Source organism: Colletotrichum tamarilloi (assembly GCF_030869305.1).
Source record: "Colletotrichum tamarilloi strain Tom-12 chromosome Unknown Scaffold_49.1, whole genome shotgun sequence".
NCBI lineage: Eukaryota > Fungi > Ascomycota > Sordariomycetes > Glomerellales > Glomerellaceae > Colletotrichum > Colletotrichum tamarilloi.
In genome coordinates this window covers 1-239,057 of record NW_026849432.1, presented here as the reverse complement: position 1 = coordinate 239,057, position 239,057 = coordinate 1, and the positions used below count along the sequence as shown (strand labels likewise).

The 239,057-nt window shown below is 49.0% G+C and overlaps 83 protein-coding genes across 83 annotated transcripts; 46 read left to right on the top strand and 37 right to left on the bottom strand.

Moving 5' to 3' along the window:
- Window positions 1-17,562: 17,562 nt before the first annotated feature.
- On the bottom strand, window positions 17,563-19,106 carry CTAM01_10581 (voltage-dependent potassium channel beta subunit; the record flags this gene model as incomplete). Its single annotated transcript, XM_060526596.1, has 6 exons — window positions 17,563-17,784; window positions 17,919-18,479; window positions 18,569-18,656; window positions 18,751-18,817; window positions 18,903-18,925; window positions 19,009-19,106. The coding sequence occupies 6 exons, from the start codon at window positions 19,104-19,106 to the stop codon at window positions 17,563-17,565; spliced, it is 1,059 nt and encodes a 352-aa protein (XP_060378844.1).
- A 187-nt stretch (window positions 19,107-19,293) lies between these two features.
- Window positions 19,294-19,590, bottom strand: CTAM01_10580 (uncharacterized protein; the record flags this gene model as incomplete). The annotated part of the gene is made up of 1 exon (XM_060526595.1): window positions 19,294-19,590. The coding sequence occupies one exon, from the start codon at window positions 19,588-19,590 to the stop codon at window positions 19,294-19,296; it is 297 nt and encodes a 98-aa protein (XP_060378843.1).
- A 2,140-nt stretch (window positions 19,591-21,730) lies between these two features.
- CTAM01_10579 (alpha amylase) lies at window positions 21,731-23,836 on the top strand (the record flags this gene model as incomplete). Its single annotated transcript, XM_060526594.1, has 5 exons — window positions 21,731-21,964; window positions 22,046-22,313; window positions 22,425-22,827; window positions 22,913-23,251; window positions 23,323-23,836. The coding sequence occupies 5 exons, from the start codon at window positions 21,731-21,733 to the stop codon at window positions 23,834-23,836; spliced, it is 1,758 nt and encodes a 585-aa protein (XP_060378842.1).
- A 436-nt stretch (window positions 23,837-24,272) lies between these two features.
- Window positions 24,273-26,583, bottom strand: CTAM01_10578 (fungal specific transcription factor; the record flags this gene model as incomplete). The annotated part of the gene is made up of 3 exons (XM_060526593.1): window positions 24,273-24,995; window positions 25,071-25,575; window positions 25,631-26,583. 3 exons carry the CDS (start codon window positions 26,581-26,583, stop codon window positions 24,273-24,275), a joined length of 2,181 nt encoding a protein of 726 aa, XP_060378841.1.
- A 1,207-nt stretch (window positions 26,584-27,790) lies between these two features.
- On the bottom strand, window positions 27,791-29,667 carry CTAM01_10577 (major facilitator superfamily transporter; the record flags this gene model as incomplete). The annotated part of the gene is made up of 5 exons (XM_060526592.1): window positions 27,791-28,651; window positions 28,743-28,774; window positions 28,838-29,216; window positions 29,275-29,370; window positions 29,425-29,667. 5 exons carry the CDS (start codon window positions 29,665-29,667, stop codon window positions 27,791-27,793), a joined length of 1,611 nt encoding a protein of 536 aa, XP_060378840.1.
- Window positions 29,668-30,980: 1,313 nt separating this feature from the next.
- Window positions 30,981-32,543, top strand: CTAM01_10576 (TfdA family Taurine catabolism dioxygenase TauD; the record flags this gene model as incomplete). The annotated part of the gene is made up of 5 exons (XM_060526591.1): window positions 30,981-31,290; window positions 31,349-31,443; window positions 31,510-31,746; window positions 31,933-32,137; window positions 32,239-32,543. 5 exons carry the CDS (start codon window positions 30,981-30,983, stop codon window positions 32,541-32,543), a joined length of 1,152 nt encoding a protein of 383 aa, XP_060378839.1.
- Window positions 32,544-32,832: 289 nt separating this feature from the next.
- CTAM01_10575 (uncharacterized protein) lies at window positions 32,833-34,520 on the bottom strand (the record flags this gene model as incomplete). Its single annotated transcript, XM_060526590.1, has 2 exons — window positions 32,833-33,824; window positions 33,875-34,520. The coding sequence occupies 2 exons, from the start codon at window positions 34,518-34,520 to the stop codon at window positions 32,833-32,835; spliced, it is 1,638 nt and encodes a 545-aa protein (XP_060378838.1).
- Window positions 34,521-35,217: 697 nt separating this feature from the next.
- Window positions 35,218-36,608, top strand: CTAM01_10574 (uncharacterized protein; the record flags this gene model as incomplete). The annotated part of the gene is made up of 3 exons (XM_060526589.1): window positions 35,218-35,256; window positions 35,310-35,369; window positions 35,418-36,608. 3 exons carry the CDS (start codon window positions 35,218-35,220, stop codon window positions 36,606-36,608), a joined length of 1,290 nt encoding a protein of 429 aa, XP_060378837.1.
- A 426-nt stretch (window positions 36,609-37,034) lies between these two features.
- Window positions 37,035-37,786, top strand: CTAM01_10573 (40S ribosomal protein S28; the record flags this gene model as incomplete). Its single annotated transcript, XM_060526588.1, has 5 exons — window positions 37,035-37,056; window positions 37,198-37,266; window positions 37,337-37,402; window positions 37,530-37,613; window positions 37,725-37,786. 5 exons carry the CDS (start codon window positions 37,035-37,037, stop codon window positions 37,784-37,786), a joined length of 303 nt encoding a protein of 100 aa, XP_060378836.1.
- Window positions 37,787-38,710: 924 nt separating this feature from the next.
- On the top strand, window positions 38,711-39,417 carry CTAM01_10572 (ThiS family protein; the record flags this gene model as incomplete). Its single annotated transcript, XM_060526587.1, has 2 exons — window positions 38,711-38,986; window positions 39,256-39,417. The coding sequence occupies 2 exons, from the start codon at window positions 38,711-38,713 to the stop codon at window positions 39,415-39,417; spliced, it is 438 nt and encodes a 145-aa protein (XP_060378835.1).
- CTAM01_10571 (uncharacterized protein) lies at window positions 39,102-39,707 on the bottom strand (the record flags this gene model as incomplete). The annotated part of the gene is made up of 2 exons (XM_060526586.1): window positions 39,102-39,467; window positions 39,558-39,707. 2 exons carry the CDS (start codon window positions 39,705-39,707, stop codon window positions 39,102-39,104), a joined length of 516 nt encoding a protein of 171 aa, XP_060378834.1.
- Window positions 39,708-43,553: 3,846 nt separating this feature from the next.
- On the top strand, window positions 43,554-45,447 carry CTAM01_10570 (uncharacterized protein; the record flags this gene model as incomplete). Its single annotated transcript, XM_060526585.1, has 6 exons — window positions 43,554-43,729; window positions 43,800-43,925; window positions 43,987-44,090; window positions 44,144-44,401; window positions 44,460-45,196; window positions 45,259-45,447. The coding sequence occupies 6 exons, from the start codon at window positions 43,554-43,556 to the stop codon at window positions 45,445-45,447; spliced, it is 1,590 nt and encodes a 529-aa protein (XP_060378833.1).
- A 484-nt stretch (window positions 45,448-45,931) lies between these two features.
- On the bottom strand, window positions 45,932-48,265 carry CTAM01_10569 (IBR domain-containing protein; the record flags this gene model as incomplete). Its single annotated transcript, XM_060526584.1, has 2 exons — window positions 45,932-47,396; window positions 47,469-48,265. 2 exons carry the CDS (start codon window positions 48,263-48,265, stop codon window positions 45,932-45,934), a joined length of 2,262 nt encoding a protein of 753 aa, XP_060378832.1.
- Window positions 48,266-49,952: 1,687 nt separating this feature from the next.
- On the bottom strand, window positions 49,953-51,111 carry CTAM01_10568 (fumarylacetoacetate hydrolase; the record flags this gene model as incomplete). Its single annotated transcript, XM_060526583.1, has 6 exons — window positions 49,953-50,085; window positions 50,140-50,240; window positions 50,297-50,641; window positions 50,698-50,733; window positions 50,797-51,036; window positions 51,097-51,111. The coding sequence occupies 6 exons, from the start codon at window positions 51,109-51,111 to the stop codon at window positions 49,953-49,955; spliced, it is 870 nt and encodes a 289-aa protein (XP_060378831.1).
- Window positions 51,112-51,846: 735 nt separating this feature from the next.
- Window positions 51,847-52,212, top strand: CTAM01_10567 (uncharacterized protein; the record flags this gene model as incomplete). The annotated part of the gene is made up of 3 exons (XM_060526582.1): window positions 51,847-51,939; window positions 51,994-52,025; window positions 52,086-52,212. 3 exons carry the CDS (start codon window positions 51,847-51,849, stop codon window positions 52,210-52,212), a joined length of 252 nt encoding a protein of 83 aa, XP_060378830.1.
- Window positions 52,213-53,511: 1,299 nt separating this feature from the next.
- On the top strand, window positions 53,512-55,209 carry CTAM01_10566 (uncharacterized protein; the record flags this gene model as incomplete). The annotated part of the gene is made up of 1 exon (XM_060526581.1): window positions 53,512-55,209. The coding sequence occupies one exon, from the start codon at window positions 53,512-53,514 to the stop codon at window positions 55,207-55,209; it is 1,698 nt and encodes a 565-aa protein (XP_060378829.1).
- A 656-nt stretch (window positions 55,210-55,865) lies between these two features.
- On the bottom strand, window positions 55,866-58,973 carry CTAM01_10565 (SNF2 super family protein; the record flags this gene model as incomplete). The annotated part of the gene is made up of 1 exon (XM_060526580.1): window positions 55,866-58,973. One exon carries the CDS (start codon window positions 58,971-58,973, stop codon window positions 55,866-55,868), a length of 3,108 nt encoding a protein of 1,035 aa, XP_060378828.1.
- A 737-nt stretch (window positions 58,974-59,710) lies between these two features.
- On the top strand, window positions 59,711-60,133 carry CTAM01_10564 (vacuolar ATPase assembly integral membrane protein VMA21; the record flags this gene model as incomplete). The annotated part of the gene is made up of 2 exons (XM_060526579.1): window positions 59,711-59,915; window positions 60,000-60,133. The coding sequence occupies 2 exons, from the start codon at window positions 59,711-59,713 to the stop codon at window positions 60,131-60,133; spliced, it is 339 nt and encodes a 112-aa protein (XP_060378827.1).
- A 637-nt stretch (window positions 60,134-60,770) lies between these two features.
- Window positions 60,771-62,221, bottom strand: CTAM01_10563 (uncharacterized protein; the record flags this gene model as incomplete). The annotated part of the gene is made up of 4 exons (XM_060526578.1): window positions 60,771-61,420; window positions 61,475-61,651; window positions 61,710-61,790; window positions 61,846-62,221. The coding sequence occupies 4 exons, from the start codon at window positions 62,219-62,221 to the stop codon at window positions 60,771-60,773; spliced, it is 1,284 nt and encodes a 427-aa protein (XP_060378826.1).
- Window positions 62,222-64,280: 2,059 nt separating this feature from the next.
- CTAM01_10562 (uncharacterized protein) lies at window positions 64,281-64,886 on the top strand (the record flags this gene model as incomplete). Its single annotated transcript, XM_060526577.1, has 1 exon — window positions 64,281-64,886. A coding segment is annotated over one exon (606 nt), but the record flags the coding sequence as incomplete, so codon positions are not given.
- A 2,111-nt stretch (window positions 64,887-66,997) lies between these two features.
- Window positions 66,998-67,273, top strand: CTAM01_10561 (uncharacterized protein; the record flags this gene model as incomplete). Its single annotated transcript, XM_060526576.1, has 1 exon — window positions 66,998-67,273. One exon carries the CDS (start codon window positions 66,998-67,000, stop codon window positions 67,271-67,273), a length of 276 nt encoding a protein of 91 aa, XP_060378824.1.
- A 485-nt stretch (window positions 67,274-67,758) lies between these two features.
- On the bottom strand, window positions 67,759-68,607 carry CTAM01_10560 (uncharacterized protein; the record flags this gene model as incomplete). Its single annotated transcript, XM_060526575.1, has 2 exons — window positions 67,759-68,036; window positions 68,457-68,607. Coding segments are annotated over 2 exons (429 nt in total), but the record flags the coding sequence as incomplete, so codon positions are not given.
- Window positions 68,608-69,421: 814 nt separating this feature from the next.
- Window positions 69,422-69,685, top strand: CTAM01_10559 (uncharacterized protein; the record flags this gene model as incomplete). Its single annotated transcript, XM_060526574.1, has 1 exon — window positions 69,422-69,685. The coding sequence occupies one exon, from the start codon at window positions 69,422-69,424 to the stop codon at window positions 69,683-69,685; it is 264 nt and encodes an 87-aa protein (XP_060378822.1).
- A 1,309-nt stretch (window positions 69,686-70,994) lies between these two features.
- CTAM01_10558 (uncharacterized protein) lies at window positions 70,995-72,986 on the bottom strand (the record flags this gene model as incomplete). Its single annotated transcript, XM_060526573.1, has 4 exons — window positions 70,995-71,266; window positions 71,327-71,769; window positions 72,307-72,766; window positions 72,836-72,986. The coding sequence occupies 4 exons, from the start codon at window positions 72,984-72,986 to the stop codon at window positions 70,995-70,997; spliced, it is 1,326 nt and encodes a 441-aa protein (XP_060378821.1).
- A 1,768-nt stretch (window positions 72,987-74,754) lies between these two features.
- Window positions 74,755-77,423, bottom strand: CTAM01_10557 (CorA-like Mg2+ transporter; the record flags this gene model as incomplete). Its single annotated transcript, XM_060526572.1, has 3 exons — window positions 74,755-75,031; window positions 75,091-77,019; window positions 77,077-77,423. The coding sequence occupies 3 exons, from the start codon at window positions 77,421-77,423 to the stop codon at window positions 74,755-74,757; spliced, it is 2,553 nt and encodes an 850-aa protein (XP_060378820.1).
- A 2,228-nt stretch (window positions 77,424-79,651) lies between these two features.
- CTAM01_10556 (CBF/Mak21 family protein) lies at window positions 79,652-81,412 on the bottom strand (the record flags this gene model as incomplete). Its single annotated transcript, XM_060526571.1, has 3 exons — window positions 79,652-79,792; window positions 79,858-80,731; window positions 80,787-81,412. 3 exons carry the CDS (start codon window positions 81,410-81,412, stop codon window positions 79,652-79,654), a joined length of 1,641 nt encoding a protein of 546 aa, XP_060378819.1.
- A 384-nt stretch (window positions 81,413-81,796) lies between these two features.
- CTAM01_10555 (ATP synthase subunit 4) lies at window positions 81,797-82,903 on the top strand (the record flags this gene model as incomplete). The annotated part of the gene is made up of 4 exons (XM_060526570.1): window positions 81,797-81,827; window positions 81,943-82,397; window positions 82,536-82,758; window positions 82,878-82,903. The coding sequence occupies 4 exons, from the start codon at window positions 81,797-81,799 to the stop codon at window positions 82,901-82,903; spliced, it is 735 nt and encodes a 244-aa protein (XP_060378818.1).
- A 745-nt stretch (window positions 82,904-83,648) lies between these two features.
- Window positions 83,649-85,848, bottom strand: CTAM01_10554 (uncharacterized protein; the record flags this gene model as incomplete). The annotated part of the gene is made up of 2 exons (XM_060526569.1): window positions 83,649-84,246; window positions 84,371-85,848. The coding sequence occupies 2 exons, from the start codon at window positions 85,846-85,848 to the stop codon at window positions 83,649-83,651; spliced, it is 2,076 nt and encodes a 691-aa protein (XP_060378817.1).
- A 740-nt stretch (window positions 85,849-86,588) lies between these two features.
- On the top strand, window positions 86,589-88,127 carry CTAM01_10553 (ubiquinone biosynthesis mono0xygenase COQ6; the record flags this gene model as incomplete). Its single annotated transcript, XM_060526568.1, has 2 exons — window positions 86,589-86,778; window positions 86,833-88,127. The coding sequence occupies 2 exons, from the start codon at window positions 86,589-86,591 to the stop codon at window positions 88,125-88,127; spliced, it is 1,485 nt and encodes a 494-aa protein (XP_060378816.1).
- Window positions 88,128-88,449: 322 nt separating this feature from the next.
- On the bottom strand, window positions 88,450-89,984 carry CTAM01_10552 (NADH-ubiquinone oxidoreductase 49 kDa subunit; the record flags this gene model as incomplete). Its single annotated transcript, XM_060526567.1, has 3 exons — window positions 88,450-88,466; window positions 88,524-89,265; window positions 89,328-89,984. The coding sequence occupies 3 exons, from the start codon at window positions 89,982-89,984 to the stop codon at window positions 88,450-88,452; spliced, it is 1,416 nt and encodes a 471-aa protein (XP_060378815.1).
- Window positions 89,985-90,578: 594 nt separating this feature from the next.
- CTAM01_10551 (uncharacterized protein) lies at window positions 90,579-91,487 on the top strand (the record flags this gene model as incomplete). The annotated part of the gene is made up of 2 exons (XM_060526566.1): window positions 90,579-90,968; window positions 91,020-91,487. 2 exons carry the CDS (start codon window positions 90,579-90,581, stop codon window positions 91,485-91,487), a joined length of 858 nt encoding a protein of 285 aa, XP_060378814.1.
- A 545-nt stretch (window positions 91,488-92,032) lies between these two features.
- CTAM01_10550 (uncharacterized protein) lies at window positions 92,033-94,660 on the top strand (the record flags this gene model as incomplete). The annotated part of the gene is made up of 1 exon (XM_060526565.1): window positions 92,033-94,660. The coding sequence occupies one exon, from the start codon at window positions 92,033-92,035 to the stop codon at window positions 94,658-94,660; it is 2,628 nt and encodes an 875-aa protein (XP_060378813.1).
- Window positions 94,661-94,917: 257 nt separating this feature from the next.
- CTAM01_10549 (telomere length regulation protein) lies at window positions 94,918-98,010 on the bottom strand (the record flags this gene model as incomplete). Its single annotated transcript, XM_060526564.1, has 3 exons — window positions 94,918-96,608; window positions 96,661-97,095; window positions 97,170-98,010. 3 exons carry the CDS (start codon window positions 98,008-98,010, stop codon window positions 94,918-94,920), a joined length of 2,967 nt encoding a protein of 988 aa, XP_060378812.1.
- A 578-nt stretch (window positions 98,011-98,588) lies between these two features.
- CTAM01_10548 (ThiF family protein) lies at window positions 98,589-100,131 on the top strand (the record flags this gene model as incomplete). The annotated part of the gene is made up of 5 exons (XM_060526563.1): window positions 98,589-98,647; window positions 98,712-98,813; window positions 98,868-98,873; window positions 98,924-99,003; window positions 99,059-100,131. The coding sequence occupies 5 exons, from the start codon at window positions 98,589-98,591 to the stop codon at window positions 100,129-100,131; spliced, it is 1,320 nt and encodes a 439-aa protein (XP_060378811.1).
- Window positions 100,132-100,356: 225 nt separating this feature from the next.
- CTAM01_10547 (RNA polymerase Rpb3/RpoA insert domain-containing protein) lies at window positions 100,357-101,539 on the bottom strand (the record flags this gene model as incomplete). Its single annotated transcript, XM_060526562.1, has 2 exons — window positions 100,357-101,427; window positions 101,492-101,539. The coding sequence occupies 2 exons, from the start codon at window positions 101,537-101,539 to the stop codon at window positions 100,357-100,359; spliced, it is 1,119 nt and encodes a 372-aa protein (XP_060378810.1).
- Window positions 101,540-101,739: 200 nt separating this feature from the next.
- On the bottom strand, window positions 101,740-102,009 carry CTAM01_10546 (uncharacterized protein; the record flags this gene model as incomplete). Its single annotated transcript, XM_060526561.1, has 1 exon — window positions 101,740-102,009. One exon carries the CDS (start codon window positions 102,007-102,009, stop codon window positions 101,740-101,742), a length of 270 nt encoding a protein of 89 aa, XP_060378809.1.
- A 1,011-nt stretch (window positions 102,010-103,020) lies between these two features.
- On the top strand, window positions 103,021-105,460 carry CTAM01_10545 (uncharacterized protein; the record flags this gene model as incomplete). Its single annotated transcript, XM_060526560.1, has 2 exons — window positions 103,021-103,161; window positions 103,232-105,460. 2 exons carry the CDS (start codon window positions 103,021-103,023, stop codon window positions 105,458-105,460), a joined length of 2,370 nt encoding a protein of 789 aa, XP_060378808.1.
- A 307-nt stretch (window positions 105,461-105,767) lies between these two features.
- On the bottom strand, window positions 105,768-108,029 carry CTAM01_10544 (uncharacterized protein; the record flags this gene model as incomplete). The annotated part of the gene is made up of 2 exons (XM_060526559.1): window positions 105,768-107,596; window positions 107,729-108,029. 2 exons carry the CDS (start codon window positions 108,027-108,029, stop codon window positions 105,768-105,770), a joined length of 2,130 nt encoding a protein of 709 aa, XP_060378807.1.
- A 1,283-nt stretch (window positions 108,030-109,312) lies between these two features.
- CTAM01_10543 (uncharacterized protein) lies at window positions 109,313-109,819 on the top strand (the record flags this gene model as incomplete). The annotated part of the gene is made up of 1 exon (XM_060526558.1): window positions 109,313-109,819. One exon carries the CDS (start codon window positions 109,313-109,315, stop codon window positions 109,817-109,819), a length of 507 nt encoding a protein of 168 aa, XP_060378806.1.
- Window positions 109,820-109,996: 177 nt separating this feature from the next.
- Window positions 109,997-113,688, bottom strand: CTAM01_10542 (ATPase; the record flags this gene model as incomplete). The annotated part of the gene is made up of 2 exons (XM_060526557.1): window positions 109,997-113,515; window positions 113,572-113,688. 2 exons carry the CDS (start codon window positions 113,686-113,688, stop codon window positions 109,997-109,999), a joined length of 3,636 nt encoding a protein of 1,211 aa, XP_060378805.1.
- A 662-nt stretch (window positions 113,689-114,350) lies between these two features.
- CTAM01_10541 (DNA replication licensing factor MCM7) lies at window positions 114,351-117,023 on the top strand (the record flags this gene model as incomplete). The annotated part of the gene is made up of 5 exons (XM_060526556.1): window positions 114,351-114,399; window positions 114,470-114,714; window positions 114,770-114,894; window positions 114,948-116,895; window positions 116,952-117,023. The coding sequence occupies 5 exons, from the start codon at window positions 114,351-114,353 to the stop codon at window positions 117,021-117,023; spliced, it is 2,439 nt and encodes an 812-aa protein (XP_060378804.1).
- A 524-nt stretch (window positions 117,024-117,547) lies between these two features.
- Window positions 117,548-119,055, bottom strand: CTAM01_10540 (uncharacterized protein; the record flags this gene model as incomplete). The annotated part of the gene is made up of 2 exons (XM_060526555.1): window positions 117,548-118,338; window positions 118,410-119,055. The coding sequence occupies 2 exons, from the start codon at window positions 119,053-119,055 to the stop codon at window positions 117,548-117,550; spliced, it is 1,437 nt and encodes a 478-aa protein (XP_060378803.1).
- A 519-nt stretch (window positions 119,056-119,574) lies between these two features.
- On the top strand, window positions 119,575-120,168 carry CTAM01_10539 (ribosome biogenesis regulatory protein; the record flags this gene model as incomplete). The annotated part of the gene is made up of 1 exon (XM_060526554.1): window positions 119,575-120,168. The coding sequence occupies one exon, from the start codon at window positions 119,575-119,577 to the stop codon at window positions 120,166-120,168; it is 594 nt and encodes a 197-aa protein (XP_060378802.1).
- A 718-nt stretch (window positions 120,169-120,886) lies between these two features.
- CTAM01_10538 (RhoGAP domain-containing protein) lies at window positions 120,887-123,446 on the bottom strand (the record flags this gene model as incomplete). Its single annotated transcript, XM_060526553.1, has 4 exons — window positions 120,887-121,071; window positions 121,167-121,862; window positions 121,921-122,700; window positions 122,837-123,446. The coding sequence occupies 4 exons, from the start codon at window positions 123,444-123,446 to the stop codon at window positions 120,887-120,889; spliced, it is 2,271 nt and encodes a 756-aa protein (XP_060378801.1).
- A 4,857-nt stretch (window positions 123,447-128,303) lies between these two features.
- Window positions 128,304-129,152, top strand: CTAM01_10537 (uncharacterized protein; the record flags this gene model as incomplete). Its single annotated transcript, XM_060526552.1, has 3 exons — window positions 128,304-128,565; window positions 128,729-129,036; window positions 129,105-129,152. The coding sequence occupies 3 exons, from the start codon at window positions 128,304-128,306 to the stop codon at window positions 129,150-129,152; spliced, it is 618 nt and encodes a 205-aa protein (XP_060378800.1).
- A 484-nt stretch (window positions 129,153-129,636) lies between these two features.
- Window positions 129,637-130,709, top strand: CTAM01_10536 (prenyltransferase and squalene oxidase; the record flags this gene model as incomplete). The annotated part of the gene is made up of 2 exons (XM_060526551.1): window positions 129,637-130,009; window positions 130,081-130,709. The coding sequence occupies 2 exons, from the start codon at window positions 129,637-129,639 to the stop codon at window positions 130,707-130,709; spliced, it is 1,002 nt and encodes a 333-aa protein (XP_060378799.1).
- Window positions 130,710-133,906: 3,197 nt separating this feature from the next.
- CTAM01_10535 (uncharacterized protein) lies at window positions 133,907-136,305 on the top strand (the record flags this gene model as incomplete). Its single annotated transcript, XM_060526550.1, has 6 exons — window positions 133,907-133,945; window positions 134,341-134,790; window positions 134,839-135,252; window positions 135,318-135,702; window positions 135,757-135,793; window positions 135,855-136,305. 6 exons carry the CDS (start codon window positions 133,907-133,909, stop codon window positions 136,303-136,305), a joined length of 1,776 nt encoding a protein of 591 aa, XP_060378798.1.
- Window positions 136,306-136,949: 644 nt separating this feature from the next.
- Window positions 136,950-141,955, bottom strand: CTAM01_10534 (MutS domain V; the record flags this gene model as incomplete). The annotated part of the gene is made up of 6 exons (XM_060526549.1): window positions 136,950-140,518; window positions 140,661-140,689; window positions 140,771-141,059; window positions 141,119-141,386; window positions 141,450-141,848; window positions 141,899-141,955. 6 exons carry the CDS (start codon window positions 141,953-141,955, stop codon window positions 136,950-136,952), a joined length of 4,611 nt encoding a protein of 1,536 aa, XP_060378797.1.
- A 730-nt stretch (window positions 141,956-142,685) lies between these two features.
- CTAM01_10533 (COX17 protein) lies at window positions 142,686-143,134 on the top strand (the record flags this gene model as incomplete). Its single annotated transcript, XM_060526548.1, has 3 exons — window positions 142,686-142,788; window positions 142,847-142,905; window positions 142,994-143,134. The coding sequence occupies 3 exons, from the start codon at window positions 142,686-142,688 to the stop codon at window positions 143,132-143,134; spliced, it is 303 nt and encodes a 100-aa protein (XP_060378796.1).
- A 1,234-nt stretch (window positions 143,135-144,368) lies between these two features.
- CTAM01_10532 (G-patch domain-containing protein) lies at window positions 144,369-145,549 on the top strand (the record flags this gene model as incomplete). Its single annotated transcript, XM_060526547.1, has 3 exons — window positions 144,369-144,391; window positions 144,464-145,463; window positions 145,523-145,549. The coding sequence occupies 3 exons, from the start codon at window positions 144,369-144,371 to the stop codon at window positions 145,547-145,549; spliced, it is 1,050 nt and encodes a 349-aa protein (XP_060378795.1).
- Window positions 145,550-146,097: 548 nt separating this feature from the next.
- Window positions 146,098-146,730, top strand: CTAM01_10531 (uncharacterized protein; the record flags this gene model as incomplete). Its single annotated transcript, XM_060526546.1, has 1 exon — window positions 146,098-146,730. One exon carries the CDS (start codon window positions 146,098-146,100, stop codon window positions 146,728-146,730), a length of 633 nt encoding a protein of 210 aa, XP_060378794.1.
- A 357-nt stretch (window positions 146,731-147,087) lies between these two features.
- CTAM01_10530 (uncharacterized protein) lies at window positions 147,088-147,564 on the top strand (the record flags this gene model as incomplete). The annotated part of the gene is made up of 1 exon (XM_060526545.1): window positions 147,088-147,564. The coding sequence occupies one exon, from the start codon at window positions 147,088-147,090 to the stop codon at window positions 147,562-147,564; it is 477 nt and encodes a 158-aa protein (XP_060378793.1).
- A 1,780-nt stretch (window positions 147,565-149,344) lies between these two features.
- On the top strand, window positions 149,345-150,508 carry CTAM01_10529 (uncharacterized protein; the record flags this gene model as incomplete). Its single annotated transcript, XM_060526544.1, has 1 exon — window positions 149,345-150,508. One exon carries the CDS (start codon window positions 149,345-149,347, stop codon window positions 150,506-150,508), a length of 1,164 nt encoding a protein of 387 aa, XP_060378792.1.
- Window positions 150,509-150,894: 386 nt separating this feature from the next.
- On the bottom strand, window positions 150,895-151,881 carry CTAM01_10528 (uncharacterized protein; the record flags this gene model as incomplete). Its single annotated transcript, XM_060526543.1, has 1 exon — window positions 150,895-151,881. One exon carries the CDS (start codon window positions 151,879-151,881, stop codon window positions 150,895-150,897), a length of 987 nt encoding a protein of 328 aa, XP_060378791.1.
- Window positions 151,882-152,027: 146 nt separating this feature from the next.
- Window positions 152,028-152,516, bottom strand: CTAM01_10527 (uncharacterized protein; the record flags this gene model as incomplete). Its single annotated transcript, XM_060526542.1, has 1 exon — window positions 152,028-152,516. A coding segment is annotated over one exon (489 nt), but the record flags the coding sequence as incomplete, so codon positions are not given.
- Window positions 152,517-153,124: 608 nt separating this feature from the next.
- CTAM01_10526 (uncharacterized protein) lies at window positions 153,125-153,436 on the bottom strand (the record flags this gene model as incomplete). Its single annotated transcript, XM_060526541.1, has 1 exon — window positions 153,125-153,436. One exon carries the CDS (start codon window positions 153,434-153,436, stop codon window positions 153,125-153,127), a length of 312 nt encoding a protein of 103 aa, XP_060378789.1.
- A 1,547-nt stretch (window positions 153,437-154,983) lies between these two features.
- Window positions 154,984-156,238, bottom strand: CTAM01_10525 (thioredoxin; the record flags this gene model as incomplete). The annotated part of the gene is made up of 3 exons (XM_060526540.1): window positions 154,984-155,334; window positions 155,390-155,937; window positions 156,163-156,238. 3 exons carry the CDS (start codon window positions 156,236-156,238, stop codon window positions 154,984-154,986), a joined length of 975 nt encoding a protein of 324 aa, XP_060378788.1.
- An 802-nt stretch (window positions 156,239-157,040) lies between these two features.
- CTAM01_10524 (uncharacterized protein) lies at window positions 157,041-157,799 on the bottom strand (the record flags this gene model as incomplete). The annotated part of the gene is made up of 2 exons (XM_060526539.1): window positions 157,041-157,147; window positions 157,226-157,799. The coding sequence occupies 2 exons, from the start codon at window positions 157,797-157,799 to the stop codon at window positions 157,041-157,043; spliced, it is 681 nt and encodes a 226-aa protein (XP_060378787.1).
- Window positions 157,800-159,104: 1,305 nt separating this feature from the next.
- Window positions 159,105-160,250, bottom strand: CTAM01_10523 (uncharacterized protein; the record flags this gene model as incomplete). The annotated part of the gene is made up of 3 exons (XM_060526538.1): window positions 159,105-159,826; window positions 159,894-160,066; window positions 160,147-160,250. 3 exons carry the CDS (start codon window positions 160,248-160,250, stop codon window positions 159,105-159,107), a joined length of 999 nt encoding a protein of 332 aa, XP_060378786.1.
- A 672-nt stretch (window positions 160,251-160,922) lies between these two features.
- Window positions 160,923-162,241, top strand: CTAM01_10522 (uncharacterized protein; the record flags this gene model as incomplete). Its single annotated transcript, XM_060526537.1, has 2 exons — window positions 160,923-161,439; window positions 161,493-162,241. Coding segments are annotated over 2 exons (1,266 nt in total), but the record flags the coding sequence as incomplete, so codon positions are not given.
- A 1,324-nt stretch (window positions 162,242-163,565) lies between these two features.
- Window positions 163,566-164,345, top strand: CTAM01_10521 (uncharacterized protein; the record flags this gene model as incomplete). Its single annotated transcript, XM_060526536.1, has 1 exon — window positions 163,566-164,345. One exon carries the CDS (start codon window positions 163,566-163,568, stop codon window positions 164,343-164,345), a length of 780 nt encoding a protein of 259 aa, XP_060378784.1.
- Window positions 164,346-164,787: 442 nt separating this feature from the next.
- Window positions 164,788-165,961, bottom strand: CTAM01_10520 (uncharacterized protein; the record flags this gene model as incomplete). Its single annotated transcript, XM_060526535.1, has 2 exons — window positions 164,788-165,659; window positions 165,724-165,961. The coding sequence occupies 2 exons, from the start codon at window positions 165,959-165,961 to the stop codon at window positions 164,788-164,790; spliced, it is 1,110 nt and encodes a 369-aa protein (XP_060378783.1).
- A 1,766-nt stretch (window positions 165,962-167,727) lies between these two features.
- On the bottom strand, window positions 167,728-168,864 carry CTAM01_10519 (uncharacterized protein; the record flags this gene model as incomplete). The annotated part of the gene is made up of 1 exon (XM_060526534.1): window positions 167,728-168,864. The coding sequence occupies one exon, from the start codon at window positions 168,862-168,864 to the stop codon at window positions 167,728-167,730; it is 1,137 nt and encodes a 378-aa protein (XP_060378782.1).
- A 1,935-nt stretch (window positions 168,865-170,799) lies between these two features.
- On the top strand, window positions 170,800-172,594 carry CTAM01_10518 (uncharacterized protein; the record flags this gene model as incomplete). Its single annotated transcript, XM_060526533.1, has 4 exons — window positions 170,800-171,533; window positions 171,607-171,736; window positions 171,801-171,879; window positions 171,936-172,594. The coding sequence occupies 4 exons, from the start codon at window positions 170,800-170,802 to the stop codon at window positions 172,592-172,594; spliced, it is 1,602 nt and encodes a 533-aa protein (XP_060378781.1).
- Window positions 172,595-174,234: 1,640 nt separating this feature from the next.
- CTAM01_10517 (uncharacterized protein) lies at window positions 174,235-178,183 on the top strand (the record flags this gene model as incomplete). The annotated part of the gene is made up of 7 exons (XM_060526532.1): window positions 174,235-175,151; window positions 175,204-175,243; window positions 175,298-176,037; window positions 176,091-176,607; window positions 176,660-177,124; window positions 177,193-177,660; window positions 177,731-178,183. The coding sequence occupies 7 exons, from the start codon at window positions 174,235-174,237 to the stop codon at window positions 178,181-178,183; spliced, it is 3,600 nt and encodes a 1,199-aa protein (XP_060378780.1).
- A 2,953-nt stretch (window positions 178,184-181,136) lies between these two features.
- CTAM01_10516 (uncharacterized protein) lies at window positions 181,137-181,876 on the top strand (the record flags this gene model as incomplete). The annotated part of the gene is made up of 2 exons (XM_060526531.1): window positions 181,137-181,146; window positions 181,236-181,876. The coding sequence occupies 2 exons, from the start codon at window positions 181,137-181,139 to the stop codon at window positions 181,874-181,876; spliced, it is 651 nt and encodes a 216-aa protein (XP_060378779.1).
- A 3,234-nt stretch (window positions 181,877-185,110) lies between these two features.
- CTAM01_10515 (uncharacterized protein) lies at window positions 185,111-185,506 on the bottom strand (the record flags this gene model as incomplete). The annotated part of the gene is made up of 1 exon (XM_060526530.1): window positions 185,111-185,506. The coding sequence occupies one exon, from the start codon at window positions 185,504-185,506 to the stop codon at window positions 185,111-185,113; it is 396 nt and encodes a 131-aa protein (XP_060378778.1).
- On the top strand, window positions 185,483-185,629 carry CTAM01_10514 (uncharacterized protein; the record flags this gene model as incomplete). Its single annotated transcript, XM_060526529.1, has 1 exon — window positions 185,483-185,629. One exon carries the CDS (start codon window positions 185,483-185,485, stop codon window positions 185,627-185,629), a length of 147 nt encoding a protein of 48 aa, XP_060378777.1.
- Window positions 185,630-187,688: 2,059 nt separating this feature from the next.
- Window positions 187,689-188,054, top strand: CTAM01_10513 (uncharacterized protein; the record flags this gene model as incomplete). The annotated part of the gene is made up of 1 exon (XM_060526528.1): window positions 187,689-188,054. A coding segment is annotated over one exon (366 nt), but the record flags the coding sequence as incomplete, so codon positions are not given.
- Window positions 188,055-194,206: 6,152 nt separating this feature from the next.
- Window positions 194,207-199,495, top strand: CTAM01_10512 (RhoGAP domain-containing protein; the record flags this gene model as incomplete). The annotated part of the gene is made up of 2 exons (XM_060526527.1): window positions 194,207-194,637; window positions 195,460-199,495. The coding sequence occupies 2 exons, from the start codon at window positions 194,207-194,209 to the stop codon at window positions 199,493-199,495; spliced, it is 4,467 nt and encodes a 1,488-aa protein (XP_060378775.1).
- Window positions 199,496-200,365: 870 nt separating this feature from the next.
- CTAM01_10511 (uncharacterized protein) lies at window positions 200,366-203,325 on the top strand (the record flags this gene model as incomplete). The annotated part of the gene is made up of 2 exons (XM_060526526.1): window positions 200,366-202,040; window positions 202,112-203,325. 2 exons carry the CDS (start codon window positions 200,366-200,368, stop codon window positions 203,323-203,325), a joined length of 2,889 nt encoding a protein of 962 aa, XP_060378774.1.
- Window positions 203,326-204,510: 1,185 nt separating this feature from the next.
- On the top strand, window positions 204,511-204,819 carry CTAM01_10510 (uncharacterized protein; the record flags this gene model as incomplete). Its single annotated transcript, XM_060526525.1, has 1 exon — window positions 204,511-204,819. The coding sequence occupies one exon, from the start codon at window positions 204,511-204,513 to the stop codon at window positions 204,817-204,819; it is 309 nt and encodes a 102-aa protein (XP_060378773.1).
- Window positions 204,820-205,745: 926 nt separating this feature from the next.
- On the bottom strand, window positions 205,746-206,669 carry CTAM01_10509 (uncharacterized protein; the record flags this gene model as incomplete). Its single annotated transcript, XM_060526524.1, has 1 exon — window positions 205,746-206,669. The coding sequence occupies one exon, from the start codon at window positions 206,667-206,669 to the stop codon at window positions 205,746-205,748; it is 924 nt and encodes a 307-aa protein (XP_060378772.1).
- Window positions 206,670-208,141: 1,472 nt separating this feature from the next.
- CTAM01_10508 (uncharacterized protein) lies at window positions 208,142-208,525 on the top strand (the record flags this gene model as incomplete). Its single annotated transcript, XM_060526523.1, has 1 exon — window positions 208,142-208,525. The coding sequence occupies one exon, from the start codon at window positions 208,142-208,144 to the stop codon at window positions 208,523-208,525; it is 384 nt and encodes a 127-aa protein (XP_060378771.1).
- A 213-nt stretch (window positions 208,526-208,738) lies between these two features.
- On the bottom strand, window positions 208,739-208,909 carry CTAM01_10507 (uncharacterized protein; the record flags this gene model as incomplete). The annotated part of the gene is made up of 1 exon (XM_060526522.1): window positions 208,739-208,909. The coding sequence occupies one exon, from the start codon at window positions 208,907-208,909 to the stop codon at window positions 208,739-208,741; it is 171 nt and encodes a 56-aa protein (XP_060378770.1).
- Window positions 208,910-210,169: 1,260 nt separating this feature from the next.
- CTAM01_10506 (uncharacterized protein) lies at window positions 210,170-210,511 on the top strand (the record flags this gene model as incomplete). The annotated part of the gene is made up of 2 exons (XM_060526521.1): window positions 210,170-210,269; window positions 210,333-210,511. 2 exons carry the CDS (start codon window positions 210,170-210,172, stop codon window positions 210,509-210,511), a joined length of 279 nt encoding a protein of 92 aa, XP_060378769.1.
- A 1,562-nt stretch (window positions 210,512-212,073) lies between these two features.
- On the bottom strand, window positions 212,074-215,336 carry CTAM01_10505 (ATPase; the record flags this gene model as incomplete). Its single annotated transcript, XM_060526520.1, has 7 exons — window positions 212,074-212,546; window positions 212,633-212,836; window positions 212,896-213,111; window positions 213,166-214,444; window positions 214,500-214,597; window positions 214,742-214,758; window positions 215,293-215,336. 7 exons carry the CDS (start codon window positions 215,334-215,336, stop codon window positions 212,074-212,076), a joined length of 2,331 nt encoding a protein of 776 aa, XP_060378768.1.
- Window positions 215,337-218,823: 3,487 nt separating this feature from the next.
- Window positions 218,824-219,051, bottom strand: CTAM01_10504 (uncharacterized protein; the record flags this gene model as incomplete). Its single annotated transcript, XM_060526519.1, has 1 exon — window positions 218,824-219,051. A coding segment is annotated over one exon (228 nt), but the record flags the coding sequence as incomplete, so codon positions are not given.
- Window positions 219,052-226,860: 7,809 nt separating this feature from the next.
- Window positions 226,861-227,022, top strand: CTAM01_10503 (uncharacterized protein; the record flags this gene model as incomplete). The annotated part of the gene is made up of 1 exon (XM_060526518.1): window positions 226,861-227,022. A coding segment is annotated over one exon (162 nt), but the record flags the coding sequence as incomplete, so codon positions are not given.
- Window positions 227,023-229,015: 1,993 nt separating this feature from the next.
- Window positions 229,016-229,168, top strand: CTAM01_10502 (uncharacterized protein; the record flags this gene model as incomplete). Its single annotated transcript, XM_060526517.1, has 1 exon — window positions 229,016-229,168. A coding segment is annotated over one exon (153 nt), but the record flags the coding sequence as incomplete, so codon positions are not given.
- Window positions 229,169-231,050: 1,882 nt separating this feature from the next.
- CTAM01_10501 (uncharacterized protein) lies at window positions 231,051-231,527 on the top strand (the record flags this gene model as incomplete). Its single annotated transcript, XM_060526516.1, has 1 exon — window positions 231,051-231,527. The coding sequence occupies one exon, from the start codon at window positions 231,051-231,053 to the stop codon at window positions 231,525-231,527; it is 477 nt and encodes a 158-aa protein (XP_060378764.1).
- An 837-nt stretch (window positions 231,528-232,364) lies between these two features.
- On the top strand, window positions 232,365-233,339 carry CTAM01_10500 (uncharacterized protein; the record flags this gene model as incomplete). Its single annotated transcript, XM_060526515.1, has 1 exon — window positions 232,365-233,339. One exon carries the CDS (start codon window positions 232,365-232,367, stop codon window positions 233,337-233,339), a length of 975 nt encoding a protein of 324 aa, XP_060378763.1.
- Window positions 233,340-236,343: 3,004 nt separating this feature from the next.
- On the top strand, window positions 236,344-237,045 carry CTAM01_10499 (uncharacterized protein; the record flags this gene model as incomplete). Its single annotated transcript, XM_060526514.1, has 2 exons — window positions 236,344-236,826; window positions 236,893-237,045. The coding sequence occupies 2 exons, from the start codon at window positions 236,344-236,346 to the stop codon at window positions 237,043-237,045; spliced, it is 636 nt and encodes a 211-aa protein (XP_060378762.1).
- Window positions 237,046-239,057: the final 2,012 nt, after the last annotated feature.

Below are 239,057 nucleotides of genomic sequence, written 5' to 3'. Positions count from 1 at the left end.
CAGAGGTCGGCCGTAATGGTTGGCCGCAATGGTCGGCCGCAATGGTCGGCCGCAATGGTCGGAGGCGGCCCTCAACCGCAGAGGTTCTGAACTTTGATGGCGACGTAGAGGTTTCCGGAGAAAGGGCCAAATGGGCCAATATCTGCTGCTCTTAATTAAGGTTATATATAAGCAGTTTTATACTAATATTATTATAAAAGAAGTAGTAAAGGAAGTCGGGGTTATTTTAAATAGCTTTATTAAATTAATAAAGTATGCGAGGTTTAAAATAGGACTTCTTAACGTAATTATATATAAAAAAAATATAGCCTATTTTTTATAAATAATTAAAGTTAACCCGAGCTTTTATTACGGCCCCCTACTCCTTAAGTATATAAAAATACTTAGTACTAGTATCCGAACTATTAATAATATTACTAACTAATAATAAAAGTCTAGGTTACCTAAGGGGCTATTAATAATATTATTAATTTTAACTTAGTTAATAAAATAAGTAAACTAAAAATTTATTAGAATAGTATTTATTTTTAAGGCCTTATTTATATATTTAATATAAGCACTACGTATTTTAATCAGCCCTTAATTATAAGACCTAGGGATTGCTATTAGTATTATTAGAGTTAATATTACTAAATTATTAGGGATTATAATTAGTATATTCTTAATAAGGATGTTTATTTTATTATTTTAGCTTAGGGAGCTTAGTACTATAGAAAGCGTAATAGTTATAAGCTTATAAATAATATCCCTTTTACTATAATTAAAAATAAAAAAAGATATATAATTACTAATTACGTTACCCTCCTTTTTTACGTAGCAAATATATTAACCGAGGAAAATACTAAGCTCTTAGCTAAATAAATTCTAAACTACTAAATCGAACTACTTTAATAAACTATACTTATACTCCCTTTAGCTAATCCTATAAGTACGGTTAAATACGTTTATATAGTACGACCTAATTTAAGCTATTATAACTAAGTAGATATTTATACTATTTATAGGGGAAGACCTTTTAAAAACCGTACTTTAATAACTAAACCTTATTTTAAAAAGACGTATAGGATTAATAACTTAAGCTAGCTTTTATAATTTTAAAAAAAAAAAAAAAAAAAAATTATAAAAATTAATAATAACGACGAGGTTTTTAAAATAATAAAAAACGTAATTCTTAAATCTATTTTTAGGCCTTAGTTTATTAAAGTTTTAATTAGTACCCTTAATATTAGTATTTAAAGAACTTAAGAGCCTCTTTTTTATAAAACTTAAAAAACGATAATTATAAATTAGCTCCGTAATTTTAACCTTAGGACTGAGGTTAGAAAATTAATAAAAAAGAAACTTAAAGCCCCGATCTCGCTTTTTATAAACTTTTTATAAAAGATTATATTAAAATATACTATAATAATAATAACTTTAATATATAATTAAGGGTATTTTAATATTAATAAAATCTTATTAAAAACTCCGAAATCCTTAGCTAATTTAGTAAAGAACGGATAATAATAAAAAGATATTAAAGATCTTTTTAATAAGTATAATAAAAACCTCTTTTTAAAGCCGAGCTATATAATTAAAATCGATAGAGTTAAAGGCGCTAACCTAATTTTTAAAATTTTAATTTTTATAATTTTAAACGCTTATTTATAGTTAAAAGTTTAGATATTTAGTATAAATTAGGATAATAAAAGTTTGATAATTATCGTAATCCTAAATACTAGGGTATAAGTTAATATCCTTTTAAAATAATACGTTAAAAGAGCTAGCATTTTTTATATAATAAGAAAGCTTTAAATATAAACGTTTAAATATAATTTAACTAACTAAATAATTTTTAATAGTTTCTATTTTACGAACCTATAGATTAATAAGTTTAAAATAACTATTTATTTTTTTATTAAAAACGAGCGAGAAACCTCTAATTTATTATTATTAGGTCTCTTATTTATATAAAATATTAAGCTATTTTTTAGATATAATAAGTTAATAATTACTATTTTAATTTATATCGAGAACGCGAGGCTAAGGATCTTAGTAGGGATAATTAGGACGAACGGGTTTTAAAACGTAAAAGATATTTTACCCTAATTTAAGTAGTACGTAGAAGAAGTTTTTAAATTAAAAAATTAAATATTAGTAATATAACTAAGAATACTACTAGTTTTAATAACCCCTATTTAAAATCTAAATTAAAAAAAAACGAGCGTATTATAGCGGTTTTAAACTAAAACTAAACTAACTAAATTATAACTATAGTCGCGCTTTATATAATTTAGTTTTAAATTATATAAATTAAGAAAATAATAATAACCGCTCGGGGTAAGGCTAGAAATAGGCTAAATAGATCGGCTAACTAAAACGATTTACGTTTTTTAATAAGAACGCTTATTTTTTAATAAAAAGAATTATATATCGAATAATAAATTAAAAAGTTAAAATAAAAAGCGTTAAAATTATATAAAATAGTTAAAAAAGCTTTTTATAAAATTCCCTGTGCTACTAAAACTAATATAATATATAAAAAAAAGGACTAAAAGGTCTAGCTAGTTAATAACGCACCCTTTAATAAATTAATACTTAATAATAATCCTTATTAAAAACTTAAAAAGCTTAAGGAAATTAAAAATAAGTTATAAAACCGATCGGGCCCCTATAGGGATATTATTATACCTAAGTTCTTTAATATAAAACTAGGCTTTAGATTAACGAACGATCGACTCTAAATTATTTTTAAAAATTATAACTATTTTCTATTTCGTAAATAAAATCTCTTTAAGTAAATATTCTTTAATTAAAAAAAAGTATTAGCATAGGACTTTTTTAAATATAGCTATTTTAACCTTATAATCGCGCTATTATAATTAATTAAAATAATATTTTATAAGGCTTAGTAAGTAAAAGGTATCCCTATTTTAAAAGCTCTATTATTAAAAACTTTTAAAATAATTTAAAAACGTATTACTTAAAGTATTATTAAGGAAAGCTATACTATATATTAGAACCCCTAGTTTTTAATAATAAAAAAAGATAGTAGTTTTTAATTAATTAACTTAGTAATAAAAATTAATACTATTACCTTTTAAGACGCTTAGTAACTACTTAATACTAACGAGTTCTTAAAGGAATTTACTATAAATTAGCTTATTTTTTTTTAAATTTCTTTTTTAATTATAATTAAATCTTTTTAAATAAAAAGAGCTACGATTTAACAACTTTCTTAACTTTACTTAGGCTATATAAATACTATACCCTCTTATAAAGAGTAATAAATTTAGTAGCCTAATTCTATTAAATTATAACCCGTATTTTCTATAACTTAATTCTAAAATACTATAGCGCTTTTATTAATAATATTATAGTTAAAGGCTTATAATCTTATTATAATAATAAGTACCTAACTAATTATCCTGGGATTTAGTAATTTATTTACGAGTATTTCTAAAATATTAATTAAGTCTTAGTTAATATTAAGCTAGTTAGTTATACTATTTCTAGAGTAAAGTTATAATAATACTAGCTATCCGTAGTTATTATAAGCTACTTTTATAAAACGGATAAGAGACGGCCTAATTAAGCTAAAGTCCTTAAGATTTTTAAATAGATAAAATACTTAAATATTTTAAAAATTAGATCGTTTTTTAATATTATTACCTTTTATTATTATTAAATTAAGTAATTTCTTTTTATAATAACCCCGTTATATTCTTTATTTAGTAAGAACTAATTTTTTAAATAGGGAGTATTATAAATCGAGGCTATAAAAACGCTTAAAGAGGTAATTATTATAACCCCTATTTTAGTTTTATTAAATTATAGTACTAAAACTAAATAGATTATCTTTATAACGGACGTTAGTATTAAAAAATAGGGTAATATATTTAGTTAAATTATTAATAATAAGCGTATTATTACTTAATATAAAAGCGGGATATAGTATAAACTAGAGCTTAATTATAACTTTAATAAGCTTAAAATACGAGGTATTTTAATAAGCCTAAAGCGTTTTCGTAATTATTTATTTAAAATTAACTTCTTATTAAAAATCGATGCCTAGGTCTTAGTTATTTAGATTAATAATACTACGAATAACTTATTATTAATAATAATAACGCGCTAGCTCTCTTAAATTAAACTCTTTAACTTTAAAATTAAGTATATTAATAAAAAAAAGAATACTATAATAAATAGCTTTTTAAAAAAAACCCCTAGCTAATTTAACTTAGCTAAAATAAAGCTTAATAAGGATATTAAGGACTTTATTAATATACGAGTCTTATAAATACGAGTTATAAAGAACTTTTTTATTATAATATATAGCCATAATAACGCTACTATTAATTAAATATAAAAAATAAATATTCCGGCCGATTTATTAATACTAAATAAATAATAGTCAGATTTTTTAAAATAAATTACCTATTTCCTTCTTATTTTAAAAAGGCTAGTTAGTATACCCTTTAATTAGTTTAGATATTTTAAGTAAATAATAATACGATTTATTATATAAAATAAACTTCTATTTTAATAAGGGACGAAAACCTATCCCTAACTTACTTAAATAATTAATAATAAGCGCTATTAAGTAGACCTAATTAATAAAATATATAATAAATCTAGGTATAGGGGACGAGAGGCTACCTATTTCTACCTTATAAAACGATATTATTAACTAGGGATCTATACTTAGGCCCGGGGGCTAATTATAACTTATAAAGCTTATTAAAAAGCTAAATTACGACGCTTTAACAACCCCTATATATTTATAGTCCCGATTTACGAGCTTTTTTTTTAAATTTATTTAAATATTTAATATATAAGTAAATAAAAAGTTATTAAGGCGCGTTATAAGTTTATAAGGTACTTAGAAATACGGATTATAATAAATGCTACGTTAAAAAATATTATAAAGTTTATTTAAGAAGATATTATTTATTATTATAAGATTTATAATACTCTAATTATTAACGGGAGATAAGAAAATATAAGTACTATTACTTAGCTTAATTAATAATATAGTACTTAGTAAAAAGTTATATTAGTTTATAACCCTCGCGCTAACGGGCTTTTTAAAAAAGGTTATTAACTTATTATATATATACTTCGTATTTAATTAGATTAAGAAAAAAAGGATATTAAGCTTATACTTATTACGGCCCTTTTTATAAATAGGATAATTATTAGAGTATCGTTAGGTTATATACCGTTCTATTTTATATATAGTCGTTATATAACGACCCTAATTAAAAAAAGAACGGTAATTTAAAAAATACTTAATTAAGAAAATATATATATAATAGATTAAGAAGTCTAAGCCCGATTATAAGCTTTTATTTCCTTAATAAATAACTAAGAAACTATAGTTAATAAAGTCGCTTAATATTAAGCTTAAACCCGTAACTAATTTAACTCCTCGTACTCCCTTTAATTAATAAAGTTATAGCTTAGTAATTTAATTCTTATTTTTAATATTTAATAAAAGATTAATATATTAATTTTTAAGAAACTTAATTATTATTAGTAAGGACTTTTTTATATTTACTTAGCTATTCTAAATAGATTATTATATTAACTAGAGACGCTTATTAAAAACTTAATTATAGGGGCTACTTATATTAATAATTAATTTAAAAAGTTTTTAAAGTTTTTAAAAAGCCTCTACTTATTACTTAACGAGGCTAATTTTTATAATAACTTTATTTCTAACTTAGCTAACTTTCTATTCTTATAAAATAATATAATTAATATCGCAATCCTACTTCTTAATTATAATAATAATATAATAAACTCTAAGGATAAAGATATTTAGCTACTTATTAAATAAACCTAATTATAAATAAAAGCCTCTTAAAAAAAGTAAATTACCCCTTATTATTACTAATCCCTAGTATAAGCTACGAAATTTTATTTATTAAATATTTATTTTATAAAAATATTACTAAATCTTATTAATTTTTTAGTTATTTTTTTATTTAGATTTAGAATAAAGATATAAGGGGATAATAAGAAGAGAAGAATTATTTTTTAGTTATTATAATTAAAAACCCGACGACCCTATTTACTAATTATATAATCGTATTAAAAAACCTTATCCCTTTTTTTAAATATCTAAGTTTAGTTCCTTATTTAATTAAGCTTATTTAAAATCCAACTTAGCTTACGTAGCTTTTTACTTTACTTATTTTATTTTTAAATATTAATAACCCTTACGAATTACGAACGTATAGTTTTTAATAAAGTATATTAAAGGGGCGTTTTTAAAAATAGAATCGTACTTATTCTCCTTAGTTTTAGTAACTTCGATCTAATTAAAAACTATATAAACTAAAATCTTAACTCTCTTAATATTAGTTAGGATTAGAAATATTACCTTACTATTACTTATTATATAATAATAATAATAGCTTTACTTAGGATCGGCCCCGGACTTTTTAATATCTTATTAACCCTAACTCTTTTTAAAGTAATATTTCTCGTTTTTAGAATATATATAATTATTATATTAATTATTAAAATAATTTAATAAAAAAACGTACTTAAAATAGGGGACTATCTTTTTAATTAGCTCTTTAGTATTAGAACTAATATATTTTTAAAAAAACTGCGTATAATAATTATAAAATATAATATTCTAAATATTATAAACTTAAATAAGTAAAGAATTAATAATAAGGGTTCGTTTACCTAATTATTAAAATAAAGGGCTAAAGTAATTAGTATAATTATAATTAATAAAAACCTAATAGTTTTATAAAAACGATCCGCTTATAATATCTAGTTTACTAACATACTTCTTAATAACGTTCTAATTTATAATTAATTATTAAAATTTTTAAACTATTTATTTTTTAATATACTTATTAAACTAAGGATTTATAATATAAAATTCGGTATAAAGCTCTCTAGCTAATTTAAAAAAAATTAACTAATTAGTAATTTTAAAGATTTAAAAAAGAGGAATGTTAAATTAGGACTAGGATTAAAAAAATTAAATAAAATAGTACTTATTATAATTTATTTTTTATTAACCTCTCGGAACTTATAGCCCTAAGTTTTCTAAAAATAAGCCTTTTTAAAAATAAAAAAAGAATATTACTAAGGCTAGACGTTATAATAAGTAGTTTTAATAATTTAATATACGTTATTAATAACCGAAGTATTAAATATAATAGGTAAGTAGATTATATTATTAAAAAAAGAAAAGAGATTGAGTAGAAAAAGATAATTATAATTAAGAAGTTATTATTTAAAAAAAAAGATAAAAAGGAATAGAGGGATTGGGGGAGGGCCTCTATATACCCCCTTAGACTTAGGGTATTAAAAAGGAAAGTATTATAAACCTCTTAGCTAATTAACGCTAAATTATAGTTACTATATAAAAAGAGGAAAAAGTAAATTACGGATCGGGGCCTTTTTATTATTTATAATTTAGTACTTTCTTTTTTAATTAATAAAGGCTACTTCGTAATTAGTATAAAAAAATAGCTTTTTACTTAGCTACTTAACTTTTTTTTTTTCTTTTTTAACTATTATTATTATTATTAAATAGCCGTTTTTAATTTAAATATTCTTTAACCTTCTTTTATATTTTTAAACTTAAAATATTACTTCCTTATAATTACTACTAATTAAACCTCCCCTAATTTCTATTTTTTAATTTATTATATAAATACTAACTTAGCTATTTATAATAGCTTCTTTACTTTTTATCTCTCTTTTTAAGTTAAATAATAAAAAGGACGTAGTACGAATTTAGGGTCCGATTATAATAAAGGGCCTTAAAAACGATATTAAATACTAATTAAAAAAATAGGATCTAAATAGATATATTATTTTTAATAAGACTAACCCTAGAACTATTACGGATATTAAAAACTCTTAGTTTATTAATTTTAATACGAACTATTAATATAAAGCGTATACTAATTATTACCCGAGCTTAGTACTTAATTAAACTAATTTTTTTTAAATAATCCTAACCCCTCCTAAATTTAACTATTCTAAATAGCTTAATATAAAAAACGTACTTCTTTTTTTTAATTAACGCCCCGAGGCTTTTAAAAGTTTAAAGGATTAAAAAACTTAAATAAATTAGGACTATTATAAAATAATAAAGGTCCTAATTAATTATTATAACTTTTAAGGACGCTTATTATATAAAAACTAAATTTAAAAATACGAGATTAAATTCGTAATAAAAGTTATAATATAAAACCTCGCCCTAGTACGTAATATGATTATAATTAAAAGGGGATAAGAGAGTATTTTTAAACTAAATAAAACCCCTATTTTAAACCCTTAAACCTAAGAAACTATATAAAAAATTAAGACTTTAATATACTTAGTAATTTTCCCTTTTTATATTAATAATCCGAGCTACTTTGCGGGGATAATTATTAATTAGTAAGATAGTATAATTTATTAATACGATTTAAAATAAGTTCTTAAGTATTTAAAAAAGATATTTATTAATAATATTTAAGCCCTAAAGGCTTTTTATAATTAAATTAATATACCTCTTTATATTTGATAACTAATTAATATAAGCGCTTACGTAATCCCTATAGTATAATAACTAAGTAAATAAAAATATAGTTTATATATACTTAAATAATTTTATAATATAGTCCGATATAGCTAACTTAACCTAATTTATAACTTATATTAAATAACTTATAAATACTTTAAACTATTTAATAATAAGCTCTACGTAGTTTAAATTTAATAAATTAGCTACGAGTTTTAATATAATAATAATTACCTTTTTAACGTAATAAAACCTCCCTTAAATAAGTTTTTTAAAAAAATAATATATAATTAGAACTCCTAAAATAAGCCTTATACTAATTTAGATAACTCTAATTACGTTATAATTAATACCCCTAAAGTACTAACTCTATAAAAATCTAGTTCTTACTTACCTAGTTTTAAATTTACTAATTAAGATCTAAGAATTTATAACCTCTATAATTATAACTATTATATTCTAATTAATTTTATATATTTTAAAAAAATAAAGGAAATAATTAAAAGCCTTAAGTAAGGGCTTATTACCCTTAAAGAGTTATTTTTATTATTTTAATTTTTAAAAATACTAAAGAATATTTAGGGATTTTTAATAAGTAGTAACTTTAATTGGACCTCGCGGGTAACTAAACTAACGAAGGCTACTAACTAATATTTAAACGCTATTATTAATAATTAACTTATATATTTAATTAATATTTTTAAAACTTATTAAGTTATATAGTTCTTATTAAATATATTATTATTTAAATTATTATTATATCTTAGCCCGGCTCTTAATAAAACTAATTTAAATAATTAAAAAAGTAGTTTTTTAAATATTTTAATTAGGGGCGAGAGTAGCCTTATTACGAGGATTCTAATTAAAATATTAAGGGTTTAGTTAAAATAAAAAGTTATTAAACGCACGCTCTTTAAATATAATCGGGCTATATAAAAGAATAATAAATACTAATATTAAAAACTAGTTAAGTTTTATTAAGACCTTTTATAATATCGTAATATATATAAAAATAAAGCTAATATTAATAAAAATATAAGAGAATAATAAGTTAATTAGTATAACGACTTAATTATAAAAGTTATATATATAACTCTAATTTATACTTTTTAAATATTATTATTAATAAAAAAAGCTAAGAAGAACTAGGGTAATAAAAGTTAGGATCGAGAGATTATTAAAGAAGAATAGGATAAGAACTAAGTAAAATTAGTAAAAAAAATAAAAAAAATAGAGAAAGCGGCTATAAAGAAAAAGGGTAAATAAAAGGCTTAATATATTTAATTATATATAATAATTAAAACTAATTTAAAATAAATTTTTTTTATAAAAAATTAGGGAAAAAGAAATTAGGGGACGATTAAAATAGGATAGGGCGATTAGTCTTAGTAGTTCTTTTTTAAAACTAATTAAGTATAAGTATTTATAAGAGGGCTAATTAGAGTAAAATATAAAAAAAAAAGGCCCCGATTAAAAATAAGAGTTCGGTAGTGCGGATTTTTTATTTTAATTATATATATATTTTTTAAAATCGAACTAGAGCTTTTTTAATAATTTATTTTTAAATATAATAATATAAAACGATTAAGAAGTTTATCTTTTTAATCTAACTAATACTATTTTTTTTTTAGTTATAATTCCGTTAATTAAGGCCGTATTAACCTAATTAAAAGAAGTATTTTATATTATTTTTATAAGTATTAGTAGTTTTTCTAAAGTACCGTACTACGAGAGTCCTCTATACCCTATACGTTTTTAATAAGCTATATTTATTTTAAATAGGTTTTACTAGCGGTTAGTATTAATTTAGTATTATACGTTAATAACTTCTAGGGTATATAAGTCCTTAATATCTTTAATAATAATAGAGGGTATTTCTTATAGTAATAGGTCCTTAAGTTATATTAGGTATTAGTAATAAATATTAAGGTTTACTCCGTAATATTTAAACTACTTCTATCCTAAAATTAGGTCGTAATAGCCCGTATTAAACTAAAAAAGGGGTACTTTTAGAAGGACCTATTAATTAATATATAAGTTAGCGGTTTATACTACGCTAATATTATTTAATCGCTCCTTATTAAATTTAATAATAGGGATTAAGTATTATAATTTATAAAATAGGGCCGCGCAAAACCGCTAAAATAAAGAAGTTACGTAGTTATTTATAAATCCGTACTTATTAGCTCCTATATTAAATAAAGCTTTTAAATAAATTCTATATTTATTAAATACTAATATAAGCTCTATTTTAAGGGGCTAGCCCCTTACGAGATTTTATAAGTTTACTAAATTAATTACTAATTTTTTATCTTTTTTATATATATCCCCTAACTAGGAGTTTACTTTTACTAAAGAGTTTAGTTTTCTAAACCTAATTCTATTTTAATAAGGCCCGCGGTAGTATTAATAATAACTATAGTAATCTTTAGCTTCTTAGGGTAGTTTTTAAATATATATTTAGTATTATTATAAATAAAATAAGCGCTACTATCTTTAAGTTTTTAATATAAAGCTTTAGAAATCGTTTTATAAATAAAAGTACGGCTTTAGTCCTATTAAGTACCTCTAGTACTTTTATTATTTTTACTATTTTTATTACTTTTATTTAAAGTTTAGTAAGTTTAGTTTAAAGCCTTAACTATATAATTTTTTATAAAAAGGGGCTATATTACGTTAGCTAGCTAAGTAACGTACTTAGTATATTTTTAAAAAGTAGTTATATTATCTAAGTACTTTAATATAGCTTAATTATAAAAATATATAAGTAGCTTATTATAAAAACGGCGCTTTTATTATAACTCTAAGAGCTTATTAATACGTACGAGCTTAGTAAATATAGAGCGCTTTTAATAAACGTCCTTAAGTATAATTATAAGTATATCTAGTTTATAATTAGTATTATTTATAATAGTCGGGCTAATATAAGCCGACTTAAGCTTATAAAATAGCTACTTAGCTATAATAATCTCGTTAAAAGTTAATATTAAGTATATAAACTCCGTAGTACTATTTTTAATTTTATTAATAATATATTCTAAATAGTACTTATTAATATTATAGTTAATATTCTCTAGGCGCTTTATAATATACTAAAGCTAGTAATTAAACTTAAAATTAGTATTATTATTAATAAAAACGGGTATATTAAGTATTTTTTAAAAACTATAGGGGACGGAATAAGACGAAGCTAGAGTAGTTTTATAACTACCCTACGTTTTTAAATATACTAGCTACTATTCTAGGGTACTAAGGATAGTAATATTTTAAATAGAGCTAACTTAAGAACTATTCTCTAATTATTCTAATCTCTTAATTATAACCGCATTACTAATATAAGCTTAGATAAGGGCTTTTTTTATAATATAAAGCTTTATAATAATAATACGTATAAAGTTAAGGTTCTTATAAGTTATTATATAGTGGTTTTTTTTCTAGCTTTATAAGTACAAAAGATCGACCTTAACAAGATTACGCTTTTAAAAGAAATCACATAATATAGTACACTTTTTAACTATACAATACGCGCAATATATCCTAAATACGCACTTAACGTAATATAATAATTTTAATACGAAAACTACTATTTAATTCGGGATAAGTAAGTTACCCTTTATATAGCGGCGCTAGCTAAAAAGGTTAATAGTAGAGGTTAGCCGTAATAGTTAGTTATAATAGTTAGTTATAATAGTTAGCTATAATAGTTAGAGGCGGCCTTCTTTAACCGCAGAGGTTCTGAACTTTAATAGCGACGTAGAGGTTTTTAGAGAAAGGGCTAAATAGGCTAATATCTATTACTTAGAGCTCGTAAAGATTTTTTTTATCCTTATCGCTTCTAATATCGCCCAAAGCTACTCTCTATTTAAACTAAATAAATTTACTAAATAAATCTACTAAACAAATCTACTAAATAAATCTACTAAACAAATCTACTAAATAAACCTATTAATATATAAACTACCACCTAGATAGCTAGTTAAATAACTAGTTAAAAGGTTAGTTAGTTAAAATACTACCTTAACGAGAACCTACTCTACTCCTAGCATATAATTAGTAATTAGTAGGCTAAAAATACCCGTTAATAAGTTTACCCCTCTCGGGCTAGGCGCCCTTGGCTAGCTCGACGCTATAGCTATCGTAGTTAACGTAGGCACGCCTAAGAAGTAGTAAAGTACTTTCTGGGGGTACGGAATTTGGCTAAGCGATATTATAGGTACCGTAGATAGCTAGGCTAGTACGGATATTAAGATCTGGTATATTGACGCTGGCCTAGTTATAATAATTACGATAGACGGGCTAGAGGTATATAGGGTTAGGGTAATAAGCTAGCGCTTTAGATAGCTCTTACGGGACCCCCCGGGTAATAATAATACCTATATAAAAGAATAGATTATACTAGACCTAGCTACTTACGCGGGTTAGTATTAGGAGGTCCTATGCGCGTTAGAGTAAGTAAAGCTCGCCCTATAAGCGGGCGGTAGAAAGTTAGGAGCTGTTAATAAAAAAGAGATAATAGTTGAGTTGGTTAACTACTATTTTAATTAGTAATTAGGTATAGAGCGCAATATACCTAGTTTTCCCTAATACGTAATACACAGTACGGCCCCGGCAAATTACTCCGTCGGGGGGTTATAAGTTATTATATATAAGTACTTAATATTATTACTTAGCTAGCTAATAATAAAAGCTAGGACTTACTCTAATTAGTATTAAGTAATACGTATTTTTAGTTATTATTTAATTTATTTAAGTAGGGTCTTTTTATTATTTTTAAAATATAGCTCTTAAATAAAGTTAATGTTAATATATTACTTAGTATTCTTTTTAAAAAGGATATTATTATAAATATAAACTAGTAAAATAAGCTAGTTAGCTATGTTACTAAAGTATACTAAGTAATTGGCCTAAGTAATAAAGGGTAAGAAGCGCTCTATTAACTAGTTAAATAGCGCAATCTCGGGGTTAATTATTAAGAGCTTAGTACTTTTATTAGGGCTTATAACGCTTTATTAAAACTTATAAAAGTAATAACTTTATTAAAAATTATTAATATAGAGAGAAACTTAGCTACCCTAGCTATATTTTTTAATTATTACGTTTAGTAAAGGGGGTATATATTTAGGGAGTATTAATTACGCTACTTATATATAATTAATTTAGTTAGCTATTATTTAGCTCTCTCGTACGCTTTTTTAATAGGGGTAGCTAGTTAGTATAATAAGAAGTTAATTAATTAAGATATTATCGTTTTATTTCTAAAAAATAATTAATTAAGTAACGTTAAGTAGTATTACGAAAAAAAACTCAAAGTAAGTTAGAACGCTATTATATTAGCTTAATTAATTAAAGACTTAATATAAAGAGGGAAAAAATAGAATAATAAATAAAAGTTAGCGAGCTAGCTTTTTAGGCCTAGCGGTCTAGCTCGTTATATAACTATTAAAAGCTTAGCCTCGTAGTTTAAGGCTAAGACCACGGGGCCTATAGGGCCCTAATACCTACTATTATAACAATTATATAATTATTATAGTACTTTTTTATTAATTATATTTAGATATTTTTATATAGATTTAACTACCTAATTCCTACCTTTCTATATTTCCCTTAAGCTTTTTTTAATAGATTTAATAAATAATTTAATTAACGACCTCTTTATAAGGGTTTAGCTATACTAACGAGACCTCGGCTATAAAATAAATAAGCTAAAATTAAGGAAGCGGTAAAATAGCTCCTTATTTTACTTAGATCTTATATATAAATATAATAATTAGCCGCGGCTATTAGTAGCTAAGTAGTAATAAACGATAATATTAAAAACGGGCTACTTATAGAGGGCTCGTATATATTAATACCCTAATTTATAAAATAAGTATAAGGTAAGTATAATATATAATAAGCATAATTACGAATTATTAATAATAGAATCGTACTTATTAAGCTAAGTCTTTTACGAGCTAAGTTAGTAAGAGCTTAATAAAAAAACGGTTAGTATAAGGGTAGAGTTATTATTAATAATTAAAAAACTTACTTCTACTTATATTACTACTAAAATCCGCGTTCTATAAGTATACTCGTTAAATAGCGCAATATTAAGAATACTTAATAAAAACCATAATAAGAGAAGTACGGCCCGCTCTCTTTAATATAGATCTTTTTATAAGTACTTAATAAGAATAATAATATAGTATTTTTAATAATTTACTATAGCCCTACAATAAGTAAAATTAATAGCGTATTTTAAATATATATATAGTACTTTAAAATATAAAAAAAGAACCCTAAATTACTTATAATAAATAATATTTATAAAATAAGTAATTATATAGTTAGAAGTTATTAAGACTTATTAAGAAAGTAAGTTAACTACTTTAATATACCGCTTTTTTAAATTAATAACACAACTTCTATCTATATTATATTTAATACGGTTTTTTACCTTATATTAAGCGAAAATATAAAAACCTTCGAATAAGTACTAAGCTAGTTAAAATTAGTATATAAAAAAAAAGAAATTCCGTAGCTAAAAGTAATTATTACGGACTTTAATAATATACTAAAAAAAGTAGTAAGGGCGGTATTTCTAAATATACTATAATAAATTTACCTTTAGTATATTCTTAAAAATATAGTATTAAATATTAAATAAAAGTAGGATAGTATATATAAGGAGGAATCCGTAACTACTTAGAATTTTTATAAAGCTATTTTTTAACCTCGTATATCGGTATTAGAAAATCTATTACTTAGTACTAAAAATAATCCTTTTTATAAAGTACTAGAGTAATTAAAGAGCTCCGGTTAGCTTAATTTTATTAATATAAAATTAATAAATTTTTTAAAAAATAATTAACTAGGTAAAAATTATAAAAAATAAGAATTTTATAGCTAGCCCGCTAAGTTAATTTTTAACTTACGAATTGCTTTAACTAATATAACCCGTTAATAACGATTATTTACCCTTAATTAATTTACTAATTTTATTACTTCTATAGCCCTTAATTATATTAAATTTATAATTAAATTTATATAAGTAAATATTTAATAAAATTCTCGAGGCTTAGTACGTATATATTTATATTAAAATTAAAGAGGATTTTAATTATTACTAAGCTATATTTTATAAAATTTTTAATCTTACGTAGCTATAAATAGTTTTATACTTCAAGGCCGTTTACTTACCCTTTTATAAATAATTTTGTACTTATTATATTAGTTATTTATAGAATTACGGTTTTAAAATTACGTTACGTATAGAGTTTACTTACTACGAGTTAAAGTTATATTTACGTAATTAGCTCTCTAACTTCTATAATTTTTAACTTATTATTATTAAAATAGTTTATATAAAAGAACTACGATTCAAAGAAGAAGTAGGTAAATAAAAATATCGTATTAAAATAGGTTATAGTAATATATTAATAATAAGGAATCTTTTATTAATAATCTCTTTTTAAACACTTGATTAAATCTACTATTAATTACGTACTACTAATAAAGTCTTTTATAACTAGTCTTATACGAAGTACTTATCTCCTTATATTAGTACCTTTTTAAATTAATAAGGCCTACTATACTACTACGACCTCCTTAACTATTTAGAATTAGGTAACTTAGCTCGGTTATTTATAAAAAATAATATTAACTATTATTAGTAATTAGATTAGGATTTAGTATATTAATATTAATCCTTTTATTAAAAAAACGTTAACTAACCTTTTTTATTTTATTCTAGCCTACGATTATTACTCTCCGTAAAGCTACTTATAAAGCTAACTTAAAAATAATTAAGTTATATATTAATTATTAATAATCTACCCTAATTATTATTAATAACGATACCCTTTATAATAAGCCTACTATACCCTTTTAAAATTAGAATATTACTCTTAACTTACGTAATAATTCTATTTTAAAAGAGCCCTTTATTTTTAAGTACGACCTATTATTATATTAAAGTACTACCCCTACCCCTATACTAGCCCCTACGTAGTTATAAAAAAAGTAAAAAACTATTACTAAGGTTACTAATAAGTAATTAGTTAATATACTACGAAATACTATTACTTCTACTATTAATACCTAATTTAACTTATAGCTTAGTAAGTTAACTACTAAAATAGTAAGGCTTTAGTAGCCTTAACTACTACTATAGTACTCTTTTTAATAATTTTACTACCCTTATAACGTACCTTTTTCGTTAAATTAGTAATAATACTACTACTTCGTAGCCTCGTTAATACCTCTACTATAGCCGTAATTAAAATAATTAAGCTAATAATATAATAAGTAGTAGGGGGGTAGCTAGTAAAATTAGCCTAGCCCGAGCCTAAGTAAGTAATAATAGTAATTTTAATATTATAATAGTTAATTCGGTAAATAATTATATATTAAGTAATTATAAACTTATAATTATTAACGTAGTAATTTTTATAGTAGTATCGCTATTAAAATTTATATTAAGGCTATGCTACCCTAGTTTTTACTAAATATAGCCTAGTATAGGTGCGGGATAGCTTTCGCGTGGGTGCGGAATAGCCTTACTCCCGCCTCAGGGGTTGCAACTGTCCTTTGTTTCTAAAGTATCTCTCATTCCCGTCTGGACAATGTTGCCTTCGGAGCAGCTTTCCGGTCATCCCATCCCATCGTTTGGCAACCACCACTCTGGAGCACAAGCTCGCAAACTGAAGCGGAGGCGGCATGTTTGTTTGGCCGCATCAGGCCAACTCGCCACATCTTAATTGACTCGAGAGCATTGTCCACAGCTTCTAGAAGGTAGTTCCTCTGAACAAGTGGTTATCACGAGGGTCCCGTGAAACGGCCTCGAGCGAGTAAAAGAGCGAGGCCAACGCTCCTTCACATGGGGCCTAGACGCGGCCCCTCATGGGTCGAGCTGGTAACAAGATGGTGTTTGTTCATTTTTGTTGTACCGGACCTCTCGTTCTTTTCCCCAGATATGGTTATGCCCAGTAATTAAAATCCACGCCACCCAACAGGACGTAACAGAAACACAAATTTTCCAGAAAAAAACACGCCATTCTCTAATCTTGTCTTGCCGGGTCCAACTTAACCTCTCCCACAATGGCATCGACCTCGGCCATGATCTCGGGCGTCAGCTTCTCCAGAACCTTCAATGCGCCCACATTCTCCACGATTTGCTCCGGCCGTGAGGCTCCGGTGATCACGGAGGTAACGTTGGGGTTCTTGAGGCACCACGCCAGGGCCAGCTGTGACTGCGTTGCACCGAGCTTCTCCGCAATACCCTAATCACACACACACACATGTCCCGGTCAGCCATCATGATCTCCTTCGTCCCGAGTCGCGAGTGTTGCCGGCGGCGCCAGCGGCAGACGCGCGGGGGAGTACCAAACGACAGCAACAACAATAGGAAACTTACCTTGAGCTTGACGACATTCTGAATCAGTGCCTTCCACTCGTCGTTACCGTACCACTCCTTGTTGGCCCAGTTGACAAACTTATCCCCCTTGCCCTCCGCAAACCGGCTCCCGGCCGGCGGCGCGTCGGGGTCGTCGTTGTACTTGCCGCTCAGCAGGCCCATCTTGATGGGGCTGAAGACGGTCAGGCCGAGGCCGAAGCGCTGGTACAGCCGCTGGAACTCGTACTCGACCTTGCGGCGCTCGAGGATGTTGTACTGCGGCTGCTCGACGACGGGCGCAATCATCCTGAGGTCTTTCGCGATGCCGCAGGCCTCGGCGATCTCGTCGGCGCTCCACTCTGACGTGCCCCAGTACATGGCGTAGCCCTTGTCGATGACGTGGTTGAAGGCGCGGACCGTCTCCTCCATGGGCGTCAGGCGGTCCGGTCGGTGGGCGTAGACGATGTCGACGTACTCGAGGTCGAGGCGCTTGAGGGAGGCGCGGAGGCCCTCGATGATGTGCTTGCGCGAGAGGCCGTGGTTGTTGACGAGGACTTCGCCGTTGGCGCCGCCCCAGTTGAGCTGTAAAGTGCGCGCGATAGGTCAGAACAACTCGTGGTTCAACTGCGCGCTGTCGTTGCTTCTGCGGAGTTCCGTGGTGCAAGACTCACCTTTGTTGTGACGACGAGGTCGTTACGGTTCCAGTTGAACTTCTTGATGGCCTGGCCCATGATGATCTCCGAGTTTCCGCCCGCATAGCTGTATGGAGCGGCTTGTGGTTAGCTACTTCATCTTCGCTTCACTCGGCCGCAACCGCATGGTATCGCACGGGAGAAGTTCTGGGGAGACTCACCTCTCAGCTGTATCGAAAAAGTTGACGCCAAGGTCGTAAGCCTGCTTCATACACGCAAACGTCTGTTCTGCAGCGCGTCGTAACCGTCAGTGACGCTGCCAAAACACACGAGTCTTACAGAAGATTCGCTTGAGTCCCCGTCCCGTACATACCATTCTCAACGTGGCCGCCGAACCTGTTGTGTTCACCAAAGTCAGCACGATGGTCCTACAAAGCACTTTGCAATTTCGCGTGAGGAAATAGGTAGGAGAAACGTACGTCAACCAACCGCCCAACCCCAGCACCGAGACGTGAAGTCCCGAGTTACCCAGGCGGCGGTACTGCATGCCCGTCTTTCTAGGCTCTTCCCACGCCATTGTGTCTTGTTCTACTCGGTCTGTCGGGTTGGTGATCAGGGGTAATCTAGGTATCTCGGCGTCGGGCGTCGTCTCTCGAAGCGTAGGGAAGTGGCAAGTATGCGAAAAAGGATGTAAGATGGTATGTTTACATTCACTCTCGTCTACTTTTTTTTTTTCCTGCGCTTCACACTGCCTGCTAATGATTTTACCCCTCCGTCTTCGCTCTCGCGCAACATGGGAAAGCTCCAAAAGAGCTTGCCCCGCACCCCTCCTCCCTCTCTGCGGAGATATTATCGGAAAGTGATGTTTCTTTTTTACCCCTCCATAACCACCCCACCCACGTCATGCTAGCAGCTAAAGTAGTGGGAATCCGACTGGCATTGACCAATGGTCCACCTCGCAGCGGCGCGGTGCGGCTGGCTGCAGCTGGGTAAAGGACCAAACCGCATGTTGGTCCCCGAAGGATTACCATCATGCATATCCTATAAGTAAGTAGGTACATACATATAAACGGGTCGCGGCAGGGCCAACCACCAGAGGGGAGTTATCTAGGCACTCAGGTAGGCCGGCTTTCCGTACTTCTCGCGGTCGAAAGCCGGACCGGTAGATATGTACTAGACACGCTTTGGGGGGGACTCGATGGCTGTTTCGGCTTATGGCGCTTCTCTTTTGGTCTCTGAGGTGTCTGATGTGGAGGCTGCACCGCGGTGACCATCGAGATGTCCGCTTGAATGACTGCTGAATAGAGCAAGTTGTACCACCATCAACATCGCTAGAGAAGTTGGAGGCGGTTGTGGCAGTCTGACGGGCCAGCCCAGCCCGGCTCCGGGAGTAGCCTCCGTCGCGATGAGAATTCCGGGCCCTGGAAGACGGGGCCAGGAGTGTGTAATAATTCATGATCCCGCTGAGAGTTGGAGAAGAGCTTTGTCGAAATGGCAACAGGCTTGTGCTTGCCGTGACTGCCGATGGTGCCGAGCTCTCGTTGATATACTAGCTTTTGGCAGATTGGGATATTCATAGATGAACGTCGAAGGCTTACAAGAGCCTACCTACTACTATCAAATTGGTCCAGCTAATACTCACTTTGTCACAAGAATATTCCGATACGACAAAGCCATCTGACCACCATTTGACGTAGTTCGAAGTACTGGATATGATGTTTATGAGCCGTCAGTGTTGCCATTTCATGCCACTTACAAGAGAGAAAATGCATGAACAATGATATAGAGCACTCTGCATCATTCTACATATTATCGGCGTGCTCTCCGTGAACTACAAGTTGCTGGTCTTTGTGAAGCATCCGCAAGTCCGGCCTATTCCCTCTAAGATCCTAAGGCTCCGGGTCCCGAATGAACCCCTGTAGAATCGGTGGACCCGGCAAAAATCTCGGGGACGGGGTCGGGGGCTGCTCGTGTGGACGGTGGGCCAGCACCGCCGGCGGGGCACTGGGTAACACACACACATCCATCCACCACTCGGGAGGAACCCAGCACTACCACACCACACCTCTTTGCTTTCAACGCAGGCGCAGTAGTTACACAATGGGAGGGTTGATCTTCTCAACCTGCAACACGACACAACGTAACGGCATTAATGCAAACTGCTTCCTGAACATCCCCCGCGCGTCTGCGGCTGTACCTGCTTGAGAGATCATCATACTCTTACATGTTTTCTTGTTTCTTGAATAGGTAAGGTAGTAACGTAAGGGAACGTCTGCTCAATAGGTGCCTTTATGCTCAAACATGTACATACGTCTCACCCGTATACAAGTATAAGTCGAGGTACCTGCAAACCGGGCGGAACCTCCGCAACTTTACTGTGCAGAGCATATAGCCCAGCCCTTGGGGCAGCCAGAAAGTTACCCCGCATGACGGAGACGGGTTCGATGGAGGGGCAGCTGCATTCAACCTCCGATTCGGGGAAGACCCGACGGGGGAAGTGAGAGAGAGTCTCCAGAAAGCCCATTCCCTCTCGTCATTCGTCCCTTTCTCGCTCGCTTTTCTCGCTCGAATTCTCCCGTGGTCCCCAAGTGTCGGGTCGGTAATTATCAACCCATTCCCCACGCAAAAGGGATCCCAAGTACCTGAAAGTTGGCTGCAACAACCCGCCGATCATCTCTTCCCTACTACCTTACCAAGTACAATCAGCCCACGCGCCGTCTTTTTGTGTCTCGTGTTTGGCTGAACATTGGCTTGTCCGCCTTACTCAGCTTCGTCCAAGCCAACACTTTCCCATCTCCAAATTCTTCCAATTGGTCACCGCGACCAGTCTTTACTCGCAGAAACTCTTTGCAAAGCCCTCCTCCCCCGCCAACGGACCAAGCTCCTATTACCAAACCGCTAACCAACCCCCCGCCCTCTTACCGGAGAGCCTGAACTTTGAATCTCTTAAAGGAGTCTCTGCTCGCTCTTGTCTTTGCAGCTCTTTCAAATTGTATAAGACGTAGACCTCTTTGTTTTTATATTACCAGACGCTGTCCGTTTCTCAAAGTCCGTTGCCGCATTGCGTGTATTCCAAAACAGCTACGCAAACGACCCCGAACCGGCATCACAGCTTTCTACTCTCGAAAGCTCCGAATTATCTAACAATTCCACACTACTTCTCACCGTAAAACCTACAATACACACAAGTTTTCGCCCACAATGGCACGCTATGTCGTCGCGGAGAGCGCGGGCGGGCGTCCCCCCAAGAGACAGCTTCGCAAGTGGTGGAAGGAGAGCTCCGTATACCAAGTCTACCCGGCCTCGTTCCAGGACTCGACCGGCTCGGGCGTGGGCGACCTCAAGGGCATCATCGACCGCGTCGACCACTTCAAGTCCCTCGGCGTCGACATCGTGTGGTTGTGCCCCATCTTTGAGAGTCCCCAGATCGACATGGTGAGTTTCTGGCAGGCCGTACTCTTGAAAAGACATTTCATAAACTCGGACGGATGAACTGACCAACAAAACGTGCACCAGGGCTACGACATTAGCAACTACAAAAAGATCCACGAGCCCTACGGCACCGTCGCCGACGTCGACACCCTCAAGGACAAGCTCCACGAGCGCGGCATGAAGCTCGTCCTCGACCTTGTCGTCAACCACACCAGCGACCAGCACGAGTGGTTCAAGCAGTCGCGCAGCTCAAAGAACAGCCCCTACCGCGACTGGTACATCTGGCGCAAGCCAAAGTACGACGCCCAGGGCAACCGCCAGCCTCCCAACAACTGGGCCTCCCATTTCCAGGGTTAGTTCTCTCAGGCCATCCCATACTTCCTCAAGGCTCTGGAAAGCTTGTTGAACCCGCCTACTCGATGATGACGGGAAAATTCAACTAACATCGGATGTCTACATACAGGCAGCGCGTGGGAATACGACGAAGCAACAGACGAATACTACCTGCGCCTCTTCGCCCGCCAACAACCCGACCTCAACTGGGAGAACCCCAAAGTCCGCGCCGCCGTCCACGACATCATGCGCTTCTGGCTCGACAAGGGCGCCGACGGCTTCCGCCTCGACGTCATCAACTTCGTCAGCAAGCCCCAGGACTTCCCCGACTCCAAGCAAGAGGTCCTGCCCGGTTCCGAGCTCTACTCGGCCGGGCCCAGGCTGCACGAGTACCTCAAGGAGCTGGGCGCCATCCTGCACGAGTACGACGCCTTCAGCGTCGGGGAGATGCCCTGCGTGAGGGACCTGAACGAGGTGATCAAGAGCGTGAACGGCGATCGCGGGGAGCTGAGCATGATTTTCCATTTTGAATTGTGAGTATCCAACCCGCCTTTTACCCCTATTTTGCCCATCCACTATCGGCAGGACAACTAACAAGCATCTCCTCCCCCCTTCCAGCGTCGACATCGACATCGGCCCCCACGGCAAATTCTCCGCCAAAGAATGGGACCTCGCGGAGCTCAAGGGCATCGCCAACAAGTGGCAGCGCTTCATGTACGACCACGACGGCTGGAACGCGCTGTACCTCGAGAACCACGACCAGCCGCGCTCCGTCAGCCGCTTCGCAAACGACGCGCCGCAGCACCGCGTCGACAGCGCAAAAGCCGTCGCCATGTTCCAGGCCCTCCAGGCCGGCACGCCCTTTGTTTACCAGGGCCAGGAGATTGGCATGGTCAACGTGCCCAAGGAGTGGCCGATGGAGGAGTACAAGGACATTGACTGCCTGAACCACTGGAAGTGAGTATACGGTCATAAATTTTAGGCTGCGCAAAGAATGATGCAATGCTGACAATCTCCCCCGTAACCAGCTTGCACAAGGACTCCAAAGACAAGGAATACCTCAAATTCCTCAAATCCCAATACCAGAAGAAATCCCGCGACAACGCCCGCACACCAATGCAGTGGACCGCCGCCCCCAACGCAGGCTTCACGACACCCCAGGCAACCCCATGGATGACGGTGCACCCGAACCACACGGAAATCAACGTCGCCGCGCAGGTCTCGGACCCGGCCTCCGTCTTCAACTTCTGGAAGACGGTCCTCGCGACGCGCAAGCGGTACCTCGACATCTTTGTCTACGGCGACTTCGCCCTCGTGGACGAGAAGAACGAGAAGATCGTGGCGTACGCGCGGCGGGCCGAGGACGGCGCCGTGGCGGTCGTGGCGTGCAACTTTTCGAGCGGGACGGTAAGTTGGGAGGGACTGAAGGCGGAGAGCGTCAAGGAGGTGCTTGTTTCCAACGGCGGCAAGACGGCGGAAGATTTCAGTGGGGGCAAGGTCGAGTTTGGACCGTACGAGGGAGCGGTTGTGCTTCTGGCCTAGTATTTTGGTTTGTTGGAAGCGGTTGGGTATAAAAACTAACTTATAGAATGTAGACAAAAATCTGGAGTACTATTTTTGCGTTTACTATTTTTGCGTTCTCCTTACAGACATACTTGTGCCTTTTTGAGACTGCTTATCATCATGTCACGGCTTTTGATCTGGTGGGTAGTCAGAGATAGATCCAGATGATGGAGAGGCCAAATGAGGATGACAGCTTACCTAGAGATTCGGAAACCACGCTCATGATTCTCTCCTTTGACGCCTGAACGCCAGAGTTCGTGCTTCAGTCTTGGCTAAGACGTAGGCATTTGTGTCACTTCAAGTCGAGTGCTTGCCCATATATACCATCAACTCTTACGGCTCGTAAACGATTTCTTCTGACCCACAAGCATCCTCAACGGCCACAAATCATAAAACAGCCCAGAACGGTAGTTTGCTACTCATACGTCCTCTGCAAATTGGCCGGAGACTGCGTCGGGCTGTTGAACACGCCCGGATTCCCCTGCACCGACGCCATCCAATCGTCGTTTGCGACGTTGTCCCACAACGCCCCATTGGCAAAGAGCATATCGAGCGTGCCGTTGGACTCGACGGTGTTGAAGGAGCCGTCAAAGTGCTGCAGCTGATCAATTAGGTCATGGGGGGCGCCGGACCCCATCTGGCTGGTGGATTGATCCCAGACGGGAGTTCTGCCGATGCCCTGCCGCTGAGGTGACAGAGGTACTGTGTTGCCGTTGGTCATGCCCTGCGCGGAGGTACCATCTTTATCAAACATTGGTGAAAAGTTGGAGTGAGATGGTTGTCCATAGGTCTGAGATACGCCGTTGATGGGTGCAAACATGTCTGCCTGGCCGTTTGCCGCCGCCGCCGCCGCAGCAGCAGCAGCATGATTCCCGTCATCCCGCCACTGGTCATCGTCGACCTCCTGGATCCTCGACGTCGGGCTCCTGTTCATGATCAGCAGCGGGCCGTCCTGGACCTCGGCTATGCGGGCGCAGAGCATCTCCAAGAGGGCTTTATTGCCGCCGCGACACGACGCAAGGACCCGCTGCAGCTGGAGGAGAATGTCTCTTGGGCCGTCGGTGGAGGTGCGAGGAAGACGAAAGTTGTTCGCCACGGCATCCGTCACTGCGCTGGCAATCTCGTAGATTTTGAACTCCTGGTAGTCAAATTAGTAAAGGGAAAAACGATATATATACCTCTATATGTATATTTTTCCGGTATGGGGCCTTACGATTCCGGGGCCATGGGCTTCAATGGCCGTACTGGGAAGTTGTGAAATCAACTGGAGAAACTCCTTGGCGATCTGGATGGGGTGAGATAACGAGGTGACAGTGTTGTTATTGCTGTTGGAAGACCAAGCGCGGCCATGGTTCATAGTGACTTTCCACAACACGGCCTGCATCCATTGACGCGTCACAACGATGTCAGCTCGCTGGACATCGTTGCTGGCATCAGAGTCCAGGGGAATTTGCTGTAGTTTCTGCTGCACGACATCGAGACACGCTCTACTAGCCGTTTGCAGGCCGTCCGCCATGGACCACAGGGCGTCCTCGTCGTCTGAGTTCTGGAGGATGTCAAAGGCGCCGCTCTGATCGAATATCCAGAAGAGGTCGGCTAACTTTTTGAATGCAGGTAGAATGTGGCCTTCATCCTCGCCAACCCCCGAACCATCTAAGGACGGAAAACGGGTGTTGGACTTGAGCGCCACAGGTAGCTTGTGAAGCATGGCCACGCCTCTGCCATTTTTGTCAGAAAGCAGCCCGATGGAGAATCTTCAGGGGTAGAACAAACCTTTCCGTGACAAATAGTAGCCAAAGTGTCCTCCTCCGCATCTGCTGCTCCGCCAAGGGCAGAGCCACGTACGACGACTCCTTGTGCAATCCCATGATTTGAGCAATGGTGATGGCCTCTCGGAGGTAGAGAAGCGACTTGGCCCCTCCGGGCTGCTGGTTCTCGTGATAGACGTGGAGGAAGAAGGACGTCCTCAACCAGTTGAGGTTCATAGGCGGGCCTCCGTCGCGTTCCTGGAGCACCATTCTCGACCGCTGGCACTCGGCCTCCATCGAACCTGCCGTCGCCGGGTCGTCGTTGTCAGTCGTGGCCAACTTGAGCTGGGCAATGGTGGCAGCTCCCACGGCGTTGGCCAAGACGTATGATTCGAGGTCGTCAGCATCGCGGGACAGCGAGGCCATGATGTCTTCGACTGCAATGATGGGCCAGACGGGGAAGAGACGCAGGCGGTAGATACACAACCTCAAAACCAGTGATGCGCTGGGCGTCCTTTGCGGCTGGAGGGCATTGTCGTGTCGGTCGAGTCGTTGTCCACTCACGGCGCTCCCAGTGGCCTCGGATGATCCTCCCTCGGAGGACGATGGGGACCGGGATGAGGACGGAACGCCCGAAGAGGCGGCGGCAACAACCGGGGTTGAAGCGGAAGCCCCATCACCGGTAGGTGAGACGGAGGATGCAGAACCGGCGGCACCGGTGGTGCCAGCGGGGGCAGAAGAAGAAGCAGAAGCACCAGCAGTTCTAGCAGCAGCAGAGCCCTCCTTCTGGGCCTGGGCAATCTGGCGTATCGTCTTCGCCCTCAGGTTCCGTGGGCCCCTAGTGGCAGGGACCTTGTTGAAGGTGCATGATGTCCCGATGGCGACGCAGCCATCACAGGGCGGGACCTCTGTGCATTTGATCTTGCGGATCTTGCAGGCGTCACAAGCTCTTTTGCCAATCTTGCGCCCGGATGACATTGTCTCTGCGAAAGAGACGGAGAGAGGACGGAAAGGGGGGGGGGGGGGGGAGAACAACGTCGGCCCTGCTATCCTACTTGTGCCGTGTCATGGCAGCTCGCACCTGCCGTGGACTGACTTTCTTTTTGGGGATTCGCCAGGTAATACGTCAAAGTCGTGGATGTATGCAAGTTGTGTGAGGGCGGGTGTTGTGAAGTCTGTCACTTGCACCAGAAGAAACGGGTCCCCAGGTTCCCGGCAGGCTGGGCTTGACCAAGACCGTGTATCCGTAGTTCGTAGGGGCGTAAGTGGGTAAGCGAGGTGACAAGCACGTAAGGGTATGAGGTACGAGTGAGGCTATCCGCAGGTATTACAAAGCAAGGCTGCGAGGGTCAGGCGACTCTGGCATAGTCTGAGTAAAAAACTGGCGTTCCTTGCTTGATTCGAATCGAGGCAGAGAGAAAGCTGTCACCGGCGCCTACACGTCTCGAGGTTACTGAGAGAGGCACGGAAAGGTTGGACCAAGAAAAATGGGGATGGGGGAGCATCTGCGGACGTCTGAGATGCGCAGGGTGGAGTCGACGACCGATGGTGTGCTCGCTGCGCTAAGCCGATCAGGGGAGCTGTGGACCTTCCGCCGTGCCTGCCTCCCTGCAGCTTGACACGCTTCAGTCCGCTTGAGGGGGGCTTGGGGTCGACAGGTGGCGCCCGTTAAGGGACCTTGGCGCTGTATTTCCCCGCAAATTCGGCCTCTCACTGCGGTAATGTCCTTGACCGCTGTCCGGGCCGCCGACCTCCCAGCGATTTGGTCCAGCCCGGGATGTCACACGGGGCCAATCAGCGCTCATCCATTATTACCTAAGTGTAGGTACGTAGAGGGGTATCTCGAAATTCAAGCGAACAAAACGAACGAGAATATGCATCTTTCTACGAAGAACACTAGGTAGCACGATGTTATAATTATCAATTGACCTGATTGGGAGTACAATGCGGACATATTGCGTATAATGTAATTTGATTAGTTGAAGAAAATTACAATGCCTCCTAGCGCATGCATGGTAGTACCTTGTTCTCGTCATTTTGGTCTCTACCATCTTTATTATAATCATAATCTTGTCCTTTTCATGGACTGGTATCCAAACTTATATCGCCCATCAAGTTTTTAAACATTGTCCTCGAGCTATACTCATGCATAGACGCATACAATGCATATGGCATGATTACCCTCCTAGTACACAAATCTGAAATCCAGACGCTTGTTTCCGTCCTGCTCGCGCGCCGCCGCATCACTCTGGTACGCCAGCCGCTCCTCGTTAGACATGGCGTCCCACACCCGCGCCTTGCGCTTGTTCAGCAGCACAAGAACTTGACGGTGGACCAGGAACACAACGAGACTAAAAGCGCAAATCGACACGCAGACCGTGTTGCCGCGCTTGTAGTACGGCGCATCGTAGGCGCGGTAGATTTGGGATCCAGCGAGGGACCCGATCTGCACAATGACGTTGTACGTCGCTGCCGAGATGGCGCGCTTCTTGACGTCGAACGTGTTCTCCGAGATCCACGATGAAACGATTGGGTGGAAGTAAGGGTAGCCAGAGATGAGCGTAATAACCGAAAATCGGCTCCATTCGCGTCCACCGTCGGGCAGCGTGAGGAGGGTGATGAGCAGGGGCATGATCCAGAGCTCGCCAAAGATGCAGTGGAACGCTCGCTCCTTGAAGTAGTCGCTGCTAAAGGCCAACGTGAGCATCGTAATGATTTGCAGCACGGCCGAGGGCACCGTGAGCATGTTGGCGTTGAACGTCGTGAAACCCAGGCGGCGGAGGGTGAGCGTCAAATACGCCTGGACGGGCGTGGCCGGAATGTAGGCGACGAGGCCGATGAGGTACAGGCCCCACATGGAGGGGTCGAGCCATGCGTTCTTGATGTCCTTGAATGTCATGGGCTCCTTCAGCGCAGTGAGGCCCTTTGCGGGGTCGTCGCGGAGGATGCGGTTGATCATGATGACCTCCTGTCTCTCTGTGTACCACGGCTTTCTCCAGAGGACCGTCGTAGTATTCGTCGGGGAGGCGGGGAGCCAGAGGAATGCCTGTAACAACATGGGGTCAGTGGGGGGAATCATTTCGAATCACCATACCTCGGAAGGGAGAAAGCGGGGGAAGAAACGCGGGCAGACATACCATGACAGCCAACACACAAGTCAGGAGGCCCTCTGAGCGGCTAGTCAGCGACAAGACACACAAGAGATGAAAAGGCGAGGGAGTAGATCACATACCCAACAGGAAGAGCCAGAACCAGCCTGTGTGTCCACCAATGCCGCGCATCTTGAGGATACCCGCCGCCAGCAGAGCCGAGATGACTCGTGCAACGTTAAGCGTGGACCAAAACACGGCCAGTCGAACGGACAGCTCCTTTGATGTGTAAAAGTAGGTCGCGAAGAGAATAGTACCAGGAATGAAGCCACCCTCGCAGGCGCCGATGAGGGCTCTCGTCACGTAGAAGCCGGCGCGGGTCGTGATCCAGGCCTGTGTCCAGGAGACGGTTCCCCACATCATCATCATGGTCGGCAGAACGTACTTGAAACCGAAGCGTTTGGTGAGGAACTGGACGGGGAACTCGGCGGCCAGGAAGCACACCAGCTGAATTGTGGTTCCCTACAAGAGCGTATGTTAGCAATTGAGATAGTCAAAGAGGCAGACTGCCAGAACGTACGTTGTTGTAGTCGTCACTGCTGAGCTTCAGGTCTTTGAGGAAATCATCTGCCAGAGCATTGCTCAAGTTTCCTCTGTCCAATTGCAGGCCAAAGAACTGGTTTAATATTAGCATAATAGCTTCTCATGACCTCAAAGTGGCTTCGCATACCATGATACACAGCATCGTCAGCAACTTGATGTCGGTGATGCGAACCACCTTCCTCTCCTCGGCCTCTGTCCAGGTCGCGGCGGGATCCCATCTATGCTTTCCTTCATAAGACTCATGCGGCGGCACGAGGTCAGACAGATTCTCGCGACCGATGACAGGCGCGTCCGAGTCCTGGTATATGGACACGGCGTCCTTCCCGCTGTCGCTGGCCGTTTTCCGCGCGGTGGGCTCGACGTCGGCCATCTTTGCTGTTGCTACTGCTGCCGTCCCTTGGTTCAGGCGAGAGAGCTCGTGTAAGCAAGAAGTGAGGTGGAGGCCGGAGCACACACACTCGCCGAGGTTTCGCTTGCGAAGAAAATGGGAAACAAAAAGGTAGCGTAAACTGACGGTGATCGACAAGAAGCTCCAGTCTCAAGAACGGAGACGTTCTTGATGCTCAACTTAATAGTCGTTCCTCAAACTTCTGATATGTCTGATTGAGGCTAGCAGATCATGGCTCACGACATCTATGCTCGGTCTTGCGTCTTCGAAGGAACCCACATACTAGTGGAGGTGAACCATGTGGTCGGACAAGGGGGCCAAGGGCGAGAGAGAAAAGATGGTGTTGACAACTTTTCTGCTGCTGCTGATAGCGACCGGGTCCGGATGGCCTAGCCGGAGAAGTGAGAGTTGGTTTCTCCAAATAAAAAACCTTACCCCAGAATTCTCCGCCTACCGATTAAAACCCCGGGCTCTCGGAACGACACCCCCTGGCAACGTGTCTTGGCCAACGGGCGATGTCATTGTCAACATAGTTTTGACTACATGTCATCTGCCCTTTTCTCTGGCGAACGACGACTTCACGTTCAATGGGGGTTTCATTCGTGTTTTCTGTTTTGCTTGTGCCCATGTGGAGGGTGTCGACAAGAAAGGCTTGTGACAAGGAACGGAGCAAATATGCCAATGGGCAAGGTAGCCCCGGTAGCCAATGTGCCCAGAGCAAAGACGTGATGCTGCCGCGTCCGTTTTCAAGTCCGAAAGATTCTCCGACGAGGACTGCGAGTTTTGAGACCATGAGGCAGAGCAGGAGAGGGGGGAGGTGTGTGTGTGTGTGGGAGGTTAGATGGCCGAGTGTTGTCTCCGGAGGGGGTGCCTGAGGTGCCCCCACTCCGCTGATTGGCCACGGCTGACAGACTTCGCCGAATTAGGAAGCTTTGCGATTGCGCCATCGCCCACCGGTCGGGAGCCTCCGTAACGATGAGGATTCTGAGTCTCTGAGTACTCCGTAATACCTGCCACCCGACCAAGGGGAAGCCATCCTCGTTGGAGAAAACGTCTGACGATCTTCTTTCCCTCCTCACCCCATTTCACATTACTGGTCACTCCCCGATCTCGCTTTGAAAGCATACAGAAGAAAAAAGAGGAACAATACTCCGTACTCTCCCTCCTTATGACAACGTACGTGGAGAGTGACAAGACATAACGGGTGCTCCGGACATAAAATCTAGCCATATATCTCGCTCATAAATCTTCCCTTTCGCTTATCAGATCTTACCTCACACACCCCCAAACAAAACATGATCGACGACACTCTCAAGCGCCCTGCATCAACAGACTATACCACCTCACACCCCGTGAAATCACAAAAGATCATCAGCAACAATAACAACAACGACATGCCTTCCGCAGTCTCTACCGGTTCCAACATTGTTGGTGGAAACTCGGCAGCTCGCCCCCGCTTGAGCAAGCCGCTCGTCTACTCCGGCTCTCTGGACAACTTCAAGAACGCAGACATCACCCCTGTCATCGGACGTGAGTATGAGGGCCTGCAGGTTGTTGATCTCCTCAAGGCGGACGACCAGGTCATTAGAGATTTGGCCGTCACAAGTGAGTTTATCCTCCACCTCTCCATGTATGTCAAGCCATGTGCTAATAGATGGCATAGTTTCTCAGCGTGGTGTCGTCTTCTTGAGGGACCAGGATGTGACGCCCACCCAAATGAAGGATTTCTGCCTCCGTCTCACAGAGCTTGCCGGGTGTGTAAGTGAAAATCAACAACTTCAACCCAACTTGTAACTCAGCTCCCTAACCTGATCCGAGAAATAGCCCGAATCATCAGGCCTTCACATCCACCCCCTGACAGAAGAAGGTAGCGAGCTCGGTGACCAAATCAGCGTCATCAGCAGCGAGAAACAGAAGAAGGGCGGCGGCCTCACCCACCAACTGAGCGATGTCAGCCGCTTCGCCAGCGCTGGCTGGCACACCGACATCTCTTTCGAGCAGGTCCCCTCGGACTACGCAATGCTCAAGATCCACACCCTTCCCGCCACCGGTGGTGACACTGTAAGTCCCAAACCAACCGCGTCCCCGTTCCCCATCTCACCTCTCTTCCCCTGAAAAGGCTGGCTGGAACCACCCGTGTCCTCCCCCTTGCTCACTTGATTGCTTGCTTTGCTCGCCATTATACCCTTGCAGTTGCATTGCAGATGAGAGGTGGAACCTTGCCCGGCTAACTGGGTGAACTCGCAGCTATGGGCTTCTGGATATGAGATCTACGACAGACTCTCCCCGCCCATGCAGAAGTTCCTCGAAGGGCTGACGGCCACCCACGACGCCACATTCTTCCACGACGAGGCCCGCAGGCTGGGTAACCCCCTCCGAGAAGGCCTCCGCGGCTCGCCGCTGAAAAAGGGCTCCGAGCTCAAGTCCATCCACCCCGTGATCCGTACCAACCGTAAGTATAATGCCCGTCTATCACATCACTCCACCCCTAGTCAAAAGCATTCCGAAAAAAAAAAGTCTAGAACCTCAAGCTGAAAAACCTACCCCCTTCAGCCGTAACGGGATGGAAGTCCGTCTACGTGAACAAGGGCTTCACTAAGCGCATCAACGGCGTCACAAAGGACGAGTCCGACGTCCTCCTCGCCTACCTCTTCAACCTCGTCACCCAGAACCACGACGCCCAGGTCCGCTTCAAGTGGCGCCAGAACGACCTCGCCATCTGGGACAACAGGAGCATGTGGCACTGCGCCACCTACGACTACGTCGAGGCCAGGGCCGGCGACCGTGTTGCGTCGTTGGGCGAGGCGCCGTATCTCGATCTGAACAGCACAGGTAGACGGGAGGCGTTGGGACTGTGAAGAAAGGGCGTTTTCGACGAAAAAAAGGTTTGGGTCACGAATGGCGTTGGGGTTTTTGGTAGTTTTGAGATGGAAATTTGTATTAGGCCTTTGACGAATTGAAGTTTATTAGCATTATGTGGAAGACACGGCACTACGAAACATTGTTGGAAGAATCATCCATTGCATACTTGCTATGGCATAAGGTAACCTGCTTCATGATGCTATGAATATCAGTCAACCACCACATGCTAGCGATTCCATCGCATTGCCCCTGGCTGCCATTCTCGCTCAAAAAGCCCTTCTGTCATCACCCCTCTTTCTCATCATCGCTGAGTTGATCTACAGTATCGCCATTATCTTCGTGAAGCAAGTCTCCAATCCACTTGCTGTCCCCGAGTATGCTTCTTGCTTCCTCGGCTTCCACTACCATATCATCAGATATCAACAGCACTGCCAATTCCGGGACCAACACTGCCTCCACATAGCTAGAATAACCACGCGACGATATCAGCCGATCGTCGACGGCTCGTTCTCTCAGAATCGATGAAAAGCGACCGATAATGTGCTCTGAGAATGCACGAAGGCCCCGCGGGCCGTAATAGCCAGGCGTCAAGCTATCTTCTGCCTTGAGCAAGGTCCGGTTCTTGCCCTCCTTGACCTTGTCAAGCAGCAAATCACCAAAGTGAGAAGATCCGCCGTTGATAATCTTTCCAAGAAAGCTATAGTGAGTAGCAATTCGAGTATCAAGTCCCTCCCAGTCGATCTTGGGGTAGCCCCGAGCATCCCAAGCCTTTTCAGCAGACTTCTTTTTGTGCAGTCGGCAGAACTGAATCTGCTTTCGGATGTGCAGACGGGCACCCTTGGAGAAATCGTGCAGCAACTTCTCATCGACAATCTCATTACACATGGGGCAACGTGCCTCTACAAGCTGCTTGAGGTCGCTGTCCAAGTCTGACAAGTCCGAGGATTCAAACGAGAATTTCCTCGTCTTCTTCAAATCAGACTCAGGACTTGACTCTAGATTGCGAAGCTGTGAGCGCGCATTCGTTGGACTCTGCAGAGACTCAGGTAAGGAAGCTGATGGAAGTTTGAACTCGGCCTTAGCTTTTCGCTTTGGTGACGAATGAGGACTGAGAGATACATGCTTCATAACAGGATGAGCAGAAGCGTGAGGAGGAGAGGATAAAAACGTGGCCGCGGGCTCAATGATGCGTTTTGGAGGTGTCTGGCTCAAGAACTGGTCAAATGGGTCGTCATCGTAGGCTTTGAAAGACGGCTGCACCATCTTGGGCGCGGCAGCTGATCAATGGTTAGTAACCCCATAGCTTTGAAACCAATGTACAACAAACCTTCTCTTCCTAGCTTGGATATTGGCTTCTCCTGCGATGACTTCGGTTTTGACTTTGTGGGAGGTCTGATACGCCCTCTGCTGTTTTCGCCTCGACCATAGCTCTTCTTCCGTACTAGTAATCTTTTGGCCTCTTTCTCGTCGTCAAGGCCGATCTTCCGTGCCTTTGTTACCTTAGATTCTGGACTAAGTGCCCCGCCGTCTGGTGAATTTCTCTTGCTGCCACGTGTTGTAGAGAAAGAGCCCTGAGAGCCTTCGTATTGCGCTTGTCCTTGAGAGCTTTCCTGGGAAGCGCTCCACATCTTGCTCTGCTCCTTTCCTCTCTTCGATGAGCCGAAATAAGGTCGAGCCATGTCGGCGCGAGATGACCAGGCACTCTGATCATCATCAGAGTCTGAAGCTGGTTTTGTACTCGAAAAGACCCGAGACGCCTCTTTTGAGCTTGGCATGGCATTCGAAGGGATTGATCCGCTGCAAGGTTCTGGATCGGTAATCTCATCATCAGAGTCATCAGGTGGCCGGTCTACCGGTCTGCCGTCGGCGAATAATGTCCGTCGCTGGCCATTAACCTGTGACAATAAAGGCCGAACGCGGTTGTCTCTCGCAAGACCAGCTCGCCTCTGCATCGTTGCCTGCTTTGGGGGCATGTTGACACTGAATATGCCTTACAATGATGCCTAACGCAGCGTTGGGTCGACTGAGTTATGCTCTCGAGAGGCAGAAGTATCAGTAATTAAGTGTTCCCTGCGGAGACCAGCAGGCATCTCACACGGAGCTCAACATCAGTCTCCGGCCGGGTTCGCTTCCGCTTCCGGTTCAATCCCTGATACTTTGTAATGGAGGTCGGCGAACATATGCAAGATGATCAACGACAACCCCCAATTGATGTTGAGTCTTCGTACGTAGCCTCGACCGATATCTGATCTTCTCGGTTGCGGAGGAGACGTTGTTTGTTCGGCCCCCGGAGCCACAAAATTTGCTGCCGCTTGAGGTTAAGTGGAAGTGCTGACCCGGGGAAAAGGTGGAAGCTACAATCGCGTTCTCGACGCGTGCCTGCCCAAGCACCGGCCAAGCAGTGTACAAACGACCCCACCCCACTCTGTCAATGGGTACGTCCACGTTAGCGGGAAACCCCTGGTGGCACAGTGACTTTTGGCGTGGAAGCTGGAGCTCCCCTTCCTGCGCAGGGGTCTTTGATTGATTGTTGACTTTACTACTCCGTACATCGACAACTGGGCCATTAAGCTTCACGGGCGACGCCTTACCGACGACTCGAAAGGGGTGCATTGCCAGACAACGCGTCCTCATCCATCGAATTCCCCAATTCTTCCCGGATTCTTCGTCATGGCGTTGAATCGGAAATACGCAGCATTACCAGACCTTGTCAGCATACTTGTACTACTAAATACCAAGAAGACAATACTGACGAGGTTCAGGACTCGGCCCCGGACGTGTACGAGACGCCAGAGCTGACAGACGATACCTCCACTGTTCCTGTGCGTTCCTTACCCTGAGATCGTTTGCTATGGCTGACCAGCGCGCAGACGACAACCGGACAATCGCATTCGGATGACGATTTCGACGACGACCTCGACGATGACGCCAACGGCATTTCAAGGTCCCGACTTCGGGTAGATGAAGCACGATCTCGCTTCCTTCCGGCGGGCGTGGACGCCACAGGGGTCGACTTTTCCGATCGAGTAGACGGCAAGCGCAAATCGTACAAGGCATCAACGCGACGCCAGCGTTTCCTGCAGGATGGTACGGAGCAATTCGGCGATCTTAGTGATGAGGACGATGAGGACAGCCTGGAACGCAAGATAGCGCGGCTGCAACGAGAAGTAGAGGAAGCCAAGGAGGAATACGGGAAGAGGAAGGAGGCTGCAGCAAAATCTACGACAGGAGACCATGACGAGAATTTAGGGTCTCTCAGCAAGGTCCTGGACGAGATCTCCAAAACTCTGGAACCGCATACGAGCGCTTCTCGCGCACCTCAGCCAGTGTCTCAATCATCTGGGCCATCTAAGAATGAATCGCAAGACTTGGTGGCACCGGGGAACTCTGCGACCTACACAGTAACGTATGCTCCTACCTACGAACAGAGTCACGCTCTCGCCACCGCCGCGGACTTTGACCGACGACTGGCCCTCCTTGAGAAGGCAATCGGAGTAGGATCAACCGCCCTGCCGGAAGTCGACATCAATGGTCTGCCCAGAGCCATTCTTCCCACGCTTGATGGGCTTCAGAAGCAGATTACGACTCTGTCGCAGGCGTCAACATCGAATCTGGATTCAATCAGCCGTCGAGTCCGTACCCTCATCCAAGAAGCTCAGGAGCTGGAAAAGGCACGCCAGGGGGCTAAATCTGCGCAAGAAACCCTCGGCAATGGTACGGCTCCTAGCGAGGATGCCCCGGCTCCCGAGCAGCTGGCAAAGATTAACGCTCTTTATGGGACTTTGCCGACCATTGAGAACCTCGCTCCTCTCTTACCACCATTGCTTGACCGCCTGAGGTCCCTCCGCGCAATACACTCTGACGCTGCCACTGCTGGCGAAATGCTTGGCAGAATTGAAAAGCAACAAACCGATATGGCGACGGACCTTAAGCAATGGAAGGACGGTTTGGAAAAGGTTGAGGAGGCGATGAAGGAGGGTGGCACTGCCATGACCGGAAACATGAAGGTGATGGAGGCATGGGTAAAGGACTTGGAGGGACGCATTGCGAAGTTGCCATAATTGACTTCCGCCGTCAAAAGATACCCCTACTTAATCGATCAATCGAGCCGAATTAAAAAATCTCTTGCGAACGTGTCCATAATGTGGCTGTCAATGTGTCGTTGTAGAATGGCTAGGCCCTTACGAGGTTTTAGGATCTGAGCTCCCAACTTCGACGTGCATGTATGTCACCACAAACCCGACTATGGAAAGCCAGATATAACCATCAAAGCACCTTCGGTGAACTCCGCAACCCGATCAAAAAACATTCAAGATGTCAGATGCGTTCGAAAAATAGCGAACTTATTGCCAGTCTCTACTTCTGCAGACGCCCACCCTGCTTCTGTCTGATGCATCGTCATCTGTTTCTTACAGTAAGGTAGAGTGATCAATAGACAATGCCCTTCATATTCCTATTTCTGGGCTATTAAGGTATGCAGCACAAATATGGGGTTGGAGATGGGTTTCGGTAAGCGGTGAACACGGCAGAAACCAGATGGACAATGCGCCCAACTCGCGACCAATGAGAGATCGCTGGGTCTCTAGCACGCACCGTGGAAGGGTTTCCTTTCGCTAAAGCCCTTCCACAAGTCTTCGTAGCGAAAAAAAGATCGTACTCGCAGTCAACCATCAACCCGCGCAGCCCACCACCCAGCAGCACCTTCGCAACCACATACATGTACGTGTCGCGACGCCCGAGAAAAATTGACAGAGATCTTGATCGACTGACGTAGAATTTTCGCCCGCAGTCAAAATGGATTCCGCTAAGCAGCCTGTCAAGCTTGTGAAGGTCACCCGCGTCCTGGGCCGTACCGGTATGCCCCGCCTCTCCTCCCCCGAAAAATAGAGAAACGAAACCCTCCCCGACGAAGATCGAATCCACGATTGCAACCGAGACGGAAGGAGGGACGAATTTTTGGCAGATTTTCTGACTGCGTATAGGCTCCCGCGGTGGTGTCACCCAAGTCCGCGTCGAGTTCATGGACGACGAGACCCGTTCCATTATCCGTAACGTCAAGGGACCCGGTAAGCGACCACCGAATACCTGCGACCGCCTTCTCACCGAAAGAGGGGGCAACAGCGACAACCGCGCGAAGGGAACCAAGAATACTGGCTAACATCTTTCTCTCTCTCTAGTCCGTGAGGACGATATCCTCTGCTTGCTCGAGTCTGAGCGTGAGGCCCGCAGACTGAGATAAGGCAGCTGAATAGGCGGCGGCGTGTGTTATGGACATTACGAGGAACGGAATCATGGTTCTGAGGATGGGACAGGAACATTGCGAGGGCTTCGTCACCCGAGCCCACGGCTTTCGTGCTTAGAGGAGTCAAAAAACGGATTCTGCATTGCGAATACAGCAAGGTTCTCCCACCCAGCCGCGAGGCAACTCTGCACGAAGAACGACCTCGTGTACCTGTTTGTGATGCGACGCTGGAAGGGGCAAAGGGAACGGCGTCTACGAGATATATCAATCAATGGACAGCCTGGGAAAATTCATCAAACATCTTCTGCACCAATTCTTGCATCTCGACTGACTGCTATGTGGTTCACGCTGCTTGGATGATGATACTGTCCCCTCGGGGAACGATGTGAGAATACGACGTGTGCAGGGGAAAGTCTCAATCAATTTGATTATCAACGTAGTCTTGGAACTCTCCTTCAGCATCAACTTCTCCAGACTGCAACTGTCATCACGATCGCGAATTGCCCCGCAAGCTGCGCCTGAGAACCGCAAAGCGCAAGGCCGCAAATTCCTTGGAAGTGTCACGTGATTGGGGGCCAACGAAAATTTCCTTGGACTGCCCCACTCCCTCATCTCTTGCAGCTATAAACTTCTCTGGATTCCCAATCACCTTGGACTTTTCTCTTCCTTAACCCTCAACCCTTGAAAGGGGGCATTTCGCGAAGTGGTAAGTCAAACAGTCTCTATTTTTGCTCGTTATAACAGTTGGGATGATGTATCCAAATTAGCATGTATTACCTGAATCCTTTTGATGTATCAAAATTATCACCAAGATCTCTGACACCAACACTATCAACTACTATTTTGCGTTCACTCCAAGCTTTTGTAGCATTGGCTAACCCAAACAAAAGATTGCAGATCTCTACCAATCATACTTCGAACATGGCTGCGGCTCCCAGGCCACCCAAAGACCACTTCAACGTCTTGTTCTTTGCAAGCGCGGGCTCCTTCACATCCAAGCAATATGAGGTGTTGCCGGCCCCTCTCCCCTTGAAGAAGCTATTCGATGCGCTTGAAGAGAGACACGGCGGGTTCAAGGAGAGGTTCTTAGAGTCGTGTCTGGTGACGGTCAACTTAGAATACGTAGATATCCCTGGGCCGGACGACGAGGACGGTCCGATATTAAGGTCCGGCGATGAAGTAGCCATCATTCCTCCGGTCAGCTCCGGGTGAAGGGATCCCGTCGGTGGCAGCCCTCGTATCTGTGACCTGGTTCCACCACGTCGTCGTGGGCACTGCAGGAGTAAATCCCTGCGGCAGCTCTTATTTTTCGCTACGTGCCATCTCGCGTGCTTTGCGCTTGACCCAGTAACGGGTCGCGTTCGCCGTCCTGTTCTTGCGGTCGTTGCCAAAATTGCACTCGGCTCCAGTCACGCTTCCACACCCGCCACCAGTCCGGGTCTTGCTTACTCCGTCGTCTCCCCCAGCGGACGCCGAGCACGATCAAGGCCACCAACAAGACCACGATGAACGTCGACACTATGGAGATGATGGACGTCAGACTCGTAATAGTCGAAACCTGGCAGCCCAACGGCTTGGTGCGCAACTCCCATCGTTCCGCCCAGTGCGGACAAACGTTCTCGTCGTAGGCGGGTGCCAATAACGGAATCGCGTACGAATTAGGTACACAGGCGGACGTCTATATCAAGGAACGCAGACACAGCATCACAAATTAGCACACAAATATTCGTTTTCATCGTTTCCAATTTTGGGCGTGGTAGAACGGTACCATGGGACACCAGCTGCATTCGTTCTCCGCCAGGCACACCTTGCAGTCCTGGTGGTTCCAGCACCGGAAGAAGTGCTCTTCAGACGATTCTCTGGCTGATGAGAAGTTGTGCTTCAGTTGCCATAATTCTTTGGTGCTGAGTTTGTCCATCTTGTGAAAGTCCGGTACGGCGGCACAGGCGGCAGTAAAGCGCCTAACCTAGCCAATTGGTGATTACGATTGCGATTGCGGGTGGAAAGTGAATCTTGCGATGGAAGTTCCCAGTGGGACGAGTACGGGATGACACCGGAGTTGTGCGGGGAAGGAGCTGGTCGAGTTGGAGTCCGTGCGCCTCATACTTGGATCGCAGTCTGTCACAATTCCTGACTTCAACAAGCCTCGCGCTTCAAATCCTAGAATCCTAATACCCATTAGATGCATATAAGAGATGCTTGATACATCGTCTGAGAACATTCCGTTTGAGCCAGTTCGGCAGAGAACCTTAAATGCGGTCGTTCCTCGGACAATTCCCCCAAAGAAATTCAACATGGCAAATTACGGCAGAATGTCCATTTGAGGTGTCCTTTCAAGACATCACCAATATGCGGCGGCCACGGAACAAGGCGGCCACCGGACACCGGCTACTATGCAGGTACCGTCGCTTGACGGTTGCTCCCACGGGAACGTCAGTTTCTTGGTCTTGCGGCTTGCTACGGAGACTTCTCAGGGGCCAGTCCTGGAGGATGGGTGCTGCGCTGCAAGCAATATAAGCAATTGGTCCCAAGATCACGGATTCGACGATCCCCCATCAATCGGCAACTTGGGAATAATACCCTTAGCGGCGACATGCCGGCAATTTATGGATAAATTACCCCTGCTTTCGAGAAGCAGCCGCAAGCCGACAACAGCTCGACAAGTGTTATTTTCTTCAAGGAGGCCTTCGGATACAGCTACCGGTGTGAGTTGGACTTTGTGCATCAAGATACTTACAGCTGTGGTGGTTACATGAGAAGATCATCTACGTGTATATCGGTCTGGTCCTATTACAGGCCATGCAATTATTGCTGTTACCGAGGCTGTCGTGAGCTGTCATGAGCCGCCTAGACTGTCCACAGACTGCCGTTGATCGAAAAGTCGGCCCGGTTGAAAGACACTACGGACAAGAGGAAGCACGAAGGCGGCTGACTACCTACCTATGTCTCGAACGCGACCATCGCCTTGCGAGTCTGCAACGAGGAACGCGTCGGCTGAGAGCCGACTACGGTTAATTGTATTGCAACTCCGTTCGTGTTGGTTCAGTCACGGGCAAGACCCTGCAATCCAATGTTCTGCCGTTGGCATAGCGCGATCTTCCCTCTATCAACCACTACCGGGCGTCATTCAGCCTGATATCAGGCTAAATGGCTAAATGCATCGGGTGCCCTGGGTGGCGCCGGTCAACGACGTGGTATCCTGGCAGAAACCCCCATGTGAGGCAGCGGCGCAGTAGTCATTTTTCAACCTCACGCTAGGAATCTCCAACCCCTCGAGTCTTCTCCAACAGTCAACTTGGACACGGTGCGATTCTCAGCGTTGTCGTGGGGCTCCGCAAATGCATCTCCACGACCCACGACGGTTTAGTGTAGAGGCAAGACCGTTCGACTAGGGAACTCGATCATTCATGCTGGGTATGAGCTGCTCAAGTGTCGTACCACTGACAGGCCTGGTGTGCGAGGCCTTCCCCAACACCCCCCACCGCTATTTACACCCACGCTCGGAAGCACCCACGTGAACTCTTCACCTGGCAAGGATCCTGGCGAAAGTCACTCAAGGAGTGATCTGACTGAGAATGGCAGGCCTTACCACTCTCGAGTCCTCTTTACAGGGCGGGATGGAATGCAAAGTCGGGCTGTTCCGCTTCATCGTGGATCGACTGACAGTCGAGCAGCAGTATCGACGGAAGAATCTTGGCCCTCATGGTGACCCTCCGCACAGCGCACGCCCACGAATCCACACCCTCAATGACCTTGGGGAGGGTGGGTCTATGGGTACTCAGAGAGGAGCGGTTCTCGGCCGACCAAGTTACGAGAGATTCGCATGCACCCGCTGTCGCCCCATTGCTGCGGAATCCATCCCGCCGGCACGAGGACTGATCGCGCTGAAAGCGACATACGGCGTCAAGAGGCATATCACGTCGCCATTACTCACCGTGTGAGAAGCAGACTTGTCTCTAGAAGCTGAGTACGCCTCAGTGGTTTTGAGTAAGCGCAAAAGGCCCGTCTAGCTTTTGGTACCAGGCCCGCAACCCGTGTCCTCAAAATAACACCAATGGCACGGTGGAAAGCTTTACCGAGGGTGTCTCTCTCAGCAGGGGTCGCTCCTCGACAAAGTTGCATCGACGGGACGGAGGTGTCTGCACTTTCGGTTTGGCCTACCGCCTCATCGCAGCAAACTTTGGTCCCCGGACATGAGTACCGAGCACCTTATTGAAGCATTTACTGTTTTTCATGCGTCGAAAGAGCTTCCCGTTTTCACGTGGCGAGTAAGTTTTCTCTCATTTGCCCCAGAAATTATTGGGATAATACGCGTGAGAAGCAACCATTGACTGATACTTCGTTGCGGCCCCGGCGTGATCACTGCATCAAGCCGGCCCAGCAACGGCACGGCACACGGAAACACACGGAATAGAAAGTGTACGGAGTATACCTGGCGAGTCACGGAAGCGTCATGCCGGGTTTAAGTCGAGTCGCCATGTTCCCAGCGCCCACATTCTAGTGGTAAAGACGACCGATTTTAGCTTAGCGATGAGTCGTCCACCTCGGCCTTGTCTTCCCCGCAGCGGTCGACTAGTCAACCCCAAACTCGTCTAATTTTGCGGTTCTTTTTCTCTCCGTCCTCACTTGCTAGGATATCTCTGGGGTTAACTCTTGAGCGGCCGGCAAAAGCTATCCGTCTTTTTCAGCCTCTTGTCCGAAACCTCAGCCATTGACGTCAACTGAGAAGCTCCCGGAAATGGCCTTCTCATCACCTCAATCTTCATACACGTATGTTTACAACTTTCAGTCGTAGTCGAGCGTGTCGAGTCACCTTGGGGAAAGAGAATGGGACAACGGGCGGGACCGTCGCAGTCTCCACTTGAAAGACAACCTCCCTGCTTACCTCCACCTCCTTCTCCACGGGACCCCAGGGGGAACGTTCAGCAAAGTGGGAACTCTCACACCTTTCGCCCTTTTCCCATCTAGTCTTGTCCTTGTCTAGTGGGTTGAAGTGTCCACACAGGCGCCCGGCAAAATACGTTTGCCAAAGTTTGGAGAAATAGGTGTCCGATTCGCATTCACCCGTTCGGACGGCAGCAGATTTCTTGGGGAAGAGCCTAGTTCGGATAGGTGTACGCCGTACGGGTAGAGAGTAGAGGAAAGCCTCCCGCCCCTCGTGACTTGATACTTCTCGGAGCCAAACTTGGCAGCGAAGCTTTGTCTTGAAACGGTTCAAGCCCATCGCATTTTGCCGGGAGACAGTGGCAATCCCCTGCGCCGCGTACGCACTAGGAGATTCCATGGGCCTGGCAATTTACCTGGGCCGGCAGGCTGCTTCGTCCTCGAACAGGACGATATTCTCAAAGTCGCTATGATATTGACAGCTGATTGGGAACCGGTCGACCTCCGCTAGGATTTCACGCAAAGGATCCCAACCAAGTGGTTCCAGCTTCCAACACCCCCCCGCCCCCAAGAAGACCGGTCTCTAGACCTAGGCCTTCCCGGTCCGGTGCCCCGTCTGAGACTGTTCGCACTGTTTATTCTTTGCTTCCCATCTGTTCGTCTTATGATCCACAGCTCCATATAATAAGACCTGGAGACCCCGCGTCGTAGATTGAAGTTGTTCTTCTCGCCCTGTCGGTCCCTCTCAAGTCATCCTCTGGCCCAAAACAACACGGAGACCTGCTTCTGGCCCTTGCTCTGGTCGCCAGCAAAAAGCCAAACGTCAACTTACCACGACAAACCCACACACGATATATAGCTCCATTGAGCAGACGCCAAAATGGGTTTCCTCAAGGGCGTTACACAGAAGAAGACCAACAGCGAGGCTGTTGTCATAGCTCAGGAAGAGGCGCCGGATTTTGAGAAGGTCAACTGGGTGAAGGACCCCGGTCTGAGGAAGCTTTACTTCTACGCCTTCGTCCTTTGCATTGCCTCCGCGACTACTGGTTACGATGGGTAAGTTGCGCAAACGATCATGAAAGAGAACACAATCAGGCCCGTTTGCTGACAGTAACGTGATTTGTAGCATGTTCTTCAACTCTGTCCAGAACTTCGACTCATGGCAGTCCTTCTTCGATCACCCCAAGGGAGGCCAGCTCGGTCTTCTCGGTGCCTTTTACCAAATTGGCAGTCTGGTTTCGATTCCTATTGTGTAAGCGACGTTCTCACACGAAGCCCCCGGGCGATCGACAAGTTTACTGACCCTTTTGAAGCCCCTTCATTGCCGACAACTTTGGCAGAAAGATCCCCATTGTCATCGGCTGCTTGATCATGGTTGCCGGTGCCGTCTTGCAGGGCGCCTGCACAAGCATGGGCAGTAAGTAGCTACAAAGATGTAGCAGCGGTTTCTCAGAGGCTGACCATTCGCAGTGTTTATGGGCGGTCGTGTCCTTCTTGGTTTCGGCAACTCCTTTGCCCAGATCACGTCGCCCATGTTGCTCGCTGAGCTTTGCCACCCTCAGCATCGTGCTCGCTTGACGACGGTTTACAACTGCTTGTGGAACGTCGGTGCCCTCGTCGTCGCCTGGCTCTCTTTCGGAACCGACTTCCTCGGAAATGAGTGGTCGTGGCGTATCCCTGCCATTGGCCAGGCGGTGCCCTCCGTCATCCAGCTCGCCTTCATCTTCTGTAAGTCATCTTCATGAATCGAGGTTCTCCGTCAGATTCTGACTGGTTATCAAAACAGGGGTTCCCGAGTCTCCCCGTTATCTCATCGCCAAGGACCGCCACGACGAGGCCCTCGCGATCCTGGGCAAGTACCACGCCAACGGCGACACCAACAACCCCACCGTCCAGTTCGAGTTCCGCGAGATTCGCGAGACCATCAAGCGCGAGATCGCCGCCAAGAACAGCAGCAGCTACCTCGACTTCTTCCGCACCGCCGGCAACAAGTACCGATTCATCGTCCTCATCTCCCTCGGTCTCTTCTCGCAGTGGTCCGGCAACGCCATCATCTCAAACTACACAAATATCCTCTATGCCAACGCCGGCATCGAGAGCTCCACCGCCCGCCTCGGCCTCTCCGCCGGCCAGACCGGTCTCTCCCTCGTCACCTCCCTGACCTTGGCCATGCAGGTCGACCGCTTCGGTCGCCGACCCATCTTCCTCGCCTCCACGGGCGGCATGCTCATGACTTTCGTCTTCTGGACCTTGTCTGCCGGCCTGTACGAGGAGCACGGCTCGCCCGGCTCCAACTACGCCATGATCTTCTTCATCTGGCTGTTTGGCTTCTTCTACGCCTTCGCGTGGTCCGGTCTCCTCATCAGCTACTCCATCGAAATCCTGCCGTACAAGCTGCGTGCCAAGGGTCTCATGATTGTCAACTTGACCGTCCAGGCCGCCCTCACGCTCAACAACTACGCCAACCCCTACGCGTTTGACTACTTTACCGGCCACACCTGGAAGCTGTACCTCATCTACACTGTAAGTTTTCACTCTGCTTCGAGGTCAATGAACATTTTGGCTAATGATATTGCGTTTCACAGTGCTGGATCTTCCTCGAACTCGTCTTTGTGTACCTCTTCTACGTCGAGACAAAGGGCCCTACGCTCGAGGAGCTCGTCAAGGTCATCGACGGCCCCGACGCCCAGGTTGCGGACCTCGATCTCGCGCAGGTCGAGCAGGAGATCAAGCTCGGTCACGAGGCCGAGGAGTTGGAGCACAAGCGCGGTTGAGAGAGGCTATGTGTGTGTGCTTGGCACCATCGCATTGGGGATTTCCCTTCTCCCAATTTAGCATCTCACGGGCTTGAAGCTCCGTGACATGAAAGCATATACGAGCATGCAGATACCCCCACTATTTAATGTTGTACAGAGATCATGCGATCCAGACCTTTTATAATGATACGATCAAGTATACAGACATCTTGTGTCATCTACTATCTGGTTTCATGAGGACGTGACAATGTCGGTTGACTCCATGTCATTGATCCAACGTCTAATAAAGAATTAAGCGTCAAGATCACCTTGCTAACATCTCAAGTGTGATTTATAAACTGTTAAACCTCCCAGCAAGGTGTTTCCAAATATCAGTCGCTACAAACTGCCTACTGCTATGCTCTGCTATCACATCTGCGTAAACCTGTTAGCTTTCAAGTCGACTCTTGAACATCATCAGCGTGACGGCCAAGATCAGGTAGACCAGGCCGCCTTCCCACCGTCAACTAGACCCGGCCTCATCATCCCTCACCCCAACCAAAGCCTCATTCCTCTCCACCCCCTCCCCCTCCAGCTCCGCCCTCTCCATCACATCCAGCATCCGCATCCTTTCCGCAAAAACCAACGTCACCCACTTAATCTCAGCAGCCTGCCTCCTCTCGAGCTCCGCCCGCGCCCTCTCGAGCCTCTCCTCGTGCCGCTTCCGCACGCTGTACATAATCTCCTCCCGGATCGTCCGCTCCTCCTCGACTTTGAGCTTGTACCGCGCCACCTCCTCGTCCCGCCACCGCTCCCACGCCCGCCATCCCTTATCCATCGTTCCGCGGAACTCCCGCATCAGCACCTCGATGCGCGCCTCGCTCGAGGGGCGGTCCGCGAAGAAGCTCTCCAGCTGACGGAGGTACGCCTCTTCCGTCCTCTGCTCCGCCAGCACGCGGGCCGCGTACTCCGCCGTCAGGCTCTTGACTTTGGCGGCTAGCTTATCCGCGGCCGTTTCGACGAGGGCTCGCTGCTCAGCCTCCTGCTTCGACTCGAGCTCCGCCGTCGACATGGCTTCCTCATTGGCCGCGAGCTCCTTCTCCTTATCGTGCTGGTACCGCACCAGGAACTCCTGCAGGTCGTGAATCTGGTCCAGCAGCTCGCGCAGCTCCTGGAACCTCACCTCGATCTCGTACCGCCTCAGACTCTCAAGCCGAGCCCGCTCCTCCTCCCACGCAATGCGCGCCTCTTCTTCAAGCCTCTCCATCTCGAGACGCAGCAACTCGGCTTTCAGCGCCTCCTCGCGCTCAAACTCCTCAATCTGCCGCAACGCGTCGCGGAGCTCCTCTTCGGCCTCGGCCTCGCGCCGCAACCTCTCCCGCCGCCGCGCCGCGGCCCCGTTCTTGATGAGTTCGAGCTGGTTCATGGTGCAAGTGCACGTCCGCCACCGCAGGCCGCAGACGTAGCAGAACTGGTAGCCGCACCGGCACGTCATGTGCTGGCACGCCTCGCGGTGCTCGACGAGCGCCTGGCACCGCCCGCAGTGCTGCCACCCTTCCTCCGCGGCGAGGGCGTTCGTCAGCGCGAGGTCCCGGTCGAGCGGGCAGTCTGCGTCGTTGGCGTGGTGGGGTCCCCGGCACATGCTGCAGCTGCGGTGTCCTTCGCGGCACCGGGCCACGCGGGATGCGGCGTCGACGTGTTCGGGGCGCACCCAGAGGCCGCAGGCCGGTTCGGCGCAGTAGATGCGGTCGGCGACGGGGATGGCCCACTCGGCGGCGCGGTCTTTGCAGGTCTTTTCCAGGTCGGGGGAGATCTTGCGGAGGTAGAGGCGGGTTGGGATCGGGTTGAGGCAGCATTTGGGGGGCCAGTGTTGTTCGTTTTGGACGGCTGTGGAGATGAGGCGTTCGAAGCAGTCGGGGCAGTAGCTGTGGCATGTGACTTTGATGACTTTCTTTGGGCTGAAGTCGTCAAGGCAGGAGACGCATTCGCTGGTGGGTTTGGTGTTAGATGTCGAGAATGGGTTCAGTGTTGGAAAAGGGGGTAAGGGGGATGTGACTTACACAGTAACAGGAGCTTTCTTTTGCTTTTCTGTGACAGTAGGAGCGGGTTCATCAGACACTGCTGCTTCCAGGCTCGTCTTGCTCGAGTTACCACCGAAAAGGGACGTCTTCTTCGCAACATCCTTTTCACCAATCTTTTGCAAGATTCTCGTCAGGGCGAAGCGGCTTCTTTTCTTGGGCTGGAATGGCAAGACGATGAGCCCCTGTGACAAGGTACTGCCCTCGCCCGCTCCCGTCATCTCGGGAAACAGCTTGAGATCTTCGACATTATCAACTTCTTCCGTTTCGAGCGCCGACGATGGACCGGGTTCTCCGTCCGGACTAGTGATGATGATGGGAAGATACGGCTCCTTTACCGTGCCGTCTCCCTCGTCGTTTGCGGTTGCTGCTTCGGCTTCCCGCTGTTTTTCATCTTCCTCTAGCTGCCGCCGCTGATTTTCCTCGGCGGCTCTTGCCTGAAGGTTCTCGATGGAGACCTGGAGGATCTCGAGGGCTACCGTGTTAGTGAGGTTTGGCGCTGTTCTGAGGGACGCTGGCGGGTTGTATTCAGTCCACCGGGCCTCATCCTCATCCTCACCCTCTTGTATTGAATTCGCCTCGTTTGCTTCATTCTCATCGGCGGGATTCTGAGCTGTTATTTCTTTGTTGGTGATAGGCAGAGTAGGCTTCACCTCATCATCGTCAAAGTCTCGTAGGGTCACAAATGGGTCGCCGTAGAACCCCACGTAGTCTTCCAGGCGGGTGGGCACGTTCGTCGCAGTCTCCATCTCGACGACGGTCGACGTGGTTGTCGTCATGTACTTGGGTATAAGATGCTGTCTTAGGTAGGATGTAGATTTTGGCTCTTCGCCGATAGAGAACGGAGAGAAGAGCACAAATAACTAAACGCCACGCCGAACAGTCCATCAAGAGCGGGAAAAGTATCTATCTAGGTAGAAGTGTGTCTCATACCAGAGCCCTGGCGGAAGATATGGATATGGAGAATCTAATCAATCCCACCAACGAAACGTAAGAGTCTCTCTACATGGCGTGAGCGGAAAGCGGAGCATGAAGGAAGCCAAGGTGCAGTTGGCGGCTCCTCCGAGCCTCATGACAAGCTTTTGAAGAGATCCCCATTTTTTTGGGGATCAACGACGAGGCACCCTGATGACAGCTCACAGACCACAGGGCTGAATCTGCCCCAGCTGCACTGCTAGATTGTCGAAAGAGGCGTGGAGGTGGTATGGAGAAACACCACATAAAGTTAACATAGCATTGGCGGCGGCCAAGATCGGCTCTATCGTTTTGCGAACTTGGCCGCGGACAAAATGGGTTGGTAGCCCGCCAACCGGGAGCTGATTAGATCAAGGCAGACTCGTCAAGCACGATGTCGCGAGGCGAGACCTGGTTGGTTGAGTCTCGTGTCTTGAAGATAAACATCGCGAAGAAGGCCGAACTGGCTGCGAGTGGGCTGCGTTGGCGTTGGGGGCGGAGCTGGGCACGTTCGGCTACTTAGCGCGCGGGCAGTGCAGTGCGCCCTGGAGGTCAGTCTGTAATAACTGCCGCAGTTGGTCACCGAAGGGGTTGCTTGGTGCCGTTAGAAGGTATGTCACGCAACGCTTAGCCTCCTGAAGATTGGTTATGGATAGTTTGGCTGATGGTGAAATGTTCCAGTCGGTGATAATACGTCGTGGGATCATGTCGTACTCGCGCTGCTGTGCCTTGCAGGCCGAGTTTCCGCCGATTACGGCATAGATTGACGTCCTTGGTAGGGAGCTGGAATGGTGTCAGCCTAGAGCATATAAAGAAATGACAAAAGAATATTCAAAATAGCTCTAGATGAAAGTTTAAAGGCGTGACTTTCTCTTCCGTCTATGATTTCTGATTTCCGTCTGAAGCTGGACAGAGACGAAAGAGTGAGGATGAGGAACGCCTGCCTAGAGTTTGAGATTGGTGCACGGACCACAAACCGATAATTCCTGCCTGGCCTGGCTCAATGATCCATAGGTACCAGACCCGTTGCCATTTTCACCAGCATCTGTAGTGTAGTGGTTATCATCCTTGCCTTCCATGACTCTCCGCGGTTAGCAAGGGACCCGATTTCGATTATCGGCGGATGCACGAAAGTAACCAATTCGATACATTTTTAAGGTGCTTTTTCTTTTTTCTTTTTTCTTTTTTGATGTCGTCTGAGCATGAGGTACTCTTTCACCAATTGCGCATGTTGTGTGTACTTTCCATGATGGGAAGAGCCGCCGCAATTTGCATAGCTCATAATGAAGGAAGCTTGCCACCTTCCAAGGAACTCGGCATCAGGCATCTACAGGTTCTCTATGTTTCGATACGCCAACGCGTGCTACTTCGGCCGCAAATTCGGGGAGCGCCATCTCGCTGCCTCAGCCAAGTTTGTTTAGACTCCATATGAAACAACAGATTTCAGTTGACAAATGACCATTATCTTAGCAATTGGTACAATGCACCTCCCCGCCACTTTCAGCTCCATCCCTAAATCTTTGACTTGACCTTGCTGAACTCAATCTTGTTGATACAAGAGCCCACATTCTCAAGGCCAACTTCAACAACGTCTCCGTCCTTGAGCCACAATTGGGGCTTGCGACCCATGCCAACGCCCTCGGGACTACATATACCGTCAGTCATGGGGTCGGCTAGGGCTCTTCGTTGATCTACTTACGTTCCGGTGAAGATGACGTCTCCCGGGAGCAGGGTAGTGCCCTGGCTCAAGAAGGAGATTGTTTTCTTGATGCCAAAGATCATGTCCTTGGTGTTATTATTCTGGCCCATTCGTCAGTTCTGAACCCACACTTCGTTGCCTGCGGTCCAACACCCACCTGAACGGTCTCCCCGTTGACCTTGGTAAAGATCTTGAGGTTTTGAGGATCCTTGATGACCTTGTTGGTCACAATGCCAGGCCCGAACGGCGCCCAGCCGTCAAAGCCTTTCCCGAGAGACCACTGACCGCCGCCACGCTGGATTTGCCACTCGCGGTGTGACACATCGTTGCCCACGGCGTAGCCGAGGACGTAGTTGAGGGCATCGTCCTCGGAAATGTCCGCGGCGGTCTTGCCAATGACGATGACCAGTTCACACTCGTAGTCCAGCGTGCTGCCAGTCTGAGCAATCGGGTGCACGGGAACAGGGTCAGTCGGTCCAGCCAGAGAGGTCACAGGCTTGTACTGGGAGAAATCAGTCTACCATTTTCTTCTTTCCTCAACGAACGACGACGACTTACGAAGAGAACTGGGAATTTGGGAATTGCCATGTTTGACTAAGGGGTGCTGTTAGCTATTTGTGTAGAGTCATTTCCAGGGTTCTTTGGCTCTAATCTCACCTCCTTGGCGTGGTTGGCATAGTTGAGACCGAGGCACCGTACAGTCTTGACGTGCTCAGGCGCAAGGGGGGACAGCAGAAGGCGGATGTCGGCGACGTTTTCTGTGACGTCGTGTCTTCCAAAGATGTCGCCCGTCACGATTCTGGCTTGCCTCGCCTTGGCGATGTCAGTGACGCCGCTCGGCAGAATTGCATCGCCGTAGTACGTCTTGCCGTCCCGGGCAAGGAAGCGAACGAGTCTCTGGTGTGAGAGTCAGTATATCGGCTGCTGTCAGTCACTCCTGAGCAGCGATTGACTCACGGAAAATGAGGCCATATTTACGACTAATCAACTGCAAGTTTGTGGTACAGGCTGAAGAAGAAACAAAGCAAGATAACGGTACAATAGATAAGAATATGTTGCAGGTGATGGAATGTGACGAATATCGGGAGAGGAGCCGAAGACGGGACGCTGTAGCGACTGGACCCCACGAACGTGAAGCCTCCGATTACTATCCTTCGACCCCACACTTCCCCCCATAGAGCACGGATTCCAGAGCTAAACCCCGGCTCGCTGTTCGGCGTCAGATGTGCCAGAGCGAAGTGAATTGCGTAGCACTCTGGCACGCCGGCTAATGCATCGGCATCATTACGCCTTGAGCTGCGCAGCACTACAGGTGTGCACCTCTTCCGGATGCGACTCCACAATTCCGAGGAGCTCCTTCCAGCATCAACAGCTAGAGTTTACAGTTTCTGGGTTACTGCTATGGACAGGCAGAAGAGAGTACTTTACGGGGTTCATAAGACTACAGGGTTGCTCAAACACCCCTTTAAGGGACGGGGCACTACTTACTTTTGCTCCTTCCAGCATCATGCCAATGCCAATGCCGCTGCTGAGTCATCCAATCTACCTCCGACTTCCGCCGTTCCTCATTGGCCCGAGCTACACCGATGGAGCTCTCTTTCTCATGGTTGACATCAATGATTCGACATTCGAACTTTCTCATTACGGTCCTCTCATGAACCATCAGAAGAGCATTCCTTCCGCAGTAACGCCGATTTGACGTTCGAGATGGCAGTACCGAAGCGCGGTCTTTCTGGCCTTCAACGGGAGGTTTTGGCACTCTATCGACAATGTATCCGGGAAATACGGAAGAAGCCAGAGGTAACATTTCTTCAACGTCTTCGACTTGCATGTGAGATGTTAATACTGTTATAGACTGCACGACCTCATTTTCAATCTTTTGCCAGGCAAGCTTGTGCACCAGCTTTCTTATGTACCGCTCACCACCATTCTGACCAACACATTAGGACAGAGTTTGAAAGGTACATTACGGTTGACAAGCGCGACTTCTCCGTTGTAGAGCATTTATTGCGGAAGGGCCGCCGCCAGCTTGAGACGTACTCTTCACCGAGTATCAAGGACATCAGCCGGTGAAGAAACCACCATCCTCATGCCAAGAAACCGGGCTTATTCACATCCTTCTTCACACGGTTCCGTGTAATGTTGGGAAGGAACGTCGACTTTAATGTCCAGGGCCACGCGCAAGGCACAGCACCGACTGCTTCCCCTCTGTATCACCATATGTCTCTCCTATGCTACGTTTTTGTTACCTAAACCACATGATACCAACGCAAATTCTTCTTTGGATCCATCGCTACTATTCCAGTGCAGCGAGCATGGACGATGCTTGATTGCGACAGAGTCTTCCGAGACTGCAATTGTATTTCACCTTGTTCACCACCGCCGCCCATTCTTAAATCTGAGCCGACACAAGCACACCAGGCAGCAGAAGACGTCTTCCGCAAGCCCATAAGTCGGTCTGTCGAGAGTCTCCGTCGTCAGCAACGCATAATTGTACATACAGAGCGCGCCAGCAGAGCCAGGCTCCCATCCGGTAAGGTTACCGGCTCTCGTATCACTGTAGCATCCGCGAGAAGAGCGAGCCAACTTGTCCCGATCATCGTCTCCCAAGAGCGAGAGCTAGAAGGACTGCGCAGTATTGTGGCCTCGGACGCTCTTCAGCCCTTGACGCCGACCTCTCGAAGGCACAACAGACCCTCAATGAAAAGGACGCCACCTGCGTGGTATATCGCGATGGACCCTGCGGTTCAAGCCGGTCCTAGATCGCCGAGACCACGAGGCTCTTCTTTTCGCTACCAACGTGCTGTTCCAAATTGGGCATCAAAGCCACGTCCCGTCCGTAGAAGACCAGTTGCAGGTCCTTCGGGATCCCCAAGTCAGCCAAAAGCGCCCAACTTTGGCAACAGTCCATCCAGAATCCGAGGTCACCCTCTGTCGGCCATGGCGGATCCTGGCCACACCTTTCAGCACCGCGAATCGGTGGCATCCCACGAGAGAAGATTCGGAGTTGCTGATCCACAGCTGTAGGAAGCTGTTCGTCGGAGTCTTTCGCAGCAAAGCCGAGTATCCCTTGTTGCTTCGCCATCAAATAGATCATCAAATCAATCTTTCCGAGCACCTCAACCTCCATCGAGAACCTCCAGCCGGCGCCGGGAAGTGAATCGTTTCGCACGGCAACTAGAGATATATGCTGAACGTAGAAAAGCTGCAGGAGAGCTACCTGTCTCTACCCCGACACCAGAGTCGGTTACATCGATTCACACAGTTACAGCTCTTCTTCCGTATGAGGAACAGTTCCAAGCTGTTGGTCTAGCAGTGACTTCTGAACAGCAGCGTCAGAAGTCGCCGCCCAAATCGTCTCCCAAAAAGGACATGAAGACGAAGAATCCACCAGACATCGAAGCAGAGCCAATATCGAATCGCTCTAGGGACACCAGAAAACAAGCTGAACCAGGCCACCTTCAGCTTAATGGCTTGAGGAGCGCTTCAACAAGCTCATCCAATTCATCAACTTCTGGTACGCAGGTTGCCTTTGCACAACCAGACGCCTGGGAGCTCGCCTTCATCGACGAAGTTCCCGCCAAGAAGGAAAGTTCTACTTCGAGATGTTGTAACCTACCTTGCTTCCAAAATACGAGAGACCAATCGATCGACATGACAACGGGTCGGCTACCTCCCGCTCCGACGCCGACAACAATTGACACGCCAAACAAGATATTGGCAAAATGGGAACCAGTCTACCCCCAGAAGACAGAGGCGCTACAGGGCTGGCGTAAGTCGAGCTCTATAATCGTCGGCCAAATCGTTGCTGACTCTTTCAAAGGTGAGAAAGCCTCTCGAGATGTTCGAGCCAAAACATGGCACGGCAACACGGCACAGCGTCCATCAACCTATCGGCCACTCAGGGAGGCTCCCCCTTCTCGCAACGAGACAGAAGCACCAAGTCCCAAAAGCAAGTCTCCAAGGAAAGCGGTACCTCACGACTTGGAGGACAATAAACCGCCCATACCTCCAAGGGCCCAAGCTCGTATCGATCGTTCGAGGAAGCAATCAAAGGCGCCAAAGCTCGAATCTTCAGGCCCTAAGGGGATACGTAAGGAGTCTCAGCAAAACGTGTTTTCAGATCAGGAAAACTTCCCACCAGGAGATAAAGCCCTTCCTGTCATAGCCAAAAGACCAGTGAAAGCCACCGTATTATCAGAGTCAGACGAGAACACGGTCGAAGTACATGCTCAGGAGTCATACAACACCAAAATCTCCACAGGATCGAAACAGCCAGCTGACGTTGTAGACAAGCCTCTCAGGGTTTCGATTAGGCAGCCTGAACGCAAGGCTAAGGAAAAGGCCGCTCTTCTGAACAAGCCTACACAAACGGATTTTGAGCATCCGCCAATTTTCCAATCTGGGAGGATGTTCAGAAGCCTACCGGGACCCGCAACAGAAGTGGAAAGAAGAGAACGGTCGGCTCAGACGAGTCGCGGAACTATGACACCTAACCCTGCTCTACCGTCCACATGGAAACTGACCTTGAGCTCATCCTCGTCACTTGAGGTAGCCATGGAAGCCGCTTCACGGGAAATGGAGATGCAAGAAGCCAGGCGATCCAGGCATGAGACACTCAGAGGACAAGACTTGGAGGCACAAGCTATTCCCTACATGGCTGCAGAAGCCGAACATGACGAGCCACTCCCAGAGCCCGTTGACGAGGAAGCTCCCTTACCCTCAGCTGAACAACCCGAAGAGGGACGAGAACCGCTGCGAGGTAGTGATAACTCGGACCCCAAGGAGCAGGACGACAAAGACATTGATGACAGAGATGTTTTGCGAGGTCTCCACATCGCCATATCGGCTGCTTGTAACGAAGAGGTCGACGCATGGATCCGACAAAAGACGGGTGTGCGCATTCGTCGATTCTTAGCAGACTTGAAGGCCTTTGAAACGCTGGGTGAAGAGGCCCAACCGGATCCAGCCAAAGAGCGCGCGAGGAACAGGAGAGCCGACTCGAGGAAACTCAAGGCACAGATTCGACAATCTAAAGCTGCTAGGGAAGCAAGAGCAGCAGCACAGTGACATCGACGCATGGGATGTTGTTACTGCTTGCGAAGATCAGGAAAAGGGCTTGACTTTATGTAGTAGTTTTAGATTCTGTGCCACTACCACTAAGGGGCACCAATCCTAATTGTCTACCTCACTGCCTAATACCATGTTGATTCAACAATGTCGGCTGGCTCGTAAGCCGCCATTTATAGCAGTTTGAGGCCCGGGGGACCGTGTGAGACTTGATGCAATTCATGTAGTTCATTCAGCCGAGGTTGCCCTGATAGGTCCCGATCCTCGTCTATCGTCTAGACCGAATAAGTCTTGTCTTTTCTATCCTTTGTCCGGACCATTATCCCAAAGCTGAGGAGGACTACCCACGCCTCTCCCCGCGGCCTCCCCTCCACTCACTTCTTGTCTTGGGTCCCTCCTCGCCGGTCATCTCTGAAATATAAACCTGGCACTCTTAGTGGTGCCTCATGTCTCTCTTGCCATGATTAATACAAATGTTTCTGGACCCCTTACTCGCTCGCTCTTAATGTTGTGGTACTATGTCGTACAACTCTGAACAACGCTGGACGGATGTAATGTGGGCCGCAAAGGCGGTCAACCGGAATGAATGCGGAAAGTGTGTCGAGTCGAATCAAATAAAATGATCTCTTTTTGTCTCAAGATGAGAAGACGTCGAATCATGAAGGAGTCAACTGATCCGCCATCATCTTTCGAACCTCCTTCTCCAAGTTCTCCTCGGCATTCTTGTCGTCCAAATCCTCCACCGCACCAGTGACCTTCTCGGCGAGCTCAATCTTCTTCTGACAGGCCTTGTAGATGAGCTCCTCAATGGTGTGCGATGTCAGCAAGCGAATCACCTCCACATCCCGCGTCTGGCCGAGGCGGTGAGCTCGGTTCTCGGCCTGAATGTCGTCCTGCGGGTTGTCGGATTGATCAAAGATGATGATCTTATTGGCAGAGGTCAGGTTGATGCCAGTGCCACCAGCGCCCGTCGTGAGCAGAAAGGCTGTGATATCTGTATCGTTGTTGAACTCGTCAATCAGATCCTGGCGCTCGGCGACGTTGGTCTGGCCATATAAGACGCAGTGCCTGATGTTATCAGTGTGAAGGACCTCCCGTAGGATCTCAATGACCTTTGCAAATTTGCTGAAGACGAGGACGCGGTCGCCGTTGTCGCGATACTGGTGGATGAGCTCTAGTAGCTTGACGACCTTGCCACTGTCCATCCAAGAACCCTCAGGGACGTCAAGATGCCTGATACAAGCGTAATCACGGCACCAGAGATGCAGCTCGAAATCGGAAGAATTTTGCAGCTCCCCAATGAGATGGTCAATCCGCGGTTGTTGCAGCTCGGATTGCGGAACCTCTCGCATCAAAATATTCGCCATCTTCTCAACCTTCTTGTTGTCAAAGTAACGACGGAATAGTTGCGGGTGAAGAGCCGCCTTCCGAAGCTGCATCCAGCTGTTGTTTTGGTCGCTCTGACGCCCGGTTGTCGTCTTCTTGACCGGGCCAGCCTTGAAAAGTCGCTCGTAGTCCTCGTACAGTTCCTTCTGTACTCCTGGTGCCAGATCGCAGTATGCGACATTGCAAATCTTGGCCGGCATGTCAGAGAGCACCTGCTGCTTGCGACGCTGCAGGATGAACGGCTCCAGAATCGTTCTGGCTCGGCTGACACGCTCGCCGTAGAGGAAAGCACCATTGTTGACATCGCGAATGGTGACCTTTTGGCTGAACATGTACTGGAGCTGGTCCATCCGACCGTTGAACTGGAGTGGGTCAATGAAGTTCAACAACGCCAGCATTTCCATCAAGTTGTTCTGAACAGGTGTTCCGGTGAGAAGCATTCTCCAACCGGCCTTGATCCTGATCAAGTCCTTGTAAATCTTGGTCTTGGGGTTCTTCATCTTGTGCCCCTCGTCAAAGATGGCTGCGGCTGGCTGCAACTCTCGGAGAGCCTCCAGGTCCTCCTCGGAGCCGACTTGGGTATAGGTTGTCAAGACGACGTGGTAGTCCGCCGGGTTCTCGAGCATCTCGTATGCTATCTCTCTACGTTCGGCTTGAGGACCTTGATATGCAAGAATCGAGAGGTCGGGAGCAAAGCGCTGGAACTCTCCCATCCAGTTTGAGAACGTCGACGGTGGTACAACCACAAGATTGGGCCACGGCCTCTCACCCTTTCCGGTTTTCTCGTAGTTTTCGACAAGATGACAGATGAGAGAAATGACCTGGCAAGTTTTGCCTAGACCCATCTCATCGGCTAGAATGCATCCGTAGCCACTGTTGTACAGGAGGGACATCCAGTTGAGACCGAACAGCTGAAAGGGACGCATAGTGCAGTGCCCATCCATGAACTCCGGCTGGCAGGAGATTGGCGGCTCCGAAAGCTTTTGAGTGTGGAAGCTTGTCGGTGTCAGGGGGAGGTCGCTGTTAGTGGAGGAGCTCTGTGTGCTCCGTTTCTGACCCTTAACATCGAGGTCCCATCGGCTGATCTCCTGTTTGACCTTGTTCGCCTTCTTCTCGCATTCGGCTACCACTTCGTCAATGGCATTGACGCTGCGAGTGAATTCCATGATTGCATCGACCAGGGTCTCTCCAATTGGAACCTTGGGCCTCCTGCTGCGAGCGTTTGCCTTCTTGGCCACCGAAACGGCTTGTACCTCGCTAATGGTATCGAAAGGCCTCTTCGTCTCAATAATCTTCAGCTCGTCCATCTTGATATTCGTCATGGCTGACAGATCCGCGATCGAGCTGGTGTTGATGGCTTGGAGAGCCTTGTCCTGCAGGCTGTCCTTGACTGCCTCGTTCAATTCATCCTCGTTATCAAAATCCTCGTCTTCATTGTCATCGGGAATGATGATAGGCTCGTCCACTTTGTCGGCGGCAAGCTCGTCTAGGGACGGCTCGTCTTCGTGAGCCTGCTGGGACGCAGGTGGAGATCTACCGGGGCGACGACCTTGCATCAAGCGCCTGCGCTTGGGCTTTGGTGGTGAAGGGGTGGTGCTTCGAGAAGGTGTTGGTAGAGTCGGGGCATGTCGCCCGAGTAGTTTTGGCTTGCTGGGTGAGCCGGGTCTGCCTGACTTGCGGTCCATGTTCTTTGTTCCTTCGTCGCCAACGGTTATGCTTGGCTTGGTAGAGCTCACGAAGCTGTTGACTTTGGGCTTCAGATGCCGACCATCCAACAAGTAGTTGATTGCGTCCTCAACATTATTGTGGCATGCGGTCAAAGCTTCCTTATAGTATTGAACCGGTATCGTGCCGTTGAGCGCCTCAGAAACCTCTTCAATCTTCTTTTGCAGCTTATCCACCGAAACGTACTCAAAGTTGGCGACATGCTTCTTGAAAGATGTCTGGCTGATATTGCCACGGGACGTTCGGTCATCTTCGTCATCTGACGAGCCTTGTATGAGCACAGGCTCCGCCGAGGGCCTCTTCCGCGGGTTGGAAGGCGCTTGTGACTTGGGGGGCGGCTGAAATCGTGAGCCGGGGGGCACGAGGCGTGAGAAGTAGCTGGATTTGTTCTGGAACGGCGAGGATGCGGGAACCTCAATGACTGAACGCGAAGAGGGGGAGGAGGAATGATCGGGTTGCGTCTTGGCTTGGGACGCGAGTGACGTTCGATTGACAATTTGCGTCGCTTGTGTCTGGTAGGGGGATTCGGGGATCGTCTCGTCGGCGAGCTCGTCGGCGTCGTTACCGCGACGAATGCCTCTGATCGGTGACGTGCCCATTGCCGAGCTGCCCACCGGCGGCGGTGAGGAGCTGAGGGTATAGTTGATTACCATGGCTCGTATAGATGTGTTTGTTGCTTGTGGGAAGTGAGGTGGAAATTGGGAAGTTGACAAGCGGAGGTACGAAGGCGGACAATGGTCGATATACAAAGGCGGGGAGAAGTTTGCTCAAAGGAGTGAAGGACTCGAGGACTTTGCTGCTGTGAAGATGTCGATTGTCGAAAGGCTGTGCGAGATAATTAACGCTAGAGCAGGAGAAATCGCAAGTTAAAAGAGCAACAGATTGGGCAATTGCAGGTATCCGTGCCGCCTTCCAAGATGTGGGCGCTCCTGAGCAGGCTGGCAGGAGAGGGCCGAGATTGATTTTGAACCGACGGCGGCACTGGAGTGGGAATTTTCTGGGGCAGATCGCAACGCCCCCCCCATGTCCGTTGACACGGGAATCCAAAGAAACGCGCTTAGACGAATCCCCATAGCGCGTCCGCACGTGGTTGGCGTCATCAATTAAAACACCGTGCGGACAATCATCCCTTCGAACTGTGGGCACTGTCTTTTGACTTCACGTCTCGTTTTTGAGGAGACCTCTAGCAGCAAGGCTCAATGAGCGGGACCATCAAACTCATAAGCCCCAACCGACGTTCATCAACTCCGGGTCTTCCGCAACGTCCTCGACTGACAACGAGCCTATTTCAACGTCGATAATCAACACCTTGTAAGTTTCCTGTCCCTTAGCACAAGCTATACGAGACCATGCGCTTACTTTACACCTTTTCCAAATCAAGATACACGTCATGGCGACCCGACGCATCGTGGCCTCGGAGAAGACCATCCTCGAGAAGGATGATGTGGTTGGTGCCAGTCCCGCTGCTGGCGACAAGTCCAACATCACTCCTGCTGTACCAATGGATGTCATCTTGAAGCTTCTTGGATTCACGTTGGCCATGATTGTGTTGCCCATCGGCACCTACTTTGCTACGGTCGACTTCCTTTTCAAGGGTAAGTAAGCTGCACTCGTGTTTCTGCCCTTTCCCATTCCACTGCCAACCACGATTGGACGCGCCCGATTAATCTGATAACCAGGCAATTCGACATTTGCCGGCGCTCTTGCTGCTGTAATGGCCAACGTGGTATTGATCAGTTATGTTATCGTTGCCATGAAAGAGGATCAGAGCGACCAGCTGGAAGCGAAGAAGCAAGGGAAAAAAGACCGTTGAGATTTGGGACGGGCAGTCAATCGACACCTTGGTGCCTGGGGTGGCAGCCTGGAACGCGTTTCACAGTTTCCGTAGGAATGAAAGTTGTGTCACACATCCCTCTCTCTCATCAGAAATGTTACACTGTTGATGGCAAGTTTACCTCTATTCAGGAGATTATATTACGTTGATCTGGTCTTCTTCTAAGACCTGGCTTATTGAAAGCCACACCAGTGTGATAATGAAGCCTTACCAAATTTCCAACGCCTGAACCGCCAAGTCATCCCCAAGCATTGTAGATGAAACATTGTCGTCAAGTCACCATCAAGCCTCCATGGCTGCCGACTTCGCCCTCGTAATCGTAAACTGGATCCTGTGCATATACCTCGATCCAAACAGTGTGTATTTCGTTGTTTTTTTGAATCAGAAAATAGATAGCCATACCTCTCGGCTATACTCTCAAATTGACGACCCACCTCAAAATAGGAACGGCCGTCTCATCAGGGGAGAAGGGTACTCCGGCAACTCCACACCAGTGGCATATCAGGTATAAGCCGATCTCTGCCCGAGAACACCATTACACATCCAGAATCTAAGAAAATGGGGGTATCGACAACGTTAAAACGAAAACCAGCTCATATCTCATGCCTTGTGTTGTTCAAGATGATTTGCTGAAGCGCTTAGAGAACCAGCTCTTTCTCTTGGCCGGCTCAGCAGGTCTAGGCTGCGCCTGTTGCTGCTGTTGCGGTGGGGAGGCGCCAACTGGTCTCCGAAGGACGTTCGCGCTCTGTTGCTGAGGTACCTGGGCTCCGTTGTTCACAGCTTGATAGGCATGTCCCTTTCCATTTGGCGCGCCATTGTCAAACTTGAGAGCAGACGCCTGGTACCCTTGGTCCTGACTGAAGCCAATGCCATAATCATTGGTGGGTTCAGGCCTACGAGCCGGACCGCCACGCTCAATAGAGCTATTGTCGCTACTAGTCGGATCGGTATGGTAGCCTGCATGCTCTCCGGAGCTTCCACTTGCGGCGGCTGATGTAACAGTCTCGTATGAGCGGTCCTTGTTGGGAAGGGGATAGATGTTCTGATCGCCGCGAGCGTAGCCGTTCATGTGGGGATCGGTCTGCGTCCTGGGAACTCTCTGTCGGTAGGGAATGTTGTTGCCGCCATTGTAATGTCCTCCACCATTTTGGTATTGATCGTAGTAACTCTGTCGATTAGACCCCATCTCAATCTGACCGCTTTCGGGACGGAACGAGCCCGGGCGACCGTTGTAGTAGCTGTCATGGGGATGGCGTCCTCCACTGGCTATATAATGGATTAGCTAGGCTGTGCAATCAATCGGTGAGTAGATAAACTTACTGGCATAGTAGCTGCTGCGCCTGTTCCATGTTTGGACCGACTCTGTATCTGAGCGAATATAAGACTGTCGCCGGTCTCGGTCACGATAGCCTCCATCAATGGCGGCCTCGAAACTGCGAATGGTATCAAGGGGTCGTTCCCAACGGCTACGTGTGGGATTAGATCGGTCGGGTTCGGCTGAGAAGCATGGTTAGAAAAAACCGGGTAGGTTTGCGGATCCAGAGCTGTAGCGTACCAATTGGGGCACCGGTGGTGTCCTTGTGCTGAATGGCGCGCAAAGGAGCCAAGGAAGTCTTGGTCATTGCCTGAACGGCGGCTTCGGAAGCTGTTAGATATCTTACAACCGACATCACAGGAGAGTGGTAACTTACAAGGTTCGGCCTCACTCATGGCGACGGTAGGATCAGCTTTACTGTGTAATCTCTTTGCTTCCTTCTCTTCAGGTGTCTCGTGGAGGTCGATCTTGGGGTGACTGCCAGAGCTCTTGTGGGATTTGTTGGACTGGAAACTGAAGGTTCTCGGCCGGGACTTGGAGCGTCTATGGGGAGTTTGATTCTGGGCGTGGGATGGGGACTGCGCCTGGGCGTTGGGAGGTGGTTGAACAGGCTGAGGCTGGTCGTACTGCTGCTGATAAGGCGGGAATTGGGACTGGCCGTTGTCGTATGAGTCGGGGCCTTGTTGGTGATAGTGGTGATTCGGTTGCTGGTGCTGGGGAGGCAGCGCGGGAAGTGGATGGTGTTCAGCCATGACGGGCGACTGGGGAGGGTGCTACTTTTAATTGATCTGTCTCGCAAGTAGGCGGGTTCAGTGGGCGCGGACCTGGTCTCGGCGAGCAAGGTCGATGGATGGAGCTATTGCGTGCCTTATCGCGGGTCAGCAAGGGGAAGAGTGGGCGGGCGGTTCCCAGAGGTCGCTAGCGAGGCGGCCAAGGTTGCGTTTTCCAGGGGTGAGCGTGAGATGATGGAGCGCGGTGGAGCGTTGGAAGGGGCAGAATAGTGGAAGGGAAGGGGGTTTGGGGTGTGCCGTATGCCTGAGTGTGGTGTTTCTGCCGACAGCTGGGATTGAAAGTGGATGCAGAAACTAGCAGAGAATAGTGTACCCGTGGACCGGGCTGTTTCCAGTGTTCCACTTGTTGACGATGTGTGTTGTATGAGAAGCAAATCTTCGGGGACGGAGAACAAGCAGTTCGAGAGCAAGTTGAGGTGCTTGTGTGCTTGGGAGATGTTTTTTCTTTCTTTCTCAGATACTGTCGCAAGGGGGCAGGAAAGCAGGGAACTGGGTGTCTCGAATGTGGCTGGGGGTGAGGTTGAGTCGACAACCTGGAAGGCACTTGACTTGGTACGAACGGCAACGGCAACAACTCCCAGCCGATGAAGCTGCCCAGGTGGGCTGCGGTGTGGTTGTGGTGCCGAGCTGGAAGGAACGGCCAGGCAACCCGACGACAACAGCGATCCAATGAGATGGCGACAGAAACACCAATGACAACGACAAACCCCAGCTGAGGGTACGGGAACGGGAACAGTTGCAGGTGCAGGTGCAGGTGTTGTTGCGATGGAGGGTGCTCACGGACAATTCGGTACGTACCTTGCCTTTTTTTTTTGGGCCGATGTTTCGATCCTTGGTACGGAGTACCTTATGCAGCGAGGTATTGCTGCAAGCTTGGTGTATCTTGCTGCAACAGAAGCAAGAGAGAAAAAAACGGGAGGGAGTCTGAATCTGACTCTCGCGCTCTCCCAAGTCTCAACTCTCGGATGGATTCTGATGGGATTTTGGGAAGACAACTTCGGGCGAGCGACGCCAGGATGTTTGCTGGAAAAGCGCTAGGGCGATTTGAATTGGAGGCGTTACAGGGAAGGAGGGTGGCCGCAATGGGTTAAGCGTCACGTCTTTTTTCGATGGGGTGGTCGGACGCTGGAGTCAGGTCCGGCGACGTAGGGGAAAAAGTGGTGACTGGGGGGCTGGGACGCTCAGGGACGCCGGGGCCAGCAAGTGCTGTCCTGGTGCTGTAAACTGGGTCTGCCCAGACGGCAAGCGCCTCCTACTTGTTGATGAGTGTCTTGGTGATGTGATGTTGCCGTTGGGTTTCTTTTTCCGCCGGCTGGTTCTTCTCCTGCTGTTTGCTGCCAATTTCTTTCTGCCCAGGTTGAAGAATTGACGTGTGTTCCGATATAAGGATGTAAGGATTTTTCTGGTTTTGCTTGGCCGGCTGTGGTTCTTGGCTTTTTGTGTTAGTTCTGTCGCTCTTTCCTTCTTTTTGAGTGTCACCGGCAGTTGCAGCAGGGTGCGGGCAAGCTGGCAGGGTTCCCATCGACCTGAGCCTTAGGTGAGAAGGCTTTTCCTGACAAAGGTACGTACCGGTAAAGAAAGTATCCTGTTTCCTGGCTTTACTTTGGACGGGAGGGTCCTTTGAGGGCAATCAAGCCGTTGCTTCTGAATCTGACGTTCTGCAGCCTTCTTCGAGCGTTTCGTAACAAAAAACGAGTAAACTGGGTATTATGTTTGATATTGCCTGTTGATCGATGATCGAATGCGACGTAGTTGGCGCGTTTGCAGGCGGTTGGTGGTGGGCCCGGAAGGGCTAGGACGTGGAGGCCGTCGATCGTTCGCTTGATGTGCGTGGTGGAACTGGATGGGCAATGCCAATGGCGGTGCAGAGCAATGCGAAATGCTGTCGTTTCCGAATGGCCAATTTCGCCCCTGTCGTCGTCGGTTTGTCTGTCTGGAGACTATCTGGCTATGGCTGACGTCAAGCGGCGGTAATCCTCACGTGTTTCAAAGCGCCTTCGCGTGGTAGCTCGAGGTACGGTATGGCGGAACGCAGCGGTGTCCTTTTCCCCTTTCCTTTAATTTGCTTTTTTTTTTCCTTCTTGTCTTTCTCGGCCCTTCCCTTTCGGCCCTTGGCCTAATGCGTCCTGGAATGGAATGGAATTGGATCGAGAAATTGTCGATTGGGGGGTGCTTCTCAGCTCCTGTGCTTCCAGGACCAATTTGTCCGGTCGCAGAGCACGAATTTTGGTCTTCGCTCCGTGTCGGACGTTTTACGTTCTCGGGTCTGCGTTTCTGCTCGCTGTCCCAATGTCAGCCAATCTATTTTGCATCCATGTGGGCGATGGGTCCAGTGTCTTCTTCATCCCACGTCGCAGCGCCATGCATCGTGGCACGTCCTGGCGCCGCAGCCGACCGCTGCTTGCAGATGATGGACGACCCGTGGGGACCCAAAAGAAATTTCCACCTCTGTGCGTACCTGGTTTTTCTTTCAATGGCCCCTTGCTACTTTGATTATCCCGGACGTGGACGGGTCGCTTGTCGGATCGCTCCGAACAGTGAGGTTTTATCAAATTGCCTTATTATAGATGGTGCTCCGGAGATTGGAAGGGCGTCGATAGCGTCCAAAGCCAGGTCGGGTCAATGACAATGACTGGTCAGCGAAAGAAGGTCGAGGTGGCAAATGATAAAATATGGCGAGATGCCAGTGTGCGTGGTATAGGCAGCGAGTGTGAAAGGTGATTCACTGTAACCCTGCAGGTGTTGAGGCAACGAGGTGGATTAATACGTCGTCAAGTGTGGATGTGAGTGAATCGGGCGAGACCTTTTGGAGGTGTAACAAGGCCAAAAACATAAGGATGGCTTAGAATCCCAACGCAAAAGCGTGGCGGGAGGCCTTGGGTATCTATACGAGCCTCCAACTCAGTTGGGCCAACGAAGGAAGAGCCGGCGACAGAGTGTGTGAGTGCGCGTGTGTGTGACTGGAGGGAAGGCCAGCTGAACAAGGTGGTGTGTAGTGACAAGTCAATGATGATCTCGACGACTAAAGCGTAAAGGTGTGGCCTGTCCTGGTCTGGCCTGTCATGACATGCTATGGCAAGAATAATAAGAAGCTCCGGTGGTACCTATCGTACCTTATGGTCCTTCCCTCACTGAAACCCGTACCTTGCTGCCATTAGGTTACTAGGTAAGGTACTTCATAGTCGTACGAAGCTTTAGAGAAGGTCGGCGCCGATGGGTCCCGCACTTACTTCACGACAAGGGAAGGAAAGAGTGAGGAAATTTTGACTTCGGGGACCTTTCTTTCCCAAGGTCCATTTATGGCGTGGCCTCATAAGAAAACCTATCAAAGGTATCCATGTACCTTTAGTACCTACCGTACGTATGCATACAGGGAATGCCTATCAAACGATGCGGCCTAGCAACTAACACAACCACACAACGTACGACTCCCTCGGGTCTCTCCTCAAATGTCCTCTCCAGGCTCTTAGCATGGGAAAGAAGCTGTACTTCGAACAGATGCACTGCTCCATACAGCCCTGCCTGCCTCGGCCGCACCCTGTTCTCAAATGCCGGGCTTTCCATCGAATGACAGGTGACCGCGCGGGCAGCAAGATCAAACCTTTCTGTCCAGCCTTCCAGTTGACAAGGGGCCAGGATCTATAGAGTCAGAAGAAGATACCTACTGCAGTAGCAAGATGGCCGGTATCGAGTACTGCTCGGATGCAGTGCGCCAACGTCGTCAACAACATTCGAAAAGCTCCCTCCCCCACCGTGCCGGTCTTTCTAGAAACCCAGCAGCCTACTTGGCACAAGCTGCACTGCAGCTGGCCGCAAATTGACGCAGAGGAAATCAAAGGCCTGGCCTTGCATTCCATCTCAAAATTCCAATTGTTATTGCCCGCGTCTGCTCGACCTCCACAGTGCACCCACCCGCCTTTTCCACCTTAGCCGTCTCACGCCCACCTCCCATAACCTGTCACAACCTCCCCAAGCACGTTCCTGGCCTGGAACTCGAGCTTGACGTGTGTTGCCCTGAGACTCCAAACCGCGTGCGTGTACCTCTCAGAATCAGACGCAAGACAAGCACCGGTCAATCAACGGACTCTCAACCATTGGCAATAAGAGGGGTGCTCAGGTGGAGGGGAATTCCTCAAGCCCGCGCCATTACGCGTTTCGCCCCTCATCAACCATCCCACCCGTCCAACCCGTCCAACCCCAGCACAGTTATGAGGTTCCATCCAAGAAAACCTTAGCCTTAGTCCTGCAGGCTTGTAGACGGACGACAAGACCCGATCAGCCACCACTGCCACTGCGCCGAACCAGGATCGACGCCCGGCCAGCCATTACTTCCAGTCAATATTGAGGACAACCGCACACAATCGACTACCTACCTACACTACCTATCATGGTACACGGTATCTGTACCTACTGTACGCGACTGTTTGGGACTTCGTACATGCAAATCGGCGAGGTCGCTACCAGACGGCGCACGACGGGCTTTCATCATTCCCATTCCGCCGCTTTGTTAAATCGATGCTACTACAAACTCCCACCTTCGCTGTACACTATACACGGCCATTCTTCCCACTGGCCAGCGTTGTTGCTGAGCGAGATGCGGCCGCATGGAAGACGTGCGTCGGGGAAGCACAACAGTGGTTCAGTCTGAAACTTGACTGCCTCTGCATCATTCAAGCAGGCAGTCAATCATGATTGTCCTTTCCGATCCCGAACGACAAATCACTCGGTCAGTACCTTATGTGGTTTGTCTGTCTCGCGGGAGCGGGGCTGCGTTGCGACTCATGGAAATTCTGGCACAGCGCCTCAAACACAGTCAGCCAGCATCTTTCATCTGATCCTCGATCCTCAGATGCCATTAGGACCGAACAGCATCTCGACAATGGACCCCTAAGGCCGAGATACTCAATCACTTGGACTAGACGCCAAATGGCAGCGAGGATCATGCCCGTCCCACCGCCTCTCCCTCTCAGTGCTCCACGTTGTCAACTTTTGCCCAGCCCGAGCTTGGGGTGAGATGTTGACCACCCCTGCAAGCCGGTGGACTTCGTGTTCAACGGCCGGCCATACGAAGGCTGACCCGTCGCAGTACTGCGAACCTGCAAGGTCCACTTCCAACCGAGAGTCCGGAATATCAACTTGGCTGCCAGACCGCCGCATAAAGCGTTAGTCTTCAGCTCTGCTCGTCAACTCCCGCGGGTTCCATATTGCATAGTCGAGCTGCGCCTCAATCACAGTTGCACACATGACGCGGATCGATGGCTTACGGTACGCGCACATCAGATACGTGGACGTGTGTACGGAGTACGGGCCAAGTTGCCTCCACAGGGCCGTGAAGGTGTATCCGCTCACTCTTCTACAATTCGTGCCCAGTTCTACACCATATACCAGCCTGTAACTCGGATTTAATTCGCTTGCATCGAGTCTCACAATCAACGGCCAAGGGACCCCAATCGTACCCGTGAAGTCTCTAGGAACGTTTCCATTGCTTCGAGATTTTTCTATACATGTCCAACTTTCTCTGATATCTCCCGCCTTCCCGTATCAAAAATTTTGCGCCTGTCTTTGCAGGAGCCGGTGAAGGAACGCAGTGTCGTGCGGAAAGTCTGGACAAAGCCTGCATCATCGCAGGGTCCTTCCGATGTTGTACCAGCTCTGTATCCCTTCAAGCCGGCGCGGGGTTGCCACTGTCTCTCAGTAGGTATCGTGTTTGATATCTCCATACTTGCTGGATTGGCAATACGGTGACCAGCCGGGGTCGATAAGTCACTTTCGCCTTCTACAGTATACACACACACACACACACACACACACACACACACACACACACACACACACACACATATACACACCACCAGACGAATGACAGGTACATCGAAGGAAGGAAGGGTCTTGAGGCCCGAGCTTCTGGGTAATTCTCTCCATGTTTCTACTGATCGGCCAGCAGCCTTCCATTTTCGCCGCAGAGCACCCAGGTTTCCCCGTCAAACCTGAAATTAAAATAGAACAACGCTTGCCAGCCAGTCATCGACGCTTGCTAGTTTTGCCTCGAAGCATTCTCTGATATCAAAATGCGTGGAAGAGATACCTATGTCAAACGAGAGCTTCATCACCCTACTCATCTCACCCTAGTCACCTTGCATCTTTACGGATGCTCAGTGGTGTTGCGGTATCGAAAACCGGAATCTACGTTCAATACCATGCTTACACCAACATCCCACACCAAAGCTGAGGAAAAGCAGAAAATAGAGCAGAAGTCGAAGGCCAATGGCATCGCGCCGAGCTAAGACGGCCGGGGCTTCCGACGGCTGGTACGGTGAGAGTTTGTAACCCTCTTCAAGCTCGCGCAATCTAGTTACAAGACATGCCAGCAACTGCGTCTATGCTGCAGCCGGGCGGGCTCAAGCAACAGCCCCCTCCCACCATATGCGCGAGACCAATTAACTGGCCGCAGCATGCAGGCTCGGCCAGGTTCTATCAAGATCCCCTCGTTCTTGGAGGCGCAAGTTTGGTCTTTACTGCACGCTATCCAGACAAAGTCGGGTCGGGTTTACTTCCGTGGCACACCATATCCTTGGCCACGCACCCTCTTCGGCCTGTTTCGCACACCACGCCTATCGTGGATTTTGAAAGCCCCGATTGTTGGTCGGGAAATCCCTCCTCAAGCTCTCGCTGCTAGGTGGGTTTCGTCCTCTCTCCATCTCCTCCCACCTTCATGATTCGACTCCGTCGTCGCCCTGTCCTTGGCGTTTCGCCCAATCTCCAACCTTTCGCCTTGCCTAGGAATACTTTTCAGCGTGCCCGGTTATCAACTTATCTCGATACCCTCCATTGATGGCCATCACCGCGCCAATGTAACCTCGACGATTGTCAAGTAATTGAGTTTCCAGACTTCCCGAACTAACTTGCTTGTCGATGCCCGCGGCGCCCTCTCAGAATGGTACGCACAAGGGGACTGATCTCGATCATCCAATGCCTCGATGGCGCAGGGCAGTGGAGGGCGGTAGTTGAGCCCCCAGCAGAGACTGGAAGTGGTTGCGTCCCCCGAGTGGGGTGGAGGGGTACAGAGTGCCTGGGCAGAGAGACCGGGGGTCCCCACGAACAGAGCAGAAACCAAAACCTTGGCGTCCGACGTTTCCCAGATGTGCGGGCTGCTTCAGCCCGATGGGTCTTTTTTTTCGATCCCATCTTTTTTTCATACTTTTTCCAATTTCTTTTCTCTTTTTCTTCCATGACTTCTTCCTGAAACTCGGGGCTCTGTCAGTCGAGGCGTCGCTCCAAAAACATGGGACCGTCATCCTGGCAAGACCGTTGGCTCTCGGATCGCGAGGCTGTCGCGGTCGGTCTCTTCTCTTTTCTCGCTCTTTGACTTTACACGATACCATTGTCGTGTACATCAGCCCTTTTTCTCCATCTTCTGCTGTTTGAGAAGTCTTCAGACGATATCGGTCCTTCCGGGGTTCGTCCTTCTTTGGGTTGTAATGACACAATCTCAGGGTTTTTGGCCCCTTTCCCTCTTTTCCGCAAGCCGCCTTACTTTTTCGGGCCCAAAACTCTATAGTCGAGTGAATTGAGTTTTGGTCTGATAGTGATTTTGCCTCGAACCATTTCTCGGAGAGGGAGCGGGGGAAAAGGGAGGTGACGGGGACCTGACTAAATGACTTCCAATTCTAACTCTGAAGTCGTGTAAGTGTTAAAAAGTTTTCTGCCCCTCGTCGGATCAGAGTGCTGCGGAAAAGGTTGATGGAAGTTAATTTCCTGTCTGTTGCTCCGGCCGGGTTCACTGCCGAGAGTCTCGAAGATTGCGCGACCTCTTTTTTCGCAAACGTCTCATGATGAGGTCTACTATGGGAGGAGCCGAGGCATCTCTAGTTGGCAGGTATGTCAGTTCAGATGAGCAGCCGCCGGTTCCCGATTACCGCGTACGTAGCTGGCTTGCTGATATACGTGCAACTGCTGCCTGTGGAATCTCTGGAGCCTGTCCGTCTGTCTTGTGTCCAGGGGTCTCGTCTTCAAAGATGTCATGAGTTGTAGATCGGTCAAGCAACTTTGGATGCTTCCTCTCTATGATAATTGCCGAACGTAAGTCGCTGTGCCTATTGCAGTTTTTAGAGATTGTGTCTCGCGGTCAAGCCAAGATAAGGACACGCGCATTGTAATGGTAGAGATAGCTCGACATCTTGGAGACCTTTTCTTAATCGACCCTGCAAAAAAATTCACACTCTCCCACATCATACCGGCAACTGAACTTGCGCCAAAGTGCAAAGCATCATCCGTTCATGTGGGTTAGCACAACCTGAAAGCGTAGTGTGCCATATGATATAATCATTCCATTCTTGTGACATGGAGCCATCACTCTATTGCTGGACTACCTTACACGCATGTATGATGGATGTATTGTCCAAATCCTTTCCGAAACTCATTTCCATTCCACTTCTTCCGAGGGATTTCTATGTTACAGACAAGAGCCACCACATTCTAGAAACAGTAGGAAAATAGCTATCAAAATTCCGAGAATAGTAGGAAAATCCATAGCGACGCTTCTTGGTCAAAGTCATCATGTCCTGTACTCCACGACTGACCCCATCTGACTCTTGGGCTCTCTGCTACGCATCCACCTGGCTTTGCCATGGAATTACTGTCGAAGTTGGAGATACTGTCTATTGGGGACAGCAGTCAGTTCTGGCATTTCTAGGGTTTCCGAGCCACCTTCGACAAACACACCTAGAGCTGTTTCTCAAGTAAGAGGATCATCTTGGAAGAACGGACCAGCCGTGGGGAGCTGACCCCAACCATAAGCATCATCACTCGACGGAAATTCCCAGTGCCCGTCCGTTTCTCCCATGGTCATTGCATAGTTGGCGATAAGCGAACCGTCGTCTATCATGACATTGTCGCTGGCGGCACCACTCATGACAGAAAGCAAGTCGCGGAAGGATTCGATTAAAGTCCTTTGGCTACTGCTTGGTGATGATATAGCCGGCGTCCTCTCTGAGAAAAATGCTGTCCCTGTAGAACTGCGTCAGTTTCCTGTCTAGTAAGGCCTTGATCTCTTTGGAATCGACCTACCTGGACTACCATCTGAGGATGAATCCGAAACTTGTTCTCCCTCGGCAACCGAGGTGTGCTCCTCGATGAATCGATTGAAGAAGGTTTCCATAAACGTATTCAAACCGCCAATGACCCGTTCCCTGTCAATACCCGGCATGCGGTCAGCGTGGGCGACCAGCATCTCCGCCGCGCTTTCTTGCCAGTAGTTTCGCATATTCGTTGCTACCTCACGGGTAGGGCTGTAGACATAGGGTGACTCTGGTGGCGGCATATCGGGGAAAACAATGGCCCAGACGGCGAACCACTGCTCCTTCACGGCGAGCTTGCGGTCTACCCTCTCCTTGAGCTCCTTCTGCTGGTCGTGGGTGATTCCGTCGGGCGGCTGGTTGGCTCGCTTGTTGCAGTCCTGTTGCCTTGTGTGACACCTTTCCTCAGTTTGCGTCTCGAACTGTCGACCGCACCTTGAGCAGTAGTGAGGCTGCATATGCTTCCGATACAGATGCTGCTTCACATCTCTAATCCTATTCAGCTGTAATAAAGAGCACCGATTGTGGGTGCGTTTGTCTGCCTTGTAGAACGGACAGGCTAAGCTGAGATCAATGTCATTCTTGTCAGTGGCTGGACCTTGGAGTCGTGATCTCTTCCTTCTGGACTCATCCGGCAATTCGTCGTCGTCACTCCGATCCTGGCCATTGGTTTCATGTTGACATGCGCCTCTTTTGCGACGTGGCGAGCCTGTATTCCTGCTCCGGTGTTCTGAGGGCTTTTCTTCACTGGTTTCGCGGCTATGCTGGCATGTATTGTAGGTCGGGCCTGTCTCTGTTTCTTGTTGTGAAGGCGATGGGCAAGACCTGTTTTCCGTATTTGAGCCAAGTTTCCAGTGGCAAGGCCAGGTGAAAGGCCGAGCATCAGACTCGAACAGCCATTGCAGATATGAGATTAGGTTTCTGCAGATTTCAAGAGACTTCGCTTGGAGCCATCGATATCCCGTCACTAACGTGCTCAGAGCCCTTCCTTGGAAGTCAGTCTTGTCTGCAACTTGAGAGGAGATGGGGCTTATGTCCCGATAGACTTTGTCAGGTCTGGCAATATGAAGCCTTCGCTTTCCAATGGGTATCGATGAAGAGGTACCCTGTCCCCGGTGAGTGACCAGGTCTCCGCCGGCTGAATTCTCTCTGGGAAATCCAACGAAAGAGATGGAGACGATCTTCCGACCGGTCTTTCCGGAAACAATTTCAGAACTTCGACCCTGGACGGCTAGAGAATGGCGCGTAATTCCAGGCTGTCTGCACGTCTTGATATCTTGAGGAAAGTCATGCTGATCCATGGCCATGGGGTAAAAGCCCCCTTGGGAAAATTGCAGCTCGTAATGAGCAAACTTAACAGAAGCTTCCAAGTCGAAAACTGTGGTAAGGGGCAGAAATCTTGTCGTATCATTGCCAGAGTCGACCGAGCGTTCTGTTCGGAATCCTGGGTTGTCAGAACGTTTTGTTGACTGAAAGTTCCGTTGTAATAGCAGCCTGGTACCGAAGTCCTCGGAGGCCAGATGAGGTGCGTTGGTCAGGAGACGACCTGCACGGTAGTTAGGAGCATGGTATTCCGGGATTTCCTTGGCGTGTAACGTGTCTCGCGAAAGGCGTGGAAGTTCTGCTGTTGGACGTATCGAGTTTTCCATCATGCTTGTGTACCAAAAGTTATGCCAAAAGCAATCCACGCTAAGGTAAGAGTCCGAGACGTTTGTAAACGTCTTCTCATGGACTGCTAACATCCACAGTACAGCGGGAGATATTATATACTTGGATGATGATCCGTCCACATCGGCAGCAAACGCCAACCAGAACCCAGGGAAGGTAATAGAGCCACGACAAATTCCACGGCAACTTGCCCGGTCAAGGGATAGATGAGAAAGTCGACAAGTCGAAAAATTTGATGAGCCCAGGAGGAGGGGTCCACGATAGAATAAGTCCACGATAAAGGTATTCCACGATAGAAGGAGTCCACAATGAGGATTATCCACGTTTGGTCTTGTCCTGATGGCATCCAAGTTTGGGTATCCAGCGGTCATCCACGATTCCCTGTCCTAGGGCACAGAGTCCACGTATACGGTCAGGCGTGTAGTCTATGGTCGGCGTTGTCGTTGGTATTATTGTCGTCGTCGTCGTTATCGACAAGGGCGTTGATCTATCGAAACGAATCAGTACAAAATGAAGGATGATAAGAAGTGAAGAAGCAAACATCATGAATCACAACTTCCTCGTGTTTAAATATCAACCCCAAAGAGGCAGGCCCATGCGAAACCCAACAGCTCGAACAGAGAGAAAGAGCACAATTGTGCTCCCATCATTCGCTGCAGCTCCTTCTTTCCCTTTTCCTTTCTTCGGGCATGCTCTGCATCGTGCATAACGGTGATTGGCCTTGCCCCCGTCAGTTCCGTCATCCTCCCAACCCCGGCCACACACTTCTTCCACTTCACCATCAGGCTACGTCCACCTAATAGGTCAAGTAGGTAGGTATCTGCTGACGAACCTGACATCATGGGCGTTTTACCTCCTCATAAAATTCCAAACACTCTGGGAAATGGGCTACTGTCCTCAGACCAAATTCCCATCCTTCCAACTCATGCCCTGCGCCCTGATGCAATGCTCATGCAGGCTGCGCCGAGAAATGCAAACACTAACAAAGTGTTGGCTATATTCCTCTAACCCAGCTGGGACAAGATGCAAGCTCCTCAGACTAATGAAAGAATGTTCTGGTAACAATATCAAGGGCATCTTGCATACATGTCTCGGCAGCCTGTTACCATTGGCAGGTACAATTGGCGACATTGGCCATAGCCGGCGTAACCAGAATGGCAGGAAAGGAAATTGATAGCTGCTCCCAGTTTTAAGTCTTAACCACAGGCCAAGAAAAAAGAAAAAAAAAAGTTTGGCCACAACAGTAAGTCCTCTCGCACATATACCCCTTTTTCGCCCATATTGCCGTCAAGCCTACTTAAGTTTTGTCAACATCAGCTTTTATCACTGCTATTGCGCACGGGAAAGATACTCTGTGAGTTCGTCTTGTGTCTGCACGCGCATTAGACCCAAACCAAGCCTCCTAAACCAGAGATGCCAGTCAGCCTTACGTGCTTGGCATCAGCTGGCTGTAATCTCAAGCATACAAGTTTCCATCCATATCAATCAAGTCACCCCATTTCCCCGTCACTAGGTGATAAACCTCTGAAATAACAACAGGATTTGACATTATCAAAACGACCGGTGTACATTACACATTGTCCCGTTTACCATCCGTGAATGCACCGATCAATCTAAACCAACAAACAAGTTTGGAACGTATGCTTTTTCAGTTCAACAAAAAATGAAGAACCCCATCAAACGCCAGTGAGAACTGCCCAACATACCCCTGAAAGGAGAAGTTCCCTCATTTCGCTTTTTTCTCTCTTCCCCTTAGACAATGTTGTAAACCCGCTTGGCAATCAGGTAACAGCCCATGCCGAATGCCAAAAGTCCTGCGGTAATCGCCCAGAACCATTTCAGGTCCCCTTCGTACTCCTGGCCGGGAACCCACACGTTCATGCCCCACAGACCAGTGATAATGTTCATGGGCAGAACAATAGTACCCAGCACGGTCAGCTTGCCGAGAACGTCAGCCGTTTGCTCCTGTCTCTCGTTCATACGAATGTTTATTTGAGCCAAGTAGTTGCCGTGAGATCGCGCAAGGATTCTGGAGAGAAACGCTCGGTTAGCTTGGGTTAGATCAGTCTTCAAGGCTGAATGACTTACTTTTCATAGTGACTGAGGTTAGACGTCATGGTCACAATATGATCCTGAATATCGCCCAGGTACAGTCCAATATCAGACTTGGGTGCGACATCCCAGCGTTCGTTGCAGCGCTTCGCAAATCCCTTGATGACATCTGCCTTGTTGCCGAGCAGACGGTACAAGCTCATCACTCGTTTACGGCAGTCGCCCACCCGGCGAAGCATATCGCCTTCAGATCCCACAGTTGTTCCTGTATTGCTGGCCTTCTCGTCAAAAACGTCGCTCTTGGAGTTGCCAGTAGAAGAATGCAGCCTCAGGATTTCATCATCAATGTCGTCGACTTCATCCTCAATATTTTGGATCAATGGCACAAACACATCGGTAATGTCGTCAATGATTGCGTAGGAAATCCAATCAGAGTTGACGATAAGGTAGTCCTTCAGCTGACGGATACGTCGGCGGACGTTGGCGGGATGCGGTGTCATGGAGAAATGGAAGCTGATGACACCCTCGCGGAAGACGATGACATACATGTTGACGGGTTCCAAATAGTCCTCACTGTTCTGATCCTGGTCAAAGGATCGGTAGTTGACAAAGTAGTAGTGGCGGAATAGTTCAACCTTTTCTCGCGCCTCCTGAACCATGATATCCTCAGCTGTAAGCGGATGGATACCAAAGGCCTTGGACAACACCTTCATCTCCGCTTCCGTTGGAGAAAGGACATCGAGCCACCACACAGGTCGTTCGCCGTACCTCGGTGCGTTGACGAGCAGCTCTGGCGTCTGGGTTGTCTGGTTGCCGACGACCGGCGATCTAATACCGGTAGGGGTACGATGAACGGATCCGGCGCGGGAGCTACCACCCGAAGTTTTGTCAGGAGACTTGATGCCCTCTCTTCTCTCTTGTTCGGATTGAGTATTCGCGAGTGATGGCTGCCGTGTGGGAGCTCTAGACTCCCCGTTTTGGCCAGTGTGGGAGTGATGCGTAGACAGGGGTGGCAGACCACCATCGTCTTCACTATCTGTGCTCTCGTCGTCGGAGAGAATACGCGGATCTGGGATGAACAGCTCTTGGAAGTTACCGCCGGGCTGCACAAGTTCCGAGATTGTCTGACTGTGGATAGTGCTCTGGAATTCCTCGTTGAAGTAGGTAAAACGATAAGGAGCATCTTCCTCGGCACGGTACCACTCCCGGGTAATTGGTCGTAGACGGCCGTTAATGAGCTGAGGCTCGGTAATCCGCTTGGCGCGTCTCTCGTCGCTGCGTCCCTCCTTTTCGAAGCGGCTCCATTCTTCCAGAATACCAAGATCGGGCCAGCGGCGTCGACGACGCCTCGGGCGTTGTTTGGCAGCGGGGTCTTGAGAGTGACCTTCCTCGTCACCAATTTCCGAAATCCCGCTCGGGAAGCAAACATCCTCCTGGGCGGTCAGGGCAATGGTGTTCCTCCGTGCTAGATCGGGCGAAGAGTGATTATGAACATCCCGGTCGGAATGTGACCCGATGCTGTTTCTTGGGCTTCCACGCGGCGAGGTACGAATATCAATCTCGTCTTCGTGAATCATAACATCCCCGAAGCTCAGATTCAGGGGGTCGGAAGGTCGGAAGGTGGGCGACCCAGGCATGGATGGTGGGTAGTTGACATTATAATTGTTGTCTTGGAACGGGGTTGCAAGCTTCGTCCTCGAGGATCTGCTGGATCCGCGTCGGCTCACTCGTTGGCGAGGATCGCTCGAACCATAGCCGGGGAACATGGGTGCGGTGGAAGAGCGCTGAATGGACCTTGACAAGAGAGGGGCACCCTCGTCCCACGAGCCGTCCTCGTCGCCACTATCTCCCACGTATGCGTTGCGAAGTCTGCTGCCGGTTTGTGGTGTTGTCGTCGTGGCGGGGAAGGGGGCCGAGTTGTTCATTATGGAAGGCCTGCGAGGTCGGAGTGGCTGTGGTTGATCTCTGCATTGTGTAAGTTAGACATCGTTACGCCTGACATTAGGGACCACGCGAACTCACCTGTGATCCAGGAGTTCCTGGCTGTCAATGCTCGTGTTGCTTAAATTCGTGCGCTGGCGGTAAAAACCGTCTCTCTCGGGTGCCGTGGGCGGAGCTTCGTCGTGAGACTCCTCAGCGAGAACGGCGAATGACTTGCGCCGATTGCGCTTCTTCTTGGCGCCGCCGCGATGGTTCTTTCGCCGACGGGGCTGCTGCTGCTGTCCGTTCTGGTCATTCCCGTTCGCGTGGCTCGAGGGTGTCGCTGGCGGGGGCGGTGCTGTTGAGCTCGATCCGGGAGTATTGGACTGTCTCCGGGACGTCGGCGTCTGTAGATGAGCCGCCAAGGGCTGGAAGGGATTGCCAGACATGTTGGAGGCGATATGTCACACCGTCTCTTGCAGCGCTTGTGCCGACTACTACTAGAGAGACCGGACCAGGTGGGTGCCGCAGGTCGGCGTCGAGCAGACTGCAGACGGCAGACTACCTTTGGCGTGGGTCGACGACTCCTGGTGTGTTTTGGTGGCGACTGGGGACGGTTTCCACGTGAAGCACGAAACGAACTGCGGGCGAGCTGGGGTAGATTTCAGCTGCTGTCTATTTTGAGTGGGCGTAGGCGTGGTGCGTGGGTCGGAGCTCTGTTGGAGAAATGGCAGCGCGAATATCGGATCGAATGCACTGTATTGTTTGAAAGTGAAGATAAGAGATGATAGAGTGAAGTCGGGAGATTCAAACTATGCAGCGATTGACAGTAAAGCTGTTAACGAAGGCGATATAGCGCAGATATCAGGCGACCGAGGCTGAGGAAGAAAAGTCTGCCGATGGTGTTGGAATTGGGGAGAGGGCGAGAAGCAGTCTAAGGAACAGCCCAGACTTGAGAGATAGAGCGATGCATCCGTTCCGTTGGTTGCTCTCGGTGATGTCAGTGGAAGGTGGAGCAACAGAGACTGAGAGAGAGGGCCTTCAAATGCTAAGCCGCTTTGAGGAGAGATCCGGTCGTCCACTACGTCCAGCACACGCACAGCTGCCACAGCAAGACGCACGGCACACCTGGGATGAGACCCCGCCCTGATGCTTCCGCCACTTGCCATTGGTCGCTACGGGGTCCGAGAGCTTGCCCCCCGAAATTTAGCCAACCAGCGGCCACCTCCGAAAGCCTGGAAAGTCTGGCCGACCTCTTTTTTCTTCTTTTCTGGGGGTACGGGCAGGCATCGGAGCTCCAGGTCCTCACACTCCTCCAAGCTATCAGCCAACACTTGAATACAGGGCATCCAGTCAGCGAGGACAGTGCTGTTCGCCGTCAGCTGGTCGTCGTCCATCCCCACAGTGGACCGAGACTTTGATGCTCAGCGCGCTGTTCTCCAGGTGTTCTGTCGACTGCCCACGTCCTTCCCTGACGCATGACACTCCACGAGTCTCCAGGCCGTCGCACAACGATTGATAGGCAAGTACCTTAGGTACCTCGAACAGTCCAACACCTCATAGAGCTTCGACCAGCGCTCGGCTCATTGCTGAGCCTGTCGATCGATTGCGGCAATTGAGCACACGACCTCTCGACTTTTTTGGCTTTGTATATCTGGGCGCCGAGACTTTCTCTCGTCATTGGTTGGTCCATTTACAGGACGGTACCTGATCATCGCGCTGTATCGGGCCAGATATATGTATTTGTCTCTTCGTGGGTATTACCCAAAAAGCTGGAAAAAATCTTACTCAGGCAAGGCAAGCCTCATGACAGGATGAGTGAGTTTGCCCGGGAGCTGAAAATTCGTCTGAAATTGAATGACTCTTTCAAGGTGTGGCCACATGGATGAAGGAATGGCTGCAGCGGGAGCTAGGTCAATGACAGATGGGAATAAGGTATTTGGATCGAGATATATGTACTTGCCGTGCTCTAATGGCAAAGTCGACTGCCAGGACACCCACCTCATCGGAAAGCGGCACAGAGATCATTCGTGCTGGAGGGGACGGAAACTCAGCAAGGCGGACATCTTCAAATGCGCATTTCCGCTGCACGACATGACTTTCAGCAAACTAAGATCGTAATACCTACCCATCACATTATTGATCGACCTTCCATGTCTGACTTTGGAATAGTAGACATTGAGATAAGAGAAAGAGTCAATACTAAACCAGGGACAGGCAACCCATCAGCTTTCAAGGTCGCCGAAGCAAGTATAAAAACTTCGACTTCGGATGACTTGCCTTACTGTTCGACCACCTATATTAGATCATATCAACCACGAAATACGCCCCTTCATGCATATTATTGGTAGTAGATAGAGTCAGCTATCCACTCACGATTGCCAAATCTCCATATGCCACTGCTCACCCGCTAGTCGCAAGCGGAATCGTTTACATAATGGAAAAAGTGATGAGGCTCACAGAACCTCCACGATGCTGAAGCCTAATGAGCGCCTTGTTTTGATAGCAAACAATGTCTACCCGTGATGTCTAAACTTTTCAAGAACCATCCATGCCTCCATGCCGCGCCCGGATATCAAGAAATACCAATCTTTTCTTTGTACAAGGGAAATACCGTCTGTTGGCCTTGATGGCATCTCTCCTGCCACCTCATGCTCATCCTTCTCATTATAGGATCTTACTGGAAGTTCCACAGCTTCGCCACGAGACTATCTTGAACTCCGGACTCCGGCTCGTTTGGAAGAAACACCTTCTTGGGGATCTGGAACTCGATCACGGGCGGCTTTCTGACCTGCTTGCCCATCTCGGCTTCGAGCAACTTTATCAATTGTTAGCCGGAGGTTCTTGTAATGGTCTATCGGGGTCTCTTGTGAGGCAACTTACACTGCTGTATGAGTGGTCGAGGAAGTCCTCAATATTGTAGGACTGCTTGGTAAACTGCTCTGACATGATCTTGGCAATCGTCGCCACGTTGGGGTGGTAGTGCGACTGCAGCTGCACAATCTCCCATAGACAGCTGTCAATGGCGTGCGTTTCCATGGGATCGGCCTCGTCTGCCAGGAACGGGTCTTCCACGCCCTGTGTCTCCATGAGAGCCTTGATTGCCGGGTCTCTCGTTTCCCTGTGGAGCATGAACGTGCATAGAGGGTGCCTCTTGAGAATGTTGTACATCCAGGGCACGATGAAGACGATAGCGCTCGGGGGAGCGTTGAGGCTCAGCCGTGCCAGCCTCTTGATGAAACTCGCCACCAGCACTGCAGGCAAATGGGTTGAGTTGAGGAAGGTGTCCATCAACCGGAAGAATTTCGAGCGGTACTTGGAGTGAAGGATGTCCCGGTCCAGGAGCGAGTAGAGCTTGGTGTAGAATGACGGGTAGTCGAGGTTGCGTTCCTGGATGAGGTAAAAGACACCGGAAAGCGCAAGCAGCGAGATGGAGCCGCCCGCGTCGTAGGAATCCGTCAGGAAATCGGCGAGCAACTCTGGGCGGATGAACCACGGGGCAATCTCCTTGGACATGACGTCCAGAATCTGCTTCCGCTGCTCCCTCGTCGTCGCCAGCCTCAGAACCGCCAGCCAGGCGTCTTGGCCCTGCTTCTTGTGCTGGTGCACAGAGTTGACGTTGTGCGACTTCTTCTTGGGCTTTTCGGCGTAGAAGTTTCCTAATTCTTTCGGCACGTCCCCAATGTTTGAGAGTAGCTCGAAAGCGTCATCAAACACCTCCTCCTTGGGCAAAGACCCAGGGTTCTCGGCGATGGATCTGTGAGTCGTTAGTTTTGTGAATCCAAAACGCCTCGCGTGCTCCGGTATCATACTTCACGGCCTTTAGTGTGAAGAAGCGAATGTCGTCGTATTCTGTCAGATATTTCTCGACAAACTCGACACGAACATCATCACTGTCTGAAGCCAACAGCCCCCTCACAATTTGCTCAATGAAGGCGTGAGGGAATGTGTACTCCTCCTTCTCGGTGAAGTGCTGAGCCTCGGCCTTGAGGCACCTCATAGCCAGCGTCAACGCAGTCGACGCCAGATCTTCCTCCTCTAGAAGCGAAGCGAGCACGCCCTTGTACTCGAGGTACCGCTCTCTCAACCATTGCAATACCACCTTCTCCTTCTCAGCCTGTCCTGGCCTAAAGGCGAATGCTCCCGCCGAGAGCAATCTCACAAAAACCCTGCACAGGGCCACACAGGCCAGTGTCGCGGCCTCGGGCTCATCCTCTCGAGTGCTAGTGATCTGGATCAGTTTTGTGATGTTGTTGTAGTGCTTCTTGGATTCCAAAATCTCATTCTCGAGCAGTAGGATCTCAGCCTGAGGGTCGTTGCTCTCATCGCTCTCTGCTTCAGATTCGGACTCGGATTCCGATTTGGCGCGCTTCTTTGACTTCTCCTTCGTGGGAACTCTTTTCCTCTTCAGGCCGTCGGTCGAGACTTTGGCAGGCATTTCCCCTTCTTTTTTTGGCGTTAATTTTATGATGAGCTGAGCTTCAGATGTTGATATCAGTCGTCGCAGTCGTGAAAACCGAATTCAAATTTACAGCGGGTCCTAGATGAGATGGGAATTTTCATCGAGGTACCAATGTACTTCCATGCGCCGAGGTCCCACTTGCACTTGGATGAATGGAACTTGGAAGCCCAAGCGCCGGTCGGTCGTCCTGTCCCAAGTCTCCCCCCAAATTCCCGCAGCCACTGCTTCCGCCACATCACGTGACGAAATCATAGCCGTCTCGGGAGTAAGCGGTACCCGTAGACAAAATCTAACCTCACCTCGAGCAGCTCCGAATGACCTCAAACCCATAATACCCGCAACCCCCCCAATCATCACACAATGGCGTCCCGCTTGGCTCGAAGCGCTGTCGGTACGTCTAGACACATCCCTCGAAGCTTCGGCGTGTCAATTGGCTTGCTCGACGACATCAGACAAACGTAAACGTGGTGGCTAACGCGCAGGCTCTCCCCTCCCTTCTCGAACAGGCGCGAACCTCCTCAGGCCGACCCTGGCCCGCCGCACTCTGCCCGCCATCTCGGCCTCGATCGCCGGTGCCCGTAACGCCTCCAACGTTCCCGCCGAGGACCCCAAGAAGAAGGCCCAGTCCATCGTCGACGCCCTCCCCGGCAACTCGCTCCTCTCCAAGACCGCCATCCTCTCCTCGTCCGCCGCCCTCAGCGTCTACGCCATCAGCAACGAGTACTATGTCGTCAACGAGGAGACCGTCGTCGCCTTCTGCCTGCTCGCCGTCTGGGGCGGTCTGATCAAGTACGGAGGTCCGATGTACAGCGAGTGGGCTCAGGGCCAGGCCGACAAGATCAAGGGCATCCTCAACTCCGCCCGTGCCGACCACACCCAGGCCGTCAAGGGACGCATCGAGGACGTCCAGCAGATGTCCGGTGTCGTTGACATTACCAAGTCCCTTTTCGCCGTTTCCAAGGTACGACTCTTTATGATGTAATCAATGGAAAAGGAGGCTACTTCGGAACGAGCTCGGTCGGACGGAATAATTGGCACAGCCGTGGAGCACCATCAAAAGAATTATTACAGAACAGCAGCTGACATGTTCATTTAATAGGAGACTGCTCAGCTTGAGGCTCAGGCCTACGAGCACCAGCAGAAGACCGCCCTGGCCGCCGAGGCCAAGGCTGTCCTCGACTCCTGGGTCCGCTACGAGGGCCAGGTCAAGGCTCGCCAGCAGAAGGAGCTCGCCGAGACCATCATTGCCAAGGTCACCAAGGAGCTCGAGAACCCCAAGGTCCTCCAGCAGATCCTCCAGCAGAGCATTGCTGATGTCGAGAGTACGTGCTCAATTTTCCTTCACCAAAAACCTCCGTCATCGGATGGTCCTCTCCCCGGGGATCTCCACCCAAGCTATCAATCAATTCCTTCTTGCTAACATTCATTACCTTTGCAATAGAGATCGTCTCCTCCAAGGCCCAATAGATTCCCCACCCTTACTAGAGTCTGAGCGAGAAGCTTTCCTTTGTCCAAGGGGTCCTGTTCCCCTTGCGTGTCAATAAACACCCTGTGCATTAGCCAAATTCAAGAACTTGAGAGAAGAACGAAACTGGACCATCACTCGCCCATGTGTCGTGTAAGTGTTTAATTAGGAAAAAAGCTTATTTTACTCGACAATTGATTCAACGACCTTCAACATTGTATTTGAGGTTTCTACAGAGCTATCTAGGATGGCGTGTTGAACGCGAAGGCTTTTTTTTTCCGTCTCCCCGGGTGTCCTTAACCGTTGTTGTTGGCTGCACCACCACCTCCGCTCGCAAATCCGATCGCTCCGACATCCTCCGCCCGAGCATAGCAACGACTCAAAACGTGATGGCAACCAAGACCAAACACTTCCACGCGCGAAATTGGCCAGCAATTATAAAAAAAAATCACAACACGTCAGGATAATCATGAAAAAGGTAAGAAGTATGTTCAATCTCGGGGTATGAAAACTATCACCGTGTCATCCTACGAAACCGTGATTCTGTCCCTCATATCCGTACGCTGTACAGCATTCCTGAACGCCTTTCCGTCCTAGCTCATGAGCAAGGTGTTGAGAGGGGGAAAATCACCAGAGCCTCCTCGTTGCATCAAATCCGTTCTAACAAAGAAAATTATTACGCGTGATGGCGCCTAGGAAAGGTATGATGACTGGTCGACAGTGCATCTCCATCGACACACACACAGCTCAATAGATAGGCCGTGGCTCATCCCATTTTGAATGAGCAGCAGCCTTGTCCTCTGACGTCCCCGGGGTATCTTCTGTCTTGACATCCGCTCCATAGGAAATACGTCCGCTCTTGCGCCGTCTGGCACTGTCCCCTGCAATCGGTCCAATCCACTCCCACGCGCGACCAACTTCGCCGCTCCTTCCCTCTCTCTGGCTGGTCCGCACGTTGCTGTTTTGCTCAACCACGGCCTTGACCTTTATCCAAATTCGGTCTCTCTCTCCGAGCGAGTGGACCGAACGAAGCACGTCGTCGCGGAGGTTTGGGAGGAAGAGCCAAGGGTCATCAATGTCTTCCTCGCCGAGCTCCTTTTGTGTTGCCAGTCTTGATAAAACAAGGTCTACCAACGCAGGAACCTGCGCCACAGTCGCCTTGTGAGACCTGTACTTCCGCCGGACGTAAAAGTAAGCCGAAATCAACAGAATCACAGATCCAATTGAGAGTCGATGTCTTGCCAGGCCGAGTCTGACTGAGCGCTTGAGGGTGCAGCCGATCGGTAACCGAGCGAGAGAGGTAGACGAGAGGTAGGCGTCTGAAATTGAGGTGGAATTGGCCTTTCTACTTCGGGCACATCCGATCTGGTTAGTACACTGGTCAGAATGGTGATTTGACGATACTGATATACGAGCGAAAGGGGATTCTGGACAGGACTCTGACAAAGGAAAGAAGTATGAGGACTTACGGTGCCACTTCTACTTCCTCTCTACCCTTGACTTCTCCGATCGCGGCGACCCAAAGGTCGTCAAACTCTTGCTTGTTCATCTTCTTGCTCCGCTTTGCACTAATCGCAGCCTTCAGCTCTTCTTCTGCAATGGATGGTGACGCTGGCGCCTGACCAGCATCTACAGTGGAATCTCCACATTCGAATTGAGCGCGGCGCTCTCTTAGTTCCTCGACCGCCTTGTCCGCCACAGCCTTCACTCTTCTAACCTTTTCGCCATCCGGCTCACATGTGGGTGGAAGTGGAACCAAACCGCCCAAAGCCAGAGGGTGAGGCTTCAAAATGAAGTCAGGCTCGCAGCGAACAGTGAAATCTTCGTAGCAGTAAGCGTGCTGTGGGCAAGGCTCGCACTGGGGCTCTGCAAGCTGCACTGCCCAATCGGGAACTGCGACCTCAGGAGGGATGATTTGCGTGGCAGGTCGACCGAGTCCGCAGTAGCCAACAGCAACCTTCTCCTGTCGATACCACGCACCGTACGCTCCGAACAGGGAGATCGCAAGAGCCCAAAGAGGTTTGGCGAGACTACGTCTCGGACGTGGAGGTGATGCAGGCCGCGGAGCTAGGGCTCTTTCACCACCGGCAGCCATCTCTTGTTCCATCTCGAACTGTGCATCAGGGGTGAACTCTTCCCCAGCCTCAACCTCAAACTCTTGAGGTTCGGGTGTCTGCTCGCGAAGAAGATCGCTGACAGGAACCTCGAAGGCATGGGACTTTCTCGACGATTTGGGGCGATCCTCGGCGTAGTGACCATCCGTTCGTCGTCGAGGGCTACTTTCAAATTTGCCATTTGCGAAATCTAGGCCAGTGGTCTTTCTTCGTCCAGTGGGGCTTGTGATGAGCTGCGTTGCTGGGCTCCCACTCTGGAAGGGGTTCTCTGTAGAGAAGTACTGTGACTCTCTACGGTTGAAGAAATCCTCCTCGGACTCTTCCTGCTTGATCTTCGGAATCTTGGGAGTGACAGCTCGCTTGCGAACAGACTTGGGCGGCTCAGGCTCGGTGTAAGGCTCGATGTAAGGTTCAGGTTCAGGCTCTGGCAATTGTCGGCTCGCAGCTCGGACCTTCCGCTTCGTCGGGCTGACTGGAGCCGGCACTTCTTGCTCATATTCCTCACTTCTGATCCGAGCAGATGCTTTGCGCGGCGATCTCGATCTCGTCACCCTCGGCGGAGGAGGAGCAAGGTCGTAGTCGTTATCGAAGTCGTCAGTGTCCTGAGAGCTCCCAGCGTCGACAATGCCGTAGCTTGATCTTTTGGCCTTGGCTTGTTTCGCCAGAATCTTTTTGGCTTGAGGCACAACCTGCTCTTCGAACAACTGGATGAGCTGGGGCTTTTTGGCTGTTGCGGGGTACTGGATGTCGTGCGCGACGAGGATCGAGCGGAGCCGAGGAACTGTCAGCGACTTGGGGTCGAACCCAGGCTGAAGGTATTCATAGTCGTCCATGTTGAAGCAGTTGGAGATGCCGTCGAAAATTGGTTGTTTGCAGAGAAAGCAGAGAGTATAAGCAAAGAAACCCGGGAATTGCAATCAAAGAAAGGTTGGTGCTGAATGACGGTATCAGAGCCTGGACACTTTGCGACAAGACGTCAAAGGAGGCTCACAAGGCAGCCTTTGAAGCCCTGCAGTATGAAACCTTGAGGGATAGAGCAGGAAAGGAAGGAGTGACTGGCGCATACAAAATGCAGTTCCACATAGGATTTGGGCCTTGCTTTCTGCGGCCGTGGCAGGTGCACCAAGGTCTGAGCGATGGGGTGTAAGGTGCAAAGTTGTGCAAATGATGCGCCCAGTGGACAGATGTTGATAACGTCGGACGGGATGGATGAAAGACACGGGCGGGAGCCCACTGACGCAACAAGTAGGAGCATCCTGTCGCTTCTGGGTGCTGTGGCAACAGCAAAGGTCATGTGGAAAAAACAACTAGTGTGGGGGGCGACTAGGGAAGTGACAGGGGATGACCTTTCCAAAGTTTCCAGTCCTTCCAGACTCCGAGGTAAGAGCAGGGGGGAAAGAGCAAGCACGGACTCGAGGGGTCCTGCCTCAGCCACACTCAAGCTCGAACAGAAATGTGGCTGGGTGTGGCGAATTCTTTCGAGCTTGACCATCATTTCGACTGATGGTTCGTTCCATGTGATACCAATCTCAGCGAACCCCTCAAAAACCCACCTCTTGACGGCTCAGACAGAATGGCGACCACCAGGGTCCTCTTGGCCAGAAACCGGTCGGTCTGCAGGTCTTGCACACGTAAAATTCAGACCCAGGCTCGCCGGTCCTATGCGAGTGTAGGCGCAACATCCTCAGCATCCGAGCCAGACATCTATGATGTCGTTTGCGTGGGAGGTGGACCGGCAGGCTTGAGTCTTCTGAGCGCTCTTCGTATGCTACAGTCGCAATTTCGTGGGTACATAGAGAGGGACTAACATGTTCTAGGGGCCAACCCAGTCACATCCCGTCTCAGAGTAGCACTCGTCGAAGCTCAAGATCTCTCTAAGATTCGCGCGTGGAACCTCCCGGCCGACAAGTTCTCGAATCGATGCAGCTCCCTCACCCCGACCTCAGCTCAATACCTCAACACAATTGGAGCCTGGAGCCACATCAAGCGCGATCGCGTCCAAGACTACAATGAAATGCAGGTTTGGGACGGTGTTAGTGGCGCGAGAATCGAATTCGACTGGCCGGCGGGTTCGGCGCCGGGCAAGACAATCGCATACATGTGCGAGAACCTCAACTTGACTTCCGGTCTCTTGAGCCGTCTGGAGGAGCTTGGTGGAGTCTCGGTATTCGAAAACGCAAAGGTCGAGAACATCAGCTTCGGAGAGGAAACGGAGGACCTAGACTTGACGCAGTGGCCTGTTGTTCACTTGTCAGGCGGAAAGCAGCTCCACGCAAGACTGCTGGTCGGAGCTGACGGCGCAAACAGCCCTGTGAGGACCTTTGCCGGTATCAAGGCGCAGGGCTGGGACTATGGCAGACATGGCGTTGTTGCGACGCTCCAGTTGGAGGGCGAGGGATGGGGCGGGGAACACAACAAGATCGCGTACCAGCGCTTCTTGCCTACTGGCCCTGTGGCAATGTTGCCGATGCCTGGGAACTACTCGACGCTGGTGTGGTCAACAACATCTGCCAACGCCGCACTTTTGAAAAGCCTGTCGCCGAAAGACTTCATCTCCATGGTCAACGCTGCCTTCCGACTAAGTCCCGTCGACCTGGAGTTTATGCACAAGCAGGAATCTGGTCAGTCTGAGGAGCTTGCCTGGAGACTGGAGCATACTCCTTTCGATCACCGGGCGATTCCTCAGCAGGTCGTTGGAGTTCAGGAGGGCACCGTTGCCTCTTTCCCGCTCAAGATGCGTCACGCAGACACTTATACCGCCGAGCGCATTGCCCTCGTTGGCGACGCGGCACACACCATCCACCCCCTGGCTGGGCAAGGCCTGAACCAGGGTCAAGGGGACGTCCAAAGTTTGGTCAAGACTATTGAGACAGCCGTTTCTACTGGCCAGGACCTGGGAACGACACTTTCCCTCGAGGCGTACAATGCGGAGCGCTACGTTGCGAATCATATTGTACTGGGCGTATGCGACAAACTTCACAAGCTATACTCTGTGGAGAGCGGGCCTCTTGTCCCATTGCGATCTCTTGGTCTTAGCGCGGTGAATGCTCTCGGCCCTCTGAAGAAGTTCTTCATGGACCAAGCCTCAACCACTGGCGCCAAGCTCTTCTAGAGTTGTACTCTATGTATTCCAACCCCAAAAAGCTGTACTATCAACCTAAAAAAGCCTGGTCTGCGTAGTCAGGCCATTTGTATCTTTAGTCTAAATATCAAATCAATGGCCAATGCCAGACACCTGACCGAGGTTTTCATAAACAAGCTTATTCAGTGAACGTAGACTAGAGACATTTTGCATGCCATGGTCTGTACGAAATTCTTCTAGAAAAGAGAACAATGCGGTATATACGTCGGCGCTCTGTCTCTTCACTCTACAAGTACACAAAAGGAAAGAAGTTCCTCAAAGTCATTTTGATATCCATCCTCTGACACACCCTTTACCGATCAACCTCACCTGGGGTAATAGTTAGCACCTGCTTTATTGTGGCATTATCAAAAGGAACGAACTCACCGAACACCAAATCCATAGTACCAATAACCGCTACAGCGTCAGCAAGCATGTGGCCCTTGGAAACGTGGTCGAAACCGCCCAAGTGAGCGAAACCAGGGGCTCTGATGTGGACGCGGTAGGGTCTCTCGCTGCCGTCGCTGACGACGAAGACACCCATCTCACCCTTCGGGGCCTCGATGGCGGAGTAGGTCTCACCAGGGGGGACAGTGTAACCCTTGGTGTAGAGAAGGAAGTGGTGGATAAGGGCCTCCATGTTCTCCTTCATGGCAGCACGGGGAGGGGGCGAGATCTTGTAGTCCTCGACGCGGACGGGACCAGCAGGCATCTTGTTGAGGCACTGGTGGATGATGCGCAGGGACTGTCTGAACTCCTCCATACGGCAAAGGTATCTGTCGTAGCAGTCACCGCGGACACCGACGGGCACGTCGAACTCAACCTCGCCGTAGGCATCGTAAGGCTGGCTCTTGCGGATATCCCAGGGGACACCGGAACCACGCAGCATAACACCGGTGAATGACAGGTTGAGAGCCTCGGCGGCAGAGACCACACCAACACCCTGAAGACGCTGGATCCAGATACGGTTGTCCGTCAACATCTCCTCGGTCTCGTCAATGCGGTCACCGAACTGGGTAGCCCATTGGTAGATATCGTCAAGAAGACCGACCGGGATGTCCTGGTGGACACCACCGGGACGGACATAGGCGGCGTGGAGACGGGCACCGGAGACACGCTCGTAGAATTCCTGACAGACACACGGGTTAGCCGGAAATCGCACAATCGGCTTCGTCATTTCTCCCAACTTACCATGAGCTTCTCACGCTCCTCGAAACCCCACAGGAAAGGCGTCAAAGCACCAACATCCATAGCGTGTGACAGAACGGACATCAGATGGTTCAGAATACGGGTGATCTCGCCGAACAGGGTACGAATCCACTTGGCGCGGTCGGGAATCTCGACGTTGAGAAGCTTCTCAACGGCAAGGGCGAAACATTGCTCGTTCGTCATCATGGAAACGTAGTCGAGACGGTCGAAGTAGGGGAGGGCCTGGAGGTACGTCTTGTACTCGCAAAGCTTCTCTGTACCTCTGTGAAGCAGGCCGACGTGAGGATCGGCTCTGATGATCTCTTCGCCATTGAGCTCGAGAATCAGACGCAACACACCGTGGGCGGCGGGATGCTGGGGACCGAAGTTGACGGTGTAGTGGCGGATCTTTCGGTCCTCGACAGACTCCTCAGGTGTCGTGTCCTGGTCCTTCGGCGGCGTCAAGCTGTAGTGGTCCTCGGCGCGAGAGAAGTCGGTCGAGACAGGAGTGAGGCGCGTTCCTTGGTATTCGGGGGCGGCATCGGCGTATCGGCGCAGGGAGGTCGTCGAGAACGGGCGGGCGGCGAAGGAGGTGACTGCTGCCGGGCGCAGACATAACCTCTTGGCGCTGTGGCCAGCAAGTCGGTAGATGCCTGACATGGCGATTGTAGAGTGGAGAGACGGCTGCAAAAGAGGTCAAGGAGATATGCTGCCTCCAATTGAGCCTCCTTTATTATGCCAATGGCTAAGGGCCGGCTAGGTTGGATAGAGGGGATTCGCCTTCGAAAGTGTGTAGTGTGGCCGTCATGTCCCGAAAGCTCGAACGCATCGATTCAAAATGGGCCTTCGCTGATTGGCTCAGCGGAGCACGGTTTTGCCGCAGCCCTTGGAGGTGCGCAACAGTGTTTGAGATACAGTACGTACTGTATCGCACACGGCTTATGTTACATGGATGTGGATTCAATTGAGTTGCAGCTCTCTCACAAACTAGTCTCAAGCTGTAGCCAGTATCAAACGAGGTAAGTAACTGTTTTCTCAATTCAACTTGCATTGCGTTTGCACAAGACATCAATGCCTAGCATTCTTGGAGTCAATGATGTTTCGATCAAGATCCTCCCACATCTTGGCCTCTCTTTCATAGGTGGCGCAAACTTAATAAGCTGATCAGAAGCTCTACCTTAGACACTCGCTCGGTCTATTTCTCACCGCCGGTGAACGTGTGTAGGTTCAGAACTCCACTAGGAGTCTTCGAAAATGCCATGGCCGTTCAGCTCTTCCAGCTCAGGAAAACCGCCCACACCGAGCAAGTCAGAAGATGATGCGCGCGTCTTACCCACATCATGGAACGACCTGCTGCCACAACCTGCGCCGCCATTGCAGGCTGCTAGAGAGTGGGCTCCCGTTTTCCTGACATCCGTCGCATCTCTGGCAGCTTTCATGTTTTATCAAACCCGGCTGCGGAGGTTCCCCACAACAAACCACATCCAGCCAGAGCTTTTCAGAAAGAGGACTCTTCTGGGCCGAGTGACCAGTGTGGGAGATGGCGATAACTTTCACCTGTTCCACACACCAGGCGGCAGACTGGCAGGCTGGGATTGGCTGAGGAAGGTCCCCAACACCAGAGCCGCACTCAAGGGAAAGACAGTAAGTGCAACTCTGAGAGGAAGGAGAAGCTAGTTCTGAGACTCAGCACAGATACCGATACGGATGGCTGGAATTGATGCTCCCGAGGGCGCACACTTTGGCCGGCCGGGGCAGCCAGGTGCGGCAGAAGCGCTGCAATGGCTGAGAGTCTACATACAGAACAAACGTGTCTGGGCTCGGATTCACAGGCGCGATCAATATGAACGCGTTGTTGCGACAGTATACGTCAGACCGTTTCTGTTCAAGAAGGACGTCGGTCTAGAAATGCTGAGGCTCGGGTTGGCAACGACATATGAAGCGAAAACGGGAGTCGAATGGGGAGGGGCTGAAAAGGCATACAAAGCTGCCGAGGCCAGGGCCAAGTCAAAGAAGCTTGGAATTTGGAATGGCAAGGCAAGTGATTTTGAGAGTCCCAGGGCATACAAGACAAGAACAAATGAAACGGAGGTGAAGCCTGAGGGGAAAGTTGAGGGCAAGACTGGGGCCAAGAAAACTGGCTGGTTGTCGGGGTGGTTGTGAGGTGTAAGTCGGGAAAGATGTTCTACCACTTCGAGGTCAGCTGCATGTAAATACACAAGCAAGTACCTTACACGGCGATACCAATTAGCACTCTTGTACGAAAGCAAGTGTTGCTTGAACTTACGAGAGCGACTTGATGATGAAGTGAGAGGACAATGAATCCTTCTGCTGTGATTGAGATGGTTATATCGATACACCGCTTTGTTGCGAAATAGCTTAGTTGCATATGATAAATTACTGTATGCTAACAGTGATTGGCTGGAAATAACTCCAGTACCTGCCACTTTCACCGTGCTCGCAACCTCACCCCCTGTGTTTGACCCGAACTTGGACGTATCAGATTGCAGTATGCGTACAACCCAACCTCGATGAATACTGCAACTTCTCATAACATCTGGCCCTAATCGGCAACCTCAGCATTGAATGCACAGGGGACTGATCTGTTTCTCTTCGACCGCTGCTTGATTGCAATTTTTGTTTTTATCGACTCGAGGAAGAGACACGCAGCTTTTCAGGCCGTCCTTAACGGTCACAACTCACCCAAGATGTCACTCCAAGTCAGAGGCCCCGACTTCTCGGTGACGAAGCAGAAGGCCCTAGAAGATGCGAAAAAGATGCAAGCTGCGGTGGACGATGAGGTGGCCAAAGCAGGACAGGACAAGCCGCCATATCTTCTCAATGAATTGATTGGCAAGGGAAGTTTTGGTCGTGTCTATAAAGCAACCGACATCAACACCAGTATGCTTGTGGCGGTCAAAATCATCGACATTGAAGAAAGCGACACCGTCAACCCGAAGCTTGCAGACACCTTCAAGGAATTTTTGGCTGAAGTTAATGCGCTGAAGCTTCTAAGCGACAGCGGCGCAAGGAACATCAATCATGTCATCGACGCATTGCCTGTCGGCCAATCTATGTGGATGATCACGGAGTACTGCGCCGGAGGAAGTGTGGCTACACTCATGAAGCCGACCGCTCCCGGTGGCCTGCAAGAGAAGTGGATTATTCCAATCCTCAGAGAGGTCTCTGAAGCTGTCTTCTGGGTTCATCGGCAAGGCATCATTCATCGCGACATCAAGTGCGCCAATGTTCTGGTCACCGAGGCTGGTGGAGTGCAACTTTGCGATTTCGGAGTGGCAGGTGTTATTGAGACGAAATTCGATAAACGATCAACCTTCATCGGAACCCCTCACTGGATGGCCCCGGAACTTTTCGATCAGTCAACATCCTATGGAACAGAGGTGGATATCTGGGCATTCGGCTCCATGGTTTTTGAGATTGCCTCCGGCTTACCACCAAACGTCATGGCTGGTGTCGACGTTTATCAGCTTGGAAATTACATCAAGGCACACACGCCTCGATTGGAGGGCGATCAGTACTCCGACCGACTAAAGCACCTAGTTGCCTACTGCTTAGAAGAGGATCCGACGAAGCGACCAACAATCGAAGAGGTACAGAACCACCCTTACATCGCCAACTCGGCCCAAGAATACCCAGCAGCATCACTGGCATTACTAGTCAGAGGATTCAAGCTTTGGGAGTCACAAGGTGGCAGCCGTAAATCACTCTTTGCTCCGGGAGGAGCCCAGGGCATGTCCGGCATGGATGAGTCCGACTTTTCATCCACTGCGATGGCCAACGACGAATGGAACTTTAGCACAACGATGGCATTCGACCAACAAGTCTTTCAAAATACGGACGCTCAGGCAGTCTACGATGTGTATGGCTCAAACGTGGAATTCGACCCTATGCTTCTGGATGACATGTCTCGATCCAAGCCGAAATCGCGGCGGAGACCGCCACCACAACAACTTGCTGCCATGAAAGCTCCCTTAGAAAAGGTGTTTGACCCAAACACTATTTCCAATTACGAAGACAACTCTCGAGCCTACTATGGCAGACCGATCCCTCCGCCAACTTCAGATCTTCCACTGCGAGACGACTCGCTCCAGTCAACAGCAGTGAGAGAATCACTCATCGATCTCGACGCTTCACTGCACGGTGGTGATCTATCCAACTTTGTGGATATGAACACCATCAGAGCCGGCGCACCGCGCGTGTCTGTCGATTATCATATGGGCGACGAGCCAGACTTCAGCAAAGCACCATCGAGTGACCCTGCAGATCTGAATCCGAATAGAAGGACGCAGGACTGGAAGTTCCCTTCCATGGCACCTCCGGCTTCCGCAAACCCGGAAATGTCGAGGTTTCCCTTTAACGAAGATCGCCCCTTCCACGAAGATAGGCCATCGTGGGATGACCATTCGGGACCAAGTTCTGCGTCTCGCCCGCAAATGTTCCACCATCAGACCGATCCTGTCCCCGCTCCTAACTATGGCGGCGACTTAATGGTTCCCCGGCCTGGCTCACAGATGAACAACAGAGAGTCCACGGGGAGCTTGATAGATCTGGATGAACTTATGGTTCCGCCTCCCAGTAACCAGAATAACCGTGTATCTACCGGCAGCTTGATCGACCTCGACATGGGCTTGGCCGATCCCATGCCGGAGCTCACTCGTCCTTCAACAGCAAACTCGGACGTCGCATCTGTCAGCGGCTCAGAGATGGGAATGGCGAACCCCTTCGACCTGGAGCGTCATGCCTCCCTTTACGTGCCCACATCAAACCGGGAACCTTCCATCTACGTCCCAGTATCGAATAGAGAACCATCCCTATATGTACCATCATCGAACCGAGAACCGTCAATCTATGTTTCGGATGACTCGGACTTCTCCTCGCGCGCTCCCAAAGACGATGATCAACTAAGCCTCGTCGACCTCAACCTAGCCGAGCCCGGTGCTACCGTTCGGCCCAATGGCCAGGGCGGGTTGCGACTTAACACACATCGCTCATTCAACAGCGTCAACAGTGCCGACTACTCTGATCCCGAATATCTGACTCCACAGCAGGCCGCCCAGCCAGCCCTGCCCCCGGGTATCCCACGCTCGGTAGGGAACCGGGACAGTGGCACTATCCCGCTGCCTCCTCCACCAGCGCCGCCGTCTGTGGAGGTCATGCAAGGCTCAGCTAGTGCAGACGCTGTGAAGGAAGAGTTGAGGAGAATGGCGATGAGTTTGGGTGAGCATCTAAGTCACGCAAACCAGTACCTGTCAACGCTACCTGTCCGTAAGGGCGGAAGACAGGACCTACAGGACCTGATGGGTGAATCCACTTGATGGGTTTGGTACGTTTGGCTTTGTCTTGTATACATGGAAAGCAGCATGAAAATACGGAAAGGACCTGCATGTATTCACGGAGCATCGGCGTTAGAGGGGTATGGATTGTTGACGAGGGACATGTATGACTACTCTAAGTTGGATGCTAGGTTGGCATGGGCAATGTTTGCTTCGAACGAGAAGGGCCCATGTCAGATATCGTTTTTAAAAATGACATCCATTCCTTTTGAGAGTTTATCTCCCTGCCCTATCGTACTCTATGAGAACCCTATCATGTCGCCCAGCAGCAGGGCCCGATACTTCTCCGTTGCCTCCTGCAGCTTGATGAGCACCGCGGCAGAAAGCATCTTCACATTATTCTCCTCCCCGCCATCGTCACCGCGCGTGCCGTTAAAGACACCGCTGACCCACTCCTGCGTCTCGACGACCTCCCGCGGATGCGCCTCGCACAAGCGCCGCATGTCAGACGCCTCATTGACCTCGAGCATGGCCGCCAGCGCGACCAGCAGCGCGTGGGTTCCGGGTACGTCGCCGTTGACGTGGGCGCGGACACCCAGCAGAAGATCCCAAAGCTCGGCCGTCATCTGCGGGAGGGCCAGCGTCGCGGGTCCCGCGGCGTGGACGAGCACGGCCAGTGTCTTTAGGTAGAGGGAGAGGAGGTACGGCTGGATGAAGATACCGGAGCGTGCCGAGTGGGATCGTAGGGCGTGTTGGAAGCGGGCCGTCAAAGGGAAGAAGAAGGAGGTGGCGAGCAGGGAGGCCGTTGTGTTGGGGATGGAACGGATGCCGGGTTTCTTGGTGGACTTTGAAGGCAGGCGGGAGGTGAAGGTCGAGAGCTTGAGGACGTCTGGTCCCGTTGTTGCGTCTGCTGCGTTGGCGGCTATGGGGGCGAGGAAGGAAGACGTCAAAGAATCGGCGATGGTGTCGAGGGCGTTGGCGGGAATGGCCTTAAGGTTCGACGAGGAGGCGAGGCGGGCTTGGGCGGTGGACGGGTCGAGGTAGAGCGCTTCCATCTTCTCCGGGAGGCGTTTGGAGGGGAACGAGGCGGCTGCAGCGTATTCCGAGGTGTCGAAGCCGGCGAGCTCGCGCGCGCTGAGGCCGAGAACGATGAGAACCGCGGCACGCTGCGAGATGGAGTAGTCGCCGTCAAAGAAGGTCTTTGCGAACCATTGGCCCATCTTCTGTGGCTGTGCTGCGACGATGGCTATCATGCCCTGAAGACGGAGGTCATTGAAGTTTTCAATCTCGAACTTGTCCTGGAGGCCGACGAGAAGCGTGGCGAGCTCGTCTGCATGGGAGGAGACCTCTGTGCCAAAGTTCGCTTTGCGACGGATCAGGGGCGGGGCTGTGGTGAGGGCCAGTTTTTGCTTGTCGTAGTTATCAGTGTCGCGGAGGTAGGTTATGAGATCGCGGACGTAGACTGGAGCTCTTGGCTTGTCGCGGCGGACGAGCGTGGCATCTTCGTCTGAGTCTTCTGCATCGTCGGAGGGCTTGGCGTAGGGTATGAGGTCCTCGTCCTCGCTTTCAGAGTCTGAGACTTCTTGTATGATGAACTTTGAGGGCGTGGCTGGTTGCTTGGGTTTTGGTGCTGGGTTTCGGCGGGAGGGTCCCGGCGGTTGTGGCTGTCTCTTCTGCTCCACCTCAGGGGTGGTGATCAACTGATCGATAGGCCCTGTACTATCCAGCGTTCTGACGAGATCCTTGTAGAACTGTGCCTCGTCTGTTGCCATTTCCTCCATTTTGAAGTCCAGTTTCTTGTCACCACCGTCGATCAGACTCGAGAGGGCCTCGCCCACTGCCATACCCAAGAATCTAGCCCTCTCTTGTGAGGCGCCGATCCGGTTGGACACGGTGTTGAGGTAGCTTGAAGATCGCATGAGCATCTTAAGCTTCAGGGGTGAGAGCTTGTTGACATAACTAGCGCTAAGGAGAAGAACTTGTGCATGGGCTTTGTCCTAGTCAGTGAGTGCTAGAGAGTGACAAAGGTGAGAGAGTCGAACCTTGCTGCTGCATGATGGGAGAGTGCTTAATGTATAGCTGATCGCCGAACTGGTGAAGGCTCTTCTCAAATACCTGAGTGACGCATTCTCTGTCCTGTGCAAGCGCTGCTATGGCTGCGCGCCTGATACCTATGCCATCTCCCAGGCCGGCACCAGTTGAGCTGGTCAACCAAGAGATTAAATGTGCCTTTCGGCTTTCTTCGTTAGATACTATCTTCTCGATGATGCCAGTCGCAGCGGATATAACCGAGTTCGGCTTCAGAGGTTCGACATCGCCCAGCTTATTGAGAAATGTCTCTGACAAGTGCTTGAGAACAGCAAAGAGGACCCGCTTCTGCTCCAGTTGAGAGAATTGGCCAAAGAGCTTGAAGAAGGCGTTTTGGCTTTCCTCAGGGCCTAACAGAAGTTCGCTGATAAACTGGTTCATCAGGGCATCTACAAATCTGTTAGTGACATTCCTCAAGCTACCGAAGGGATGGCGTGGAGGATGGTGTACTTGCCAGAATAACCCAGGCGAAGTGATCGTATGAAAGCCTCTGCACATAGCTTCGCATCGTCAGACGAGTTGCCACCCTTCGCCCACGCTCCGACACTTCGACCCAGCCACCTGCTGTATTGTTGCCCGTCTGCGATCCAAAGTTGATTCTTGTTGATTTTGTCCGGGTTGGCAATGGCATCTGCCTCGGCTGCAACTGAAATAAGGCGTCCACCGGCTATCAGTGCGATGAACTCATTCGCCATCGGCCGTCTTCTCGCTGTAGACTCTAGCCCAGCGCTGCTCGACGTCCATAGTGCAGCAAGGTAGTCGTCTCCACCCAATACTGCTGAGCTGACCTCGAGTAGCACATTCAGGTTCAGGCTCAAATCTGGGCGCTTTACATCCTTGGCGCTCGCCTTGGACTCTTGAATCAAGGCCTTCATACGGGTGATGATGGCGTTGAGACCTGTAACACTCCTCAAGCATCTAAGCAGCAACTCGACGTCTTTGGGGCTCTCGACATCTTGTATACCAGATCCTCCAGAAGCATCTTCTTTGAGCAAAGGCCAGTAATTGGGAACAATCTCCGAGACGAGGCACTGAATAATTTGCGCAGCCTCGGGACTGGGCGTCGCAAGCCTGAATCCCGTGGCAGCAACACTGCCATCAGTGAGGGACTTGAGGACCCCAATCAGATTGTCATAACCTGGCTGGTTCTTCAGAGTCTCTAGAGCATTCTCTACAGAGAGAGTTTCGGCAGCAGCAGATTTCGGTGGTTGAGGCTTGTTGCTTGTGGCTGCTTCTTCCAAGAATGGTTCGTTTGGCCTTGCCTTGAGGTAGGTAGTGCTGACCGGGGTAAGGAAGTCGTCCATGCTTGATAATCCCTTTTCTGGTGGTGGACTACGGTCCTTGCATGGTACCGTGAGAAAACGAAAAGGGCTTTCTCAAACTGTCACCTCAAAGACCGAAAATCCAGAATAGTGTCGAAATAATTTTCGCTGATTGCTCTGAGTTGTGATTGCAATATCAGATGGGAGTTCTGTTCGTTAGGAATAATATGTCCCCCGACTGCCTCTATGAATGGATGGACAGACACCCAAGCCCAAAGAGTGAAGGACCGGTGGGGTTGTCTTTCCACACCCCACTCTACTGTAGACACCCCCATAGAAGGCCCCAAGGTCGGTAGGTTCCTAGGTACCTTAGGTAAGGTACCTAGGCAAGGTTTCCATTGAGGCAGGCATCTTATCGATAACAATTCTGCCGATAAGCCTTATCAGGTACGGACATAGGTAAGGTAAGGTAGGCTCACCTGGCCCTATATAGGTAGGTATCGTCATGTCGGCCCCTCCACCTCCCGAAGCTCACCCTGGTTGAGAACCCAAGGAACAAACAACAAAGTGATCACACCGAACATCACCTACAAGTCAATCCGATTCGAGCGCTCCTCACGATGGCTACCGAAGCACCTTTCCCGGTAGCGGCACATCAAGTCGATGAGTCAAAGAGATGGTTCGCCTCTCATGCTACAAGTCGTCAGTTGTCGCACTCAATCGCTGACCATAGCATGGTACAGGACCTATCTCGACAACATTCGCAAGACCCCAGGACCCTTCAGCGATCCTGATGTGGCCGGAACGGAGGAGGCTTTTGAACAGTTTGACAAGATCAAGGTCCTGTATGGTATTGCATGATCCAATGAGTCGGTGCTGTCTACTAACACATCGTGTAGGGTAATGTTGGTGATCCCCTACTCGAACACGATAACTACGACTGACATTATACAAGTGGCGCCGGAGGTCTTGGATGTGAGATTTTAAAGAACTTGGCCATGTCGAAGTTCAAGGATATTCATGTCATTGACATGGGTAAGCCGTACCCTGTCTCGCCGCTCTACTCAAGATCTGACATTTGCTTGGCCAGATACTATCGACATCTCGAACCTAAATCGGCAATTCCTCTTCAGAAAGTCCGACGTCGGCAAGTACAAGGCTGAAGTCGCGGCTCAGTTCGTCATGCGTCGTGTCAAGGGTGTCAGCATTACAGCCCATAACTGCGCCATTCAAGATTTTGGTCAAGACTTCTACAAACAATTCCAGTTCGTCATATGTGGATTGGACAGCATCGAGGCCCGCAGGTGGATCAACGCGACCCTCGTACAGATTGCTGAAGAAGGCGAGGACCCGGATTCATTGATTCCCATGATAGATGGGGGCACAGAGGGTTTTAAGGGTCAGGCTCGAGTCATCGTACCTTCGATTACATCTTGTATCGAATGCCAACTGGACATGCACGCACCGAGAGCCGCTGTTCCTCTCTGCACAATCGCCTCAATCCCCCGACAACCAGAGCACTGCATTGAGTGGGCACACGTCATCGCCTGGGACCAGGAGAAGCCGTTTCCAAAGCTGGACAAGGACGACACTACCCATGTGTCCTGGCTGTACCAAAAGGCTCTTACACGTGCCCAAGAATTCAATATTACAGGCGTCACTTACGCCCTGACCCAGGGAGTCATCAAGAACATCATTCCCGCCATCGCATCCACAAACGCCATCATTGCGGCAGCATGCTGCAATGAAGCCTTTAAGCTCGCCAGCTCGGCCGCGCCAACGCTTGGAATGGAGGAAAACTATATGATGTATTCTGGAAATGACAGCATCTACACCTACACCTTCAAGCACGAGAAGAAAGACGACTGCCCCGTCTGTGGACAGGAATCGCGGCCGCTCGAGGTCGACCCCGACAGCACACTCCAAGACCTGGTGGACTCGTTTGCCATCCGTCCCGAGGCACAATTGAAAAAGCCTTCATTCAGAGCCGCCAATAAGACCTTGTACATGCAGTTTCCGCCCAGCCTGGAAGAGAAAACACGGGCCAACCTTGGAAAGACCATCAAGGAGCTCGAGCTGGAAGATGGGCAAAATGTTATTGTCACGGATCCTGCTTTCCCTCTGGAATTCAACTTCTACCTGCGGTTCAAGAAGGCCACATAGATAGATACTCAGCATTTACGTGGGATGATGATGATAATAGCATTTTGGGAATGTCAAAAGGCATGGCATATCAGGTGTACTCGCACCAAAAGAAGCAACTAGACGAATGTAGCAAATAAAACCGAGTGTCATTATGAACTTTTTTCTTTCTTTCCATTGCCAGCCAGCCCTTGCAAAACCAGAAACACGGGATATCTATAAGTATGGTACATGTGCAGTGATGCTTCATCTAACCATGTTGATGACCTGCTGCTCAAGACGGATACACCTCGTCTTGAACTGCTTAACCGACTCCAAAAACAATTCGTCGCTGTCCCACTGTCCTGTGCTCTCAATGGAGAAGATAAAGTGATCACGCACCCGGCCCAGCTTGACCTTGCCCTCGAATTCGGGGTGGCGCAAGCACTCACGACTGACTGTATCTCTCATGGCGTCCTTGACCACAGCCTTCTTCTCGCCCTCGTGACCCTCGTATCCGCTGCCGGCAACGGCGGCCTCCTTCTTTGTGACCTTTTCGAAGCCAATGACGCCTTGGGGGAAGCACTTAGCAAACTTGTCCGCGTCCTGGCCGAGGATTGGCCGCGTGATGGTGATGGTGGGCATGAGACGGTACGAAGCGGTAGCGACGGGGGAGAATTTGGCGTGGTCGGAGCCGATACCCTTGTGCATGTGCATGTCGAGCTCGATGCACTGGCCGGGCCGCAGCTTGGCGATGAGGATGTCGGGGTTGACGGGGCGGATGGCGTCCTCGCCGGAGAAGAACTCGACCTGGCGGCCGGTGGGGACGAACTCAATGTCCCTTGCGTAGACGCTCGCGTGGTGGAAGGCCTTTGCCGGGTCCGTCTCGCCGGGGGCGGCATCCGGGTTGCGGGTGCACTCGATGCGCAGGCGCAGCTGGACGGTGTTGTAGTCGAAGGAGCCCTTGCCGCCCTGCTCGGGCTTGCGGTACCACTTTAGAAACTTGTGCAGGCCCTCGGGGTTTCCGGTGAAAGGGATGAGACCGAGGCGGTGGGCGAGGACCTCGTCCTGGATCACCGAGGTGTTGTTCTCAATGTAGACGTTCTCGATGGCGATGGTAGGGATCTCGGCGATGAGGGTGCGGCGGAAGGCGTTTGCGATGGAGGCGTCGACGCCGATGAGGGAGAAGGAGGCTTCGTGCTGGGCATTGTGGTGGAACTGGACGCGGAAGTTGGAGGCGAAACGGTCGAGGTCCCAGGCGTGGTCCTCGCCGGCGTAGGTGCCCGGGTAGTCGGTCGAAGTCACATCAGTGACAGTTTCCTTATTGATACCGACTATCTGCAAGGAGTGGTCAGTATGGGAGAATCGCACCTCGAGGACAATGTGAATCGAATTGACTTACCCTCCGCCGGTCCAGCTCGGCTTGACTGGGTGTTGAGGAGGGTGCCATGGTTGTTTGCGGTATGGCTGGACTGCGACTGCGAAAAGTTGCGATCGATGGAAATGCAAAATAATTTTTTGGAGGACCCCTCTATCCACCGAGACTATGCGGCTTACGTACACGCCCCCTGGATCGTTAATGCCAACCCCCCTACTCCGAATGCGTTCTGGAAGAAAAAAATCTGGAGAAGCTGAGTGGGGCACTGAACGTCACAACGGACAGTATCGATGTACCTTAGTTGCGACTCGCGAGATCATCACCCAATTCGACGGGACGGTCTGTCGTTCAGGATCACGAGAAATCACAATGCTTGATATACCGGCTCGAGTGTCTGCCGAGACAATTTTTGCGTGTAGCTGTTCTAGGTCTTCCTGATAGTCATTTCTTGTCAGTGACATCCAGGTGTCGTTGATTTTTTTGGTAGTTCCCCCAACACCGGGCGTAAACATGCTAGTCGTGATCCAAAAGGACCAGACCATGAGGCTATCGCGAACGAAGATGGCATTCACTGAAGACTTACAATGATCACTGCAAACGCGCACCCAACGAATCGTAAATATCTCTTAGACAGTTGACTAATGCTAGAATTGATACCTTACGTAGTGAAGGGCAGTTCGATGGTTTTTACGGAGTAATGTAACTTAAACGCATATGCTCCCTCCATTGCCATGGTCCATCTCGGCTACATGATGTAGCGGGTATCTCTACATTTGGTGATGAGAACAGGTTCTGAGTTGATGTGAGTCTACGAATACGATGACGGTATTCCAGTGATCTATCGACATCGAGAGGCAACACCAACATAGGTAGGTACCATGCCATCTGACCTTGAATCAGGTGGGTGGCTGCTAGGTAGAGGAGCGCACTGGATGAGGACAATGAGTCTTCTCTCCTATTCCATCTTATAAGCCGAATACGTATCTAGCATAAGAATATCCGGTGGGAAGGAGCAAGTGTAGCAAAGGCAGGTGCCACGGGAAGTAAAGTTTCGGGGGCAAGAGCGACCCAGACTTGCCGCACCTTCCCCCGTCAATAACATCGCTCTGTCCACAGGAATATTTCCTGCAAAGCTCGCTGCCCTTCTTTCTTTTCGATTCACTCATCCCTTCTCACCGCACCTCAGTTCAAGTTCGTAGCCTTTCATTCTTTCCTCGAAAACACGAAGCTGGTTGCAAGCCTCTCATCCGCAGGAGTAGTCTTCTCATCGTTATCGTTGGTATCTGTGTCCCTAACACAAATGAATCATATTTTCCTGTTCGAAGTAAGAGACGAGACTCCCCAGATACTCATCTCTTCCATTCAAACCCTTCGTCAAAGGGTTCCATTGACCATTGTTTAGATTCGAGGCTATTTTGCGATTGTCGTGGCCATCACAGACATCACAGACGCCACCACTCGATTTCGCATTACTACTTCCTTGATTTGGGACTGAATCCTTGTACGAGCTTTCTTTCACACTCGACTCACTGATACCGCCCACTCCAGCAGCAATGGTGGTGAATGTAAGCACCAGTGTGTCGCCTTGGCGATGCGATGCCTCGGCGGCAGATGATGTCCATCCTCACTCTGCCACTGCAGCGTTCCAGCAGCAGCACATGCCGGACCCGCGTTACTCGAGGGAGATTTTCGAGGTCAGTGGCAACAATCATATCTCTCCTTCCTTCTTCTTCCTTTTTAGTACATTGTTTTGACTTCTAGCAGACTTGCTCCATCCCAGTCAAGATCGGAAATCCTCCCCTAGCTCCCAAGCCCGCGTTCGCAACCACGATGTCGAAGAAAAAGTTGTCTGGCAAACAAATTGCCTCCTCTGACTCTTCCGGTCGCAAGAAGAGCCGTAGAGACCGTCTCTCTGCGCTGTTTGGCCACAGCCCCGAGCGGGTTGACGATGCCGCTGACGACAAGACCGCCCCCCATGACGAAGCCACGCCTACCAAGGCCACCGCAAGCAACCGACGTGAGAATGAAAATCATCTTCAGAACTCTGCCGCTAACCTCGAGGATGATCCCAAGGAGAATGGTACTCGCGACTCTGTCGTCACCATTGTTACGACTCGTTCTGTGACTACCGAAGACAAGGATGCGCATGAGTCTGGCGCCGCGGCTCCGGCGGACAAGATTGACACCATCGATTTCGCCAATAAGAATCAGATCCGAGGTAAGACCCTCGAAGTGAAGCCTTGTACTAAGCTGACTATCGACGAAGCAATTTCGAACCCGTCTCCGAGTCGCATGACTAAGTTGCCTATCCATCGCCACAAGAGAGCTTCCAGCTCTTTCAAGATTGTCGACAGGGACTCTGCTGACGCTGTGCTCCTCTCTGCTTTTTCTTACAATCCATCCCAGGAGAAGAAGAACAGTGCTGTTGCGAAGCCAAGCACTCAGGCGCCTTCTTCTACTCAGCTTGCCCAGCATAACCAGCGCCATGATCAGGAGGCTCCTTTGCTGCCATCGTCTACATACTCCGGCCCTACCATCCACAATAGTGAACCTCAGAACAAGCACAGTCAGAGCAAGCTCAAGGGCTACTCTCATGCCAATCATGACTGCGCTCTCTCTTCTTACACAGAGCCCGGTTCTGCGATCAAGATCACCGACACCGACGAGGAGATTGCTAGAAAGCTCGAAGCTACGGCTTTCACTCCTGCTGCAGTGGCCCCTCCTCCTAATCCCCTTCTCAGCGCGCTGAAGACTTACGTCTCCGATAAGTCTCCAGGTGAGAAGAAGGTCCGCTTCGCCGCGGGCTCTTCCGTCAAGTCTGGCGATAGCGACAATGAGAGCGGAGTTTCGGACGATTCGGACAAGACCATCAAGCCTGGTACTGGAGGCATGAAAGCGGCCTCAAATTCTATTCTCTCGCCTACAGTCTGGGACAAGAGTGCTGAGCCCAAGATCTGGGTCAAGAACGGCAAGCCCACCCTCTTCCAGCCTCAGAAAGATCCCGGCTACTACACCAACCCGCTTTGGTCCCGCCAATATCCCGAGATTCTCTCAGATGACCCCCGAGTTAACCCCTATGGTCCGAGCATCGCCGGAAGCACCCCGTCCACGGATGGAAGCCAGTATTCTGACGCACCCGCAGCCCGCGCCGTCACCGACTTCGAAGTGGGTAACAAGCTCCATTCCAATGGCGAATCCAGCACCAACGTGAACTTCGGCACGGGTGCTGCGCCTGCTCGCACTCTCTTCACTAGAACCACTCGAGGAACTATGCCTTCGCCCCCGGGTGCCAACCAGAACTTCGTCGGCCGTGACTTCCCCGAAATTCCTACTGTCCCCGCTGGATTCGGCATGCCACCTCTTTATAGAGGCCAGATCAAGTTGGAGATTGGTGGCCGCCGCTTCGTCAGCTCTATGGATGTTCTCGAGAGAAGCCCCTGGTTCAAATATATCTTCTCCATCAACTTCCGCGATTGGTACCGCGATGGCGTCTTCCACTTCGACAACGATGGAGATCTCTTTGCTCACATTCTGCGCTTCCTTCGCACCGGCATGTATCCACTCTTCTGGGATGCGCGCAACGGCTTCGACTATGCCATGTATGCGATGATCCAGCAGCAAGCTCGCTACTACATGCTGTACGACCTCGAGGCTTGGATTGCGCAGCAGAAGTACCAGGATGTGGTGGAGACCCAGGTCATTCACCAGAAGTTCATCATCCCGAACTCTCAGGGCTGGATTCACGAGCAGAGTCTCACGGGTCTTGACACCTCCGAGATCTCTGGCGTAGCTGAACACCCCAATGTGGCCCTCGGTCGCCAGTCTGAGAGCCAGGCACCTGTTGCGGACATGTTCTTTTCTGATAACGGAGTCAACTCGAAGGGGAAGGCCAAGGCAATCGCGCCTCAGCAGGACGGCCCTGATGGTGCCGTGGCGCTGTTCACCACCGAGAAGGTTGTCAAGGTTCACATGAACCAACTCCGCCCTTTATAAGAGTTGAACTCGTCTCACTTGTAACATGTTGGAGTATTCGGACGATTTTGTCGTGGGAGGGAACGGGAATGCGTACTGGATTTGTTTTTTGAGAACCTTTGCTGTTCCATATGCAGCTCGTTTGGCCATGGTAATGAGGGGATGGATATGGCCCGACATTTGTTCTCTAGGAATCAAACTTTGCTCAGTGTGTAGGCCAAAAGTCCTTGGCTAAGGACTGCTTGAGCCGTTCAACGCAGGCCAACGCAGATAGTCTCAACTCAAATGAAAATTGCAATTGAAAAAAAATGAGGTATCACCGTGCTCATCATACATTGGCCAAGATGTTCATCATAATCCTAATTCTAGCAGGAAGCATTCGCTCCTGCAAGATCGTGTCACCTTCCCGAGCTGGTGGAAACGTCCGCTTTTTGCTTCCGATCTTGCCGTCATTGGAGTACACAGTTGTCTTCTCAATATTGTACACCGGGCTTTTGGTGGATGGAGTTCTTTCCTCAGGACGGTACGTTTTTCTGATAACAGCATATGATGTTCTAATCCGAATTGGACGTTGCTTTCTCTTGGGCTCACTTCGCCGATCGGGAATTTGAGACTGAATTCTGGTGCTATCGGATATTCGAATAGCAGGACTTATGCGTGGAGTACGGTCTTCTTGGACTGGTGAGGCGTTCCTTCGTCTCGGGGAGGCCTCTGTGCTTCGAGCTTCATCATCTTGGCCAACTACAGTCGTGGCTTTGCTGTCTTCGGCGGCCTGTACCTGTGGAGTTGGTCTCTCTTCTTCTTCTTCTTCTTCTTCTTCTTCTTCTTCATGTTCAACATGTATGCTGATTTCTACTGGTTCGTCTGCTTGACTTCCTTTGTTTGCAATCCCTTCAGTGTCGGGTACGTTCATCACTGATGTTGACTCCTGTTGGCCGTCCTGATTCCCTTCCTGCGACTCCTCTTGAATCATATTCTTGTTTTCAACAGAATAATTTTGTGCTTCGATATCTTGAGACATTTCTTGATTCTCTGTTTCTTTCTGAGTAGTCACAATGACGACATCTAGTTCACTTGGAACGGTCGGTACTGATGGCTCGTCTACCTCAGTCGAGACCGACCAATTCAATGTCGAAAGCGTGCTCTCCGCCGGATCTGCCTTTGGGCAATTGGCCTTGAAGCCAGCCAAATTGCTATAAGCACTGCTTATTCTACCTTTCAGTAACTCATTAAACCTCTGAGCAAGGTCGAGGCGGCTAGTGACTTGCGGTATTTTCCATGACGGGTATAACCTCCCATGGCAGCGGGACGTGTAAAATGTCTTTTCAGCTTCAATAAAGGCGTTGCAGAGGTAGCATGCGTCTTTGCTGGATCGAATGACTCTGGGAGGAAGGTCTGAATGGCGGCTCTTGAGATGATAGTGGTATATCAGCTGAACTTCAGCGTGGACCTTTGCGTTCTTCAGCACATCCTTGGCCTGATTTTCGAATACAACGTTGACATCCTGATGGTTTTCTTGTGACCAGGCATCCCTGAGGACCCGATCGGGGCCTTTCGTGATTCCATTCCTTGACAGAGCTGTGGTGAGTTTTGGGTACCTTTCATATGCTCCCATCCGTTTGTAAGCTCCTTGCGCAAAGCTCGTGAGGTTGACCGTCACCACATCCGCGGACCTAGCAATTGGGTACTTCTTTGCAGTCCGGTATATATGTCGAGAGACCTCTCTGTACCGCGCAATCTTGGAGATCATATTACACAGGCTCGTTTTCGAGCTTGGGGCCATTTCCGTGTGAGGGATCATGTGGACGAGCTGTTCAAAGTGGTCGACTAGTGAGAGCTGGAATATATCTTCCACCAAGCACTTCAGCTCAGAAGGATCTTGGTATCTTCTCCATCTTCCGAGTGACTTTGTTATATCGCGAGCTCTTGTCAAGAGCTCTTGTGACTGTGCCATGCTGTTGCTCGGCTGAGTAAAGTATATGCTGAGCGTTTTGAGCAACGTCTCAATTGACTGTCGTTTTCTCGTTGGGCGCCCTTGCGATCTCCCAGCTCGTGCTGTGGGCTCTTCGCGAATGCGTTTGAGAATCCGATTGTAGCACATCCTTACAACCTCTTCGAAGACCCCATCCTCGACTTTGGATCTTGATTCCTTAGGATCTATTCAGCATCGAGTAAGCTCATGTCTCCCCAGCACCTGAGAAGGATAACATCAATACTTGCCGTCAAGACCCTTTAATTGCTGGAAAATCTGTTCGAATCCATGCTTGATATCCAGCAAGATTTCTTGACCATTGTTCGGGCTCTTTTTGTTGACGGCCACCACAATTTCTAAACGGCGTTGTTCAGTTCGTTCTTCAATGTAGACAGCCGGAACGAAGTCCGGGTTTCCATCGATGCTGGCCAAGAACGCAAAGGCGCCGCATAAACTTCGCTCTCTACTGAACTGCAGAGTTCTCTCCTTTTCTTCAATAGGGTTCAATGATGGCGGATTGCGCTGGGGGTAGTGATGAAACTTGCTCAAAAGATGCAATAGTGATATGTTCTCGGCGCAAGCAACTGCCGCAGCGCCACCTTCGCCAGACCTATCCATCGTGGCTTAAAGTATTTGTTCTGAAATGGTTGTAAGGGAACAAGGGAAACACACTTAACGGCCGGTAATTGACGAGCACATTGTGACTACAAAGTGTTGGTATTGTGATATCCATGATGCCGAGCCTTGCGCCTACGGCAGGCGCCCAAGGCTTCTTGTATGAGCGAACAATTGTATCGAAACGCAGCGCGTGCAGCAAGTCACCTTAGCAACTTCCTTGCCATGTATGCTGCATACCAAGATGTACGAGGTGAGGCGTTTTGATATGACACAAGCGAATCAGCAACAGTTGCGTCCCTCCCTTTTTCCAAGATTCTGCAGGAGGCCAACCAAACCGCGGTCCAATGGTGAGGCCAGGCAAAGGGCCCGAAAGCCCTGTGCATCTCGTCATTTCAGACACCTGGAAAGGCAAGAAAAGAGAGCATGACAAAATCTTATAGAAGGGCTCATCGGTATTCGTATCACGGCGATGGAATAGCATGCCGGAGTTCGCTCGACGAAGGAATCTACTATACTCCCCGTATCCGCATCCGCATCCGGGTCCGAGACCCACTGGTTCATCCCGCGTGGGACTACCTTACGCAGCTCCGCCGAGCCCCATAATGCCCAACACACTTGGAGAAACACCGATCGTAGTCACGACCAATTGCGCCACTTGAGGGCCGGCTGTATTGATGTGCACATGAACTTTGGGAATGGCATTCCACTGAGGTTGAAATAAGCTTCTTCCACCCGAGTCGCTGGGCTCATAATCCTTTGTCCTCGCTCACTGATTCCGGATCTACCGGGCCTGCGGGGAATCACCCTCACGGGCGCTGGATCCATGACTGGCCTAAGAAAACAATGGGGGAGACCAAAAAACACTGATTCAGTAAAGGAAACACTCCATCATGCAGTGGGCACCTGTTCTCCAAATGCCCGTATTCGGGTCCGTGGGACGCAAAAGGGAGGCTTCGTCTGATACATCAACTGTATCACATGCAGCTCCTAGAGAGCGGCCTCTCAATTTGACGCATAAGGGCAAGCTCGGGAGGGCGGCATCATCGTCTTCGAATTTGAGTTTCTTTGTCTGGGGCATATACTTTATCATTTCAGCTGCGGGTTCCTTTCTCACACTGCACATCTTATCTCATACTCAGACTTCAATTTCATTCTGAAAGAACACATCTCATCGCCCTCGTATCTAAACATAAATTTCAAGACATTGTAGACTGCACACTCATTGAGCCAACAACACCCCACGACATCAAAACTCCATCACCAAACACAACCACCTTGCAAAGATGTTGAATACCACAGTAACCGTAACACACATCTCGCCCATCCCCTCAACCCTCTCCCGCGAAGGCGCCCTAGCCCTCATCCACGACGCGGAGCACCACATCAAATGCGACCCCAACATGAAAGACTACGCGGCCCGCACGCCCGCCATCCCGCCCACCGTCCCAAAGGACATTGACCCCATCGCCGCGACGCAGTGCTTCTCCGTCACCGACAGCGTGCCCTCGATGCTGCCCAAGGCCATCTGGAGCGGCGACGCCGTCAGCGACTACGACTTTACGTTCACGAAAGACGGCAGCTTCGTGCGTACGAGCTGTCCGCTCAACGTGCTGCTCGAGACGCGCTGGCGCGTAAAGGATGCCGAGGGCGCCGAGGGTGAGGGCGCGTTAGAGCTGGAGGAGGTTGTTGAGATTCGGTGCTCGAGGCTTTTGGCTGGGGTTGTCAAGTCGCAGTGTGAGACGAATTGGAAGGATTTCCATAAGAAGATTCTGCAAGGAAAGACGGCATGATTAGGTTTCAAAGAGGAGCGACTGTAAGAAAGATGAAATGTCCGTAAGTAATGCACAGGAGCAACTCGCGGTAGACGGCAGACGTGGATATGTTGCGCGGATAGATTCATATGTGAACAGTGTCTAGTTTTGAGAGGTGTACTTTCAATTGTACGGTAATATGGCTTTCTTGATATCTCACATCAGACTGCTTCGCCCGCCAATTTCCATGCTTCCCTGGCCATCCTTCATCTCACCACTTCGACCAACGACAAATTCCCGATAAATTCTCTGCAGCCTGGCCCGCTCCTGCGTGCTGATACTCGATCTGGTGTTTTCCAGTGCCTTCATCAAGTGCTCCAGCTTAACCACGACCTCCTTGTCGTTGACCGGCTTGCCATCCCCTTCTGGACGTTGAGATTGCTTGACCCTCTTACGGGCAAGTTTGATGCTCTCCAACTTGGCGAGGATTGCGGCATTTTCAACAAGCTCTTTCTGCCGGCTGATCGGCTTCGCGGCAGGTGCAGCGTCTTGGCCGTAGCGGAACTGTACGAAGCTGGGGACAGAGCCTTGGGAAGACGACTTGCCATTGACCTTGCCGTTCGTTGTTGGGGCATGGCTGACATCATCCAGAACATCGTGGATCGCCTCCAGCTGGGAGTTGGACACAAGAGCCTGGAGATCAGCACCGGAAAAGCCTTCGGTTCTACGTGCGAGATCAGTCCACGCGTCGTCGGACTCTGTCAATTCCTCGCCGAGCTTGACCTTGCTGCTAAGGGACTTCAAAATGTCCACTCTGTCTTCCAATAGCGGCATGTCGCAGAGCAAAGATTTGTCCAGGCGTCCAGGGCGAAGTAGAGCAGGGTCGATCAAGTCTGGCCTAGATGTTGCTGCCAGCACGTAGACACCGGAAAGGCCTTCCGCTCCGTCCATCTGCGTGAGAAGCTGGTTCACTACTCTGTCTGTGACACCAGTAGAGTCATGGCCACGCTTTGGGGCTATAGAGTCAAACTCATCAAAAAACAAAACACACGGCTTCGCAGCTGACGCGCGTTCAAAGAGATCGCGGACACTCTTTTCAGACGCTCCAATGTACTTGTTGAGGATCTCAGGTCCCTTGACGCTGATGAAGTTCAGGCCGCATTCTCCAGCAACGGCGCTTGCAAGCAAGGTCTTGCCACAGCCTGGGTATCCATACAACAGCAGGCCTGACCGTAGTCGCAGGGGACACTGCTCAAAGATTGGGGCGTACTTTGTTGGGTACTGCAAAGTCTCCAGGAGAACCTTGCGAGTTTCTTGCAAACCGCCGATGGAGCTGAAAGTGGTGGTTGAGTGTTGTAGAGAGACATTTCTCAGCGAGGCGGGCGTGAACCCCTTGAGAGCATTGTCAAAGTCGACGCGACTCAGATGTACCGCACCTCCCTCACCGTCCGTATCGTTGACAGACCGGATAATGGCTTCGTTCCGTGCTCTTGCCACAAGTAGGGTGATGTCTCCTGGCATATAGCCATCAATGAGGCCAGCAACATCCAAGAAATCCAAGTCGGGACTGATGACGAATCCTCCACTGGTGCCATTCTGGTTCTCGCGGCTGCCTTGGCTGCCGGCATCCATCCATGCGCTGTCCTCCCCTCCGGCGCTTCCGTCAGCTGTGGGTGGCCGGCTGCCATTCTGCGGTGGCCTTGGAAAGTCTTCAGCGGAAATTGCGTCTCTTCTGACAATGCTTTCCATGACCTTTCGTCTCGCTTCCTTGTTCGGCGCCTTCAAATCAACAATCTCGCGGACGACATGACCCCCAATGATGACACTGTTCAAGGAATCTTTACCCTCCGCAACAGCCAACAGGACCACTCCAGTATCCACGTTGCAGTATTGGCGTACCATGGAACCAATGATTTCGCTAATCTGGCGGCTCCGTCCGTTGTCGTTGCCAACTTGCAATTCGGTTTCCACAGGGCACAGCTTGTCGAGGTCGTCCAAAACTACGAGTGCCTTGCCCCCAAGCCTAGCACCCCAGCTGGCTGACATAAATACTTGGGTCAAGGTATCCTTGATGGTAGCAATTCGAGTCTCGTCATTAACGAGCTTCCGGCATGGGAAGTAAGTCGTATGGAATAAAAGATCTTTGCCAAGCTCCTGCGCTAAAGACCTGGCAACTGCAGTCTTGCCAGAACCCATAGCACCGGTCAGGAGAGTCGAGGAAAGGTGTGAAAGGTGGCTTCGGAGGTCTTGAAGGAGCTTATCAATGCCTACTAGCTGCCCGTCATAGGACGGCTGTAGCTCAGCGATACTATCGTCGTTCATCCACGACGGTCGGGGAACCGGGTCTCGAATATCGACCGGAATTTTCTCGCTGAGGCCCAAGACCCATCTTGTTGATGATCTAAGCGGATCGCTGTTGATAGCTGGCGGATCGAACTTGATTACTCCTCCTTCCCAACCTTGAGGAGCCTCGAGGCCCTCGAAAAGGCCAATTACTGATCCGTCTGTCAAAGGTCCAGTGATGAGAGGGGCAACATCTTTGCGAGCGTACAGATGCCTAAACTGCTTGGCCGCCTCCTCTTTGCCAGCCTTGGATTCGCCACCGAACTTCAATCCATCTGAAGATTTTTTGGAAGCGGCAAACGGTTGCACTATCAACTTTGTAACAGCATCCAGCGGCCATTGTTGCGGCGCCGGCTCGACCTTGACAATCCCTCCAACGGATCCTGTAAAGCCCAATGTTGCACACAATGCTGGAGAGAGGGCAATGGTCTTGCTGTCGGGTGGATCGTCCCAAGCGCGTAGATGTGCGACAACCTTTGTAGCTACTTTCGATGTGCTTGCTGATTGTTCAGCATCTTGTGGTTTCTGGGTGGAACTTGCTTGTGGTGTAGGTCGCAGAATGTTGACCGAAACATAGTTCACACCTCGGAAATCCTTGGTGTACAGAATGTCGCGGTCTACCCAAACGCTGAAATCTTGGGTAGTCAGGTCCTCGTCGAACCACTCCCGGCAAGCCGAATGGGCGATACCGCGTAAACAGAGGGCAGGCTTGCGATCTTCCCGCGCACTACGCCGCCGGACTGTACTTGCGCCGCTGCGCTTGGACTTGGAGGTGCTTGCCACACTACGATTCTCTCCCAGGGAGTGTGCTGTCTTGGCCCGGACCTTTGGCGCAACAATGACTTCAGCGTCGGGGGATATTTTGACGAAAGGAACTTCGGCGCCGGGGGCGGGATCGAGAGAAACTACTTTGACGTTTGCTGTTGATGTTGGCGAGAGGTGTAGAGTCAAGGCGTGAGGGGCGACCAATGAGCCGGAGCTGGAAGTAAACGCGGGGTTCGGCAAAGCTCGTACTTGAGAGAGGAGGTTGAGTTCGAGGAAGGTCGCATGCAGCTCAATCATTTCCCAGTCTTCCGGAGTGAGCGGTTCGATGTTGATCGTGTGCGCAACGGGCGGATCGACATGTATTGAAGCCGTCACCTTTTGTCCGTCTGTAAGGCCTAGGGTGTTGGCCAACGTCGCGTCGATTTCGACCTGCGCTACTTCCTGGTCGCGCCCCGAAGCGCCTGGTCTACCTCCATTGATACCATCGCGTCCGACTATGGGTGCGACCTTGCGCTTACTCGGCATGCCCGTCCATCCGACGAAGACGGATTTTTGTTGTGATGCGCCGGACCCGGAGGCGCCCGTGGAGGGCCGGTAACTGAGTTCGGCAACGACATTTTGTGCAGGCTGTAGGAGATTCTATGAGAAGGAGAGCCATTGACAATATGTGACTAGAGACCTACTGTGTTGACGTTCACGAGGAGTGAGACCAGCGATGCGGGGAGATTGACAAGGCAGTTCTTGAGATGGGCGAGGGAGATCTCCGCCGGAGTCGATTGCGCATTGCGCCGGGAAGACATGACTGCTGCAATTGAGTGTCTAAGGGTCCATAAGAAGATCCCAAGGAAGAGAGCGACAGACTCTACGACGAGAGCACTAGGCAGTGACTACAGATATTGTTGCGGAGAGTCACCGGAGCTTGAGTTGTTGGAGCTGGGGATGGAAGTTCAGCCGAAAGTGACCCTGGCATGTGCCGACGCCGAGGCATTCCCGGCATGGGAAAGCCACCTCCACCCCCATTGGGTCCGAACACGGGGTAGCTGCAGGCGGTACGTACTCTGGGATTCATGCAGGTGCATCCTAACACCTCAGCTTGCGCCTCAGGAAGCAGCTAAAAGTACAACAGTCAGGTACCTGTCATGTGTGGCTGCAAATCAATTAAACCCTGTGGCTCAACGCGCCCCCCTTTCCTGACCGCGACGCGTCCCTGCGTGTCGCCCGGCCAATTTCTGAACCCCTGGTCGCATTGATCTCACATTCGATTCTTCCCAGCCCCCCACCCGGCGCCAAATAATCTTCAATCCGATAGCAGCAGAACCACAAACTCCATACTCCCCGCGGTTGTCGCAGAGACCAAAGTAAAGCAACCTCATCGCCGCATCGCTGCTGTCGAACACACGATTCGTAACCCAAGACTGAAGGAAATCAACCCCACAGCCGAGATCGCACAGATTCTGTCAAGATGGCGCTCCGTCAGTTCAAGGCGCCAGTAGCGTACGAAGCGCAGCAGAGTATGCTCAACCCTTCTGAAGCTCATGGCTTCTCCCGCACCGCCATCATGACCGTGCTGACCTGCAATAGATGCACTTGAATCCTTCCTCACAGACTTCAAGGCGTCCCCCGAGCAAACGATTTCGCATGCCCTTGGAAACATTACGATAGACGAGGATGACTTTAGCGACGATGAGGTGATGGAGGATGACGAGACACGCGGCACCCGTCGCCAGGCCAGGAGTCCGCCAGGCCCAAAATACAAGGTCATGATGCAGAAGCTGGCAGACCGCAAGATCGATGAGGTCTTGATTGACCTGGACGATTTGGCGAGTGTGAGTTGCAGTAGCTCTCCATATCAAGCCTACGGACAGTGACTGACTCTTGCAGTTCGAATCATCCCTTGGCGATGAACTTCAGCTTGTCCACTCTATCGAAATTAACACCAAGCACTACGTCGAGCTTATGTCAAGAGCGGTCGACAAGCTTATGCCTCAACCCAGCGAAGATGTCACGTACGGTTCCCCGGCACCTGTCGTTCAGGGGCATCATGACTAACAGTCGATAGTTTCAAGGATGATGTGCTAGATGTTCTCATGGAGCGGAGAAAACAGAGAAACGATATCCTTCAGAGGCAGGCTACTGAGCCTGTCGATGGTCAGCTGCCCGACCCCAGTATTGCTGAGGACAAGTTCCCCGCCGAGCTTACGCGCCGGTATACTCTCGTCTTCAAGCCCCGATCCGAAACTCCCACCCACCCCGCCAAGGCGCTCGCCGTGCGAGAGGTGAAGGGCGAGCAATTGGGTCATCTCATCACCATCCGAGCCATTGCCACCCGAGTTTCCGACGTCAAGCCTATCGTACAAGTCAGCGCATACACTTGCGATCGCTGCGGTTGCGAAATTTTCCAGCCCGTCAATGACAAGTCATACGGCCCCCTGACCGTATGCCCGTCCGAGGACTGCAAGACGAACCAAGCCAAGGGTCAACTGCATCCTTCTTCAAGAGCCTCAAAGTTCTTGCCCTTCCAAGAGGTCAAGGTCCAGGAGCTGGCTGAGCAGGTGCCCATAGGCCAGATCCCTAGAACTCTGACCGTGTTGTGCTACGGCACCTCCGTTCGTAAGGTGAACCCCGGTGACGTTGTCGACATCTCTGGCATCTTCCTCCCCACACCCTACACCGGCTTTAAGGCGATGAAGGCCGGCCTCTTGACCGATACTTACGTGGAGGCACACCACATCGTTCAGCACAAGAAGGCCTACTCTGAGATGATCGTCGACCCCGCTCTGGTTCGTCGCATCGACCAGTACAGACAGTCTGGCCAAGTCTACGAGCTTCTCGCCAAGTCCATCGCCCCCGAAATCTTCGGTCACCTCGACGTCAAGAAGGCTCTCCTTCTTCTACTTATTGGTGGTGTGACAAAGGAGGTTAAGGACGGCATGAAGATTCGTGGTGACCTGAACATTTGCCTCATGGGTGACCCTGGTGTGGCCAAGTCGCAATTGCTCAAGTACATCTCAAAGGTCGCGCCTCGCGGTGTTTACACTTCCGGCCGTGGTTCAAGTGGTGTTGGTCTGACGGCCGCCGTCATGCGAGACCCTGTCACTGATGAGATGGTACTTGAAGGCGGTGCCCTCGTCCTGGCCGACAACGGTATCTGCTGTATCGATGAATTCGACAAGATGGACGACAACGACCGCACCGCCATCCACGAGGTCATGGAACAGCAGACAATCTCCATCTCCAAGGCCGGCATCTCCACCACCCTCAACGCGCGCACCTCTATCCTCGCCGCCGCTAACCCCATCTACGGCCGCTACAACCCCCGCATCTCCCCCGTCGAGAACATTAACCTTCCCGCCGCCCTTCTGTCTCGTTTCGACATCATCTTCCTTCTTCTCGACTCACCGACCCGCGAATCCGATGCCCAGCTCGCCAAACACGTCACCTACGTTCACATGCACCAGCGTCACCCGGACATCGGCACCGACTCGGTTGTCTTCTCCCCTCACGAAGTCCGCTCCTACGTCGCCCAGGCCCGCACGTACCGACCCGTCGTCCCCGCCTCCGTTTCCGAGTACATTGGAAAGACGTACGTTCGCATGCGTGGCCAGCAAAAGCGCGCCGAGAAGAAGGGCGAGCAGTTCACCCACACCACCCCGCGTACTCTCCTCGGTGTCGTCCGCCTCGCGCAGGCCCTCGCCCGCCTGCGCTTCAGCAACGAGGTTACCCACGACGACGTCGACGAGGCCTTGCGCCTCGTCGAGGCCTCCAAGGAGAGTCTCGCGGCCGAGCAGGCCGCCAATGGACGCCAGCGCCTCAATGCCAGCAGCAGGATCTACAACCTCGTCAAGACCCTCGCCGACAGCGGCGCCTGCCGCGCAGACGACGCCGACGACGACGAGGAGGAGCTCGGTGTCGAGCTCAGTCTTCGCAAGGTCAAGGAGCGTGTCATTGCAAAGGGCTTCACTGAGGACCAATGGCTTGCTGCTCTGGAGGAGTACAATGAGCTTGATGTAAGTTTTTTCCCAACACCTATGTCGATGAACATTGCTGATAATTCATTAAATAGGTCTGGCAAACGGCTGGAAATGGTACGAGGCTGGTCTTCATCACCTCCAACGGCGCAGAGAGGGACGAATGAGAATTTTGAGCGAGCATGCGGCAGTAGTAGTAGTCGTCTTATCGCGCGGTTGGTGGTTAGCTCAAATCTTGTGTTGTTTTCTCATAGTTTGCTTCGTAAAAAAGAAGCCTTTGGGACTTGGCGTTTTGGTTTTGACATTGTTGAGGAAGATGAAGGAGACCAGGGAGAAGGAGGAATATTCTGGCGGAGCACTTGCGAGTGGACTAGCTGTCTAGTCCCGTCCGAGATGGAAATAAAAAATAATGAACAACTAGCATCAGATGTCTCTCGTTTCTACATGTGACCGATTCTGGCCTGATTCCGCACTTTTTCTGGTATTTTAGACATTGTTATAACAGATTGGAATTCCCATGAAATTTGGATGATATGGTTGTATAATACAAAATTTTGTTACCCCCCCCGCCCCTTCTACAAGTAGGCATCTCTTGGTACACTAGTACATGTATACACGTTCTCTCTCTTTACACCGTTTTGCTCTCTCTCCCTCAGACTCCCCTTCTTGGGCAGGACAGAGAATCCCTGATTTAGTACTGCAACACGCGCGTGTTGAGCAAGCTCGCCCGCTCCAACTCGCCGAGGACACCGCCGCCAGCAAGAGTCCACTTCTCCGCGACGGACGACTCGTCGATGCGCGAGCGCATGAGGCCGCTGGCAGCCCAGTACTCCATGACGGCGCGGGCCTCCTGGCGGCTGATGCCGCTAACGTCGAGGGTCTCGACGCCGCGGACGGCCTCGTAGACGCGGTCGTCGTAGCCCTTGAGGTACGGGTCGGGCGTGGGGACGAACTGGTCCGCGGCGGCGGCGGCGGACTGCGCGAGTGCGAGTTCCATGGACGGGGAGCGGGGCGCGTTGCTGCGCGAGGTGGCAGCGATGACGGCGCCGCCGTTGGCGAGCGGGGTCTTGCCCGCGAGGGCGTCGGCGAAGAGGCGGACGAGGGTGAGGTCGTGGGCGTGGACGAGGTTGTAGGCCGGGTCGCGGTAGGCCGAGATCTTCATGATGTGGGAGAGGCCGTCGAGGGCGAGGAGGACGGGGGGGCCCGCGGGGTTGGTGGTGAGCTCGTGCCAGAGAGCCTGGAAGGCGGGCCAGGCGAACTCGGGCTCCTTTGCGGCGGTGGCGATGTCGAGGAGGGTGCCGCCCTTGGGGACGTGGAGGAGCTCGGGGTACTCCTTTGAGATCTTGTACTGCTCCAGGACGGGGCCGCTGGTCTTGACGATGGTCTGGAGGAGGTTGAAGGTGTAGATGGGCTGGTAGAACTGGAGGGGCTTGGTGTTGGGCACGGGGCTGTAGTCCGCGTTGGAGTTGGTGAGGTCTTGGCCTGGTTTACTTGGTCAGTGATGGATGCTTCGCAAAACATGCCCTCAAGTTGTGAGAAAAGAAGATGAGTACCTTCGGGAATGTTAATGACCACCCAGTTGTTCATCAGCGAGTGAGCCATGGCCTGCAGCAACAGCATGCTCTTTCCTGCAATCTTGCCGCCCGTCAACGCCAATCTCAATGTCTGCTTCTCCTTGACGGCAGCATCCAGCCGGCTCGCGAGCTTGACAGTCTCCTCCCTGACCAGCATATGCGGCCTCCGGAACAGGCCCCAGTTCTGCGTCGTCTTGAACGCCTCGAGCGTCCGGAGCTGATCGACCAGCTTATCCGGCAGCCCGACGACGGACCCCTTGCTCTCCGCCGCGGCCAGCGTCTCGTTGGTGATCTCCTTGAGACCCTCGACAGCCAGGGCGTTGTTGTTGCTCAGCGTGATGCGCTTGCGGAACGCCTTTCTCTCGCCGGGGGCCGGCTTCTTGACCCTGACGTTGTCCCTCTTCTTCTTGGAGTTCTGGTTGATCTTGCCGCGACGGATGTGCTTTCCAATCATCTTGAGAGTGCGCGGAGCGGCGTCGGCAGACGATGTCGAGAAGGGGGCCGCGGAGGCGCCGGCATATGCGGTGATGACGGGGACGATGCGCTGCGAGAGGATTCGGGGGGCTGTTGCGGCGGCGGTCGTGGGCCTGGTGAGGCACCGCGCGCAGTTCGCTGCGGAAGCCATTGTGTGCAATTGCTGGGGGAAGAAAAGGACGCCGGTTTCCTGAGTCGATTATCGGTAGAGTGGGTATCCGCTCTGGTTTGTTATGATGCCATTCGAATGAATGCCGGCCAGCGTTTCGTTTTCCGTCCGACGCAACTTCGCCCTTGCAGTTTTGCTGGTGGGAAGCTCTCCCCAAAAAGTTCGATGGTAAATTCTCGGGACGTTAAAGCCACACCCCCTGGCAGCACCCAGCGAACTGGGGAACAAGGTGCACAGGCCAATTTACAGCGTTGATTGGCTGCGTCAATAGCCGGCGTGGCGGTGTCAGTTGTTCCGATTCTTATCGCTATCGCCCGTCGAAATTTCCTAAACCCAGCCAGCCAAAGGAAAAAAAGTTCTAGAGTATCCCACCTTCCAGTACGCTGCGCAACCGTCGGACAAGACAACTACCACATTCAACCCATTCGAAAGGGAAACCCAAGCGCAAACCCACAGAAAAGACATTTCGCCGATTCGAGGAGGAAACACGATACACACAAAATGGCGCTCCCCATCTCGCGCCCCAAGCTGCCCGTCGCAGTCAACAAGCCGACGCCCTACAACTTCGACCTCGGCCTGCTCCTGGCCAACGACCCCAACCCCCTCGAGCTCGACAAGTCCGCCATCGAAGGCTCCCTCGCCGCCACCGCCCGCGATGGTGCCCAGGCCCTCATCAACCAGCTCCTCACCACCTGCCCCCTCCAGAGCACCCCCGAGGGCGTCCTCCTCTCCCTCCCGGACCCCTCGACCCCTCTCCCGCGCGAGAAGCCCGTGCCGGTGGCCAAGGAGCCCACCAAATGGGAGCGCTTCGCCGCCAAGCGCGGAATCAAGCCCAAGACGCGCGAGCAGCGCCGCAACCTCGTCTTTGACGAGGACACCAAGGAGTGGCGCGCCAAGTGGGGTTACAAGGGCATGAACAAGAAGGGCGAGGACGACTGGCTCGTCGAGGTCGATCCCAAGGAGGAGGCGAAGCGCAAGGAGGGCACCACCTGGCAGGGCGACAAGCGGAGGGAAAGAATGGAGAGGATCAAGCGCAACGAGAGAAAAATGAGAAAGAACCAGCGCGAGGCCGGCGAGAAGCGGGAGAAGCGGTAAAGGAGACGAGCGAGAGGAAAGCGTGGGATGCGGAATATGTAATGCTTCGGGTTTCGGCACATGGTTACGGCGTTCATATGGTGGTAAAAATCATTTCTCGGCATATTTTGTCTACAGGAAGAGGGCATCGGTATCTCAAAAAGCAAATGGAGGCGCTTTGTGGCCCAAGATTCGGCCCGCCACAACTCATGTTACTACAAGCCGTCAAGTCTTGCTGTGAACTCGTCCTCCGATTTTGTTTTGCAAAATGGGGGAGCATATGACGTGGCTGTCGCCGCGCGCATCCCCTTTGTCCTACATACAAGAGTCCTATATTGTACAGAGATTCCACCGACCCCTGCAGTCATGTTGTTCGTGGCCCTATGAATCGTCACCCGTCCCCCATCCAGCATCTCGTGAATGCTCCTCGCTCACCCAATTCCTACGATGCTACTAAAGACCAAACCACGCTATATCCGCGGCACCTCACCAAAGCAAAAGAAGGAAGGAAAAAATTAGGTACCCAAACCTAGAGCTACTACTAGTGATTGCCACACTTGATCTAGCTCTGGTTGCTCAAGAACCTGCATGCCGATGAAAGCTCGGCCAACGCAGTTTCCTGAAAACGGTAAAATCGACGGCTTTTGTGATACGGTTCGATGCCCTGGGGGTATACCAAATAGCATAATGCTGTGTCGCAAATGAAGAGATACCCGGTCTGTTGTTCAAAGTCATCCGTTCATGCCATGACTTTTGGTGACATCCGATATAGGCTTGGCACAGGACCGGGGCAGGGAGAGTCGCTCGGAGGAGGAAGAACGGAAGTCGTCAGTGGCGTGATGTCGTCAGTGATGTTGTTGTTGGTGATGCTAAAGTGTTCCCTGTACACACGAGTTCCGCCTGGGTATTCGAGGAAGAAAGAAACTAAAGGATACTCAAAATGGTGTTTTAGAAGCCGAGTGGTGAAAGGGGTTTGATGGGTGACAAGGGCCGCAAGTCATTCGAGCCCCGTGGCTCACGGCCGCTGTCAATCGTCAGCGTCGTACCCATCGTCGAGTTGGATGCGACGCTGCCGTTTGACTCAGAAAGTTGGATGGGCTTTTTTTTTAGCCGTCTGTCTTTCTCCTTGGTCTGCTGCTCAGTGACAACGCTGGACTGCTTACTGCTTTCCGAAAACGATGCCGCGCGATCGTCCAACGTCACAGGAGCGGGATCTTCCTGCGCTACGGGGGCCACAGGCTCCTCGCTCGTCTCACGAGACGGCTTGCGCGGTTCCGAGAGGCCTTTTGGGGGTGGCTGATCGAATAGTTGATATTCCTGCTCAATGAACTTTGCCTCGTTCTTGCAGCCCTTCCAGCAGTCGCGCCAGTCGCAGACCAAGAATCTGAAACAGAATGCGTCAATCTTCATGCATGGCTGGAAGCAAATGCAGAGATTCCTAAAGTCCATCTTATTCTTGTCAGAATGCGCCAGGAGCAAACTGAGGTGGCAGGTGATTGCGAAAAGAAGGTAGTAGTTGAATGGCGAGAGGTTCGACAGCTCTTCGACCAATAGTGGGGGCACGGTTTCGTAGCCGGCGCATTCTCTCGCAACTCGTTCCTGGGCCGCCTTAGGGAATAGCTCATCGGGAAGCTCTCTCAGCCAAGCCTTGAGCATGGAGCCTATGATGTTGATGTCATAGAGGTCCGGCTGTTCGAAGAGGTTTACATCGTACTCTAGAAAGAGACGGTTAGCTTGGCGCCAGCTTTGCGTACGCATGTGTGATGAACAAACCTTCGTCAAACTTCCTCTGCCATTTCTTGATCTGCGGCCCGCTGCCAGGCACACGGTACAAGCCTTCCACATCGCAGCCCTTATAGTTCAAGTAGTCGATCGCGCGCCACGGGAAAGCGGGCATCCAAAACTCCGTCTTGTCTCTTGAATCCTCCAAGCGCTTCGAGATGCGTGTGCGACGCGTCTGCTCGACCAGAGGCAGATTGATTGTCTTGAGTGTGTAGTGCTCATCGTCGATGACAGGCTCCCTCTCCGTCGTGCTTCCACTACGGCCACCCTTGCCGAATAACCGGTTGCTAATAATGTCTCTGCCACTCTTCAGTCCTCCGAAAAAGCCACCATTTTGTGAAGACGAGTTTTGCCGAGGGTGGTGGTCCTTTTCCCTATGATTGTCCTTGTGGCTCATTTCCCGGGGCGACGCGCGGTCTTCCGAGCGATTCCGCCCGGTAGAGTTCACCATTTCTCTGGCAGACCTTTCGGGTCCAGTGCTGGTATTGTTGAGCGAGTGGTTACGGCTCGTCGAGGTGTGCGACGGTTCGGGTTCGACAATCGATACGGGCACCGGGCTGGGTTGCTTGTCTCGAGAGCTTGAGCCGTCCTTGTCGCGAAGCGACTTGCTGCGGCTCAGAAGACCAAATGGCTTCGATTTGGACTTCTTGGACGAGGAGGGTTGGGCGGGAGAAGTATCGTAGTCGGCAGCAGAGGCTAAAGATACGTCGGAGCGGGACGGCAGGGTGGGTGCGGGCTTTTGGACGGAGTGCTCAGCATAGGACGGATCTGCTGGTGAAATGGCATACGGGTCAGCGACTGAAGAAATGGTCTCACGATAGGCGAAACGGGGGATGGATCAGGTAGTGGGCCCCAGCTGCACAGGCAGTGGACACTACGGTCTCAAGAAGGAAAGTTATCCTCGTACCTAAAGGTTGGGTGGGTTGGTTGCTCATGGGAGGAGCATTGTCGGGGCCCCTCGACATACTTTCGCCTCTCGAGTCAGGGTACTGGATCGGGCTCTGTTGGTGTTGCTGGTGCTGGCGCTGAGGGTGTGAGGGCGACTGCGCGGGGGAGACGAGAGAATGGGACGATTTGTTGGCAGACTTTGTGAAATTGAAGAAAAAGCCGGCGGCTTTGGAGGGTCTTCGGGATGGCTCGTCGGGGCGGTGCTGTTGTTGACGAGGGCTGATGGGGTTGTGCTGATGATGCTGGCGAGGGGGCGTGTCTTCGGAGGCGCGGTGGAGGGCGGAGGAGATGGCTTGATACTGTTCGAGGTCTTCGTCGTCGTCCTGGTCTTGAAAGTTTCGATGCTCGTCGGTCAACTGAAGAGACTGCTTGCCACTTGCGCTGGGCCTTTTCGGAGTGAACCTAAAGGGAGAGCGCGGAGATCTGGGAGAGGATTGCGATTTAGAGCCAGCGCTTGGAGGAACGGCAGAGGCGAGGGTTTCAGCAGAGCGCGGCACGTCTTCAGGCTGGTCGGAGGAGGCTTGAGATTCAGACAGCGTCAGCGGCTGTGGTGCATGCTTCCGGCCCATGGTAGGAAATTAATAATGTGCCTCTCTCTTTTTTTTATTCCCCGGGTAGCTGAATGAAATAGGAGATTTTGGGGGCCCGGTCAAGGATGATACCCAGAGGGCGCGGCGACACAGACAAGGCGTTGGTGGGCGGGCGGCGATGGGTGGTGGCAGCAGAGAGGCAGCGCAGGAGCTCCTCAATCAGGTCAGGGCCACCCAGCTTGGGGATCCGTACGGTACGAATCCAGCGGTCCGGGGTAAGTAAGGTGAGGTGGATGAGGTGAGGCAGACTCCAGAGAGAGCACCAGGCCTGCATGGGCTACCTCAGGGCTCAAGCTGCACGAAGTATTCGTAGTGGTAATAGCGGTATCGGTAGAGAGACTGTGTGTATGTACTGGTGCGGCGAGGAGAGAGAGTAGTGCGACGTGCGACGGGGAGACAGGCACACACAGGGCACAGGACAGGATCAGAATCAGGATCGGGATGAGATGGGATAGGTTGAGATGGGACGGGCAAGGAGGCCCAGAAACGGTCCTTATCCTGATTCGTTCTCTGCCGCAGGAGGGCCAACTGTTTCGGTGCGCGCACTTGGACCAGACGGATCACGCATCTGTCGGGGATATCAGGAGGTGGAAGGGGTAAAGTGCCAGATGGGGGAGACAGGCTAAGGAATGGAAATCTGTGGTAGGTGGGCGATTGAGGAAACAGAGATAGATCACCTAACCTAACATAACCTAAGGCGCGGGCGGGTGATGAAAGTGTGCAATGTAGTATAGAGAGGAAGAGGGAGATGAAGGATGAGAGGGTGAGTGAGTGACTATGTGTGAGTGAATGAAAGATGGAGTTGAGATGGTACCTGAGAGAGATGGTGTGTGAGAGTGAAAGTAGGTAGGGAAGAAGGGGGGGGGGGGGTAAGGTACCAGGTAGGTTGGTAACCAAACAGTACCTGTGAGGTAAGGTAAGGTGAGGTCAGGTACAAAGCAAGGTTCCTTGAGATAAGTACAGTATGGCTAGGTATTAGGTGAAAGCAGCCCGCCCGTGTTGGAGAGGTCGGGGCGTGTGAAAGGAGGCTGATGCAACTAGGTATGGGATGGGCATTGCAAGCTTGGGGACGATTGAACCAAAGATGCGGCTTTGGCTTGACTTGTTCTGGGTTGTTCCCTATTGTATTCCCGTATAAGAACAGCCAGGTGGCTGAAAAAGGTTGAATGTGAAGGAAGTTTCAATCATTATTGAACATGAATAACGGGCAGAACGACTGGGAGAGGAAAGAAAGAAAGAAAGGAACATAGGTGTTGGTACCTTGGGCCAAGGATTGATTGATGGGAACAAAGTTGCAAACTAACAGTTCCCCTACAGACCTGGAGTGCCCGAGGTACCTTACCTACCTTACCAAAGGGAGAGGGTGGTAGCCAGCCCGGCGTGAGGCCTGTCTATGTCCGTGCCTGTACCTGGAACCGGGAGCCAAGCACAGGATCTGTAAGGTACAGCTACATGGGGGGAAGACCCTAAGGTACCAACCTCAGAAGGAAGGCGCGGCGCTTGCTTTTGTCGAGCTCCTGCCTGCAAAAAATAGAGGAGAGACTGTGGAGTCACAAGCCGTTACCTCAGACAGTGGTGAGAGACGTCCGAAAAGAGGCGTATTTACATACGCAGTACCTAAGAGGGGGGACTCGGGAAATCTGTCACTGGCAGGAAGGAGCCATGGCCCGGTGTGGATCCGACCCTGAACGAGACCTGGCTGAGGAAGGCAAGAGGGCCGGGGTGGTGGTAACTGCCCGGTGACAGGCATCGCCTTCCATTCGAGTCTTGATGCCCGGCGGGGAGCTTGGAGGAAAGAATGGGGGACACAACGCGGCACGAGAGGGAGAGAGGGCACCCCGGCCGTAGTTGCCAATTGGTCTGGTGGTGTCAATCCCGACAAGCACCAGGTGAGAACGTTGGGCAGGTCGCTGTGGGGGCCTCAGGCTGTGCTGATTCCTGAATGTCCTGGACTTCTGAGATTCCCTCTCGCAATGGCCTGACACCGCATCACACTTCATTTGCGGCTTAGGTACCTTGCTCCAACTAAACACTAACATCATTTGCTGCGCTAGCCACCACCTCGTGTTGGACCTATGCTACCTTTCCTTGCCATATTCAACACGACGTATTGGAATACCCTCATCTTGTTGCTCAACTCTCTTTAATTACCATGTCGCCCATGTCGGCTTCTACGGACACGGCGTGCGTGTCTACCCTGGTGCATTGGTGCCGTCCGTTGCCGGTTAGGCCTCAATGCGGCTCTGGCCATTGAAACCGATACATTCTTCAATCTGCCTCCTTGCTCCATCCATTATCCCTCAGCACTGCAATTACCTCAAGCGGTCTTCTGCCACCAAAGACGTCCGAAGAACCGTGGCTGCTTGCGGCCTAGTTGCATTAACAGCCTTGGTCGACCAACAACGAACAAGGCCAACGGCTTGCCGCTTGCCAGTCTCATCCGCCAGTCTCATCCGCCAGTCGCCGCGCACAGATCGTGGTCCGGTCCTCCTGTAGTGTCGATTTGGGCAGCGCACGTCTGTTTGACATTGACATTGCTCAAGCTATTGGGAAGCCATACCTGCCAAGCACCATTCTGGACGAGCCGTCTTGGATCGCAGAGTCAACCATGCCAGCCTCACCATCAGGTCGCCTTTACAAGTGCCTTCTTTGTGGACTCGCGACAACCAACAAGTCGTTCGTTGATAGCGACCACCAGCTTGGGCGCATTGTTTGTACTAAAAAGGGAATACATATCCCAAATCTATCGGTGATCTCTTCGTCCGTGTCACGATTCGTATTCGCAAGCGGTATACTCGGACTCAGCACCCAACACGATCCCGGCCAATGAAGGAAACTTGCTCCGATGGCGATGACGGAGTCTGTTCTCTGCCTTTTGCAGATGATTTAAAAACACCAAGCTGAAAGGGATCTCGCGGGGAGTCGGCTCCTCAGGTGTTCCATGCCAAGGCATTGAATGAATACCCTATCCAACTCGACTCTTGGAGGACATTGCCCACTGGACTGCCAGGAGGCCAGACTCTTGAAACGCAGTCAATTCTAGGATTGCCACGTTTTGCATCGCCTGGAATGTGAGCAACGCCAGGGGTGCTTACTGCTTGCAGCCGTCCATGTAAGCTTTAAGCGTTGCATTACCTCATGACACAACTTGCGGTCACCCCTTAGAACCGGTCATCTTTCTAGTCGTCTATCTCGGGATACGTTAATTGGCAATACCAAGACGGTCAGTGCCTCCGCAGCAGTACGGCCGTCTGTGGTCCCGCCGCTCGGGCATCAAGCTGTGCGCCGTTATATGTCGTGATGACGGCACCTCCGAAGTCCGATAGGCGCTCCGCAAGTTCAGGTGACTGACCACGAGCGGGTTACCTCAAATGTGAGGGAGGGGATGAAGCCTGAAGCAAACCCGTAATATGAAGCACCACGTGGTCAGAACACCGCGACAGTATGTACACTTGCAAGACGAGGCTAGGCGTTGCCGACAGAGAACGGAGCAACAGACTGATCTGGCATGATGTGACAAGTCGCGACGCAGCCAGCACGCTATCGACGCACTCTGTGCGTTTCTTCTGCACGTTCAGACCCTTCCAGAGTGTTTGGAAGCCCGAGTCGAAGATCCCCTTACTCCGTCCAACGGTGAGCTCGGCTCGACTCGCTCAACTTGCCTCCCTGGCCAGACAAGAAGACAAGAAGACAAGAAGCTTGCCGGCTGCCCACTGATTTGACGGCAAGGAGTCGCGCTACTGCGCGTCCATCTGCAAAGCACAGGCAACACGAAGCCATCTAGCATATCATCGCCTCCCAAGTCGTAAGCCTCGGACTGGTTGGCAACCAACCAATGCACGTATTCTGGCTTTCGTTTCGAACCGAGCACGTCAAGTGTTGCCGCAACGTGCCGGCTTAAGCCTTATCTCAAAAGATTGTGCCGAAAACGTGCACTCTCTTTGGTCAGAGGGCTTATTTTGAGCAAAGTTATCCAGAGGGACGAGACGACGGGTCATGGCGCAGAAGAAGTAGAAACTCTGCCGAACTTTACGCTAGAGCTGTCGTCATTCTCACTGATACCAAGTCCCGCGTTGCCAATGAAGGTGGTTAGAGATCGACGGAACGGAAGCGTGTACAAGGTATCAAGTATCTATCACAGCCAATACTAGGAAGTCACTGTTCGCTGTATGGCTTCTCGTGGAGAAGTGGCCTCGGCATCAACAACGGAGGACGGTTGAGATTACTTACGTTCGATACGAGATATTCGCAGATTCACTTGCCCGAGGCGTTTTTTGCTCTAGTTGGGAACTTCCGCAGTACTATAATCAACTCCAAGCCCACGGCGTGTCGTCAGCGGTCAAGTGTCTCGCGGGCGGATAGCGGGTTCGGTTGCTAAATATCAACGATGAGTTACCCACTTGCCGCGGCGATCTCTCTCGGTTATGAATTGACAGAATCAAGCCTAGTCGAGGATACAGCTAGCTTGTACCGTGTCGCAAAGCAGCTTTACAGCTATAACTTCCGTACACCAGCAACATGAGCGACAGGACATGAACGAAGTCTCCCAGAGCCTTACCATGGAAAGGGGATAGCACTCTGCGTTCAGGGCCTACGAAGTACTTGGTCTCTGACAACGGCGTCATGGTTCGCACAGGCCTGAATGCCAACGTACACCACCGTTGTCCGAAAGGAGCTTAGTTCAGGCACACAACCGATCACTCTGAAACTCGGTAGTGTTTCTTCGACAAACGCTGGGAAAAGCCCCGCAGGCGTGGGCACGATATGTAAATGTCAACAACGCCCCGAACGGTGTCCGGACGGGAAGGACCCAGAAAAGAGGGTTGGTACGCGCACATGGCAGCGTGGCAGCGTGGCTTCGCCTCCGTTGCTCCTGGCCTGGCACAAGCCTGGGTGATGGCTCCAGCTGTCAATATGGAAGTGGCACGTATTCTCGTACGGATACTGTGTTATGCCCGCGAGGACCCGCCTTTACATAGAGTCTGGGTGCGCAGATTCGGGCCCAACAACGCTGCGTTCTTCCTCGGGAGAACTGGCTCTAGCCCAAGCCGTCTCAAAAGGGAGGGTGCCCGATATGTCATAGTTCGCCCGGCGGGGTGTGAGGTTATTCGCAGGATCAAGCCTGCACCATCTCCTTCCAACTGCCCAGTCCTAGCCACCTTCTTCTACTGTGTACGGTGCCGTCAAGGGCGGCTCTGGTGACCCCGTTTGTACTTGCGATCTTTTGATGATGGGTCTTGCGTAATCCCCATCCATCCAAGATGAGATCGGGAAAAGAAGGGCGTTTCTAAGCCTTCCTTGTCGTCGATCCCAGAGCCTAAAGTACTTCTCCGCCATCTCGTTACCTCTCCAGGACAAGTACGTCTTTCAACACTCATTGGACGGCAAGTTTCTGCAAGACCGGGTTCCAGCCACCATCAATAGCCGTGCCAAGCATCATCCTCCTCAGTTTGGCGGAGGTAGTTATTTGTTACACACCACTCCTACTAGAAGAGCTGCCACAAATGGATTCGGGAAGATGATAGGATCACGAAAAATAATCCGATCTTGCTGCGGTGCTTTGGGGATTGTAAGTTTGCATGGCGGACATGTAGTATGGTGCCAAGAATCCAGCCTAATCCTGTTTAACGATCCCAGGTTAAAGATGAGCTTGGTTCTCAGGTCCGTCTCTCGGTCAACTGTTGAGTTCCTTAAACCCAACTCCCGGTTGACCCCAGTTGGCAATTCAGCTGGCTGCCTTTCAAGTACAGTAACTAAGGTAGATAAAGTCATGGTGCATCACCGCATAGAGTGAGCGAGACTATCACCAAGTAAGGTAAGGTAAGAGACGGCCAGAAGTTGTCGGATACTTAAGACGTCACGGACGTCACCTTCGGATCCGTTAAGCATGGGGTGGGTTACACACCTCGGTGAGGGCGGCGAGGTCACCCCACACTAGATGGACTTCACGGCCCGGCAGTCGGCAGAACCCTGCGTACCGGCCCTGCACCACCATTACCTAAGCGAACGACCTCACTTCATCCATCCTCTCACGCCTGCCTAGGTATTATTGAGGAAGTTTGGTTCGGTTTTAATTCTCCATAAACCTTTTCTGATCTTACCTCAGATACGAACGCCCGGATCAAGTCACACGAAAGGGGGAAAATCAAAAGAGAAAAAGGGTGGCGTCATGGCGGCCCAGTTCGAGAACCTGCCAGACGAGCTGAAGCTGGCGACGGCGGCGCACGTCAAATACGTCCAGAGCCTTGATACCCGCAAAGACGAGTACGACTACTGGCTGACGGAGCACCTGCGCCTCAACGGCCTCTACTGGGGCCTGGTAGCGCTGCACCTCCTCGGCCACCCGGAGGCTCTCCCGCGGGACGAGACGATTGATTTCGTGCTCTCGTGTCAGCATGAGAGCGGGGGGTTCGGGGCCGCGCCGGGCCACGACGCGCATATGTTGTACACTGTTAGTGCCGTTCAGATTCTGGTCATGATTGATGCGCTGGATGAGTTGGAGGCGAGGGGTAAGGGTCAAGGGAAGGCGCAGGTTGGCAAGTGTAAGTACATTAAAACACTCTCACTACGTCACAGGTTTTGGGGGCAGTGGGCTAACACTCGCCATCTCAAGTCATTGCGGACCTCCAGAACCGTGAAAGCGGTACCTTTGCGGGAGACGAATGGGGCGAGGAGGACACGCGCTTCTTGTACGGCGCCTTCAACGCCCTCTCCCTCTTGGGCCTGCTCTCCCTCGTGGACGTCGACAAGGCCGTCGCGCACATTGTCGCCTGCACGAATTTTGACGGCGGGTACGGCGTCAGCCCGGGCGACGAGTCTCACTCGGGCCAGATCTTCACGTGCGTTGCGGCGCTCGCCATCGCGGGGCGTCTGGACCTCGTGGAGGCGGATAAGCTAGGCCGGTGGCTCAGCGAGCGGCAGGTCGCGGGGGGCGGGTTGAATGGCAGGCCGGAGAAGGACGAGGACGTGTGTTATAGCTGGTGGGTGTTGAGTAGTCTGGAGATTATCGGGCGGACGCACTGGATTGATCGGGGCAAGCTTGTTGCGTTCATACTGAAGTGTCAGGATCAGGAGTTGGGCGGGATTTCGGATCGGCCGGGGAATACGGTTGATGTGTGGCATACGTGCTTTGGGATGACGGGGTTGAGTTTGTTGGGGTATCCGGGGACGGTGGAGGTTGATCCGGTGTATTGTATGCCGAAGCCGACGATTGATCGGGTGCTTGGGAGGAAATCGTCGTGAACTGTCGAGACGGAATATAGGAAGGGTTAGCGGATGGATGATGGCTTAAGGTCAGGCGCCTGGTTCTCGATATATGTGTTCACATAAGTAGATATGTGGCCTGCTTCAGTAGTAGAGGTATGAGGATGCGGGTCGAGAAGGGAGCAATAGTGTCGGCTTGTCCACAGTTCACGTAGCCTCATTTACGACTTGCTGGGAGATAGCCCCTGGGATACTTGAAAGCTTAAGATACCCATGAGAGCAAGTTAATGATACATAAAACAATCCATCATCAGCCTCATAATACAACACGAGTCATTCCAGTCACCGTTACGCCAACTTGTTCTTAAAGTTGGAAGGTGAATCAATCTACAAATTCCCGTTCCTCTCCATTCACACTCCCTACTGCTCTACTTCAGTCTAAGGCTTAGTCAAATATCTGTTGCAAGTGTCATATCATCCTCGTCAAATGTACTTTAGGCATATGTAGTTACTTCTGACATCATGGCCATTGAAAATATAGCCTCATCTCGTCCAGAAGTACCGCCTGCACTAAGGTACCTCAAGGTTGAACTGATACGCCTGGAGCGTTTCACTGGCTCGCCCGCTGAACCCTCATCTCGAAGCCTTGTAAGGTACCAAGACTTCTCACACCGCCCGACCCTCATCCCATATCCTATTTCGGCATCAAACCACCCAGTCACGTGCACTGCGGTCGGTGTAGGCTTAGCTTCGTGGTGATGCCCTCCACTCCGGAAGACCACCCACCCGCTCACCGAGCGGCCCCACCACACGCGTCTGTCGGCCTTTCTCTCGTCTCTCATACTTCGCCCTTCGCCTCCATCACAACAAACCCATCTTCCTCCTCCACGCCGTCGGAAGTCTCGATATCTTCAACCTCTTGGAGATTTCACCAACAACCACACCATTCTCTTGGACTTTGATCGTCTCATTCGGTCGCCTGTCCAGGTATTCCTTCCTCTCTGCTTTCGATTACAACACTGTCCCAACACTTCCACTTCTTTCGAAATACACCCTTTGTACGACACCGTCGCATCTGTGTTTTTCTTCCCGTCCCAGATTCGTCTGTACGACCATCATCAGATCGCCTTCGACCTTCGCAAAATCCCAGTTCCAAGCACTGCTTCTGGACCAACATCCTCATCCTCCTTCCGCTACCCATCGGGGGAATTTCAGCAATTCGCAGATGCGTATTGACAAAAAGCACTTGAAATACCAGATTCTACTTCCACACCCGTTTCTCAGGAAGTTCAGGGACTAGGTACGTGGTGTTGTTTATTTTCGTGTCAAAATCATCACCGAACACCTTCTTTGGCTTCATTTTTCGCGTTCCCGTCTTTGTTTTCCCTTCACGCAATACTTTTCAGATTGGTCCGTCTCTTCTGTCTCTTTCTGTTGCAAATCATTGTCCTTCGCCTTGATCTCACTGCTCTTGTTCTTCCTGGTGAACATCACCATCGAATGTTGTTCTCGTCACAGTCTACTTTTCATCGAGCGATCGCTTTCGTCGCAACGCTTTGATCGTCCCAACCATTCATTCCTCAGATGCCCCGTCCGAGCAAGGTTCTCATCGCAAGTTTTCTGTTCTATCATTCGTCTTCAAATACCCTTTCCGTCTCAACACTTGGGCATCTGAAGATTCCTCACGATGTGGGTGATACTGTCTATTCTGAGTGGTTCGTTCAGACACGTTTGCAAGCGCAGGTGCTGGAAAACAATTCCCTGACTTTCTTTTCTTCATATCCTGTCAAGTTGAAGAGGCGAGAGCCACCTTCAAGTGTGCTCCAACTTTGGCCCCTTTTCTTCAATACAGAGACAGCGAGTGCTCGTCTCTGCTCCTGCTTCAGGAGCTATGCTTGGTTCAAGACACTCCTACCAGTCCTGTTCAACCCGGGATGGCGAGAGCTGGTCTTTGATCTTGCTAGTGTTGTTCAAGTTGAGACGGCGAGTGCTAGTCTTGTCCAAGGTCAGACGACGAGAGCCAGCCTCTGATCCTGTCAGTCTTGTTCAAGTTGAGACGGCAAGTGCCAGTCTTTGATCTCGCCACCTTGTTCAAATTTGGACGACGAGAGCTAGTCTCTGATCTCACTTGATATGAGACGGTGAGAATTAGCTTCTGATTCCGCCAGTCTTGTCCGACTTGGGACGGCGAGAGCTAGGATCTGATTCTGCTGTTCTTCTTGGACTTCAGACGGCGGGAGCTACTCTCTGCTCTCGCCTATCCTGTCAACATATGATGGCGAGAGCTATTCTCTGCTCCCGCCAGTTCTGTTCATCCAGGAATGGCGAGAGCCAGTCTCTGCTCCCGCCCCCTTGGTCCTACAGCTGAGGAAGGGCAACAGCCCTGGGCTTCTTGTACCCGCTCTATTCTCTGCTCTTCTCTTCTCCTTTCCCTTCTCTGGGCTCAAACTCTTCCTTCTTTCCTCTACAAACACATCGACAGTCTTGGTCCACTCTTACTTACTTTTCCATACAGAAGCAATCTAGTTCCTTGGATTGGTGATACAATCTATCAATCAGCGCAGAAATTCAGCAAGATACGCGACTATAGAGAGTCTTCTGGTTGTATTCAGGACGCACGGTGAGCCATTGCCTGAAAAACCACGAGTTCTTGGAGAGAAGTCCTTACTAACGAAGCCAATCTCATAGAACCCAAATACACACGATAACCCGTCTATTTCCCGTGGTCTTCAGAACCAACAGCTGATCTCTCAACTTGAGCTCAATCCGTGGTACTTTGGTAAGTCTTTCACCTTCATCCAGCGAGTGAGGCTTGTCCGTTGCGACACGGTCGGGGTCACCAATCGCACGGCAATTTCAGGATCAAATTGCCGTCATTCTCCCGGGCCAATGGGCAGATGGTCGGCGACAACACGTTCATACCGGAGGCTTGAGGGTCCGCATTGCCGATGCCTTCCTCAAAGTGACATTGCCCCTTTACGTCAGGTGACAAGACCGGGACTTGCCTCTGCTCCTTCATCAGGGTTTCCAACTGTTGAGAAAGAGCCGGTGTCACAGCTTCCTTCATCCACAAAATTCCTGCCACTGACGAATTCATTTTGCAGGAAAGAGTACCTGAACCTCAAGAACCACCTCTTGCTAAGTTTCGATCTCATACCAGCGTACCTTCTCCGTTCATTTTGGGACGGCAGGCTTGTTGTTACTATGGATAACATCATTCTTCCCGTCTTTCCGAAATGGCTCCTAGACGTCAGGCGGCTCTTGCTGCTCAAGCCGTGAGTACATCCCTTCTCCTATCTGGAGTCTATGCCCACCCTCTTGGATGGCACAACAGTCGTTGTCGATACATCCGTTCTTTCGTCGGATGTTCCCAATCATCGACATTCCTCCTCCCATCACAGCCACCCTTTGCTTCCACTGACACCTCCCATTTGCACTGAGCGTTTCGACTTCACTCCTTGGCTTTCATTGCTCCGTGCTGCCCTTCCTCTGTCTGCTGATATTCGAAATATCCGTCGTTCTCTTCCTCCCCTCATTTTGTGTTTTGGTTACTACGAGCAGACAAGCCTGTCTTCCATCCCACTCGCTCTGTTCAGACCATGGAAAGACGGCTAGTCAGTAACGACTGGCTCCATGAATTATAGAGGCTGCAAATGCTGACTCTGGACAGAACATGGCCGCCGTCGCAGCCCACGAGGCCGACGATGTCATGCCCGTCAAGATCCTCAAAGGATCCAGAAACAAGCAGCTCAAGCCTATCAAGATCGAGAAGTCGTCCACTGTCAAGGCCAGCGGCAAGGCCCCTAGCTCCAAGAATCCACCCGACGACCCCAAGCCCTCGGGCAGTCCTGGAATTCCCCTCGTCTGCCTTGTCTGCACGAGCACCCCGCGCTTCTCCGACCTCTCCCATCTTCTGACCCACCTCAGTTCCAAGGGCCACCTTCAGACTCAAAACGATGTGAGAATCCGCGCCACTCAGGATCTCGCCGCCGCGGACAAAGTTGCCACCTACGACAAGTGGTACAAGGACTATGGTATCGAGCGTATGCTTGCAGAGCGCCTCAAGGCCAAGGATGAAAAGGCGAGAGGTTTCTCGCGATCTAGACAGGGAACTTCTCTTGTAGGCATCCTGTCGAGCAAAGAACTTTTCATGTACTGACTGTGACAGACCCTCAAGAGAAAGAAGGCTCGTTCGACCCTTGTCAAGCGTGAGGCTGATGACTCCATGTTTACGCCTCCTCCCACCGGTCGACTTCTTGGCCAGCAGCAGGCCATCACATACTACGGTGATAACGATGATCTGGCCTCGGCCTCGACTCCTACCGATGATGCCATTGAGTGGGGTCCCGATGACTTGGAGTCTGCTCGACTCAAGGGAACCGTCTGGCCGGGCATGGGCATCTTTGATGCCGCCACCCCTGATCAGAAGAAGCAGCGGAACCAGCGCAAGGACGCCTCTGTGCTTCGCAAGATGGAGCTTTCGTCTCAGGCGATCACCACCTTGGAGATCGTGGCAAATCTGGACTTGGAGTTCGAGAGAACTCGTGATGTCTATGATGCCCCTTCCGTTGAGGGAAGCCCGGTTAGTCAAAGCATATGCCACGAGGCAGGGCAGTATCTTACTAATTATTTCAATCGCTCAAACAGGTCATCAAGAAGTCTAGACGTCGTCAGAGACGTAGCGGTGCCGCAGAGGAGGATGGCAATGCCTCGGGAGTTGTTGTCAAGGAGGAGCTCGCTGACGAAGCCGCTCACCGTGCATCTTCTGCTTTGGCTATGCAGCTCCAGAATGGCCTCTACAAGCAGGAAGAAGTTTCGGAGCTCGACAGCGAGTCCCTCTCGGAGAAGTTCGATGTCACGAGCGACATCGCTAGCACCGCCGATGGTGACAGCGATACTCTCGGCTACGCTGGAATGATCGAGCTTGATGAATCTCACAAGGAAATTGGAGGTCCCGACCGGGGTCCTAACGACCAGTTCTTCACCGTTACTGATCGCGTCTCCGACGTGTTCCAAGGTGGCAGCGCTACCGGTAAGTCTCTGTACTATATTCGTCTTCCTGCCCATCCACTAACTCAGATTATAGGCACCAAGGCTTCGACTACGGTGAAGGATGAGCCTAGGTCCATCCCCGAAAACTCTCATCATGTTAGTAATGTTGTGTATTAACCCCTATGTGCGCAGATTCGACGTCCGCAATCGTATACCCCTCCGGTCGATGAACGCGAACTCGAATCTGAGCATGGCCTCTCCTACTCCGGCTGCGAAGCAGCTTTCACGTCGAACTTTCACAGGAAAGGAAAATAACAATGGTGTACAGGAACACAAGATGACCAGCATTGACTTCTATGGTGTCAACAACACTCACTTGAACCAGGCTGGAATGACCACTGCCATCAACATGGACCCCAACATCTTCACCGGATACCCGATGCCTGACATGTACCACCTCAACCCGGCCTGGGGTAACCCAATGTTGCGCGCCGGCCACCATGGATTCAACCCGATCAATGCCAATCCCAATCATCAGCAGATGATGTTTTCTCAGCAGATGCCCATGATGAACACGTACGGCAACGGCCACCATGACCACGCTCAGGGCTCGGGCGTGTACCAGAATGGACATGGGGCCTAGTTGCGCAACTCGACAACGTTCCCGTTGGTGACATGGGTTCATCACAAGCCACCACCGCGGGGAAGTTGGGTATGCGGATCTGGGGTTTTAACAGACTCTTTATCTGGGTTTCGTTCTTCGGTTTCTTTCTTTTCAAGTAAGTCTGACGTTCTGGCGAAGGCGCAATTGGGCAGTGCTGATACCCCACAGTTGTTCGAGTAGATACGCAATCTTCTCCTGCGTTCCTTTACATCACCGGACCACTTTTGAGCTCGGCGTGACGCGGGGTGAGCCTTCCTCTGGAAACGACTAACTCACTTGCGGATCCTCGCTCAAATGGCGTCGGGGTGGAACACAGGGTAGTTAAGAGGGCGGGAATAGGACACATGCTGCTAGGCTTGCGCGATACTTGCAAGCAAGAAATCATGGGGAATGTGGTGGAACATCCATAAGCGGTGGCACTGCAAAGAGCCCCACCAGGTTTCTAGGACTTTACCCATCGACTTTTTTTTTTGTTTCGGGAGGCAAAGGAGGCTATAGATAACGCAGCTTTCGGTCTTTCGCAGTCATACCGCGTCAACTAGTCACACCAGACGCACTTTCGAGAAATAACACAAGGATTCATAGTACATATGTTTACTTTTGATTGTCCGTGATATATCTGCCTACAATTGCTCAATGTTTGAGATCAAATGATCAAGCTGGTCGGGTTTCGTCTCAAGGACTTCGGTGAGAAGACGAGCGGTGCCCCTTAACCTCCGGACCTTTACATCCTGTTCCATCTCGCGCGACCTCTGCGAGGCAACATCAATGACCTTGCGGGGTATGCGAGCCAAACGAGCCACGTTTAGTCCATACGATCTGTGCGCGACACCCTCTCCAACTTCATACAGGAACGTTATTTCTTCATCAGCACCCGCCTCATCATCATCCGCATCGACGTCGCCTTGCTCCGCCCCAGCCCCGGCTCTGCGGGTGGCGGTGAAGCGCATGTGGACGTTCTTGACGAGGCCTTCGCCTATGCCCTCGGCTAGGCGGGCGAGATTCTGGTAGTGCGTGATGAAGAGGGTGAGACACCTGTTCTCGCGGACTACGTGATCGAGGACGGCGTGGGCGATGGCGGCGCCGTCGTGGGTGGAGGTGCCTCTGCCCAGCTCGTCGAGGATGACGAGGGAGCGCGGGGTGGCGGCGCGGAGGATGCGCGCCGTCTCCGAGACCTCGACCATGAAGGTCGATTCGCCGGCGGCGAGGTTGTCGCGGGCGCCCATGCGGACGTGGATTGCGTCGGTGAGGGTTAGTGATAGAGCGTCGGCGGGGACGAAGGAGCCTATCTGGGCTAGGAGGACGAGGAGGGCGACGGCGCGGACGAAGGAGGATTTGCCGCCCATGTTGGGGCCCGTGATAAGGTGGGCCAGCGGGGAGGGGGAGGCGAGGGTTGTGGTGAAGGGGATGTAGGGATCTGAGAGGGTGTGTTCTGCGATGGGATGGCGGCCTTGGGCGATGGAGATTGTGGGTTTGTTCGTGGTGGAGGGGAGGAAGGTTGGTCTGCTGTAGCCCGGGAGGGCGGCGACGCGGGAGAGGGAGAGGAGGCAGTCGAGGGTTGCGAGGGAGGAGACGGCATCGCGGAGAGGTTGGTAGGCGTCTGCTATCGTGCGGAGGAGAGCGGAGAAGGCGGCGTCGCAGGCGGCGGCGAGGGCTTCACGGTGCTGGTCCCTCTCGGCGATGAGGCGGACGACAGCGGGGGTGTGGAAGCGGGAGAGCTTCTTTGTGCCCGAGATTTTGATCCACGAGGCCGGGACGGATTTGAGGTCCGCATTGGGCACCTCGATGAGGAACTCGATGCCCGAGACGGTGACGTAGTCGACGGGTTTCTTGCGTTTGAGGGAGGCGGCGGCGTCGCCGCGGTGCTCGTCGAGGGATTGTTCGACCGAGACGATGCCCATTTTGTGGTCTTCAATGTCTTCCGTCTGTTCTGATTCGCGGAAGAAGTTGTACTTGTCGTCTTTGCGGGCGGCCTCGGGGTTGATTTTGTCGAGGTGGGAGACGACGAGGTCGAGGATCTGGGGGAGGGACAGGACAGCGGATGCGATGAGGGGGGAGGTGAAGCCTGTTGCCTCGGCGGATTTGACGGTTGGGTATTGCATGGCGATGCGTTGGAGGGTCTGGAGGACGGATAGGAGTTCAGGGCGGGTGCATTTGCCGTAGTAGATACGGATGAGGCTGCGCTCGAGGTCCGTCTTTGTGCCGGCGAGGAGTGTTTGCAGAAGGTCGACTTTTGCGGAGGACTGTTCGTCAACGAGTTCCTGGACGGCGGCCACGCGTTCCTCGAGGCGGGCGACGTCGAGCAGAGGCCGACCGACCCATTTGCGGAGGAGGCGCTGGCCGAAGCGGGTAGTGGTCTTGTCCAGAGCCCAGAAGAGGGAACCGCGCTCCGAGTGGTCGGTAGCGTTGCGGTAGACCTCGAGAGCCTCGAGTGTCGTTCCGTTCAGGAGCATATGCTGGCGCGCGGAGAAGCTGGTGAAGTTTTTGGTCAGGTCAAACACGTGCTCGAGGCCGTATTCCTTGAGGTGGCTGATCATGGCGGAGAGGCAGACGGTGACGGGCTCGGGGAGGTGAAGGATGCGCTCCAGGAGAGCCGAGGCATCGGCATCGGGGGTCTGCTGCAGCTTGTCGGCGTAGAACTGTGTGACGTGAGAGTAGGCCTCGGCGGCCATGGTCTTTGTTCGAGGGACACGCTCGACGCGGCTGCGATCACCAAATACGTTTGTGCTGCTCCCCGAGAGGTGCTGGATCAGCTTGTCTGACCCCTTTGTAAGGTCGCCGACGATGACGAATTCGCACGGCGAGATATGCAGCAGTCGGGTCTCGATTTCACTGCGCATAAAGCCGTCCTCGAATGTGTCGTAGATAATGTCGCCCGTGGTTGGCTGTACGGCTACTATACCGACATCGACCTTCTCGTCGGTGCCCTGCCCCTTGGTGGGAGTCTCGGTGATGCAGAGCAGATAACCACCCGAAGGAGCGCCACCATCACCACCCGTTTCAAGTTCGCCATTCTCGTCAATGTATGTGCCCTTTGTGTAGACGTTGGTCAACTTCCGAACGAATGGGGCGTTGCGGTTGTCGCCGGCCTTCTTCAATGCGGCTGTCTCAATCTGGCGTACCACGCCGACCTTGTGACCAGCAGCAACGAGACGCTTGGCGTGAACCGGCAGACGATGTACCGGGATGCTCGCAGAGGCGAACTTTTCCAGATGTGCTTCAGAAGGGTGCTCGTCGTAGCGGAATTTGCCAGGTATGCACACGATGCTGAGCTCTTTGGCGGCAATGCGGGCATCTTCACCAAAGAAGCGGAACTTATAGCCCACCTCTACGATGAGGACTGTATCCAGGTGTTTCCGCTTGATGTCGAGGAACTGGATCTCCATGGGAGTGAGCTTCTTGTTTGCTCTTGCACCGCCCTTCTTTGCCTTGGGCGGCGGCGGAGCTTCGTCCTCGTCTTCTTCTCCTTCGCCTTCCTCCTCATCAGCGGCTTCGTTGTCATCTTGCCTCCGGCGCCGCCATAGCATGCTGTCCGGATGGCCCAGCTTCTTGACAAACTTCTTGTGTAACTCCTCCTTGCGCTGCTTCGTGGATGGGTCTTGATCCTCTTCATCCTTCTCCTCGTTCACGTCTGAAGCCTGGCTGTAGGCGAACCGTCCCGTCCTAGAGGAAGCTGCAGATGCCTTGGACTTGGGCTCAGACTCGGCGGGTGGCTTGGCTCCTGGAGTGAAGAAGGAGCTCTTGCCCCGATCCGCAGCATTGGCCTTGTCCCCATTTTCACCCTTTGCTCTCTTGATGGTCTTGTCGGGTCCATTATTGGCCCTATCCGTGTCCTCCTCCAAGGGGCGCTTGCGCGAGGAATCCGGCGACTCAGGCGGGCTCGTTCGTGCTTCGGACTGCGACTTCTGGAAGGCGGCGGCTAGGCCATTGACCGTCTTTGGCTGGAAGAAGTTTGTGAGCGACTGCTGCTTCTTTTCGGGCGGTTTCGACTTGGGCGCCATATTGGACCAGAGGTGCTTGCGGGAGCTGGCGGCCTGTTTTGGGGTGTTGGGAGACGATGCGAAATAGTAGACGGGAGGCTCGAACGTCGTTGGTGATGTCAATTGGAGGCGACCACCTCCAGATTTCCTTCCATTTAGTCCGTCGCGTCTGGCGGGCGAGAGCGCGTTGAGAGGTTGCAGGGGTGGCTCCACTTGAGTTTAGAGCTTACAGGGGTCAAAGCCACTACATTTCCAGGGATGGCGCCCCTATCACCATTTAAACTTTCTTTTTCTCAACGACGCGTTTTCGCTTCAACGGCGTTTATTGGCACGGATTGTGATCAATTTACTTACGGTAATATGGGAACTTCCTCGATAAGAGACTATGATAATGTATAGGAAGGTTATAATTTGGGGGGAGAAGTGTGATGAACTGAGTCATGTTGGTGCCCGTGTAAGTCAACTATGCCGAGTCCTTGTGTAATAACCACTCCAGACCAGCCTTTTGATCTCTTTGGTGTTTCTTGCTGAAGTCTGCTTGAGGAAACAGTGCCCAAAATCCATGAGGTAGACCAGGATAGACATCCAGTTTGGTTGGTATTCCCGCATCTTTCCAAACCTGCTCCATGATAAGCGTGCAGTCTCGCACGGGATCCAGCCCACAAGCCTGGAAGTACGTTCTAGGGATGCCATTCAGGTCCGGCGAGATGACAGGGTACGCCACCGGGCTTCTCGGGTCCGGCTTGTACATTTCTAGCACGATGTTACTCTGAGCCTCTAGAGTGCTGCTGTCGTCTTGTGATGATCCTTACCTCTGATAAACTCGATCGAGTCTGCGGTTACGACTGGGGCACTAGCATTCTGCTTCAGACTCAAGAAACGATCTCGGTACGTTTCGGGAACGGTGTCTTCGGTGACGGCTCCGGAGATGGACGAAAATATGCCCGTCAGCTCTGGCGTCTGTTTCTCGTCGGTCCAAAGGCGGGTTACGCCCAACGCCAAGTCAGCGCCTGCGCTCTCGCCGCCGACGAGAATGCCTTTCGATAAATTAATTCCAAGGCTTTTCGCGTTATCGACGGTCTACCCCGTGTCAGCCTCGTCCCTACATGGTAACAGGCAGGCCTTCTGGATGGGTAGATCTACCCATTTCACAGCATCGAAGCAATCCTGCACGGGGATAGGAAAGGGGTGCTCTGGAGCCAAACGATAGTCCACGTTCACTGCAATGCCACCGAGTGTTGTAAAGAGCTGGCAGAGGGGACCCACGCCCTCCAGATCGCCAATGACGAACCCGCCACCGTGGAACGCTACAAGAACAGGACAGCCATCATTGGCGACGGCTCTGGGTTTGTGGATGCGAACGGCAATCGCTGTCCTATCTCTCACGGTGATGCGGACGTCTTCTTCGACGTAGGGCAGGGTAGATGGGTCGGGTTTGGCCGCGAGTTTGGCCTCGAGGACCTTGGCCATGATGCCTCGGATCTGTTTGAGGTCCGTATTCTTGTTCCATGCGCCGACCTTGATTGGGCTGGCCCGTTGAAGCTGCGAGAACGATCAACATTGTGATGTGATGAGCTCATGTTGTGGATCACCTCTGTGAACTCAGCGTTGGGCTCAGCGAGAGCTAGTATTTCCTCAATGGACAGCATGGTTGCGACTTCTAGTTGACTGTGCCCGGTGACTCTTCGACAGCGCGAGGCTATGGCGAATTTCTCTGAGGGGACAAGCACGTTTATGTTTATCCAGTTCAAACTTGAGAAATCTCAGTCAAGCCCAACAATTTACCAGCCTGCCGTACAAATGTCCCATTAGGTGGAAGTCAGAACGGGGTAAATTCATGCCGACAACTTGCAGATCATTCAGCTTCAGCTGCCTTCCTAGCCTGTCAACGTAGTAACAAACGACACGAACAAACTCCCACCCCCCATACTAAGGTAGGTGCAGTCACTAGCGGGGGGTAGCGTCACAAGAGCTCCCTTGGTCTGGTGACGATCCGGTGTCCGATGGATCCACTTTCCGGAAGGGGGTCGGAGCCCCGCAACGCGGAACGGTCCCCGTCACGGTGCTACGTCGACGGAATTCGCTGACGTCTTGGTTTCTTTGGAAATCACAGCATACATCGTCTCAAATTTTAGGAACATAAATAGGCTCTGGAACCTAACACGGAACTGTATGAAACCTTGAGACGCATTTAATCGAGATGAGAAAACTCGAGAATTGGAACGATGCGCGAGATGGCCACCAACACACGTGACTCTTTGAAGGCGTGATTGGGCCATGGCGCCGAACTCTCCCGAAAATTAGAGTGACTGACAAATGCGACAGCTGTGGTGAGGTCAGTCAGCGGAAAAAAAAAGTGGTTCGACGAAGACCACCTCAATGGCCATCCTTTCCGCCCATCCAAATCTTTGTCGCAAACCACCCACCGAACAGCCCGACACTCATTTCGCTCTCAAAATGGCATCCCAAGCTGCTGCTCTTCGTAAGGAATACAGTCCATCATTTCATGCCGCGCAATGGCTAACAATGTCCGCCCACAGCCTCAATCGCCACCCCGGCCGCTGCGCCGGCTGCCAGCCAGGAAGCTTCCAAGCCCAAGGTGCGCAAAGAACCCTTTCTCCGAACCTAGCCCTTCGACGATTTGAGCACGACGAACTTTGAATACTGACGAGCCATCGCGATTGTAGCCCTGCTGCGTGTGCAAGGACGAGAAGGCCAAGCGTGACGAGTGCATGCTCTTCTCCAACGCCGCCGATCCGTCCAAGGATTGCCTTTCCACGATCGACCAGTACCGAGCTTGCATGAAGGGATTTGGCTTCACTGTATAAGCATCCGATAAGAGAGAAAGGATAATAGGGCGAATCCATGCGACGATAGTTCTTGTGTACAGTAACGAACCGAGCATACTTCATATGGCGTTGGGGGAATAGAGAAATCATTTCGACTCTTCTAAGCCTTGTTTACCTGCGATCCTGGTCCCTGGAGCATCTGCGTAGAAACGTAGACCGGCCTGGGTTTAAGAGCTACACACTTCGGTTGCTCAATCCTAATGTGTTCGCATCATTGCATTATAGTAGAGGAGAAGTAGGGAGATACTGCATAGAGAAAGGGATAACTTACTTGCCAACAGGAGCGATGCCAGATTGTTCTCGCTGTTGCACAAGAAGGGGACCCTTGACCGCTGTGCTGGTCTTGCACGTAGGATGCCGGCGAAGTCGCGCAGACTCGGCAGGGCCAAGTCAACTAGAGGGGAGGGGAAGCCGACATTTAGTTGAATTTGGTACCGTGACCAGATGGCAGTATGGCAGTGGCTGTGGGTTTTGGGCGTGTGAGAATTGCGCCGTCAATGTGCTCGCCCTCAAGGTTCGGAAAGGGGTAGGAGGCTTGGAGGGCAAGGTAGCGAGGGCCGTGGATGGATATGGATGGCGCTGCACCCGGTAGGCCAGCGCTTTCTTCCGTGAGCCATCAAGTTTCCATGAAAGTGAAGGCTCGAACCCATATAGGGGGGTCCAGGACCATTCCTGTCACCAACGGAGGCAGGCGCCTCACAGGCTTGTGAGGTCAGGTCAAAGTCCCGTTTGGCGGGATGGTTAGGGGCGAGTCGTCTCGGCGGTAGGCTCGTCCTCGCTAGGGTCAAGGTTCGATTCCCAGCATGTGCACCAGAGATGTAGCCCCCAGTTCAGCACCGGGGGGGTGAACTCTTTTGTCATTTTGCAGCCTTTTTTACGCATACGATCTAAGTATTCAAAATTGTCTTTTATGCTGAAGCAGGCTTCCGAAAAGTGCGAATAAGCAATCAATTTGGACGTGCGTATCGTGAACCATCCTCGGCGGATTGAAAATGGTGATATTGAGACTACTCGCCTCGGTCGGCTCGGTGAGTGTCGGTGGGTCGGATCTACCTCGGATGCAGATTGCAGATTGCAGGGATGAGCCCCATTCCACAACAGGGACCCCACCAGATTTTTTTCCTGCGATAATGGCTTTGGCCTGCATCTCTTATCGCATCTCGAAAATTCCCATCTTCCATCACCACCGGTCGGCACCCGTCACAACGCAAAGATGGGTCTGGCACAGGCGAAGACGTGAGGCTCACTGTTTCCGTGTGAATTTTTCTCGCCTCTCTGGATAACTGACTGAAAAAAATTAATTTCTAGACGCCGGAAGATCGGCAAGGATCCCAACAACACGAAATGGACCAAGGACCTCGACTCCTTTGGCCAGAAGATCCTGCGATCACAGGGTTGGGAACCCGGCCAGTACCTCGGTGCAAAGGACGCAGCGCACGCGGTGCATCATACGGCGGCCAATGCCTCCTTCATTCGCGTCGCCCTTAAGGATGACATGCTCGGTCTCGGTTTCAAGCAGGCAAGGGATGACAGGGTCACCGGCATGGACGTCTTCTCCGACCTCCTTGGACGCCTGAACGGCAAGTCTACCGAGGTCATTGCCAAGGAGCAGGAGGCCCGCACGGCGCTGAAGAGCACGCTGTACTGCGACAACAAGTTTGGACCCATGCGCTTCGTTAGCGGTGGATTCCTCGTCGGCGACAAGATCAAGGAGGAACCCACGGCCGAGGCGAAGGAGAAGAACGATAGCGACAGCGACGACGTCAACATGGAGGATATCCCCGAATCGAGCAAAAAGTCGAAGAAGCGCAAGGCCGAGGAGTCGAGCGAAGACGATTCTTCGTCTTCTGAGGACGAGAAGGCGAAGAAGAAGCGGAGGAAGGAAGAAAAGAAGGAAAAGAAGGAGAAGAAACGCAGCAAATCAAAGTCTGCGGCCAAGGAGGATGCTTCCGAAGATACCCAGGACGAGACGGCAGAGAAGAAGGCGAAGAAGGACAAGAAGAAGAGCAAAAAAGCCAAGAAGGAGGCCGCCGACAACAGCGACGAAGACGAATCGTCAGACGACAAGTCGTCAAAGAAGAAGCGCAAGGGCGAGACGGATGCCGAGAAGGCTGCAAGGAAAGAGGAGAAGAAGCGTCGCAAGGAGGAGAAGCGCGCGAAGAAGGCGGCGGCAGCGTCAGCATCAGCGTCAACAACACCGACGGCCAGTGGTACGTCGACGCCGGTGCTCAGAGGCCACCACGCCGTGAGGTCACGGTGGATCGCGCAGAAGAGGATGGCGACTATGGATGACAAGGCATTGAACGCGGTACGTCTTGGTGTTGCTCGAACACTTCTTGTGCGAATGTTTACTGACGTGTGTTACAGATTTTCATGGTCAAATCGCAATCTTGATAGACTAGCAAGTATTAGACAGTTAATGACACTTCTCGGGCGCTTTTCTTCCCTTCGAATTTACATTTTCCTTACGCGATCTCAGCATTTGGGCTACTAAGCTACTTGGTCAAGCTGCGCCGCTCCTGTCGCTTCCGATCGCATTGGCTGTTTTTCGATCTATTCGCCTACACAGCAATATATCACGGTTATTTTGTGTTGCACAAAAGACGTCGCATATTTCATTCGAATCAACAGCTGAATTGCGCATACTTAGCTTCTGGGCAAAATGAAGTCAATGGGTCCAACCAAGGACCAAGGCCCGCTTCATCGTCGCCCGGCTTATGAAGGATTCGGAGGCCACCGAGCCAAGCTACCGGCACATAGTTGCCGCTTCGCATTCCAATCTCACATAAGTACTTTGACCCATATTCTCCTGGTGCTCCACCGTCAGCTTCTTCATTACATGTTTATTGTTCAAATAAAAGCATCCATTCAAAGGCTTTAGCCAGCGAAGATCTTAAAAAGATTTCTTGACTTACAACGAAGTGGGGAGCTCGATTAGAAACATGACTTCAACTCCAACGCCAATTCCACGACCAGAGCCTGTAGCAAGCAGCGATGGACTTAAATCAAGTACCGCAGCGCCCCCGACAACGAAGCCAGACACTCCCAATACTGCCCCGAGACAACACATCGATGATCTCATGCCGTCCGAAAACTATTTCGCAACCTGGTACTTTCTCAACCTGGCAGCACTAGCGACAATCGGCAGCCTCTCTGTGAGGCCATCGCCCTCCGGCGACGAAGACGCCAAGCTCCTCCTCGCCATCCCCGCCACGGTCTTCTTCTTCATCACAGGGGCCGGCGTGTTCATCATGACGTACGGCGTCTGGCCCCGTACGGGCCATCAGCGAATCCTGAGCAGTATACTGGGCTTCACTGCCACGCTCATTTACGGGATCACGGTCCCGAGCTGGACCGTTGGCGTCGGGCAGACTCTGGGGCGGGAGTTCTGCCTGCTGAGCGGGTTCCACGTCGGGTTCTGGATTGAGGGGGTGACGGGGCTCATGGGGCTGGTTCTCGAGGCCCTCAAGAACTCGAAGGAGGAGCCTCTGCCGAGGAAGATCCGTACTGTTGGCGGCGAGGATGCGGCCAAGACTCAGCCTTCCTCTTCGTCCGGCGCGGCTCAGAACCTTTGAGATCTCAAGGTTGGACGTACCGTTCAGGCGTTTTCAGGCCTACGCAAGGTTGGGATGCGGCTGGATTAAGTTTGTGGGAGAGACCATCGCGGTTACCCGTACACATAATGCGGGTTTCCCCACGGTTGTAGAGCGAGCCGAAACGAGATGGCCTATATCATCTTCCTCCACAAACGTTCCGGCGAGCACTGAATATCCGAGCAGGTCCTGCTGTCCATGTACCAAAGTCCACCAAACTCATAGCACTTCACTACCAATCTTTGAATGCTAAACTCAGGACTCGCGCTACGCATCGGTCCTTTGGGCGTAATACTGCCTCAAGAGCGATACACCGCGACTCTAAGTCCCTCTTCAAACATGGGAGATAACAAATCCACCTACCCACCTCCCTTGACAATGAAGAAACCACCCAAACCCTCTACCGAGGAAGTCGAGTCAAAGAAGGAAATAGCCGAACAGTTGTTATGCGCGCTCGCTGTCAACTTCTCGAGCTGGGTCGTCCTGGCGGTCCTTGGCAGCGAACCCTGCACAGTTGAGTCGGAGGAACTCTTTGTCATCTACGGCGTCGCCGCGATGATCGCATTCCCGGTCTCGTGCATCGCCATCCTGGAACATTGGCCGAAGGGTCCGAGAAGCACATCCGGCATCATGACAGCCGGCATATTGGGCTATGGTATCGCGATGGCCCACTCGTTCGTCACCGGGCCCTGGCCGACCATCTTTACCAGGCACTCCTACCACTTTTCTGGGGTTTACATCGGTTTCCTAATCGAGGCGGCCACGGGATGGTGCGACGGCTTAGCATCGATCATGGCAGAGAAGTTTAGCAAATGAGTCGAAGTCTACGGAATGAGAGAAGACTGCCCGAAAAAATTTCGGCTGTTGAGCGCAGCGTCGCTTTCTTCCTGGACAACTGCTGGGAATATGGCACACGTTTTCGACTGTGAGGACACTCTGGAACAATACCGGGCTCTAATGGGGGTTGGCAACGATGCAAATGGAATAAATCTCGGAAACTTGAGAGACTTGCACGTCACGAGCAGGTTTCGGACAATAAAAATGACCGACTACTATCATCTGCACTACTCTGTGGCTGTCTATCTCGGCGTACCCTTGATAAACACATCAATACATCCTCTATCTAATTATTATTTCCAAGGGCTTGGAAGCAGTAAATGTATATGGCTGTGTTGTTGCCTAGGTATCTGCTCGCCAGGCCAACCACATTTGATCCCAGCACCGCGTTCTTCATGTGGTTGACAAGAAGCTCTAAGGCAATCCTCTTGGACTACATCACGGCTTTGGATTTCCCAAGGTCGGACGAAATAGCGTGGTATCTCTAGTCTTAGTCCTTAATCAAAAAAAAGGTTTGCGAAAATGATGGTATTTCGTGGCTAATCTCTACCGACGAATGTGAACCGTGTGATGCCAGCCTAGTGATTCACCTTTGACACCCGTATCTCTCACCGCCCGGCCTCACGCACATCGCCCACCACCCACCACCTCACCCACTATAATTATTAAAAGGGAGGCATTCCATCACCAAGGCCTGTGACGTAGCGGGGAATGTCACTTAGATGGGAATAGCCCCGCACTCATAGGTCCCGGGTTCGAGTCCCGTATTGTTCTTGTAAAAATCCTTGCATCGTTACACCTGAGGCTGGTAAGAGTCTCCTCGGATCTTTCGTAGGTTCCCTGTTATAGGGAGCTGAGCTTTTTGCATTTTTTTGTATGAGTTAGAAGTCCGATGGGATAGCGGTCCCTCGCCCTCAAGGTTGTTGTGGATGATTAATGGCCCAGATAATTACTTGGTGGGTTAAGACTGGAGTCTACACGGGTGCTCAACTTTTTCGTGATCTATTGTGCATATTTCAAGAACATGGCCGCGAAGAAGACCGAACTAACGTACCATCTCGAATTACTCTCGAGTCTACCGAGTCCGTGGCAAAGTTAAGTTGAACTCTTGCTTTGCCTTTGACCGCGCCCCTTTTTGTTATCTTGATGAAGTCCGAGACTCTTGGATTAGCTTGGATCATGTAGACTTTATCTCTGAGCACATCTTCCAAGCTGGATTCTCGAGTGTACCTCGGATCATGTCTTATTAGTGTTATGTTCAGGATCTGGCAGATTACGTACTAAAAAAACAAATTAGAGGTTGAATGAAGCTTCAAACGTCCCGCAAGAAGTGTCATCACGCAGTCGTCAAGAGTCATACATTGCCAAGCCGCAAACCGAATAGTCCCAGTTCTTTCCCAGGAGCCAAATGTCCCAAAGGCACCTGCATGGCATGAAATATCTCCGCTGGACTCTGATTGAGCGCAGGATCGTGGTACGACTGAAGTCTAAACACAGAGCAGAGAGTATCATGGTCCGATGGTGAAGGTATCTCCGACCAAGAGAAAAGTTGCGAAAACTCAAAGACATGAGGTATCTCCGGAAGAACGGTGTATGTAGTATATCAAACAGGCCCGTTTCCTGTCTCATTGATCGTTCTCCGTTCATTTCATATCCCATAAATCATCTTGATAATTCTAACAACTTCAAGTTACACTCACCACTTTCTCAAGTCACTTTACACCCAAGTATTCAATCACATATACCATCAGTAGCAAAAATGGCGGCTGCCCGTACCTACTTTGCGAGATACCCTCACGTCTGGCACGATCGCTCCACTCGTCCGAGACTCACTACCATGAGTCTCGAGACGATCGAGGAGTCTCTGGGAGAAGTCAGCGAGACCCCTACCCCTGACGAGGTCAAGATGCTCCAATCAGCCTCCAGGGCCGAGGCCATCACCAAGGCCCTATTCGAGCAAGTATACGCTCCCAACAAGCCTGGAGAGAAGGGAATAGAGGGGAGGGAGTCTCAATCTCCTCCAACCGAGCTCGCGACTCCGGGATTCAAAGCCCCTTCCACTTGGAACCCCACCACACCCGGCTGCATAGACTGCACCATCTCCCCCTCCCCCAGCCACAACTACAGCAACAACATCGGCTGGACCTCCTTCGAAGATGTCGCCCTAGAAGCCCGCACCCTCGCAGAATACGGCATCCGCAGCCCTCGCGTCAAATCCCGGCTCTCCCGCTTCCAGTACGCCGACTACGAACAAGAACCCCTCACCCGCAACGAGCCCTGGATCAAGAGGTTCTCGTACTTCGAATACGGGATCGAGGCTGCGAGGGCGATCCAGAGACGTGATGATGTGGTTGTTGTTGACCCCTTCCACGTCGACGAACTCCCCGTCGAGGCGGAGATTGAGGAGTTGGTTCTCCCGCCGCCTGTGCTGCCACTGCCACAACCACAGCCACCGGTGGTCGCCCCGCACCTTGAGGAGTTACGGCCGCGGTCTTTGGACCTCAGCGCAGCGAAGGTGAATGAGAGTGAGAGTGGGAGTGAGATTACTTCGGAGGAGCATCTCTGTCTCTTCTGTTCCTCCGTCGTTTGGTGTGAGAGTGAGGAGGATTCGGAGTACAGCCTGGCTGATCAGGAGATCCGGCGAGAGCTGGATGCGGTGAATTGGGATTTCGAGAAGTGGGCTCTCGGCGATGGTAATTCCGACACGGACGGCGAGAAGTCTCCCGCCTCTCCTGCCACTCCTGCCGAGCGGTGCGGGGGCGTAGTCGCCGTAGTAGAGATGGAGGGAAAAGAAGAAGAGGAGGAGGAGGAGGAGGAATCGGCCTTCAGTGTGGTTCTGCTGGCGAATCTCGTTGGATTTTCCATTTCCTTCCTGATCGTGTCCATCGTATTCGGACTCCGGTCGGAATCGCAGTGGGCGTAAAGCTTGAGCAAGGGAAGATGGGAGGAAGGGTGGTGTGCGAATAATGACATGACGATGATAAGAATGATAATGAGGCATAAGCAATGGCGGGAACTCGTGTTGAGCCTTCTCGCGTGGGATCACACAGTATGTAGTCTGCCTCTAGAGGCAGATTGAAAATTAATGGAAATACTGTGGTCACCAAGATGCATTTTGAAGAGTGTGACTTATTATCCGTTTTATATGCAGCCTGAATGATGAGACTGATACTACAAGCCCAGATGCCGCTGTATTGCGCCTAACCGAGAACCTTGAAGTCAAGATCTAAAGAGGGTATAGATAATGCATGCAAGCCCCTAAACTCCACACCCAAGAGAACGCCAACCCAAAAAAATAAAAAAAGTGCATCAATAATGCTGTGCCTTGCTGTACTTCCACAATAGACTCGCGCCCTCAAGCTTGGGCATGACTTTTGGCCGCTGGCATCCCGGCGAGCCCTTTCCGACAAGGTGGATAGATCTTTGGAACCTCCGCCTGAAGCGCCGCCAGTCGTCATTCGTGGGCCACGACTCAAACAGGTCGCCTTCGTTTTCCAAGTCATCCTTGTCGAAACAGTCGTCCTTGTCGTCGTCGACGTCCAGCGGGTAATAGAGAAATTGATTAGAGTGCGGGTGTCGCGGCTGTGTATAGTTGAGCTGTGACTCAATATCGAACTTGAAGCGGTATCCTTGGTGCACCAATTGTGGTCGTTGCGGATCTGGGTAGTTCATATGAGATGTGGCATATGGAGGTCGAATGTCAAAGTCGAACTGGAACTCCTGGTGGACGACAAATACGAGCTTCCTTAATCTGGGGAACTTTGCCAGACGGGCAAGCAGCGTCGATATAATGGACTTGGAGACTTTCCAACTGAGCACCGGGTGGCAGATGCCAGTGTAGAGTCCGTATGACGTTCCAAACGCAAGCCGACTGAGGTTGTCTCGCACAAGAGGGATCTGGCTGAAGAACTGCAATGTCCGGAGTAACCGCTTGACCAGCAAGTACGGCTCGAGCAAAAGGATATCGCGCGATAGGTCGACGTATTTCGTCGTCGCCGAGAGAGCGAGAGGTCTGTAGCGTTGTAGTACAAACACCCTCGTCTCATGGCATACCGCGCCCAGCGCTGGTGGCGGTTCATCTCGAACATTGGCGAACATGAGCCCGGCTGCCGCAGGCGTTTTTTGGCTTGCATTCGGCGAGTCCATGACTTCGTACACGCGCGCTTCTGGGAGAGCGTACTCCCATATCATTAATCGGATCTCCACTGGTAACTTCATCATCGGGAACGCCTCTCCGGGGGTGGTTGTGGGACTCGAAAACTCCTTCGAGATAGACGGAAATAATGTTGAAGGCATGTTGATCTATGTGTGACGCTGAGGCTGGGTTGCATCGCAGCAAAGAGATCTTCAGAAACACACAATGCGGGCGGTTTGTGAACCTGGCGGTCGATCTTCTTTAAGGCCGGATGATCTCTAGCTGGGGGGGGGGGGGGGCAACAACTTTAATGATCGACGTGACCCAACCACTCGGACAGCGACCGCGCAACGCAACGACTGGGCAGATACTTCGTAGGCACGCAGCAGCCAGCAGACACGCAATGGGACGAGACGAACGTCCCCGACGGGGAGGTTGGCGTTGAAATATAGGACCGCGATACCCACTCGTTTAACGTTTCGACTAGCGGCCCGAGAGATCTCGCATAGATGAGGGTAGGAGTTTGTTTCGAGGATCGCGCCGGGGTGAAGTGTGGGTGAGGGGAGTTTATCTGTTTATCTTGGAGACCTGGCACTAGCAGCTTTCGCAGGTTGATGAGGTTTGCTGATGGGACGACACCAATGAGACGGGGCTGCTCGGAAGCGGAGCGAGATGTGTGTTCGAATCTTGTCCAAAGGAAGAAGGAGAGACGACTCAAGGAGCTTCTTGACAGGGAAGAAAGTGAAACGTGAGGAAACGCAACCGGACTTGTTGCTTGCAAACGGCGGATGTAAGCTGGGTTTTGTGAGCCGTCCGGAGAGTCCCCATCACACTGGTGAAACTGGGGCTAGACCGGATCATCTGATGGCTGTCAGTTTTGACTAGACTAAGGTAAGGTATGGTCATCTACCGTCCCTGCGGTGTCGTTAGTGGGCAAAAGCAACGTGGGATGTCACGACCGGTACGCCGCAACAAATGAACTATTGGCCGCCATGACTGCCACATCAGGTAATCGTGCCGGCAGTTAATGACGCACCGATGTCAGAGCGGGCGAATGCACGTCGATATTCGGGCCTCTTAAGGTCTTAAGCATGGCGAAAACGATATGTGAAAATGGGTCCTCGGTGCCGATTTGGCGAGGCGGAGTTGCGAAAAAGCGCACCGATAGACTAAGGTAGTAAGAAACTCGGTCCGCCGCCGCCGGAAGCCCGCGATGAACATGGCGCGAATTCTAAATTTGGCGGTCAACGAGAGAACGCTTGCCCCTCGTAATCCGATGACGAGTCGTGATGCCATAAGCTGGCGGTAAATAGCTAGCAACTCGAGCTTGCATGGGCGCGCGCGCGCAAGAGAGAGAAAGAGAGGGCGGTCCAGATTAGACAGATTGGAAGCATCGGTCTGCTGTCATTCGAACCATGCTACGGCGTAGCACGGCGCTGGACTGCCACGGCGCTGCAAGGTGACCGCAGGGTTCCAACGAGATGGCAGACGGTTAGCCATGCCAAGACGTTGGCCGGGGCCAGTTCGGGGAAGTGGTGGCATCGGAAGAGGGGCGGACGTGGTAAGGAGCTTGCCGAGAGCGACAGACGACGAAGGAAGGGAGGGGCTCCGAAGGGCTCGGTCGATTAGGTGGGTACGGGGTTCAAAGGTCGTTTGCTTGAGGCTTTGGGATCGGGCGAACGATACGAAAGCGGACAAGGTAGGTTGGTTAAGCATATTGCGTTGCCTCCTGGCACCTCCTCAGGTTGGGTCTCCGCCGCCTCATCACGGGCCCAGGCTCAATCAATCTGAAGGGGACTTGATAGGGCACTTGACGACGTTGCGTGACCGTTTGGTTGAAGTATCCGGCTCATCATCTGTCGTATCCAGGTATCCTAGGACCTAGCCCCCTGCGCAGATGACACCCCTTGGCCTCCTCTCGCCCTTCGGCACAACTTGGCTTTGCCTAGTACAATTAGAACCGTGCATGGTAGCAGCTTTCTTTCAGCCCTGGTCGACATGGCTTATTGGGGGTGGGCATATTGTGTTGCGCAAGCCGGAATCCCCCCATTGTTTAGTTCGATGAAGCGGGCGAGTAGAATAGGATAGGTAGTAAGCTCGGCGCACACGACGGCTTGAGTAAGACGATGGAAGAGGGTGTCTTCATTTGTTGCTGGCTGGACGTTCGCAGTTGTTCTGATGGACTTTGGATGACGACTGGGGTGGGTGTCATCTAGTTGGCTCAAATCCGATATGCTGCTCGTCGCACACTGAGTGCAAACTGTGGGGACCGGGCGTTTGAGTGGACTCCAGGCGCACTGACCAGGTCCGGCAGCACAACGGGACGTCCAGTGGGGCCTCACTCTCTTTACGGTCTTACCTAAGCATGCTAAGGTACGTGGGTACCTCGCCAGGCTCGCAGACTGAGGTGCAGTCACGTGACTCACGTCCGCAACCAGCGCAGCCAGTCACCCAGTGGAACGCCGCGTCCACCTGCAGCCCGCGGAGCCTGCCGCGGCTATCTTCCGTTTGTCCGCGAAAAGGTTCCTCCGGTGCCCTTAGTCCAGCTGCATCGGACCCACTCCGGGCGGGCGTGCAGGGACCCATCTCACGATATAAAAAAGAATTTTTGGTCGCGGCTCTTTCGGAGGCTTCTCTTTTTTCTTCTTTTTTTCTTCGTGCGGCTGGCACGATTCGTTACAGTTTCCCCTGTTGCTGGAATTCCTAAGTCGGTGAATTCATGGCGTCAATCGTGCCCCAGATCGAATTTTAATTGCAGCCGGCCTCGTCCATCATAGATCCTGTTCTTGCTCTTGTAGCGAGTTGGGTCGCGATCGATGGGCCGGACATATCCAACCCTTCAAGCCAAATTTATTCTTGGCTGGAACTCGCAAAGTGAATGCGACGACCCAGGCGGGAGAAGTACGCCTTATGCGGCTATGTCACCTATTATTACCTGCCTCGCGGTTGAGCTCAAGGCAGTATGTCGTCGCAACCCGTGGACGTTTCCTAACTTGGCGCACCACGCGCGCTCTAGAATCGTCTCATGTATGACCGCCTAAATGCGTGACTCTGCATTACCGAGCGTCAATCATGCTCAACCATGCAATCTGTTTGTGGCTCAGTGGTTTTGGATTTTGAGCCTCCGGCACAAACTGTTACCGGAGGCGTCTATAACTATTGCTCTATTCATGATTCTCGTCGCATGGGGTCTCGAGTGCAGACTTTTCTTCCTCTTTCTTGTCTTTTCACCAGACCGGTTTTCAATGACCCACCGATCCGCTCTATTCGCCGGCCTCATCGCCAATCTTCTCCAACTTGCCCATTTCTCTCTTCTCGCCCGACTCGCCGATGAGGCGCACGCGATCGAGACGCACCTTTTCACCGTCGCCGTCACCCTTGGTTACGTAAATGATCAAGCTGTTAATGTTCTGGAACTTGACGAAACGAAGGCCAATGTTGGCGGTGCCGTCAGCGTTCCAGTCCTTCTCGGTGAGCTCGATGGCTTGCGTGGGAGGTGTATCGTCGGCTTCGCTGAAGTCGAGGTTATGAGGCTTGTTTGTGTAGAGGTGAATGGTGCCCGGGCGCATAGGAGCCTCGTCGTCGTCATCGTCGGTAGGAGGCAGGGAGGTGAGCTGCGTGATGGGTTAGCAACTGACGCTGTGTCTAACTACAATTTTCCAATCATACCTGAAGGGTGTGCAGCTTGATCATGGACTGGAACGGCATGAACAGCAAGAGCTGGTCATCGGCACCACTCTCAACCCAATCCTTCACGCCCTCCTTCTTCGCAAGCGCGCTGGGCTTGGATGGGTCGAACAAGACCTTGACAGGACCAAAATCCTCGTCGGCGTTCAGCAGCTCGCAGCCCTTGGGCTCGATCTGGCCGGTAACGTCGCCATAGCCGCGAGGGAACTCTGCGCCTCTCCAGTTGCCTCCGCTTGAACTTCCGGACGCCTCGCCAGAGCCTGAACCGCCCTCGGAAACCTCCTTCGCCAGCCTCTTGACCACCTCTTGGAGCTTGCGGGGGTCGGCGCCCTGGACCTTCTCAATGGTCTTGCCTTCGCGGAAGATCATGAAAGTCGGGAGGGAAGTAACGCTGTAGGCGGAGGCGATCTCCTTCTGGGACTCGACGTCAATCTTGACAAAAGTGACGACATTCTTGCGGGACAGGGACGAGGAAAGCTGCTCGTAGAGGGGCGCGATAGCTTTGCAGGGACCGCACCAGTCGGCGTAGACTAGAATCCATTTGTCAGCACGTCAACTCAATCGTGGATGCATCCCGCGAGCAGCTCAATAGCCTCCTAGATGAAGAAGTAGGAACGTGGCCGGCGCGATACCGAGAGGCAATGAAGCCGCTACCACATCGCGTTGGAGCTATCGCGGCCGTATATGGCCTCACTGGCGTCATCCAGGATGGAGAGGCAGGGGTGCAGTGACTTCGGTGGTCGGGTAGTACTCACAGTCAGCAACGACGATACGGGAGCTCGACAGGAGTTTCTGGAACTCCGCTGCCGACTTGATGTGAACCGTAGACATCTTTGCGGCTCCAAGACTGCAGGGTTCGTGTCGGTAGGTAGAATGGGAAGGTTGATGTTGATGATGGAACTCCGAAGAAAGCTGCCCCGCGACGACGCATTGGCATGAGTGCCTGGCAGGCCGACCAACCTCCAAAGGTCCTTAGCTCGACTACCCCGCACCATGCCCTTTTAGGACTAGCCACGTCTTCTCCTGATGCACCGTGCAGGGCAAACAAATCGTCATTGTCCAACGTCCGATTACCTCTCTCTGTCCCTCAACTCATCTCAACCTTACTTTTGCTAGAAGCGTTCATCAGGCACTAGATGGTTGTTTCCTCATGTATTGAAAAATCTTTCCTTCATGGTACTGATTCTTAGGCTTGTTTCCGCATACTCACAGTTGCTCTCATAGCTTCTGATTGGGGCTACTGGTTCACTAAGAAGCCCAGTTGTAACATAGTTCACGATAAAAGCCGTTTGCTGTGGCTGTGTTTCCTGAAATGTTTCCAAAAGCTCGCCCGTTTGGAACTGGCTTCATTAAGCCCATCCACGACCGCCAGGTGCTTTCCCAAATGATTCTCCCTCTGTCGTTGTTCTATCGTGGCCCTCCTGCCTCACGCAAATTGTCAGTCCGTTCTATCTGACACAGACGTTTCGAGGATGTATGTATTGAGTATATTCTATCTAGCTGCACAATCTGGAGGGAAGAGAAGAAGTCGATCGGGTGCTTCATGCTGCCTTGTTTGAGAGTGAGAGCTATAGCTCCCTCCCATTCGCATACCATAAACTCGACAAGAAGATGAGCGATCTTGATCGGCCGCTCACCACAGCCCAATAGACTCATAATCCCTCCCCGCGACGGTCCCTCCGTTGTAAGCGTAAACAAGGCAGCCCACCTGTACCCTACCTCCAACGCCACCGTTGTTACCTAGAGCAGTACCGTATCAGCAACAAAATCTCTTCACCAGAGGGAACTTCAACCATATAGAAGCTGTCAGACACTCACACTGTAGGTAGTTATCCCTCATCAAGTCGTTGCAGCTCGGGTTGGTGTTGGAAAGGCCATTGGGATATTTAACATGCTGCCTGTCTCCGTCGGCGACACAGCCTACAGCCCAGGAGACCTTGTACTGGTGGCGACCCTGAAACTCATCGTGCCACTCGACGCGAAGAGACTTCATGCTGGACTCCATGAAGCCGGCGTAGTTGTTGCAAAAGTAGTCCGCGCCCTTGAGCTGCTTGTCGGAGTGGATTGGCGGGTGAGGGTTGAAGTCGGACTCCTTGTTGCAGTTTCTCGGCTGCTGGTTGATGGCGACGTTGATTCTCTTCTCGAGGGGAGGGGCCTCGTCAAAGGTCTCTTGGGCGTACCAGACTGGGCTGTCGATGGAAGGAACCGCGGGTTTGCTGGTGGAGCGAGGAGCGATGAAGGAGGTGGTCCATGAAGCTGCGGCACCTTTGGTCGAAGACGGAATTTGGAGCTCGCTGGCTGGGATTGTTCCGTAGAATGCGGCTTCTCCAGCCACGAGGTTCGCAGCCAGGTGTGTGAGTGCAAGGCAAAGAGTGAGGGTGTTGGGGAACATGTTGACTTGTGAAGAGAGTGGAAGAGAATGATAATGACAGTGGATTGGTTGGAAAGAACTGTAGGAGGGAAGCTGACTGGAACGGATGGTGAGCTGGCTGGTATGTTCTCAAATGTTTCTGCCAGAGGATGGAATTACGATTCTTATATCAACTGCTTGCGTCGTGGTGTTTGTTCAGCACTTCGGAATCACATCACAGGGAGAGGCAACCAGATTGACGAAACTGGAAAGTTTTCGTGTTGCCCCGAACCAGGAAACACCATGCTCACGCAGGGCTATCTCTTCAATTTCTCATCAACCAATGCCATCAACTACTTTCAGTACCCAAGGAACGTCGTAGACAAGACTGCCGTTTTCAAGATCGAATCATTCGATGCGGTGACGTCAGCATAGTCCACCATGCCTAAACAAATAAGGATCAGAAACGCAAGCTGCCACTCTCCCTACATCTACGAGGCTAGAAATAGTCTCGTCTTTGGTTTTGTTTGGCCTGAGCGTCCTAGTTTGGGTATCCGACCTGGAAAAACAAAGAACCTGAAGGCTGAGTATAGATGTTTGTGACACACGATCAAAACTTCCCTCTGGCCCTGGGAACCTGAGTGTAGTTTTCCAGACAATCGGTTTGGTGCAGTTCACGAAGCGCAGCCGGTACATTAAAATGTTGTATGATCAGATCGAAATGCCAGCATTGCAATTACGCTGAGGGCCAAGGTCCCCGAGCAGCTTCACGGGCAAACCCGAGTTCTTAATTGGATGTCTCCACGACTTTCCATGACAGCCAGATCCAGACGTCTAATGCTTGGTACATAGGGAGTAATCTCAATGCTTTAGAGCCGCTGGTGTCACCTCACCTGCGTGTACCACCGCCTCAGGTACTGTTCGTAGTCTCATTGATTACATTTAATTCGGAAGTATCGCTTGAAGAAGAAAGCCACTGGGCTCTAAACATAGGATATAAGCAGCATAGTGCCGTGTAGCGTAACTATACTGAGTTCTCTTTGAGGATTAAAGCTCAAAAGGTACTCAGACTTACTTTCTAGTGTTCACCGTGTGTGCTTGTAGCAGCCAAGCCACTCAACCATGTTGGCCCAGCTGGTATCTCTCAACATGAAAACGACGACGGAATTGACGCATCCATCAGCTTTCGATTCGATTTAAATCTAAACGCCGTGAGACTAGAGCTTGAAAGTAACTCCCATGAGTCTCATCGAGACATGCGTTCTGTCTAAGGAGAAAGACCGTTGTTTTGGACTATGGGATCTTGACATTTTGCCCATGGGATTCGCTTTGTCCCTACGTCGCTGCTCAGAAACCATGGGATGTCTCGTCCTCCTTGCACATGATCAACTCCATCCCCTCGATGACAGGCACGCCGCCATACTTTATGTATATATCCATTCTTCCGCTCTTACGCACTTCATTATCCCAATCAGCTTGGATCGCGTCCTTGAAATGCTTCCACGAAATATCGTCCTCCCCAAAGGGACCTTTTGGCTTTTCATCTGCGTAGAATGACCAGATCACATCTTTGGCTTGAAGGCTGAATAGCTTCGGCGCTGCTCCCTTCTTGTATGTTAAATTGGGGGCTGTCCGCAAGAGGATGATGAGCCTTCGGCAGCTCCTAAGTTGCAGCGCACAATGCAAGACACGTTCGAAGTTTTCGTCTTGTTCAAAGTATCGGCAGTCAACAGCGATGATTTCAGGACGACAATCCTCAAGCGGTCCCAGCGAGTAGTCCTTTCCGGGATCTGGGATAATGATCACGTCCTGCTTGGGGTTGAACCAGGTTCCCCCAGACGCAGTGAGCTCCGGGCCGTAGACGAATAGCCCATTCTGTTCGGTAACCTCCCAGGCTTCTTTGCAGACGGCTCGAATCACAGGAGGTCTGAATTTCTTGCAGAGCTCGGGATACGCGGCTACTCCGTCCGCCTGTTCGAGAACCCGACGGCCTGGCAGTGCCATTTTCCAAATGAGTCTCCGCAGTTCAGCGGGGAGACGACCGAATTTTGGGAAAGCTGCAGCTCTCACTGGGAAGAGTCAATACCACGGTCGTCAAGTATGATCAACCCCAGAAAGGTTCGAAGGAGAACTCACCGGAAAGAGATTCCTGCTCTTGCTGTTTGGAGGGCATCGCCGCGGCCTGTTGTCTTGAGAGGACCATCGCCGCCTGCTCTTTCATAATCTTGGTCTGTAGTCTCATGATACTCGCCAACGTCTCTTGGGTATCTACTGCCATTTTCCCCCGGTCAGTCTTTTCGCGGTCAATGCTGCTTTTAACGGAGTGTGCTTGCCTTGAAGATCTTTGACTCGGGCGACATCTACTGCAGGGGCATTTTCTGCGACGCACAACCTTGCAAGTTCAGAAAAGGTCTTCGATTGCTGAGCCTGAACTTTGTTGATGGCCTTAAGGCCGTCGGTCAAGCTCTTGATGAGCTTCGCCGATTCGTCCATCTTTGTGGGCTTGGGGCTGACTCTCGAGTTGAGGGTTGAGGTATGAGGTATGCGGGAAAGGTGTGGTGGATATCAGTTGCAGATGACGAAGGTTCTGAGTGTGTGAGAGGGAAAGGGCGAAGAAGGTAAGAGAGAATATTTCGAGTGTGGGAGATGGGAGTGTGGAGGATGGGAGTGTGGAGGATGGGAGTGTAGAGGATGGGAGTGCCAAGGTGTAGAAGGTAATATACAGGTAAAAAGAAAAGGGCAACGCCAAAGTTTCGCCATATAGAAGGCACACACCTGACCTTGCTCTTTCCAACGCCAGATAGGCACCTTCGAATCTACTTAATATGCACAAGTAACCAATGTCTGATTGAAGTCAAGACTCAGGGCTTTAGCCTAGTGTGAAGGAACAGTCAGTGGTGATCCACTTCACATAGCAATAAAAGTTATTGGCCTAGTTCTCCTTGTCAGCAGACAAGACTTCACAATCAAATTTACTTGCTGTATTATCTCAAAAACTTCAATGGTGGCATCTGATAAAGACTAGGCAGCCATAATGGCCTGCAATCTAGGGGCCAAATGTCGACTGTCCCCGCTTGATGCTAGTCCTTCTCACTATACGTGATCACTCATATTGACGACCAAGCAAAGCCCTGCTGCTTCACAAACAAAATTTTCTTTTCAAGATGGTCGGCAGGAGCAGGTTTATGGATACAAGACCTCATTTGCTTCCTCTCGAGACCTTCGAATTTTGACGAAACCACTACCATCGAGGTGGGTAAAAGAAGTCGCATCAACCACCTCGACTCCGAGGCCAGGGCTACCAAGATGGCCTCGAACTTGCAACCTGAGCCTGATGAGAAGATCGAGCTTCTCCGATACGAAAATGATCCAATCTCCAGCATGATGAGTTCCACCAGCCTGATCATCTCTTCTTTCCAGCAGCTCGACAAACAACAGACCGCCATCGCCAGCCTGCTGGACACATCAAGCAAGGTTTATTCCAACCTTGATGAGGCTGAAAAGCTCTCAATCGGAAACACGCATTCCTCGCTGTTGTTGGCCTTGGCCGGAATCACGCAGGCCGACGGCCAGCAGGACCAAGAACTGCGTCAAGATGCAATCACCCTCCTCTTGAAGGCAGCAAGCAAAGTTGTCGAGTCTATCCAGAAAACTAAAAAACCTCCCCAGGCTCGCATTCAAGGTATTTAAGCTCCCTTCTATCGTCAATGAGAGAATCTCTAACTATTGAGATAGACCATGAGTGCTACTTCAATCGACTCCCCAACGAGCTCAAGGACAAGATTTGGAAGTTGTGCCTCCCGCCTGGTAGAATCTACGAGCCAATCACATACTACAATCACCGGGAACACGACCCAAGAAACATTCTGTTCTATCAGCACTGGGCACCTCCGACTTTCAGAGAGATAAACAGAGAGGCTCGCGAATACTGCATGAAGGCTGGCCAATTCCGCTTCGGCCACTTTGAGGACGCATTGGGCCACGGCACCATGAGATCGATCTGGTACAACAATGATCTGGATGCCATCTATCTCTCTGGTCCTGAACAGTACTGGTACCTCAACCACCTTCAGGTGAAGAACCTCGTAATCGGAGACGCCATCGTCCTTGACCGGAACGAATGCAGAGAAGTGCTCACAAGCGATTGTTACGGGTGTGAAAACCTTACAATCGCCTATCAACCCCGCGGAGCTCCCATCGAAGAGAACAAGGGACCGACTCGCGAGGCAATGGAAGCTACTGAGCCAGTCTTCTACCCCGTCAAGGATGATGAGCGCGTCTGCGCTGAGATAGTGGACGTGGAAGATTGGGGCGAAGGCCTGCTGAAGACCTGGGCCGAACACAGAGATGAGCTAGAGGAGATCTTCTACCAGGATGGATCCAAGACGAGAGACGTCACTTTCCGTTCTGTGGAGGTTTTCCGGAAGCCTCGCATCGAGAAGGAAGGTTATCATTTCAGAAGATACCACACAAACGGTGCATAAGCCAAGGACCTCTCATATTCCTGCCTTGCCACGATCGCTTTTTGGTATCGCCTTCGTTAGATAGTTAGACGGCCGGAAACACCCTGCCCAACGGGACTGAGGGGGAAGAAGGCCATAGCTATCAACTCAAAGACAGTCTCCACTCCGGTTTTCAAGCTAAAAACGTTACCTGACTGTGGTCCTTTTGATGCTCACATAGATTGTAAATCATTACGGCTACCTTAGATCATTCTCGAAATAAGAAACTTGGCGCGTCGAACACCGTGAACGCCGAGAACCTTCGTCCAGACACCTGATCCTTACAAGAATACCAAGCTCGCCTCGCATCAAATGGCAAGGTCCCTTCTGTTCACGCGCTCCATGTCGGGGTTTGGAACCAGAGTCGTCAAGGATTCTAAACACCCTGCTGAGGACCTTCCGGTTCTGGTTGTGGTACACGTTAAATCATTGCCAGACTTTTAGCTATTATCTCATGGACAGCACCATCATGATGCGAGTACGAGCGGCCGCTTCAGTTCTTCGCTCAACTCGTGCTCGTTTACGATCTCTGATCGGGAGTGACTGAGGCTGCTTCTGCTGCAAGTTTGACACCGGGGGGGGGGGGGGGAGAACGTTAGTCATTTAAACATCAGAGAAGGCTTGGCAGGCAGTCTAAACCGTCGTTGATCTTGCCGTCCTTACACTTCTGAGCTTTGGTGAAGAGGCCACGACGATCGACCTCCAGGGATTCCGTAGTCTGCGACGGTATCTTTAGGTTACCAGTTCTTTGCACTAATACTGCAACGGCAACGGTTTTACTTGGAACGTACAATCTGTTAATGACTCGACCTAGGTATTTCAAGGTACTCCAAGAGCCAAACTCACACTCGCACCTGCTGGTTTCGTTGGCATATTTGAGGAGGAAGGAGCTGCTCCTGCCTTGGACCTGCCTCCCCGGTAAAGAGTGAAAGAGGGCCTACTTGAACTACTTCCGTTTTCAAAATCCTTCCTCTGAGATTCTTCTCTTCAGCAACCCACACGGCCAACGCGTGTCAGGTGAGCTGAGTCTTTTCGCCCTTCCACATTCTCAGCCCTTCAAATAACATCTCGATGTCGGTGCACCGAGTGGTCACTGTTTTCTCAGCCAGGCTCCTAAGAAAGGTTCGTCTTGGCGTCTTCATTCACAATATCAACTCAAAGCTGACTTCCTCATGGCACAATCCGACAAGCCCCACGAAGCGCAACCCGCAAACAAGCCTCCAAGTTAGGATCACCGGTAAGCTGATTCGATCCTGTTTCCCTCAAAACCGATCATGTTGCTGACTGCAAGCTCAAGGCCCAGAAAATGGCACCACAGCATTCGAGAATGGACTTCCCTCGGTTCCAGGAGCTGCCTGCTGAGATCAAACGCAAGATTTGGATCGAAGCCCTCCCTGCGCCACGGATCTACGAGCCAAACAACCACGCAACCTGGATAAGTGTTAACCATCCGACTCGATTCTACCGCGAGTACTATCCTCCCCGGGTCAGAGAGACCTGCAAAGACGCCTATGATGCCTGTATGTCGGTTGGTCGTTTCACCTTCGGCTACTTTGACAACTCCAACATCCGAGGCCTCTGGTACAACGAAACGCAGGACGCAGTCTACTATGCGACCTGCGACCAGTGGTACAATACACCCTTGAAGGGCTTGAGAAAGATCTACATCTCTATTGAAGTCGCACTTTTAATTTTCCTTGAGGAGGGTTCCAGGACCCAAACCCTCGGTGCTTGCCGCCACCTTGTCGTAGCGCTTTACTTAGACAAGCGGCGTGAAGTAGGAGATGTCAGAACTGAAGGTTTTGCGACGACGGTTCCAGTCTTCAGAGATATGAGAGACGACGATATCATGGTTGAAAAATCGGCGGTAATGCACTATTTCACAGGGCCGTTTCCGGGGCTGTTTGAGAAGTTTCTGACATGGGGCCATGTCAAGGGCATGTTGTTGCAGAAGAGAGAGGAGATCATCCTCGAAAACTCAAACGAGCCTTGGAATGCGTGGATGAATAAGGGGCCCTTGCTCCTCGAGGCTGTAGAGGTCTTCAGGAAGCCGGATGTTGGGATGGACCCTGAAAGACTGTCTTAGGGCTTTGGTGATTCTTTCTAACCAGATAGAAGTCTTGCGTCCTAGCTCAGACTCTCGCTAGGCAATGCTACATACCTCAGCTACAGAATATTTTGAGGCGTGAGTAAGGCCGGTAAACGAAAGCTAGGTTCCATGGTCCATCCATGTCACTCTATAAAAGAATTTGTATGTATAAGAGCTCGTGGTTCGCGGAAGATTGACACCATGACCTCATTCGTCAGATCTGTCATATGGGGGAAACGGCGATAGGCATGAATAGTGTACGTTTTGAAGACCTTGTGGATATCAATTGATGCGTGACTAGCTATCGTACGATGAAGAAACCAACCCAAACGCCTCTTCTCCCAATGGAAAGTACCCAAATACGGTACATATCAAATCCTGCGTGGATCATCAAGGATCAAGCTGAAAGTCATCCAAGCTACCTTCTATATCTTGTCCTCTAGTCAAAGTAGCTCGGGCGAGCTTTAAGGACCTCGATCCCGGAGAACTTGGGAACACGGACAGGGCTGAGATGCTTCACGTTGACGACGTGGTCCTCCCATATCTGGGTAACAATGCGCTTGACATCGCCCCAGGTTGCGACGCTACCGACGTCGTCAGAAAGTTCCTTCGGGTAGTCATGGGTGCTAATAGGATCGGCTTCCTGTAGCGGGAAAAGCTTGGCAGGCAGTCGAGGGCTTGCAAGGCAGGAGCGGATATCCCACTCCATGGTCTGCATGAGAATGACCTCCTTGCAGGAGGTGAAGTGATCGAGGATGGTGTCCATCTTGGCGGTGGCATCGGCCTTGCACATAAATCTATTATGCGGGAAGGCGACACGGACGATGCGTGACATATCGAGGTTGGCCCAGGTACGCGGCTCTTCGCGGACAAAGACGATGTCCTCTGAATAGTTGTACCAAAGTCCTTTGTATGGGCCACCGAACAAGCCAAATTCGAAGCCACCTGCCTCAAGGAATGCCTTGTTGGCCTCTTTGCAAGCGAGTCGGAGCTTGGGCGTCTTGTGGGCAGTCACACTCATTTCAGTGAGCCCGGAGGCCTGGCGCAAGACCAAAGCCGGGTTAGGCGCGCCGTTGTTGGCGGCAATCGGGGCTCGGAGAACACGAGAGAAGTGGGCATCGACGTTAGAGAGATCAAAAATGCGTCCGGCAGGGAGAGCAAGCTTCCAGATCTTCATGCGAATTTCGACGGGGAACTTCTGGAATTGGGGGAACTTGCTACTCTTGCTGTGGGAATGGCGGGAAAGCTTGGAGTCTGGAAGAGGAAAGCCCAGATAAGAGGAGAAGGCCGCTTTGACGGTGTCTCGCTCGCCTGCTTGATCGATGTCAGCGATATGCTAAAGACAAAGAGTAGAGAAAAAACGTGCTCTTGCGACTGTGGCGAGTGGACTTCTTTCTCTCAATCTGCTTGATCTTCTCCTTCAATTCAGAGTTCTCCTGGTTGGCAGTCTCGAGACGGCTCTGAAGGGCCGCAAGTTGGGCGGGCTGGGTTGCGTTTGGGAGATTTGCAACCTCTGTGGTGACGGCGGTGCGAATGTAGTCCTGAATTGAGGCCATCATGGCATTTGAGGCTGCGGCCATCGGGTCGGCGGGGGTGGATGTGTTGTCCGCCATGATGAGTTTCAGCTACCAAGATGAGATGAGCAAACGGGGTCCTGATAAGCTGAGTCTAGATAGGTCGCTTACCAAAGCAATGGAGAGAAAGGAGCTATTTTGATGGGCAGCTTCTGTAGTGATAGCAAAGTAAAATGTTCATGCGATACCGATGATGTAGCAAGTGATTGCAATTTGTGCCAAGGCCAGTGAAAGGCGTCGCAATATGACGGCTCCTAGGCGATGAGACTTGGGGCCGTGTCGCGTGCGCGGATGGTGGAAGAGAAGCCGCAGTGGTGCAGTAGGACTTGCCAAAAGTCAGCAAACCGTCGTCTCCTTGTCCCTTCCGTTGTCGTGCCGCGGAGACTGGACGTGATGCCGTCCAAAAAGCCCACAACGGTCGGCCTGGCAAAGAGATGTAGTTGAAAAAGGCGAGATGAGTGCGGGAGATATCCAGCGAGGTTACCTAAGGTTGGAATTAAGGTGCTTGCCACCCTTCGGTTGACTGCCCTGGTTGGGGAAGGAAGGATCGCTTCCTGTGGTTCGCCCCTTCCTCCCGCCCAATTTAGAAGGTTCAGAGGCACTGGCAGGGACCTCTGTGACGGTACCTTGATACTTAGGTACCTCTATTTCCGAAGCACCAGTGATTCAGCAGGTGCGGGCCAACGTTCCTGTACCCCAAGTCTAGGTACCTACCTCAAGCAGCGTGGCAGCCCAGTAAGGCCCCTCAAGAAACCGCCCCTCTCCTTGTCACGCTGGAGCGGGAGCAGGGATCTTCACCCAGGTACACGCGTTAGTGACCGGCCGGGAGCCATCACTGCGGGCTCAATCTCACTTCCCGCGGCCGACGCACTGACCTTCAGTTCAGTCGAATCTCACTCTTACTCTTACTGAGATGTGATGAGTGACAAGTATGGACGTAACGAGCTGTATCCGTAGACACATTCATCATAGATTATGTGTATGAAAACTCAAGGTTCCGCGATGCCATGAAATTGGTTGCAGGGCGAAATCCTAACAAGGAGGTCACGTCGAGGATCTTGCCGCAAATGCTCTAACATGAGATACAAGCGGATGGAAGGCAGGGACCGACACAAGTATCTATCTACACTTAATCGCCTGTAACGAATTGATGAGAACACCATCCTGAACCAACGGAATAAGAGATGCGTAATCGAAAGCAACAGGTCTGTGTGAGCTCATGCAGAATCGATGAGCCGCACTTTCAGTTCGTCTTATCTCCAGCACTTCCTACATGAAGAACAGGTCGGTCACGCCGGTTAGACTGAAACCCTACATGCAAGTAGCCGCAACGTCCCCGCGTGGGGGAAGACGTTCCAACATATGGACAAACAGACCGGGGATGGTTGACCAATCATAACGAGACGGGATTGACGCCTCGCGATTGTCCAATCCTGTCACATCTAGTGCCTTGCTGACGACCGGGTTTTTTTCTAAGGACCGAGGTGGTCTAGGTATCCTCCTGAACAGGCATTTATGAAATCCCCCGGTCTTGGAGACAAGCGGGTAGTGAAGCCTTGTTCGTGACAGACATGCGTCATCTTCACAAATTTACACGATACTCATTCAAGAAGCCGAGAACCAGTTTCTGTCATGACATCGTAAGATTTATCAAGGAACATGTGTGGTCTATCTTATCAATAAATCTTTTCTTCCTCTCCTGAAAACAATACATTGAGTATGAAATGAGGAGTTGGCTATTCTTACCGATCCGAAATAGTGATCCGCGGAACGAAGCAGGGTGGCTATCATTCAAAAGACAAGTCTCACTCCACGTTGGGAGCAATGACAGTGTAGTTCCTCCATCCACCATTGTCCCTCGCAAATTCCGTCGCCTCATGATGCTCATCCAAAGAGAAAATCTTGATCTCCGCGCCGCTCTCCCTCCCGATCCTCAGCTGACCTCCCTCAACCATGCGAACCAGCTGCAGCAGCGTCGGCCGCTCACACATCCACTTGCCAAGCAACTTCAGATTCTTGAGCCCAAACACAGCATACGGTATCGTCAGCGTCTCACTCGCGCCGCCGCTGAGGATCACCCTTCCCTCGCGCTTCAGGGTGCGCACCGCGGCCTCGAGGTACGGCGGGTTCTTGAGCTCGCCGGGCGTCCAGTCGTTGAAAACGTCGGCTCCGGCTCCATTGGGCGTGGCTGCGAGGATCGCCTGCGCATCGATGTTTTCGTCGCCTGTCATCACCACCGTCTTGAGACGAGGGTTGTCGCCGAGCTTGGTACGCATTGCCGCAAGCTTGGATTCGCTTCGGCCCAGGGCGATGACGTTTGCGCCGACGGTGAGAGCGACTTCGACGGCTAGACCGCCAAAGGAGCCACCTGAGGGTCCGATGACCACGGTCTCTGCTACTTTGATGTCCGCTGCCTCGAGGAGGGCGCCGGCGGCAACGGAGTAATGCGCGATAGAGCTCAGCGCCGCAAAGTCGTAGCCAAGTTCACCAATGAGGCGCTTCTCGTCGAGAGGGTAGACGTTCTCGAGGGGCACCTTCTGATACTGCTGCAGCGAACCATCACGCCACTCCTTCATCAACTTCTGCCCCGCGTCGCCCACGCCGCCGAGATGACCGATCATAACCATGGCGTTAACGGGGTCGTCGCGGCCGCGGGTAGTGGCGTCAACGTAGACGAGATCACCAGGCTTGACGCGCACGGCATCCGGGCCGACGGCGTGGACGCGGCCGATGGCATTGGGGTTCGGGACGAAGGGCGGGTGGACGTTGAGCTGCGGGAGCTTGCCGGTGTGGGCGAGGTGCGTGTAGGGCACGATGGGCGCGGCGAGAATCTTGACGACGACTGTGCCTGTGGGAGCGTCTGGGATGGGGAGGTCGATTACTTCGAGGGGTTTGGAGTAGGATGAGAGCCAGAGGGCTCTGTTGCCTTGTGCGGAGCTCATTTTTGATAAGTAGATCGGGCTGAGTATAAGATGATGGTTCGTGTAAGTGGACTTTGCGAGAATTGAAAGGGTTTAGCTTTCAGGTGATTGATGTAATCGTTTGTCTCGTCTTTCTTATACGCCGATACATTTTGAACGAATGCGGTATGTTGCTGGGTTTTATGACTCCTTTAATCATGGTCGAAAGCTAGGGGCTGAAGCTACGTTTCTCGGACCTGATGATGATGCCGCGTTCCCCATTTATTCAAATGAGGAAACCGGTGGCCGAAGCTTTCGGCCCAAGGAGAAAGCTGCAACCCGTCAAGGGCCCCCACTTCAAGGCAACGCGCGGGAGGGGCATTCAGTGGTGACGGAATCGAGTGCCGTGGAGATCGGCGGGCCGTTAGAGGACTGTGGCACGAAACTCAATTGCCAGCTAGCACGACTCGGGTTTGGGACGAGATCAGGGGGGCTTGGTTAGTTCCATTGTCAGTTTTCACCTTACATCGCCTATGCCCCAGAGATTTTGGGTCAGCGAGCTTTGCATTCTTAAGTCTTGAGGTGTTGCAAGAAGCTGCGGCAGAGAGGACGGGCGCGAGTGGACCTGCATTAAGGTATTCGTGGACAAGGTACTTCGGTTTCGGCCGGACAATGTGCGTCAATGTCCTTCTCATGGCCGCTTATGTAAGACGACCAACGACATGGCAACTTGCTCAACGTCGGTTTGACCTTAAAGACGTTATCCTACATGAATCCATTCTCAGCCTGTCATCAACTGCTTTACTCATTCAACTCAACCATCCCATTGGTTGTACAAGTCATGATGGTCGTCAAACGGAAAGAAGGAAACATCGCTGTCTCTGAGCGGTAGCAACTTCGAGGAATGTTCTTCGCGCCTTAGCAAGATCGGAGAAAGACTACCCCTTGCAGCGGGAACGGAAGTGGCTTGAGCTAGCCTCATGCAAGGAATTAGAAGTTATTGAGTTGCGGAGGACATATGTTCAGCGCTTGTTCTTTGCTTGCCTTCAGCCTTTGAGTATCCTACGGGTCGAACATATAGAGTGCCACCCCAAATTGACAAAGGCCCTAGACATATATGCCGGTTTGTCTTGAACAAACAAACCGCGATGAAAGACTCCAAGCCTTTGTTCGATCAAGGGAATTCTTGGATATCTTTATGTGCCATGTTGCTGCCTAGTGGTCAAGCATTCGGCAACGCTTCTGTCTTTATCCTGCCCTCCCTCCAAGAGATGAGGGGCCAAGTTCCTCCTCACGATCGATGGTCTTTGCATAAGGCCCTGGAGCATGGCATATTATGAGGCTTCGACACATCCCATACCACTCCAGCTTCCTCAGCTGAGGTTTGGATGAACTTGTTATGGAGATCTTCAAGGAGAAAGAAACTGTTCGGGTACAAGCACCCTTTTGTCAGCTCAAGAGAATAACTGTTCATTATAACAAATCCAGTTTTCGCTAGTTTGTTACTCTTTAGAACACACACAGTGCTCTTTCTGCTCACATCTCTTGAGGTAGGTGCGGCTCATCTCATCAATGCCTCGAAAAGATACCTGAGTGAGATGAAGTGAAGGATGGATAATCGAGACTGGAATACACACCACATCATCACCTGAATACTTCAACACCGCTACCAAGCGACCTCATGGGCGGCGTGAGCGAAGGCACATTCCGCTTCATTACAGTATAGGGCTGTTGGCCAAAAAAGGTATGTTCTTGACCCTGGGCCCTTTCCCTTTCCCTTTTCCTTTCACCTCTGTTTGGTCTTTTTTTCTCGCGCGCGCAACAACATCACCACCGACTATCCATCATATTTCATGCCCGTAAGACTTTTATACCAGATTTCCATCTCGCCTAATCTTCTAGATTGTTAACATCCATCTAGTTGCTTCGGCCTTTGCGCGCTTTTCACAAACAGTCACCATTACCACTACCACCACAATGGCCCCTCGCTCATGGGCCCAGATTGCCGCCACGGGCACAACGCCCAGCCCCAGTCCTCTGCGCCAAGAGGTCTTGGTCAACCAGCAACCCTCCCCGCATCCAGCTCCCCCTCCGCCCTCTGCCGCCGACTTCCCATCCCTCACGGGATACACTGGGGAGGAGGTGAAGGAGGGGGAGGGGCAGAATCTTGTAGCCTCACGGGCTGAAAGCCCTTGCCCTTCTTCTTCTTCTTCTTCTTCTTCTGACTCCGTCTCGGTGGTGGGAGGAGCGGAGGAATTTGGTGTTGCCTCTTCCCTTTTGAGGGAGAGCAATTACCCATCTTCCTCTTCTCCTCCAACTATCACGATCCTCAAGCGTGATACTACTACCACCTCTTCCTCCATCGCCGACAACACCGCCGAGATGGTCAACCAGAAGCGACAAGAAAAGATCGCTGCGAAGAAGGCGGCGGAGGACGCAGCTCGTCAGTGGCTGCTACCGGAGATTCCGGCCATTTCGGTGGTCGGAGGGTCTTCAACCACAGCTCCTGACGTGGCTGCTGATCCTGCCGTCATCGACGCGGCCGACGTTCCTCTCCCGGCGGACGAGGGGATGGAAGAGAAGGGGAAGGGACCGGCAATCCCGACCGCGACCGAAGAAGAGGTGGCTGTCGCCTCGTCCGAGGCTTCGGCTAAGGACGAGGCGCTCAGAAGAGCCATGATCGCCTCACTCGAGCGAGACCACCGCGCTGGGTAAGTCTGAGGCTCATCAAGATGCGGAAAAGTAAAACAAATTGCTGACTTTTCTTTCTTCTTCCTACTCCAGGCTCCTCCTGAAAAGAGAGACCCATAACTTGTTCCTCCATGTCCGTGAGGGCACGATGATCGGATGTCATCGCGACATCATTACCTCCGAGGCCACCAAATTGGCGGGGCTCCTTCCTCCTGCCGACGAGGTAAGTTTACTATTAAGGTTCGATGGAAGATTGCAATGTTCTGATATTTTCGGTTGATGAACAGGACGACAAGACTCACCTCGACCTGAGCGACTGCGCGATGGCGTACCTCAGCCCGGTCATCTTCTTCATCTACAACGGTGGTAAGTAACTGTTGGGACTTTCCTTCTCAATTATTCTCTAATTCGAATGTTGGCAGATCTCCCCGGCCACCGAATAAACCGGGATTGTATCTGGGACACCCGTCCTGTCATCAACAACGTCATGTTCTATGGCCCGGCGTACCGCTTCGGCGTCTCGTCAATGCTCAAGAGCCAGCTTGACAACATGGAGGAGGCGTACGAGATGTACCGCGTCGCGTTCTGCGGCCGGTATTTCTACTACCAGATCAAAGAGTTCAATAAGATGGCTGGATTCGAGGTTCCCTTCCGGATGGCGCTTATCCATCTGTACCTCGACAACCCCCTCAACGAGGAGCTCAAGCCCATGAAGGTGGCTTTTGCCAAGGTGGCGACCGTCGTGCTCCCCTTTCTGCGGCGCCAGCCTAGCTTCAATCCGCTGACTCAGAGTCTCTGGGAGGGCCTTCCGTTCCCCTGGCGTTCCGAGTGGGAGGAGTTCTACTACGAGGGTCTGCTTCCCGACTTCCCCAAGATCTTTGACGAGAACATGGAGTGGGTTGAGGAGAAGATCGATGAGAGCCACTTCTTCTACGAAGAGCCCATTAACCCTGCCGGTCCTTCCTCGCGTCCTGCCTTGTCTGGTCCCGCGATGGTTCCGTTCTACCAGGAGTCCGTCGATGAGATGTGCCGTCGTCTTTCTGGCTTTGGCATCGATCCCGGCTACTCGTTCACTGGCTAAGATGGCAGTCTTGACCCAATAAGCACCGAGCTTTGAGTTTCTTCTTACCTGGATGGTACAGCCCTTTCTTGCCTTTGCTGGATACTCATCAACCTTTGGGATTCACTTGGGACATCGATATTCTCGCTACCATGCTTCAAATCGGATTACTCCATTTTGGCAATACGGACGCGAAATCTTCGTTTCTCGGCATTGACCAACGAGCTTCTTTTGTTGCCATTACGGCACTCCATCATTGCGGCTTTCGACTTTACTTGATCCTCCGCGGCAAGAGCTAGTACACGGACAGATGACTTGACCTGCTCAAAACCATCTCGCAGATTGGACCTCCTGGACGAGTACTTCAAGCGAAGTGATGATGAGACATGATTTTTCGGCACCAGACAGCTTTTCTTTCTTTTCCTATCACGTTTGGAGGTGTATGAATGCGACGGGACCTTGGAGGAGGTACCCATTCACCCAGTGGACACCATGGACTAAGAAGCTTGCTTGCTGGCTCTACTTTCACTTTTCGTCTCTTGGCATGGTCAGCCACGGTTACGGTTACGGTTATGGTTATGGTTATGAAAAAGCAGATACCCATTCGATTTCCGGTTCTGAGACAGGTTCATTTCACGATACCCCCTGGTTTACAAGTCTGGAGTTGAGGGATCTCGGTTTACGGATACTCGGATGCATCAAAAGAACTCGGACACTCTCGTCTTCAAAAGAAGACACTAATAATAAGAGATCTGAGCACAACACCCAGCAACGCGTGACTTGACGTGAATGTGACAATCCTGGCTATGAAGAATGTGGTACTCAGTGAAGAAGCTAAGAGTGAGGTGAGATGAGCGTCTGTCTGAGCTACAGGGAAGCCACCTGCATCGTCGCCCCGGCAGTGGCTGGGCCCAGCACGTTTAGTGCCAATCAGCCTTATTTTGCAAGCTGGGGCCTCCCGGGCCCGTGTCTTCACCGCTGAAGATGGCGGGGCAAGGCAAGAACCACCGCCGCTAACGTGTTCTACCGTCTCCATCCTCTGTGCGGCGTGGGTGGGAACCTGCAGTGGTTGACGGTTCCTGGCGTCTGCTTGGCCCTTCACAGGCTCACGGCCCTCTGTACCTGCCGTGGCATCCCCCTACAAGGCACAAAAAGCCACCAACGGCCCAGCGCTCAGACTGGCGCCACGGCAGTAACGGCAGTAACTGAGGTGATGGGCAACGGCGCTTGCGGGCCCCGTGTTTAGTGTCGGCCCTGCCCTGCCTCCTTTGAGTTGCAACAACCGGGTGGCTGGTGGCTTTTTCGGCCGGGCTGGGTAGGTTGCATTTTGCCATGGTGATTTGCTGCTATTACATAGTACTGGGCAGTCATGGCAAGCATTCTATTTAATAAGTGGTGCATCTTGGTTTCGGGGGCGCCGCCGATCTAAAGAGGCGTTCGCTTATTTTGCAATCTATCGATAATTAAAGGATATCCAATACCACCTTGCCGTTTGGAGAAGGAGAAAATATTATCACCACTCGATTAATACCAGGGTCCAAGGGAAAACCCACCAAACGGCACTTACACCAAAACGACAGACTTTACACGGTGCTACGGCACAGAAACAGCAAGGCCACCCACAGTATCATACCCGGCTCTTGCGAAGGGTAACCTTCACGATGTCACAGTACGAACCTTCACCCCAACCTCGCCGACGGGGAGGCCAGTCCCTCTTCCCCTACAGCAACAGCAGCAGAGCCTCAGCCCAGAGCCTCAGGAGCCAGTACAGCAGTAGAGAAGCTCAAACGGCACACCTCGTCCAGCTGATTGAGGAGTTCCGCAAGGGGGATCCCATCTACGAACCTGTGCCGCCCACCCCGCCACCCAGAGCCCCGGGACGGCAGGGTAGTCAACGGAGTCAGAGGAGCCGGAGGGTCGTTTCGCCATTTGTGCGATTCCAGTCACCTTTGGAGAGGTTCACATCATCACCACTTGAGCGCTTTACGTCACCTCTGGAATCATATGCTCCCAGAAGACGGGCCAAGACGCCGCTTTCTGTTCCCGTGGTGTATGATACGCCCGCCACTACCACCACAAACACCCAGCAGCAGAACATCATCTTCCCTGCAGCGATACCAGAAGAGGCGCAGATGCAGACGAGGCAGCAGTCACCACCGCAAGAACCTGAAATCGTACCCGTGCCGTCCATCATCGCCAACGAGGGCACGGAGTCGGACGAGCAGAGCTTCGACCTAGACGGATTCCCGATGCCGCCAGACTTCACGGGCCAGGAGTACCTCACTCCCGTCGAGGAGGTTGAGGACTGGGTCGATTTGGAGGAGACGTCGGGCAAGGTGTATGCCTTTGACCCGGCGCGCTCGTCGTCCGACCCGGCTAGAGACGACGATGGGTCGGATTTGGATATCCCGTTCTCGGATGACTCTACGTTGAGAGGGGAGGAGCCGCCGTTGAGTACGGCGCTTCATGTGTATCAGTCAATGTACACTGGTGAGGGCGTCCTGGGCGGTGTGCATTCGGCTGCTTTGGATGTTGTCTATGACACCAAGAGAAGGCGGCAATCGCTATTTAGATGGCTGTAAGTGGCGTGTGTGTTCTTTAGTGTCCTCGGAATGCTAACCATCTTATAGGCATGTACAGCAAGACATGATGAACTTTGACGAGTTTACTGTAAGTCTTTACTCAAACCACCAATCTTAGGAGACAAGTGCTGACTCTGAGTAGAATGAGATTTCTCGCGCACTCTCCGAGTCGGAACAAAATGACATCCGCAAGCTGCTCTCCGATGTGAGGAAAAACTACTCCAAGACCATCCGCACCTCTCGCGACACGACGGTCAAGCACATGGAGCCCAGCCACCTCGAACTGCCCCTCCAACGCGGAGGAGACCAAGCCAAAGGCTCGGCGATAGGAAAGCGTTCCGTGACTTGGCTCTGCATCCCGTACTTTTCACTCGAAGAGTATTCTGGAATCCTGGCCACGGGAAACCCGGGAGCATACCCACCCCTCACGCTGCTGCAGTTAGCGTTCTCAAGGAACTCGCAGAAACGGGATATGCTCCAGGCGACGCGGCAAATTGGAAACGGAGGAAAAGACATGTGCTTCCACATTCGACAGCTGTGGTGTATCGTCCTGGATAACTCGCTGCTCATCACCTGCGGTTCCATGTACGAAGAAGCCCTGCGCGGCGAGACTGTCACGATGACGTCTGAGCCGGCGAGAGATCCGACCTTGGGCGCAGACACGGGACGAATACTTATCCAGCACGGCGAGTCGGTGATGTGGTCGTTTCCTCTCGAGGAGTGCAGAACCTGGTTTGCGTTTATTGCGCACTTTGCCGATTTCTGGCCAAAGGCGGTCCGTTTCCACTTCAACGGTCGTCTTTTGACGGAAGCGCGTTGGTGGAAGGTGCTTCAATTCGCCAGGACCTCTCGCAGGAATGTCGTGATCAGCATGGAAACATGGTAAGTCTCCGTGAACTCGTTCCAATAAGAGCATTGGGTTGATAAACTTATAGCACACCACCACAATTACCGCCAAGCGGCATTTTGAGACCTATCAAACAAGGCCTGAGCTGCAATGTAGGGCAATCGTCTGGTGGCCTACAGCTGCCTAGATCTTCAGCTGGAAACCGGATGAGCTTCCCACCGGGACAGTCCAACAAGACCAACGAGATGTTTCACGTATTCAGCTGGGACGAAGCAAGATCGCCCAGCCCAATGGAAGGTCCCAACTTTATCGTCCTTCAGAAACAGCTGTCCGAAGTCGAGGAGTTCCTGACGGCTGAGACCAACGGGTCAGACCGGCGGGCGTATCTGGAGGCTGAGATGTCGACGAGAAATGAAGTGTTTGAGTATCTCGAGCAGCAGGGGGCGCAGATACAGGATACGAAGAAGTTGTGGAAGAAGCAAGATTATGACGAGCGTGTTGATATTTTTAACGCGGCTGATTCTTTATTCCGCTTCTTCTTGCCTCCATTGTTTGATGGACCGACAACGGAGAGGTTTTGGGGTGCCGTGATGAACTTGGTCAGAGTAAGGCTATTGTTTGTCTCATGAGCCCCTATTAGATGCTAACGGCTTTCAGATTCCTCAGCCCGAGACCACCGAGGGCGAGTCTCATCCGAACAACCTCGACAAGACACGTCGCGAAGCCGTCTACGCAAATGCCCCCACGGTCAGAAAAGCACTGCGCCAAATGGCCCTCCCCGTCATCGCCTTCAAGAGCATCCTGTCCCATGCCGAACCCACAGACCGGGTGGATATCGACGTTCCGCTGGAGCTGATCCGAGCCTGGCTTCATCTGGTCATGGGCCTGATCTACGCGAGTCACGAAACGCACATGTGGGAGGACCATCTGGAGGTGGCAGACACGCTGGTCAAGAACGGCATGAAGCACATGATGGAACGGCTGTCAAGCCTTAATCTGCTGGAACGGTCTTCCGTCCTCCCGCTCGAGGTGGTGTCCCTGATCAGCTACGGCCTCTTGTCCAACACGTCTGGAAAGTATGCGGGAATTACAGACACTTATTCAGAGTATCTCAGATCATTGGTAAGTTTGGAGTGACTCGTGGTGTGTGGACTATCTACTTTTGTATCATGCACTGACATTGCGGGCAGGAAAACGAGATTGCAAACGGGCAGTCGGACATCTCGTACCAGCAACGAATCAACTTCTTGCGCCAGGAACTAAGCGTGATTAACCGCGCAATTGCAGCGCAAAACAGTGTCTTTAGCTCTATCCTAGCCTCTCGTCAAGAAGGTTCATCCGCAGCAGCGAAGCTTCACCGATCGGCTCGAACTCAGGTCGCCGCAGCCAACTACCGCGAAGCAGCTTCCCTCAAGCCTCATTTGCGGATGGGTAGAAGCAGCGGCAGACATGGCGCCGGCGATGACGAAGACGTGCAGGTGCTGCTGGAGCCCATGGTCATGGCTGCCAGTGCAGAGGTGTCCGACTTTTACAAGCTTCCGTCCACGGACGCGGCTGGCTTCAGGGATCTCCTGGCGGCGGAGTGCACACAGCTACTTGAGCGGCGGAGCAGGGACTTTGAAGAGTATGCTGAACAGGCTGACGTTTTGGAACAGACGGTGAGTAGTTGTTCGAGACCGCTTGTGACATCTTAGATTCTGGGATGGGCACGCTAACGAGTCGAACTAGAACCTCAACAATGCCGCGGTGACCAAGGACCGGCAAGAGCAGGCGATTTATGCCTTTACTATTGTCACCATTATCTTTTTGCCTCTGAGCGCCGTCTCGAGCGTCTTCGGGATGAACTCTAGCGACATCCGAGACATGGAGGCCGGGCAGTGGTTGTACTGGGCTACCGCGATACCCGTCACCATCTTAACGATTGTGCTGGGTCTGTGGTGGATGGGCGAGATAGGACACCTCGTCGACTGGGTGCTCAGAAAAGTGCGAGGCGACGACAGACTGGGCACACAATTTCCCGCTTCATCGTACAGTGGCGGGGACATGTCCGAGAAGCCTAGCTACCAGCAGCATGCCGGTATCGAGGTTATCAATGCTCCGCGGGCCGTGTATAGTCGGCCAATGTTGGCCAAGCAGAGCTTCACGAGGCGGCTGGACAGACGACGAAGCCAACGGACGTGAGTTTGCGGGACGCATACCGCGGTACGCCTCTGGCAACAGCACGACACCACCAGCTACTTTGCACTACATGACGGTCCTGGTCTGACAAGTGCAACTGCCTTGGATCGAAGCCAGGAAGCTCGGGGGCACCCGAGCCGGCGCCAGGACCCTGGGTGCAAGGGTCTTCTTTGTGGAAGTGGTTGGGCCTAGATTGTCGATTCTTCGACTGCCGGCTGCTTCACGAATCGCCGAACACACTCACCCAAGGCACGTCAAAGATTGGGCTGCCAGTCTTACGCCGGCAGGATGGGGACGATCGATGGATTGGGGATGGGTGTTGGCTCATCGGCTTGGCATCGTGGGATGGCGCCCAACGGAGATTTGAGGCCAGCTAGCCCTTCCGCTACTCGTCTACCGGCATACACGCATCGAAAGGTGGTCTCTTGTCCTGCAGAAGGGGAAAGTAGATCGGAGAGAAATGTTGCCTCCTTTGCAGCCCGACGAACAGAGCCGGACACAGACGCTACGCTTGGGCGAGGGAAGAAAAAAGAAGGTTGGGACGAGAAGGATAATGGAGCGGAGACGTGCGACTGCCAGCTCACACACGGAACCCAATCTGACAAGCTCAGCCCTGCAAACCCCACGATCAGGGGTGGCCCCAGATGGCCCAGATATGGCCGAGATGGGGGGGGGGGAGAGCTGAGAACTCAAAGGATGGAAGCGTTTTGGAAGATTCCCCGGTTGTGGTCTGGCATCCCCAGCCTGTTGGGATCTGTGGGCGGGCTATTGATGATAGGGCCGCGGAGAGACATGCACGACGACATGACAGTTACGATAACATCCTTGGAATTTTCAATTTTTCCGTGTTATGGACAGGACCAGGTGCCGGACGCCGTGAAGCAGTGCAGAGTGCGCAGAGTGCAGCTGGAGATGTAGGGCGGCTACAGTGAGTCGAGCGAATGAGTGGTCTGGAAGCTCTGCCCTTCTCTTTTGGTGATTGCTGGTGCGGCGCTTTGCGATCAAGGAGGGAGCATGTTGCGCACAGCTTAGCTCTTTGGAAGGTTTGGATAGGAAGCTCTCTACTCCCTCTGTTCTGAGCATCTGAGTGGTTGGGAACTTGGGGCCGAGGCCGGGAGGAGGGAGTGGACGTGCCGCGTGCCCAGTGGTGCCGGTCAATGTTCGAGTGTACGTACCGATGGTCGACCGCCTCGGGGTTTTACAACTTGATTTTCCCAATTTCTGGCGTGACGTGCCCGCTGGCGTCATAAGGCCTCAATTGCCCAATGGCGCACCCTTGTCTGCCACACGATGGGAAGGAAGGTGCCAGGTGACAGCCGACCACCTCCCCTCCCAAGTCCCAGACCAGAAGACGGAATGGAGGGCGGGAGAACTTCCCATGGCAGGTGCATCTGTGGTACTAAGGAACGGGCAGGAAAGAGGAGGGAGGGGAGCGGAAGGGAAGGGAAAGGAAGGAAGTGATGGGATGTTTTGGATGGGTTGGGTTGAACTTGACACTGGTGCAAAAAGGTTGGAATCGCATGAGGTAGTCCATCTGGAGTTTTGGAATTGGAGTTGTTGCTGCACAGTACCTTGGCTCTAGATACCATTTCACCCAATGAATGATTGTATACAGTATCCATCTGCATGTCAAGCAACACACGTCCAGGCTGTGTTTTGCGTGCGCCTCTCTCTCTCTTCTCGAATATCCGTTCTCTGTTCTTTGGGGTTAATACTTCTCCATACCCGTGCATGCTCACATCCACTCTTGCGTGCCCGTACGTGCGTCCATCTATGTAGCATCTCGGCGCTCCCGTCCCGGATCTACTGTGGGCTTTTACGGAGTGCTGCAGTGTAATTCGTAGCTTCGTCGTCCATGTGCTTGTTATGCGGGTTTGCTTCTCTGGCTTGGTTGTGGCTTAGTACGGATAGCTGAACCCGAGTGGACGGAGTAGTTGAAGGGGGAAGATGGATGCAAGGCAGCCTGGCCTGCGTGGATGTCCCCTTCCCGCTGGGCAGTGGGCGGTTTTGATCTTGGGCTGACACACACCCAACCAACCAAGCTGAGAAGGGTGAGAGGTGGTGCATGATAATACCGCAGCGCAACTCTCTCACAGGCCAATTTCTTGGTGTTTTCCCATTAGTTGGTTTGCAGAAGGAGGGGCAACTGCCAGGCAGGCAGGTAGGTAGGCAGGCCCAATCCAGTCACCCCTCCCCCCTTCTACGGAAGCGACGAGGACCTTGATTCAACCTGCCATCTGCCAACTCCCCGTCCCTTCCCCTTCCCCTTCCTTCCCACCCCCGTGCATACATACATACCTTCCTTGCAGCCGAGCCAGAGAGCCTAGACTCTTCGTTGTTGGTGTGGGATGAGTGTTATATGAATAGCGCATCTCCCGCCCGCCAACACTCCAGACGAAAGGGACTCGTCCTGTTCTTCTCATTCCCACCACAACCACAATCATAACTACAACCCGCCGCCGCCGCTGGCTTACCGACATTTGACACCGCGACACCTTTACTTAGCTCCAACGCCTTCTTCTCTCCCACCCGTTCGTTCGCCACTGGCTCCCTTTTTGTGCCTACCGACATTAGGTAGTGTAGAGGAAAAGGCCAGCCCACCCCGCGCCAGGTGATCAACATCTGATTTTCCCTCACCCGGTCTTTGCGCTCTGCACATCACTTGTGTTGCAAAAAACGGTCGTCTAGCGGATCGCATTCCCGCATATCGCATCTCGCACATCCCTCGGGTCGCAACACGCAACACACGTAACACCTCATCCCATCCTCGGGTCCACGACGCATCCTGCGTCTACCCGCAACTCAAAACCAACCCAAAATAACCAACCTCCAACCAACTTTCCCTCTCGGCATCACGACCCTCGCACCGAAAAAAGTGTAGGCCACCGAAAAGGCGCACAGTCAAGAAACATCTATACGTTCAAAAATCCCCTTGGCACGAATCCAGCCGTCCAAAATGGGTACGAGTAAGCCCCAAAATACCTGACGACAACGTTTGTCGCAACGTTCGCGCCAGGTCTACATAAGCACAAATGACTAACCATGCATCGTACAGCCTCGTCAAAGGAATACTACGAGTATCACCACCATCACCGCCACCACCATCACCACGGCGCAAAGAAGCGCCTCTATCTCGAACCTCCCACCAACGGCGCCGTCACGGTCCGCACAAAGAAGACCACATTCATCCCGGCTCGCGAGCCCACCCCGCCTCCCATCATCGTCAAGCCCGCCCCGCCGCCGCCCGTGATTGTCAAGCCTCCTCCTCCTCCCCCACCGCCTGTCGTTCTACCCCTCCCGCCTCCGCCGCCGCCGCCACCCGTTGTCGTTCCGGAGCCCCTGCCACCCATCGAGGTCATCGCAGTTGACGTCGAGCCTTCGGTGAAGAGCAGCAAGTCGAGCAGGAGCAGCCGGTCGAGGAGCCACAGCCACTCGCGGAGAGGCAGCCGCGACAGGGAGAGGGATATCAGAGAGGTGTACGTTGAGCGGGAGAAGCTCGTGCCCGTCCGGGTGCCCTACCCCGTCCCCGTCCCCGTTGAGCCGCGGTACGAGACGTTCCGCTACGTCGAGGGTAGAAGATACTCGCCGCCCAGGATGCTGCCGCCGCCGCCGCCCCCTGAAGAGGAGAGGATGAGGGTGACCATCTCCGACCGGAGGAGGGAGAGAGAGTACAACGACTACAGCTACAGGCGGTGAAGCCTTGGTCGTTGTGCTTTGACTCGGGCCTTGTTTTCAGGTACTGTGTGTTTGGATTGAATGTTTGGATTGAATGTTTGGAATATTATTTGGGAGGTTATTTGTTTGATTTGATACATGTCTGGCGATGATTTAAGCGGTTTTGATCTCGCGGTGTTACCAGGTTTCTTGATACGATGAGACGGTGCGACGCCGTTGGGATGGAATCTTTTTCATATTTATGACTTGATATCTGGGATTTAGTTTTGGAAAGCGATGACTAGCGAAAGCAGTGCTGGGATATATGTCATGATAGAGAGAAACGTATGATGATATTCTGAAATGACGGCCGCTCTTACAATTGCATATTCCTGTTGCGTCCTCTTGACTAGTTCCTTTGACGCTCTCGAACTGAGGCTAATGTCTACACTTCAAGACTGGCCTTGCATGCGACCAACTCACTCAACCCCTATATGATACGGCGTGTAGAATTCATGGCTCGCACGAAGCTCACTCCGTCTGAGTCACTAGCTACTAAACAGTGTGGGCGAGGCGTCTCTTTGTCATGTTTATCACCCGTGGTCGACACTACTCGTGAGATGTTGATTCTTGTGATTGTGACGATGATTCAAGGTTAGACGTGAGTCGAATTGTACGCTACCGACTGGCTCTGGGAAAGGATGTGTGAAGTCTATGGACTGGGCTTGTACCAAGTGAGCTCTGTCTCAATTTACTGGTTCCCAACAGTTGGGTGAGGTATCTATTCATCCACCGTCAATGCGCTAAGGAGACCAGAGAGCCTGGATCCAGCGACACCCATCGCGTTTGAATCACGGCCAGGATTCAATTTGGAATATAGGACGGACCCATGTTCCCCCATCCGTCTTGGAGCCGCGTGAGATGGATACGGTTTTGCATCCCATCTCAACGACGGAATATCATGTTGGAGAGACTGGTATATCGTGTTGAATTACATTGATCGAGCACAGCGACGGGAGAGGCAGGGCGACCTTTCCGCCTCTACCGCGACGCAGACTTACCGTGTAATTCTTCTCGCTAACGTCAACCTCGCAGGGGATCTGACCGACTACGTATTCAGGACTGTGACGACGCGGCGAGAGAGGTGTGCGACCTGACCATTCGTGCTCTCCTGGACACTACGTGGTGCAGCCCGCGGTACTTCCACCCTTCATCACGGAGTCGAAGCTATCACCACAAGCTGGGAATCATCTAGAACTCGGCAATCCCGTTCTCGGAAAAGCCCGGTCGAACGGATAGGACAAATACTCGGACATTCTCGACGGCGAGCCTCGGGCGTCGCGTAATAAGCCTTGAGAGGTTGGTTCACCGTTCAAGCTCGCATTCGATCCACTATTTCTTTCTCCATCTAGAGGGACCTCCGGGCACTAGGCAGTGGGCAGAATAGAATGAATGAGCTGCGATATATCGAGATGCGACGGTGGACCTGGCATGTGTTGATAGATTGGTTTAGCAGGGTAGATGAGTAAGTCGATTCGACGATACCGATCCGAGAAGAAAGAGAACTCCAATGGCAGGAGCACGTGGTCCAAGAGAGAGCCACACAAAGTATGAATAGATTGCCATACGATATAACAAGGGAGCTTACAATCAATACAAAGACAAACGACTTGGCGCTTGATTGAGACGCGGCCTTGAAAAAATACGAGTCTCAAAAGTCGCGCGATTTGGAGAAAAAGGTGAGGCAAGATGAATGGTGATTTGAGATAATATCGATAGACTATATGCAGTTTAAGAACTCTCAGCAGGGTAAATGAGTAAGACGTTCTTCTTTGGCGTCTCGACGTCTCTCTATCAATTGCGCACTTCCTCTATTTTGAGAAGGTCCCGAAACGCACTGTTTCGAGCATCTACATCAGCTCCTGAGACGACGCCAAACCGCAAGCAGCCGGGCAGCGCCGTCTCTTCGGGCCCGTGAGGTTACATTTCTTCTTCGCCGTGTCACGATTTTGACTGTTTTTTCAGGCCCCGTCCGTGTTGGCAGGGCTGAAGCTATATATAACCGCTTGGCTTTGTTTCTGCGCAAGCGCATCGAAATCTTTCTGAGGCGTTTCCCCCCTTCTCCCCTTCACGGTGCAACACTGCATCGTGCTTGAAGGAGTTTGGTCGTAGTCGCAGACGAGCTGTCAGTGTCTCGCCAATCGATGGGCGGCAATAAACATCAAACTTCGATTGACAGGACCCAGCCCACTGTCTCGGAACCCCAGGAGGGCCAAGAACCTCACGATCGTCTCTGATCGCGTGCTCCCTTGCCAAAACCTTCCCGCAAACCCTGCAGCGAACATGTTCGCGACTCCGATAGAGTGTGAAACCTCGCCGCTCCAGCTCGAGTAAATGATCCCTCCTGGGATAAGAAAGGTTGCCATTTCGAAGGACGGGACGCCTACTTCGGTCATCCTGCAGTGATCGCTGTTCTCCATCGGCCATGGCAGCACATCACGAAGTTTCCAGGCTCGGATCGGCTCGGCCCTGGTCTCCATGTGTTCGTGGACCATGACGCCGCGGGGGTTCGCTTCAAAATTGACTTGGCGTCGCAGTGTCGAACCCGGAGTTCGGCTTGCTTCCTAACTTCAAGTGGAAGTTTCAAGGATGTATTGAAGATGGCCCATTCGTCTGGTCGCGTCAACGCGCAACTACCTCGGGAAACCCGTCAACAGCTAGCCCAACATTCGAGTGCTACAGATCTAATATCCAAACACCAATGCGTTGATCCTAAGGCCTACTGCATGTGACTTGTCAGGCTGAGATCATTGCGATCATGCGCATGCCTTCTATGACGGGTACCCCGTCAGCTTGAGATACCCATAAGTCGCGGGCTGAACTCAATACCAAACGGTCCGTAATGACCCAAGGCGAGGACGTCTCGGACAACGCCGGCCAAGACTGAGACGTGGGGGCTCTCTTCCCCCTCTTTCGCTGCTCAAAAAACGATCTTCACTGTCGAGCAGGCGGAATCGGAGCAGATGAATGAGAACGAATGCGCCCTCCCAAAGAAGAGTGTGGAAATTTCTCGGTGGACGCGGGCTCCGTAGCACTGCAGCGGCGGCCCCGAAGATTACTGCGCAGAAGGCGGAGACCAAAGTGGAACTCGTTGCTTGGTTGACTTGGCCATAGGAGGATCACTTGATCTAGTCTGGGCTGTATATACGACGTAGGCAAGATGTGGTCTTCGATACCTGATATCATTTGACGGCAGTGCGGCAGGGTTTGATTTCCTTACTTGGAGGACCTGTGGAAGTGTGCTGGACGATAGATGCAGATGTCCAAACAGACTGGCGCCGACATCGATAGGAAGCGACGCAGCATTGGACCATCAACCTGCCGTACAATATCGAGGTCACAGGCATCGATCAAAGCTATGCGGACGCAGGTGAGAGCGGGTAGAGCGTCCGGGAGACCGTCGTTGAACGGCACTGGCGCCGATTGATCGGCCCCGTCCCGGAACCTCTTATCCGCGGACTGGACCCGATCCGGAACCCCACGGTCTCCGACCAGACCAACGTGGTGCACCTGGATAAGCAGAAGGTCTGGTTGAGGATCAAGGTGGCCTGGGTTCCCATCATCATCCAGCCGTACCTCGATGGGCTGATGAGCCGGATCTTGAGACGGCATGATCAGATGCGCTTAAGTGACATGGAGGCCATCATCGAACGAGGCATCTCATTCGTAACATGGCGAGACAGGCTAGCTCGTCGCGGTTGTCAGCTGAACATTGTGGATCGCTCCCATGGTTGAAACGGCATGGGGCTCCGCGTCTCATATGGGGGATCGTCTCCCTCTTCCTTTCAAGAGACGATATGGGAAAACGAAAGCTTGCATTGGAGGCCGTTTCCTTGCCGATGAATTCGATCGTGACTCGAGGGGTTCGCCTCGACCATCAAGTTCGGGTTGTTTAGTCGTGTGCATCGAGCGTGGCGAACATCGCTTCGCATGGCGATAGTTGGCATAGTGAGCAAACCGCAATGCACAACGGTGGCTAGCCGGCATGTTCCTGGCGCATTTCGTCTGCGACAAGTGACACTTCGTGACAGCGTCAACGAGTAGGAGAATGGCAGGCTCGGTCTGGGAACGTCCTGCGCCCAATGAAGCCGGCCCATCCATCTCACCGACGGAATCTGGGAGCCGGGGACTGGAGGACCGTCTGATTGCCAGGACCCATCATCTCAACTTCCGCAACGTGTCTGACAGGCTACAGCGGTGGTCCTACGATGTTTGCCTTGAATCGCTCCCTCCTCTTCCGCGAGCGGAAGAGAGAGGAGGAGTGCGCATGAACTGGGATCGACATGCTCACATGAGTTTTCTTCATAGTCGTGCTGTGTGTCTTCGTCTAGTCTAGCTGAAGCGGTCTTGGTGGTGAAGCGAGAAAATCTGCGACGAGAAGCTTTCCCTCCCCCTCAGATTGATGGCGCATCTGAAACATGCCCGCGACGCCGGCTAGACTTCAGGCTGAAGATGGCTGGCGGTCATGGGAGCGACTGATTTGGTGTTTCACCGCACTTTGCGGGACAATACCGAGTCGTCATTGGATGGGATGGCTATAGCCCGAATTGCAGGACGAGGTTGATGAGTTGATCTGCTGCACAGCTGACGGAATTCCGACCTTCCTTCTAGCGGACTTCGTCCCAAGTTTATTCGACCCCGGGAGGTTGAGGGGTCGGGATGTCAACCGAATCCGTATTGCTTTTGGTAGAGTAATCCTGGCTTGGTTCACAGAGCAGTTGCTTGAAATTTGTCGTCTAAAGATATCGAAAGGCAATGATTCCCTCTTGACGATACACAGGAGTTTTCCCGTTTTCATACTGGGCTGTCGACTGAAGATAATGTTAGAAACTCTTCTTGTAGACTGGGGATCGAGTTGATGGAGTTGATGGAAACCTACCGAGGTAGGGGTCAGGAATTGCTTCAGTACGCACTATAGGCCCGGCCGACGTAGCTGTGCGGCCCCATCACATACATCTGCAGAGCAAGCACCTGTGAGCTGATTGGCTTGTCCCAGGTATAGGCAGTATTGGTCAATCATGCCTGTCTGAAGCCACCAGGCTTGATCCAGGGGCGAGGATGTCCAAAGCCAATTTAATATGACTTATCAGAAAGTCAGAACTTTGAAGCAGAGAAGCTTACCTTCCACGGGTCCACTGGAGACCCAAAGACGCCATCTTCTTGTTGAAATCGTGGAGGTTTACAAGGCCCAAGGAAATTCAAATGTTCTTGGTGCGAACAGAGAACAGCTTGTGTGCCAAAAGTCCCACGTAGGCTGAGGTCATCAAACACAAGGCTGCGAATGGCACGCTAAGATTTCGGACGAAGGGCCTCGTTGAGCTTGGTGATTGCAGCTGATGAAGGATTATAGTGGTCTCGCACTCTCTCGGTCACTAGAACCTCTCCATTTCCAAATCATCTTCTGTCATTACGGTACTTGGCGTAGTCTGAGGCTTCAAAGCCCTCGCATGCAGCTGGCTGTTTGTCATATGAACGAAACAATCGCTTGTTGTGTTCTGCAGCAACGGACGACCATGACAAAAAGCGAGCTGCAGCTGGTGAGGTGCAGTAGCGGGCAGCTTCATCAGCGGAACTGGAGCTTCCCGATGCTTGGCCAAGCCGCCTTGAACATGGGCTGCAATGCAGATCTGAACCGCACAATGGTTGGTCTAGAGCTGCCGTCTGGCGTGGTATCAAGATGACCCCGTATGCTGGGACAAAGTAGCATATTGTGTTTGACGCTCTGGCTGCTCCCTAGGACTGTGTGCAGTGAATTCAAGACCAGCATCGTAATTCCTGACGGCATTCCGCCTGGGTCGCATATGGGACGAGGGGCTATTCCAGTTTGCAATGCAACGAGCTCCCAAGTTCCCACCTGTCTTTCTCAGGGTCCAAGTCCTCTTGCCCTCCCGCCACGCTTGATTGGCTGGCTCTGTCGATCCTAACGCTTGGCTTCCGAGGCGGCTGGCACAGGCCACCAATTGTCTCTCCCATTCAGAGCGGCTTCTGGCTCATGAGTTCGTGCAGGCGTCTCGAGGCGTTCGCGAGTGCAAGCCAGGCACGTCAGGACAAGCGCAATGCATGCTCCTTTTCCTGGTGTTGTCTCGTCGTACTAGACATGGATCTCGTGGCGATTCATACTTCACGGGATTGTAGTGTGGGATCTCATTGCGCGCCTTGAGCTCCTGGGCTTTCGCGCCTGTGGTTCGAATGTGCTCATGGAAATGGATTAAGATTGCTGGATCCACCAGCCATCAGGATCCAGAAACAACGGCCGCTGAGGCGCTGAGGAAAAAAGCGACGCTGGAGAGGGGGTTTCCTGGTACTCGCATCTGGTTCGCGCCCACAGCACCAGTCGGGAATAGCTGCACTGCCGCCAGAGGGTTTTCGTAGGCCATACTCCGTACTCCGTAGTCTACACCGCTGCAGCGGTTTAAATTGGCATCGACTTCTGATGCCTCTGATCACAACCTGCCTGGTCTCTCCAAGGGCCCGCTTTCTTCACTGCCGTCTGTTGCATGTTCCATCCCACTCCGAGCTCTCTCGTTGGCTGATTGAAGGCCGTAATGTCGACTTTATCAACACGACCGGGGACGATTCTCCGGATCTGGAAAAGAACTGACGGTCTGCGCCCGCGAGCCTTAGGGGCCTGAAGAGAATTATCTTGCCATTTTGATTCGGAATGCCGGTTCTAAGTGGGTCTGTCGATTCGCCGTATTTGCCCCTCGAGTACCGGCTTGTTTGCCCCTACGGATGGACATCGAGCCTGTTCAGATCGAAGGAAATTGCCGACCTGACCGATTGCTCTACGGCCCCCTTCTGATCCACTGGCCTTTCAGTGCCATCGGTGGAAGTAGAAGCTGCAGCAAAGACACCGCTTTTCTCACGTAAATCTGGACTGCCCAACTTACTCACTCTGTGTAGGCTGGGAAGCTCTCAGTTGCCAATGTGCCAATCATGTCAGTGGCTTCTTTAAAAAGTGCCTGCACACGAGGATCAGTAGCCGCTTGTTCCGCAGTTCAACGGCGTCTCAACTTTGGGAACTTCCAAAGCCTAGACTGTTCCATGAGATGTAATTGAAAGGTGCTGATGAGAGGCTCGAGCGATTGCCCAGTTGCGTTGTGTGACCTCATGACTTGGTTAGGAACTGCTCCCGAGTCATCGAAGGCATGGTGAGTGCTGGAGTGAGCGGTCTTTGACTGCATAGTCCCGTGTTTTCTCAGGCGCTCGGGTTCGGACTTGCGCAACAGTCTAGGATCACTTCGAACTCCCAAGAGTGCAATTGGCGACAAAACTGGAAGAGATTGGAGATTGAAGGGGCTCGACGAGTTTCCTGTCTTGTAACACGAGACCACGGATGCTTCCGAGAAGTGAATATCCCGCGAGTATTCCTAGAAATCTAGCCCGTCGATTCGAGGGATCTTGGGTTGACAACAGTCCTTCCAGGTTATTCGCGTCGAAGTTGAGGCAACGCCCTAGAGCTATGCCGTGATGACTGCCGCAAGTGACGGCTGAGCAGAAGACGGTGCAGCATGTGTCCGGTCATAGTTAACCCAACCCAAGGTGCCTGCCAGTACGAAGTACGGGCGCCTTGGCTCTCGGCTCAGTGTGCGAATTCCACGATTCCTGCTGGCGGAGGATGTGCCTGTAGTCTGTTCCTGCAGAAGCGGTACTACCTCCTGCATGACACATAAACGTGCTAGACCGAGTCTGGCCAGATACCTAACAAGACTAGCCACTCTATTTTGTATTGTAGGATTCCACAGGCCTAGGCCAAGGGGGGCAAAGCCAGATCACGGCGAAAGCCCAGTGCCACATTCCCAGTGGGTGGACAGCGCGCGACGTGGCAGACAGTGTCTGAAGCAACAGCAGAAGGACAAAATCCAGCCGATAGCTGCTCGCGCATGAAGCCGCTGTGGGGTTTGTCATTCCCATAAAGGCGTGACACGTCGAGTGAATGCTGTGGACGCGCCGCGAATAGCATCTCAAATGTGACAGCAAACGGGGGACGTGGATAGCATTTGCTGGACGACCGTGACTGGCGAGGATCCCAGTTTCGAATGGATCCCATTTCAAGTGCCCATAGGTACGTTCTCTTTTTCTCTGTATTGACGTGACGGGCATTCGATCCTGGCTGGTCCAGACTCAGAACACCGCTTGGGCCACTTTCCCGTCCCTAGCCCTGGTCTTGGAAGTGGAAGTGCTGTTTTTGAAGTGGAGGCATCAAATGTCTGGGACTTGAGGACCTCAAAGAGGGACGAAAACCAGGAAGACGAAGAACGCAGGGGTATGATTGGAGCAAACTGAGCAGAGACCCCTGGCCCTGAGATTAATTAAGGCCTTGGGTCGTGGCGTTAGGAATCTGGGGTGTGTGAAAGTGGCCCACAGCGCTACGGCACCCGTGCCATGCATGCATGGATGTGGTGGAGGAAGCATGTCCGTAGGAGAACTGGAGATGTTTTGATCGTGTACTTTGTAGGGGACAGCTTGATTCCTAGTCGTTGAACAGTATGACTCGTGAGTGAGTGTCGTTGGCCAGCTCGAAGACTCAAGTCTCTTCAAGTGCCGAGAAGGAGCATCGGTGCACGGTGTGGAAGATGTAGAGATGTCTGAAGGAGGATGGAGCCGGATGACAAGGCGACTCGAACCTTGCGATGCTGATGAAGCTTGGGAAGAGCTGCTGTGGGTGACGACGGCGGGGAAGCGCAAAGAGCCAAATGCCACCAGCCAATTGGCGTGTGTGCTCCGTACTGATCTGTAATACGTAGATTTGTTTGTCGTACGCGGACTCGTGACTGACATGTTTCAAGAAAGCCGGTGTTTCGGGAGAGAGGCAAGATGACCTGTGGCCACTCGCCAGCGGTGCGGGACATTCGGGACATTACGCAACGACAATATGTTGCTGATATTGGCTGCTGAGTGTCTGGCAGGTTATTGGATGAATTTGAGGGTTGTGTAGTGTCGTGAAGGGCGAGGTACTTTCCGGAGCCGAGCGGTCAAGACCACGGTCTGGGTTGGTCCATACGTCAAAGGTTAATGGGAGTCGGAGAGTTCCAGCCCTCTTTGATACATGAAGCTTGAGTAACCAGTGACATCTGGTCGTGACCGACCTGTTCTCCATAGATAGACAGATACCGTGGACCGTAGTTGTGGAAAGGCCGTCGGGGTAGGAAGAGATTAACGAGTCGGGATCGAGAACCAAAACTTGAGATTGGCATAGCAAGTCTCTAAGGGCGCGGGGCGGACGTGTGGGATGGAGTCTGAGGATGCCTTGGGGCCAAATCTCGCCAGCTCAACATGCCGCTGCTGCTGCTGCACACGTGGCTGACGTGGGAAACCGTGAGTGCCCGTGTTGGTAAGGTTCCTACGGCACCTAGTGGTGCCGGTTTGCTGGTTCAGTCGGCCTGGACGAAGGGAGTGAAACCAAAAATAAAGAGGCAGGGAATCAGACGTGGTCGGAGATTGAAGTCGATGCAAAAAAAACACGAAGCATGAAGATTGGAGGACTTACATCAGGACCATAAGTAGGGTAAGGAACCTTGGGATGCCTCATGTCCTGCAGGAAGGCAGGATAGAAAGAAGTGCCTCGCAGTGTCTCTAGTACCTTAGGTAATAATTCGTCAACCTACTTGGGCACATGCAGGAGCAATGGAAGGCACCTCTTGCTACATTCAGTCCCGTTGTCTATTGCGGAAAGAACAATCTACCAAGGTAGGGAGGTCGGCACTTTCTAGAGTGAATTGCATAAACCCGAAAGGAAGGTGATATCGTGAAGGAGCAACTGCCCGCACTAAAAGGCAGGGTACGGCAAGGCAAGGTAGGCAGGCACGCAGGTACCTTGGAAACAGCCTTATGTAAGCCTAAGCACTTTCAACATGCTGGTGACTTGAGCAAACCTCAGTTTATTTCTTACCCGCAAGAGAAAAACCAGCAAAATACGTATGAACAGTCCCCTTGTTTACGACTTAATTTACTGAGGCAAAGGTCCAGAGCGCCATCAAAGTCATCATGGCGGTAAGACTACGGACGACAAACAACAAATCTAGGATGACGGTTTCGCCATTGACACACCAGCGGCAGACCGGCTGCCCTGGGAGATGAAGACGTTTCTCACAACCTTAAGAGTCCAACACTAAATGACCAAATCACCCTTAGTATGCGAACTAGAGGCAATGGCTGACAGGGTTAACAGGCGAATACTTTCTTCGCTACCAGACTTTCATGCTGTAGCATCATTCTATGCAGCGTGTCTTCGAGGCCCCCGCACCAAGTATCGCTTTAAAATGATAGTGGCACGTGTATGGAGCACCGTCATTCCCGCCCACCGTGGGGGCCAAAGGCTCCAAAGGGATACAACTATCGGGGAGGATACAGCAATTGCTCCGATGCTAGCCAGCACGTTAAAGGTCGAGAAGCCACGGTGCCACGGTGCCACGGAGCCTCGAGGGAGGGGACGATGGAAGGGAGGGATCCATCATCCGGATGACCAACAACGGGATGCAAAATGAACCCCAGAGGTCAATGCTGATGGTGCATCGCATCTCTTTTGCGGCTTGCCAGTGGCCAGTGGCCATTGTCAATCCAATCTCTTCTGCCTCCTCCTCTTCATCTCCTCCCCACGTCCACGTCTATACGTCCCGCCACGCTCGCATTCTTTCCGACATTCTCATCCTCGCTCCTCTTCCCCGAGTCGGCCCCTGAACGGACGGAACTTCGAAGGCCCTCAGGAGACCTACCAGCGTATGGTTATCACGGAGGACAGACTATTCCATATCCCAACTGCATCCTTCCCTTTCTGGCCACACCTTGCAGCGGCAGATGCAGACTCCAAGAACCACGAACCCACCCACACGACCAGGAACGTACAGCAGCAGCAACAGGGGACTGCACCACCTGCAGCCAATTCACAGTCCACGCATCCTGCTGCTACGACTATTTGATTGTCATTGGCCCCTGTGGCTTCCAAGTACCTTATCGGGGTATCGGTGGTGCAAAGATACCTCCATTACTCACGCTTCGAGGTACTACCACCACCACCACCATCGGCCGGCCACTTATTCCCCGGCACCCTGTTTAACCTTCAGATGTACGTTCCTCTCCTCCCCGTCTCCCTCTCCTGTTAAGGTTCGGTTGCGAATGCCGCTGCCGACCTGCCCTGGATTATTTTGGAATGGATATTTGGCGACAGACACGCTCGACTAGTTGAATGGACTACTGCCATACAGATGATATTCTGATCTTCTTATCCAGACTTCTAGGCTCTCCGCTAATTTTATTGACGGTCGACTCGAATGCTACCCTCCTCTGCCACGAACAGCACCACGGATCAGCCTCCCTTTGCTAGTTGCTGGAAGCGGCAAGACAGGAAATAAGGGGGTTCTTTGATCAAAACACCACAACACCACAACACCAAATCCTTTCCCCTTCAACGCTGGTCGACTCTGAAGCTGGGTCTGTCCGGCCTAGCCCACCATCATTCGCGTTGCATTGCACTGCATTGTTCATCGGAAAACCTACACTTCGGCCACCCCAACGGCCACATCCTCCCGTCTCTTTGCTTCTGGCCTCACCTCACGGATGCCAAATCGTCCATAGCCGAGTTGCTTCTTTCGCTCTCTTTCTGCGTCTGTGCCAGCCAATGGTCCTCTCGTCCAGCATCGCCCCCCGTCACAACACCACACACACACAAATACACACACATACATACACGCACACGCGCACGCCTACCCAAGACAACGGGCACTTGTCTCATCCACGCCCGGCTGGCAGCATTCCTTTCACAAAGCATATCCGGCACCGCGAGACGGGCCTCCTATCCCTCCCTTGGGACCTGAAGGACGCAATTCATCTGATCTACTGTGCTCTGCTCTGGCCCACGTCCAAGATACAACCTCTTCTTCGTCCTTCCACATCCTCGTCTTACGTCCTGCTCGCCCTGCAATACTACAACGACCCGTGACGACAACCTCAACCTCCAAAACCCAACCCAGCAGAGCCAAAAATCGGCCTTTGCGACTGGCTACCTATCTGCATTAGAACAGATCAGAGTCGACTCTGGTCTGCTTCGGCTAGTCCTTGCACGACTGGCCCCTCGGCTCCGCTCTCCGTCCGCGTCCCTTCCCGGCTGGATTCGCTCGCTCCCGAGAAACAAAAATAAAATACCTACACTGCAATTTGCATCCCGTCTAGAAAGAGGCCGGTCTACATGCAACGGCAGTCGGGGTTACCCAGGCATCTCGAAACCGCTGCGAGGTTGTCCTTCGTTAAGCTCTGACCCTGCACACACCCCTAGTTGGGCCGCCGGCCAGTTGTCTTTCCGTCGCATTGCCCACCATGTCGCAGCTTGCGCTCCAGACTCAGAGTGCCCAGGGCTCAACTTCAGATCCTGATGCTTCTGGTACGACTTCCACGTCTGGACTTCCCGTTGACGCATCCGCTTCTGCTTCTGCTCCGGCCGTTGCTTCTGCTGCTGATGCTGCTGCTGATGCTGCTCCACGTCGTTCTGCTGTCGCCCCCGTTGCTCATCATCACCCTCGCCTCCCTCACCAAAAACATCCTCTTCACCGGCTGCAGGTCGCAGACGTCTCCTCTTACTCCCCTTCTTCCAAGGATGGCCCCACGACAGGCCTCTTGATCCCAGCATCCGATCCTGCAAGCATCAGCAACAACAGCACCACCACCGCCAATACAAGCATCGCTACCGCTACCGCTGCCAGTCACACTCCTAGCAGTGCGACCAGCCCTCTTCTTACTCCATCTCCAAGGTACGTTCCACTAGGCCTCCACTGGCTCTGATTACCAAACGAGTAACGGTCCACTCTTTGCTCTGCTCTGCTTCGCTCTGGTTGCTCTCTCTCTGTGCCTTGCTTTTTCTTACTGCTGCCGCTGCTGTTGCTGCTTCTTTCTCCTCCCTGACCCTACCACCTTGCCTTGACTTTTCCACGCCCGCTGGATAAACAGTCCTGCGACTCGCTCGCTTGTCTACCCACGCCTCCGCCCACCACCGAACTCCAACCGCAGAGGGAGAGAAAGAGAACGCAACTTCTCTCTACCTCGATCCCCGGCCTGCGAGGATATCGTGTGCTTGTCTTGGCGGCCCGCGACTCTTCTTAATTTTGACTTTTCGCTCAACGCCGACTCTCTAGCTGCCTTACCATCTTTCCTACTTTATTGTGGGACTTGGATCCACGGCTCTGGCCTGGCAGCATATTGACTGATGCCCTCCTCCACCCTATAGATCCCCTCGGCGCCCGATACCCAGTCCCCTCCACGAGAGTACCGCCATTTCTTCGCCGACGAGCCCTTTCTCTCCTCGATCGTCATCTTTCTTCCCACCCGGGGCAAGATTTCATACCCACCGTTCTCGAACTGTCCCAGACATAGTCACGACGCCAACCGACGATTTCCGCTCTCCAGTAGATCTTTCGGGAGAACCGCAGACATATTATCAAAGCGATTCGTCCTGCTCATCCACGCCCGAACGCAGCACACTACGGTACGTGTGTGTCTCGTCGCCTCCTCCCGATTTGACCATCTCTAGTTGCTCCCTGCGTCGCCATACGTTACACAGCTGACAGACGAAACAGTCACAGTAGACCGAGAATATCACCGCTCCCTACGAATGATAACCGAAGCGCTTCCGAACCTGTCTTGATATCTAGGCCTCTCGCAGGCCCCCTCCGATCTCCAATGTCTTCTTCCGGAGGATTGGCCGCTGCATCGCGGGGCAAACAGAGCAAAGGAGCGCCGCGGAACTCCTCCATGGACTCTGCTATTTCAGCCATCTCCACAAAGTCACAGCCGCACAGAGGCGCAGCTGGTAGTCAGTCTGATCCCACAGACATTGAGGGATTGATCAAGACTGCAGGCAGCCCGGAAGCGGTGATCCAGTACCTATTGAAAGAGAAGAACTCGCAATCGCAACAGAACGCGCAGTTATGGCGCTTAGTCGACAAGCAGAGAGCCATGATTTTGGGCCTCAACAAAGACTTGGAACGAGCCTTGAAAGACAAGGAGAAGTACCGAAAGAAATTGAAAGAAGTCATGTCAATACCGGAATTGACAGGGGCAGACGGATCGAAAACTAGCAGCAAGGTCCTCAAGATGCCCGTTAGCAGAGGAATACCGACAGTCGACGTCAGCGCTCCAAAGGAGCGACAAGTCGTTGCACCGGACTCGCCAACTCTAGACTCTGACAGCCAGAAGCACTCACCCGTGGATATGGCCATGGCCCCCTACCCGATCACACCTCCCGCCGACCAGCCCAACGGCCCTCCATCAGCAGTTGGTGCTCTACTAGACCCGTCTCACGAGATGCCCAAAGCACATGAGCACGCCTATGATCAGTACAACCATGATGCCGAGGAACAAGCAGCAGAAGCGGCACGGAGGGAGCATGAGGACGAGCAAATCATGGATCTTCCTCTGAATTTCGGTCTTCCACCATCCCGAAGTCTACCGAGCCAGCCGCCAAGCATGCCTCCACCTAAGCCTCCTGGAGTACCAGAGCCAGCATCGGCAGCCAGCGAGGGTATTTCACAGTTTCCTGCCCCACCACCGCGGAAGCCTCCCCCAGCTCCTCTGCAGCTCCAGAGTCAATCTCAACCAGCTGCTGAGGACGATGACTCTGACTCCGACTTTGACGACATTTTAGAGGTGGACGAAATCCTCACTGAGCAACGCGGTCGCCGTAGGACACGCGAAGAGGACGACCAGGACCGGGAAATCTTGGCCATTCAAGAGGCGGAGAGGAGAAGCTTATCCAAGAAGAGCACACCACAGAGTCAAACTACCTCGCCGACTGAGGGCATTCCTGAGGCCCCAACGGGCTTGCCACCAAGCCCTCCGAAGAGGATGCAGCGTGAGAATATCCCAGCTTCTCTAGGCTCAGTTCTGAATGCAACTACTCTCGAAGCTCCCTTGCTGAGCCCCGGGTTACCATCAAGCCCGCGTCCGATGGGCGGTCTGTCATCATCTGATAGCCCTGCGCCCAGTGTTTCTTCATTTCCTGCCGCGCCCTTGTCGCCACGGCCACCTCGCCAGCCGATCCCTCTCCCACCAGGCCACTCTCTCCAAACACCATCCGGCCCAGAGCCTATGGTTCTCAAGAGTCCTCAACCTCTGAACATTGTCAAGAAGGGATGGGATTCAGCCAGCGAGAAGAGCCGTGGCAGTCCGACTGAGCGTGGTCGCATCTTCAAGGGATTCACCACTGAGGAATACCCTGATCTGCTCCTGCCTCCAAACGTCTTGCCGAATATTAAGGTGAAGGTTGCGTCCTCGCGCATGAAACCATCTCGGGCAAGTTTGATGTCTTTGACACAACTGGAAGAGGATCCGGTGTTTACTCTTGCCATTTTCTCCCGTTCCGAACCGGGCGAGCTTTGGCGGGTTGAGAAGGACTCTGCTTCGCTAGCAAAGCTCGACCAAAGGTTGAAACAGTGTCCAGCCTTCACTGCGAAGACCCCAGAGAGGTCGCTCTTCAGTGGCCACGCGCCTGCTAAGCTCGACGCGCGGCGAATCGCTCTCAACCACTACCTGGAAGAGCTTCTGGAGACTCCTTTGGATACCGCTAGTGCTCTTGAGCTCTGCAAGTATCTGTCGACTCACACGTTGCCACCAAACGCCGACGACGCCGGCTCGATGGAGAGCATGGCGGAAGCCAAAGTCAAGACTGGTCCTGGCGGTCGCCCATTCAGAACCGGATATCTCACCAAGCGAGGCAAGAACTTTGGTGGCTGGAAAGCCCGCTTCTTTGTCCTCGATGGGCCGCATCTCAAGTACTACGAAACGCCCGGGGGTGCACACTTGGGCACCATCAAGCTTCCTAGCTCTCAGATCGGCAAACAGTCCCAGAGCAACGAAAATCAGTCACCGCAACCGTCTGCCAACTCAGATGACATGGACAACCAGTACCGTCATGCATTCCTAATTCTTGAGCCAAAGAAGAAGGATTCTACCAGTCATGTGAAGCACGTTCTCTGTGCCGAGAATGACAGGGAAAGAGACCAGTGGGTCGACGCTTTACTTAGATGGATTGATTATAAAGATCCGGAAGAAGATGAGGCCCACGCCGCGAAGCAGCAGACTCAAGATCGCCAACATGTTAGCGCAGCTGAGCGTGCCGAAAAGAAGAAGCAGCGATACAAGAAGACCGCTTCCCAGCACCACCATCAGCCTACTGAGTCCGACAGCCTCATAGGCGTGAGATACGATGCGACATCTCAAGGCGATCTTCCCCACCATGGCGGACCTGCGCGCCCCAAAAACCATGGACATATGCCAGAGAATAGCCACCCTGTTGAACCCATGGGAATGTCTTCGCAGCCATCAATGATGATCTCCGCTCCACGGGATATGCAGGTCATTGCCGACTCTGCGCAGTGGGGAAATAGAGCAGGACTTGGCGTTCCCGTCAACGAGGAGAAGAAGCTGAAAAAGCGAAGCTTTTTCGGGTTCGGCCCTAAGACGAGATCGTCGTCTGACGGCCAGGATTCTCTGTTTGGTGGAAGCGAAGGCGGCTCGTCAACACCTCCCCAGGGCGGATACCAGGGACCCATTCGCCAAGCCTTTGGGGCTCCTTTGGCCGAAGCTGTTCGCTACAACCACCCTGTTGATGTGAACGTGCCTCTCCCCGCCGTCGTGTATCGATGCATTCAATACTTGGACGCCAAGAACGCAATTCTGGAGGAAGGCATTTTCCGCCTGAGCGGCTCAAACGTCGTTATCAAGCAGCTTCGCGAGCGCTTTAACACAGAGGGCGATGTCAACCTCGTTACCGACGAGACTTACTACGACATTCATGCTGTGGCGTCACTCTTGAAGTTGTATCTCCGTGAACTTCCGACAACAATACTCACCCGGGACCTCCACCTCGAGTTCCTCTCGGTGACGGAGATGACCGACCAAAGAGACAAAATCGCCGCTGTATCTGAATTGGTTCAGAGGCTGCCCCAAGCAAACGCCACTCTACTCAAGTATCTGATCGCGTTTTTGATCAAGATTATCAACAACGCAGACATGAACAAGATGACGGTCCGCAACGTCGGCATCGTGTTCTCTCCGACTCTGAACATCCCAGCACCGGTATTTGCCCTGCTGTTGCAAAACTACTTTGGCATCTTCGGCCTGGAACCCGAGCAGTATGAGCTGCCGTCTTCATTCGCCGAAGGAGAGACGGGCCGAGAGAGATCAGGCTCCCTGCCCTCGATGAACAATGGGCTTCCGAACCGGCCTTCATACGACCCTTCTCAACATGCGCGTCCTTCCACATCGGCGGGGTCCAGTCAATCACCGCATCGCCAGAGACTGATGGATGCCATGACTGGCCAGCAACGCACCGGCAACACTCCCCCTCCTCTACTCCAGGACCTGCAGAGTGCTCGGCAATCCCCCACACCGCCACCAAATTATCCTGTCGGCCGTGGCACAACATATGAGCCTCAGTACATGCCATCAGGATACCAGAACAACAACTACCAGCAAATGGCTCGCGGCTACGACAACAGTTCCTCAGGATACGACCAACATAAGAGACGCGAAAGCGCCATCTTTATGGGTAACGTGGTCGGCCTCAACCCACAAAGTTCCAAGAGTCGATTGCGAGAAGAGACCCAATTCTGAGATGCCTTACATCGTCTCTCGTGAGTCTGGTTGCTCTAGGCCTCACTTTCACTCCCTCATTACGCAAACATACCCACTCGTTCACACGCAGCGTTGATACCATCCCTTGCATATTTTTCTTCACGTTTTATTTATTAATGCCAGCCCAAGAGGCATGGACGACATGATGGCGCCAATATACCCGAACATATCACACCAATCCGGACCGGCGCCGAGCGCTCCACTTCTATCTAATACCGATCATCACCTACAAATCCCAAGCCTCTTTGAATTGTCCATTGTTTCACATTCGCGAGTCGAAGTAGGAGTGAGCTGGACATGGAGTGCCTGATGCAAAGTGGAACATCCAATGAGTCCGAGGGATAACGTTTGTATCATATGGACACAGGAAACACTGCTGTTCAGGGCGCTGTTGTCACCCATGTGGTTTTTGGTGGCTTATGCTTGCTTTGTTTCACAGACCTCAGCATGGCGTTGACGGTGATGAGCTGCGAGTGGCACCTCGTCTCATGGTTTCCGGGATCGCATGCAGCGAAGGTATGGCTTTGGCATTTTATATATCTAGTTTAGCTTAAACAGCGGGAAAATCTATATGAATCATGTTCTCATTTTGAGGGGTGACAACTACGAATTGACCTGTTGCGAAGTAGAGACGGGAGTGTGAGGACACTATTGAATTGCCCTTCGACTTGATTGATACTTGCTGCCCTCGCCGCTGACTAATATTTGTTAGTGACGGAAAGGTCGGCGCACAGCCGTCGGCCACAACTCTCCGCGCCCTCCGCCGAACAAAGGTCGGTATTTTCTGTCGCCGTCACCGATCATCTGATATTGGCTTTCAGCACTGCACCTCGCCAAGCTCCTCCCGAAATGGATCACGGCGCCGCAGTTCTCGACCCAGCACTACGAAGCGCGGAGCCCTCTAACAATGGCAGCAATGGTATGAGCGGGACCTCTCAAGGCGCTGCCGGCGCCTACCACGATGACGAAGCCGCAGCCGCCGCCGCTGGAGTAAGCTCCGAGGGCCAGGGCCAGGGACACCATCACCACCAGCAACACCCCGACTCCCCCGAGACGCCTCATTCGGGCCACGATGGCGAGACGCCACAACACGATTCGATTCACGGCGGAAACCCCGACGACCCTAAGCGGCCGCGCGCATGTGAGGCATGTCGGGGTCTCAAGGTGCGATGCGAACCCGATCCGAACGATACCGAGGGCCCATGTAAGCGGTGCAAGAAGGCAGGGAGGAACTGCGTCGTGACGATGCCGACGCGCAAGAGGCAGAAGAAGACCGACTCGAGGGTCGCGGAGCTGGAGAAGAAGATTGATGCGTTGACGGCGAGCTTGCAGGCCCGCGGAAGCTCCGCGGCGCCGGGTGCCGCGCCTGCGGTGGCGACGACGACGACGAGCGCGCATGCTGCCTTATCCACGCCAGGTAGGGACGAGAATCCGTATAATAAGGGTTGGGGAGGTCACGGTCTTGCGAGGGAATGGACTTCAAGTACAGTTGCTGGAACGGGGTTATCTGTGGAAGGGCTCGACCCGCAGGAGGCGCACGCGGCGGAGAAGGGGCGGTTCGACCATATTACCTTCCCGGCGCCGCCCTCAGCCGCAGCAGGGCAAAAGAGGAAACACTCAGACCGCGGAGACGATACGCCGAGCGGCAGCGATATACCGGAAGGGGGACAAATCGGGGCCAGGCCGGCGCCGCCGATCCACATGGGCAGCGACTACGCCGACGTCGTGGAGCGCGGGATCCTGAGCGCGGAGAAAGCGGCGGAGCTGTTTGAGCGGTACAACACGCTCATGGCACCGCACATGCCGGCGGTAGTGTTCCCGCGCGGCGCGACGGCAGAAGAGACGAGGAGGGCGAAGCCGCTGCTTTTCTTGGCCATCATGGCGGCGTCGAGCTCCGAGAGCCCCAACGTGCAGCGGAGGCTGGTTAAGGAGCTGATGCAGATTTTCGCCGAGAAGATTATCATCACGGGCGAGAAGAGTTTGGAGATTGTGCAGGCGCTGCAGGTCGCTGTGATATGGTACTGGCCGCCGGAGCACTTTGAGGAGCTCAAGTTTTACCAGCTTGTGCATATTGGCGCCGTGATGGCGCTGGATATCGGGCTGGGACGGCGCACGGCGGGCAGGAAGATGCAGATCCCTTACCAGTGGCGCAACCACCCGTTCAAGAGGGCGCCGCCTCCGGACCCGACGACGAGCGAGTGTCGGCGGGCGTGGCTGGCCGCGTATTTCTTGGCGGCGAACACCTCCATGGCGCTGCACCGGCCGAACCTGGTGCGGTGGACGAGTTTCATGGCCGAATCGATGGAGGCGCTGCAGACGAGCGCGGACGCGGCGCCGTCGGATAAGTATTTCTGTCACCTCGTGTGGACGCATCGGCTTGCCGAGGAGGTGGGGATACAGTTCTCCATGGATGACCCGGCTGTGGTGCCAAATATTACGGATTCGAGAACGCAGTATTCGCTGAGGATGCTGGAGAGGGATTTGGAGAAGTATAGTGCTTCCGTTCCCAAGGAGGAAATGCAATGTGAGTTATCACCCCCTCTATTTATACTCACGACGGTTGCATAAGGCTGTGACTGACGACTATTGATGAAGCAACCCTCAAAATGTCCTTCCACGTCCTCTCGCTCTACATGCACGAAATCGCCCTCCACACCCAAATGGACGACATCCGCCCGCCCTTTGACACAGCCACCCTCAAGGACGGCATGCTCACGAACCTGACCCTGACAACCTCGCACATCAACGCCTTGTCCGCCTGCCTCTCGGCCATTGACGGCATCTTCGAGGCATTTTTAGCAATGGAGGTGCCCAGCATCCGCTGCCTGCCCGTCTTCAACTTTGTCCGCGTGGCGTACGCCGTCGTGGTCCTCATCAAAATGTACTTTTCCGCTACGGCGCCCGGTTCAGAGCTGGGTAGGGTGATTGACAAGGACAACATGAAGGTGGAGTATTACCTCGACGCGCTGCTGGAAAAGTTCCGCGCCGCCGCGTCGGATGATCGAAGTCGGCCTGCGGCTAAGTTCTTGATTGTGTTGGTCATGTTGAGGAGTTGGTTCTTGAAGCAGAGTAAGGGGCTTGCGATGGGTGTTCCCGTGCCGGAAGCTGCTGCTGCTGGGTTCAAGACCTCGAATTCGCAGCCCGAGACACCGGCTTCTGCTGCTGCGCAGTCGTCTTCTCGGCGGCCGGAGGCGACGCCTGCTTCCACTGCCGCCGAAGAGCAGCAGCACCAGGCGCAGCGACGGGTGTATGCGGGGCAACAGCACCCGCCGATGCAGGAGTATCCCGCCGCTAACACGCCTCTTCACCTGCTGTCAGAGATTGCCACGCAAAATGATCGTTCTGGCGGCGGCGGCGGTGGTGGCGCGACGAACAATATCCTCTGGAACCCGCCTCCATCACGCCAATCTTTCCTCTACGACCCGAGCGCCGTGACACCTACCCCGATGGACGGACCTGGTTCCGGGCCAGGGACAGCGGCGTCGAGCGGTACGGCGGCGACGACAGTTGCAGGTCCGGGCGATGGAAGCGGAGCAGGACCGGGAGCCGGACCCGGGCCGAATTCAGTGGCACCCTGGCTGAATCCCGTCTGGACAAACGACTTACAAGATTTCGGACTCGATCCGGGCTTCACGAATGATTTATCGCTCGAGGAGATCACGACGGGGTTCGGGACGAGTCCAGGGAGCTTGAGCAACGGGATGCGGTATGTTATGGCGCAGGACCCGTGGTTGAGCGGGATGAGCGGGCTCGGGGAGATTTTTGAGGGGATGCCTGGTGGATCTGGCCCGCCCATGTTTCCCATGTGAATGAAAACACCGGGAAAGGTGTCGAATCACGGGAACGCACCTCCAGGCAAAAGGCCGCTCCGACGACCAACTGCTTCATGCGCGTACATACGGCGGGAGCGACGGCGTTCATTCACGCTCGGGGTTTGGGATGAACCTGGCAGACGGGCTTTGCCTATCCGGCCGGGGTAATGGAGACACCCTGGGTCCGACGTCGGATTTTGCTTATGCGGCTGTCACTTAGCACCGACCTCCGGGCTCTGCTTCCAGACCCCGTCTCATCCTCACCTCAACTTTCCGACAAGAAGGGGAACGGGAAGGTTCACTCGTTTACGGAACACTCCGAAAGCGATGACAGACACCACGATACCACTGCTGACCGACCCACATCCTTTCTGGCTAAGCTTTCCAGCGACACTTCCAGACCTGCTCGGACTTGGGAAAGTAAAGCAGACACACTCGGAGCCGAAACATCACACAAAGAAGCCCGTCCAAAGAATCTCGACTCGTCTATACAACGCCAACCTTCATCTACATGAAACTGCCGTACTATGGGAAGGCGGAATCTTAGTTTCGGCCGAGGACGGATCCGGGGAACTCTGGGGAAAGAATGAGGAGCAGAGGGAATGTTGGAACACCTCGGGCTCCGCCAGGGGAAAGATGAGAAGTTTAACCTTTCTGACATTCCCCAGGGGGCGGTTTTGGAATAAGTCAGGCACAAGAGGAGGAAAATTGGGGAGCAGGAGTACATGCACTTTGCTCTGACTGGACAAGAGACGAAGTTTGCAGAACCCAGCTTCATCCAAGAGGCTTCATCCATCTCTCTTGGAAGGTGAAAAACCAGTGTCCTGAGGGGATGGGCGGATGGAAACAGAGAGGAATTGGAGTCGAGGGTCGCTCGCTACAGCACAAGTGAGTTTCGGGAGCTCGTGAGTGGAATTGAGTTGTGCTCTCGCAAACCATCCAATTCTACACTCCCACGAAACTCCACCACCCATCTCAGCAATGTCGTTGTGTTTATTATTTTTTTTTGCATGTGCTATTTATACGAGATACCTATGTACGAGGAATAGATGCTTGGGCAGGCGAACAAAAAGGATAGATTTTCTCTCAATTATCATTCACACAACATACATCAACCACCCCACTCGTTACCTACCCACTTCTTCACATGCCAACTACGCCTTGCCTTGACTTACAAATGGAATGCGTTTGGTTGACGATGACTCTCCGTCACCCCCGGATAGGACGGGACCTGCGGTGGACTGCCAACCACGGCTTCACGTGGGGGAATGTGATGACAGAAGCCTCCGTGGAACCAACCCGCCTCCCCGAGTCCACCTGCTGCCCTACGGTGCCTATACGTACGTGCAAATTCGCCGCCCGCTAGTGAGACCTTGCAAGCCTGGTCCCCGGCGAATGGGAACGAGATACCGACCATCCGGAATGGAGGCCCAGTTTAATCCCACGCTGTGTCTTTCGGGGATGCCTTGGCTGCTTACCACCCGTGTCTAACAAGTTTGCTTGCCGCGACCCGACAGGCACACATTCGCATTACATATTATTACTCACCCCTCGTATTTGGCCATGCTTCGTGAGGTCTCACTGAATGATAACATCAAGATTTTAGGTAGGGACCGCGAAACTTTCAATTCGGGTCCGAGCGTGTTTCTCATGGTAGCTAAGCTCGGCGTTCGTCGCCGACCGTTCATCCGCCTCTCGCCCGGGCTGTGTGCCCGCAACTTAACCCCTCTTCCAAGTCCGGCCTGTTGTGAACTCTGTACCTATCGCGGCCGCCTGATAAAACGCAAAATCCATGCTTCCACCCACTTTCAGTCTGTCCGGCCGTCGGTACAAGCCCGTCCTCAACCCAAAGCTATCGCCGCGTGACAGCCAGCGATGTAACGATACCGAAGCCTTTCCCCCTCTCCGTACGCCGGACATGAATCCATGTCGAGATCTTGACACCATCAACATTTCCTGATGGGACGCAAGCAATAGCCAGGCATGTTCTTTTCCGGACCAATCTTATTTTGGAACCCGAAATCTTGCAATTTGCGATTGTCCTCCTCCATATTCCCCATGCCGTTTGTAAACTCCTCGTGAAATTGCAGTTGCATTCCGCTTCCGTGATCAAATGTGAGACAACAGTCTCATGTGCATGTGGTATGGAGCTTCCCCGCTCAGTGTGCAGCCGCAACCGGGCTGCATCACAACCAACCGAACGCCACGTGGGGTTGAGCCGATAGAAAGTGTTCCCCAGCTTAAAAAATAGACAGGGATAAGGACGCTCAGAATCTGTGAAACGCTTGATGATCTTTTGCTCGTTTTCCATATGGCGAAAATCATGTTCTTGTAGTGAAATGCCATCTTTGATGGGGCTTATTACGATGGCATGATGGTCAACATCAGTCGTAGTAGCCGTTCCTGACGTGGGCTTCTCAGTCCATGTAGAAATCGCCCTTGAGAATGCGTTCCTGGAAGGCATCCGGCTTGGGTCGCTCGGGAGCCTTGGGCTTCATAGCAGCCGCCTGGGCGGGAGGAGCAGGCATCTCGGAGACTGATTTCTGACGATCGTGGGCGACGCCATTGCCGGGGCCGCGAGGAGGAGAGGATGAAAGACCAGAGCCGAAAGAAAAGGACGCTCGTGGTCCCTGAACAGAGCTCTCGGCGCGAGATCTAAGCTGCTCGGACCAGTTGAAACCTTGGTCTGGGCGAGAGAACACGTCAGAAGATGATCTTTGCTTGTGTGCAATGCTTGCCTGTACAGTGCTGCTAGATCGACGCCTGGCCGACGACAGAGCAGCAGCGATGGACGAAGTATTGGTCGGTGGCGTGGAACTCGCAACCGAACCAAGACCTCGTGGAGAGTGCACACTGCCACGTCTGTCGAGGGCAGCAGGAGTGCTAGGCACGGGAGTGGCAGAAGCAGAGGGTAAATCATTACCGTTTGAACCCGGACTTCCACCGCCATTGCGCATGGTGCGCATTGCCTGAGCTCCGAAGCTCATTCTGCGGGTGAAGGGAGTGGTAGGTGCTGTGCGGGCGTTGGGGGGAATCTCCTCCTCGTCGATTGCATTCTCATCGATGGAGTCGTTGGAGTTGGTCGAAAGACTTCCCCGTCGGAGAGAGTTGAAAGCACTGGCACCAGTGGGCGAAGTTCCAGTGAGGCCGAGACCGGTGGTGACGGAGAGTCTCCGTCTCTGAGCATCGCTGGTGCCAGGGAATGCACCGCCGTTGGAGGTGGAGTTGCTTCTGAAGAGACCAGCGATAGCCTGCTGGGTGACTGATCCACGTCTCTGGCGATGCATTTCGTTCGGGTTGTTCTGAGTGTTCTGGTTGGAGTTGGAGTTGTCGTTGGACATGATGGGCAAAAGAGATAGTAAGGAACGAATTGGGGGCTGTAGTATATGTAGTCGGGGATATCGGTATGTCGTGCGTCGGGTTGTTGTATGCGTTTAGGTAGTCAGAGGGTAGTCCAAGTTGTGTTTCGGAGGTGCGTCTTGCGTGGGGTGAGATCTAGAAAGAATCGAAAGAGGGATCGAACGGAGAATCGTTCGACAGGTGCGGATGTGTGGAACAGGGTGGTTATATATCGAGGTGGCCGATGGACTGATTTGGGGTGACACTAGGGGCGGGTTACAAAAGGTTGATCACAAGGGAAGGGCCAGGGATGGGATGAGCGTACCTCTGTAGTGCGCCGTGGAAAGGTGTCGATCAAGGGGTTTGCTGGCCTGGCGAGAGTCAGAAAGAGAGACTTATTCCGTCTTTGTGCTTCGTTTGTGCGTTTGTGCTGGGGGATCGACGAGGGAAGCGTCCCCTCTAAGCGGCGCTTCCTGCACAAGCAGCAAAGCGGGTTGAAGCTCTAAATTGAGTGACGTCGAAGCTTAGGGGGCAGGTCTTGGATCAGTGGCAGCACCCTAGGACGGGCCAGGTAGCAGGGGCAGAGAGTCAGGGAGGACCAGATTGGCAGAGTAAACGGGCTAGAGGGGGATGGCTGGTTGTTCTCACTGTTCTGTAGTGGTTTGGGAAAAACGGTGGTGTGTGCTTGCGTGCGTGTGTGCTTGGTAGTGTCGAGGTGCTTGGTTGCCGGGGGTGGGCTGCTGGCTGGTCGGCGGTTGCTGGTTGTTGAGCGGATGGCGTGGGTCTGCTTGCTCAGCCAGGACAGGCAAATGGTGGTGGGATGGCGGTGCGTGTGGGGAAGAGGCGAATGCGGTGTCGGATGGTCGGTCGGTCGGCGTGCGTTTGAGGGGCCGATAATAGCTTCTTGGGTTCCAAACTCGATCTTAAGATAGGGGCCAAGGATTGGCCAGTCGCCAGGCTGGAATGCTTGACAAGCACACAAGCTGCTATCTCTGTGGTGCCGTGATGAATGTGTTTTATGGCTCTGTGTGGATAGAAGTGAGTTTCTGATGGGTTGCTGATGTATTGCAGTCGTGTCGTATCCGTAGTTTCGTAGAAGGGTAAAGGAGGGCAGCCAGGCAGATGAAAGAGGTTCGATGTCAACGCAAAGATCGTGATGTTGATGGAGAAGGGTTCCAGTGTGCGTCTGCCAAGTTGAATGGCATTGAGAAGACTGGAGATCAGAGGAGGCTTGTTTGATGGAGCCGCGGAAGGAACGCAGTTTACCACTTGCTCCTTCCATTGCGGCATCTGCTCCTGCCTGTCTATTCGTTCCTTCTCTCGCCCTCGCTCTCGTTCTTGCCGTTCGTACCATTCCTTGCCCTTGCAACACCAACGGCACCTGCACCTGCCTGCACCTCTGACCTGCACTGGTTGACTGGATAATGGTGGAATCGTGGAGGGAAGGAGCCACCACGAACCTTTGGAGCCAGAGATGGCCTGGAAGACCCAAAATGCCAAGTTCAGCATGGAAGATTGGCGCGGAGGCTACGGCAGCTCCCACACCCTCAGGGCCTTCCTCATCCACGATACCACAACCCCGGCTGCCTACCCAGCGCAAGCTCACAGACACACCACCCAATCATGGAAGGCATGGCCTCAGCGTTGCTTCCAGCAAAGACACTTTGGCGGCATTGCGCGGTACGTACCCGCCTTAGCGCAGTCTCTAGTGCTGGACGTGCTGGACTGGCGCTCGCAGCCACTAGACGGCCGGGTTCTGAACCAGCCAGACCCCCGCTTGTCGACGTCACCCAATCGAATGATTTGCGGGGTAATCAAACCAGCCGCCAGAGGTGGGAAAGAGCGACGGGACGTTTGACTCTCACCTGCACCTGCACCTGCGCACTTGCACTTTTGACTTCCATTGCACTTGCGAGTTGCACCTGTCTCTGACTGCTGTGGAAGTCACGCCGGTCGTTCGTACTCTCCCACTCTTCGTACCCTGTACCATCCACACAGATGGTAGGAAGGAGCTGGGCTGCAGATGGAAGGATTTTAGCAAGGACTCAACACGGGAAAGAAGGGGTCCTCTTCACGTTCTCCGGGTCTCTGTTTCTCTGTCTCTGTTTGACTGCTTATGTCTCTCCCACCTGTCTCTGTCCCGGTCACTCAATTCGTTAGGTGTGCTGATCTTTTTGGGACGCATTGGGCTGTAATTATCCCATCGTTTCCTATCTGCATTTCCTGTCTTGCTTTTTGCCATCTTTGCACATCTTCTAGGGACTCCTCTCTTCCTCCTGCGTGTCCTCCCCCTTGCCCCCTCCCCTCCCCCCTCGGTCTTGCATCAGAACCGACCATCTGCGGTACGTACCCCACCACCCTTTCAACGCCCATTCAGCACCGGAACCACCACCGGGACCACCACCACAATCACTGCCAGACACCTGTGACTGCAAAGATTCCCACACAACTCGCATCTGCAGACTCAGAGACATTCATCCACCTCGCCCGCAGTTCACCACGCATACGGTTGCACTCAGCGTATACCAAGCTCAATGCAGTCTACCTTCTGGACCACCAAGCACACACGCGGACAATAGACAGACGTCCCATCTCGCGTGCCATCGCATGCTTGCTCTCGCCACTTTGGGCCGTCTATTGACCACCATGGGCCCATCCGCAGGCACCATCATCTGCCCATGTTTCTGCCACCTCAAACATCTCGAGCTTCGAAAAACGAACTCTGACTTCAGACCAGACGGGAAAGGCTAAGAGCTGGCTGCATCGTCTCCAGCATGTACAAGTACCAAACTTTTGTCAGCGGGAGCCATACTCGTTCAGACTACCAACCTTGATCACAGACCTGTTGTTACTCGACAAGCTCAAAGCCTATATTCTCCTCCTCTGAACCCAAGACCAAGACCCTGGAGGTCTAGGCTGCTTTGGAAGCCTTCCGATGCAAAAGTGCCAAAGACGGTCACATCGAAATTCCCAATTCCCTCCTCTTCCGACCACATTTTCAACCCGTAGTACCTACGCTCGTGTCTCTTCGACCAACACGAGCAGCTGTCGTGTCACCATCCGGTCCTCCATCAGTCACGTTTGGTGTGTTGTACGTAGACTATTGGCAACCAGGCTACCTTAGCTCGACATGCCGGAATTCGACGCCTCCTCCTTCTATCTTTGACTGCGTCCACTTGGCATGCAGACGGGCCCTAGCAAGTACTGCCCCGGATAGACAAACCATCCGTGAGCGACTTGCACACTGCTTCAATTGCCCTCCGCCGCTTGGACCAGGATGCATTTCAGGCGGCACGCAGGATCTCAGCGACGAGAGATTGGCGAAGCAGCCTGGTCTCTCAGCCGCTGGAGACAGGGACGTGGGCAGTGGGGGTTGGTTGGATGGCGGACAGTATCCAACTCCGTACCTTACGGATACAATGTCTTCTTCAACTCGTTGGTGCACCACACCCGGCTACTCGAGTCAATAAAGTGGCCGAAGCAACGAAGCAAAGAGGGGAACATGTTTCTTTCGACGCAACTTCACGACTCGCTACATCCTCTGTCTATGCACGCCTGTATCCCACGTCGAAACTCGAAGAAGAACTCTAGCACCGCACCTGTTATATCGTGGCACACATATTGGAACGTTTATCTTCTCTTTCTTCTATTGATGCTCTACCTAGATCCCACCCCTCCCGAACCCGTCATCCCTTCCCAAGCCAACCAGAACACCGCCGACCTCCCCGAACCCTGGTTTGACCAACCCCTCTGTTCAACACTTCCCCAGACTATCCACATCCGCAGCTCCCTTCCTGACTCGTTCCTGGGATTCCCATCCGTCTTCGTCTTCAACAACGATTGACTTGGTCTGCTTCCCCGCAAATTCCGGGTCTCAGCACCAGCGGGCCCCATTTCGCACGCGGATTTGGTCCTTGGCCAGATAGATCCCCGGCCTGCCAGATTAGCCCTCCCGCTAGCAACAGGACAACCGTGAACCGTGAACCGTTCTCTGGCCACGCAGCTGGCTTATCTTGGCAGCCAGTCCATCCTGTGTCAGCCTGCCCGGATTTTGCAACCGTCCCACGAGCCATGCGTCGTGTTGTGTCACGAGAAAGCTTAATGGTGAGAGGCTTGCTCCATTGGTGATGGCTACGTTGATCAAGGTCCAACATTTCTTTTGCCAGATAACACAGCACCGGCCACAGATTTCATTGCCACCTCTTCCGCTTGTTCGCTGCGCCAAAGCACCTGGCAAGCTACCACTGCAGGTCGCTTCCCGGAGGTCCGGCTCCGCGCCGCGGTAGTGTGAAGCTCCTGGTGGACCCTGAACTCGCGGCACAGCATCTCAACCAGCCAGCAACATGTGCAACAACGGTCATGCGCCCGCATCTTCTCCAATTCCTGTAAGTTCTGTTACCCCGCCTTGTTTGAATCAAACTCCGAGGTGGTGGGCAAGAGTTCACTCGCAGGCCAATCTCGATGCTCTCTTATCTCTTGCTCAATTCGGGCTTCCCTGTCAGTAAGCATGGACTAGTGATGAGGGGTGACGAAATGATTGTCACCGAGGGTGATGTCAAGCGGTTGCGTAACCTCGCTAGGCTGTCAAGGAAAATGAGACCACAGAGATTGCCCAATCGTTACCGTGTGCGAGGGCATTAGTTCCCTCGAAGGAGGCCGCTGTCTCTGTTGTTTTTCGTCAGGGGGCCTAGCTGAAGTACCTACACAGTAAGTTGAGACTAGGCTATGGCAGGGTTGCAACACATCCAGATGCCAGTTAGTCAAGCCAACTCTATTTCAATGGCGTTGGACAGATGAACTCGCTCTACAAAGGGGAGTCAACATTAATTTGAATTGATTTATTGGTTCCTTGAGTCTGGATACCCATTGCAAGGGCAAAGGGTTGACCAGTGAGCAAATGATAACGATGGTGAATTGTTTAACGCCAGATCCCTCTGAAAAAGGGTAAATGGCGCCTAGGTTCGCTACTAGAAACTGTTGACTATAGTATACCACATATATAGAAATATAGATATAGATATATGTGAATGAAAATAAAACAGTATCCTTCTTTCCAAACCTCATTCTCACTTAATTTTGGATAGAACAATGGAGTAAAATCGATATTACGAGTGGGAAGTAGGCGGTAATTCCATACTTCCGGACCATGGTAGGTCGAGAGTCTGAGATAACCCGTCAAGATAGAACGGTGAGATGGCATCCTTGTTGGCCAGTAAGCAGGGTATGGCTGTGGCACTGCGGTAGTAAGCTCACTGACTGAAGGAAATTTGTGATAAGTATATTGAGGAATAGAAAATCAGTTCCAAGTATCCATCTGCCAACCCGCCCACCCGTCCTTTCACTCGCCAAGTATCTCTCTCCCTACATGTACGATTCTCCTGGCCTCCAGGGCTGAAGAATATTCGCTCACAGATCACTCTCCCGCGCCATGATGTCCTTCATTGCTGCCAGCCTATCACCCTTGATCTGAGCTATCTCCTCAGCCTCCGCCTTTTGCAACTGGGTCATGTACTTTGTGAAAGCATTCCCGAGGTTGATGACCTTGTTGAAATGACTCGCGTTTGGCGAAACGCCCTCGTTCTCGGCCAGTGCCAGCGCGCTCCTGATGCAATTGCGGATCTGGCGGCCGTTGAGAGGTTGCGAGGCCCAAGATTTGGTGACTTCCGTTCCCAACGCCTTGCACTCGTCGCGTGATAACAGAGGTGGCGAGCCATCGCGACGCTCGCGGCCAAGATCTTGGATGAAGATTTTCCAGACGCCCCTTCGAAGGGTCTCATCAAATTCTGGCATGCCGATTGTTATGTGAATCCTGGACTGGAAGGCTTGGTCGAAGGCGCCGACGCGGTTGCTGGTGAGAAACATGATGCCGTTGAAGTATTCTAGAGTCCGTAAAAAGACTTCGTTTCTGGTTAGGAACCTTTTCAAGCTACCATGTATTCAAGTAGCAGATGTACTCAAGACTTACTAGAGACCAGTGCATTCCTGTGTAAGTTGTCATAGTCCCGGTCCTGTAGAAAGATGTCTGCTTCGTCTAAGAGCAGTATAGCGTCCCATGCCACAGCATGATCGAAAATTGTCGACAACTTCGCCTCGAGTGTATCGGGGTTTGTTCCTAGGTCTCCAGCAGTCACCATGTAAAGCGGTTTCTTGAATGACTCTGCAACACATTCTTGGTACGTAATGTTAGAATCAAGTTTTGATTCTGTTTGCGTCATAAGAAAATCTTACCTGCAGTCAGGGTTTTGCCGACGCCTGGTGGCCCATGGAGCAAAACAACTAAGCCTTCACCCTTGCCATCAACGAGGTCATGAAATCCCGTGTTGTGGTTGAGATATGACTTGACCATGGCCCAAACGACATCTTTATATTCCGTTTTTAGGACGAGTCGCTTCCAGGTATCTGCTACGAACTGCACGGGCTTGAGATCCCTCACGTTGTACGAATCTTTCTATCAATCAGCTCTCTCAAAACAGTGATACGGTGCGTTCGGATACCTACCCCATGTTTTTTTCCGGAGGCTGAAAGCTGATACAATGCGAGGGCACAACATAAGAGCCAATGTATCGGGCTCACTGCTTGCGGGAATGCTTTCGTATTCACGAAACCAGTTCTTCGGCTTTGTTTCAGCTTCAAAATAGCCGACCTGTCGTGGTGATTCTGTTGGTGGCGGCGGCGGTATTCGCTCTGTTGGCAGTATTGACCCTATTGGCATAGGTATAGGCATGGTTGGGCCACTCAAATCGACGAATCCATCGTGACCTGTTCCATGAAACGCACGGGGGGCGGGTTGCTGCAACCCCCCGCCACCCGAACGACCTGGAACCGAATGCCGAATCTCCTTCATTGCACTCTTGGCCTTGGCATCTACAATCACTCTAAGTCCAGAGAGCCAGTCTTGGCCCTGCTTCGAGGAGGTCTTAAGTTGTCGATATCTAGATTTCGTATTCATATCCCAAAAGTTTCGGCCTCGATAGATCAAAAGTGCCTTGACGACACCGAGATCCTCCACGAATTTTTCAGGGAGATAACGGAGTTTTGCAATCTCGATTCCGCCCTGAAAAGGTTGAACTTGAATCATCATACTTTCTTTCTTGAAGGCGTCATCCTGGGGGTCATATTCTAGTGTCCAACACCGTAGAAACAGTTGCATTCGGCTCTGCGTCGATGTCTTGCCGACGGGTTCCATTTCTAGGGTCGGAAAGTCTACCATGTAACAAACCGTATCTGGTCCGTCGATTCTCTCGAAAATGGTCTGGCCCGGTTTGTAAAGCATCCACAGATCGTCGTATTGTATCAGGGTACTAGGACTCGCCGATTCCAATGCCTTGATTCTTAACCGTGTTTCACAAGCGTTCTCATCGAGAAACGTCAGTATTGCTCTTGCAATTCCAATATTCTGTGTTGAGGTTGTCCCGTTGCTCTCGGTGGGAGTCACTACTATGGGGGTCGATGCCACTCTTTCAAGGGCTTCTAAGCGTAGAAACAGCGGGACGAAAGGCCTGGAAAATCTCGATCCTCGGGGTGTTATGGTCCTACGATAGGGAAGTGGTTCAAGATGTTCCATGAAATCATCAAACCCCCCCCACTCGATATCAATGCTATGCTTCTGGACATCATTCACTTCGTCTATGTCGTGAGCGAAGATGACACGTGGCATGAGGTTCTCGTGCATACGCTTCTCGATTGTCGAACGAATGCCAGCTCGCCTGATCGTTCGGTACTCTCCTCTCCGGTTTCGGTAGGATTGAACGGTCAGTCGTCTAACGTCCACGCCAAACTAGGAGTTGTGAGAGATGTTTCTCATTAACCGCACTAGGTAATATTCTACTCACTTCATTTATATTCCGCGGAAAAGTAGGACGATCGCCAGAAGCGCTGTCATCGTCTGGGCTCCGTTCATAGTTGCCTTCTGGATAGCGAGGTGGAGTAACTGGGTATGAATGGAAGTGTCAGCTTTGCTGGGCCAAGGATAATGGCTGGTACCTACGGTCAGAACGATTTGGGGCTGATTCGCTTGAGTAGTACTCTGATGATTTTTCGGATTCAGTATCCGATGCACCATCTTGTATCTCACTCATGATAGCGCTGAAGCTTGATGTTTGTAAAACGAAAGTGACTGACGCCTTAAGGTATGTTGAGAAGAGGCAGTGAATCGCGTGTATTAGCTTCTTGATCGCAAAGACTCTCAAATTTCAGCCAAAGTGCAGGGAAACTTAGGTGCGGGATTCGTGGAGTCTAGATGGCTGGAGAAATTGGGGCCTTGCCTAGAAGCATCGGTATGAGTGGTCTGAGACTGCCTTCCTACTGCTGGCTTACAAGACAAGAACTTAGAGATGGCTGTTTGGTCTGTTGGGAAGTTCTAATTTAGCGCTTTTCTTCTTGCACCACTGTGGACATGTCCGATCGCTTTCACAGCGCCAGGTGGCCTGCATCTTCCATCGTATGATATTTGCCTACTCGAAGACACCCTCTCAGGCAAATTCGACACCCTCTCAGGCAAAATCTCCACCATGCATCTTGTTGTGCGCCTCAAGGGCTTATCAGTCCAGTGAGGTGCTTTGAAAATGTCACAGGGTACAGTTATTGCCTGCTCCTTCCCAAGAAAACTTCGCCGGCGTGGCTTACGCTTCGTCCTTGTCGTCCTCGGTGTTCTCATTGGCCAGCTTCATGCGTGAATGTTATGCAGGCGGCAAATATTCGCTGCGCCGATACGTCGCACAGCATTTGCAGTTTCGTCTGCGCATACTCTTGCAGATATGCCTCGATAATACGTTGACACGTCAGCGGTTTGGACCTGGGCATTTCTGCAAAGCGGGAGGCAGCAACATTTGTGGCTCATCACGGCCTGTCGACGGAACGGCTGGTTAATCCAGACATCACTACCTTGCTGTTTGGTGGCATCAAATAAATCCGTTCATGATTTCGCCAACCTATTACTTATCTTTATAAGGATAGGAAACACTCCACGGTGATTGTTGGTATCCCTATTACAGGGTAGTTAGTTCGAACCGTGGGTTAACGAAGAGATTAATTAAACTATATAAATTTCTATATAAATATAAAAAGGAGGTTCTAACTATAGGTTAGGTTAGTTATAATAATTATAAATAAGGCCCCTAATTAGCCCCTATATAGTTAGTTATATACTATAATTAAATTAGACTTCTAATCTAATACTAACTTTTTTTTTTTATTAATTTACTTATTATAATTAGAGGTATAATTTAACTTTAGGCCCGTTTATTAAGTCGTCTCTTTTTTCTTTTTTTCTTTACTCTTTTTATATAACTTATCCCTCTATTTATATAATAACTTTTTTATTACTTATAAATTACTTTAGCCCCTTATTAAGTACTATTTTTATAAAAGTATTAGTAAGGTTATTATTATTATTAATTTAATAAATCTTAAGGATCTCGTACTTTTTATATAATTACTTAAGGGCTATAATATTAATTATAAACCTTTTTTTTTTATCGTTCCTAATTTAATAAAGTATTTATATAATAAATAAGAATTAGTATAAATAATTATTAAAATTAATAAAAGGTTAAGTTAATTAATAATCCTTTTTAATATTATTAAAATCGTATAAGTAAAGTTAATACTATTAATTATATTATAAACTTCTAATACTAATATACTTCTTATTACTTACTTATTTTTAGTTAATAAGTAATAAATTATATTATTGTATATAATAAATTTATTTTTATTTATATTCTTATTAACTAGGATAATAATATATCCTAATTATAAAATAAGGTCGTTATTATTTATAAATAACTTATTAATAAAAATATAGAGCTTATTAATAATAAAGTTAATTAGATAATAAACGAGGCCTTAATTAAAATTTACTTATTATTACTTAAGCTATTTATTAAGTACTTTTATATCTTATTTACTTAGCTCTATAGCCTATACTACTCTTATATAATTAAAAATTACCTCGGGCTAATAAATATTTATAATATATACTCCCTATACGAGCTTAATTTTATATTACTTCTTAACGTTAATTACGTTTAGGTTAATAAAAATAATTTTCTTACTCTACCCCTTTTATTAAAAAATAACGGTTTTCTTTTTAATTATAAAAATCCTATTATTAAATATTAATAAGTTATTTATTATAAAGACCTCTTTTAGCTTAGTTACGAAGCCCGCTTTTTAGAGCTCCTTATCCTCTTTTTTTATAAAATTAATATTAAATAGGCCTAATATATTATTAATTTATATTTTAATAATCCTAAATTAGTTATTTTTATATTTAAAAACTAATAAGTACGGGTTATATATAAATATAATTATTAATAATTAATTAATATAAAAATTATAATATATAGCTTATTAATAAGTACCTAATTCTATAAGTCTATATAATAGTTTAAGTACTTTAATAATCGTACTTTTTAAGTACTTATTAATTATTTTTTTTAATAAGTAGGCTAGGATTTTTTTTATAAGCCCTATAACTAATTAAGTATAGGCCTAAGTAATATTATAGCTCTAAATCTTATATCCCTTTTTTTATAATAATATTATTAGTATTATTATTAATTACTAACTATAGTACTATACTATAAATAATTATATAAGTAGCGTCGCTTTTTTAATATTACCGTATTTCTAAATTATATACCTAGATTTCTTATATAGTTAGGGTATTCTTTTCTTCTTAATTTTATATACTATTCGTAATTTAAATATATAAAAACCTTTATATTTCTTAGGGTTATAAAGGATAAATTAATAGACCCCTCGATTATATAAAGTATTTATTTTAATAAGATCTAATTTCTTATATAGCTTTTTAATAGTTATAATAATACCTTTTTTATATAATTTAATTATTAGTTCGTAATTAGCTTTCTTTTTTATTATATAAAAAGTATTAAATACCTCGTTATTAATAATAAATTATTATATTAGGGCTTATTATTATAGTCTTCTACACCGTTTTACTAATAATATTAGTACCCTTTTAGTAATTTCCTTTTCTTTATTATTTATTAATACTATTATAATAATTTTATTAAAAATAATTTCCTATACCTTTACTATAGGTTATACTATTTCTCTTCGCTCTTTTTCTTTTTATAAATTAAAAATTACTTTAATAAGATCTATATAATATAATCTAACTATAGTAATTAATACTTTAAGTAACTAGTTATAATCTCTTATAATTACGTAAGACTACTCGTTAATAAAAATTAATTTATATAATCTAGCCTACTACTAAGTAATTTTGTACTAAACTCGTATATTTAAATTTAAAAATATATTTAAATTAGCCCCTATATTAGAACTATTATATATAATAATTACCTTATTAACTTATTTTTTTATACTTACCTCGCGTAGCGTTTATATTATTTTTTTAATTACTTAGGCTTATTAGCTTATATTTAGTAATAATAATAAGGCTAAGGTCGTTTTTAAATATATTTTAAATACTAATAATATTAGTATAAGCTTATTAAGCCCTATAATATTATTATAATACTTAAGTACCGTTTAGAAATATTCGTTATTAATAGAATCGGGATTTTCTTTTTTAATAATTCTAAACGCCCTTTTTAATTATTAATATACCCTTTTTATTTTTTTAATACTATAGTACGCTTTTACGGGCACGACTTTTAGCTATATATTATAGGCTGTTATATTTTTTTTAAATTCTATTAACTTAAAACTCGTATTAATATTAGTTTTAATACTATTTAACGGTCCTTAGTATATATTAATCTAGCTTTTTTATAGGGCTACTTATACTATTTTTATTTATAAATCCTAAAAGAATTATCTTATTTAAAATAATATAGCCTCGTTAATTATATATAAAACTAGTTAACTATTTAAATAGAAAATATTAATAACGATTTCCTAATTAAAATTAAGCTTATTACGTAATTTAAATTTAAATTTATATAAGCTCTACGTATTTATTTAGTATTAATAGTACACTTTTATTAACTATTTTAGTACCCCTATTTTAATATTATTATTACTTAATTACTTTAGGAGGCTATATAGCCTCGTAATTAATAAGTACCTAAATTTCTAATATAATTATTTTAACTTATTTTTTATTAAATAATTAATTAACTTTATATTATTAATAAGCTTTATAAATATATACCCCTATCGTTATTTAACTATTTTAAAATACTTATTACTAAAAATTCTATTTTTTATATTATTAAAAATAATACTTAGTCGATCTATATTTTTTAAATATAAGAGAAATAAGGTATTAATAAGTAGAATATAAAAAGTTATTATTTTAAAATACGTTTTTATTTTTACTATACTTAAAATAATAATTTCTTTACCTAGGTTAAAGCTAATTCTTATAATACTTATTATTAATATATTAAGTATTACTAATACGATTTTTTATAATACTTAGAATTACTCCTTTCTTTTTATTAACTATTATAATACTCCTATATTTAGGATAATCTTATAGAAATTATCTAAGCCGTACTTTTCGCTTATATAAAATACTTATATAAGCTTAGTATTTAAGTAATCTAAGTAATATAAAAAGGACCTTTTTAATTATTTTTAGAATTACTTAGTACTATCTTTTTTTTTTAATATTAATAGAGGTAATATCTTCTCTTTAAATATTAAAAAAATAGAATTCTATATTATTAAATTCGTCCTTTTATCTACCTCTATATCTACTATTTAAGGGACTTTCCCTTATTATTTATAAAAAAAAAGCCTATTTATTAAGGGCTTTTATTACTTTTTATTTATTTAGCTTTATATATCCTCTAAAAGTTAATAATATAAAAAAGGAGTAGTTAATATTATTAATTTTATTATAATTTAATTCGTTAATATAAGGGGTAAGATCCTTTTTATTTTCTAAATTTTTTATAAAAAATAAATACTCTAGGCCGCTACTATAACTACTATTACTAAGTTCCGTACCCCTAAATCTACTTTTATATATAATAAAGAATTAATTAAATTAACGAGGGCTAGTTTTACTATTTATTATCCTTAACTTTTTATATTATTTATATAATTTAGTATACTCTTTTTTAAAATAATTACTTAACTAATATTTATCCTTTTTATAAATAAAATATTACTTTTTTTATTACTTTATTTATAAATTAAATCTTTATCTATTTAACAAATTTAGGCCTCCTTATTAATAATTACTATACCTAATCTTTTTTTTCTTTTATTATATATTTAGTCGATTTAATATTATTAATAAGGGCCGTTATATACTTAAAAGTAGGTTTAGTATAGTATTTTTATTTTAATATTAAAACTAGATCTTAGCTTTAAATAGAGCGTTTTATAATTTTTAAGTACTTAATATAAGGTTATTTTTATTTTTAATACGTATTAAATTATAATATAAAAATATTTAACTTTTTACTCGTTAGTTCCCTTATTTAGCTAAGTTTTTACTAACTTATTAATTTAATTAATAAGCTCTTTAAAGATTTTTATTCGTAATTTACCCTCTATTATCTTAGTTATAAATATAAAAAAAATTATTTATAGTTTAAATAAGAGCTTTAAATTCTTATTATAAGTTTCGAAACGGCTTTAAATTACGTTAATAATACTAAAAAAATCGTTCTAATTAAAATTACGTACTACTTCATAATAATAATTAAAGGCTTTATTTACGAGTATAATATTAATTACTAAATAATACTAATATTCCCTAATCCCAACTTTTTTATAATAATTATAAAATATCGTTAAGGTTTTTTATAAAACCTCGTACTTCTCCCTAGAATATAATTTTCTTTTAAAAAAATCTTTTTAAAGTCTATAAATTACTTTATATTTATTACTATATTTTTAATATTTATATATAATCTTTATATTATTACGTATTATTAATAACTTTAAGTTATTTATCTCCTTTTTTATTAACTAATTAGTACTAAATTTCGTATTAATAATAATAACGAGCTATAAATTAAAATAAGTAGAATTATTAATTATTATATATTTAGTATTATATTTTATTTTTATATATCCTTTTATAATAATAAATTATTATTAATAATTATAAAAAAAAAATCTAAGTCGTTTATTCTTTTTTTAAATTCGTTAAAATAATTTTATACTTTATTAACTTATACCTAGTTTTATAATACGAATTCCTTTTTTATAATTGTTATTATTAAAATTTTATATAGCTCTCGTAATTATAATTACGTTAATAATACCCCTTATTTATAAAGGAATTTATTAATTACTTTCGTAATTCCTAAGCTTATATTTATAAACTATTTATTTAGTTAATAATTAAGGTCGTTTATAAGTTTATAAAATAGGGATTACCCTTATAGCCCCTTTTTCTTATAAACCTTAGTTAAATAGATTAATATTATATTAATTTACTTATTATTAAACTAATTTATAATCTTATATATCTACGTCCCTTAATAATTTAAATTAATATTTATTTATTTATAAAGAATTAGGATTCTATTTAAAATCGGGTTTTTTCTTCTTTTTTTTACCTTAACTTACTAAGGGTCGTACTCTAACTTATACTTATATTAATAATTACTAATATATTTAATTTTAATAAGAATATATTTAATTTACGCGCTAGCTATAATAAATTCGTACTTTTATTACTTAACGAATTTATTAAAATCTAAATAATTCTTATTTTTTCTTATTATCTTATTATTATTCTTATTTTTACTATTTTTAATAATTATTATTACCTTTTTAAATTACTAACTATTATACTTACTAAAATCCTCTTTTTTATTTAATATAAAAAAGTAAGTTTTAATAATTCCTTTTTTAATAGTAATAGTAAACGTTTATATTATTATAAAAAAATATAATAATTAATCTTAGGATTTTTATTAATTACCGATTTTTATTATTTTATATATTTCTAACTTCTTAAGCCTCGTATCTTTTATTATTTTTAAATTACTTTTTTTTTAACCTACTTTCTTTAAAGTAATATTCTAAAAGAATAGTTAAAAATAAATACTAAATAGCTCGTAAAAAAGCTAAATAGGCTATTAAAAGCTAAATAAGTAATTAAATATAATTAATAAAATTAAGCCCTCCTTTTTATAAAATCGTAGGTCTAAAGGACTTATTAAAAATACTTATTACTTCGTTACTTATATTAAATAGGGTTAATTACTTTAAAAATCTTTTCTTTTATAGCTTTTTAATACCCTATTTTATATTTTTTAAATAGTTTTTTTTATAACTTAATTATTATTAAGTAATTATTACTTACTAATAATTCCTTTTATTACTTAGTTAATTTCTTAAAATTAATAATTTCGTACTAAGAGCTAATATAAAAAAAAAGTTCTTTAATAACCCTCTAAAAAAAATTTTTTTCCCTTTAAATCCTCGTTTTTTTAGCTTTTTTTTAGGTTAATTATAACTTTAATAAGAGGTTATAAAACTACTTTAAGGTAACTACTTTTTTTTTAAGTTAATTTTTAAAATTTATAATACTCTTAGCTCGATATTATTAAAACTTTTAAATCCCCTCTTTTTTTATAAAACCGTTCTTTATATTATATTCTTAAGTAATACTTAGGGAGTAGTTAAGGGAGTTATAAAAAGGTTATTTAAATCGTAAGCTTATAGTTATATTTATAAAATCTTTATAATAATAGACCTTTTTATATATTATAAATTTCTTAGCTTTATAACTCTTATAAAGTTACCTTTATTACTAAATAAAAATATTTATATTTAAAAATCCTTTGTTTTAATTATATAGTATTTTTTTATATTATATTATTAAGCTTATTTATTATACTAATTAATTAAGTAAGTAGTTACTACATAGGTATTTCTTTTTACTAATTTAACTAATTAATTTTTAATTATAAGCCGGCTATAAAAAAGTTATTTAATAAAAAAGCTATTTAAAATAATAATAAAAAACTATTTATTTAAGTAGTTCTATTAATTAATATAGTTTAATATAATAAATATCGACCTCTCATAAATAATAAAAAGCTACAATTATTTAATTTTATATAATATTTAAAAATTGCCTCTTTTTTTATTTATTTTTATAAAATTAATTAATATAAATCTCCTATTTTATATAGTATTAAGAGGTCGTCTTTTTTACGTAATAAAATACCTTATTAATTTATAATAATAAAATTTAACTACTAATTAATATTAATATCCCTATTATAAAGTAGTTAGTTTAAACTATTATTACGACCCAATACGTATAATAAGGCTAGGGCCTCGCCCTATAAGACCTATAGTAGCTACTATACTATATATATAAAAATACGGACTTAGGGTAACTCCTCTCGGGATAAAAAAATTATAAATAAATTATATAACTATAATTATATAATAAAATAAAAAACGGACGCCTATAAATAAATAAGATAAATAATTATAAATAAGTAAAACGGATAACTATTTAGTAAATAGTTAAATAATAATAAATAAGAATATTATAAAAAATATATTTAAAAACGAAACTTATATATAATATAAACTTAAGCCGGGTTTAAAAATAGACTTTTTATAGCTTTTTTAATAATTAACTTAGTATTAAATTTTATAATTATTTTTAACTATTTTTATTAAGAACCCTTTTAAAAAAACTATAATTAATTACTAAAGCTTTACTTATTTTATAACTTATAAATATAGTTTTAGGGAAGCTATTTATAATTATAATACTATTTACTTAGTACTTATAGCCTTAACTTTTATTAATATACTTATTATAATTAGCTAATTATAATATTTTAATTACTCTTATTTAATAAGTTAACCTTACGAAACTTACTAAATAATAAAACGAACGATAATATTTTCTAAAACCCTAAGTACCCCTTTATTTAATTTTAAATAACCCGTTAACTTAGTTAGCGAGCTAGTTAAGGTTAAAGATAATAAAATACTTAATATTACTTATAACTTTAATAACGACGTAGTTTTTAAAAAAATAGATTATAAAAAAATATAATATATTATTAAAAAAAATAATAAGTAGAATAAAGAACTTATAGAGCTCTTTAATAATAACTCTACTTAAATAGCTATAACTTTAGCTAAGAATAATAAAAATATTATTATTTTTTAAAATATAGTTAATAAAGCTATAATTAACCTAGGAATTAAAAAAAAAAAATAATTTAGAATAAGAAGTTAGAACCCTCCGAGCTATTATTAATATTATTAAAATTCTTATAAATAAATAAAAAAAACTTAAGCTTAATATACCTATTATTTTTAATAGAATTACTAAACGTTTTAAAGGATTTTTAATTTAAATTAGAACTTATTAAACGTTTTATATTACTAATTTCTATAATAAAACTAAGCGAGTTATTTACGTAGCGACCTTTTTTAAAAAACGAGCTTTAAAATAGTTCGAACCCTTTTAAAAAAAGTTCTTTAATAATAATAGTTATTTACTATATTATAAAAAAGAAATTATAAACATTTTTAATAATATAATAAGATTTTAAAGCGCCCTTAAATTCTTATTCTAAGATTTTAATAAAAAGTAATAAACTAAAAAAAACTTAACTAATTTTTAATAAACTAAGTTTATTTTGTACTACGTTATTAAGTTTAAAAAACTCGTAATATAACTCGATTTTATTAAAAAAACCTATATCTTTTTGTTTTATTAAGGATTAAAAAATAAAAATAAAAACGAACTTAGTAAAATAAAAATACTAATAAAATTCTTATAGTATATTAAGCTTATTATTAAGATCGATACTTAATTATATAAGTAATATAAAGAAAAAAGAGAAGTACGACGCCCTTAAGCTAATTTTAATAAAAAGTACTAAAACTATAGTAAATTACTAAGTAATTACTAAAATAACCTAAAAAACTAATAATAATAAAGCACGTTTTATAAGTAATACGGAGGACTTATAAACCTTAGTATTACTAAATATAAAAAACCGTAATAAAAAAAAGACTTTAAATATTATAACTATAATAAGCTAAGATATATAGTTAGAAATTACTAATAACCTAAGTATATTTAATACTAACCTATTTTAAAAAAACGAGCTAATATTATAAATAAAAAAGTACCCTATAAATAACTTTTATAAATAGCTTATTATAATAATAACTATTTTATTTATTAAAATAATAAAAAATAAATAGGATAGTACCCTAAGTAACCTAAGAATATAGGACGATCCGGATATAATACTATATTATTTATTAAAACTTTAGTAATAGTAATAAAAAAAAAAGGATATTTACTTACCGACCCTATACTTTTAAAAAAAATAATACTAAATATATTATTATACTCTTTTAAATTTATAAAAATATAAAAAAAAAAGCTAAAATAGACCCCGTTATAAAAAATATATTTTACTTTTTTAAAAAACGAATTAAATAAAAACTCCTAGTTAATATAAAAGAGTAGCTTTTTAAACTTAAAAAAAGAGGACTTAATATAAAAAGAATTATAAATAGCCTCGTTTATATAATATAACGAAACTATATAAACTAAAAATAATTTACTAAGTCTAAAACAAAACTCGATTTAAATAAAACCCTAACTAAATCTATTTATATAATATAAAAAGTAAATAGTAATAAAAGATTTATTTATAAAATTAAGGAATAGTTTAAAAACTTCTTATATAAAAATAAGATTAAAATAATTAAAAAACCGACTTTTAACTTCGGAATTATAAAAAAAAAAAAAGATTAATTTTAATTTTAAAAAAAAAAATATTAAAATAGGAACTAGCTCTTTTTATTTTAATAAAATAGAATTACTTTATAATTCGGACGAACTTCGTAATATCGCCCGATAACGTACTTAAATAGAAATTAATTATAAAATATTACTTAGCGTTAATAATACTAGTTTTAAAAAAAATAATAATAAACTATAATACGAATATATTTATTTATTTAAAAATAACTAAACTATTTAGTTTTATAAAATTAAAGAACGTAAAAAAGTTATAATAACCCCCTATATAGATAAAAACTATTTTTTATTTAACCCCGAAAACTCTTTTTATAAAGAATTATTTTAAATAGAGTATTTAAATAATAAATACCTCTTATACTTCGTATATAAATAAAATAGCTATTTTTATTTATAAAAACGTAATAATAAACTTATTAGGGATATTTATATAGAGGACTAGCTACTTAGTTAAATATTACTAAACTTTAATAATAATAATAAAATAATATTTAATCTAAACCCTAACTTCTTTATAAAGTACTTTAATAGCGAATATATAAAATAAAAAAATTATAAATATAACTAATACTAAATCTATTATATTAAAAAAGCTAAAGTATAAAGAGAATAATAAGAACTATGCGAGTAAAGTACTTAATAAAAAAAGTGTATATTAAAAAATTAAAAAGGCTAATTATAAAAGAATAATAAGAAATAAAAATAAAAAAAAAGTTCTTATATATAACTAAATAACGTAATAATATATACTTACGAGTTAAATTTAATATTTATAAACGAGGATTAAATATTATTATTAATAGTAGCGTATAAGAAACTTATATTTTATTAAAAATAATAAATAAACTTAATTTATTATAAATATAAAAAGATAACTCGTATCGACTATAAATAATAAAAAAAGAACGAGTTAATTATAATTATAAATATATAAATTAAAAAACCGTATACTTCTTAATATATATTAATAATTAATTAAAATAACTATAGTATAATATTATAGAAATTAGAAATATTAACGTTATTTTAAAAATCTTATAGTTACGAAAGTATAACTTATAGATAAATTAAATTACTAGCTAAGTTCTCTAAGAAAATTTAGTTACTAAATAACTTAAAAAAAAAAAGGTTTAAATAGGTTTTTAATAACTTTTAAAAAACGAGAATAAATATAATATATAGTTTTTATTAAAATAATAAAAAGCTTTAAGAAGTTCGTACGTAGTAATAACGATTAAGGATTATAATAACTCTAAACTATATTTAAAAAGTACTAAATATATATAAAACTATTTATAAAACTTAAAGAAATAGGATTACTAAAATATAATAATTAGGATATAAAAATCGAACTTAAAAAAGGAATATAGCCTAGGTTCTATTTAATATACTTAATAAATTAAGGAGAATAAGAGTATTTTAATAAATATATTAATAAAAAACTTAAGAAAGGATATATTTAATTATCGAATTCTTTTATAAAATTCCCCTTATTTTTTATACTAAAAAAGGGTAAAAAATTAAAACTTATTATTAACTATAAAAAACTAAACAAAATTACGAAAAAAAATTACTATCCCTTATTATTTATTACTAAGCTTAGAGATCTATTTTATAAAGTTAATTAGTTTATTATTATAGACTTTAAAAAAGTATTTAACTAGATTTAAATTTAAAAAAAGAGATAAATAAAAAACGGTATTCTAAATTTATAGAGGACTCTTTAAATACCTCGTTATACCTTTCGGACTTATTAATACTTTAATAACTTTTTAAATAATAGTTAACTACGTACTCTAAGAGTATGTTAATATTTTTATTATTATTTATATTAATAATATTTTTATTTTCTTCCCTAACTTTAAAATATATAAAAAGTATATTTATATAGTATTTTAAAAGCTCTAAAATATTAAGTTATATACTAAACTTTTTGAATATAAGTTCTATATATAAAAAATAGATTTCTTAAAATATACTATTATACTAAGATAAATTTATATATAAGTATTAAAAATAAAAATAATTAAGGACTAGTTTATATTATAAAACGTTAAGGACGTATAAGGATTTTTAAAATTTATTAATTTTTATTAATAATTCCTTAAGGACTATATTAATATAATTAGACCTCTTAATAACTTAATATAAAAGGATACCCTATTTATTTAAAATTTTAAGTATAAAAAAGTATTTATTAAAATTAAAAATATAGTCGTTTCCGAACTAGTTATTATAATCCTAGATCCCTAAAAGCCTTTTAAAATCGAAACTAATACTTTAAACTTTATTATAAGAGCGGTCCTAGGATAACGAAATAAATAAAAAAAGCTTTACTTATATTACTTCTATTCTAAAGTATTTTATAAAGTAAAATTACATTAGTAAATCTATAATAAAGAACTAATAATAATTATTAAAGTATTTTAAGAATAGAGATTATAATTATTTAGAACTAAATACGAAGTTATAGTTTATATAAACTATAAGAACCTTATAAACTTTATAATAAATAAGAATTTAAATAAATAATAAATTAAATAGAGCGAATTCTTATTTAAATATAATTTTTAAATTATTTATTAAAAAAGTTTAGAGAATAGTAAAATAAACGCTCTTAGTAAAAGACCTAATTATAAAATCGCGGTCCCTAAAGAGATATAAGTTATTCTTAAATAAAAAAAAGATAATAGTTTTATATTAATTATAAAACTTCTTATAATAATTAAAAAGATTAATATTAGCCTAATTAAAAAAATAACCCCTAAGCTTATTATAGAAATTTATAATATACTAATATACGGTTACTAAAGAATTATTAAAACGTAAAAACGGATTCGCTAATATTATAATAAATTTATTATATATATTAAAATTATAAAAATAATTAAGGACTGCGTAACTTATAAAAAAAATAAAAATAGCTTATATAAGCCCTATAGCGAGCTATAATTATTATAATTATTAATAAAAGTATAGTATTTAATTATATAGGATTTTATTATTAAACTACTAAAGTCTAAAGAACTATTTATTAAAGTATAGTATAATAGTATTTTAATTATAGTCGACCGACTTACTAAGTTTGTATATTTTATTCTTTATAAGGAATTAAGTACTATAGAAGACTCAGTATATATATTTATTAAAATTATACTTTTAAACTACGGTTTATTAAAAAAAATTATTTTTAATAGGGATAAGCTATTTATTTTAAAATTTTAGAAATCTCTAATTTCGTAACTTAGTATAAACTATAAATTATTAATATTATTTTATTTATAAACCGATAGATAAATAAAAAGGATTAACTAGATCTTTAAAATATACCTCTATTATTATATAAATTATAACTAGAATAATTAGGTAGCACTTCTATTAATAGCCCAGTTTATATATAATAATATAATTAGTAAAAGTATAAGAGAATCCCTATTTTATTTTAATTACGGATTTTAGTTAATAATATATAAAGAAGTATAATAAAAACTATAAGCTATAAAAGCTATAATAAATATAAGTAAATTTAAAAAAATCTATAAATAAATATTAATAAACCTTAAATTCGTATAATAGTATATAAAAAAAAATATAAATAAATTAAAGATTAGAGGACTATTTTTAAAAAAGGGGGATAGTACCTATTTTTTTTATTATAATATTAAAATAAAAAAACTAAATAATAAATTAGATTATAAAAAGCTTAGATTTTTTAAAATTATTAAAAAAGTTTTATTAATTAATTATGAATTAAAATTATTAAATATAATATAATACTACCCCGTTTTTTATATCTTATTACTCGAGCTTATACTAAGAAGTTTATATATAAAAATTTATATTATTATTAAACTAAACTAATTAAAATATAAAGTTAAACGAATTATTAACTATAAAATAAAGGATAATAAAAAAAATATTTTATTAAATAAAAAAACTATAGATATAAAGAAAATATATAAGAACTTATTATAAACTTTTAGAACTCTTAATAACTTCTTAAGGAGTATTAAAATTAAAATTAAATTTAAAACTCCTAGTTATTATAGTATCTTAATTAATAATTTTAAAAATATTATTAGCTTATACTTTACGGGCTACTAAAGAAGTATTTTTAGAACTTTTAGAAAACTCCTTTAATATAATCTAACTCTTTTTAAATATTATTCGCTTTTAAAAATAAAGACGCTCTAATTTAAATAACGACTTATTTAACTTAGCTTAAGCTTATTAATAAGCCTTAGCTTTTTTTTATAACTCTATAGCTCTTTTTTAAAACTATAACTCTTTTACTTTTTTTTTATAATTAAAACGATTAAACTTTATTACTAACTAACTAATTATATTTAATTAGCTAAGACCTTAACGAATAAAAATATAATATTTATAAATATAAATAGCGTTAATAAAAGTATTATATAAAATACTTAAATAATAGTATATTTTATAAACCTTAAAATTAAAAAAAACTAAATAATAAACCCCTCGTGAGTAATAATTTAAATAAGGTATTATTTTTATATTTTTATTAGAAAAACGAATAATATATAATAATTTACGACGAGACATAGCTATTAGAGATTTCGATTTTTTAATTTAACTTAATATTATATTAATATATTTTAAAAAAATACTTAACGATTCCCTAATTTAGGAATAGATGACTTATTTATAAGCTTAAAAAATTAGACTTTTAAAAAGAGAAGCTAATATTACGACTTAATACGTATAATAAGGCTAGGGCCTCGCCCTATAAAACTTATAATAATTATTATATTATATATATAAAAATATAAACTTAGGGTAACTCCTCTTAGGATAAAAAAACTATAAATAAGTTACGTAATTATAATTATATAATAAAATAAAGAACGGATATTTATAAATAAGTAGGACGAACGATTATAAATAAGTAAAACGGATAACTATTTAGTAAATAGTTAAATAATAATAAATAAGAATATTATAAAGGATATATTTAAAAACGAGACTTATATATAATATAAACTTAAACTAAGCTTAAGAATAGATTTTTTATAACTTTTTTAATAATTAACTTAATATTAAATCTTACGATCGCTTTTAATTATTTTTATTAAGAACTTTTCTAAAAAAACTATAATTAATTACTAAAACCTTACTTACTTTATAACTTATAAATATAGTTTTAAAAAAGCTATTTATAACTACGATACTATTTACTTAGTACTTATAGCCTTAACTTTTACTAATATACTTATTACGACTAGCTAGTTATAATAACTATAAGTTAATAAAAAGATTAATTAAACTATATAAATTTTTATATAAGTATAAAAAAGAGGTTCTAATTATAAGTTAGGCTAGCTACGATAATTATAAATAAGGCCCCTAATTAGCCCCTGCGTAGTTAGCTATATACCGCAATCGAATTAGACTTCTAATTTAATAATAATCTTATTAATAAGGTATTACAAACCTCGTAGCTAGAGGAAATATTAACCGCGCCCTAAACTACTCGATATTAAATATTAGCGAGCCCCCCGATCGGGGTAGTTCGCTGAGGCAGATCATCAGGCTAGGTCAACCATCTCTAAAAAGACTTCTAAGACCGCAACTCCACAACGCCAAGTTGAGTAGTCTTCTTGATAAGACCAAGCCTCAAAATCATAAGTCCATGAATGAAGTAGATTTAATTGAGTCTTTAAAGACTGCTCAACACGTTAGGGATTTAGAATTAGAGACGTCATCACTGTCGGCAACTGGTGGCCCACTTGGAACTGCCAACGTAAACCGACCTGCCTGGGCGCTCGACTTGGCAAAGAACCCATCACTGCGCAATGAATTCGAGCAGCTGGAGGTAGCTGTCAACGAGTACAATACCGTAGCCTCACATCACAAAGGCGAAATTGTGGTCAAGCAGGGCTGCGAGTTGAAGGATGTGCTCGCTCAGGCAAAAGCCTTGCAGGAGGCTGATTCTCCGAATGAAGGAGACAGGAGTCTCGGCAATAGCATCCAAGCCGGTTTACAGCAGTTTTGCAAATCGAGTCTTCATTATGCCGCAATCATGGATACACTAGCACAGCACCACCCCGAATGGGTCAGCCTAGCTTGGGGAACCATCAAGCTGCTGTTAATGGTCCCAATCGAGTAACAAAAGGTGAAAGAAGGCATTGTTACCAACCTTGGACGAATAGGGGCCAAGCTTGAGCTTGTGAGCCTTCTTTTGTCTTTTTATCCTTTTGAAAGGATGGCGGATGCGGCATCGGCTATTTACATTTCCATCGCGGAGTTCCTTGGATTTTGTCTCAGATATCTGCGGAGAAACTGCTTAAGTATGGGAATTTCTCACCTAAAACACGGTACTCTTCAACATGCTAACTATTAGAATGCTGTTGCTCACAACTAGTCAAAACATTGAAAACAATCATCACGCCTTTCGAAACTAGGCTTGGTCCAATTCTCAAGACCATTGACGACAATTACGCCATCTTGAGACAGGAAGCTGAGGTCCAGTTCATGATCTACCAATTTGAGAAGCAGAGCAGTCTGCTTGGGGACCTCGCTGAGGTCAAAGAAGGCCATGCACGAATTATTGGCGTACTAGAAGGTGGACCCCTGAGAACCCGTCCAAGATACTTTTCAATGCTAACATAACGAACAAAGAGATCATACATAGGGATGAAATAAGTCGAAAGCAAAGAGCTCGAGCAATTGAAGGTGAGCGCGGAAATCAAAACATGGAGCTTAGAGTTCTCATTTAATGGTCTAGCATCTCAAAGTCTTGACCGAGCACTTCTCAAACCGCCTAGACTGGAAATACGCGAAGACTTCTTTCAAGACCTACTTCCCCTAGAGAACAGTTTTCTACAGGTTCAGCTTGAGATAGATCTACTCCCATTGTCTTACCTATCGGAGAGTGTCAATGTCTTGCGTCTCTCTTCGTTCCACTCGTGGCTGAGCAGCAAAGACTCTGGCCTTCTGTGGGTGGATGGATACGAGATTCCCCGCTGCCCTAGCTGGACTACAGACCTGTCTCTCAAGATTGTGCGAGCAGCTACAGAGAGCAGCTACAGAGAGCGGCTACAACGCACTTTCGTATTTCGGAAGTCTCAATCGTGGGAGAAACGACGTCACACCAAAATCGCGCGTTCTCGTGCAAAGTCTCCTATTTAGCATGCTACAGAGGTTCCCAGCAGTAACTTCACATGGTGACCCGGAGCTCTTTAATGCCGAGATTTTCGTTGCCGCTAAGACAGACCTGGATCTCTCATGGAGGATCTTCGTAGAATGCCTGCGCGTTCTTCCATCTCCGATGGTTTACATCGTGATAGAGGGGGTCGACCACGTCGATGTGACAAAGGACCAAATTGCTGACTTCGAATCTTTTCTGAGTCGCCTAGGCAGCATTTCAGCTGATCTTTTGGACGAGAAGGTGATTAAAGTCGCCTTGACTTCTGTTCGACCAAATGCGGGATTCCAGCACTTGTTTCCTAGCCGTGATAGACTAGAGGTTGTCCACGAGCATAAGCTTCTCATTCGAGTACCGGCGGCGGCAGCACGAAGACGCAAACCTCGATCGAAAATGCAGAAAAAGAATTCACTCAATCTCTTTTCTCCAGGCCTTACAGTAGAGCCAGGACCGAGGGATACAGGTAGCGACTTTGCCCCTTCAGACTCTGGCGGAGAGAGCGACGGCGACGCAAGCGATTCAAGCTTCGACTTCGATATCTATGGGAAAGGCAAGGAGAAGATAGACCATGCAAGATACCCCTGGTCAAACTTGACTCCTGAAAACAGTCGAGCGAGTCCTGTGCAGCTTGGATCTGGGGAAAGGTTGGAAACGACTAAAGGGCAAGATGCCGAGAACTCTGACAGCTCATTCGACATATATGAGAAGACTACTACCGAGTTGCCCCAAGAAAAACCAGTCAGCGAAGAAGACCTATCAGATTTTGCACCATGAAAGGAAGAGCGGTGTCGATGGAAAAGCTATTTAGATAGGGCATTCCGCTGTAGTTAATATTTCATCGAGCCTGATCGTACATTCTTCAAAGTAATTCGGACAAATTTGGTCAGGAACAACTCTTATAGATAGAACGAAACCGTCTTTAGATCCGAGCCACGAATAGTACAGAAAGTTGTTGGATCTGTCATGGCTTCTTACAAATCATTTCTGAGTCCGAGTGACCTGCACCGAGACTTGAAGGTTCATGTGTGGGAAACGAAAGCGAGTTCGTTTTCCATTTGACATGCAATGATGAAGCACACTGCACTCCATGATCATGTGAGTAATCGCCATTCCCGAGATCAGTCTCGAACCCGAGACACTGACGCCGGCCACTTTTGATCAAGAATCGGCAGACTTACACCGAAGGAGATCTCCGAAAATCACCTCATCGAGCGCGGCACGGCCTGTGGGTTGCTGCGGCTGGCCAATGACCAGGATGACCCGAGTTCGACATATTGACGCACCCATCTTGCCGGATTTCCGACCACGCGTCACGCCGGAAGCAGTAAGTTGCCTGACAAATAAGAAGGTTTGGTTTGATCTACGAGTAAACTTCGACTCAATTCTCCCCGCGTCGATGCCTTCACCAAATTGAGCGCCTTGCAGAATGACAGATGCGGAAAGCAGGCTGTGCAATCTTCGCACCTTGATGAGACCGTTGACGTGTGGCCTGTTCGTCATCTCCGAAAGACAAGGACTGCTTCTACTTTTCACTTGGGGAGTCTCACGACGAGCATTAACTAGTGCCGGGTATGCCCTCAAGCTTAAACGCGCATATTCAAGACGGACACTGTCTAGCGAAAACTCCGATTTTCCAGCTGCTAGACCCATGCTGACCGATTGTATCAACGGACGTCAGCTTGGGCAGACCATCCCTTAGTGTAATTCAATCGAGTAATGTGAGAGCAATGCATTATGATATGTGAGTTGTTATAGTGATGACCGCCCAGAAACTGATCGACGAACGACCTGGACGGGTACAACATTGACGAGTCCTTGGCGAGGCCCGTCTTAGCGAAATTGTTGGGACGACGACGATCTTGTGGAAAATTATCCGAAGACACAATCTTCAGACGATTGCCAGCAAATTTGATCCGTTCGGAAACCGCGTGGGACTCAATGTGGGATAGGTATTACAGTTCTCCCTTCCTGCCCCTTCATTACAATATGATGTGGAATGAGCGTCCCGGAGCCTTAATTCTCCAACATGGCTAAAACGACAATGAAGGGGAGGCTTAGCAGTTTTCGCACTAGTTGAGAGTTTCAAGCAACTTTTGAGACCCTGCTACTACGGTAGTGCCGCTCTTGATTCATGTCACCAGAGCTTAAACTCTCCCTTCCCTCCACTTCCGGCAGGGGACAAACGCGAGGCGGAGAAAAGATGGAGGCCGGCCGAGGAGACCGCGGGCAGCGTGTTTACAAGCCTCGTGCTTCCATATTACGGATAACGGAAACGGCATCTTTTGCCTTGCTCCTCAGCACATGCAGGGTCCGTCCCAGTTTTGAGATCAGCCCACCAGCGAACCTGAGACTCGGCGAACTTTGTTTTCCTCGTTGGGCTGGCTTGATTCCAGCCCTTTGGCAACCTCTCTGCACGCACGCTCTGATTCTGGATTGACTCTGGGAAATGTAATCACCACGTGTGGACATGTAGTGATTATCGGCTGCCTTTCTAAGAATCGGACGCCGCCAAGGTACCGAAGGGGACGGAGCGTAATATCTTCAGCTTACTTTCGAACTCATCAAAGAAGTTCAGTTTTCTGAACCAAATGAAGAATTGTGATTCATGTTTCCCTTTGCTTCTTTGTGTCCTGTTGAGCAAGTCCACGCGAAACAACTACTGAATGACGAGGCCGACATGTCTTGGCGTCTTGACTGATCTTGCCAAGCCACCAAACATGTTGCCTCGAAATCGGGTCCGGTTGCTCAAGCGATTGGCAGATTGTTTATAGAAGCAATTGAAACCTGCTCATTCGGCAGGGCGATATATCGGACTCCGAAGCACCAGCCAGACGAGTCATCGACGCAAGAAGAAGGCGAGTGACCACTATGCGAAATGATCAGACTTGTAGCAGATGATCTGAAGGCCTCTAAAATTCGGCAAAAGATGAAGTAGACCTGACACTCAAGTGAACAAAAGGATGGAAGTTAGGAGGAGTAATGCTAGGTCCAGACCGAGGGAACAGAGCCGAGGGTTGGATGAATTTGGTGTGAACACTCGTTCTCGCCAAGAATTGTGACTGGCGCTTGTGGTAGAACGCTTCCAACAACTGGATGGAGATCTTCAGCCGTCTGTCGGTGCCAGTGATCCATGAACCAGCTTCAAGAAGAAGCACTCAAGAAGCTCGCGCGATGGGAACGATTCTGGTTGGTGTCTTGACGCATTGAGCAGAAAATCCGTAGACAGAGCAGCCCCAAGGCGAGCGAGGTGAAACGCGATGTGCGGCGATCCCAGCCAGCGACTGGCTCAAAAGATCAGCCCAAAACACTTGCGGGTAAACCTTCTTCTCCTTCGAATCCACCCCAAAGCTTGTCTCTCTCGGTTCAGACATCAGACGGGCCGGGCGATGCGCGCGGGGTGACCGTTGTGGACACCCACATTGTGAATTGAAGCTTCACCCGAGAGCGAAACGACCCCTGAAAGCATCGCGATGACTGGGACTGAGTTGCTTCCCATCGTGCGGCGGACAGGGTCTTCGGCGTACTCGGACGAAGTATGTTCGCCTAATCGTTTGAGATGACGACGCGATGGAAACTGGGTGTAAGTGGCCGTGTCCGAATTTTGCTCGGAAGGTTGGGCTATATAATTCAATCAAAGAAACTCTCACTTCTGGCTTTGGGATCATCAACTCAGTCTCTTTCCAGTTCATCAAGTCTTACTACTAAAGGCTCTTCACCCTCTACATTCTTTACATCATATCACGCCTATCACTTAGATCACTAAACACTATTATTCAAGATGCGTTACACTCAGCTTCTCCTCTCTCTCTTCCTTCTCTTCACTTTCGTCATTGCTCTGCCCGCGCCGGCGCCGGTAGAAGCCGTCGCTGCGCAAGACGCCGCCGACAAGAACAAGAATAAGAATAATAACAACAACGGAAATAAGGGCACTAAGACGAAGACCAACAACAACGGCAACACCAACAAGGGTCAGACCACCAAGGCCACGAAGAACGGAACCGGAGGAAACACCAGGCCTACCGCTGACGAGTGCGCTGCTGCCAAGAAGCTGGCTACTGGTATCGACAAGAACATCTCCATCCAGAAGCAAGAGCAGAAGGATGTCGCTGCTGTGAAGAAGGCTGTTCAGTCTGGGAACAAGGGTCAGTTCGACCAGGCTAAGACCAAGCTCGTCGCTACTGTCAAGTCTGGAGCGGATGTCCGCGCCGAGAACCAGAAGATCGCTCCCAAGGGTAACGCCGCAATTCCGGGTCTGAAGAAGGTACGTTCGGACTTTTACCCCACAAAGTGAAGCGGTAAAAAACAGCAATCTGACAAGTCATTATAGGTCCAAAACGCACAGGCTACCGAGTTGAAGCAGGCTCAGGGTCTCACGGGCAACAACGCTGATCTGGATACCATCGCCCAGATGGAGAAGGAATTCTCTGGGGGTATCGACCAGAACCAGCAGAACAAGAAGGATGCTCTTAAGGGTTGCTAAGCATCTCGAGACTGGATGTGCTTGAGGACCGAAGGATAGGCTGCACGTCACTGAGCAGACTGAGGTTGGGAGCAATGGATAGCGTTGTATATGAAGGATTCTCAGTAAATATATAGTGAATGAAGCCAGTTCGGTACACTTTGACTTTTTAGTGATGGATTCACTCCGAATTCGAAACATTCGAGTGCTTCGATACTTCTGTTCTAGTACGGTGGTATCATTCTCCTGCAATCACCTTGAGCGTGACCTGATGCCGACTCATGCCAATCGCTCAGGGGCATCAATACTTGGAAATTTGGAGACTGTTAGCTTGAGGCTGTTAGTCAATGTGATATAGGTTAGTATCATTGTACGAAGGCCAAAAGGCTTTAACAGGTTGCCCTCTCTTCGAGGTGTTTAAGATCATGATACTTGTCAAGTTGTATGAGATGTTACTAGCGGCTGTGCCGCTGTAATCGACGAAAGAATAACCTTCGGTGATTGCATAGCTTTTGACGGAGTTCTTCCAAATTTCTCATTACATGTTTGACTTCTCTCTGTCTCTGCTTAGCGTTGTTCAGAAGGAAGTTGATGCTGCGGTGCAGAGGCACATCTTCGAACAAAGTGGAGGCGATGCTGGATACTGTTGTATCTCTTCAGGGTAACATAAATCAAATTTGATGCAGCCGTGGCCTCTAGGATTATTGAACACAGTCAAATTCCGGAGCATAACTCTTAAATAACGCCGCTTCTTGAACGAGAAGACCGAGTTGCTGAGACGCTCACTAGCATCGAAGCAGAAGCTGCAGCATTAGGTGCACCTATTGGTGCGATTCTTCAAGCTTCTACGGCCAAGATTAGCTGCTGGTAGGTTGTCTACTACAGCATGATAATGTACACAACATATGGATAATGGTTTGTTACAGATGAAGACTCGAAAGCTTCTTCGAGAGCCCCTTTCGGAGAGGGAATCCGCCATAGCAAAAGTTGACGCTTTGAAGCAGCCTTACTTCGGTGACACTCAACGTTAAACGGAGTTTTCTGGCAAGATACTAGAAACGAAAATCCAGTCTATCATGCTCAAAAACGAGGATGTAAGCTTTCTCCCATCGTGAAGAAGCTCTGTGTCTGATCTCAGAACTTATTGTAAGGTGAGTGCTCATCTCGGACTTGGTGAATCCACAACATGATAGAACGGATATTCATTCGTCATAGGAGATTATCAAGCTAGTTATCTAGATTGGCAAGGGGCACGCATTTTGAAGTTTGATCACTGATCGGCATTTCATGAATGTATCTCATTGCACGTCGAAACAGAAAGTTGAACTTACCTTTAGGCACTGGATAAATCTTATAACCTAAGCCTAAGACGAACGAGATAGCTCTCTTCGTTCATTTCTCCAAATGTAGTATTGAAATAGTATCGAAAGATGTGATGTCATCATAAAATCCACTGGCGTAGGCGAATGATTTCTCGCCGGTCAGGCTGATTGCCTGGGTTTGAATTTGAAAGTCGGCTCTTAGAGAACGCGATTGATTAGTGAGTGATGCCTGACGACGTGAAAACTTCCGTATATAGTTGCTTTGAAACCAAGAATGATAGCTTTTGAGGGCGTAGACTCCAGCTTGCTGTTCCACAAGTAACTCTGAGCTGTGGCCATATGGGAGACAGCTAGTCACCATCCATGCAACTCGAGATAGCAGAACGTGCCGTGAAAGTGTCAGTATTCAGCTTCCTTAAATTTTGACACAATCACGATTTGTTTACGTTGAAATGGACTTAGCGAGAGTAAGTCAACATACCCACTTCCTGGCACCCCCCTGTTTCTGGCACCACAAAAACGATGGGATCACAACCCAACCTCCTCATTACTATTAACTATTGATCCTCAACCACACCCACTACAATACAGCTGCCAGCCTCACTAGGGCATTCAGAGTCGCTGGATTCAGCCGTGATAACCTCCTTTTCACCCGCTTCGATTTGAGCCCGATGGATATCCCTGATGTTCGCGAACTTCGTATTGGGATCG